Source organism: Rhinoderma darwinii, chromosome 9 (genome assembly GCF_050947455.1).
Source record: "Rhinoderma darwinii isolate aRhiDar2 chromosome 9, aRhiDar2.hap1, whole genome shotgun sequence".
Classification (NCBI taxonomy): domain Eukaryota; kingdom Metazoa; phylum Chordata; class Amphibia; order Anura; family Rhinodermatidae; genus Rhinoderma; species Rhinoderma darwinii.
In genome coordinates, this window is record NC_134695.1 from 10,662,035 (window position 1) to 10,950,392 (window position 288,358).

Below are 288,358 nucleotides of genomic sequence, written 5' to 3' on the forward strand. Positions count from 1 at the left end.
ACATTGCGATGGACTTCGTCACAGACCTTCCCCCTTCAGCAGGATGTAACACTGTCTGGGTGGTGGTGGACCGGTTCTCTAAGGTGGCTCATTTTATCCCTCTGACCGGCCTACCTTCTGCTCCTCGTCTGGCAAGTCTCTTCATCCAGCACATCTTCCGCTTGCATGGCTTGCCTCTTCACATTGTGTCCGACCGGGGGGTTCAGTTTACCTCTAAGTTCTGGAGAGCCCTCTGTAAACTCCTGGATGTGAGATTGGACTTTTCCTCTGCCTATCACCCCCAGTCCAATGGGCAAGTTGAGAGGATCAACCAGATCATGGAAAATTATCTCCGCCATTTCATCTCTTCACAGCACGATAACTGGGTACTGCTTCTACCATGGGCCGAATTTTCTTACAACAACCACACAAGTGAGTCCACCACTTCCTCTCCGTTTCACATAGTCTACAGTCAACATCCCAGAGTCCCTCTTCCTGTGTCGACTTCATCCCAGGTTCCCGCTGCTGACTCTGCATATGGGGACTTCCTGCAAATCTGGCAACAGACCCGGTCCTCTATTTTGCTGGCAGTAGATCGCATGAAGTGAAAGGCAGATACTAAGGGAAGAGAGCCACCTCAGTATCTTCCAGGGACTAAAGTCTGGCTGTCCTCTCGGAACATTCGCTTGAAGATGCCCTCATACAAGTTTGCTCTCAGGTTCCTTGGACCATTCGAGGTCCTGCAGCAGATCAACCCTGTCGCCTACAAGCTTCGGCTGTCTCCTACCCTCAGGATTCCCAACTCCTTCCACGTCTCCCTCCTGAAGCCTGTGATCCTAAACCGCTATTCCAAGACTCCCAGCCCTGCGGTTGCTCCCAGCAGCTCCTCGGACATCTTTGAGGCAAAGGAGATCTTGGACACCAAGTGAGTGAGAGGAAAGACCTTGTATTTGGTGGATTGGAGGGGATTTGGTCCCGAAGAGAGGTCCTGGGAGCCAGAGGAGAACCTCAATGCCCCTACTCTTCTAAAGAAGTTTCTCTCTCGCTCCGGTCCCAAGAAGAGGGGGCGTAAGAGGGGGGATACTGTAATGTCCGTGGCTGCGGGCTGTCTGCTCCAGCCTCCCGGTGACAGCCGCAGCCACGAGTCGGCAAGCGCTGGCCCCTGCCTCCTCAGGAGACGCCAGCGCTTGCATCCACTCACCTCCGCTGGAGCCCGCAGGGTGCGCGCGCACGCTCGTCCCCGCTCTTAAAGGGGCAGCGCGCGCACCGGACATCTTGAACGACCTTTGACCCGTGAGTACCCTGGGCTATGAGAGGTCCAGCCCCCTAGTTCGATGCCTGAGCGTTGTTAGTTTTTCCAGTCTGTCTTGCAAATGGTCCCTTAGTGTTTCCTGTTCCTGTTGTTACCCGTACCTTGTTCCCCGTTCCTGTTTACCGTGCTTTGCCCTAGTATCTAGTCGTGCCACGTCCTGTGTCATCTGCCACGTCCTGTGTCATCTGCCACGTCCGGAGGAATCCGCTACTTTCTGTGTCATCTGCCACGTCCGGAGGAATCCGCCACGTCCGGAGGAAGCCGCCACGTCCGGAGGAATCCACCATGTCCTGTGTTATCTGCCACATCCGGAGGAATCCACCACGTCTGGCGCAACTTGCGGCTCCTGTGTCATGCGCCACGTTTGGCGCCATCTGCTGCACCCATCTCATCTGTGCCAGAGCTGCGGCCACCATCTGGACTATTCAGGTACCCTTGTGCGGGACATTGTATTTCTGGGGTGTCCTGTTGTTTGGCCAGCTGCCTCCCCGCTGCGGCGGTACGGCCTAGTGGGTCCACTAACCCGCTTCGTGACACGCCGTAATGGATTAAAATCCTGCAGTGCCCGCAAGGTCCCCCTGCTCAAGAAGGCACATGTACAGGCCCGTCTGAAGTTTGCAAATGAACATCTGGATGATTCTGAGAGTGATTGGGAGAAGGTGCTGTGGTCAGATGAGACTAAAATTGAGCTCTTTGGCATTAATTCAACTCGCCGTGTTTGGAGGAAGAGAAATGCTGCCTATGACCCAAAGAACACCGTCCCCACTGTCAAGCATGGAGGTGGAAACATTATGTTTTGGGGGTGTTTCTCTGCTAAGGGCACAGGACTACTTCACCGCATCAATGGGAGGATGGATGGAGCCATGTACCGTCAAATCCTGAGTGACAACCTCCTTCCCTCCACCAGGACATTAAAAATGGCTCGTGGCTGGGTCTTCCAGCACGACAATGACCCGAAACATACAGCCAAGGCAACAAAGGAGTGGCTCAAAAAGAAGCACATTAAGGTCATGGAGTGGCCTAGCCAGTCTCCAGACCTTAATCCCATCGAAAACTTATGGAGGGAGCTGAAGATCCGAGTTGCCAAGCGACAGCCTCGAAATCTTAATGATTTACAGATTATCTGCAAAGAGGAGTGGGCCAAAATTCCATCTAACGTGTGCAAACCTCATCAACTACAAAAAACGTCTGACTGCTGTGCTTGCCAACAAGGGTTTTGCCACCAAGTATTAAGTCTTGTTTGCCAAAGGGATCAAATACTTATTTCTCTGTGCAGAATGCAAATAAATATATATAATTTTGACAATGTTATTTTCTTTTTTTTTTTTTATATATATAATCTATCTCTCATTGGTAAAATTAACCTAGCCTAAAAATTCTAGACTGTTCATGTCTTTGACAGTGGGCAAACTTACAAAATCAGCAAGGGATCAAATACTTATTTCCTTCACTGTATGTATTGCAGTGTCCATGCAAGTTTCTATATGTAGGAGAAACCGCACAGGAATGTCGCGCACGTATTAATAAGCATAAATCCACTATTAGGATGAAAAAACTTGATCTTCCAGTTCCAGCACATTTTGCCTCAGCGGGACATATCGTCAGTGATCTGAGATTTTGGGTCATTGACCATGTGCCCATACATAGGAGGGGCGGCGATAGAATCGCCAAATTAAAACGTAAAGAACTTGAGTGGATTCATAGGTTGGATTCCCTTCATCTGAGGGGGCTTAATGTTGACTTTAAAGTTGGGGTGGTTTTCAACTAATGGATATATGGATTGTGATTTTTCTCTTTGATGTGCCGTGTGTGGTCTGTGATTGTCGTCAACTGTTGTACATGAATCTGCAAACACACTTAATATGACGATATTTCATTGCAATATAAAATAATTTTTATTTTAACTAAATATTTATAGATTGTCTATTTTTTCATTTCCAGATTCTGTCAATGGGCTGGACAGTTTCCTTTGGTTTCCGGAGTCCGTATAGAACTGTTCTAATTATTCACGTGTATGGCTATTTTTATTCATATCTATTTTTTGGTCCAATATTGACACCCTGTGGTTATAGGGGGCAGTACAGCATGGGATATTTGTTAATTTTATTTAGAGATTAGCATTTACATTAGCTGATATACACCATTTTATATGGGGATCAATTGTAGTATCACATTAATAAGGACACTATTATAGGTCATATTTATAGATATTTTGAGGCACAATGCCTTGGATGTCTATATATCTAGGCAGGTATATTATACCTATCCATAGTGTAGGATGATTATTGCATACACACACACTTGACCCTTTACATAGTGTTCCTAGCTATTATATGTAGTCCCCTATGATAGACCCTTTTTTGGACTAATTGTCCCATTAGATCTCGTTCCTGTAAGATAGATTTTCGTCCAGGCAGTAAAATGGCCGTCACGTAGTGAAGTACACACTGCGCATGCGCAAAATTAACATAGTATTTTTTTGCCCAGATCCGCTGCGCTGTGCGCGATCTAGTGAGCAAGCGCGGGAATAGCTGCTTACGATCTCGCGTGATTTTTTGCGATGTATCACAAGCAGCGATTGCAGTTCTATCACACGTGTGTTATACATAATATACACACATGGACAGCAGAGACTAAGCCCTTATTCACACTACAGGGTTTCCCGGCCGGGTGACGGCCGTCAAAAAATGGGGCATGACCTACTTTCGGCCGTTCACCCGGCCGCCCGCCTCCCATAGAAGTCTATGGGGCCTGGCCCGGCAACACCTCCCATGGCCGATGGCACCGCTAGCAGCTGCTACTGCTGTGTGCTAGCCCCACTTTAGCTCCCTGAAGGAGCGGAATCCCCGTGTGTTCAGGGATTCCGCTCCTGGACAGAGCGCTTGATGTCTCTGTCCATATATGGACAGTGACATCAGGGGAAACTTCTGAAGCGGAATCCCCGAACACTCTGTGACCGGAGATTCCACACCAGGCGAAGCCAGTAACGTTCAGTGTCCATAAATGGACACAGACGACAGGGGCTTTTCCTGAAGTGGAATCACCGGCCACATGGGGATTCCCCTTCAGGAGTTGCCCCTGATGTCACTGTCCAGATATGTTCGGCCCGGAACGGATGCAAAACGGATGCAAACCGGCCTGGAAAAACGGCTGATTTTATCGGCCGACACTCGGGCTCGGTCGGGACCCTGTCGTGTGAATAAGGCGGGATTCACACGACCGGGTCGTTCCCGAGCCCGAGTGTCGGCCGGTAAAATCGGCCATTTTGCCCGGCCGGTTTGCATTCAGTTTTGCATCCGTGCCGGGCAGATCCGGACAGTGACATCAGCGGCAACTCCTGAAGGGGAATCCCCATGTGTTCGGGGATTCCGCTTCAGGAGTTTCCCCTGATGTCACTGCCCAGATATGGACAGAGACATCAAGCGCTCTGTCCAGGAGCGGAATCCCTGAAAACACGGGGATTCCGCTCCTTCAAGGAGCTAAAGTGCGACTAGCACATAGAGCGGGGAGATACCTCCCTGCTCTGCTATAGTGGCGTCGCTGCAGTAGTAGCAGCCGCAGCAGCTGCTAGCGGCGCCATCGAAGGTGTCGCCGGGCCAGGGTGCTTTTCAAGCAGGGGAAGGGAGCCAGCGCAGCGCTCCCTTCCACCTGTACACCCCGGCCCTGCCACACCGTGTACAGCGATACCATTCGTCAGAATGGCATCAACTCCTCCTCCTCACATGCACTCTGCGCTGTGAGGAGATAGAGCGCGAGCTCCGGAAAACCCGGCCATCACTCGGGACACATCCCGGTGATGGCTGTGTATTACCCGGCCCCATAGACTTCTATGGGAGCCGGGCGGCCGGGTACCCGGGCACCCGGGCTAAGATAGAGCATGTCCTATTTTTTGACGGCCGGTTTTTCCTGCCGTCAAAAAATCGGTCGTGTGAATAGCCCCCTTAGGGGTCTATTATTCCTAATGCAGCCGGGTGCCGGCCAATTTATGAACGGCCGGCAACCGGCCGGGAAACCCTGCCGTGTGAATGAGGCCTAAGAGGAATGAGCTCTTCCAGTTTCTGTAATTGACACTTTTGAACGTTTTTTATTATATACAACTGGGTGAGTCAAGTCTAGTCTTTTTTCTGTACCAGTCCCCTAATCACCATTATGTACAGTATGTTTACATTTTCACTGGCATTCATGTCTGTATTTTCACATTGCACTTTGTCTTTGTGCAGTTTGTTTTATATTGTAACTTGTCTTAATCACTGTTTTATCTCAATTGGGCTTTGTGAGCCTTTATATACTTATGACCTGATGTGTTTTTATGCTTGAAAAGTCGCACGGTTGAAAAAACTGCTGATGCTTTTTTGGGAGTGCTGCCTCTGTCTATTTTGCTTTATTCACGGTCTAAATAATTCAGTAACGTTAATATGATATGTCAGTATAAGACAGCACATAGTGAATAACGCAGTGTCACTATGCGCTGATTAAATGAATGGAGAGCAGTGCATGACGCTGGGCATTAAGAAACGAATTAGCATAAAGCTAAAATCGCTCCTAACGGGGTAAAAATAGATCGTTATTCTAAATAAAAAGCACTGCTGTCACCTACATTACAGCACCCATCTCCTTATGTAGGAGATAGGCCACTTATAATGTGGTGACAGTCTCTTTAAGTGTGCTTGAGGCCTAATTATTATTTTTTGTTGTTGTAGATTTCCGCTGGACCTATTGGACTACGTCGTAGATTCAGTGGACTGCTGCGATCTATGGTTTTTGTTTAAATAAAATGGTTAGCGAGGATTGTGTGGGGGGAGTTTTTATTTCAATAAAAATACTTTCTTATCGCCTGGATAATATCAGTTGTCTGTTTACGATGTCCATTACTAAGGCGGGGCTTAGTGTTAGCCAGTAAATCGTACCCACCGCCACCAGGGCTATAGGGAAGAGCCGGGTACGATCCAGTACCTGACCATCTGTAGTGATGGTTGGGTACTGGATCGTAATTATATATATTTTTTTTAAAGTGACGTGGGGTCTTTCATAACCAGCCAGATACAACGCAGCAGTAGCCTAGCATAACAAGGGTGGGAAGGGCCACTTTTTTTGGCCCTTCCCAGCCTAATAATACCAGCCTGCGGTCGCCCCAGTGCCCGGACATCAGAAAATATGGTGGGATAATGGATTGTACCCGGCTCTTCCCGATACTCCTGGTTGCGGTGCGTAATAATGGGGGTTAGTGGGAGTCTTTTTTTTTTTTTTTAATAGGCTAAGGGTATGTTTACACGCAGTGACCAAAAACATCTGAAAATACAAAGCTGGTTTCAGGTGAAAACAGCTCCTGATTTTCAGACGTTTTTTTAACAACTCGCGTTTTTCGCAGCGTTTTCTACGGCCGTTTTTTTAGCTGTTTTTCAGTGGAGTCAATGAAAAACGCTTCCAAAAACTCCCCAAGAAGTGTCCTGCACTTCTTTTGACGAGCCGTCATTTTACACACTGTATTTTGACAGCGCCGCGTAAAATAAAGGCTTGTGGGAACAGAACATGTTAATTCCCATTGATAGCAATGTGCAGATGTTTGTAGGCGTATTAGGGGCAGTTTTTCAGGCGTAATTTTGAGGCGTAAAAAATTACGTCTGAAAATAGGCCGTGTGAACATACCCTAGCACTAAGCCCCGTCTTAGTAATGGACGTAGTCAAACAGACAGCTGCCATCCAGGCGCTAATAAAGTATTTAAAAAAAAACAGACAAGAAAATATTTTTATTGAAATAAAAACTCCCCCACAAAACCCTCGTAAACCTTTTTATTTAAAAAAAATTTGAGGCGTTCATTCATCCATCCGGTTTTTTTGATCTCCTGCGCTCCTTATCATGTCCCAGGGTATGTGCTAGCGCTTTTAGCCTCTACATGATCGTATTATTGTGTCCAGTTATATCTTTCTGGCCATTTGAACCTATGTTTTCTTTGGACGCTTCTAGCTTCACTTTTTCATGTATTGCTATATACTTTGTAGGCAATGGTAGATTTTATTGTCTACTTCTGCATATTGTTATAATCAGCTGGTAGCACTATACTATGTGTGGGCCTTATTACCTTATACCCATGGGTTTATAATTCTGTCATATGGACCATCTGAGCGTGGTTTGGTCATCCTTGGATGGTTGACTCTGTTTGTCTATGGTCTATTCCATCTGACCCTGCTGTATATATCTCCATGTATGATGTATCCCATCTTTTTTTCCATTATATGTTATTGGTGATTATATATAATAAAGATTTTTTTGTACTTTTGTATATCATTTAGTATACTATTTCTTTAAGGGCTATGTCCCTTCATGGTTCGTTTTTAGTACAAAACCCTCGTAAACCTTTTTATTTAAAAAAAAAACGTTGATCGTAGCAGTAGTCCACCAAATTTATAACATAGTCCAATAGGTCCAGCGGAACCTGCAAAACAAAAAAATTAAGTACGGAATATGAAAAATATAAATACTTCTACTCAGCTACAGTGACTTTTGTCTTATCCCTGCACCACAATAAATACTAGAGGTCCCCACAAGCACCCTGCATGGTTGTGTGCAGGGTGCTGTTAGAGGGATTGTGTGATGGTTTGCACGCAGGTGTGTGGCGATGGTCTTTCATTGGCTTCGCTGCTACATCTGATTGACGCTTTTGGGGCCTTTTCGGGTTTATCGTTTAATTGGTCCTGTTAACAGTTATGTTTCCTCTGGAACTGGATGGGATTCTATGTGGGTTCTACTGGCAGGGGGCACATCTAGGTTTAGTCTGTCTTCTACAGGCCCCAAAGAGCATGGGGGGTATGATAGCACCCACTTTATCTATATTAGTTGGCTTCACAGCTGGTGCTTGCTCAGTGGTGGATTGATATAAGTAATAGGGCCACCGCGCTGGCAGGAGCACTCATGACTTCCTATGAGTGTTACCAACTTATTATATAGGTTTAAAGAGGCTCTGTCACCAGATTTTGCAACCCCTATCTGCTATTGCAGCAGATAGGCGCTGCAATGTAGATTACAGTAACGTTTTTATTTTTAAAAAACGAGCATTTTTGGCCACTTTTACTAGCTGGGCGTTCTGATGAGAAGTATCATCCACTTCTCTTCAGAACGCCCAGCTTCTGGCAGTGCAGACACACAGCGTGTTCTCGAGAGATCACGCTGTGTCGTCACTCACAGGTCCTGCATCGTGTCAGACGAGCGAGGACACATCGGCACCAGATGATTCTGCAGCAGCATCGGCGTTAGCAGGTAAGTCGATGTAGCTACTTACCTGCAAATGCTGATGCTGCTGCAGAATCAACTGTAGCCTCTGGTGCCGACACAATGCAGGACCTGTGAGTGACGTCACAGATCTGCACTGCCAGAAGCTGGGCGTTCTGAAGAGAAGTGGATGATACTTCTCATCAGAACGCCCAGCTAATAAAAGTAGTAAACACGCCCCGATGTAAGCACATAATACACGCCCAGTTGTACTTTCGCAAGCCTCATTTGCATAAATACAAAAATGGTCATAACTTGGCCAAAAATGCTCGTTTTTTAAAAATAAAAACGTTACTGTAATCTACATTGCAGCGCCTATCTGCTGCAATAGCAGATAGGGGTTGCAAAATCTGGTGACAGAGCCTCTTTAAACACTCGTGTCAGGCGCCACTACCGTTAAAAACTATAGCTAGTGCCTGGAGGAAGGCACACATTAATGAGCGATGTTGCGGATTCTTCTGTCTCCCCTAGGACTCTATTATGGAACAATCCATGGTTGCCTCACCTGGTGTCCCTGCCCTGGGCAATGATGTGGGTTGGGATAGGGGTTTGATTTTTAGACCAAATATACTCTGCATAGAGGTTGTGTCCCCTTTTCTGAGCTTGAGCAGCAGTTTGGGGTCTCGAGGAAGGCTTTTTATCATTATCTCCAATTAAGATATGCCTGCTCAGCTCAGTTTGGTTCTGTCATGCCAGCTTTGGGGTTTTCCCCAGAGTAGAGGACTTGCTTGGCACCACAGACCTTCCGAAAACGTACTCAAACCTATGCCTTGTCATCTGGTCTGTAAAACAACCCTTTGATAGGGCGTTCCTGGGGTGGAAGAGACATCCCTGATTTGGAGTGGAGGGAGGTGGAGCTATTATTCTTTGACTCAGTTAGTAGTGCACAAGATTTTTTTAATAGTCACAGTTCACACAGAATTTATTACACTATGGTTAGACTCCAGAGAATTGGGGCCTCCAGGTCAGATAGATGTTTTAGATGTCAGCACATACCTCTACTGTGTATGGTCCTGTCCTAGGATTTCGTCATTCTGGTCTAGGGTTGTGGAGTTTCTTCATTATAAATTTGAGTTTCCCCAATGGTTGCCCAGAAGCTGTTTGCAACAGCACAGGCTTCAGTAGAGCCTCACGCGATGCGAGACAAGTTCTGAAGTGCCGACGTGAACCCGCAGCACTTCAGAACTAACCCAAACACGTAAAAAACACTATGCGCCAGTTTTTAAAGGTAATGTCGCAAATTAAAAGAACACTTTGTTACTTTTTTTTTTTTATATTTTCAATTTTTTTGCAATTAATTTTTTCTTTTACATGGTGGGAAGTTTTCAAAATGAAATAATTTTTTTTAACATGTTTTCCTATGTTGGCCACCAGAGGGAGCACATCCCAGGATTACAGCAAGGTGAGTAAGGGAAAGCAACCTGACTCACAGCTGCTGTAAATGTGGGAAGGAATCTCAACCCACCTCCCTATTTTTTGCTACAAGCCAGGTCCATTTTGGGAGACGTTTTACAACGCAGCTGGTAGAAGCTATAGGAAACATCAAAAGGCTACGAATGATGAAAGTGAAGTGAATGTGAACCCGTCAGTTAAGAAGTCACTGTATTAGACGTGGTTTTTTGCCAAATTTTACATGCCAAAAACCACCTCACAAAACAGTTAACTACACTTAATTTACATAATTGGTAAAGTGTGATGTTAGTACATAACATGCATTTCACGTTTTGCAAGTAAAGAACACGTCCTATAATAATAATCTTTATTTATATAGCAACAACCATATTACACAGCACGTTACAATTAAGAGGGAACAAACAGACATTAAATAGTGACGAAGCTAATTTACAATTCAGACAGGATTTGGGACCGTGCTCTCAAGAGCTTACAATCTATGAGGAAATAAGGGAGACAAAGTGTAAAAGTGTTTGTTCAGTACAATGATCCGGCCATCTTTTATACACATCGGGTGGTACACAAAGCTGCATGAGCCAGGTGCGCACGCGTGTTAGGAGACACAAAGATTAAATAAAACATGGCAGCCCCCAGTAGTGTAAGAGTTAATAAATAAAAAAACAAAGTCAATAATATTTTATTACATAAAAACAGCTAAAAAAAAAAACAATGTTCACGACACCTTTCCATTAAGGATCTATATAGCAAACCTATTTTATTGTTTCTATGTATATTCCTGACCAGAATAGGGTGATAGGACAACTATGGGGGAAAAAAATTAATATTGTATTATATGTATACCTGCAATAATGTAATATTTATTCTTAAAACAAGATTTTTTACGCAGATGTTAAAGGGGTTGTCCAACTTCTGACCTATCCACCGGATAGGCCACAGTATGTCATCGGTGTAGGTCTGACACCCGCACCGATAAGCTGCTCTGATGGCTTGCGGGCACCGGATGTTATGGCACAATGCGATGTACGGAGCCTGGAATCAGTCAGCTCCGTACATAGCGGCCGTGCTGCAGAACCACAGGTCTGCTCCTATTCACTTGACTAGGAGCAGAGCTGCAGCTCTGCTGCGACTATTCGTGGCCGGAGCGAACGGCTTTCGGCTTGTACATCCGGTGCACGGAGGCACCAGACCAGCTGATCTGTGCAGGGCCCAGGTGTCAGACCCTCGCAGATCATGTACTGATGACCTATCCGGTGGATAGTCAGTCAGTTGTCAGAAGCTGGAAAACCCCTTTAACAGACTGCACACTTAATGACTGTATAGTATCTAAATCATGACCAGATAACGCACTCCGCAATACCAAGGGGTCTATTCACTACACTAAATCCAAGCATACAAACCAAGATTCCTCAGTCTTCATCCAGATTTGGTGCATTCACATCGGTATTTGTAGTTTGACACCTCCAACAGAAACACGTAGATCTCTCTCCTCAAAGAAGCTGAAAGATAGCATAAGTTAGGATACACAGCACAGGCAAAAGCAGACGACTGTCAATCACCACATCACGAGGTTCTACAGCTTAACCAAACAATATTAGCCTAATAGAGTACACTAAATTCTATGACCACCTGCAGAGATGATCCAGGGAAGTAAGGGTCTACATACAGACTAGAACTCTGACACATTACATAGTTTATGCACACCACATAATAAAAGGGCATTCAGGACAAATGCCAGATTTATGAAGCCCTTGCGCTACTTGTTCCAGGACACAAGCGTGCCTTAAAGAGGCTCTGTCACCAGATTCTCAAATCCCTATCTCCTATTGCATGTGATCGGCGCTGTAATGTAGATATGAGAAGTTTTTTTTTTTTTTTGAAAAACGTTCATTTTTGGCCAAGTTATGAGCTATTTTATATACATGCAAATGAGCTTTGAAATGGACAACTGGGTGTGTTTTTTTTCGTATGTCCAACTGGGCGTGTATTGTGTTTTTAACTGGGTGTGTTTACTTGTTTTACTAACTGGGCGTTGTGGAGAGAAGTGTATGATGCTGACGAATCAGTGACCAATCAGCATCATGCACTCCTCTCCATTCATTTACACAGCAGCATCACCTTAGTAGAACGATGTTCAACCACATACACAAGTGTCCTGATAATGAATACACATGACATTCAGCCTGGACGTCATGTGTATTCAGAATCCTGTCACTTCTGAATCCTCTGTGAGATTTCAGCAAGCCCTGCGTAATCTCGTGAGATTACGAGATTTCGTTTCCCTTGCTGGAAATCTCACAAAGGATTTCAGAAGTGTCAGAATTCTGAGTACACATGATGTCCAGGCTGAATGTCGTGTATTAAAGAGGCTCTGTCACCACATTATAAGTGCCCTGTCTCCTACATAAGGAGATGGGTGCTGTAATGTAGGTGACAGCCATGCTTTTTATTTAGAAAAACTATCTATTTTACCACGTTACTAGCAATTTTAGCTTTATGCTAATGAGTTTCTTAACCCGTTAGTGACTGCCAATATGCCTTTTAACGGCGGCCACTAACGGGCTTTATTCTGATGCATATGCCTTTTTACAGCACTGCATCAGGATAAAGTAAACAGAGCAGGGAGCTGTCAAATCTCCCTGCTCTCAGACTTAGCTCTGCCAGGCGAGATCGATCTCACCAGTTTAACCCCTCAGATGCGGTGCACAAAATAGTGCACCGCCTCTGAGTGGTTTTGGAGTGGGAGGGAGCTCCCTCTCTCTCCCACCGACACCCGGCGATTTATCGCCGAGTGTCTGTGTCTAATGGCAGCTGGGGGCCTAATAAAGGTCCCAAGGTCTGCCTGGAGCAAATACCTGCTAGATCATGCCAGAGGCATGACCTAGCAGATGCCTGTCCGTTTTAAACAGACAGGCAGTAATACACTGCAATACAAAAGTATTGCAGTGTATTATAATAGCGATCAGAGAATCGCATATTAAACTCCCCTAGAGGGACCAAGTAAAAAAAGTGAAAAAAAGTTAGTTAATTTTTAAAAAAAAAGTGAAAAAAAAATGAAACCACTTTTTCCCCCTTACTAATGCTTTACTATTAAAAAACCAAAAGTAAAAGAGTTACACGTATTTGGTATCGCCGCATCCGTAACGACCCCGACTATAAATCTATTACATTTAACCCGCACGGTGAACGCTGTAAAAAAAAAAAAAAAAATATGGAAAAATTGCTGTTTTCTGTGAATCCTGACTTAAAGGACCAGTGTCACGCAATTTTCTTTTTTAGGTCAATTTGACTTTAGTGTGTTATTAAACTTTTATTTATTTGTGTGTTTGTGTTTTACTTTCACTTTTTTTTCCCTATGGGGGCTGCCATTTTTTTTTCCATTTCTGTAAGCGTCGATTAACGACACATACAGACATGGAATACGGCACATACAGTCCCATAGTGAATGCGAACGGGGCCCGTTCCATCCACTATGCTGTACGCCGTCTGTGTGGGAACGGCGCATGCGCCGCTCACACAGTTCAAGTTGAACTGTGCAACGTCCGGCGCCATTTTCCTGTGGACCGGAAGTCGCGGCCGGACAGTAAGATTACTACTTCCGGTCGCGGCTTTCGGACTTGTGCACTTGGAGCGGCGGCGGCAGGAGCAGGTAAGTTATTTCTATGTATGTTCGCGTTTTACTGTGTGTTTACTACTGTACGTTAACCTACTACACTGTTAGCTCAAAAAAATGGCGACACAGTGTAGGAGGCTCGACCGTTCAATCCCCTCGTTTCTCCCGGCACTAGCCAGGATAAAGGAGGGTGGGTTCTGAGAGCTCACTAGTGCAAGCGAGTTTTCTCAAATTTTGCAGCATAAAGCAATGTGGTTGCTTTACCACATGCAATGCTGCAATTTTGTGAATTGCTCCATCTAGTGACCAGCGCTGGGAAATATTATAAATTAGAATCTAATTTATAATATTTCCTGACTAGTGAAAAAAATTAGAATAATGTTTAATCATTTTTACACTAACTGTTCAATTAAAAAATACAGCTATGACTACGCAAAAATAAGAAAAGTTATAGCTCTTGGAATGCGACGATGGAAAAACGTAAAAAATGGCTTGGTCATTAAGGTTTAAAATAGGCCGTCATCAAGGGGTTAATGCCCAACTGAGCATGTTTACTTTAGACCAAGTGGGCGTTGTACAGGGGAGCGTATGACGCTGACCAATCAGCATAATGCACGCCTCTCCATTCACTCAGCGTTGCTCACGATGTGGTCTTGCACATTAACGATACTGAAGTGTTTAGACAGTGACTAGACATTCCTTCCAGCCAGGACGGGATGTCTATTCACAATCCCAACACTTTGGTACCGTTTGTGTGGTACTTACAGCAGAGCAAGCGTAATCTCGTGAGATCACTGTAAATGACAGGTTACAGCGAGATTACGTTTACTCTGCTGTAAGTACCACAGAAACGTTTTGAAGTGCCAGGATTGTGAATTGACATCTCATCCTGGCTGGAAGGAATGTCCGCAAAAACGGAGCCATTCACCTTCATTGAACACTGACACCTTTCCGTAGCCCTACGGAAGGGTGTCAGTGCCGTGGAAATGTTCCAGGAATTATGGAACATGTCCGTTCTTTCGCATTTTGCGGGCCGTGCTCCCATACTTTGTATGGGAGCACGGCCCAAAAATGCGGCTGTCAGTCGGTCGTGCCCGCAATCGCGGGCACGGTCGTGTGCATGGGGCCTAAATGAATGGAGATTAGTGTACAACGCCCACTTGGTCTAAAGTAAAAACACCCACAGTTTATGAATCTGGACCAGTCCAGCTCCTTCATTACTATACAAATATTCATTCCAATGTACAGGTAGGGTGGGAAAAAAAACAAAAACGGGTATGGCCTATGTCACAAGTCACTACGGAAGCCACAGGAGGCCTAGCCCATACGTGGCGACAGATCAGCAGATTAAAAGGGAGTATACTAGAATATACCGCAGGTCTAGTCTACTGAAGTCATCCATAGAAGCTGTAGAACACAATGCAGCCACATCACCTGCATGCACGCTACCACCATCAGCCCTCAACGTTATACACAAAGAAGCGGCGACAGAGCAGACACAATGCGGAGTCCGCACATTGCTTGTCCCGATGATTGAGGATAGAACCAGCCCAGAAAAGAGCTGGCACCGAAGACATAGCACCGGAAGTCATCTACCTCCGTACATTACACACATGGGCACAGACAAACCCTGCATGCCAAGAAATGGAGGCACAGCACAGAACTTCCCAAATACCCATCACCTCCTCTCACGACCAGCTCACCTGCATTACCACGAAAAGAATGAACAGAGCGTGGTCAGCGCTTATATACCCTCCTTAATACGCCCGACCCGCCCAATTACTAATTTGTGATTGGTCAGAACTGTAGGCCATTAGAACTGAGACTCGGAACGCAAGAGAAACCGGAAGTTGTTTGTTAAGGAGCACGTGAAAGCAACATGGCTCCCGGAGGAAAGATCAACCGGCCGAAAACGGTATTTACCTATATGAGGGAACCCACAAATACAGATACTCCCAGACACGTTTCTTTAGACTCAGCATGGTATTTGGTACATGTGTACTGATACGTACTAATCTGAGTGACCGCTAAGTAGTAGAAGAAGCATGAAGCCAGTCTGGGAGAGTTATCAAAACTAGTGCGAGGGAAAATGCAGTAGTTGTCGACAGCAGCCAATCGGATTCTAGTTTATTTTGCAGTGGCCTTTTGGAAAATGAAAGCCACGATCTGGTTGGTTTACATTGGTAACATGTTAGCTGTGATTCCTCAACTTCTGACCGCGCTATATGGGGGACAATTGCACGAGCGAAACATCTACATTATCATTTTCCTGGGGCCACAATCACAAGTGCCACGCTCTGATGAGTGACGGCTCTAACTGTCTCCTGATTGGACGCTAGAGCCATCACTCAGGGGGTCTTAGGAGCGTGCAGAGAGCCCAGAACATTAGGGGGCCGCCTCCATGGCACTTGCGATTGCAGCGCTGTGGACTGTGTCGCAAATTATTATTATTTTTTTTAAAGTAAGTTTTATTTATTTTTATTATATATTTTGCGTGCCAAGAACCGCATCATTAATTTACATATTTGGTAAACCGCGCTGTTAGTACATACAACGTGCTTTTTTACACATGCGTTTTTAAAGAACGCGTTGTGTAAATAAAGAAGTGTCGAGTCCATTCATTTGCACGTAAAACGTGCCAAATGTTCCCATAGTTAATGGGAGTCCTAATTATGCGCCAAAAAGTGCACACAAAATGCGTCAAACACGTGAAAAAAGCGGCAAACGCTTGATTAAGCTTCCCACTTACATCAATGGGAAAGCAATCCTTTTTAAAAAATGTGTTGCGTAAAAAAGTTGCGTTGGACCAATTCTGTGGTGCATAAAATGTGCCCAGAGTCAGTGGGAGTCCTAACTACGTGCCCAAAAACTTGCAGAAAGCTCACACAAAAACTTTAAAAAAAAAAACACTGCAAAGAATAAGCAAGTGTGCATGGCCCCATAGAAATGAATGGGTCAGGGTGCTATATGTTAAAAAAACAGCTAGCTCACTGAAGCATTTCACTGAAGTGTGCTTAAAGGGAATGTGTTGCCAGAAAAACATGTTGTTTTTTTTTTAATTAAACATTTAGTGTGTAGGGGATTAAACATTGTTCAAATTTTTTTTATTTTTTTCACGAGTCAGGAAATATTATAAATTAATTCTAATTTATAGTATTTCCCATTGCTGGTCACTAGATGGAGCTATTCCCAAAATTGCAGCATTGCAAAATTGGGTAAAAAGCCCTCGCTCTAGTGAGCTCTCAGCATCCCCCCCCCTCCTTTATCCTGGCTAGTGCCGGGATAAACGAGTTGTTTGAACGGTCTAACCTCCTACACTGTGTGTCGCCATTTTTTGAGCTAACACACAGTGTAGTAGGTTTACATACAGTAGTAAACGTACACAAACACGAACATACATAGAAATCTCTTACCTGCTCCTGCCGCCGCGGCTCCCTCCGGCCCGTCCGCTCCGTCTGCTGCCGCTGGTCCAAGTGCACAAGTCTGGAAGCCGCGACCGGAAGTAGTAATCTTACTGTCCGGCCGCGACTTCCGGTCCACAGGAAAATGGCGCCGGACGGCGCGCATTTCAAATTGGTCTGTGTGGGAGCGGCGCATGCGCAGTTCCCACACAGAAGTGGATGGGACGGGACCCGTTCGCAGTCCCTATGGGACTGTGGCTGCCGTATTCCATGTCTGTATGTGTCGTTAATCGACACATACAGAAATGGAAAAAAAAGTGGCAGCCCCCATAGGGAAGAAAAAGTGTAAAAATAAGAAAAAGTAAAACACAAACACACAAATAAATATAAACGTTTTTAATAAAGCACTAACATCTTTAACATATTAAAAAAAAATTTGTGATGACACTGTTCCTTTAAAGAGGCTCTGTCACCAGATTTTGCAACGCCTATCTGCTATTGCAGCAGATCGGCGCTGCAATGTAGATAAGAGTAACGTTTTTATTTTTAAAAAAACAAGCATTTTTGGCCAAGTTATGACCATTTTTATATTTATGTAAATGAGGCTTGCTAAAGTCCAACTGGGCGTGTTTAAAGTAAAAGTCCAACTGGGCGTGTATTATGTGTGTACATCGGGGCGTGTTTACTACTTTTACTAGCTGGGCGTTCTGATGAGAAGTATCATCCACTTCTCTTCAGAACGCCCAGCTTCTGGCAGTGCAGACACACAGCGTGTTCTCGAGAGATCACGCTGTGACGTCACTCACTTCCTGCCCCAGGTCCTGCATCGTGTCGGACGAGCGAGGACACATCGGCACCAGAGGCTACATTTGATTCTGCAGCAGCATCGGCGTTTGCAGGTAAGTCGATGTAGCTACTTACCTGCAAACGCTGATGCTGCTGCAGAATCAACTAGCCTCTGGTGCCGACGTGTTCTCGCTCGTCCGACACGATGCAGGACCTGGGGCAGGAAGTGAGTGACGTCACAGCGTGATCTGGCAGAAGCTGGGCGTTCTGAAGAGAAGTGGATGATACTTCTCGTCAGAGCGCCCAGCTAGTAAAAGTATTAAAAACGCCCCGATGTACGCACATAATACACGCCCACTTGGACTTTTACTTTTAAACACACCCACTTGGACTTTTGCAAGCCTCATTTGCATAACTACAAAAATGGTCATAACTTGGCCAAAAATGCTCGTTTTTTAAAAATAAAAACGTTACTGTAATCTACATTGCAGCGCCTATCTGCTGCAATAGCATATAGGGGTTGCAAAATCTGGTGACAGAGCCTCTTTAATAACGGCAGTTGTCTGTTTGACGACGTCCATTACTAAGGCGGGGCTTAATGTTCGCCAGTAATAAAAAGGCTAATACCAACCCCCATTATTACCCCAGTACCCACCGTCACCAGGGGTATCGGGAGGAGCCGGGTACGATCCAGTACACGACCATCTGTAGTGATGCTTAGGTACTGGTGCGGCCGCAGGCTGTTATGAGGCTGGGAAGAACCAAAAACTGTGACTTTTCCCACCCTGGTAACGCTTGGCGGCTCCTGCTGTGTTGTATCTGGCTGGTTAAAAAAAATGGGGATCCCACGTCATTTTTTTAAATAAAAAATTGTTTTAAAATGAACGACGCCAGGTTCCCCTCCCTGTTTTCATAACCAGGCAGATACAACACAGCAGCAGCCTAGCATTACCAGGGTGGGAAGTCCCACGGTTTCTGGCCCTTTCTCAGCCTAAAAATACCAGCCTGCGGACGCCCCACTGCCCGACCATCACAATAGATGGTCGGGTACTGGATCGTATCCGGCTCTTCCCGATACCCCTGGTGGCAGTTAGTGCTAGCTTTTTACTGGCTAACATTAAAGAGGCTCTGTCACCAGATTTTGCAACCCCTATCTGCTATTGCAGCAGATAGGCGCTGCAATGTAGATTACAGTAACGTTTTTATTTTAAAAAAACGAGCATTTTTGGCCAAGTTATGACCATTTTTGTAGTTATGCAAATGAGGCTTGCAAAAGTCCAAGTGGGTGTGTTTAAAAGTACAAGTCCAAGTGGGTGTGTATTAGGTGCGTACATCGGGGCGTTTTTAATACTTTTACTAGCTGGGCGCTCTGATGAGAAGTAACATCCTCTTCTCTTCAGAACGCCCAGCTTGTGACAGTGCAGATCTGTGACGTCACTCACAGGTCCTGCATCGTGACGGCCACATCGGCACCAGAGGCTACAGCTGATTCTGCAGCAGCATCAGCGTTTGCAGGTAAGTCGATCTTACCTGCAAACGCTGATGCTGCTGCAGAATCAACTGTAGCCTCTGCTGCCGATGTGGCCGTCACGATGCAGGACCTGTGAGTGACGTCACAGATCTGCACTGTCACAAGCTGGGCGTTCTGAAGAGAAGAGGATGTTACTTCTCTTCACAGCGCCCAGCTAGTAAAAGTATTAAAAACGCCCCGATGTACGCACATAATACACGCCCACTTGGACTTGTACTTTTAAACACACCCACTTGGACTTTTGCAAGCCTCATTTGCATAATTACAAAAATGGTCATAACTTGGCCAAAAATGCTCGTTTTTTAAAAATAAAAACGTTACTGTAATCTACATTGCAGCGCCTATCTGCTGCAATAGCAGATAGGGGTTGCAAAATCTGGTGACAGAGCCTCTTTAAGCTCTGCCTTAGTAATGGACGTCATCAAACAGACAAAGGTGGTAATGAAGTATTAAAAAAACACTGAGACATAAGAAAATATTTTTATTGAAATAAAAACTCCCCCCACACAACCCTTGTTAACCATTTTATTAAAAACAAAAAAACGTAGATCATCGCAGTACAACGACTCTACGATGTAGTCCAATATGTCCAGCGGAACCTGCAAAACAAAAAATAAATAAAGTTATCAATATGAAAAATATAACTGCTTATACTCGCCTGCAGCGACTTCTGTCTTCTCCCCACAATAAATACTAGACGTCCCCACAGGCACCCTGGCCACACAAACCGTCACACAACCCCCCCCCCCCCACAAGCACCCTGCACACAACCCCCCACACACACCCTTTCGCCCGCCCGCACTGATTGGACAGTATCACAGCCATAGTAACACACACCCCTTGCCATTACACGCCCCATTGACAGTTCAGGGGGTTATTTAAATATCGGGGGGCCAAATATAACGGCACCGATATCTAAATAACGGAGGAGGGTAGAAAAAAAATGTAAAGTGCCCCAGGTTTTGTGCAGCCCTCCCCATTACATGCTGCACATGTATGGGCAGGTGAAAAGTTCTCTTTAAGGGTATGTGCACACACACTAATTACGTCCGTAATTTACGGACGTATTTCGGCCGCAAGTTCCGGACCGAACACACTGCAGGGAGCCGGGCTCCTAGTATCATAGTTATGTACGACGCTAGGAGTCTCTGCCTCGCTGCCGGACAACTGTCCCGTACTGTAATCATGTTTTCAGTACAGGACAGTAGTTCCACGGAGAGGCAGGGACTCCTAGCATTGTACATAAGTATGATGCTTGGAGCCCGGCTCCCTGCACTGTGTTCGGTCCACTACTTGCGGCCGAAATACGTCCGTAAATTACGGACGTAATTAGTGTGTGTGCACATACCCTAAAGGAGAGCTTATCCCCCCTTGTGGACTTGCTTAACTCATATTCATTTCACGCATAAAATATACTTGATCTAGGCTGGTGGGTAATTATTTGTGCCTTCTCTGCAAAGCATTACCAAAATATGAGGTGCAGAAGCGAATATAATGCAATACATAATAAAACAACCTGCAGGACACTCTGGAGCAACCCCATTATCCATCCCCCAATACCCTCAAACAATTTAGAGGGGTCCAGGCATGACAATCAATCTGGCCACTCCAGGTTCCAATCATCTTTAGAATTGGCTTTCCTGAGAGTTTCCTTTATTTTCTCAGATCTATCTATGTCTTACTTGTACTGCATAATGCCAAAAAAGTATATATAATGGCAACAGGCTGGGCCAACTTCTTGGCACAGGCACATGCCCCCTTGGGCAGCATTCAAACATTCAAAACATTAAACACATCTTCTGTAACATTGTCAAATCTGCCACTTTCTCTACATTATGAGCATTCTTTACTGTTAAACCTACTAATGTTGGCAATAATCCAACCTTCTCCTCCACGGTACTTGTATTGGTCATAATTGTGTTGTACTGTCATTTACTGTCCTAATGGGACCTTTACCCCTGCAGATATAACAGGTCATGGGCAGCATCTTTCACAAAACTAAAGACACCCGGGTAACATGACCTTCGGGCTCTCACTGCTGCCATGTGCTTCTTACTTCTGAGTGACAACAACCAGTGACCTTCACCTCATACCTCCATATAAAACTCCTCAGATTGTAATTTGCAGTACCGCGGCATATTTACACACATTATAATTATAAACCTCAGACAATATAAACAATAGGGCCTCAATTCATAATATAATGCTATCACCCTCAGGTTTGGGTCCCATCAGTTCATTGCAAGTCCTGTACATCATCGTCCTCTTCTTCTTCTGTCTCCTGTTCTTCACTGACTGTCGCGCTTAGGGGAAGTTCACACTGAGTTTTTTTACGTGGAAACAGTGCCGCAAAACGCGACAAAAAACGTCTGAAAATGCCTCCCATTGATTTCAATCCCATTGAATAGGACATCCCCTATCTTCGGGCGTTTACACCTCTGACCTCTCAATGACATCAATGGGAGGCAGAGAAAGCGTATTTCGCGGAATTTTATGCCTGCGGCGCTCTATGGCCGCGGGCAAAAAACGCAGCGACAATCGGCGTGCAGGCAGAGCAAAATCTGCTTCAAAATTCCAAACGGAATTTTGAGGCAGATTTTCCTCCTGCAAAAAACCCAGCCTTAGGGTATGTTCACACGAGGGCGTCCGTAACGGCTGAAATTACGGGGATGTTTCAGCCTGTAATTTCAGCCGTAACGGCATGTGCAGGCGCTTGAACGCCGCGTCCATTACGGACGTAATTGGCGCTGCTATTCATTGGAGTCAATGAATAACGGCTCCAATTACGGCCAAAGAAGTGACAGGTCACTTCTTTGACGCGGGCGTCTATTTACGCGCCGTCATTTGACAGCGGCGCGTAAATTACGCCTCGTGTGAACAGACAAACGTCTGCCCATTGCTTTCAGTGGGCAGATGTTTGTCAGCGCTATTGAGGCGCTATTTTCGGACGTAATTTGGGGCAAAAACGCCCGAATTACGTCCGTAATTAGTGCGTGTGAACATACCCTAAGGGTAACCCACACAATTGTGGAGTCAGACTTTACGGTGGTGTAAAGTGGGGAATTTATTATTACCCTCCTGGTCACTTACTTATTAACCCCTATCCGCACGAGTAAGTAACTGTACGTCGTCGTACAGTTACTGAGTTTTTCCCGGTGCACACTGTCTGCGACAATGTACCACAGAACTGAACTGGTCCCTGAAAAAATGGCCTATTGAAATGTTCTTGAAAATATGAGAAATTGCTGCTAAAGTTCTAAGCCTCGTAACGTCCTAGAAAAATAAAAGTACGTGAAAAAAATGATGCAAACATAAAGTAGATGATCTGTTTTACAAGCAAATACATTTAAATTTAGAAAAATGCTAATTGTTGCAAATGGTTGCTAAAATTTGAAGTTTTTCACAAATAAATATTGAATTTATCGACCAAATTTTTTCACTAACAAAGTACAATATGTCACGAGAAAACAGTCTCAGAATCACTTGGATAGGTAAAAGCATTCCAGAGTTATTACCACATAAAGTGACACATGTCAGATTTGAAAAAATTATCTGTGTCCACAAGGCCAAAACAGGCTGTGTCCTAAAGGGGTTAAAGACACTTGGATGCTGCTGACGGATTCACTCAGGTCTTTGCTTTACTTTGACCTTTGCTGATGTCATCAGGTTTGGTCCTTCTCATCTGTTCTCTTTCCCGGCAAGTTGCTTGTCTGCACAGCTGCTTAGAATTGTGACACTGCCGTCAGTTCATGACAAGTACATTGTATTGGCTCAGGCTGCGCCTGCCGCATCTCAGTGATGGAGTTCATCATGTTAACCTTTTCCCTCTTTTTTGACCTTCCTGACAGAGCCTCATTTTTCAAATCTGACATGTTTCACTTTATGTGGTAATAACGTCGGAATGCTTTTACCTATCCAAGCGATTCTGAGATTTTCTCTTGACACATTGGACTTTGTTACTGGCAAAATTTGCTCGATATGTTCAGTATTTAATTGTGAAAAACACCAAAATGTAGCGAAAAATTAGCATTTTTCTCAACTTAAATGTATCTGCTTGTAGGTCAGGCAGTTATAACACACACAATTGTTGCTAATTAATATCCCCCATATGTCTACATTAGATTGGCATTGTTTTTTGAACATCCTTTTATTTTTCTAGGACGTTACAAGGCTTTGAACTTTAGCAGCAATTTCTCACATTTTCATGAAAATTTCAAAAGGCTATTTTTACAGGGGTCAGTTCAGTTGTGAAGTGGCTTTGAGGGCCTTATATATTAGAAACCCCCAAAAAGTCACCCCATTTTAAAAACTTCACCCCTCAAAGTATTCAAAACAGCATTTAGAAAATTTCTTAACCCTTTAGACTTTTCACAGGAATTAAAGCAAAGTAGAGGTGAAATTTACAAATTTCATATTTTTTTGCAGAAATTAATTTTTAATCCAATTTTCTTTATAACACAAAGTTTTACCAGAGAACTGCAACTCAATATTTATTGCCCAGGTTCTGCAGTTTAAGGAAATATCCCACATGTGGCCCTAGCGTGCTACTGGACTGAAGCGCCAGCCTCAGAAGCAAAGGAGCACCTAGTGGATTTTGGGGCCTTCTTTTTATTACAATATATTTTAGGCACCATGTCAGGTTTGAAGGCCTTTTGCGGTGCCAAAACAGTGGAAATCCCACAAAAGTGACCCCATTTGGGAAACTACACACCTCAAGGAAATGATCTAGAGGTGTAGTGAGCATTTTGAGCGCACAGGTTTTTTTACAGACATTATTGGAATTAGGCCGTGAAAATTAATATCTAAATTTTTTCAAAGAAAATGTAGGTTTAGCGTTTTTCTCATTTCCACAAGGACTAAAGGAGAAAATGCACCACCAAATTTGTAAGTCAATTTCTCCCGAGTAAAACAATACCCCACGTGTGGTCATAGACGGCTGTTTGGACACACGGCAGGGCTTAGAAGGGATGGAGCACCATTTAGCTTTTGGAATTCACATTTATCAGGAATGGTTTGCGGAGGCCATGTCACATTTACAAAGCCCCTGAGGGGACAAAACAATGAAAACCCCACACAAGTGACCCCATTTTGGAAACTACACCCATTGAGGAAATTATCTAGGGGTATAGTGAGCGTTTTGACCCCACAGGTTTTTTGCTGAGATTATTGGAAGTAGGCTCTGAAAATAAAAATAAATTTTTTTCAAAGAAAATGTAGGTTTAGCTAATTTTTTTCTCATTTCCACAAGGACTGAAGGAGAATAAGCACTGCAAAATTTGTAAAGTAATTTCTCCAGAGTAAAACAATACCCCACATGTGGTCATAGGCTGTTTGGACACACGGCGGGGCTTAGAAGGAAAGAGCGCTATTTGGCTTTTGGAGATCACATTTAGCAGGAATGGTTTGCGGAGGCCAGGTCACATTTGCAAAGCCCCTGAGGGGACAAAACAATGAAAATGCCCAAAAAGTGATTCCATTTAGGAAACTACACCCCTTGAGGAATTAATCTAGGGGTGTAGTAAGCATTTAGACCCCATAGATGTTTCATAGAATTCATTAGAATTGGGCAGTGAAAATAAAAACAATCCTTTTTCTTCAATAAGGCGTAGCTTTAGCGCAAAATTTTTCATTTTCTCAACAAATAAAGGAAAAAAAAGAACCCAACATTTGTAAAGCAATTTCTCCCGAGTACGGCAATACCCCATATGTGGTCATAAACTGCTGTTTGGGCACACGGCAGGGCACAGAAGGGAAGGAGCGCCATTTGGAGTGCAGATTTTGCTGGATTGGTTTCTGGGCGCCTGTGGGACCAAAACAGTGGAAACCCCCTAGAAGTGACCCCATTTTGGAAACTACACCCCTCAATGCATTTACCTAGTGGTGTAGTGAGCATGTTAACCCCGCAGGTGTTTTGCAGAAATTAGTGTGCACTCGATGTTGCAGAGTGAAAATGGGATTTTTTCCCATAGATATGCCAATATGTGGTGCCCAGCTTGTGCCACCATAACAAGACAGCCCTCTAATTATTATGCAGTGTTTCCCGGTTTTAGAAACACCCTACATGTGACCCTAATCTTTTGCCTGGACATTCGACCAGGCTCAGGAGTGAAAGAGTACCATGCGAAATTGAAGCCTAATTTGGCGATTTACAAAGTATTGGTTCACAATTGCAGAGGCTCTGATGTGAAGTAATAAAATAAACCCCTGAGAAGTGACCCCATTTGGAAACTACACCCCTCAAGGCATTTATTAAGGGGTGTAGTGAGCATTTCACCCCACAGGTCTTTTCCATAAATGAATGCGCTGCGGATGGTGCAAATTAAAAATGTATATTATTCCCTAGATATGCCATTTCAGTGGAAAATATGTCATGCCCAGCTTATGACGCTGGAGACACACACCCCAAAAATTGTTAAAAGGGTTCTCCCGGGTATGACGATGCCATATATGTAATAGTGGAATAGCAAAAAACGGGATAAACGGCGCTGCTTATGTGAAGTACGATTTATTGGAAAGGATGCTACGCATTTCGGCGCCGGACCGGCGTCTTCATCAGGCATGTCATAGGGTTAAAAAACACATGTATATATACCCAATACCACAGAGCAAATGACAGACTGATTGGACCAGTTCAGACCAGCCTCCTGGTCCAAAACAGCAGGTCAAAGTTCAACAATTGAAAAATTAGAACCCATAATAAAACAAAACAATAAATCATATGACAGGGAATAACAATATATAACAATATAGTTTAAATAGGTACAACGACGATAAGGCCGATATTTGTAAGAACCTATCTCAAACTGCCGAATTACAAAAAAGATGATGGCAACTCAAATCAAATAAGGATGAACTGTACATGGAGATTCCCCCAAATAGTTTAAGATAATAAAGGCATTACCGAAATCCATACGTGAAGGAAGTAAAGAAAGACGTCGGCCGTTGTATGTTGCCAGGAAACACCTAAACAGTCAGGTCCTGAAGCGGTGCAGCGGTCTCAGTGGAACGCATGGTGGAGCGTTGTCAGGGAGACCACCACTATACCGGAAATGAAGCGCAATGATACGCATGATGGACCGCAAACGCGGGCGATATGCTGGGAAAATAAACAGGAATATCTGACTCATATTCATATTAAAATTTACAAACTGAGAGTTAGAAAGAAATGATAAAGGACCTAACCAGGGGACATTAAAACAATTAGGACGGCAATACTAGATACAATGGCCGGGAAGATTCAACGCCAATTGGGACATGAACAGGCTTTAAATAGTTAATAAATAGTAAGAGAGCATATTAAACAGTTTGAAAATAGTATGACATAACTCAGCTAATACCGGTAGTAATCATCATAAAATGTTAGGGTAAAAGCAGAATTACATAGCACATAAAAGAAGTTAAGATAATAATAATAATAATACTTACAACATAACTACATAAAAAAATTAGAAAGTTATTTTAAAATAGTACGCTTATGAGAAGCTAAATCTAAAAGAAAAGATAATAATAATAGTCAGGACTACTACATCATTAGTCCAATACAGAAATATGGTTAAAAGGCAAAGTCAACAGTTACACAAACGTAAAATCATTAGTCCAATGCGGACTCTGTAATATCGTTAAGACCATTGGGATATAGCGTTCCTAGTCTGTATATCCAGAAATTTTTGCCTTTGTTTCAGTCTGGTAAACCTATCGAGTATATCGATAGGTATTCTCTCAATAGGAGTAACAGTAATAGTGCTAAAGTTACAGTTGTGTACAGCGGCACAGTGGCGAGATACACTATGTTTATCGAAACCAGTCCTAACATTAAATCTGTGTTTGTTAATCCTATTTCTGAGGGTTTGAGTAGTACGACCCACGTATTGACGGTCACATGTGCATTGTAGCAAGTATATTACATAATCACTCCCACAGTTGAGGAAGTTTTTAATCGGGAAACTTTCATTAGTATTTACCGATATAAAGTTGGTTATTTTGTTCGCAATATTGGAGCAACAGAGGCATCTTGGTCTACCGCAACGATATGAGCCATTAGATGTTAACATTACTTTCTGAGGGTCATAATTAATTTTCCGTAACCTACTGGGTGCAATTAAATTTCTCAGTGTTTTGGCCCTTCTATAAGTTATCTTGGGCCTAATGGGACAATATTATCTTTTCAAACGGTATATCGATGACCTCTTTTTTATTATTAAAGGTGAGGCAACAGTTATTTCGGATTTTATTGAGCACCTTAATGACAACAATTATGGTATCTCTTTCACACACACATCTTCCCGTGAACATATTGACTTTCTAGATCTTACAATTATGAAAAATGGCCACCTCATTAGCACTAAAACACATTTTAAAGGAGTGCACGTGAACAGTTATCTGGATTTTAAAAGTGCACATTACCAACCTTGGCTAAAAAACGTACCCTTTGGCCAATTCAGGCGGATAAGAAAGAACTGTACCAGTGATAAAGATTTCTCGACTGAATGTAATTTATTAAAAAGAAGGTTTAAACAAAAAAACTTCCCAACTAGCCTGATTATGGGAGCAGAATCTAGAGCAAAGGCATTAACGCAATTAGAGTGTATTAATCCTAGTGCTCGTACAGGGAAATCCACAGATTTCAATTGCAATTTTATTACCACTTTTAACAAAGGAAGTAAATTAATTAGTTCCACACTCATTAAACACTGGCACATTCTTAAGAACGACCAATATATGAAAAGTATTCTTCCCATTAGGCCCAAGATAACTTATAGAAGGGCCAAAACACTGAGAAATTTAATTGCACCCAGTAGGTTACGGAAAATTAATTATGACCCTCAGAAAGTAATGTTAACATCTAATGGCTCATATCGTTGCGGTAGACCAAGATGCCTCTGTTGCTCCAATATTGCAAACAAAATAACCAACTTTATATCGGTAAATACTAATGAAAGTTTCCCGATTAAAAACTTCCTCAACTGTGGGAGTGATTATGTAATATACTTGCTACAATGCACATGTGACCGTCAATACGTGGGTCGTACTACTCAAACCCTCAGAAATAGGATTAACAAACACAGATTTAATGTTAGGACTGGTTTCGATAAACATAGTGTATCTCGCCACTGTGCCGCTGTACACAACTGTAACTTTAGCACTATTACTGTTACTCCTATTGAGAGAATACCTATCGATATACTCGATAGGTTTACCAGACTGAAACAAAGGCAAAAATTTCTGGATATACAGACTAGGAACGCTATATCCCAATGGTCTTAACGATATTACAGAGTCCGCATTGGACTAATGATTTTACGTTTGTGTAACTGTTGACTTTGCCTTTTAACCATATTTCTGTATTGGACTAATGATGTAGTAGTCCTGACTATTATTATTATCTTTTCTTTTAGATTTAGCTTCTCATAAGCGTACTATTTTACAATAACGTTCTAATTTTTTTATGTAGTTATGTTGTAAGTATTATTATTATCTTAACTTCTTTTATGTGCTATGTAATTCTGCTTTTACCCTAACATTTTATGATGATTACTATTAGCTGAGTTATGTCATACTATTTTCAAACTGTTTAATATGCTCTGTTACTATTTATTAACTATTTAAAGCCTGTTCATGTCCCAATTGGCGTTGAATCTTCCCGGCCATTGTATCTAGTATTGCCGTCCTAATTGTTTTAATGTCCCCTGGTTAGGTCCTTTATCATTTCTTTCCAACTCTCCGTTTGTAAATTTTAATATGAATATGAGTCTGATATTCCTGTTTATTTTCCCAGCATATCGCCCGCGTTTGCGGTCCATCATGCGTATCATTGCGCTTCACTTCCGGTATAGTGGTGTCAGTGGTCTCCCTGACAACGCTCCACCATGCGTTCCACTGAGACCGCTGCACCGCTTCCGGACCTGACTGTTTATGTGTTTCCTGGCAACATACAACGGCCGACGTCTTTCTTTACTTCCTTCACGTATGGATTTTGCTAATGCCTTTATTATCTTAAACTATTTGGGGGAATCTCCATGTACAGTTCATCCTTAATTGATTTGAGTTACCATCATCTTTTTTGTAATTCGGCAGTTTGAGATAGGTTCTTACAAATATCGGCCTTATCGTCGTTGTACCTATTTAAACTATATTGTTATATATTGTTATTCCCTGTCATATGATGTATTTTTTTGTTTTATTATGGGTTCTAATTTTTCAATTGTTGAACTTTGACCTGCTGTTTTGGCGGTTTTGGACCAGGAGGCTGGTCTGAACTGGTCCAATCAGTCTGTCATTTGCTCTGTGGTATTGGGTATATATACATGTGTTTTTTAACCCTATGACATGCCTGATGAAGACGCCGGTCCGGCGCCGAAACGCGTAGCATCCTTTCCAATAAATCGTACTTCACATAAGCAGCGCCGTTTATCCCATTTTTTGCTATTCCACTATTATTACCTTGGCATCTCCACGTGAGTTGCGTCTGTGATTGGCAGCAGCTTATCTATACAAATTACATGCCGGTAATTTGCCACTTCATAGGTGAGCATTTATGTACCTTTTTTGCTCCTTTAAACTGTTGATTCCGCTACTTGGCGCCGTGTCTTTTGCTCTTTTCTGATGCCATATATGTGGAAGGAAACTGCTGTTTGGGCACGCTGTTGGATTCAGATGGGAGGGAACGCCATTTGGGTTTTGGAGAGCGGATTTTGCTTGGTAGTAGATTTGTTCGATTATTGCTGGTGTTTCCGTTTATAATGTGGGGGGTACATGTAAACTGGGCAGAGTACATCAGGGGCATAGTCAGGTGGCATAATAATGGGGTAAAAAAAACAATAAAATGATCCATAGATGTGTGTTACGCTGTGAAGCAATCCTTTCTGCACGGGCCGGTGTCGCACTGATATATGGCGTCCTTTCGTATCCCCCTTTTGGTCCACACTCCGCACCTTTGCAGTTTGGGGAATTTTGCTGGAAAAGTGTTGTCCTGGTATAATACGGGCACCATCGCTTCCAGCGGATATGTTTGGGCCCTCCCTTTCCTGGTTCCCTAATTTTAGGTCCTTCATAAATCGCCTCTTCAAACAGAAGAAATGTTCCCCTCGGGCTGCACAACTGCATATTTTTTATTTCCTGACTTATTGGAGCCATAACTAATTTTATTTTTTCATAGACGTAGTGGTATGAGGGCTTTTTTTTGCGGGACAAGCTGTAGTTATTATTGGTACCATTTTGGGGTACATGCGACTTTCTGATCACCTTTTATCCTATTTTTTGGGAGGCCAGGTAAACAAAAAACCGCAATTTTGGCAGTTTTATTTAGTTTTTTTTATACAGCGTTCACCATTCGTTATAAATTACATGTTCATGTTATTCTGCGGGTCAGTACGATTCCGGCGATACCTATTTTATTACACTTTTTTTTATGTTTTAAAACTTTTTGCACAATAAAATTACTTTTGTAAAAATAATGTATTTTTTCTGTCGCCAAGTTGTGAGAACCATGACTTTTTAATTTTTTTGTCGACGCAGCTGTATGAGGCTTTGTTTTTTGCGAGACAAGCTATAGTTTTTATAGGTACCATTTTTGGAATACGTGCTACTTTGTGATCACTTTTTATTCCAATATTTGTAGGGCAAAGTGACCAAAAAACATAAACTCTGTTATAGTTTTTTACGGTTTTTTTTTTTTTACGCTGTTCACTGCGTGCAATAAATAATATAATATTTTGATACCTCAGGTCGTTACGGTCGCGGCGATACCAAATACGTATGGTTTCTTTTTTTTTTCATAATAAAGGACTTGATAAGAGTAAAAGGGGGATTGTGTTTTATTTTATTACTTGAAACTTTTATTGTTTTCAAACTTTTATTTTTTCCACTTTTTTTTTTACACTTTTTTTTATACTTTTTTACACTTTTTCTCAAGTCCCACTAGGTTACTTGAAGGTCCAGCTGTCAGTAGTAGTGCAATGTATTAGATCTGTCAGTTATTCACTGACAGCAAGCCGATTAGGCTACGACTCCCACGGGGCCTAATCGGCTTCCGTAATGGCAGAGCAGGAGGCCATTGTGTCTCCTGTTGCCATAGCAGCAGTCGCCAGTCCTGATTGCCTGTCAGGGCTGGCGATCTGCTAGTAACCGCTACGATGCAGCAATCGCTTTCGGAGATAGCTCCGGTTCCTGACGTTACAGGTGGATGTCAGCTGGAACAAACAGCTGACTTCCACCGCTGATGACGCCGGAACAGCTCCTAAGCCAGCGCCATCTTGCCGGCGGCTACGGAAGCCGATCAGGCTCCGCCGCCGGGCGGATCTTGACCGGTTTCCGTGCTAGGCAGACCGGGAGGCCAGTATTAGGCCTCCGGTTGCCATTGCAGCTACCGGAACCCCGGCAATTTCATTGCTGGGGTTCCGATGAGCTGCAAACACCTTAAGTGCAGCACTCGCGTTTGAGCGCAGCACTTAAGGGGTTAATAGCGGGGATCAAAGCGGATTTCGGTCCCCGCCATTACAGTCGGATGTCAGATACAGCTGAGATCCGGCGATGATGGCACCGGCTCAGCTTCTGAGCCGGTGCCAAACATTTGGAGTATGGGTATAGCAATTTGCGGGAAGTCATAGCTTTCCATGGCGTACCCATATGACAAATGTCGGGAAGGGGTTAAAGTCTTTTAGTTCATGTTTACTGGCACTTGCTGGGGTCCCAACCTTTGTCATTTGTTAAAATAAATGTTCATCTAGTGATAACATCATCCGCATACACTATAAAAATTGTTCTAAGTACATACAATAACAATGTCAAGCCCTTAACCCCTTCCCCCTGCTTGCATTCTGGGCCCTAATGACAAGCCATTTTTTACGTTTTTCCATCATCACATTCGAAGAGCTATAACTTTCTTTTTTATTTTTGCGTCTACATAGTTGTATAAGGTCTTGTTTTTTGTGGGACAAGTTGTATTTTTTAATAGCACCATTTTGGGGTATAAATAATTTATTGATTAACTTTTATTAACTTTTTTTGGGGGGGGGATAGAAGAAAGCCTGAAATTTCGCCACACTTTTTTGCGTTCTAAATCTACACTGTTTACCGTGTGGTATAAATAACACAAACTTTATTCAACAGGTTGTTACGATTGCAAAGATACCAAATTTGTATAGATTTTGTATGTTTTACTACTTACACAGTAAAAACACCTTGTTTTTTCAAAATTATTTGTTTTCGTGTCTCCATATTTGAAGAACCATAACTTTTTTTTATTGTTCCGCTGATGCAGTTGTATGGGGGCTTTTTTTTTTTAGGGAGAACTTGTCGTTTTTATTGTTACTATTTTAGAGTAGATGCGACTTTTTGATCACTTTTTATCACATTTTTTTAAAGTCAGGATTCACAGAAAACAGCAATTTTTCATTGTTTTTTATTTTATTTTTTACGGTGTTCAACGTGACGGTTAAATGTAACCGGGTCGATACCAAATATGTGTAACTTTTTTGCTTTATTGTGTTTTTTTTTTTAATAGTAAAGCATTTTGTAAGGGGAATAAGTGGGTTTTTCATATTTTTTCTTCTCATTTATTTTTATTCACTTTATTCCACTTTTTTTTTACTTTTATACTAGTCCCACTTTTATACCAGTCGCTTTTATAATACACTGCAATACTTTTGTATTGCAGTGTATTACTGTCTGTCTGTTTAAAACGGAGAGACATCTGCTAGGCCATGCCTCTGGCATGACCTAGCAGGCATTCACTACAGGCAGACCTTGGGGCGTTTATTAGGCCCCTGGCTGCCATCGGAGACACAGATGCTCGGTGATATTATCGCCGGGTGTCAGTGGGATGAGAGGGAGCTCCTTCCCTCTCTCCAAAACCACTTAGATGGTGTTAAACGGGTTAGATCGATACTAATATCGATCTCACACATTCGAGCAGGGATGCCCCCAGCCCTCTGCTACCACTGGTAGTTTATAGCAGGGAGATTTAATGGCTCCCTGCTCTATTTATTTATCCTGATGCAGCGCCGTGAAAAGGCTATTTCATCAGAATAAAGCCCACTAATGACCGCCGTGAAAAGGCTTATTGGCAGTCATTAAGGGCTTAAACGAAGTTAAACACACCTTTATGTAAGAAAAACTTCTCTGTCCCAATGGACAGGGCACATAGAAAATGTGTAGCTACTGGGTACATTTTATTTGCACTTGGTGTTAAACTTTTCAGCAGGATTTGTACCTTATTCTGAGCTGATTACCTGTAACAGCTTCTACTCACAGAAATATTCACAGATACTATACGTTTTATCTGACAAGTGTCTCAAACCAATTTTTTCCTACTCTGGTTTGTTTTACCTGGGAAGGTCTCGTCTCTTCTCTTCGTGGGAGGCGGGTATGATAAAGTTGGCACCGGTCTGCCAGAACTGTTCTGTAGGCAAATCAAACAGCTCTAACAGAATTTAGCAGCAACAGCTGTAAAAACCTGGGGCATACCAATAAGATCTTACCAAATTGATCCTTGCAGTCTTGGGGGCATATGTGAGGTCACAGCATCAATGCAAGTGCCTTGGGTGCTACCGGTTTACCTTCCTTATCTGTCCACATTCTGTTAGAATCTGGTTTTCACGCCTTCCGCTCCCAGTTGAACACTTCCTGTGGTGAACAATCTTTTCATCGCATAATCATTAATTGATCTTAATCAGATAATTCAGTTGAAGAAAAACATTAACAAATAACATCTTTACATTAAACATTCACATTGAGCAGTAACTAGATGTGATACGTGCAAACTGATTTTCCTTCTTTATATATAGACTGCACAGAATTTTCCTTTCACAACAAAAAAAATAAAATGTTGTCAAATGGGAATATTGCGCTGCTGTACCTTTTTTATCTGACGCATGCATCCAATAGTCCAATGCTAAGGCACGCTGATCTAGAACTTTACATAAAACTTAACCTCAGTATTTAATATTCCCACAACACTTCTTGGATACCGATATCAAACAAACTAGCTTTGGAGTAACATCTTGAGAACTGCTGACATCTTATCATTGTAGAAGCAACAGTTCAATACTTGGGATAAAAACTATTCCCCCGTCACTACACACGTCTGCAGTGGGGAAGGTACTGGCCGGGCTTCAGGCCACCCTGAGAACAGGTCTACACATACGAGCATCGCTTCATACACACCAACCTCGGGTAGTTGTATGTTCTGCAGTTGGTGGGACGGTTAATCTGGCCGGGGTGCACTTCTCATAGGTACCTTTGCTGTTTTACCTATGTCATGCCGTGCGCACATCATGCAGGCTGCTACAAACCTAGTGGTGGCATTATTGTATCCAGGGGCAAGCCAATTTACTGATACCTGGCTTCACATACATCTCTTGCTCTCTCAATTGGTTTACCTGATGATCCAACAAAGGTCCTACTACAAATGGGCCCATAATTGTGGGCGATGCCATAAGCGTACCTAGAGTCAGTATAAATGTCGGCCGTCTTACCTTTTGCCAGGTAACAGCCTCAGCGAGCACCTCCATCTCCGATTCTTGAGATGAACAAGAAGGTGAGAGTGCTTTCTGGATGATTTACCTTGTGCCTCGTATCCTGTCTTGTACATACTGTATATGATGAAGTATCTTTACATTACAAATTTACATTGGAAAGCCATATCGCATATAGATAAAGTATTTCAAAAGAGTGGAGTTTTATTTTCCATTTTGCATGACGCTGACCTTCTCATTGTTCCAGCACAGCTTTTCCTCTGCACAATCACACTGAAACAATGGGCTGGAACAATGAGAAGTGTATGACGCTGATTGGTCATCGTCATACACTTCTCTGTACAACACTCAATACCTATGAAAGATTGTAAGGACAAATACTATATCCAAAGAATAAACAACACATAGCACAAGTAATGTACCTATGACAGTATAAAACAAACTTTATTTATAATGCACATAACAGCAAATTGGCCATCACAAGATAAAAACAATATTACACACGTTAAAAAGGAAAGTGTGGAGAAACAACGTGAATAATCCATATAAGATGCTAGCACAATGTAAACATCATATGATGTGGTACAGAAATCTACATCAAAGAATGATATATCATAAGCCAAATTATAAAGCAAGAAGAGGAAGCCGTAAATGTATTATACACCTAGCCACAAGGCACAAAATTGTGCACACCTATACAGAATGCAGGGCTAGGGCTAAACAAATAAACCCAAAACTGGCCCTACTTCATGGGCTATGAGAACTGTACAAACCCGTGGATTGCATGGTGGATCATGCACGAAATAACTCCTCACTGACCGCCCCCGACGCGCGTTTCGCCGTCAGCTTTCTCAAGGGGTACTGACTGATAGAATAATGGTCAACTTAAATACGGGACACAAAGGGAGGGGATTGTAACCCTGTCCAATGAATGCAGAGTATACACAGCCTATAGGTATTATAATCAGGGTATGGGTATGCCTACCGTGATGTACATGTCCAGAGATGTCAACAAACACCGGGAGCTGCACTCGTGCTTGTGAGCGCCATATTGCCCCCGTCGCGCATGCGCACGGACGCACATCCGGGCATCAAAGGTCATGCCCATAACCGTAGGTTGCATACAAGTTCATACTGCGCATGCTCATAGAGGGAGGGGCTATCGTGGCCATGTTCAATTATCTAAAGGGAGGACGGTGGCCATCTTTAAGCCTGGCAAATATGTCAAAAAGCCCAGATATGAGAAATATATATATATATAAGGCGATGGCCATCTTGGAACCTGGCAAATATGCCAGAGACCCGAACATAGAGAGATAGGGAAATATATAGAGTGGTGATACAGTATGCAGCGCTCAGACTATCCACCCCAAAACCAGGAGTGGACAGTAAGTAACAGCAATATTGCCCAGCAGCCATAATTTCAGAATGATCCCACATAACAAAATATATACATTAATAATTCATATAAAGCACCCATAGTACTGATATAGACATACCATATAAATATACATACATATATACATCAATACAGACATTATCATACATATATACAACAAAAAAATAAAATATATACCATACACAGACCACTTCATTTGGATCGACAATAAAAAAAATATAAAGATAAAAAAAATATATAAATATTTGTATCTATATGGATATAAATAGGTGAATAATACAAAGAATTACATGACAAGCAGAAGGTGAATAAGGGTGAGTGAACAATCGTGCACGTGAAAGTGTAAAAAATAAAAAAAGGGAAAATTACAGGAGTAGAGTGAAAAACTTATATATAAGACTGCACCGGAAAAATATATAACCGTTGTTAGTCATGCAGAAAATAAAAAACATTATTGATATAAATAATGATATCATGTGCTATATGAAAAAAATGACGTGACCTATATACAAATGTTATAAATATATATATTAAATAATAAATATATAGTGACCCAAAATCCATGTGTAAATAATGTACTACATTAATGTGTATCCAATATTGAATATATAGTAACCCAAAATCCATATATATATATATATATATATATATATATATATATATATATATATATAAATAATAAAGTACATCATTCTATTTCCTATAATAAATATACAATGGAATAAAGTGAAATACATAAGTTTGTACATAATATACATATAATATAATATAGTGTATAAGTATAAACATGCGAATATATTGATTGTTACACCAATAAACACATGTAATGCTAAAAGTATAAATACAGTCATTGTATATAAAAAGGACTTTTTTGTGAAATATATGTATGTAATGAATATAATATAGTGCAAAAGTACATCTGTGCCTATAAATAAATTAATGTACCAATGGGCACAATGTGAGAACGGAAATGGATGCGGCACCCATAAGAGTACCAATACCTACCCCTTGAGAAAGCTGAAGAGCTATTAGAGTGCCAAATATATACATGATAAAAGACGACATATGTGCATAAAGAGGGAAACCTATATGTAGAATAACATGCCCATATATGAAGAAAGCCCACATGTGGCCATATCCCACACAGAAAGAGGGGAGAAAACAAGCCCTCAGTTCCAAAATTGAACATCATTGACACCCTCCATTATTCAACTTGACAAATGGACCGTAGGCAGCCATACCATCTGTAGAGAAATTAAGACATATTAAAAGATGGTATGCAATAATACTAATAAGCATGCCTAAATATACAAGTTACACCAACAAAGGGTTGCGTCCCCAACATGTCACCATAATCACAAGATTATGGTATCTACCATAAATTATCCCATCACTCAGTAATAAAAACAATAAAGAACAATGCTACAGGGCCCACATAAAAAATCACAAGAAAGAAGCGAAGGACATCTTTTCATTTAAACTATATGGTGAACTGGTATTTAGCTTCGTAATCCACTTACACTCGATGCGCTCAAGTTTTCGAAAGGTGTCCCCACCACGTGTTCCAATGATGATTTTGTCAATGCCATGCACTTTCAGGTCTTGCCACCTGTTGTCATGATGGTCCCAAAAATGTCTGGGGATAGATTTAGGCTGGGTTCACACGACCTATTTTCAGACGTAAACGAGGCGTATTATGCCTCGTTTTACGTCTGAAAATAGGGCTACAATACGTTGGCAAACATCTGCCCATTCATTTGAATGGGTTTGCCGAAGTACTGTGCCGACAACCTGTAATTTACGCGTCGTCGTTTGACAGCTGTCAAAAGACGACGCGTAAAATTACAGCCTCGTCAAAAGAAGTGCAGGACACTTCTTAGGACATTTTTGGAGCCGTTTTCTCATAGACTATTGAAAACCGCTCCAAAAACGGCCGAAAAAACGGCGTAAAAACGGCGAGCGAAAAACGTGAGTTGCTCAATAAACGCACGAGTGCAGCTCCCGGTGTTTGTTGACATCTCTGGACATGTACATCACGGTAGGCATACCCCTACCCTGATTATAATACCTATAGGCTGTGTATACTCTGCATTCATTGGACAGGGTTACAATCCCCTCCCTTTGCGTCCCTTATTTAAGTTGACCATTATTCTATCAGTCAGTACCCCTTGAGAAAGCTGACGGCGAAGCGCGCGTCGGGGGCGGTCAGTGAGGAGTTATTTCGTGCATGATCCACCATGTAATCCACGGGTTTGTACAGTTCTCTTAGCCCATGAAGTAGGGCCAGTTTTGGGTTTATTTGTTTAGCCCTAGCCCTGCATTCTGTATAGGTGTGCACAATTTTGTGCCTTGTGGCTAGGTGTATAATACATTTACGGCTTCCTCTTCTTGCTTTATAATTTGGCTTATGATATATCATTCTTTGATGTAGATTTCTGTACCACATCATATGATGTTTACATTGTGCTAGCATCTTATATGGATTATTCACGTTGTTTCTCCACACTTTCCTTTTTAACGTGTGTAATATTGTTTTTATCTTGTGATGGCCAATTTGCTGTTATGTGCATTATAAATAAAGTTTGTTTTATACTGTCATAGGTGTTTCACTGGATGAATACCAATTTGGTATTCATCCAGTGAAACACATATATTACTCAAGGGAAAAACCACGTATATTTACTATTGCACAGTGAATTATATACTGTCATAGGTACATTACTTGTGCTTTGTGTTGTTTATTCTTTGGATATACTATTTGTCCTTGCAATCTTTCATAGGTATTGAGTTTCGTTTTGTGATTTGTGTGGACGCATAATTTTTCGGCGAATGCCAAGGGTCTACATAGTGTAGACCCTTCTCTGTACAACGCCCAGTTGGTAAAAAGTAAAAACACGCCTAGTTGTCTATTAAGAAACGAATTAGCATAAATCTAAAATTGTTTATAACGTTGTCAAAAATTATTGTTTTTCAAAATAAAAACCACAGTTGTTATCTACATTACTGCGCTGATCACATTATGTAGGAGACAGGGCACTTATAATCTGGTGACAGAGCCTTTTTAATTCATTTGAATTAACTTCAAAACATGACAACATTAAATATTATCATATGAATATGCAGCGTAGCGCTACACCTTCCAGCAGTCCATATTTTGTCATTTTACTCTCTGCGTACGAAGTACAGAAGAGCATGTGTAGAGATAAGACACACTCTTTCACACTGTAACCAGCCAGCAGCCTGCCTCCTGTCTCACACACATATAGCCCCCCTTTTCTTCAGACCAATGCTTTTCTGGAATGACTCCAATTTCACAAGACACTAAAAATTTTACACAGTACTACTATTAAAAATGAGAGCATACAATATAGATCCAAAATCCGTGCAATATTGTGGTAACTTGTCTCATCAGGACAATCCATGCAATACCTGTTCAATGTATAATCTGGTATCAGTCTGTTTTTAGACTTCACACTGCACACATGTTATATTACCCCCGTTCACATTACACTCCTCCTCCCCCCCCCCCGTTCTGATCTACATTAGTCACTGCAATACACCTGACTGCTCTGTATTTTTCACTCTTCCTACCAAAATCTACACCTGCCTCACATCTCCCTCACATCAACTTACTTGTAACCACCTGTAATCACTTACTTTGTCATTTTAAATTAACTCCTGGCCATCCACCATCCCTTATTCAACTTTCCACAAACCATTCTATTTATCACATGCAAACAACCATCTTTTGGCTGCCAGCCTTTTCAACAATTTTTTTTTCACAGTCTCAGGCCCCATGCACACTAACTTAAAAACGCCCGTAATTACGGCAGGTTTTTATGGGCCCATGGACTTCTATTGGCCACGGGTACCTCCCCGTATGCTTACGGGAAGGTGCCCGTGCCGTTGAAAAATATAGAACATGTCCTATTTCAGGCCGTAATTCCGGCACGGGCAGGCCCATTGAAGTCTATGGGGCTCCCGTAATTACGGGTGACTACTTGTGTGCACCCTTAATTACGGTAGCGTTGCTAGGCGACGTCAGGGGATAGTCACTGTCCAGGGTGCTGAAAGAGTTAAACGATCGGCAGTAACTCTTTCAGCACCCTGGACAGAAAGTACCAATCACAATGTAGATCAACCTGTAAAAAAAAAAAAAGACGTTCATACTTACCCAGAACGCCCTGCTTCTTCCTCCAGTCCAGCCTCCTGGGTTGACGTTTCAGCCCATGTGACCGCTGCAGCCAATCACAGGCTGCAGCGGTCTCATGGACTGCCGCGTCATCCAGGGAGGTTGGGCTGGATGTCGAAAGAGGGACGTGTCACCAAGACAACGGCCGGGTAAGTATGAATTTCTTTTACTTTTACTGCGGAAAGGGCTATCCCTTCTCTCCTGCACTGATAGTGAGAAGGGCTGCCGATTTTAGTGCAGTGCAATTTTCCAGTGAAAACGTGCCCGTAAATACGGGTGGAATACTGGTGACACCGGACCCGTATTTACGGGCACGGGTCCGTAAATACTGGTGCAATGCAGGTCGAATATGTGTGACCAAGGACCCGTATTTACGCCAGTATGTACGGGAGGAAAAAAATACGTTCGTGTGCATGAGGCCTGACCATTTGGTATTCAAATCTGGGTCTAGGAATTTTAGTGATGATTTCTTTAGGGGCCTTGGGTGTGTGCCAATACCAATGTCCTTCACTGTAATTTGTGTAGGTTGTTATACTACTACGACACATGTGGGTCATTCTTTGCTTTGAACACAGATTGTTATGTTACAATGGTATTCATTTCCAGCGGTCTGATGTTATACTACTACAGACTCAAAGTCAAAAAGCCGTATTATCAAATGGGTTTTCGAAATCCGTCTGTACTGATTCCTACCTTATGCCAGTCTGACAATGCATACAACTGGTAGTTTTTAAAGGACACGTACACATATTACAAGCTGGCAGTGTGCCAGAAGCATATCAATACAACATTCAAAGTTTTCCCTATTGCACTGGGTTATGGTACATACACATTTATCACACTTCTCACATGCACTTTCATATATATTCATTTGACTAGTACAATCATGACAAAGAACCTGATTATTAGATGCCACTGTCAATAGCGACAGCGGCTTTTAAGGTGCTTCCGCTCCCTGTCACCCTATCGGCACACCCACGATGCGATCGTGTGGCGCCGATGGGTAGCGCTGGCGATTATGAACTAAATTCAAATCCCGATTAATTAAACATGTAACCTCAATTACGATTAATGAACGATTATTTAGGCCACACCCCTAATAAAGGCCCCCAGGACTGCCTTCAGTAACTGCCTATTAGGCCATGCCAAATGCATGGCCGAATAGATTGCAGGCAATAATGCTTTGGTATACTAAGTATACCAAAGCATTATTATGGCGATCAGAATATTGCATTGTGAAGTCCCCTAGTGAGACTAAAAAAAACCAAAAAAGAGTAAAACAATAAAATAAAAATACACATATATGGTATAGCCACGATCGGAACGATTCGCACAATGAAGTTAACATATTAATTTAACTGCCGGGTGAACGGCATACTAAAAACAAAGGAAAATACAACAGCAAAAATCTGTATTTTTCCATTCCTTCCCAAAAAATCAATTAGAAGTTAATCAATAAGTCCAATGTATCGCAAAATAATACCAATGAAAACTACACCTTGTCCCACAAAAAAAACAATCCCACATATGGCCACATCCATGGGAAAATAAAGTTACGGCTCTTGAAATAAGACTATGCAGTTTTTTGTGCAAATGTAGTAGATCGCCGCAATCGTACCGACGCATGGAATAAAGGTGACGTGTTATTTATGCCGTATATTAAACGGCGTAAATTTACCCTTTCACAACTGCCATACGCCCCTGTCGACACCTGCCCCTCCTTCTCCCTCCGCTTCTGCCCAAAAATAATGGAGCCAGTGTGCTTGTTATCTGGACAGATAAGGTACTGAGGTTTGTTTTTAACTCTTTAGTTTTCTTCTCTCTTCCAGGATTCCAGTGAGGGGAGAGTGAAGAAGGCTAAGGGTATATGCACACGCTTACTAAAAAACATCTAAAAATATGGAGCTATTTTCAAGGGTACAGAGCTCCTGATTTTCAGCATTTTTTTTTTAGCAACTCGCGTTTTTTACGGCCGCTTTTGGAGCGGTTTTTCTATAGAGTGAGAAACTGATCTAAAAACGGCTCAAGAAGTGATATGCACTTCTTTTTACGGGGCAACTTTTTACGCGCTTTTTTTTAAGATGAGGGGTAAAAAACGCCCAGTCGGAACAGAACGCCATATTTCCCATTGAAATCATTGGGCAGATGTTTGTACGCGTTCTGCTTCCGTTTTTTTCAGAGCGTTTTTTGAGGCGTCAACGCCCCGAAATATGCCTGAAATACTGCGTGTGCACATACACTAAGGTTATGTGCACACGGGCTATTTTCAGGCTGTAAACGTAAAAAAAAACCGGCTTAAAAATCGGAATATATATATATATATATATATATATATATATATAATGTGTGTGTGTGTATATACATCCACAGATAAATATATAAGAAAAATTACCAGTGTTTATTTTCCAATTTTTTGTGATTTGTCTGCTCATAATAAAAATGTAAAACATGGAATTAAACTAATCTAGAGAATTAACGAATTAACGCCTCATAAGTCTTGTAAAAAAAACAAAGTAAAAATAGTTAGGTTATTCAAAGCGGTTGCAAAGATGATATCGTTTACAGAAGTGCATATCAAAATTGGAAAATTTGACCTGGACACAGGGGTATCAATGATCCCTGGTCATGAAAGGGTTAAAAATGTGAAAACCAATCCAATGCTAGAGTAGCTGGTTTTTTTTTTCAATTCCCTTCCCAAAAAAAGTTGATTAAAACTTATCAATATACTATGTGCACCGAAAAATAGTGCTTTTAAAATATTATAACTCGTGCAGCAAAAAAACAAGCCCTCATACGGCTATGTCGACGGAAAAATAAAAAAGTTCTGACTCTTAGAAGTGTGACGGTGAAAAACAAAGAATAGTGCTTGGTCATTAACGTGCAAAAAGCCTGGTCATTAAGGGGTTTTCCCATAAACAATATTTATCGCATAAGTACAGGATAAATGTCTGATCGCTGAGGGTCCGACCACAGGGATCCTCATCGTTCACAAGAAGGTGGGTCCCGAGTTCCCCCGTGTGAATGGAGCAGTAGTTTGCATGCATGGCCACTGCTCCATTCGATCAAAAACTTCTGTGAGACACAAAGCTTGTTTGGGTTTTATGTTTTTGCTTTTATGTATTGCTATATTATTAGCATTGCCATCCGCTATAATGTTCACCATGTTTTTGTGCAACAGGACCTGCAAAAAAATATCCTGAAACGGCGTCGTGTCATTACTCGGGAGAAACGGAGGAAGCATAAAATAGTTGGAGCTGTTGTAGACAAAGAGTTAATAACTGTTCATCACTTAAGGAAGAGATCGTAAGTTGCAAAAATATTTAAAATGATCTACAGGAAATGCCATAAATGTCTGATTGATGCGGGTCCTGCCTCCAAAAAGAAAGGAAAAGTCACAAGAAACCTTGCGACCGTTACAGAAAATCCACAGGTCGCTTTTTTCTCGTTCGTCTCATTGGGGGACAGACCACGGGTATAGGCTATTGCCACTAGGGGGTGTGTCATTAAGAATAAAGTGTTTAATTCTCCTACAGTATATAACCCTTTTACAGGCTCTGAGCAAGTCCGTCGTAGCTCACAGTCCATAGGACGTAGACACCCTGCTGGTACAGCCCCTGCTTTTTTATTTTCGTTTATTTTTTTTCTTTCGATTTTTCTTCCTGCGGGGTAACAGGAGTGGCGCTGTTCCACAATTTTTCTTAATATCTGGCAGTGTTTTCATTGCAAGTTTGCCTCTCTGCCATGCTGAGGACAAAAAACACAAGAGTGCAAGCTCCTCTGTCGCCCACCGTTTTGAGGCTCGTCCCCGCTTCTCTGCTCCACCAGTGTCTCGCCTTATTGAGCTGGCAAACAGAGGGGACTTCACTGCTAGTTTTCACTTTCTGCAGATGCACTTCAGGATGTGTGAGTATTCCAACCCCCTCTCTCTTTCTCTATAGTGCCTGGCGCACCTCTTAACAGTTAGATGGGCCACCTGCAGCACCGCGTAAGGGGGGGCTGCAGGTGCTTTCCCAGAGGATATCGTTCTGGGGTCCTTTCTACTTACATCCCGCATCTCATCGCAATTTCCTGGTGGGGGCCTGCCATTGTCTAGGTGCTTCTTTGGGGGTGGGACTCGCATCCCTCTCTCTGCTCATCGATTGGTCAGTGGCGGTCACGTGACTGCCAGCAGCCAATCGCGCAGATGAGCGGGGACTCAGCCTCACAGGACCCCTCTGGCATTGCTGATGGCGCTGGGGCCGTGTGTTTCCTCAATTTTCCAAACATGTAGGACCATTCTTAGTGCCCTTTTTTTTATCATGAGAGGCACTGCTTAGCTAACTACAGTCCAAAAGAGCAGGGGAGCAGATACCTTGCACGCTCTAGGTAAGACCAGTTCCGCCTGAAGGTGCGCCCCCACTCGGGTGGGGGTCAGACTTCTACTTTTCAAGGACGTCTGGCTCTATCACATTTCGGACGCCTGGGTGCAGGAAGCATTCTCCCAGGGTACAAGATCGTGTTTCTAAGTCTACCGCGCGACAGGTTCTTTCAGTCCCCCTCTGTCTCTGATGCCAGGGCAGCCACCTTTGTTCAAGCAATAGAATCCCTCTTGAGTGAAGGTGTCATCATTCCTGTGCCACAAGACCAGGAATTTCTAGGTTTTCACATACACTTTGTTGTCGTCTCAGAAAGGGACGGTTCAGCTCGTCCCATTCTGGACCAAAAATGGCTAAATGCCTTTGTCAGAATCCGGCATCTCTGCATCAGAGTCCCTTCGGTTGGTAATCACCCTCCAGTATGTAATCAGGATTTCCTTTCCTCAGTGGATATCAGGGACTGTAACGTCCATGGCCACGGACCGTCTGGTTTACTCACCCCCCAGCGGCTGCAGCCATGGATCTGTGAGTGCTGGCTCGCATCTCCTTCCCAGGGGATGCCAGCGCTCACTTCCACTGTGTCCTGGTCTTAAAGGACCAGCGTGCACAAATCCTTCATCAGCATCAACTGCCCATGATTCCCTGGACTATAAAAAGGTCCCTGCCCTTCTGATCCTTGCCTGAGCGTTATTCGTATATCCCATGTCAGTCTTGCAAATGGTCCCTTAGTGTTTTCCCGTTCCTGTTGTTACCCGTGCCCTGCTACCTGTATCCTATTCGTATTGGAGTCGTGTCCTACTGCACCTGCTGTCTTCTGCCTCGTCCAGTGTCTTCTACCACGTCCAGTGTCTTCTGCCACATCTAGTGTTGTCTGGCGCAACCTGTTGCACCCATCTCCATTTGTGCTGATGCCTCGAACACTGTCTGGACTATCTCAGGCACCCTTGTGTTACGAACTGATAGAGACTCTTGTATAGACTGACTAGGCCAGCTGCCTCTCCGCTACGGCGGAGCGGCCTAGTGGGTCCACATGCCCTGTGATCGTGACAGGGACATGTACCTGCACGTCCCCATTTGCCTTTCCTAAAAGCATTTTCTGTGTCTCCCAGTCCTCCCTCACCAAGAATAGTTTGGGGCCCGCCTGTGGGGTCTGCCAACAGCCCCACAGGTTTTCACAAAGATTTTGTCTGTGATCATGGCAATTCTTCGTTCCAGAGGGATTTCAATCATCCTTTATCTGGACAACATAATTATCAAGTCACCGTCCTGGGAGGGCAACTTGACCAGTCGATAAAGGGTATCAAAAGTAATTTCTAGTTTCACATGAATTGTGAAATCCAGCCTGACTCCCTGTCAGAGATTCACTTTCCTGGGAATGGTACTTAAAACCAACTCTGCTCAGGTGCCTCTTATTCCGGAGAAGCTGTCCGTCCGGCAGCAGGGAGTCTGTGCTCTGCGGCGGGGCACTCTATTCCCTCTTCCCTTTTTTTTAAAGATTCTGGGCACCATAGTGGCTGCCATTGAGGCTATTCCCTTTACCCAAATTCACACAAGTCCACCCCAGACCTTTTTCCAGTTTAAACGGCTCCCCAGATTCCCTAGACTGTCAAGTTCTTCGTCCCTTGACCATCTGCCAGTCTCTTCTCTGGTGGCTCTTCTCCCTGGCGAGCCTTGGGTCCGCTCCTTTCTCTCGCTCGGCTGGCAACACCTCATCACAGACGCCAGTCTTCGGGGTTGGGGAGGGGCCCTCCGAAATCTCATTACTCAGGTCCTCTAGTCCCACCAGGAAGCTATTCTCCTTTTCAACATTCTGGAACTGAGGGCGATGTTCCTCTGTCTCAGTCACTGGATGACATTTCTGACAGGCAGTCATGGCAGTTGCCTACCTCAATCAGTTGGAGTTCAGCGGCGATGGCGGAAGCATCCAAGATTCTAGATTGGGCAGAGCTTCAAGTTCCTGCCCTTTCAGTAGTCCAAATTCCCGGGGTCAATAATTTGGTCGGGACAATCTCAGTCCTGAACGAGTCGACTGAGAGACTCCGGCCCTTTTATCACGAGATGTATGAACAAATTTGTTACAGGTGGGGCACTCTGAATGTGGACTTACTGTTGTCTTGCCTCGATTGCCAGGTTCCTCTCTTTGTCTCCAGGTCTCAAGATCCCAAGGCATATGCAGACAACCCTCTAGTGGCACCCTGGCACCCAGTGGAATGACATGTTTCCCCTGCAGCCTTTTCTTCCCAACTATTTTTAAGAGGACCAGGGTCGAGGGGATCCCGACCATCCTTGTTGCTCTAGACAGGTCGCGCTGTGTTGGTATGCCGACGTGGTGGCTTTGTGAACTGACTTTCCTTGCGCTTACCTCTTCGTTGCAAGCTGCTTTCCCAGGGGCCTCTCCTCCACCCGAGTTTACAGTCGCTACGTTTAATGGCGTGGTTGTAGAAGCTGCAGTGCTGAAAGTTCAAGGCTGGTCGCAGCGGGTAATTCAAACCATGTTTAAGTCCCGGAAGCCGCCTTTGGCCGGCATTTATCACTGTACTTAGAACACATATCTACAGTGGTGTTAGGATCAATATCTTGCTCCCTTCGTTTCCTCCGTGCCCAGGCTTCTTGGTTTCCTTCAGGAGAGGTTGAATTCTGTGATTGCCCTCGACGCTGTCTGTTTGTTTGTTTTTCCAACAGGCCTCTGACTTTCAAGTCTGGATTTCCTAGCAGGGGGCTATGCATTCAGTGCCCCCTTATCTGCCCCCCACCCCACTCCATCTTTGGATCTGACAGTTGTTCCCTATGCAATGCAGTCAGCTTCCTTTGATACTCTTTGTGAGATTTTGTTGCGACTTCTCACCTGGAAGGTGGTGGTATTCCTTGTGGCGGTGACCTCCATTCGGATGGTCACCAAACTGACAGCCCTCTTTTGTCGTCCTCCATAGTCGACTCTCCACCAGGATAAGGTGGCATTCTTCTGCCAGTCTGCCGTGCACCCTCTTCACAAATTTGATATTGTCAACACCTTGCAGTTAAACTTTCGGTCACTTCCTCCAATCGTCATTCTGACTCCTTGTTTGTTGCCCCGAAGGGCCCGAGGAAGGGTTTGGCGGCTTCTAAGGCTACAATCTCTTGATTCTCTGCATTTGACCATTTGTGAGGACTACCTCCTATTTCACTAGGCCGGTTGGTGCTTCCAGAACTGTGCGCCATCAGACTTCGGCCCTTCAGCTTTCGGCTATGCAAGGCAAGTGCTACCTTGCCACAAAAGTTTACAGGGTTGTGAAGGATGGTTTATTTGCTTATATTCTCTGTATGAAATTACATTGTGAATTATCAAGCAGGATGCCGAATTACTAAGATATGTATTATGTGAAAGTGATTATAATAATGTTTATATGATTTAGTTTCGTGCAGCAGCCATTTTGTCTGGAGTTCCCATCTTGGTTCTTTTGTAGTGAATAGGAAAGTCATTGTTCCTTTAAAGGACCAGAGTCACGAAAAAAATTTTTTTTTATATCAATTTGCTTTTAGTGTTTTATTTAAACATTTGTTATTTGTGTGTTTAACTTTTTTTTATTTTTTAACTTTTTCTTGTCTATGGGGGCTGCCATTTTTTTTCCATCTCTTTATGTGTCGATTAACGACACATACAGACATGGAATACGGCACATATAGCCCCATAGTGAATGCGAACGGGGCCCGTTCCATCCACTATGCTGTACGCCGTCTGTTTGGGAACGGCGCATGCGCCGCTCCCACACAGTCCAAATTGAAGGTCTTCGGCCGAGCGACGTCCGGCGCCATTTTCTTGTGGACCGGAAGCCGCGGCCAGACAGTAAGATTACTACTTCCGGTCGCGGCTTCCGGACTTGTGCACTTGGAGCAGACGGAGCGGAGGGAGCGGCGGCGGCAGGAGCAGGTAAGTTAGGTCTGTGTATGTACGTGTTTTACTGTGTGTTTACTACTGTATGTAAACCTAATACACTGTGTGTTAGCTCAAAAAATGGCGACACACAGTGTAGGAGGTTTGACCGTTAAATCCCCTCCTTTCTCCTGGCACTAGCCAGAATAAAGGAGGGGGGATTCTGTGAGCTCACTAGAGCGAGTAAGTTTTCTCAAATTTTGCAGCATAAAGCAATGTGGTTTCTTTACCACATGCCAATGCTGCAATTTTGGGAATTGCTCCATCTAGTGACCAGCACTGGGAAATGTTATTATAAATTAGATTCTAATTTATAATATTTCCTGACTCGTGAAAAAAATAGAACAATGTTTAATCACTTATACACATAGCGACACATTCCCTTTAATACAAGTAATGTTGATTTTGTATGTTTTATCTTTGACCTTGGTTCCCATACGAAGTTTGCAGAGAAGGAACGGGGAGCAATAAGTGAGGGTGGCAAGAATGCGTGTGGGAGAGCCATCTTACGGGAACATTCTGCCCAAGAGAGATAAGGCCACCTGCAAACATAATGTGTGAAGAATTATAAAGATGTATCTGGGATGTATCTTATTGTATGCTTTTTACTGAATAACAAATATTGTCACATTGTCTCTGATTGGTTAACCTAAAGCCTACACCCCTTCTGAATTTCAGTATTACAGTTTGAGCTTGGAAATAAACCTTTACAGGAGTATTTTGAGCATATCAGCAGCGTCTGTGTGTTTTCTTCTCCTCTCTCGATATATATCGGTGAAATATCCTAATTAGGATACTGAATAATGGGGCCTGGCCTGAGCGTCTTTTTGGACTCGTATAAATTTCAGTCTAATAGATTTTGATCCATTGATTTCCACGACAGGGTGCATTCCTTGGCGTCCACAGAAACATTTCGCTCAGTCGCAAGGTGTTGCGGGCATCTGTGGAGTAGATTCTTATTTTCTTTCTTTCGGTTCCCATCCCTGTGGACTGCTTTGGGACGTCTCATGGTCTATGTCCCCAATGAGACGAAAATAAGATTTTTGGAATTCTCATCGTAAAATCCTTTTTCTCGTCCAGTCCATTTGGGAACCTAGCTCCCACCCTTTTTTAGTTATGAAGTTCATAAGGTTGTCCGTCCCATTTTCTTCTATGGTGATTTTTTTTTTTTTCACGACCTGTGTACAAGTTCAAGGAGGGCCTGACACCTTTCTTGAAAAATATAATCGGACCGTTTTTTGGGTACTAAATTCTGGAGATAAGACATTGATCGAAGGATTTATCCTGATTTCTATATTTGGAATCTGGGTGTAACTTTTTTTTTCCCCCTAATCGGGCAATTGGCTTCTGTCTCATGGGGGTTTTTGCCTTCTTTTTGGATCAACCTGGTCAGATTATAGGTCGGACTTGATGGAGCTGTCTTTTTTTTTTTTTTTTCCAACCTTATCAGCTATGTAACTATATACAATGCATTCGGAAAGTCTTCAGACCCTTTACATTTTTTCACATTTTGCTATGTTGAGGCCTTGTGCTAAAATAAAATAAAAATTCACGGTTTCCCCATCATTCTCCACACAATACCCCATAATGACCAAGTGAAAACAGAATGTTAGTAATCTTTGCTAATTTATTAAAAAGGAAAAACGATAATATTGCATTGACATAAGTATTCAGACTCTTTACTCGGTACTTAGTTGAAGCACCTTTTGGCAGAGATAACAGCCTGCAGTCTTTCTGGGTATGATGCCACAAGGTTTGTACACTTGGATTTGGGGATTTTCGGACATTCTTCTCTGCATATCCTCTTGAGCTCTGTCAGGTTGGACAGAGGCCGTCGGTGGTCTCTCCAGAGATGATCCATTGGGTTCAAGTCAGGGCTCTGGCTGGGCCATTCAAGGACATTCACAGTGTTGTCCCTAAGCCACTCCTGTGTTGTCTTTGCTTTGTGCTTAAGGTCATTGTCTTGTTGGAAGGTGAACCTTCGTCCCAGTTTTAGGTCCAGAGCACTCTGGATCAGGTTTTCATTAAGAATATCTCTTTACTTTGCACCATTTCTTTCCCTCAACCCTGACCAATTTCCCTGTCCCAGCTGCTGAAAACCACCCCTACAACATTATGCTCCCACCACCATGCTTCACTGTAGGGAAGGTATTGGTCAGGTTATGAGCAGTGTCTGGTTTCCTCCAGACATGATTATTAGAATTGAGGCCAAAAAGTGCCATCTAGGTTTCATTAGACCACAGAATCTTATTTCTCGTAGTCTGAGTCCTTTAGTTTGCTTCTTTCTGGCCACTCTGCCATAAAGCCCAGATTGGTGGAGTGCTCCAGTGATGGTTGACCTTCTGGAAGTTTCTCCCATCTGCACACAGGATCTTTGTGGCTCAGCCATAGTGACCATTGGGCTCTTGGTCACCTCTCTTACCAAAGACATTCTCCCCCGATTACCTAGTTTTGGTGGGGCGACCAACTCTAGGAAGAGTCCTGGTTTTTCCAAACTTGTTTCATTTAAGAATTATGGAGGCCACTGTGCTCTTTGGAACTTTCAGTGCAGCAGAAATTTTTCTTGTACTCTTCTCCAGATCTCTGCCTCCACACAATCCTGTCTCTGAGCTCTACAGGCAGTAGTTTTCCTCCTCATGGCTTGGTTTTTGCTCTGATATCTATTATGAGCTGTAAGACCTTATTTAGACAGGGGTGTGGCTTTCCAAATCCTGTCCAATCAATGAATTTACCACATAGTGGACTCCAATCAAGGTGTAGAAACATTTCAAAGATCTAGAGAAATGGGAGGCCCCAGAGCTACATTTCAAGTGCCATAGCAATGGGTCTGAATACTTAACCCCAAATTTTGCATGGAGATTTCATTTTTAATAAACTTGCAAAAATGTCTAAAATTCCATTTTTACTTTGTCTGTACAGAATGATGGGGATTAACTTGATTTTTTATTTTTATTTTAGCACAAGGCCTCATCATAACAAAATGTGAAAAAAGTGAAAGGGTCTGAAGACTTTCTAAATGCACTGCATTTCCCATTACAGCAATAGCCTTACTATGAAAGTGCTCAAGTGATAGAGCAGCGAGGCAAGGACCCTGCACATCCATCAGCAGAATCCAGGTCCGCCCTAGTGTATTATTAGCAGCTAAAGGAAGAAGTTATTCTAATAATAACACCATGTTAGGACATTTCATCCATTTATTTCATATATTTTTATGAATTACAGTCCTTCCTGACTCCTTAATATGACTGCACGTGACCAGGATTGTGCCATTATTTGTAGCCAATAGTCACATTTCTGTTATGTGTAAAATGTTCTATTTTTGTCTTTCTAGTTCTAGCGCAAGAGCTAATATCACACTTTCTGGGAAGAAGAAGAGAAAAATGATTAAACAAATCCGTCATCTCCAGAAAGAGAGAGAGGCCATGGATGGTACTGTTGGGGATAATGAGGGCTATATAATAAATTGTAATAAATACATTTTGTTCTCGCTATCTAAATAACTGTAAAATGTTTGTTAGGATCTGTTCACACTACTGATTTTTTTTAACGTAATGGAAAACATAACTGATCCTAACAGATGTCATTTGACTGTAATGCCTGGAGTACACCCGAGACTAACAGTCCCTCCAAGCCCTCTTAACAATGGAGCAGGTGAAGAAGCGTGAGACAATACATTGTTCGGTAAAGTTTAAAAGTTCTATCACCTAACTACTTTACGTTGGTATGGAAAAGTCCGGCTGACGATAAATCCTCTCCTCCAGCACAAGAAAACACTTTAATGCCCCACCGGCATTAGTGTGTTATCACAGGAGAGGGGTACAAAGCGAGTACCACTCGAGAGTGGGAATAAAAGTCTTGCTTGGAAACACTGCAGCCTATGGTAATTAGAAGATCTGAGTGATGCTTTGAACCACTCCTCTGTGATAATACATTGGCTGGTGTGGCATTAAAGCTTTTTCTTGCATTGGAGGAGAGCAGTACTTCACTGTGAGCATTGATCATGATCTTTTCCAAACCAACATAGAGTGGTGAGGTGATTTAACTTTTAACAAAGACTTTTTGTAGTTCTTCTGATTTTAACGGTTACATCTGCAGTCCAAAGGAATATATTGAGTTGTATGCAATCTTGTGGACTGCAGCTGTCACTTTAAAATCAGTAGCTCTAGAAAAAAATCTCTGTGTAGCCCAGGCATAAAGGGAATCTAACATCCCCTTAATCAAGAGCTAAAGCGAGTTCCGTATGCGAATTCCAGCACTTCCCAACCAGCCTGGCATTAGACAACCCACTTTTGAAAGGTGCCCAGAACGTGAGTACCCACGGAGTCCTAGTATTATAATTCTCTCTATAAACTGATGACTGATCCGTTCTAATGGTAAAACAAACGCGTTTCCATTTTCTTTTATGGCGTAGTATAGTGTAATTCATTACACTATTCTGCCTGTCAAACAGATTGTATTTGCCATGAGAAAAATTTCAGAACAGTGTGAAAACCGCAATATTGCAGGATTGTTTTTAATCTAGTCACATAAAAAAGCGTCAAATTAAAAAATATGTTTATAATAAAAACCTTATTGAACAGTGCTTACTAATATTTATATATTTCTTGTTTCTAGCGGAACCTACGTCAAAACCTCAAAAACTTATCCATAGCATGGAAGTTGAGAGCATCACCGCAAATAGAAAATCCAAGAAGCCTCAGCGGGATGTGGAAATGGAGGAAGCTGCTCCAAAAATCAGTAATGCGGGTGGATCACTTGTGTAGGGATTACTTTGATAAATCTTAATTCTGGATATCTGCCCATTTATGGGGCAATCTGTAGTAATACAACAGGAAACGAGGGATCTCTTGTTTGGCACAAGTCACAACTCCTCCCCAGAAGTGGATTTTTTTTTTTTTTTTTTTTTTATACCAAGAACATACTATTGACCAGCAGCCCTTTCTTCATTATGATTAAGGCTTAGAAGTCTGATGGAATACAAATATATCGGACAGTTGGTCTTGATTAAAGGGAATGTGTCGCAAATTAAAAAGTTTTTTCTAGTAAGTTACTTATTTTTATTATTTAAGTTTTTTGCTGTATTTTTATTTTTGGAAAGTATTAAAAATGTAATAATAATTTGACATGTTTTCCTATGTTGGCCACCAGAGGGAGCACTTCCCAGATTTACAGTAAGGTGAATCAGGTAGAGCAGCCTGACCTACAGCAGTTGTAAATGTGGGATGGAATCTCACCCCCCCCCCTCCTTATTTTTGGCTACAAGCCAGGAAAAGGTATCTTCAAATTGCGAAGCATTTTGGGAGTGCTTTTACAATGGCAGCTGGTAGAAGCTATAGGACACACCAAATTGCTAAGAATTATGAAAGTCAAGAGAGAGACCCTGTGGTGAATGACTTTTCAGTTGATAAGTGCACACAGCGTGTATTTGCAGCTTTTTTTGCGTATTTTAAGTGCTGAAACCACATGAAAAAAATGCTTGATTACGGTTTTTATTTACATAAATGGTAAAGCGTTCTGTTAGTACATACAACACGCTTTTTTACACGCGCGTTTTTAAAAAACAAACAAAATGTCGAGTCAATCCCTTTGCTCGTAAAACACTCCAAATGTTCCCATAGTCCACCTAGAAACGTGCAAAAAGCACACACAAAATGCGTCAAACACGTGGGAAAATCCTCAAACGCTTGATTAAGCTTTTCATTTGCATCAATGGGAAAGCGAGCCGTTAGTTTTTTACACAAGAGGTTTAAAAAAAACGTGTGGCGTAAAAAACAAGTGTTGGATCAATTCTTTGCAAAAAGCGCACACAAAAAAACACTGCAAAAAAAATAAGGAATTGTGCATGGCCCCGTAGAAATGAATGGGTCAGTGTGCTATCCGTTAAGCATTTCACTGAAGTGTGCTTGAGGCTTAAGGGTATGTGCACACACACTAATTACGTCCGTAATTGACGGACGTATTTCGGCCGTAAGTACCGGACCGAACACACTGCAGGGAGCCGGGCTCCTAGCATCATACTTATGTACGACGCTAGAAGTCCCTGCCTCGCTGCCGGACAACTGTCCCGTACTGAAAACATGATTACAGTTCGGGACAGTTGTCCTGAAGCGAGGCAGGGACTCCTAGCATCGTACATAAGTATGATGCTAGGAGCCCGGCTCCCTGCACTGTGTTCGGTCCGGTACTTGCGGCCGAAATACGTCCGTCAATTACGGACGTAATTAGTGTGTGTGCACATACCCTAATTCTTTTTTTTTTTTTGTAGGTTCCGCTGGACCTATTGGACCACGTCGTAGATTTGGTTTACTACTATGATGATCTACGGTTTTTGTTTAAATAAAATGGTTAGCGAGGCTTGTGTGGGGGAGTTTTTCTATAAAAATATTTTTTTATGTCCCTGTGTTTTTTAATATTTTATTATCGTCTGGATAATATCCGTTGTCTGTTTACGATGTCCATTACTAAGGCGGGGCTTAGTGTTAGCCAGTAAATCGCACCCACCGCCACCAGGGATATAGGGAAGAGCCGGGTACCATCCAGTACCAGACCGTCTGTAGTGATGGTCGGGCACTGGGGCAGCTGCTGGCTGGTATTATTAGGCTGGGAAAGGCCAAAAACAGTTGCCCTTTCCACCCTGGTAATGCTAGGCTGCTGCTGTGTTGTATCTGGCTGGTTATGAAAAATGGGTGGGGACCACACATAATTTTCGAACTAATTTTTTGTTTTTTTAAAATGCCGTGTTTTTTTTTATAACCAGCCCGATACAACACTACAGCAGCAGCCTAGCATTACAAGAGTGGGAAGGACCACTGTTTTTGGACCGTCCCAGCCTAATACTAGCCTGCGGCCACCCCAGTGCCCGAGCATCAGAAAAGATAAAACAAATAAAAAAATGAAGTTAGGAATATGAAAAATATAAATACTTATACTCCCCTACAGCGACTTCTGTCTTATCCCTGCGCCACAATAAATACTAGAGGTCCCCACAAGCACCCTGCACCCACCCCCCCCACACACACACGCCCACGCAAACCATCACACAACCGCTTCCACAATTCCCCCCCCCACCACACACACATGCGCGCAAACCATCCATCACACAATCCCCCCCCCCCAACAGCACCCTACACACAACCACCTCCCAACAGGGCATTTGTGTGGGGGTTGCGCGCCGCTGATTCTTCAAAACAGCTGATAAGCGACTACGAAGGATCAGCAGCGCCCGTGCATACTCTGCTGCACAAAAATAGGACAAAGATCTTCTGCACACTACGCAGACAGCTCTGCTTCACGCTCACAGCACTGCTGCACGCGCCACACACTCAAACAACTCCCCCCTTTACCTGCAGTGCGGCCGGTCTTCAAAATGGCGCCGACTTTCCCCCTACAAACAAGCTTTAATTCTGGGTCACCCTGGACTGCACATGCGCAGTACAGAGCTAGACGGCAGAGGCACAGGATATTACGAATGGGACCCGTTCGTTATGTCCTATGCTCTGTAGCTGCCATATTCCATCTGTGTAAGGCTGGGTTCACACGACCTGGTTACGTCCGTAATGTACGGAACGTATTTCGGCCGGAAGACCCGGACCGAACACAGTGCAGGGAGCCGGGCTCCTAGCATCATAGTGATGTACGATGCTAGGAGTCCCTGCCTCGCTGCAGGACAACTGTCCCGTACTGTAATCATGTTTTCAGTACAGGACAGTAGTTCCACGCAGAGGCAGGGACTCCTAGCATCGTACATAACTATGATGCTAGGAGCCCGGCTCCCTGCACTGTGTTCGGTCCGGGTCTTCCGGCCGAAATACGTTACGTACATTACGGACGTAACATGGTCGTGTGAACCCAGCCTTAGTGTCGTGAATTGACACATACACAGATGAAAGAAAACATGGCAGCCCCCAGTAAAGTGCTAATAAAAAAAAAACATTGTGTGTGAAAAAATAAATGAAGTAAATATAATATGTTATTAAATAAAGGAAATGTAGCATTAATTATTTTTTTTTTTTAACTAGTTGAAGACGCAGGACGGGAATGTTTGTCCTGAGCGGCGGGTGGTTCCCACATTAGGATGAGCATTCTCGTCCTGCAGTTAAACTGTCACCACATGTAAACACCCGGTGACAGGAGAGTGATTTCAGCTGTCAGACAGCTGATCATCGCAGCCATCGGCAGGGGAAACAATCGAAGTGCTCCCCGCCCGGCGATCGCTGTGATTGGCCAGTCACTCCAGACTGACCAATCACAGTAGAAAACTGAAAGTGACGCCTTCCTCAGTGATGATCTTATTTCTGTCACAATTGTGACGAAATCTGAAGCGATCAGACCTGCAGCAATTGTTTCTCCACTTAACTCCTTCCTGACCGCCCACTGTCTTTTGACGTCAGGCGGTGCAGGTCCTCAGTCTACAGAGACGTCTTTTGGCGTCGCTGTAGGAGAGGCTGATGAGCGCTCGTCCTCTAAGCAGGAGCTGTAACTAACAGCTCCTGATCTTAGAGCAGCCTCCTGAACACAGCTGGGGTCGGAAAACATTCGGACCCCAGCTGTTTAACCCTTTGATTACCGCGGTCCGTGACCGCGGCATGATCAAAGGGAATTCCCCTCTTGGCATCACCGGGATTCCGGTGATGCGATCAAACACTGGGGAATCCCTCTGCAGTCAGCCCTGGGGACCTACAAAGGACCCCAGGGCTGTCTGTTCCGTTTGCCTGCTGTTCGGGCACAATATGTGCTGCCCGATCAGCAGCCTGTGTCATAGTGACACAGTGTAATGCATTAGCATACAGGTGTATGCTAATACATTAGAAGTTTAAAAAAAAAGTTACAAATAAAGTTATCCCTTGATGGGATTAAAAAAACAAAGGAAATAAAAAAAAGTTCCAAAAAGAGTCTTTATTTTGCATAAAATACATTTTATTGCCCCTACACTAAATAAAAAACCTACACATATTAGGTATCTACACGACCGTAATAACCTGAAGAATTAATCTAATGGGTTATTTAGCGTGAAATGTGAACGGGATAAAAAATAAACAAGAAAAACTATGCCGAGAATCGCTTTTTCCTATATATACGCCGTCAAAAAGTTATGGCTGCTGAAAGGCAGAGAGGCAAAAACAGAAAAATTGAGCTGGTCTTTTCAGGCCCGGTCATTAAGGGGTTAAAGAGACTGTCACCACATTATAAGTGCCCTATCTCCTATATAAGGAGATGGGCGCTGTAATGTAGGTGACCGTAATGCTTTTTATTTCGAAAAAGAAAAACGATCTATTTTAAACCACTTTATGAGCGATTTTTAGCTTTATGCTAATGAGTTTCTTAATACCCAAGTGGGCGTGTTTTTACGTTAGACCAAGTGGGCGTTGTACAGAGGAGTGTATGACGCTGACCAATCAGCGTCATACACTTCTCTCCATTCATTTACACTGCACTAGCGATATAGTTATATCGTTATGTGCAGCCACATACACAAACACTAACATTACTGTAGTGTCCTGATAATGAATATACATTACCTCCAACCAGGACGTGATGTGTATTCAGAATCCTGACACGTCTGAATCTTTTCTGTGAACTTCCAGCAAGGCAAGCATAATCTCGCGAGATTACAATGTAACCTGTCATTTCAAATGAGATTACGCTTGCCTTGCTGGAATCTCACAGAGACATGTCAGGATTCTGAGTAGTAAAACCTAAGGAAAAAAAAAAAGAGTACACAGCGCCACATGGTGCAAGATAAATCTGATGGATACGGTAGAACAAATATAAAGGAAGGTGATAGCGCTCACCTTTACAGGTTGTACAAGACTGATGTAAGCATGTAAGAATTTAAACAAACAGCTGCTACTCCCCAATCCAGATGCTGGTAACATGGAAACGTGGTACCGCAATATAATAGTAGAATTGGAAGAAAAATGTATGGATATTGTAATGACGGGGTAGAGAGACAGACAGTGAGCAACAAGAGTAGTGAACGAGCCGAGTCAAACCAGGAGTGCATGAGGTACAAATCGCAGAGCAGGAGCGTAGTCCATAAAGCCAGGGTCAAAAATGAAGCAAGGTCAATAATCATAGCAGGAGCAGCAGAGCCAGGAAACAGAAAAGAATCACAGGCAAAGGAGGAGCAGGAAATGCAGATATAAATAGACAGAGGGCGGGAGCTAGCTCCGTCTGGCCAGGCTGGGATAGGCTCTCCCACTCCTCAGCCTCCCAGCCTGACTGGTAGAAGATCGTGTCACTCTCTCAGACTTAGGAGCAGGTGCAGACTGATTACCCACGGGCGTCGACACAGAAGCTGTGTCTGGCAGATCCTTTACAGATATACAGGGGAGCGCTACTAGTAAGTAAACAGTTGGCAATAGTAAATTCCTTGATTTATTAAATATAGGCAACGCGTTTCAACACAGGACATGTGTCTTCGTCAGGCCTGACGACGACATGTCCTGTGTTGAAACGCGTTGCCTATATTTAATAAATCAAGGAATTTACCATTGCCAACTGTTTACTTACTAGTAGCGCTCCCCTGTATATCCATACATTTTTCTTCCAATTCTACTAGGATTCTGAATAAACATCACGTCCAGGCTGGTAGTGATGTATATTCATTATCAGGACACTACCGTAATGTTAGTGTTTGTGTATGTGGCTGCACATAGTGATATAACTATATCGCTAGTGCTGTGTAAATGAATGGAGAGAAGTGCATGACGCTGATTGCTCAACGTCATACACTCCTTTGTACAACGCCCGCTTGGTCTAAAGTAAAAACAAGCCAACTTGGGCATTAAGAAACTCATTAGCATAAAGCTAAAAATCAATCATAAAGTGGTTTAAAATAGATTGTTTTTCGAAATAAAAAGCATTACTGTCACCTACATTATAGCGCCAATCTCCTTATATAGGAGATAGGGCACTTATAATGTGGTGACAGAGCCTCTTTAAGAAAGGTGTGATCTATTCATACAATGCTCCCAGTCTGAAGAAGACAGACATTGCCAGCCTGCGGGAGTCAGAAGTTCTGGTAAGAACATGTTAGTTGTGAGGTGCTGGGCAGAAGGACTTTCACCCTGATAGCTAGGGAAGCTATATTTTTAGTTAGAGGCTGGACGGCCTAGGGTTTATTTTGAACTGTTTTGTAAAACCGCTTTTTATATATGAAGACAATAAAGCTGGTTGTGGCCAGTTTCAAACCGAATCCACTGTGTTGGAGTGAAAATTCTTAAGTGTGCCAACCATCAGTGGCATAACTACCTCTGTAGCAGCCATAGCGGCTGCTACGTGGCCCACGGAATGAGGGGGCTATGGCAGTAGCGACACCACTAGACACTTCGGCAGAGCGGGGAGGTATCGCCTCGCTCTGCCATTGAAGGGCTTGTCCCACAAAACACATGTATCCCCTATCCACAGCCCATCCTGCAAGAAACGTGTAGCAGGGAGAGATGGTAAGTACCTTTCTGTGTACATGTGTCTGTGTGTATATGTTCCAGTATGTGTGTGTCTATCTGTGTATATATGTCCCTGTGTATGTGTATATTTTTATATATGTGTGTGTGTATATATATATATATATATATATATATATATATATATATATATATATAAAATATGTGTGAGTGGTTATCACTGTGTGTTACATAGGACTAGAGGTAACACTAACATTATCTATACTCGCAGAGCTATCCCTGTATGTTATCTGTGGTGTTACATAGGACTGCAGGTAAAATCTACATTGTGTATGTGTATATATATATATATATAATGTGTATATATAGGAAATACAAAGAAGAACCGCACCACAAATCTGGAAATAATCACCTCTATCAGGGGTTTCGTGTGTGCAAGCCTCCAGACCACGACCAATAGTCCAAATTTAGGAATTCAAAAAATAGGCAGCACTCCAGAGGATAGTAGTCAAAAAAGTGAAAAACTTTTATTCACCCATATGTAAGATTGCTACGTTTCAGTCCCAATCTGGACCTTTCTCAAGCAGAACTGACAGTGTATAACGTGGTTTAAATACCATGCAGCATATAATTGTGTAATGACATTCATTAAGTGAAATAATGATATTAATATACATTTTTATAATACATTGGGACATTACTTTTATCCCTAGGTAAGTCAAAAAGTGCTAAGTGCATCGTGATAAAATGTAAACATACAATACAAGCACTGATCCATCAATTCCTTATTCCATACATAATTGGTTCATCATATTTCATACAAACACATGATACAATGTATATCCTTAATTGATTACTAACTGCCCGGAGGTCAGGAACGTTCAAAGTATGTTTAGTCTCAAGGCCAAATCTGACATTGAGATAAATGTCACCAATGTGACATTGAAATAAAATATTCTTATAAAAACCTTCGGTGCCTATATATGAACTCCTGTACAGTCTCCTTTAGGTCGATGCACGGGCTGGATATGGTGTGCTATTTGCACATCTCAAAACCAGGTTGCGGTCGACCACAGAGGAGGCTTGGAACTCTTGGGAAAGGGATCAGCCGACTCTGTCTATAAAGACGTAGGAGATACTCTACTTTATCATATGTGAACTAAAAGGTTCTAATAAAAAGTTAAAATAGAACTTATGAGATATATTATGCTGCTATATTGGCATTTAGTATACACACAGTATTTATCACTATAGAGTAAGGGGCATATGTGCCCTTCTCTGTGAGGCTGGGTTCACACAACCTATTTTCAGACGTAAACGAGGCGTATTATGCCTCGATTTACGCCTGAAAATACGGCTACAATATGTCTGCAAACATCTGCCCATTCATTTGAATGGGTTTGCCGGCGACCTGTCATTTACGCGTCGTCGTTTGACAGCTGCCAAACGACGACGCGTAAAATGACTGCCTCGTCAAAGAAGTGCAGGACACTTCTTTGAAACGTAATTTGAGCTGTTTTTCATTGAATTCAATGAAGAACAGCTCAAGATTACGGGCGTCAAAGACGTCTCGCAAAATGCGAGGAGGAGCATTTACGTCTGAAACGACGGAGCTGTTTTCTCCTGAAAACAGTGTAATTTCAGACGTAAAAGCCAGTTATCGTGTGCACATACCCTAATGGTCGCTACCACGATGGAGTGCCCTTCTGCGCATGCGTGAGTTAAATCTGCATGCACGGCCCAACAGGGTGACTTATCGGCTCTTTAGCATACTATGCCATGGAGTATGAACACTGGATGAGATCAGGTGTGTAGACATGTGCAGTTCAATTTAGTAAAACGCCCATATTTGGCCTTGAGACTAAACATACTTTGAATAGTGAGTAATCAATTAAGGATATACATTGTATCATGTGTTTGTATGAAATATGATGAACCAATTATGTATCGAATAAGGAATTGATGGATCAATGTTTGTATTGTATGTTTAAATTTTATCACGATGCACTTAGCACTTTTTGACTTACCTAGGGATAAAAGTAATATGTCCCAATGTATTATAAAAATGTATATTAATATCATTATTTCACTTAATGAATGTCATTACACAATTATATGCTGCATGGTATTAAAAACCACATGTTATACACTGTCAGTTCTGCTTGAGAAAGGTCCAGATTGGGACTGAAACGTAGCAATCTTACATATGGGTGAATAAACGTTTTTCACTTTTTTGACTACTGTGCTGTGGAGTGCTGCCTATTTTTTTAATTCCTAAATTTGGACTATTAGTCGTGGTCTGGAGGCTTACACACACGAAACCCCTGATAGAGGTGATTATTTCAAGATTAGTGGTGTGGTTCTTCTTTGTATTTCCTGGATTTGACCTATGAACCTGCACACCTCTCAGAATATGTCTCTTCCATCTACAAACTTTATTTTATCTACACCCAATATGTCAGCCTATGCGGAGGAGTATGTGAATCGGATCTTACAGGGTCTGGAGGGAGATGTTACTTTTCTCAGTATACCATCTGTTGCAGATTTAAAAAGAAGGTATGAATTGGAGTCCAAAAGAAGTATTAATTTACAGTGAAGGAAATAAGAATTTGATCCCTTGCTGATTTTGTAAGTTTGCCCACTGTCAAAGACATGAACAGTCTAGAATTTTTAGGCTAGGTTAATTTTACCTGTGAGAGATAGATTATATATAAAAAAAAAAAAGAAAATCACATTGTCAAAATTATATATATTTATTTGCATTGTGCACAGAGAAATAAGTATTTGATCCTTTTGGCAAACAAGACTTAATACTTGGTGGCAAAACCCTTGTTGGCAAGCACAGCAGTCAGACTATTTAGTAGTTGATGATGAGGTTTGCACACATGTTAGATGGAATTTTGGCCCACTCCTCTTTGCAGATCATCTGTAAATCATTACGATTTCGAGGCTGTCGCTTGGCAACTCGGATCTTCAGCTCCCTCCATAAGTTTTCGATGGGATTAAGGTCTGGAGACTGGCTAGGCCACTCCATGACCTTAATGTGCTTCTTTTTGAGCCACTCCTTTGTTGCCTTGGCTGTATGTTTCGGGTCATTGTCGTGCTGGAAGACCCAGCCATGAGCCATTTTTAATGTCCTGGTGGAGGGAAGGAGGTTGTCACTCAGGATTTGACGGTACATGGCTCCATCCATTCTCCCATTGATGCGGTGAAGTAGTCCTGTGCCCTTAGCAGAGAAACACCCCAAAAACAATGTTTCCACCTCCATGCTTGACAGTGGGGATGGTGTTTGGGCTATAGGCAGCATTTCTCTTCCTCCAAACACGGCGAGTTGAGTTAATGCCAAAGAGCTCAATTTTAGTCTCATCTGACCACAGCACCTTCTCCCAATCACTCTCAGAATCATCCAGATGTTCATTTGCAAACTTCAGACGGGCCTGTACATGTGCCTTCTTGAGCAGGGGGACCTTGCGGGCACTGCAGGATTTTAATCCATTACGGCGTAATGTGTTACCAATGGTTTTCTTGGTGACTGTGGTCCCAGCTGCCTTGAGATCATTAACAAGTTCCCCCCGTGTAGTTTTCGGCTGAGCTCTCACCTTCCTCAGGATCAAGGATACCCCACGAGGTGAGATTTTGCATGGAGCCCCAGATCGATGTCGATTGACAGTCATTTTGTATGTCTTCCATTTTCTTACTATTGCACCAACAGTTGTCTCCTTCTCACCCAGCGTCTTACTTATGGTTTTGTAGCCCATTCCAGCCTTGTGCAGGTCTATGATCTTGTCCCTGACATCCTTAGAAAGCTCTTTGGTCTTGCCCATGTTGTAGAGGTTAGAGTCAGACTGATTAATTGAGTCTGTGGACAGGAGTCTTTTATACAGGTGACCATGTAAGACAGCTGTCTTTAATGCAGGCACCAAGTTGATTTGGAGTGTGTAACTGGTCTGGAGGAGACTGAACTCTTAATGGTTGGTAGGGGATCAAATACTTATTTCTCTGTGCACAATGCAAATAAATATATATAATTTTGACAATGTGATTTTCTTTTTTTTTTTTATATATATAATCTATCTCTCACTGGTAAAATTAACCTAGCCTAAAAATTCTAGACTGTTCATGTCTTTGACAGTGGGCAAACTTACAAAATCAGCAAGGGATCAAATACTTATTTCCTTCACTGTATCACTGCATTTGGCTACATTGGGACATTACTACAAAGCTAAACGAGTCCCAAGGGGAATGAGGTCGAGTCTACAACCCAATTTGTTTGCACAGAACATATCATTTTGTTCTAAATTTGAACAGCTTTCTAATCGATATTCATTGGATGTGATGCTCCTCAATATTGAGTATTTCCAATTGGAATTATTGAGTGTTAAACAAAAAGTCAATGATATGGAAGAGATGTTGAGATCTACATTACCTGTAGAAACGTATGAGAAATTTAAAGAAAGTTGTGCAGTTTTTTTTTATACAAAAATTCAGGTCGGAGTTGGAGGATACAAACCGAAATAAATGGTTCAGAGAGATGGACGATTATCAACAGGATCGGGTATACAGCTGGCAAATGGAGAATCCAGGGAACCCCAGTGTAAACACACGTGAGATGAATAGAAGATCGAATAAACGTATGGGGGCACAGAACATACAGGATCATTGAGGTCAAAAGATGGAACAGGTTCCTTTTTTAGGAATTCTCACCGAGACAACGGATATCGAAACAAACCTACGAGACAGGGCGGAAGGAGACACAATAGATGGCGAAAAAAATAAAAGAATTATCGGACCAAGAACATCGCAAGGACGCAGAGTCTGAGAAACAAGGACAAAATATAGTGGTAAATATTTCCACCAAACCTCACTGATTCACAATTGTCTTTATTGAATAAGGGTCTTTCATTTTGTCCAACCATTAGACCGAATTGGTTTGATATAGAAGCAGATTTATATACGTTTTTTCGCTCTATAAAACTTAAGATGTGGTTTTCAGGTCAGAATATCCCTAGGAAACATATATGTACAGAGTTATCACTTAAAGAGGCTCGCTCTGTCACCAGATTTTGCAACCCCTATCTGCTATTGCAGCAGATCGGCGCTGCAATGTAGATTACAGTAACGTTTTTATTTTTAAAAAACGAGCATTTTTGGCCAAGTTATGACCATTTTTGTATTTATGCAAATGAGGCTTGCAAAAGTACAACTGGGCGTGTTGAAAAGTAAAAGTACAACTGGGCGTGTATTATGTGTGTACATCGGGGCGTGTTTACTACTTTTACTAGCTGGGCGTTCTGACGAGAAGTATCATCCACTTATCTTCAGAACGCCCAGCTTCTGGCAGTGTAGACACAGCCGTGTTCTCGAGAGATCACGCTGTGACGTCACTCACAGGTCCTGCAGCGTGTCGGACGAGCGAGGACACATCGGCACCAGAGGCTACAGTTGATTCTGCAGCAGCATCGGCGTTTGCAGGTAAGTCGATGTAGCTACTTACCTGCAAACGCTGATGCTGCTGCAGAATCAACTGTAGCCTCTGGTGCCGATGTGTCCTCGCTCGTCTGACACGATGCAGGACCTGGGGAAGTGACGTCACAGCGTGATCTGCCAGAAGCTGGGCGTTCTGAAGAGAAGTGGATGATACTTCTCGTCAGAACGCCCAGCTAGTAAAAGAAGTAAAAACGCCCCGATGTAACGCACATAATACACTCCCATTGTACTTTTACTTTTCAACACGCCCAGTTGTACTTTTGCAAGCCTCATTTGCATAAATACGAAATTGGTCATAACTTGGCCAAAAATGCTCGTTTTTTAAAAATAAAAACGTTACTCTTATCTACATTGCAGCGCCTATCTGCTGCAATAGCAGATAGGGGTTGCAAAATCTGGTGACAGAGCCTCTTTAAGCAATTTGGATTGTACAATCGGAGTAACTTCACACCCCAGGTTAATGTACCCGCGATTGAGATCTTTATGTCAACCGTAAAAAATGAAGTGGATGCGATGAAGGAGAGCTATGACTACAGCAGCCTCAGACATCCAAATATGAGACAGGACGAGATCCGGGCGCTTACGGATCTTGTCCATGACCACGATCTGGTAATTAAACCCGCCGATAAGGGGTGTCACGGACACAGGGTATGTGTCACGGACACAGGGTATGTGGGCCCACTAGGCCGCTCCGCCGTAGCGGGGAGGCAGCTGACCAGGTCACAGTCTATACGAAAGTCAATGGCAGATCGTAACGCTTGGGTACCTGAAATAGTCCGGACCATTTCTGTGGCTTCAGCACGGATGGAGACTGGTGCGGCAGGTCGTGCCAGACGTGGCGGGCAGTATCCGATGAAGCAGAAGACACTGGACGTGGCAGAGGACACTGGACGTGGCAGAGGACACTGGACGTGGCAGAGGACACTGGACGTGGCAGAGGACACTGGACGTGGCTGACGACACTGGACGTGGCTGACGACACTAGTCCAACACAGGTAGGCACAGGAACTAGAACAATATGGAATACAGGAACGGGTAACAGGGCACGGGTAACAGCTGGAACGGGAAACAGTAAGGGACCATTTGCGAGACAGACTGGGATAGACTAACAACGCTCAGGCAAGGATCAGAAGGCCTGGAGCCTTCTTATAGACCAGGAAATCAGGGCAGTTGATGATGATGACGAATAATTTGTGCGCGCGCTGGCCCTTTAAGGCCGTACGCGAGCGAGCGCACCCTACGGGACACAGCAGGACGGAGCGGAAGTGAGCGCTGGCGTCTCCTAGGAAGGAGACAGGGACCAACGCTCACGGATCCATGGGCGTCGGGGGGGTGAGTAAACCCGACGGCCCGCGGCCATGGACGTTATAGTATCCCCCTTCTTACGCCCCCTCCTCTTGGGACCAGAGCGGGAGAGGAACTTTTTAATGAGAGCAGGAGCACTGAGGTTCTCTTCTGGCTCCCAGGACCTCTCCTCAGGACCAAACCCTTTCCAGTCCACCAAATAGAAAGTCCTTCTTCCTCCTACCCTCTTGAGGTCCAGGATCTCCTTTACCTCGAATACATCAGAAGGGCCGCTGGGAGCAACTGTGGAACTAGACGTCTTGCTGTAGCGGTTCAGGACCACTGGTTTCAGGAGGGACACATGGAAGGAGTTAAGGATTCTGAGGGTAGGAGGCAGCCGCAGTTTATAGGAGACAGGGTTGATTTGTAGCAGAATCTTGAAAGGACCAAGGAACCTGGGAGCGAACTTGTATGAGGGTACCCTCAAGCGAATGTTCCGAGAGGACAGCCAGACTCTAGTCCCCGGAAGAAACTGAGGCGGCTCTCTTCTCTTAGTATCTGCCCTTCGCTTCATGCGATCTACTGCCAGCAAAATAGAGGACCGGGTCTGTTGCCAGATTTGCAGGAAGTCCCCATATGCAGAGTCAGCAGCGGGAACCTGAGATGAAGTCGACACAGGAAGAGGGACTCTGGGATGTTGACTGTACACGATGTGAAACGGGGTGGAAGTGGTGGACTCACTTGTATGGTTGTTATATGAAAACTCGGCCCATGGAAGAAGCTGTACCCAGTTATCGTGCTGTGAAGAGATGAAGTGGTGGAGATAATTCTCCATGATCTGGTTGATCCTCTCAACTTGCCCATTGGATTGGGGGTGATAGGCAGAGGAAAAGTCCAAACTCACATCCAGGAGTTTACAGAGGGCTCTCCAGAACTTAGAGGTAAACTGAACCCCCCGGTCGGAGACAATGTGAAGAGGCAAGCCATGCAAGCGAAAGATGTGCTGAATGAAGAGACTCGCCAGTCAGAGAGCAGAAGGTAGGCCGGTCAGTGGGATAAAATGTGCCATCTTAGAGAACCGGTCTACCACCACCCAGATGGTGTTGCATCCTGCTGAGAGAGGAAGGTCTGTGACTAAGTCCATTGCGATGTGCTGCCAGGGGACACTGGGTACAGGCAGAGGTTGAAGCAGGCCGGCAGGCTTGGAGCGAGTCACTTTATTAGAGGCACACACCGTGCAAGCAGAGACCAAGTCCAGAACATCTTTAGGTAGCGTGGGCCACCAAAAGTGACGAGCAATCAGGTCTTGGGTTTTACGGACACCAGCGTGCCCAGCTAGTTTAGAACTGTGTCCCCAGTGGAGAATTCTTTTTCTGTCTGCCAACCGAACAAAAGTTCTCCCCGGAGGGATATTTCTAAGCTGCAGAGGATTGGCGGTGACAATGCAGGATGGGTCTATGATCGTCTGAAGGGACTCCACCGTGTCTTCCGTCTCAAATGAGAAATTGAAAACGGGTGAAGAACAGCGACCACCTGTCTTGACGAAGATTAAGTCTTTGAGTGGACTGAAGGTAGGTGAGGTTCTTGTGGTCGGTGAAGATCAGGATTGGGTGAGCTGCGCCTTCTAGAAGATGTCTCCACTCCTCCAGGGCCAATTTGATAGCCAGTAGCTCCCGATCTCCAATGGAATTGCGCTCAGCAGAAGAAAAAACAGTCTTGAGTAGTAGCCACAGTCTTGCCTTTCCTTTGGAGCTCCTCTGGAACAGAAGTGCATCTGCACCAACAGAGGAAGCGTCCACTTCTAGTGAGAACTGCCGAGATACGTCAGGGTGACGGAGGATTGAAGCTGAAGCGAAGGCTTTCTTGAGGCTAATGAATGCGGACTCTGCCTCTGGAGTCCACACCTTGGCGTTCACACCCTTCTTGGTAAGGGTAGAGATGGGAGTCGTCAGAGAAGAAAAGTTCGGAATAAACTGCCGGTAGAAATTGGCGAATCCCAGTAACCGTTGTATGGCCCTTAGGCCTTGAGGACGTGGCCATTCCAGGACAGACTTTAGTTTCTCAGGGTCCATCTTAAGGCCTTGATCCGAGATGACCTAGCCCAGGAAGGGCAAAGACCTCTTTTCAAAGGTGCACTTTTCCAATTTGGCATACAAGCGATTCTCTCTTAGTCGCAGAAGAACTTGACGAACATGCCTCCGATGGGTCATCAGATCTGGGGAGAAAATTAAAATATCATCGAGATAAACTACAAAACACATATAGAGGAGATTTCGGAAGATATCATTAACGAACTCCTGAAATACTGCGGGAGCGTTACACAGTCCGAAGGGCATCACTAGGTATTCGTAGTGCCCATCGCGGGTGTTAAATGCCGTCTTCCATTCGTCACCCCGGCGAACCCGGATTCGATTATAGGCCCCCCGCAGATCTAGCTTAGAAAAAAGTTTGGCTCCTCGTATGCGATCGAAGAGCTCGGAAATAAGTGGCAATGGGTATTTGTTCTTGACCGTGATCTGATTGAGACCACGGTAGTCAATGCAGGTTCGAAGAGATCCATCTCCCTTTTTAACGAAGAAGAAACCTCCCCCGGCCGGGGAGGAAGATTTTCGAATAAAACCCCTTTCCAAGTTCTCCTTGATATAGACTGACATCGATAAAGTCTCTGGCAAGGAGAGAGGATATACTCGTCCACGGGGAAGAGAAGCATTGGGAACCAGTTCAATGGGACAGTCATAATTCCGATGTGGAGGCAACGTCTCAGCCTCTCATTTGCAAAAGACATCCGCAAAACTGGCATATTGAGATGGTAGGCCGGAAAGTGACTGAGGCAGAGGGGGCACAACAGGACGGACTTGTGACAGGCAATGGCTATGGCATCTGCAACCCCATTGAAGAACCTCTCCAGAATTCCAGTCGTGTAGACGGAGCCATGGCAGACCCAGCAGGATAGGATTGATTGCCTTGGGTAGTACCAGGAAGGTGATTTGTTCTGAGTGAAGAGCTCCGAGCCGTAGTGTCAACGGCTCTGTGATGAGCATGATCGGATCAGGCAATGGTAGACCATTCACAGAGGCAACTGCCAGGGCTCTCTCCAGACGGACTATGGGTAGTCTAAACCGATCCACTAGATCCTGCTAGATAAAATTAGCAGCCGCTCCAGAGTCAAGATAGGCGGAGGAAGGATGTGATGTCTCTCCGGTGACGATGGCCACAGGAATCGATAATCTGGAAGAGGTTTTAACGTTTGGAGACGTTCCACCTAGAGTTGCCTCTCCAATCAACCCTAGGTACTGGAGTTTCCCGGTTTCTGTCGGCAATGGCGCACAAATTGACCCTTGAGGCCACAATACATACAAAGTCCAGAGGAGCGTCTGCGATGCTTCTCCTGTTCAGATAACCGGACTGTTTACCTGCATGGGTTCTTCAGGTAGCGCACTAGGAGTGGACAATAGTGGTCTCTGGACAGAGGGTGCTGGTCCGTGGACCCGGCTCTCCTGACGAACCTCTTGAGAGCGCTCCCGGATTCTCATATCAACCCGGGTGGCTAACAGGATGAGGGCATCCAAGGTAGAAGGAAGGTCGCGGGCTGCCAGTTCGTCCTTGATGTGAGAGGACAGTCCCTGCCAGAAGGTCGCCACCAGTGCCTCATTGTTCCATGCCAGCTCGGCTGCTAGGGTACGGAAGGAGATAGCATACTCCCCTACTGTGGAGCCTTCTTGCTTGAGGGTCAACAGAGTGGCTGCAGCAGAGCATGTTCGACCCAGCTCCTCCAACACGGCACGAAAGGACTGCAGGAACAAGGCTAGATCCGCGGATACAGGTCCTTGTTGCTCCAAGATTGGGTTCGCCCATGCGAGGGCCTTGCCAGCGAGGAGGGAGATAATGAACGCCACTTTGGCCTCCTCGGAGGGGAAGAGATGAGGCCGTAGCCTAAAATGCACCGTGCATTGATTGAGAAATCCTCTACATGCTCTGGGGTCACTGTCGTAGCGAGGAGGAAGAGGCAGAGGAACTGTGGATCCGGAACAAACAGGAGGAGCAACAGGCAGTGGCACAGCAACAGCCTCAGGAGGAGGAACCGGAGGTGGAACAGCGAGTAGATCCAGGCGGACCAGGATAGAATTCACTGCCTCAAGGAGTTGATCCTGATGTCTGCGTAGGTCCTGCATCTCTGTCTGAATCTTCTGTACTGCGATCTTGGGCTGGCCAGCGGGTTCCATGGCCTGAGCGTACTGTCACGGACACAAGGTATGTGTCACAGACACAGGGTATGTGGGCCCACTAGGCCGCTCTGCCTTAGCGGGGAGGCAGCTGCCCAGGTCACAGTCTATACGAAAGTCAATGGCAGACCGTAACGCTTGGGTACCTGAAATAGTCCGGACGGTGGCTGTGGCTTCAGCACGAATGGACGCTGGTGCGGCATGTCGCGCCAGACGTGGCGGGTAGTATCCGATGAAGCAGAAGACACTGGACATGGCAGAAGACACTGGACGTGGCAGACGACACTGGACGTGGCAGACGACACTACTCCAACGCAGGTAAATTCATAAATCTCTTGTTAACCCCCCCCCCCCCCAGGGCGACCAATAGTCTCTGGGTGTGACTCAATTTTAAGTCATATATCTATTTTCCTTGACAAAGTATTGGGACATTTGTAACCCAGACTAAATCATATATACGTGACACAGGTGACTTTTTTACTAAATTGGGAAATATAAATTTGGGGAATAATAGTGAGTTCTATCTAGTCTCTTTTGACGTTGTGAGCCTATACACGTCAATAGATCACGAGAGGGGTCTATTGGCGGTGTCTAAAAAACTTCAGACATCTGATTACCTGTTGGGGAGCCAGGAGCTCATATTGAATTTATTGAAAATTGTACTTACATGTAATTATTTCCTATTTGAAGACGATTATTTTTTACAACTCAGGGGTACCGGGATGGATGCAAATGTTGCACCAACATACGGTAACATATTTATGAGTATGTTGGAGGAAGAGTGTGTTCTGGAGTGGTGGATATATATAGACGACATCTTCCTAATTTGGCAGGGGAGCCTTGAGGAATTGAATAACTTTCATGAATTTTTAAATACCATGGATCCTGATCTGACTTTTACTGTTGTAGCATCCCAAGAAAAAATACAGTTTCTTGATGTTGAAATTAAATTGACTGAAAACATACTTTCCACTAATTTGTTTATTAAGCCAACAGACACAAATAACCGATTAAGGTTTGAAAGCAACCACCCGCGCGCTATGGTTAAATCCTTACCATTTAGCCAATTTATTCGACTTAAACGAATAATCAGTGAGGAGGGATCAGTAGACGAAAAACTAAAATGTCCTTACACGTAAATTTAGGGATAGGGGATATCCCTCGACAATCATACATGAACATCGCCATAAAATTGAAAATATTGCACGTAGTGATCTCCGACCCCCTACAGAGACGAAAGATCCAAATATTGATGACAGTAAAAAGATTAATAGGATTCAGTTCATATCCACATACAGCTAGATTAGTCAGTCCCTCTCTCAAATAATACGTAAACATTGTAAAATATTGGGTAACTGCCTGGGCAATATACCCGAGTTTAAGGTACCTCCCCTTTTTTCTTATCGCCGATCTTATAATCTAGGTGACAAATTGGTGCGATCGGACCTGGGTACAATGAAAAAAGAATCAGAAAAATTTCTGCCACCCAGGAAAAAGGGATGTTATCTATGCCTGAATTGTATAAATTGCACATTAATGATTAAGGGAGATACATTTTCACACCCTGTTACTAACAAGATGTATAGGATTAATCATTTCTTGACGTGCCATAGTGACTTTGTGGTCTATTTGATACAATGTCCATGTAATTTGTTATATGTGGGTGAAACAACCCTGGACCTGAAGATTAGAATTAATCAACACAGGTATACAATTAGTTGCAAACGTTTGGACTTACCAGTCCCTAAACATTTTGTAAAGGCCCAACATTCAGAAGAACAATTGAGGTTCAGAGTAATTGATAGCGTGCCGCCCTTGCGACAGGACGGGGGGGGGGGGGTAAAAAAGGAGTTGGAGTGGATTTTTCGACTTAACACCCTGAGACCCCAAGGTTTAAATATCGATTATAAATTAGGGGTGGTGATCTGAACTAGTAACCCCGGTAACTGTTGGATTTGCTTCTATGACTCTATCCGCATAGGGAGATGTATATCAGCCAAATGATGAATACGATGTCTTTTAATTTTATGTGGTCCATTAAATTCTTCTTTTTTTATTCTGTCCACATAGATCGCTATTGTGAAGAAATGAACACTGACATATTGGACTTCAGGAACGCATCAAGGTCTATTGGTCTCAAATCTAGAGTTCAGTATGCCGATTTTACGGCTTTGTTCTCACTACACACAGAGATCCAGTAATTCTACCCATGGATAGTCTCAACCATCCTATTAGCATATACGGTGTTACTTCATGCCTTATTTTTTTTTTTTTAACTCTGAGTGATAACATTACACCAATGTGACATTGAAATAAAATATTCTTATAAAAACCTTCGGTGCCTATATGTGAACTCCTGTACGGTCTCCCTTATGTCGACGCACGGGCTGGATATGGTGTGCTATTTGCACATCTCAAAACTAGGTTGCGGTTGACCACAGAGGAGGCTTGGAACTCTTGGGAAAGGGATCAGCCAACTCTGTCTATAAAGACGTAGGAGATACTCTACTTTATCATACTTATGAGATATATTGTGCTGCTATATAGGCATTTAGTATACACACGGTATTCATCACTATAGAGTAAGGGGCATATTTGCCCTTCTCTGTGATGGTCGCTACCAAGATGGAGTGCCCTTCTGCGCATGCGTGAGTTAAATCTGCATGCACGGCCCAACAGGGTGACTCATCGGCTCTTTAGCATACTATGCCATGGAGTAAGAACACTGGATGAGATCAGGTGTGTAGACATGTGCAGTTCAATTTAGTAAAACGCCCAGATTTGGCCTTGAGACTAAACATACTTTGAATGTTCCTGACCTCCGGGCAGTGAGTAATCAATTAAGGATATACATTGTATCATGTGTTTGTATGAAATATGATGAACCAATTATGTATGGAATAAGGAATTGATGGATCAGTGTTTGTATTGTATGTTTAAATTTTATCACCATGCACTTAGCACTTTTTGACCTACCTAGGGATAAAAGTAATATGTCCCAATATATTATAAAAATGTATATTGTAGCAGTGCAGCTACTGGACAGTGCAGAAATTCAGGATTTAAGCAACCAGGGAGCATGTACAGCAGAGAGGGTTTTCTCTGCTGTTGCTTGGGTGTAAAGCCTAGAATAGGGCCTGGTTTGCGGGAGTGTGAAGTAGAAGGGCGAGCTTCCACTCCATACAGACAGTCCATGTCTTGGGCTGTCTGATGAGCTTAGTTAGGCTTCACCTGACACGGCTCTTTAATTCAGGTGTGTGCAGTTCACACAGGGCTCTCAGTCTGGGGAAGACAGGCATGCTAGCCTGTGAGAGTCACCACCATGTGAGGTAAAACTGTGAAGGTTTTGAGGTGCTGGGCACAAGGCTCAGTGTCTCGTAGTGAGGGACACTGAATGTGTTAGTTAGAGGCTTGACGGCCTAGGGTTTATTTTGTATGTTTAGGGTATGTTCACACGGCAGCCTCCGTTACGTCTGAAATTACGAAGCTGTTTTCAGGAGAAAACAGCTCCTGAATTTCAGATGTAATTGCAAGTGCAGGTGCTTTTCGCTGCGTCCATTACGGACGTAATTGGAGCTGTTTTTCCATGGAGTCAAGGGAAAACGGCTCCAATTATGTCTCAAGAAGTGACAGGCACTTCTTTGACGCGGGCGTCTTTTTTACGCGCCGTCATTTGACAGTGGCGCGTAAAAAAATGACCGTCGGCACAGAACATCGTAAAGCCCATTCAAATGAATGGGCAGATGTTTGCTGCTGCTTTGGAGCCGTATTTTCGGACATAATTCGGGGCTAAAACGCCCGAATTACGTCCGTAAATAGGGTGTGTGAACATACCCTTATTGTTGTAACACTGACTGCTGTGGTGAAGACAATAAAGCTAGCTGCGGCTGGTTTAAACCTTTTGTTCAAGGAGTTGGAGTGAACTTTCTTTGTGTGCCAACCATCTCACCTGGGAGATGGCGATCCTGTGAGCGAAGTGGTCCCCAGGTTGTCACATATGGCGGAGAATTGCTTTGGGCAATAAAATGGCACAAGAAGTGTGCAGTGAAATTTAAAGGGCCAGAAGTCCAATTAAAGAGACTGTTTTTCCATTGCAATGAGTCTTATGGAGGAACTCCTCAAACAAATGGCGCAGATGAATGCAGAGCTGCAGGAAACAAATGCCAAACAGAGGGAGGATAACCAAAGGTTCCTGGCACAGTTGGAAGCAGATCGAGAGGCTCTAAGGGCACAAGTGCTGTCCAAGGATACGCAGCATTCCAAGCCAAGTGGATGCTCTTCAACACCAGCTGCATTGATGCCGGGTACTCCTGACGTGTTGCAGACAGTTTGCAGAAAAGAGCATGCATACCCGTGATACAAGCTGTGAGGACCGTTGCTAAGGGCAACCACCTGGACTCATGGTGGGAATCTTTGCAAGCGGACTATTGTCTGGATGGAAAAGGTGTTCCCAAGCAATGTTGGGCAGCTGTTAAAAAGCCAAGTGTGCTGAATCGCCCAGATGTAGTTGCTAGGAGCAACCAACCCCGACAGCATGTTGCGGCTGTTCAGCAAAAGGAGCGCTGTTGGAGATGCCATCGAGCGGATGGATGTGCACCTGATTGTTCTCTGGTCAGGAGGCCAGAGAGAGCGCAAGAGAAGACACGTGAAGTGTTGGTTGGTGGGATTCCGCTACTGGTCAGTCTGGATCTTTGCCAAGAGTTCTCGTGGGTGCATCCGGACATTTTGATGTTCGTGAAGAAGGATCCTGAGATGGGTGAGACCGTTCTGATTGACTTTGAAACTGATTTTGGGACTGTGCAATACAGACTTATAAAATGTCAGGAACTTGATGAGGAGTTTGTGTTGGGAAGGGACTTCCCTCATTTTTGGCAGTTGTGGGAGAAAGGCAATATCTCCGATGAGCATTGTAGCTATTACAGGGAAAAGTCCTCTGCCAAAAAGGGAAAATGCCCCAGTTGTAATGATGTCAAGTGATAATGTGATTCAGGAAATGACTGCTAAAAATGGCGCACATCTATTTGATGCACAGCGTTTATGTGACGACACTAGTGAAATGTCAAAAATTGTGCCTAACGTGTCTTTAACCCGTGAGTATGTCACACAGCCTGAGCAGGTTAATGCATTGTGTGAACAGGCTGTTAAAGAAACAGCAGCCGAGACAGAAGAGGGGATTAGTTCAAGTGTGCCCCTTGAGGCTGTAGTTGAGAAAGTCGAGCGTGTCACATGTGATGTGCGTTCTGTTACTGATGGTAATCTAGAGGAGGTGTCCTTGGAAACAGATGTGTCAGGTGTATCTGAGATTTCCCTAGAGGTTGGGATTGTTGATGGTGGTAACCTGGAGTACAGCCCTGCCATACCTAGTGATGGTGATGAAAATGTGCCTGGTGCAATAGAGGTGACTGCAGCACCTTTAGAAATGTTGCCCCATACAGGTCATTCCTATGCTGTAGAAACTGAGACTGATGTAACACTCGCTCATTCCATGGGGATGGGGGAAGCACAGGAGGTAGACTTCAAGTCGTGTTCAGTGGTTGCTACTATAGTGTATGCTTCGGTCCCTGATATTACATGTGATGTAAAACAGGTTACTATGGCTCAAGTGTGCCCCTAGAGGTCATGGTTCACCATAACAAGACTGTTGAATGTGATGTGTGCACTGTTCCTAATGGCAACCAGTTGTATACTGCTGCGATGTGTGAGTGGAGTGGTGATAAACGCTACAGGTCTGAGAATGTGGTTGGGGTCACCTCCGAGTCAGCTGAATCCAGCAGCAGTGATCCACCTTTTTATTTGAGCGACCACACCAGTGTGAATGTAGCCCTAAGTGACGTACTTGAGTTCCTGGACAGTGGAGTCAGTGAGGTGTGTGCGCTGGTGGCTGTGGCCTCGGTCACTAATGAACCGCCCAGTAGTGAACCAGATGTACATGAAAACATTACCCTAGAGGTTGGGGTTGTCAATGGTACCAATGAGGACACTACTGCCATGTATAGTGTGAGAAGGGTTATTGCTTCACCCTTAGAAGTTCTGCCCCCTGCAGGTCTTTCACATGTAGACGTTGAGACCCATGTAGCTCCCACACTTTCCCAGGAGGTAAGGGGAGCAATAGAGGTGGTCTTCCAGGCTTGTTCAATGGATACTGTTACAGTGTGTACTTTAGCCATTGAAGTTGCATGTGACACAAGACAGGTTGCTAAGGGCAACAAGTGGTGCTATACCACTAAGCAGGATGCGGGCCCTAACGCTGCTGCAGAGATGACCACTACTGGGTCTGATAGAAGTAACCCAGAGGGGTCGGGTCAGTGCGGTGAAAAATTGTCTCTGGACGGACAGTCTGAGCATTTAAATGATGAGATGAAAAACTCCAAGATGGAGGGGAGTATAGCGTCTGAAGGTGGTTTGGTAGATGGTACGGTGTATACTAAAACTCACGAGATGAGTGTTACTGAACACTATGAGCCAGTGTCTAAACCAAGGGGTGACACACAAAGCCACTTCATGGATGCGGAAAGGTCCATGAATGTAGGGCACCACACATGTAAATACGGCTGTGATCAGCAAAAGCTAGTAGTGCCTACAAGGGATGAGGATGCTAGGCATGCCAACATAGAGTTGAAGTAGCACCTGTCTAATACACCCAGGGGTGATTATCAAATGTCTGTTACTGTAGGGGTGACCCTAAGTGTGATTATGTCCCAACGTAGGAGCTTTGACCCTGGTGGGAGGTTGAAATGTGATCAGTCCTACGGCCTTTATCAAAGGGGGGGGGGGGGTATGTAGAAGTGCAGCTACTGGACAGTGCAGAAACTCAGGTTTTAAGCAACCAGGGAGCATGTACAGCAGAGAGGGTTTTCTCTGCTGTTGCTTGGGTGTAAAGCCTGGAATAGGGCCTGGTTTGCGGGAGTGTGAAGGAGAAGGGCGGGCTTCCACCCCATACAGACAGTCCATGTCTTGGGCTGTCTGATGAGCTTAGTTAGGCTTCACCTGAGACGGCTCTTTAATTCAGGGGTGTGCAGTTCACACAGGGCTGGGGAAGACAGGCATGCTAGCATGTGAGAGTCACCACCGTGTGAGGTAAAACTGTGAAGGTTTTGAGGTGCTGGGCACAGGGCTCAGTGTCTCGTAGTGAGGGACACTGAATGTGTTAGTTAGAGGCTGGACGGCCTAGGGTTTATTTTGTATGTTTATTGTTGTAACACTGACTGCTGTGGTGAAGACCATAAACCTAGCTGCGGCTGGTTTAAACTTTTTATTCAAGGAGTTGGAGTGAACTTTCTATGTGTGCCAACCATCTCACCCGGGAGATGGCGATCCTGTGAGCTAAGTGATCCCCAGGTTGTCACAATATTAATATCATTATTTCACTTAATGAATGTCATTACAGAATTATATGCTGCATGGTATTTAAACCACATGTTATACACTGTCAGTTCTGCTTGAGAAAGGTCCAGATTGGGACTGAAACGTAGCAATCTTACATATGGGGGAATAAATGTTTTTCACTTTTGTGACTACTATGCTGTGGAGTGTTGCCTATTTTTTGAATTCCTATATATATATATATATATATATATATATATGCGGGTGGGTGTATGTATATGTATACATGCTTCCTATTTGTGTGTGTGTGTGTATATATATATATACATGCCTCCTGTGTATGTATGTATGTGTATATATATATATATATATATATATATATATATATATATATATATATATATATATATACATGCTTCGTGTGTATGTATATGTATACATGCCTCCTGTGCGTGTGCGTGTGTGTGTATATGTATGTGTGTATGTGTGTGTATATATATATATATATATATATATATATATACACACACACACACACACTACCGTTCAAAAGTTTAGGGTCACTTAGAAATGTCCTTATTTTTTAAAGAAAAGCACAGTTTTTTTCAATGAAGATAACATTAAATTAATCAGAAATACACTCTATACATTGTTAATGTGCTAAATGACTATTCTAGCTGCAAACGTCTGGTTTTTAATGCAATATCTACATAGGTATATAGAGGCCCATTTCCAGCAACCATCACTCCAGTGTTCTAATGGTACATTGTGTTTGCTAACTGTGTTAGAAGGCTAATGAATGATTAGAAAACACTTGAAAACCCTTCTGCAGTTATATTAGCACCGCTGTAAACAGTTTTGCTGTTTAGAGGAGCTATAAAACTGACCTTCCTTTGAGCTAGTTGAGAATCTGGAGCATTACATTTGTGGGTTCGATTAAACTCTCAAAATGGCTAGAAAAAGAGAGCTTTCATGTGAAACTCGACAGTCTATTCTTGTTCTTAGAAATTAAGGCTATTCCATGCGAGAAATTGCCAAGAAACTGAAGATTTCCTACAACGGTGTGTACTACACCCTTCAGAGGACAGCACACACAGGCTCTAACCAGAGTAGCAAGAGAAGTGGGAGGCCCCGCTGCACAACTGAGCAACAAGACAAGTACATTAGAGTCTCTAGTTTGAGAAATAGACGCCTCATAGGTCCTCAACTGGCAACTTCATTAAATAGTACCCGCAAAATGCCAGTGTCAACGTCTACAGTGAAGAGGCGACTACGGGATGCTGGCCTTCAGGGAAGAGTGGCAAAGAAAAAGCCATATCTGAGACTGGCTGTAGCGCCCATGTTACCGTTCCTGTATTCCGTATTGTTCCTGTGCCTACCCGCGTTCAAGTGTCATCTGCCACGTCAAGTGCTATCCGCCACGTCAAGTGTCTTCTGCCGTGCCATCGGCCACGTCAAGTGCCATCGGCCACGTCAAGTGCCATCTGCCACGTCAAGTGCCATCTGCCACGTCAAGTGTCTACCGCTTCATCGGATACTGCCCGCCACGTCTGGCGCCACTTGCCGCACCTGCCTCCATCCGTGCTGAAGCCACAGCCACCGCCCGGACTATTTCAGGTACCCAAGCATTACTGTCTGCCATTTACTTCCGCTTAGACTGTGACCTGGTCAGCTGCCTCCCCGCTACGGCGGAGCGGCCTAGTGGGTCCACAAACCCTGTGTCCGTGACAGTACGCTCAGGCTATGGAACCCGCTGGCCAGCCCAAGACCCCAGTACAGAAGATTCAGACAGAGATGCATGACCTACGCACACGTCAGGATCAACTCCTTGAGGCGGTGAATTCCATCCTGGTCCGCCTGGATCTGCTCGCTGTTCCACCCCCGGTTCTTCCTCCTGAAGCTGTTGCCGTGCCACTGCCTGTTGCTCCCCCTGTTTGTTCCGGATCCTCAGTTCCTCTGCCTCTTCCTCCTCACTACGACGGTGACCCCAGAGCATGTAGAGGATTTCTCAATCAATGCACGGTGCATTTTAGGCTACGGCCTCATCTCTTCCCCTCCGAGGAGGCCAAAGTGGCATTTATTATCTCCCTCCGCGCTGGCAAGGACCTCGCATGGGCGAACCCAATCTTGGAGCAACAAGGACCTGTATGCTCGGACCTAGCCTTGTTCCTGCAGTCCTTTTGTGCCGTGTTCGAGGAGCCGGGTCGAACATCCTCTGCCGCAGCCACTCTGTTGACCCTCAAGCAAGAAGGCTCCACAGTAGGGGAGTATGCTATCTCCTTCCGTACCCTAGCAGCCGAGCTGGCATGGAACAATGAGGCACTGGTGGCGACCTTCTGGCAGGGACTGTCCTCTCACATCAAGGACGAACTGGCAGCCCGCGACCTTCCTTCTACCTTGGATGCCCTCATCCTGTTAGCCACCCGGGGTGATATGAGAATCCGGGAGCGCTCTCTAGAGGTTCGTCAGGAGAGCCGGGCCCACAGACCAGCACCCTCTGCCCAGAGACCACTATTGTCCACTCCTAGTGTGCTACCTGAGGAACCCATGTAGGTAGACAGAGTCCGGTTATCTGAACAGGAGAAGCAGCGCAGACGCTCCTCTGGACTTTGTATGTATTGTGGCCTCAAGGGTCATTTTGTGCGCCAATGCCCACAGAAACCGGGAAACTCCAGTACCTAGGGTTGGTTGGAGAGGCAACTCTAGGTGGAACGTCTCCAAACGTTAAAACCTCTTCCAAATTATCGATACCTGTGGCCATCGTCACCGGACAGACATCACATCCTTCCTCCGCCTATCTTGACTCTGGAGCGGCTGCTAATTTTATCCACCAGGATCTAGTGGATCGGTTATCAACTACCTACAGTCCGTCTGGAGAGACCCCTGGCAGTTGCTTCTGTGAATGGTCTACCGTTGCCTGATCCGATCATGCTCATCACTGAGCCGTTGACATTACGGGTCGGAGCTCTTCACTCAGAACAGATCTCCTTCCTGGAACTACCCAAGGCTATCAATCCTATCCTGCTGGGTCTGCCATGGCTCCGTCTACACGCCCCGACACTTGACTGGAGTTCTGGAGAAGTTCTTCAATGGGGTTCCAGATGCCATAGCCATTGCCTGTCACAAGTCCGTCCTGTTGTGCCCCCTCTGCCTCAGTAACTCTCCGATCTACCTTCTTAGTATGCTAGTTTTGCGGATGTCTTTTGCAAACGAGGGGCTGAGACGTTGCCTCCACATCGGAATTATGACTGTCCCATTGAACTGGTTCCCAATGTTTCTCTTCCCCGTGGACGAGTATATCCTCTCTCCTTGCCAGAGACTTTATCGATGTCAGCCTATATCAAGGAGAACTTGGAGAGGCGTTTTATTCGAAAATCTTCGTCCCCGGCCGGGGCAGGATTCTTCTTCGTTAAAAAGATAGATGGATCTCTCCGACCCTGCATTGACTACCGTGGTCTCAATCAGATCACGGTCAAGAACAAATACCCGTTGCCACTCATTTCCGAGCTGTTTGATCGCATACGAGGAGCCAAACTTTTTTCCAAGCTAGATCTGCGGGGGGCCTATAATCTAATCCGGATTCGCCGGGGTGACGAATGGTAGACGGCATTTAACATCCGCGATGAGCACTACGAATACCTAGTGATGCCCTTCGGACTGTGTAACGCTCCCGCAGTATTTCAGGAGTTCGTTAATGACATCTTTCCGAGATCTCCTCTATATGTGTGTTGTAGTTTATCTCGATGATATTCTAATCTTCTCCCCAGATCTGATGGCCCATCGGAGGCATGTTCGTCAAGTTCTTCTGCGACTAAGGGAGAATCGCTTGTATGCCAAGTTAGAGAAATGCACCTTTGAAAAGAGGTCTTTGCCCTTCCTGGGCTATGTCATCTCGGATCAAGGCCTTAAGATGGACCCTGAGAAACTAAAGTCCGTCCTGGAATGGCCACGTCCTCAAGGCCTAAGGGCCATACAGCGGTTCCTGGGTTTTGCCAATTTCTACTGGCAGTTTATTCCGAACTTTTCTTCTCTGATGGCGCCCATCTCTACCCTTACCAAGAAGGGTGTGAACGCCAAGGTATGGACTCCAGAGGCAGAGTCCGCATTCATTAGCCTCAAGAAAGCCTTCACTTCAGCTTCGATCCTCCATCACCCTGACGTATCTCGGCAGTTCTCACTAGAAGTGGACGCTTCCTCTGTTGGTGCAGGCGCACTTCTGTTCCAGAGGAGCTCCAAAGGAAAGGCAGTAGTATGTGGCTACTACTCAAGACTGTTTACCTCTGCTGAGCGCAATTATTCCATTGGAGATCGGGAGCTACTGGCTATCAAATTGGCCCTGGAAGAGTGGAGACATCTTCTGGAGGGCGCTGCTCACCCCATCCTGATCTTCACCGACCACAAGAATCTTACTTACCTTCAGTCCGCTCAAAGACTGAATCCTCGTCAAGCCAGGTGGTCACTGTTCTTCACCCGTTTCCAATTTCTGCTCCACTACCGTCCCGCTGACAAGAATGTGAGGGCCGATGCCCTGTTTAGATCATTTGAGACGGAAGACACGGTGGAGTCCCTTCAGACGATCATAGACCCATCCTGCGTTGTCACCGCCAATCCTCTGCAGCTTAGAAATATCCCTCCGGGGAGAACTTTTGTTCGGTTGGCAGACAGAAAAATAATTCTCCGCTGGGGACACAGTTCTAAACTAGCTGGGCACGCCGATGTCTGTAAAACCCAAGACCTGATTGCTCGTCACTTCTGGTGGCTCACGCTACCTAAGGATGTTCTGGACTTTGTCTCTGCTTGCACGGTGTGTGCCTCTAACAAAGTGACTCACAGCAAGCCTGCCGGCCTGCTTCAACCCCTGCCTGTACCCAGTGCCCCCTGGCAGCACATCGCTATGGACTTCGTCACAGACCTTCCTCTCTCAGCAGGATGCAACACCATCTGGGTGGTGGTGGACCGGTTCTCTAAGATGGCACATTTTATCCCGCTGACTGGCCTACCCTCTGCTCCTCGACTGGCAAGTCTCTTCATTCAGCAGATCTTCCACTTGCATGGCTTGCCTCTTCACATCGTGTCCGACCGGGGGGTTGAGTTTACCTCTAAGTTCTGGAGAGCCCTCTGTAAACTCCTGGATGTGAGTTTGGACTTTTCCTCTGCCTATCACCCCCAGTCCAATGGGCAAGTTAAGAGGATCAACCAGATCATGGAAAATTATCTCCGCCACTTCATCTCTTCACAGCACGATAACTGGGTACAGCTTCTTCCATGGGCCGAGTTTTCATACAACAACCACACAAGTGAGTCCACCACTTCCACTCCGTTTCACATCATGTACAGTCAACATCCCAGAGTTCCTCTTCCTGTATCAACTTCATCTCAGGTTCCCGCTGCTGACTCTGCATATGGGGACTTCCTGCAAATCTGGCAACAGACCCAGTCCTCTATTTTGCTGGCGGTAGATCGCATGAAGCGTAAGGCAGATACCAAGAGAAGAGAGCCGCCTCAGTATCTTCCTGGGACTAAAGTCTAGCTGTCCTCTCGGAACATTCGCTTGAGGGTGCCTTCATACAAGTTTGCTCCCAGGTTCCTTGGTCCTTTCGAGATCCTGCAACAAATTAACCCTGTTTCCTATAAGCTGCGGCTGCCCCCTACCCTCAGAATCCCTAACTCCTACCATGTGTCCCTCCTGAAACCAGTGGTCCTAAACCGCTACAGCAAGACTTCTAGTTCCACAGTTGCTCCCAGCGGCCCTTCTGATGTATTCGAGGTAAAGGAGATCCTGGACTGCAAGAGGGTAGGAGGAAGGACTTTCTATTTGGTGGACTGGAGAGGGTTTGGTCCTGAGGAGAGGTCCTGGGAGCCAGAAGAGAACCTCAGCGCCCGTACTCTTATTAAGAAGTTCCTTTCTCACTCTGGCCCCAAGAAGAGGGGGCGTAAGAGGGGGGATACTGTAGCGCCCATGGCCGCGGGCCGTAGGGTTTACTCACCTCCCGACGCCCGCAGCCATGGATCTGTGAGCGCTGGCCTCCGTCTCCCTCCTAGGAGATGCCAGTGCTCACTTCCGCTCCGTTCGGCTGGGTCCCGTAGGGTGCGCGCACACGCTCGCGCCCGGCCTTAAAGGGCCAGCGCGCACAATTAGGAAATAGTCATCTCCATCAACTGCCACGATTTCCTGGTCTATAAGAAGGCCCCTGGCCTTCTAATCCTTGCCTGAGCGTTGTTAGTCTTTCCCAGTCTGTCTCGCAAATGGTCCCTTAGTGTCTCCCGTTCCAGCTGTTACCCGTGCCCTGTTACCATTCCTGTATTCCGTATTGTTCCTGTGCCTACCCACGTTCAAGTGCCATCTGCCACGTCAAGTGCCATCTGCCACGTCAAGTGTCATCTGCCACATCAAGTGCCATCTGCCACGTCAAGTGCCATCTGCCACGTCAAGTGCCATCTGCCACGTCAAGTGCCATCGGCCACGTCAAGTGTCTACCGCTTCATCGGATACTGCCCGCCACGTCTGGCGCCACTTGCCGCACCTGCCTCCATCCGTGCTGAAGCCACAGCCACCGCCCGGAATATTTCATGTACCCAAGCATTACTGTCTGCCATTTACTTCCGCTTAGACTGTGACCTGGTCAGCTGCCTCCCCGCTACGGCGGAGCGGCCTAGTGGGTCCAGAAACCCTGTGTCCGTGACACTGGCTAATAAAAGGAAAAGATTAATATGGGCAAAAGCACACAGACAGTGGCCAGCGCAGTCACCAGATCTCGACCCTATAGAGCTGTTGTGGGAGCAGCTTAACCGTATGGTACGCAAGAAGTGCCCATCAAGCCAATCCAACTTGTGGGAGGGGCTTCTGGAAGCATGGGGTGAAATTTCTCCCGATTTACCTCAGCAAATTAACAGCTAGAATGCCAAAGGTCTGCAATGCTGTAATTGCTGCAAATGGAGCATTCTTTGACGAAAGCAAAGTTTGAAGAAGAAAATTATTATTTCAAATAAAAATCATTATTTCACCTTGTCAATGTCTTGACTATATTTTCTAGTCATTTTGCAACTCATTTGATAAATATAAGTGTGAGTTTTCATGGAAAACACAAAATTGTCTGGGTGACCCCAAACTTTTGAACGGTAGTATACATGCCTCGTGTGTGTGTTTGCCTGTACGTCTAAATATATCTTTTTACCCAAACAGTAGAGGAGAAAAAACAACACAAAGCGCACATAGTGCATCAAATGATAAAATAAAAAAGCCACAGATAGGTGATCAGTTCTGCTAACCTGGTTGGTTGTGCTAGGAGCACAACATCCTTTAAAGCGTGTTTTAAAATATTGCTGTAGCCTGGGTTCCGATCCGGATCCAAAGGGTCCAGTGGTAAATGGTAATTTGAAAAGTTTGAGGATATTCCCTGGCGCTGCTAACTGGTAAAACCCTTCTTGAGTGAGGATTTAAAACAAGCAAATGTAATATCAGATATTGTTTTAATTATTTGCATTTGTATTTTACCTGAAACGGCCTTGAAACGCGTAGTAATTAAAACAATATCTGATATTACATTTGCTTGTTTTAAATCCTCATTACTCAAGAAGGGTTTTACCAGTTAGCAGCGCCAGGGAATATCCGTTTTTTCCTGAAACTTCTCAAATTACTAAATATATCTTTTTGTACAGTATATTTGTGGTTAATTCTTTATTTGTGGAGGTCAGTAATAGAGTCCCGCACAGGGCGCCATCCAACCTAAGGCCGGCCCTGGTGTGATCGCTGGGAGTCTGACCTCTGGGCCCCCAGCGATAAGGAGAACGGGGGACCGAAAGTCCCCTGAAGTGCTCCGTGAGAAACATTGGACTTCCGGGTTCTGTGTCTGGCATCTCCATAGAAATGAATGGAGGCCTGTCGTGCTTGAGCGCATGTGTGGCCGGTGCTCCTTTCATTTTTATTGAGCTGCCGGACACAGACCCCTAAAGTCCAACGTTTCTAACGGAGCACCTCGGGGGACTTTCAGTCCCCCCTTCTCCTTATCGGTCTCAGCGGTCGGACCCCCAGCAATAACACATCTATCACCCATCCTGTGTATAGGGGATACATGTGTTTTGTGGGACAACCCATAGGCTAAAGGCCGGCTTTTTTTTTTCCGGGGGGGGGTTTGGGGTTGTATGACACTATCTACAGGGGGGCTGTATGGCGTTATCTACAGGGGGGGGGGCTGTATGGTGCTATCTAAAGGGGGCTGTATGGCGCTATTGTGAAAGAATAATTTCAAAATTCCATGTTTTGTATTTTGTGTGTGCACAGTGCGATATTCATTTTTGTCTTTTAGTTTCCCTTGTAATAGTCTGCAGATGCTCTGCAGATTACTTAAGGTATTTCTTCTTGCCAGTAAAAGAGTTGATAGAAGTAACAGTTTGGGATGGAGCTCAAGGTCAGAGGGAGGAATTCTCCCTTTGCTGATTACAATATGAGTTATGCTCTTTGTTCTGTGTCTTATAAATATACGCTGTGTATGATAATAAATTGGAGTCTTTCTTTTTGAGAACATGGTGTCAGAGTGATTTGATTCACCGAGCTTGTATATATACCTACTTCTAATTTGGAACCTACAGAAATCAAGGCGTAGTGGTACTGTTGCGACCACAGAAATTGGCGCCCGAACAGGGACCGGCAGCTACACCTTGGTGCTCCCCTGACTCTCCGAACACCCTGCAGTGACTTGCCAGGAACGTGCAGAACATCGCTGCAGCATAAGGTAAGAAGCCTTTATTCTTACAACTTTGCTCTGCACCTTCTCTGTCCTACACTGTGAGTTCGGGGATGAGTGGGAGACATAAGGTAAGAGGGACTTAAATGCTGGCCGGTCCAGGAATCCTTGTTCCCTCAGGAAAAGTGCCTGATTTCTGTAACGGTTGTGTGAATGTGTTTTAGGTAAAGAATGAGTTTTTGATCATGCCTCACTCATGCTAGGATTGTTGTTTTTGTTTGCCATTTTTGGAGTTTTGTTACTACATTGGATTGGTCTGGGTGTGGGTGAGTGTCAGAGACCCCGGTCCACAGTTTAAAGCTCTGGCCAGAGTAGTTTGTGGGTGACTGTAGAAAATAGATTGTAAGTGAGAATCTATCAGCACCGTCCCGGTACACAAGGTGATGCTGGGACAAGTACGTGTTTGGGGGACTGTAGCTATCAGTCTAGCCCTATGCCAGTAGACAAGGTGATGCTGGGACATGTAGCGTGACCAAGATGGGGAATTTAGTGACACTGACACCCCAGAAGAACAAACCCGGAGTTTCTCTGGTGGATATAGTAAAACAAAGAGAAGGGAGATATGCAGTCAAAAAACCTGAGGAGACCCTGATGAATGGGGTGAGCAGTGGCGGATCCCCATATGGGCGTTTCGGGCGGTCGCCCGGGGCCCAAGGCTTGCAGGGGGCCCATAGCTTCCCACACCGCACACGAGTGAAACAAAACTCTCCAGGGCGCAGGGGGAGTCAATTGCGGCCAGGGAACCGGGCACAGCACATCAGCTGTAGAGAGCAGACTGTCAGAGAATGTGATGGGCAGGTGCTGGAGTCTCCCTGACAGTCTGCTCCTCTGTGCTGCTGTGCACTGTCCCTCCTGTCTAAACCTGCAGCAGCTGCCTGATAACGGCAAAACTGAAACTAGAGGGTGAAGGACCTGTGGTGACGTCACAGTCACATGATTAAGGTCCTGGAGGCTGCCAGAGACAAGCACCGCAGAGGAAGAGACTGGTAAGTGTGTGTGTGTGTGTGTGTGTGTGTGTGTGTGTGTGTGTGTGTGTGTGTGTGTGTGTGTTAATGTAAGTCTATATAGTGTGTGCTGTGTATATAGTGTCTATAATGTAAGTCTATGTAGTGTGTGTGTGTGTTTATGTGTGTGTGTCATAATGTAAGTCTATGTAGTGTGTGTGTGTGTGTCATAATGTAAGTCTATATAGTGTGTGCTGTGTATATAGTGTGTGCTGTGTATATAGTGTGTGCTGTGTATATAGTGTGTGCTGTGTTTATAGTGTCTATAATGTAAGTCTATATAGTGTGTGTGGTTTGAATATATAGTGTGCGGTGTTAGTGTGAATTGTATATAGGGTGTTTAATCTCACATTTTTTGTGTGCAAAATAATTTTCCACCCATAGAGCCCTCTGCAGTAAGTCAGATGCTCAGAACCCCCCCTGCAGTATAATCTCCCCCATGGAGCCCTCAGTAGTTATTATACTGCAGGGGGTGGGGGGCCAGAGCGTTTGATTGACTGTTCAGGGTTCTATAGGGGAATAACTCCTTCCCCCCCCAAGAGCCATAAGGGCAGATTTACACGAACGTGTAATACGTCCGTGCAACGCGCGTGCTTTTCACGCGCGTCGCACGGACCTATGCAAGTATATGGGGCAATGCATACTGTCAGTGATTTTTGCACAGCGTGAGTCCGCTGCGTAAAACTGACGACATGTCCTATATTTCTGCGTTTTTTGCGCATCACGCACCCATTGAAGTCAATGGATGCGTGAAAATCACGCATGCCACACGGAGGCACCTCCGTGGGACGTGCGTGATTTGCTCAACAGCAGTATAACTATGATTGCAAACAGAAAAGCACCAGGTGCTACAAACATGCAAACAGAGTGTCATAATGATGGCGGGTGCGCGAAAGGCACGCAGCCGCGCATCATATGGTGATGACACACGGAGCTGTTAAGTGCCTTTTGCGCGCGCAATACGCCGCATTTTTTGCGTGCGCAAAACGCACACGCTCGTGTAAATCCGCCCTAAGTGTCAGACACTTAGACCCTCCCATAGGGCACTCAGCAGTCAGTCAGATGCACTGGGGAGGGGTGTCTGACTGCTTAAAGGGTAACTAACGAAACTTTTTAAAAAAAATTACATGTCATATTGACATGTCAAATGTTCTAATCGGTGGGGGTCTGGGCACTGAGACCCCACCAATCGCTGAAACAAAGTGGCAGAAGCGCTCAGGTGAGTGCTTTGCCACTTTGTTTCTGATCGTCTTTCCTCTGATAGCCGGGCATGCGGTGTATGGGCACAACAGAAAGTCTATGAGTCCGTACACCGCGCCGAGAAAAGACAGTCAGAAATTAAGTGGAACAGCGCTCACCCAAGCACTCCCGCTGCTTTGTTTTAGTGATCGGTGGTGGTCTCAATGCTCGGACCCCCATCGATCAAAACTTCTGACATATCACTCTCACTATGACACGCCAAATGTTTTTTAAAAGTTTAGTTACCTCTTGGGGACTGAATTTATTGGTTTGAGTTAATGTATGGGCCTGGGTCTTAATTTGCTTAGGGGTCTGGGGTATAAGACAATTTATGGTGTTTATTTCTGAATTTTTATGTTGCTATAGACGCTGAAAATGGCTACAGAATCATGGGGAAAAGATTTCTCATCAGGAAACTCTGCAGTCATCAGGAGAAGTCGCCATAGCGGTCTGTGTCAGATGGAGAAGAAAAGAGAACGACCCATCAGTGAAGACATCTCCTGTGAGTCACTGCATTTATCTGTCACCTCTCCTGACATGTCTGTTATCGGAAATCCTTGTATTCCACATAAAGTCTTTGTGTACCCAGGACTAATAGACAAATGCGTATTACCATTCCCCTTGTCAGGAGGATGTGTCCCTACACAGTGTGATACTGTCTGCAATGGTTGGAGACTGTCAATATGTAGGGACACAGCCCTTTGACAAGGGGAATCGTAGCACTCATTTGTCAATGCTCACACAGAAAGGTGGTGTTTAATATAGACATGACGTGGCAGGGCGGTGGTGGACAAGGGGGCCCAAGCTTGTGGAACAGCCCAGGGCCCATGGTTTACTTAATCCGCCACTGGGGGTGAGGTATGTAGAACTCATAGAGGATGGTTAAAAGATAAGATAAAAAGTTCACGGAGCAAGAGAATGCCTGGGAAAAAGTGCCCAAGGAAGTACAGAGAGGAGGGGCGAGGGAGATCGAATGTGAGGAAAGTTTTATTATGAATGTTATGATGGTAAGAGATGGGGATGATGACGGGAACACAGAAAGGAATGAGGAAGTGAAAGAGAAAAAGGGATTTATCCTTTATGGAAAGGTTAAAGAGACCCATAAAAGAAGCTGTAGGAGTAGCCCGCCCTGAATGGAGGAGCCTAGACCCATGAGACCTCATGAAAGTGGCGCAGGGATTAGAACAAAGTTAGAAACAACAGAGAGAGAAAAATCCTATAGCGGGAGAGGCTCCCTACTATCCCCAGAATCAGAATCAAGGGGGACAGGGCAGGGGACCCCAAAAACAGATAATTAGTTTGTTACAATTATGCTAAGCCTGGACATATTTCCAGAGATTGCAACGCCCCAAGGTGACCTAGAGACCCCAATTGGCAGCCACGAGCTCAGTCACAGGAAGGAGCTCAAGAACAACCTCCTCTGTAGCACTCAGGCAGGCATCGCCCCAATGAGGAGGATTATGGGTATCAATCATGAGAAATTGGCAATCCAGGAGCTAGCACAATAGCTTCAATCCTGCCCATTAAATTAGGACCCGTCCTGTTAGTATCTCATTGATAGTAACATTGATACTCATTGATACTGGAGCAGCCACAACAGTAGTAAGTGAAACACAACCATGTGTGGGAGTAGAGGGGAAAGTAGTCCAGAACCCCCTCACAAAGCCAGTTGTCCTCTCGTTTGGTCCTCACAAATCTGTAGTCACTCACATCGTCACTAGTGAAACCCCCCTGTAAATTTACTAGAAGCAGATTTGTTACAGAGGCTCAGGACCGGTATAGAATATCTAGAAGATGGGACAGTGCAGCTGACAGGACATTGGGGAGAGGAAGAATTATGTTTTATTGCTTCATGTGATCTTAACCCTTGCGATGAACGGCCGTCGTCTCAAGTGTTATGTCTGTCCCCATCAGAAGTGGAGACACTCCTTAGCATGATACCAGTCAGCTTCTGGGCAGCTGGTCCTACGGATGTAGGAGTTCTTCCAGTCCCACCAGTGACTGTAAGTCTCAATCCTGGCCACACACTCCCACAGAAGAAACATTACCCTTTGAGCATGGCTCAGTCAGAAACCATTTCTGCTAGTGTTCAGGATTTTCTGCAGGCAGGAATCCTCACTGAAATAGTGTCCCCATGTAATACCCCATTGTACCGAGTCAAAAAATAGACGGATAAGGGGGAACCAGCCCAATATCGTATGGTACATGATCTTAGAGCTGTCAATACTGCTACTGTATTTAATACCCCGATTGTGCCAAATCCCCAGATCTTGTTGGCCCAAATTCCTCACAATGCCACACATTTTACTGTAGTTGATTTGGCAAATGCTTTCTTTACTGTGCCATTACATCCTAACTGTTGGTACTTATTTTCCTTCACTCATTTCAGCAAACGTAAAAGTACGCATGGAAGGTGCTCCCACAAGGCGCCCAGAATTTCCCCAGCATGTATACGGCTGCAATGGGCCTAGTTCTTGAAGATTGGAATCCTGACCCCGATATGGTCCTTCTTCAATATATAGATGATCTTTTATTATGTTGCCACAGCCAGGATCAGTGTATCCAAACATCAATGTTATTACTGAAGTTTTTGGCGACAAATAGATGCAAGGTTTCACGAGCGAAACGTCCGTTTTTTTGTACCACGGTGATATTTTTGGACCACTGTGTGTCACAAGGGATTAGACACCTAACACCTGAAAGGGTGCAAGTAGTTTCAACAATACACCCACCACAAACTTTTAGTGCCCTACGTACCTTTTTAGGGCTAGTATCATATTGTCGACCCTGGGTCCGCAATGCTTTGGCTCTTATGCAACCGCTATATGATTGTCTCAAAACTGAACCTTTTTATCTCACAGGAGAGGCACTGGTCAATTTTTATTCTTTTAAAACAGCCCCCGCTTTAGGAACTCCAGATTATGCCAAACCCTTTAGGCTTTATTGCACTGAATTACACGGACCTGCCAGCGCTGTCCTTACACAGTCACATGGTCAACAACACCGTCCTGTTGCCTACTACTCAGTCAGATTGGACCCGGTAGCCAGAGTGGCCCCATCTTGTGTCAGGGCAATAGTAGCAGTGCAGGCAGTCCTGCACAAGGCAGCAGATCTTGTACTCAACCCCCCTGTGACTGTTTATGCACCCCATGACATTTCAGCAGTACTCACAGAGGTCCAGCCGAAACACCCGTCTACTGCTCGAAATCTGAGATTACAATGTGCTTTGCTTCTTCCTGAGTAGGTGACCCTCCAGAGATGTACCACCATGAATCCAGCTACCTCACTGCCTCTGGAGAAAGGGGGAGAAGATACAGGTATTTGGTCTAAATTTCTTCCTTCTATGGAAGATCATGATTGTATGGCCCAGGAGACTGTGGGCTTTTCACATGTCAAGGATTCACCATTACATAACCCTGACTTTATTCTCTTTGTGGATGGTTCAAGGTACTTTGAGGATGGTAATTTCCATACAGGATATGCAGTAGTAGATACACAAGTAGTACACAAAGCAGAGGCACTACCATCACACATGTCAGCACAGGAAGCGGAGTTGAAAGCTCTCGCAGAAGCCTGTAGGTTAGAAAAAGATAAGACCGCTAACATATATACGGACTCAAGGTATGCTTTTGGGATTGCTCATGATTATGGTCGTATATGGAAAGCTAGAGCATTCCTTACGTCAGCAGGCACACCTATCAAAAACTCAGACCTGGTAAAAGTCTTAATGGAAGCCCTAATGGAACCTACTCAGGTAGCCATTATAAAAATAAAAGCACACACTAAGGTGAACAGCATGGAAACCAAGGGTAATGACTTAGCAGATAGAGCAGAAAAAACATCTGCCCCCCCGTGCTGCCACAATGACTGTACTACACCCGGAGATGTGCGTGACTTTGTTAACCATAAAATGTTACAAGTACTACAGAAACAATCCAGCCCAGAGGAACAGCGGATATGGCAGGAAAAAGGTGCCATCCAAAGAGGAGATGGGTTATGGACTTTAAAAGACAGGCTCTGCCTACCCAGAACGTTACATCCTATGATGGCCGAGGTAACTCACGGTAAGTCACATCAGTCAAAAACAGCCATAAGCGACTTGGTAAATAGACATTGGTTCGCCCCTGGTTTCAGCTTGATGGCCTCAAAATACACCCAGGGATGTATGATATGCGCTCACAATAATGTGGGAAGAACTGTAAAAGTACCTCAGAAACAGACCCTAAGACCTTTGTATCCTTTTCAGAGACTACAGATCAATTACATCCAATTACCAAAGGTGGGAGTTTATGAATACGTACTTGTGTGCATGGACTTGTTTTCAGGTTGGCCAGAAGCTTTCCCAGTGGCCAAAGCAAATGCAATATCCACTGCCAAGAAAATAATGGCTGAAGTGGTGTGCCGGTATGGAGTACCCGAGGTATTGAGTGTAACAGAGGTTCTCACTTTACAGGAGAGGTAATGACTCAGATCATGACAGCTTTAGGAATAGATCAAGCATTCCACAGACCAGATCATCCGCAAAGTAGTGGGAAGGTCCAGAGGTTAAATCGGACTCTAAAATTAAAAATCCAAAAGGCAATGGTGGAAACCGGGAAACCATGGACCGAGTGTTTACCATTAGCCCTCTTTTCGGTGAGATATACACCCAACAAAAGGACAGGGTTGAGTCCCTATGAAGTTTTATTTGGCACGGTTCCTAAGCTAGGATGTTATTTTCCACAGTTGCTCCAAATGCAGTATGGTAGGTTAACCGATTTATGTACAACCTTTACATGGGCACCTCACTAAAATACATTCTCCAGTTCTCTTCCATTCCAGATCCAGACAATTGTGAATGCTCTAAGGCGGGATTCACACGAACGGGTCGTTCGCGAGCCCGAGTGCCGGCCGGTAAAATCGGCCATTCTGCCCGGCCGGATTGCATAAAGTTTTGCATCCGTGCCGGGCCGGGCAGATCCGGACAGTGACATCAGCGGCAACTCCTGAAGGGGAATCCCCATGTGTTCGGGGATTCCGCTTCAGGAGTTTCCCCTGATGTCACTGCCCAGATATGGACAGAGACATCAAGCGCTCTGTCCAGGAGCGGAATCCCCGAACACACAGGGATTCCGCTGCTTCAGGGAGCTAAAGTGGGGCTAGCATATAGCAAAGCAGGGAGATACCTCCCTGCTCTGCTATAATGGCGTCGCTACAGTAGTAGCAGTCACAGCAGCAGCAGCTGCTGCTACTAGTGGCGCCATCGAAGGTGTCGCCGAGCCAGGGTGCTTTTAACAAGCAGGGGAAGGGAGCCAGCGCAGCGCTCCCTCCACCTGCTGTACACCCCGGCCCTGCAACACAGTGTGCAGCGATGCCATTAGTCAGAATGGCATCAACTCCTCCTCCTCACATGCACTCTGCGCTGTGAGGAGGAGGAGATAGAGCGCAAGCGCCGGGAAACCCGGCCATCAGTCGGAACACATTCCGGTGATGGCCGTGTAATACCCGGCCCCATAGACTTCTATGGGAGCCGGGCGGCCGGGTGCCCGGGCGAAGATAGAGCATGTCCTATTTTTTGACGGCCGGATGAATAGCCCCATTAGGGGTCTATCATTCCTAATGCAGCCGGGTGCCGGCCGATTTATGAACGGCTGGCACCCGGCCGGGAAACCCTGCCGTGTGAATGAGGCCTTATAAGCCTCAGCCTGGAGAGTGGGTTGTGATAAAGAGATCTTGAGCCCAGATGCGAAGGTCCTTTCCAGGTGTTGCTAACCACAAGTACTTCGGTGAAACTTGAAGGAAAACCCAACCGGATTCACGCCAGCCACTGTAAAAAGGTTCCACATCCCGAGGAGAAGGATACGGAAGAACTCTAAAATTATGAAATTGTTTATTTACTTACAAGTGCAATGTCTTCAATATAACGCGTTTAAGATGATTGCCCCTAGTAGATTGGGAGAAGAGACGGACAAGCAGTTGTCTTTGTCAAATAGGCCAAGGAGTAGTTAATTTAACTTCTACTATGCATGTTAATATGACTTGTGATTTCACCTATAGACAAACGATCACGCACTTGAAAGTCACTTCAGCATTGAAATTTGCTGAACTTACGCAGGTTTGTCTGAATCACTCCATACCAAGTCCCATGTTATTGAATGAGACCATACAAATATTTATGTTTGACACCAAAAACAAGACACATAATATTGTCAGCTAACAGAACATGGTATGTATGTAACTAACACCCTTCTGTAAAACCAGTGCCTTTTCAGGCTGTATGTATAATATTACACACAAACCGTGGAACAAGCAAACCATTGTGTTTCTTCCTAATCTAGAGGAAACTATTAGTACAGTATGGGTACCGGAACCTTTACCCTACCAAAATCTTATTTTGCCCTTGAATAAACTTAGGGAAATATTACAAGAGTCTGACCAGGTGAGGAAAATGATGACCTCACAAAATGTGACTTTACAAAAGGTGAAAATATTACTGGAGGCCATTTAACAGATTTGGCATGGCAACTTCAGGATGTCACTACACATCATTGGTATGACATCTTTACAGGGTTCTCACCCACGGCCCCCACAATATTAAGATACCTGTTTCAACCACTTATATGTTTAATGATTTTGTGATACGAACATGTTTTAATTGTTATGCTTTTTGTAAAATAAGGACGGCTTTTGATAAAAGGCCTCTATTATATAATGAAAGATTGTTGTGAGATATTAGGTCACTGATCTATGGTGAATCAGGTGAAGAAAACCACTTCCGTAAGCCCTGCCTTCGCTGAAGGAAGTAGCCAAAGTTCCATTTGTGGGTAATTCAGTAACCTAATTTATCACAAAAGATGGGATTTGTGAAGGAATAATTTCAAAATTCCATATTTTGTATTTTGTGTCAGTATACACTGCACAGTGTGATATTCATTTTTGTCTTTTAGTTTGCCTTGTAATAGTCTGCAGATTACTTAAGGTATTTCTTCTTGGCAGTAAAACAGTTGATAGAAGTAACAGTTTGGGATGGAGCTCAAGATCAGAGGGAGGAATTCTCCCTTTGCTGATTACAATATGACTTATGCTCTTTGTTCTGTGTCTTATAAATATACGCTGTGTATGATAATAAATTGGAGTCTTTCTTTTTGAGAACATGGTGTCAGAGTGATTTGACTGACCGAGCTCGTATATATACCTACTTCTAATTTGGAACCTACAGAAATCAAGGCGTAGTGGTACCGTTGCGACCACAGTATCTACAGTGGGGCTGTATGGCGCTATCTACAGGGGGGCTGTATGGCGCTATCTATAGGGGCTGTATGGCACTATCTACAGGGAGGGGGCTGTATGGCTCTATCTACAGGGAGGGGGCTGTATGACGCTATCTACAGGGAGGGGGCTGCATGGCGCGATCTACAGGGAGGGGGCTGCATGGCGCGATCTATAGGGAGGGGGCTGTATGGCGCTATCTACAGGGGGGCTGTATGGTGCTATACACAGCATAATAATTAGAGCGCTGTCTTGTTATGGTGGCACAAGCTGGGCACCACATATTGGGATATCTATGGAAACAAATCCAATTTTCACTCTGCAACATCGAGTGCACACTAATTTCTGCAAAACACCTGCAGGGTTAACTGCTCACTACACCCCTAGGTAAATACCTTGAGGGGTGTAGTTTCCAAAATGTGGTCACTTCTGGGGGTTTCCACTGTTTTGGTCCCACAGGGGCTTTGCAAATGCGACTTAGCGACCAGAAACCAATCCAGCAAAACCTGCACTCCAAAAGCCAAATGCCGCTCCTTTCCTTCTGAACCCTGCCGTGTGCCAATACAGCAGTTTATGAACACATATGGGGTATTGCCGTACTCTGGAGAAATTGCTTTACAAATGTTGGGGTTCTTTGGAAGAATGTAGATTTAAATTTTCACTTCCTAATTCCAATAATTTCTGCAAAAAACATATGGGGTCAAAATGCTCACTATACCCCTAGATAATTTCCTTGAGGGGTCTAGTTTCCCAAATTGGCTCACTTGTGGGGTGATTTCCACTGTTTTGGCACCACAAGAACCACCACCTTCAAACCTGACATGGTGCCTAAAATATATTCTAATAAAAAGGAGGCCTCAAAATCCTCTAGGTGCTCCATTGCTTCTGAGGCCTGTGCTTCAGTACATTACCACACTGGGGCCACATGTGGGATATTTCCTAAATCTGCAGAACCTGGGAAATAAATATTGAGTTGCATTTCTCTGGTAGAACTTTCTGTGTTACAAAAAAAAATAAAATTGCAAATTTCACCTCTTCGCTTAGTAAATGTATAAGGCCCTAAGGGCATGGGCAGACGTGGCGTATTTCTGCAGACACTGTCCGCATCAATGCCGCACATAATCTGCGTTGCAGATTCCGTTGCGCCTTTGCCTAAAATGTGCAGTAAATTGATGCGGATTAGCAGTTGCGTATTCAGGTGAAGAACATCCTGCTGTCTTTTAAAACATTTCATCTCAGTCTGGCTATAGACCTCAAAACACATAGATCCAGCCAGAATGAAGAAATATCCTGTTCGTAAAACAAATCCGCAACGCAACACACATAACATCTGCGGATTTCATTGCGGAATTTTGAATCTCCATTGAAGTCAATGGAGAAATTCCGCAAGAAATCCGAAACAACCAGTGTATGCTGCGGACACTAAATTCCGCACCGCAGCCTATGGTCCGCAAAGGAATTTTCCCCCACGTCCGCACGAACCTAACTAAAAAGGTGTGAAAGCCAATGGAGAAAATGTTCGCTGCGGATTTCCGCAGCGGACTGGCCGCAGCGGAATTCCAGAGCAATTCCGCCACGTCTGGCCATGCCCTAAGGCCTCATTTACACGAGCGTATTATACGCGCGTGCGACGCGCGTGCTTTTCACGCGTGTCGTACGCACCTATAATAGTCTATGGGGCTGTTTAGACGATGCGTGAATTTTGCGCAGCGTGAGTGCGTTGCGTAAAACTCACGACATGTTCTATATTCTTGCGTTTTTCACGCAACACGCACCCATTGACTTCAATGGGTGCGTGAAAACAACGCATGCCACACTGACGGTCCTGCGTTGCATGCGCGAAAATCACGCAAGAGCTGTCAAACTCCTGAATGTAAACAGAAAAGCACCACGTGCTTTTCTGGTTACAAACATCCAAACGGAGTGTCAAATTAGAGATGAGCGCACCGAACTTCACCGGGTTCGGCAAAACTCGTTTTGACCGAAACCGGTAAAAAATGTTCGGGTACGCGACGTCAGGAGACAGTCACTGTCCACGGTGCTGAAAGCGTTAAACTGGTTCAGCACCATGGACAGTGACTTCCGCTCCGAAAATCCATGAACCTGTAAAAAAAAAAAGACGTTCTGACTTACCGATAACTCCGGTCCGACCTCCCGGGATGACAGTTAAGTCCAAGTGACAGCTGCAGCCAATCACAGGCCAAGCACAGGCTGCAGCCAATCACAGGCTGCAGCGGTCTCATGGACTGCGGCGTCATCCTGGGAGGTGGGGCCGGATGACGAGAGAGGGACGCGTCACCAAGGCAACGGCCGGGAGACCGGACTGGAGGAAGCAGGCAGTTCATGGTAAGTTTGAACATCTTTTTTTATTCACAGGTTGGTGTATATTGTGATCGGCATTCACTGTCGAGGGTGCTGAAAGAGTTACTGCCGATCAGTTAGCTCTTTCAGCACCTTGGACAGTGACGGGCGTCGACTAGCCTCATCTCTATGATGGCGGCTGCGCGAAAATCACGCAGCCGCGCATCATACACGGATGACACACGGAGCTGCCAAGTGCCTTTTGCGCGCGCAAAACGCAGCGTTTTTTGCGCGCGCAAAACGCACACGCTCGTGTAAATGAGGCCTAAAAGTCACTTTACAACTGAACTGGCCCCTGTAAAAATAGCCTTTTGAAATTTTTTTTAAAATGGGAGAAATTGCTGCTAAAGTTCTAAGCCTTGTAACGTCCTAGAAAAATAAAAGGATGTTCAAAAAACGATGCCCATCTAAAGTAGACATATGGGAAATGTTAACTAGTGACAATTTTGTGTGGTATAACTGCCTGTCTTACTAGCAGGTACATTTAAATTTAGAAAAATGCTAATTTTCACTAACTTTTGGTGTTTTTCACAATTGAATACTGAATGTATTGAGCAAATTTTGCCAGTAACATAAAGTCCAATGTGTCACGAGAAAAAAAATCTCAGAATCGCTTGGATAGGTAAAAGCATTCCCAAGTTATTACCACATAAAGTGAAACATGTTAGATTTGAAAAATAAGGCTCTGTTAGGAAGGTCAAAAGTGGCCAAAGAGCGAAGGGGTTAAAACAAGAAAATATAACATTCTAGATCAGTTCAAAAAATGATAAAAAAAATATAATGTTGCAGCACCAGTTATAGCCACAAGATGGCGAATAATGTATTGCACAATAGACAAGCCTACCATATGAAGCTTGTATAGCAGATTATGTGTTGCTCTGCCATCTTGTGGCTATTATTAGTACTGCCACTTTACATCTGTTACATCTGTTCGATAACGAGGGAGGAACGAGCAAACCTCCTGTTAGAAGTTATTTTGGCACTATATTGTAATCCTAATGCTGCATGTAATACAATACATAGCAGCATTCACAGCGCCATCTGCTGGTTATGTGAATGGAAAGAGCTGTGAACCGCCCACTCAAGTAGAAATTATAGGGAACGAGGTGCGGGACCATGCAGTCCTGTAGTGTGATTATGGGGATAAATAAAAAGATTTAGGGAATAAAAAAAAATATGAGGGAAGATGGGAATAACTCTTTTAATCCGTTCCGTTTTTGGACTCAGGAGAGGGGGAGATAGGGAAAAGTTACTTAAAGGGAAGGATTAAAATTTAGTTTATTGTTAAATTGATAAAAAGTATGGCTCAACCAGCCATTATTCCAGAAACAGGCAAAAGCAGGTGAATCAGAGTGAACGAAGTTACTCAGACACTCCAGGACCACCCACCCTGCTTGTTATAGTATATCGCTACACCCTTGCCAATAGATAACAATCTATCCAAATCCAACGCGTTTCAGCAACACATCAAGAGTGATGCCTCATCAGGGATTACTAGATAGCGATTTCAATTAGAATTGTTAGATTTCAACAACTGGATAGCACTGTATATGTGCAGATTTTAGCCTCCAGACGCGTGAACGGCTCTGATACAATGACCGCACACGCGCCCGGGAAGCTGCAGGCTTATACGATCGAGAGCCCGCCCTCATTACAGTCGTCACCGGGGCCGCCGCCAATCCGCGTGCAACACGCACATAGTGACGTGCCGGAGGCGGCGCCTCACGATACCAACGACCAATGAGGGTATCTGGACAACAACGCGTCCATGGTTACTAGGGGACGCTAGACGCGGCTCCTGACCTGCTGTCAACACCAAATGAATAAATGAGGAACGAATGTCACTCCTGCCACCCAATACCATCGTCCCCAAAAGCGGGGGCAATGTGTGGTGGAGGAGAAGTCTCACGGGAGTCATCAAGAGAGACTGGCCCCCAGTGATTACATAGTTGCCTAGCAACTTATTGTAATCCTATTAGTCGGGGATATAACTCAGAAAGAAACTGAGTATAGCTCGATAGGCCCGCAATTGGCATGCATAGAATACTATACGGGCAACCTCCCAAACAGAAAGGAAGGGTGCCCAGCGGAACACACTCCCATCCATGGTCACTCCCCAACTCTCAATTGGGAGGTGCATAAAAAGTAAAAGTAAAAAGAGGAAAAGGTCAGCAAGTAGAGAACAGTGTAGCCACAAAACGCAATAGAAACGCATAGTGTGGACAGAGACTGAACAAATATTAATCAGTCAAAACTCATCTCGACAGAGATATGCCATAGTCAGTCAAATTACTATAAATGGTATATTCTCAGGGAAAAGTAAGAGTGAGCAAGCCGGCAATATAGATCAAGATACGATCACAACTATTCATAATAATTAATCATAATAAGGCACAAACAACTCAACAAACTGGATAGAGGACAAGGTGTAGCTAGAGGAAACAAGAAAAGGAGATTTGCTCATTCAGGCCATGGGGACTTATGGTCTGCATCCTGAATATCCATTCAGCCTCCTTTTGCAATATTTTCTTGTCCAAGTCCCTCCTCTCGCGAGGGGTCTGACATATTCAATCCCCTGGAAGCCAAGAGCCGTAGAGTCCCCATCATGACAGGACCATACGTGTCTTGATACCGGGGTGTCCACCTTCCTTCTGACATCCCCAATGTGGTCACGGATCCTTCTCCTAAACTCCCTTTTTGTTTTACCCACGTACTGTAGGCCACATCTACAAGTAATCATGTACACGATGCCTTTCGTTTTGCAATTGATGTATGACCTGTTGTCAAATGTCCTACCAGTTTTTGTGCTACTAAAACTCCTGCTACATATAATGGACACACATGCTTTGCAAGTTCCGCATCGATAGGTACCTTTTAGGCTGTTCTCCAACCAGGTACTGCACTGTGTCTGTGGTAGTAGGTGGCTATGAACCAATCGGTCCCTAAGATTCCGCCCCCTCCTATATGTAATCAGGGGGTGGTCTCCTACCAAGTCCCCCACATCGGGGTCTGCCTTGAGAATGCCCCAAAAACGCTTGAGAACTTCCCTCACCTCACTGCTGGCAGAGTCAAAGGTACCGATCACTCTGATCGACTCTTCCTCCACTCTCCTCGGTTTAGGGTTCAGGAGATCGTTCCTGTTGCAACCCAAGGCATTTTGGTATGCCCCTCTCAATACATCCCTGGGGTATCCCCTACGTCTGAATCTATTCTCAAGGTCACGTGCAGATACCCTAAAATCCGAGATGGTGGAGCAGTTTCTACGTGCCCTAAGGTACTGGCCCTTGGGTATTCCTCTTTTCAAGCTAGTTGGGTGCCAGCTATCCCAGCGCAGTAAACTATTGGTCGCCGTCTCTTTGCGGTACATGTTGGTCTGTAACGTCCCTGTGTCAGTTTTGGAGATCAGAATATCCAAAAATGTAATTTTGGTGTCTTGGATGTCAGATGTGAAAAATAGACCCAATTCATTGGCATTCAGTATCTCCACAAACTCCTGAAAATCCCGCTTAGTCCCTGTCCACAAAATCAGAATATCATCTATAAATCTAATCCAAAGTAAGATGGATGATGACCATTTGTCCATGATGTCACTGAACACAACCTCCCTTTCCCACCAACCCAGATAAAGGTTGGCAAAGGTAGGAGCACAGGGGCTACCCATAGCCACTCCCCTGAGCTGGTGGTAAATCTTCTGGTCAAATAAAAAGAAGTTGTGTTCTAAAACAAATCTCAACAGTTCGATGGTAAATTTATTATGGGGCTGATATTGTGTTCCTTTATCCATTAGGAAGTATTCAATGGCTCTACATCCCTGGTTATGTGGGAAGAAGCTATATAGGGACTCAACATCTAAAGATGCCAACAACACATCGCCATCACAGCGTATGCCCTCCAGTCTTCTCAGTACATCCATGGTGTCCCTCACGTAGGATGGTAGGGACACCACAAATGGCCTGAGGACTTGATCAAGGTACAAACTCGCATTCTGTGTGATGCTGTCAATCCCAGACACAATAGGGCGACCTTTTAGGGGATTCACCCCCTTGTGTATCTTGGGCAGGCTATAAAATGTTGCCATTTGTGGGTGCTCCTTAAGTATAAAATTCATCTCTCTGTCATTAATGAGATTGCCTGATTTCGCAGGACCAAGGATATTCAAGAGTTTACCTTTAAAGTTTGCAGTAGGGTTGCTAGTAAGTACCCCATAACAATTGCGATCGTCGAGGATGTCATGGCACATCTTACTATATTGTGGTCGATTCATCACCACAATATTCCCCCCTTTATCAGAGGGCTTTATAATGATATTGTCATCCCTTTCTAGAGATAGTAGGCCAGTCATCTCAATGCTAGAAATGTTGGAATGGTATTCTCTTTGGTTGATCAATTTTAACTGGTCCTCAACCACCTTCACAAAGACATCAATTGGTGTATTGTCACTTAGGGGTGCGTATTTGGTAGATGGAACCCGTAATTCAGTAAATGGGCCCTTACCCTCCTCCCTGTGACCCTCCTCCCACAAACCCTCCAATAGTCTGAAGTGTGGGAGATCTTCTTCCATGATGCCAAGATCTAGACATTGTCGTTTGTTGTGCATCTTAAAAAACTTTTTCCACTTCAATTTTCTAGCAAAGAGGTTTAAGTCCTTGACCCAAGAAAAGAGATTAAATTTGTTTGTTGGGACAAATGATAGACCCTTACTCAATACTTCCACTTCCTCCCTCGTGAGGTTACGTGTGGAGAGATTAACTACCTGGAGCCTATCACTTTCCCCTGATAAGGTGCCTAAAGTTCCCTTCTGTCCCGCAACAGGTACTCTGAAATCGGGTGGTTCTTGGCTAAAAAACCACCCCGCTGCTGACCCTTTCCTCTTCCTCTGCCTCTACTGTTAGGACGGGTCGGGTATCTCCCAGTCTCACTCCCTCCCCGACCTCTCCTAGGTGGGTTCCTACCGAATTCAGAGTCTGATTGTTCCTGCTCCGATGAAGATAAATCGGTGTCAGGCTCTTGAGATACACCAGACCTGGCACTGTAGTCAAAAATCCTACCTTCTTTGAAGTCCACCGTGTCACGTACGAATTGGAAATGTTTCCTTTCCTTGATATGACACGTGAACTTCTCAATTGCTTGCTGTAGAACAACTTATTTTCTATCGTATTCCGGATTGTTATTAAAATTTTTTACAGCAACTATACACTCCTTCAGTTCTTGAGTGCTGCGTGCCAAGTTAATATTCTCTTCCTCAAGAAGAATCCCCATAAACCTCAATGAAGACTCGATCGATTCCTTCTCCCACTTTTTTAAAAGTTCAGGTGAACGAACCCTAACTGCCGGAATAAGGGTGATTCTGAGGCACCTAGGAACAATTTTATTTTTGATGTAAGTCTCTAATGTTTGGATTTCCCACCAGGATCTAATATGGTCTTTGTAAACTTTAGTAAGTTGTCAAAAAGAGGCAGTAACACTTAAATTTTGAGATTGCGATATGAGCTCTTTGTCTGAGAAAACCTCCCTAGCATCCGTAAGCCATTTTTCAGTATTGATGTCACTAGTCAGGAATCCTGCCATCCCCACTCAAAAGAATTGAATAAATGATTCACTGTATATTAGATAACAAGTGTCGTTCAAAAATGTAAATGTGAATTCACCGCCTGATAGAACGATTAAAATTTAGTTTATTGTTAAATTGATAAAAAGTATGGCTCAACCAGCCATTATTCCAGAAACAGGCAAAAGCAGGTGATTGGCGACAGGGAAGGTGTATCAGAGTGAACGAAGTTACTCAGACACTCCAGGACCACCCACCCTGCTTGTTATAGTATATCGCTACACCCTTGCCAATAGATAACAATCTATCCAAATCCAACGCGTTTCAGCAACACATCAAGAGTGATGCCTCATCAGGGATTACTAGATAGCGATTTCAATTAGAATTGTTAGATTTCAACAACTGGATAGCACTGTATATGTGCAGATTTTAGCCTCCAGACGCGTGAACGGCTCTGATACAATGACCGCACACGCGCCCGGGAAGCTGCAGGCTTATACGATCGAGAGCCCGCCCTCATTACAGTCGTCACCGGGGCCGCCGCCAATCCGCGTGCAACACGCACATAGTGACGTGCCGGAGGCGGCGCCTCACGATACCAACGACCAATGAGGGTATCTGGACAACAACGCGTCCATGGTTACTAGGGGACGCTAGACGCGGCTCCTGACCTGCTGTCAACACCAAATGAATAAATGAGGAACGAATGTCACTCCTGCCACCCAATACCATCGTCCCCAAAAGCGGGGGCAATGTGTGGTGGAGGAGAAGTCTCACGGGAGTCATCAAGAGAGACTGGCCCCCAGTGATTACATAGTTGCCTAGCAACTTATTGTAATCCTATTAGTCGGGGATATAACTCAGAAAGAAACTGAGTATAGCTCGATAGGCCCGCAATTGGCATGCATAGAATACTATACGGGCAACCTCCCAAACAGAAAGGAAGGGTGCCCAGCGGAACACACTCCCATCCATGGTCACTCCCCAACTCTCAATTGGGAGGTGCATAAAAAGTAAAAGTAAAAAGAGGAAAAGGTCAGCAAGTAGAGAACAGTGTAGCCACAAAACGCAATAGAAACGCATAGTGTGGACAGAGACTGAACAAATATTAATCAGTCAAAACTCATCTCGACAGAGATATGCCATAGTCAGTCAAATTACTATAAATGGTATATTCTCAGGGAAAAGTAAGAGTGAGCAAGCCGGCAATATAGATCAAGATACGATCACAACTATTCATAATAATTAATCATAATAAGGCACAAACAACTCAACAAACTGGATAGAGGACAAGGTGTAGCTAGAGGAAACAAGAAAAGGAGATTTGCTCATTCAGGCCATGGGGACTTATGGTCTGCATCCTGAATATCCATTCAGCCTCCTTTTGCAATATTTTCTTGTCCAAGTCCCTCCTCTCGCGAGGGGTCTGACATATTCAATCCCCTGGAAGCCAAGAGCCGTAGAGTCCCCATCATGACAGGACCATACGTGTCTTGATACCGGGGTGTCCACCTTCCTTCTGACATCCCCAATGTGGTCACGGATCCTTCTCCTAAACTCCCTTTTTGTTTTACCCACGTACTGTAGGCCACATCTACAAGTAATCATGTACACGATGCCTTTCGTTTTGCAATTGATGTATGACCTGTTGTCAAATGTCCTACCAGTTTTTGTGCTACTAAAACTCCTGCTACATATAATGGACACACATGCTTTGCAAGTTCCGCATCGATAGGTACCTTTTAGGCTGTTCTCCAACCAGGTACTGCACTGTGTCTGTGGTAGTAGGTGGCTATGAACCAATCGGTCCCTAAGATTCCGCCCCCTCCTATATGTAATCAGGGGGTGGTCTCCTACCAAGTCCCCCACATCGGGGTCTGCCTTGAGAATGCCCCAAAAACGCTTGAGAACTTCCCTCACCTCACTGCTGGCAGAGTCAAAGGTACCGATCACTCTGATCGACTCTTCCTCCACTCTCCTCGGTTTAGGGTTCAGGAGATCGTTCCTGTTGCAACCCAAGGCATTTTGGTATGCCCCTCTCAATACATCCCTGGGGTATCCCCTACGTCTGAATCTATTCTCAAGGTCACGTGCAGATACCCTAAAATCCGAGATGGTGGAGCAGTTTCTACGTGCCCTAAGGTACTGGCCCTTGGGTATTCCTCTTTTCAAGCTAGTTGGGTGCCAGCTATCCCAGCGCAGTAAACTATTGGTCGCCGTCTCTTTGCGGTACATGTTGGTCTGTAACGTCCCTGTGTCAGTTTTGGAGATCAGAATATCCAAAAATGTAATTTTGGTGTCTTGGATGTCAGATGTGAAAAATAGACCCAATTCATTGGCATTCAGTATCTCCACAAACTCCTGAAAATCCCGCTTAGTCCCTGTCCACAAAATCAGAATATCATCTATAAATCTAATCCAAAGTAAGATGGATGATGACCATTTGTCCATGATGTCACTGAACACAACCTCCCTTTCCCACCAACCCAGATAAAGGTTGGCAAAGGTAGGAGCACAGGGGCTACCCATAGCCACTCCCCTGAGCTGGTGGTAAATCTTCTGGTCAAATAAAAAGAAGTTGTGTTCTAAAACAAATCTCAACAGTTCGATGGTAAATTTATTATGGGGCTGATATTGTGTTCCTTTATCCATTAGGAAGTATTCAATGGCTCTACATCCCTGGTTATGTGGGAAGAAGCTATATAGGGACTCAACATCTAAAGATGCCAACAACACATCGCCATCACAGCGTATGCCCTCCAGTCTTCTCAGTACATCCATGGTGTCCCTCACGTAGGATGGTAGGGACACCACAAATGGCCTGAGGACTTGATCAAGGTACAAACTCGCATTCTGTGTGATGCTGTCAATCCCAGACACAATAGGGCGACCTTTTAGGGGATTCACCCCCTTGTGTATCTTGGGCAGGCTATAAAATGTTGCCATTTGTGGGTGCTCCTTAAGTATAAAATTCATCTCTCTGTCATTAATGAGATTGCCTGATTTCGCAGGACCAAGGATATTCAAGAGTTTACCTTTAAAGTTTGCAGTAGGGTTGCTAGTAAGTACCCCATAACAATTGCGATCGTCGAGGATGTCATGGCACATCTTACTATATTGTGGTCGATTCATCACCACAATATTCCCCCCTTTATCAGAGGGCTTTATAATGATATTGTCATCCCTTTCTAGAGATAGTAGGCCAGTCATCTCAATGCTAGAAATGTTGGAATGGTATTCTCTTTGGTTGATCAATTTTAACTGGTCCTCAACCACCTTCACAAAGACATCAATTGGTGTATTGTCACTTAGGGGTGCGTATTTGGTAGATGGAACCCGTAATTCAGTAAATGGGCCCTTACCCTCCTCCCTGTGACCCTCCTCCCACAAACCCTCCAATAGTCTGAAGTGTGGGAGATCTTCTTCCATGATGCCAAGATCTAGACATTGTCGTTTGTTGTGCATCTTAAAAAACTTTTTCCACTTCAATTTTCTAGCAAAGAGGTTTAAGTCCTTGACCCAAGAAAAGAGATTAAATTTGTTTGTTGGGACAAATGATAGACCCTTACTCAATACTTCCACTTCCTCCCTCGTGAGGTTACGTGTGGAGAGATTAACTACCTGGAGCCTATCACTTTCCCCTGATAAGGTGCCTAAAGTTCCCTTCTGTCCCGCAACAGGTACTCTGAAATCGGGTGGTTCTTGGCTAAAAAACCACCCCGCTGCTGACCCTTTCCTCTTCCTCTGCCTCTACTGTTAGGACGGGTCGGGTATCTCCCAGTCTCACTCCCTCCCCGACCTCTCCTAGGTGGGTTCCTACCGAATTCAGAGTCTGATTGTTCCTGCTCCGATGAAGATAAATCGGTGTCAGGCTCTTGAGATACACCAGACCTGGCACTGTAGTCAAAAATCCTACCTTCTTTGAAGTCCACCGTGTCACGTACGAATTGGAAATGTTTCCTTTCCTTGATATGACACGTGAACTTCTCAATTGCTTGCTGTAGAACAACTTATTTTCTATCGTATTCCGGATTGTTATTAAAATTTTTTACAGCAACTATACACTCCTTCAGTTCTTGAGTGCTGCGTGCCAAGTTAATATTCTCTTCCTCAAGAAGAATCCCCATAAACCTCAATGAAGACTCGATCGATTCCTTCTCCCACTTTTTTAAAAGTTCAGGTGAACGAACCCTAACTGCCGGAATAAGGGTGATTCTGAGGCACCTAGGAACAATTTTATTTTTGATGTAAGTCTCTAATGTTTGGATTTCCCACCAGGATCTAATATGGTCTTTGTAAACTTTAGTAAGTTGTCAAAAAGAGGCAGTAACACTTAAATTTTGAGATTGCGATATGAGCTCTTTGTCTGAGAAAACCTCCCTAGCATCCGTAAGCCATTTTTCAGTATTGATGTCACTAGTCAGGAATCCTGCCATCCCCACTCAAAAGAATTGAATAAATGATTCACTGTATATTAGATAACAAGTGTCGTTCAAAAATGTAAATGTGAATTCACCGCCTGATAGAACGATTAAAATTTAGTTTATTGTTAAATTGATAAAAAGTATGGCTCAACCAGCCATTATTCCAGAAACAGGCAAAAGCAGGTGATTGGCGACAGGGAAGGTGTATCAGAGTGAACGAAGTTACTCAGACACTCCAGGACCACCCACCCTGCTTGTTATAGTATATCGCTACACCCTTGCCAATAGATAACAATCTATCCAAATCCAACGCGTTTCAGCAACACATCAAGAGTGATGCCTCATCAGGGATTACTAGATAGCGATTTCAATTAGAATTGTTAGATTTCAACAACTGGATAGCACTGTATATGTGCAGATTTTAGCCTCCAGACGCGTGAACGGCTCTGATACAATGACCGCACACGCGCCCGGGAAGCTGCAGGCTTATACGATCGAGAGCCCGCCCTCATTACAGTCATCACCGGGGCCGCCGCCAATCCGCGTGCAACACGCACATAGTGACGTGCCGGAGGCGGCGCCTCACGATACCAACGACCAATGAGGGTATCTGGACAACAACGCGTCCATGGTTACTAGGGGACGCTAGACGCGGCTCCTGACCTGCTGTCAACACCAAATGAATAAATGAGGAACGAATGTCACTCCTGCCACCCAATACCATCGTCCCCAAAAGCGGGGGCAATGTGTGGTGGAGGAGAAGTCTCACGGGAGTCATCAAGAGAGACTGGCCCCCAGTGATTACATAGTTGCCTAGCAACTTATCGTAATCCTATTAGTCGGGGATATAACTCAGAAAGAAACTGAGTATAGCTCGATAGGCCCGCAATTGGCATGCATAGAATACTATACGAGCAACCTCCCAAACAGAAAGGAAGGGTGCCCAGCGGAACACACTTAAAGGGAAGGTGTCACAATTTTTTTATATATATATATATATAAAATAAAATATTGCTTTTAGTATGTCATTAAAATAAATTTTATTTATTTGTGTTTTTGTGTTGTACTTTTTACTTTTTTCTTTCTTTTACTTCTCTATGGGGGCTGCTATTTTTTTTTCATCTCTGTATGTGTCGAATAACGACACATACAGAGATGGAATACGGCACATACATCCCCATAGAGCATGTGAACGGGAGCCATTGCATTCACTATAGCGTACGCCGTCTGTGTGGGAACAGCGCATGCGCCGCTCCCACACAGACCAAAAGGAAGGTCTTTGGTAGAGCGACATCCGGCACCATTTTCATGTGGACCGGAAGTCGCGACCGGACAGTAAGATGACGACTTCCGGTCGCGGCTTCCGGCCATATGTTCAAGGCAGTGCAGACGCAAGGACTAGGAGCTGAGGCGGCAGCGGCGGCAGGAGCAGGTAAGTTATGTTTGTGTATATGATGTGTGTGTATGTTAGTGTTTTACTGTCCGATTACCACTGTATCTAATCCTCCTACACTGTGCATTCGCTCAGAAAATGGCGGCACACAGTGTAGGAGGTTTAAACATTCAACCCACTCCTTTCTCCTGGCACTAGCCAGGATAAAGGAGGGGGGATTGTGTGAGTACACTAGAGCGAGTGTGTCTACTCCAAATTTGCAGCATAAAGCAATGAGGTTGCTTTACCACATGCCAATTCTGCAATTTTGGGAATTGCTCCCTCTAGTGACCAGCACATGGCAATGTTATAAATTAGAATCTAATTTATAATATTTCCTGACTTGTGCAAAAATTAAAACAATGTGTAATCATTTATATACTAACGGTTTAACTGAAAAACAAATAAAAATAATTTCTAGCGACAAATTCCCTTTAAGAGAAGGGAGGTTGAATGGATTAACAAACGCAAAACATTACAACCGAATGGCCTCAACTTTGAGTACAATCTTGGAGTTTTTTCAAGAGTTCCTGGGGCGATATGGAATTTGGGTGCCCCTTTGGGTACTATCTAAAGATACTATTGTATTGTTCTCTTATGTAGTAAAGTTTCTTACATTTTATTGGGTGTTATACACTTGAATTTATCAAATTTTTATATTATGACAGATTGTTAATGGTTATTGTTTTTATATTGAGAATTCATTCTCTTCTTTTTGTATTCTTTAGGTACCTTCATTGAACTGAATTTGAACTACTACATTGGAAACTCACCCAAACTGAGGGACTTATCAGATTAAACATAAGTCTTTAATGTTGTTATCTATCCTTCTCTTTCAATGTTGGGTCAGTGGAACCTTATAGGGTACTAGCGGTTGGATTGCGATGCTTCATTGCCACCCACTGCTGTAACAAACCGTCTTGCATGCCTTTACTGGCTGCTTGGGTTAGGTCAAATGAACCCTAGGATAGAGGGATTTACACTGTAATTACATAATAATGTACTTTGCTGCAATATACGATCACTTCATGCGCAGACCTCATCTGGTTGCTAGCTGTCTCATGTGGAATATCCTTATGGTCCACATATTTAGAGCAGTAGGGGGCAACTTGCCTTGGTCAATGGGGGGTGCTGTTGTTAGACTTCCTTGATGGTATAGTCAGTACATGTATATATGTGACTTTGGGTCTGATTTGGACCTTGGTCTTTATACACTTTTTCTTATCTATTACTTCATTTTTACGGTATTTTTTGCTTATGAATACTGTATATTAACCTTGTCTTTTTTGTATTCTTTTAGATACACATTTTTTCTGTGAAACAATTTTGATGGCTGTTGGAGGGTAGCAGAGGCCCATCTTTTCTAGGTCATAAAGATTTATTGTAATAATGGATATTTATTGATTCTTTAACTTTGTTCTATAATATTGAAATATGATATAAAATGGTTATGAATTGCACAACAAAATTTTCATTTTCATCTAAATCATTCCCCACATACATGCTGAATGTAAATTCTTACTTTTTTCTTATCAAAATGTATTATGCCTAATGATAGTACTCGCAGTACGTCTGCTCCTTGAGGGTATGAGTATGGGTGTATCATGGTATCACAAGTGGTGATGAGAGTACACCCAGCTAATGTGTAAGTCCCTTTGCATTTAAATTTAGATTTGCTAGTGAATTTATCTATATCATTGATTGAATCAATGAGATTATTAGGCATTCATGTGGTTTAATTTATGGCTATGGTCATCTATGTGCTAGCTCTTATATTCCATGTCCTCCTATAGCATCTATTTGATGCATTAGTGAATGTGGTCTATCGGAGTTCCATTCCCATTTTTTTCTAAAAAATCTCTTTGCCTATTTAAAATATTATACTTACATCAGTTCCGTAGTCCACGCATGCACACAACTGCTGGAACGCAATTTCTTTGACATCTGCGTTCCATTTGACCGAACTTCCGGTTTGGGCGCCATTTTTGAACATGCGCAGTAGAGACGCGTGGACGCTGAACCCAGGATGCATGTGGGACTGGTATTGTACAAATTTCTCTTTTTATAGGAATTATATTTATGTATTGAATTTGATTGGCCTCTGCCCTGCTCCGATTTAGCCCTGATTGCTTATTAATTCACTATGTACCACTTTTAAGAGATACGTTCACTTTTATTATGAGATGGGTATATGTATCTATTATACAAACAGTGCACTTTAAATATTGGTCCTTTGATATGTGATGGAATTTGTGTTTATACAACAGTTTTTTACATATTGTATATTAATTAGGCTTTGAACAATTATTGTATGTACTGCCTATTTATACTTGACACTGTGTGTAGCATTTAGTAGCTTGAGAAAGGTTCTGTGACGAACCGAAACGTCGCTCACTTGAGGTGAATAAATCCACCCTGTTTCATGTACTCTGAAGTCCTGGAGCCGTTTCGCTGTTCTATGGTTTTTCTACATTCAAGTTGGGGAACGGATTCATCCTCTAGTAATGAGCACATGGCCTAATATATAGGTATGCTGGAGTGCTGTGTTCATTTGCCTTTGGACTGTATGTATGTATGTATATATGTATATATATATATATATAAATTTGCAATGTTCACAAAAATAAAAATGTGATGATATAGAATATTCAAATTTTAAAAAGAATATAAGTTTTGCATTTGCCAGCTAACATAACAAGTTTCAGGAGTGAGGACAATAAAAAAAATCACTAAATTCTTGGATTGATAAGGTATTGGTATTCTGCGAGATCGCTTGGGACCACTGATTAGAGGAGAGTCGCTGACTGATGACTGACAAGGCTCTGCTCCTCCTCAAGTGCTTGTTCATTTTAGCAGTACAGCTGGAGTGACAAATAGCCCCCTAAAGTCTGTGCTCACTGTATGAACTCTTTATAGATACCTCTATGTAAAGTGCCAGAGTCTCACTAAAGTGGCACTTTAATAAGTCTAATAAAACCCATATCTGAGACTATATATTATTTATTCAAACCATGCAGAAAGTACACCAAATGTATGCCATACAAACAGTTCTAAATAATTTATTTGGGTAGAAGGTTTTTCAGTCATTCAAGTTCAAGTAGTTTTCCTGCAAGAAGATATGAAAGGATAGGTTAAGACAAATATAAAAAAAAATATCTATATTTCCCTCTTGTTTCTGCAGGATATGCCAACAATTTATATAATGTCACCAGACCTTGCTACTGTTTTATCAGAGAAAAAGATGATTTTCTGTGTTGGATTATTAATTTTATCTATCCTTTTTGTGGGTTTCACAAAAACATAGGCTTCCAGTAGCAGCTGACTATTAGCTTAATAATGGGTCATGGACTTTGCAGAGCGCTGTGTATGGACCTGTTTGGCTCCTTAGTACAGAGACATACATCGTCCTTGAACTACCGTGCAGGTTCCATTGTGTACAGAGATATTCTCCCCTAGATGCAATACTTCCAGGTGAGTATACCTCTGTACATATGGTCTGATGTAGAATGCCACAATTTTTTTTTCTGTTGAATTGATACGGAATTTGAAGGAAAAAAAACTCCCTCTGCCTCTGAATGTAATAGAAGGCATACGGAGGTACAGTAGAAGCCTCATGGTCTCCTATCGCAGCTCTACTACAGGTCTGTACAAAACAGCGCCGTAATCATAATGCATCGGGTGAATGAGCCGTAGGTGTGATAACTACTAAATATAAAACTTTCATCTGGTAGTTATCGAATGTCTATGGCTGGCTTAAGGGATCTGTAATGCCTGTGGGCTACATCACAAGAATACGTATGGATATAAAAAAATATTAAAAAAAAAATCCCCAAAATGTATACCGCAACGTCCCCATAGGTTTCTATGGGCCAAGCAGGTTATTATTTGGATACCACTTTTGTAGTCTGCTATACTGTTCAATATAGAAAAGCAATGTACACACTACAGTATAATTATAGTTCAGCTATATGGCCAGCGTGGGGTTAATCACAGATCTGTTCATTGTAGAACTGCACTGCATTTTCAGTGTGACTTCTTTGTGACCACGTGTCACCAGCAAGTCACAATGTGCAGGCAGGCACACTATGCTGTATTATACTTGCATTCATTATATAAACTCTTACATATTGTATTTGTCATAACTTATTGATGATTTCTGCCCTTTCTAGCAAATTAATTCTAAAAGATTATGGAAACAAATGCACAGCTGCAATGCACAAGAAGGTCACAATGTGTCTCTGTTGCTGCAGGAATAAGGGCAGATCTTCCAGATACCCTATTTCATTGCGGCCTAAATTTCTGGTTACTTCTCTGAAATTAAAATGTGTTCCCGAAGACTTACTGCGAGGTCTGAGCTGTAGAACCTTTAGAAAATATTTGGGGAGGAGGACACCGTCAGCATTCCCAGGTGTGAGGAGGACACGGTTAGCAGACCAGAAGAATGGGATTTGATCTAGAAAAACAACACGGTATGAAATAAGTATCTGCACCAGTTGAAAGGTAAAACGTGAGCCTTCATACCATAGCATCACATGCTCTACCCCCACAACCACTAATATAAATTTATTTAGCAATGTGGCAATGATTAAAAGTCTTAACATGATGTTCATTTCTAAAAATTTCGTTTTAACCTTTGAATTTCCAGATCACTAATTCGAGGAGTAATATTGTGTGAGAAACGCTTATGTTTGATTGTGAGTGAAATATTGCATTGAGTGTAGAAGAGATGGAGAGATAGAACAGACTTACCCGCTATAGCTTTTGGAAGGTCTATAAATATCGCTACTTCACAGTCCCTACGCATGCCTAGAGAGAGACATATCGACCGTTAACTCCATTCACAACACTGACATGCATACTCCGTTAATGAGCCAGTGACCACTTAACAGTGAGATTTGCCAGACACCACTTATATTATGACACGATTTAAATAAATGTATCTCAAAAGTCAGGACTGCTTATAAGGTTCCTTCGCCAGTGACTAAGTACACATTGACTGCCCCATGAGACCAGTCTCAGCTGTATCTGCATTGACTACTGAAAAGCAAAACAAGTGTTACCAGGAAGCAACAATAGCCTCAGCAGACCAATAGCTGGAGTCATTTAGTACAGTGGTGAGTCCACTCCCTATCCTCTGGTTAGGAGGAAACCTAAGGACAGTTCCACATCTGTTAAAGGATAACTAGTTCTACATAAAAGTTCTAATTCCTTTCTTTCTGCAAAGAGCTTCTCAGTCCCTGTGACAACACTTCCTGCCTTGTGCCGGAGTTTGGTCTTAAAGAGGATCTGTCACTAGTTTATTAATTCCCTATCTCCTAACTAATCTAATAGGCGCTATAATGATGATAACTACATCATGATTTTTTTTCAAAAACTTTTATTATTTGCAAAGTTATGAGCATTTTTTTAAATATGCTAATTTGGCTATACTTGTAATGTTTTCTGTATGACGCTGCCCAATCGTCATACAGCTTCTCCCCCTTCCATGCCCAGCAACACAGTGTGATCATTTAGTATACAGCTTCCATTCCCAACTGTGTCTTCAACTGGTGATATCTCTGGTTGTTTCACAGCTGCGATCCTGGTGCCATATGAAAGATTGGCATTCTATTTCCCCTGAGGAAGCGGCATTGTAAAGCAGTGATACGCATGGGGTAGTTCACTTACTACAGCACTTCTGGGTTGTGTGTACCTGATATTCGTGTGCTTCAAATTTCTGGCGTCTACTCTTTCTGTTTTCTATGTTTTCCGGTGCCTGCTTGTAATTTATTCTCCAGCTTTATCCCTTGTGTAGGTACAATTCTTGGCATGCTGAGCACCAGGTAATCCCAGGTTTCTGGTTCTTGTGATTATTATATGTTTTTGAGTAAAGGCTTTATATTTACCCAGTACTATCCATCTATTGGTATATTATTGTCCTATTGAGACAAGTATAGTGACTGTAGTTTTTGCCCTGTTTATCTACACATGGGCTTATGTTCATACATGTTTTTATTTGTGTGTCATATATATATGTTTTGGATCAGGAAAAGTTTTTTCATTTTTCATACTATTTGTATTGGGTGAGTGCTATTTTGATCGTGCTATCTTTTCTTGCTTAATATGAAAGATTAGAATCTCATCTTTCATATGACACCAGAACCACTGTTCTAGGTGGTCCAAAGCCCGCGATATGGCTTTTTTAAATAGGCTCTGTCACCAGTTTATCAATTCCCTATCTCCTAACTAATCTAATAGGCGCTATGATGCTGATAGTGTGTTTTTTTTTTTTCAAAAACGTATATTATTTGCAAAGTTATGATAATTTTTCTAAATATGTTTATGAGCCTTTATTAGACAAGTGGGAGGTAATAGCAGTGATTCTCCTCAGGTGGAGCTACCTCACAGCCTCTGACGCTGTCCAATCAGCATGAAGCTGCTTCACACAGTGCGAGACACATTCTAGAGGGAAGGGGGATCACTTCAAACAGCCATATGTTGGGCTGCGGACCACCTAGAACAACGGTGGCATATGAAAGAGGAGATTCTAATCTTTCATATAACACCAGGATCGCAGTTCTAGCTGTGTCACGACCGGAGATATCACCAGTTGAATACACAGTCGGGAATGGAAGCTGTATACTATATGATCACACTGTGTGGCTGGGCAGGGAAGGGGGGGGGGGAAAGCTGTATGCTGATTGGACAGCGTCATACAGAAAACATTACCCCGCCCAGAGTGAAAAAAAAGAGTCACCTCCTATTTGGCTATTAGAGCCACATTAGCATCTTTAGAAAAATGCTCATAACTTTGCAAATATTAAACGTTTTTTTAAAACAAATCACACTGTAGTTATCAGCATCACAGTGCCTATTAGATTAGTTAGGAGATAGGGAATTGATAAACTGGTGACAGAGTCTCTTTAAGTGATCCCCCTTCCCTCCAGTCTCAATCTCTCACACTGTGTGAAGCAGCTTCATTCTGATAGGACAGCGTCAGAGGCTGTGAGGTAGCTTCACCTCAGGAGAATTGCTGCGGTTGATGCCCATTTGTCAAGTATAGGCTCCGTTACATATTTTGAAAAAAGATCATAACTTTTAAAATGCTAAACGTTTTGTGACACAATTTTCACTAGCATTATCAGTATGACAGCGCCTATTCGATTAGCTAGGAGAAAGGGCAGTAGCGTAGCGTAGCTAGTGGGGGTGGGCAGGGGTGGCAGTGAGATGGTGGGGCCTAACAAGACCGCCCGTCGCTCCCACTGCCCCCGTTGCGGCCACGCCACATGACGCTAGCGCTTCCGGGGCAAGTCATTGTGCCCTGCCAATCAGCGCCCTTCAACGACGCAAGCGTTGCACAGCGCCTGCTGACCTGCTCAAAAGAGGGCAGGCCTGTATTGACACAGGACGGCGCGGGGACGGGATCAAGGTGAGTATGGAAAATGTTTGTTTTTTTCACTTAAATGTGTGAGTGGCATTATCTACGGGGGGAGCTATATGTAGAGCGCTATCTACAGGGGGCTATATGTGGGGCACTAGCTACAGGGGGGCTATATGTGGGTCACTATCTACAGGGGGCTGCATGTGTGTACGATCTACAGGGGAATCTATGGGGGCACTATCTACAGGGAGCACTGTGTGTGTGTGTGTGTGTGTGTGTGACACAGTGTATGGTGCTATTATAATCAGGGACACAGTGTATGGCGCTATTGTATTTAGGAGCGTAGTGTGTGACACCATGAGAATCTTATCTCCGTTTACAGGTGCAGAAATGTTTGAAAAGTGAGAAGCTGAAGGCATCTTATCGGCAAACTGCAGAAATGGGCTGTGGCCGGGAGAAGTCATAAAAGAGGTCTGGACCAGATGGAGAAGAAAAGAGAAAACAAACAACTAGAATCTGAAAAGACATCACCGGTGAATCACTTAATGTAAATGTTTATTCTGCCTCTAATCAGTACTGTAGTCACTGCATGATCTGCAGCGAGATGATGGGTGGTATGATTTTTTTTTTAAACAGCAACTCCCAGGATATCCTTACCATTGTTCAGGTCATGCTGGGAGCAGTAGTTTTACACCGTACAAACCTATACGGCAGGGGTAGCCTGGCTGGTATATGCAGGGATGATGGGGCTTATATACTGGAATGATGGTTGTTTTATACAGGAATTATGGTTGTTATATACAGGGATGATGGTTGTTATATACAGGGATGATGGGTAGTCAAGTCATCATCCCTGCATTAAACCCATCATCCCTGTGTATACCAGCCATCATCCCCTTATATAACACCCATCATCCCTGAATATAACCCCATCTTACCTGTGTATACTAGCCGGGCTAGTATACTGAGATAATAGGGGTTATATACAGGGATGATGGCTGGTATATACAGGGATGATGGGGCTTATATACAGGGATGATGGCTAATATATTCAGGGATGATGTGGATTATATACAGAGATGATGGGGGTTATATACAGGGATGATGGCTGGTATATACATGGATGATGGCTGGTATATTCAGGGATGATGGGGGTTATATACAGTGATGATGGGGGTTATATACAGGGACGATGGCTGGTATATAACTAGAACGTGCCTCTTCAGTTGCAAACATGCGTTAGGGGGGCCCACTTAGATATGTTTTGCCCCCCCTGTGCTTAACCAGCCTGAGAAAGGGCTTTACTAAACTAGTGACAGATCCTATTTAAGGACATTGTGTGAATCCAAATATCCATCCTCATTAAACTTTTGTCATTTAAGTCAACTAGGAAGGATAGGGATTAAGCTGATATGTGTGGATGAAAAAAACACAGATCACATATGCAACGTTTTGTCAAGTGGAAGGAGTTCTAAAAGCTATTTCTAAATTCAGCCATGTATAAGATTTTTAAACACGCAAAGGACTCATTTACATGGCCATATTATGGATCCGTGTTGTACAGATCTGTAGTAGGCTAACATAGAAATATATGGGGCCCTCCGGCACCTCCATGTGCCTTCTAATTTAAAAAGAGATATACAGAGGTTTCCCTTATGGATTTATGCAGGATTTTCTATTTAGACACAACGCCTAATCTGCACCAAAATTCTGTATAAAGTAGAGTACAATTTAAGCGAATGAGGTTTTTACAAGCCTCATCAACAAACAGCTTAAAAAATCTAGGGTGGATTCTAGGCATGTGAATTTTCAAATCTGCCGCATGCCTTATATTTTGTGAATGTTTGCTGCGAATTTGCCGCAGAGTGTGAACTTAGGGACTTGAGAGTCAAGCTCCCTGGAAAATACATATCTTGAAGAATGTTATTGACACACAATAAATCATGCCTTGTTTATGTCTGGAACCAATATAAAGGGGCATAAATATACACCACACAGTTCTATGGGGCGAATATGAGTTTTGTTGTCTAAGCTGTATGCTGTAAAATCACATGAGGTAATAATGAAAACACTGAATCACTGACCACTGATTACACCTTCTCCTTCTCCTGGAAGCTCAGTGGAAAGGTGGATATGTGTTCTGTTCATACGAGAAATGCCGGAGCTTAGAATTGAAGGCCAATTATGAAGATATGTCCCATGTACTGATTGTGGGGGAAGATCTGCCCCTAATGGTGTAAGTTGAACCTCCACCTGCAAAAAGAAGTTTGAATATTAACACATTTTAATGCTTGGCCATTCACATCTGAAAGTGTAACTGTCATTTCAATTTGTTCCCCATTAATCAATAGTACAAACGAATATAAGAAACTTTGTAATATATCTTATAAAAGAAAAATGTCTCTTTCTCCACTTATCAGATTCCTCTCCCCTTTCCCATCAGCCTGCTGCACTGATCACTCACTCTGAATTTACTGCTATGATCTGTATTCAGTGAGGCAAAAATTAAGGCAGTTTACTGAAGGCTCAAGTTACATGCTGCCCATAGATGTCTATAGAGAGTGGAGGGGAAAGCAAGAGGAGAAAGAGACACAGGCAGAGGCAGCTGTATTTTACTAGAATTTAGCACAAAACACTTATTAGAAGCAGCATGGAGGAATTACACAACAGTAATGAGTAGTGTAACTGTGAGTCAAGCAATGGGGTGAGATAAAACACTTACTAGAAGCAGCGTCTCTGTGCGTCTCTCTCCTCCATCTTCCTCCAGCATCTCCCACCTACTCCTGCGAGTCCCTCTCTTTCTTTGACTGATTTATCCTGCCTTAATCTCCTTGAGGGCCGAAAGTTTTTTTAAATTTGGTAGAAGAGTCTCAGGGGGTAAGAGTACCTGGCAGGATGTTCAGGCAGAAGCTAGGAGTAGCAGACACGTGGCACAGGTGATGAATGGCATGGCAGATGACACCAGACGTGGCAGGTGATACCAGACGTGGCAGGTAACACGGAACGTAGCAGATGACAAACCAACTCCAACAATAGATGCAGCTCAGGAACGAGCACAGTTACAGGATACAGGTAGTAGGATACGGGAACACTGGGAGCAGGATAACAACTAAGGGACTATTTGCAAGACTAACATGGAAATACAACAACAACGCTCAGGCAAGGAGTGGAAGGGCAGACCCCTTTATATAGTCAAGGAAGTAAGGAGATAGGTTAGGGAAAATTTAGTTGGTGCGCTGGCCCTTTAAGGCCGGGGATGAGCGCGCGCACCCTAGAAGCAGGAGGATGCAGTCGCGTGAGTTGGAGGAGGAACTTCTTGAGAAGAGTTGGGGTATTGATGTTCTCTTCTGTCTCCTAGGATCTCTCCTCAAACCCTTTTCAGTCCACCAGTTAGAAAGACTTTCCTCCTACTCTCCTGTAGTCCAGGATCTCCTTCACCTCAAAGACATCAGAAGAACCGCTTGGAGTAACTGCAGAACTAGGAGATGTATTGTAGCGGTTCCGGGCCACAGGCTTTAGGAGGGAAACGTGGAACGAATTGGGGATTTTGAGAGTAGGAGGCAGGCGAAGTTTATAGGACACTGGGTTGATCGGTTGTAACACCTCGAAGGGACTGCGGAACCTGGAAGCGAACTTTTGGGAAGGGACATTCAGATGAATGTTCTTAGAGGAAAGCCAGACCTTGACTCCAGGGAGAAACTGAGGAGGAACCCTTCTTTTCTTATGTTTTCATGCAATTCACTGCCTGGAGAATTGCGGACTTGGTCTGCTGCCTAGATGTGAAGAAACGACCCGAATGAGGAATTAGCTGTAGGCACTTGAGACATAGTTGGTACAGGAAGAGGAACTCGTGGGTACTGACTGTACACAATATAGAACGGAGAGGAAGAAGTAGACTCGCGAGTATGGTTATTGTATGAGAATTCCACCCAAAGCAGGAGCTGCACCCAATTGTCATGTTGGACAGAGGCATAATGACAGAGATAATTCTCTAGTACCTGGATGATACTCTCCACTTGACGTTAGACTGTGGGTGATAGGCAGAAGAGAAATCCAGCTTCACATCTAAAAGTTTACACAGAGCTCTCTAGAATTTAGACATGAACTGTACACCCCGGTCAGAAACAATATGAAGAGGTAGTCCATGTAGACGGAAAATGTGTTGGACGAACAGATCTGCCAGACGAGGAGCTAAGGGGAGGCCCGTTAATGGAATAAAATGTGCCATTTTGGAGAAACGATCCACCATCACCCAGATCGTGGTACATCCAGCAGAAATGGTAAGGCTAGTAAAGTCCATAGCAATGTGTTTCGAGGGAGCATCAGGCACCGGCAGAGCCTGGAGCAGACCAGAAGGTTTAGAAGGAGGGGACTTGTTTAGAGCACAGTTAGCACAGGAAGAAACAAAGTCCAAGACATCCCTAGGTAGTGAGGGCCACCAGTAATGACGAGCAATAAAGTCCAGAGTCTTTCGAACACCAGAATGCCCAGCCAGTTTGGAATTATGCCCCCAGTGAAGAATTATTTTCCTGTCAGCAGTACGGACAAAGATCTTTCCAGGAGGAATGTCCTTGATCTGCAGAGGGTTTACGACAATAATCCTAGAAGGATCAATAATATGTCGCCAGTCTCAAATGATCGATACAAGGCACCAGCCTTAATGATTTTTGTCCGCAGGGCGAAAATGAAGAAGAAAATGAAACCTGGCAACGAACAGCGACCACCTAACTTGACGAGGTTTTAGTCGCTTTGCAGACTGCAGATATGTATGATTTTTGTGGTCAGTGTAGATGATGATGGGGTGGACAGAACCTTCAAGCAGGTGTCTCCATTCTAAGGCCAGCTTGACAGCAAACAACTCTCGATCCCCAGCAGGAGAGAAGACTTTGGAGAAGAATCCGCAGGATACTGCCTTACCCTAAGAATTCTTTTGAAACAGGAGCGCTCCAGCACCAATGGAAGAGGCATGAACCTCCAAGGAAAACTGTTGAGTAACATCAGGACGATGAAGAACAGAAGCAGACATGAAGGCGATCTTGAGGTTGGAGAATGCTGACTTTTGCTCAGGACTCCAGTCCTTAGCGTTCACTCACTTTCTGGTGAGAGCTGAGATGAGAGCAGTAAGGGACAAGAAGTTTGGAATAAACCGGCAATAGAAATTAGCGAATCCAAGAAATCTTTGTATAGCTCGGAGACCCTGAGGATATGGCCACTCCAAGACGGCCTTCACCTTCTCCGGGTCGATTTGAAGACCACGATCAGAGACAATATATTCCGTAAAGGGCAAGGACCTCTTTTCAAATACGCACTTCTAAAGTTTTGCGTATTATTTATTCCCCCTTAGCCGCAACGAAACTTGGTGTACATGCTTCTGATGCGTTGTCAGATCAGGTGGGTAGATCAAGATGTTGTCCAGACATACCACTACACAGACATACAGGAGATCACGGAAGATGTCGTTTACGAACTGTTGGAACACCGCAGGAGCGTTACACAGACCAAAGGGCATGACAAGATACTCGTAGTGACTGTCCCGGGTGTTAAATGCGGTTTTCCATTCGTCCCCCTTGGGTATACATATCAATTTATAGGCCCCACGTAGATCCAGCTTTGTGAACACCTTAGCTCTATGAATCCCGTAGAAGAGCTCAGAGATAAGCGGCAAGGGGTACTTATTTTTTTCCCACTCCCGTCTCCAAGATTTTTGTCGTGCTGCACCAGTCCTCTGGAATGTGCTACCCCAGACAATCAGATTAATTCCCAATATCCACAGTTTTAAACATGCCCTGAAAACACATCTATTTAGACAGGCCTATAACATTCCCTGATCTGACTCCTTTCCATGGCCCCCTTCTAGATTAGTCATCAGAATAAGATTCCCTGACACTCCTTCTCTTCATGTCCGTCATACACGGATACTGGCTGGTGACCGGCTCATGCAGCTTTATGTGTACCACTCCATGTGTATAAAAAATGGCTGGACTATTGTACAGAACAAACACTGTTACACTTTGTGTCTCCCTTATTTCCTCATAGATTGTAAGCTCTTGCGAGCAGGGTCCTCACTCCTCTGGTTTGAATTGTAAATTAACTTTGTCACTATGTAATGTCTGATATTGTTTGTTTCATGTTCCCTCTAAATTGTGAAGTGCTGCATAATAGGTTGGCGCTATATAAAGATTATTATTATTACCGTCACTTGATTCAATCCACGGTAGTTGATGCACGGTCGGAGTGACCCATCCTTTTTCTCCACGAAGAAAAATCCAGCTCCGGCTGGTGAAGACTTTCTGATGAACCCCCTAACCAGGTTCTCCTTGACATACTGTGACATGGCCTGGGTTTCAGGCAAGGAAAGTGGGTAGATTCGTCCACGAGGAAGAGAATCTTCAGGAAGCAACTCTATAGGACAGTCATATGAACGATGAGGAGGAAGGACATCTGCAACCACGTAGCTGGCATATTGTGGGGGTAATCCAGAAAGAGACTGAGGCAGTGGAGACAGAACAGGGCGAACCTGAGGCAGGCAATGGTGCAGACAACAGGGACCCCACTGGAGAACCTCTTCGGAATTCCAATCAAGGACTGGAGTATGTTGGCAAATGCATGGTAATCCCAATAGGATGGGGTTGATACCTTTGGACAAGACGTAGAAAGCAATTAGCTCAGAATGAAGGACTCCTACCTGCAGCCTTAGTGGTTTGGTGATAGACAGAATCGTGTCAGGCAGAGGTTGTCCATCTACAGAGGCGAACACCAATTCTTCAAAGGAACTGTGGTCTAATGGAGACAATCAACTGTGTCCTGTTGGATACAATTTGAAGTCGCTCCGGAATCCAAGTATGCAGGCACACAGTGCGATCCTTCACTGGTGACAATAGAGATGGGAATAGACAATTTGGGATAGAATTTAGTGGTAGAGAGTGATTAACCTAGGTTAGTCTCTCCAATCAAACCTAGGTGCTGGAGATTCCCAGCTTTTGAGGGGATTGTGCATTGTGGACACAGTACAAACATAATCTAGTGGAGCGTTTGCGTTGCCTTTCCTGGTCAGATAATCGGAGTCTATCTACCTGAATGGGCTCCTCCGAAGGTGTAGTAGGATAGGGTAGTAACGGCCTTTGGAATTTCGGTGCCAGTCAACAAGGTCTCCTTTCCCAACAGACTTCCAGAGTGCGCTCTTAGGGTATGTTCACACGGCCAAATTTCAGACGTATACGAGGCGTATTATGCCTCGTTTTACGTCTGAAAATACGGCTCCAATACGTCGGCAAACATCTGCCCATTCATTTGAATGGGTTTGCCGACGTACTGTGCAGACGACCTGTTATTTACGCGTCGTCGTTTGACAGCTGTCAAAAGACGACGCGTAAAAATACAGCCTCGTCAAAAGAAGTGCAGGACACTTCTTTGGACGTTTTTGGGGCTGTTTTCTCATAGACTCCAATGAAAACAGCTCCAAAAACGGACGTAAAAAACGCCGCGAAGACGGCGTGAAAACGGCGCGAAAAATGCGAGTTGGTAAAAAAACGTCTGAAAAGCAGGGTCTGTTTTCCCTTGAAAACAGCTCTGGATTTTCAGACGTTTTTGTTGACTACGTGTGAACATACCCTTAGATCCGCATATCAACCCGGGTAGCCAGAAGTATTAAGGCATCCAAGGTAACAGGAGTTCTGAAGCCACCAGTTCATCCTTAATACGAGGAGCAAGACCCTGCTAAAAGGTTTCCCCAGGGCCTCATTATTCCAAGCCAGCTCTGCTGCCAGTGCACAGAAGGAGATAGCATACTTCCCTATGGTTCACTCCCCCTGTTTGAGGGTTAGCAGTGAGGCAGCTGCAGAGGATGTTTGACTCAGTTCCTTGAACACTGTACGGAAAGTCTCTAGGAATAGGGATAAATCAGGGACTTCTGGGTCCTGGCATTCCAAGAGGGGGTTCGCACATGCCAGGGCTTTGCCAGTGAGGAGAAAAATAATAAATGCTACCTTGGCCTCATCTGAGGGGAAGAGATGACGCCACAGCCTACCTAAAGTGGATCATACATTGATTGATGAAGCCCCTATAGGCTCTAGGGTCCCCGTCATAGCAAGGCAGTAGAGGAAGCGAAATTGTACATCATGGGTAGGCAGCAGGGGTAACAGGTAATTGAACAGCAGCAGCATCCTGGGGATCCTGGCATTCCCGCAGATCATGCATGTCTGTTTACATCACCTGAATCGCTGTCTTAGGTTGACCAGCAGGATCCATGGCCTGAGCAAACTGTCACGCCGGTGGGGTATGTGGCCCGACTAGGCCGCTCCGCTGTAGCGGAGTAGCAGATGGCCAAACTACAGTCAATAACAGTCTCAGGGGGTAAGAGTACCTGGGAGGATGTTCAGACAGATGCTCGGAGTAGCAGACACGTGGCACAGGTGATGCTTGGTGTGGCAGATGACAACATGAATCCAAGACTAGATGCAGCTCAGGAACAAGCACCTTTACGGGATACAGGTAGTAGAATATGCGAACACTGGGAGCAGGATAACTAAGAGACCATTTGCAAGACTAACATGGGAATACAACAACAACAACGCTTAGGCAAGGAGTGGAAGGGCAGAGTCCTTTATATAGTCCAGTGTGAAAGTGATTATAATATGTTTAAAAGATGACATTTTGCATGGACTCCATCCTGTATATTAGGCGTCCATTTTAGATCCTTGGAATCCATCTTTTGGCATGAAGGAGCCATCTTGTGATTAAGAAGTAAAAAGTAATATGTTAATCTAAGTCAACAGGTGTCTTGAAGCAATTCTATGTTATATGTTCTTGAATTTAATGTTTTATTATTCTTGTAAGGAGCAGATCAATTATCTTTGGTCGAATGGACAATGACATTGTTTACCATAAGGGAGGGGGTGAGCCTTGGAGAAGGGCTCAGTTTAAATGATTTAATGTTGGGCCATCTTATCTGCAGTCTCCATTCTCTAGTGAGTTTAGAAGTAGACACACATTAACTTGTGTATCTGAAATGTGTGTCTTCCCCATGTAACAAGGGTCAGGCCACCTGGGGCCTGGAGGGTGAAGAATTATTATAATGCATTGAAATATTCTCATTGGCTGAATAAGTCATTATCATATTGTAGCTGTTTGGCTGAAATCAAAGCCTACACCTTTTCTGTCATCATACTTATATACTTGTTTGGATCAATAAAGATCAGAGAAGGATTTTGAGTAGACAAGCATGGTCTCTTTGTAACATCCGTGGTTGCTGACCATGAACTCCTTGCATCCAGTCGACTCCCTTCTCTCCAGAGATGTCTGCACATACGGCCGTCCTGTTCCACAGTGACCACCAGGGTGGGCTCGCGAGCTCAGTCCAGACAAGAAGCCAGAGCGCACACATGTGGGAGATTGAGCTGATTGCTCCCAGAGCACCCTGGGCTATAAGAAGGTCTCAGCCCCTTCCTTCCACGCCTGAGCGTTGTTGTCATATCCTAAGTTTGTCTTGCAAATGGTCCCCTAGTGTTTCCTGCTCCCAGTGTTCCCTGTTCCTGTATGCTGATCTAGTGCCGTGCTGAGCTGTTGCCATGCTGTATACCATGCCTGTCCTGCTACTCCACGCCTGACGTCTACCTGCTGCCTAGTCCCAGCCAAGCCTGCCTTGCTACTGTCCGAGCTGCCACAGGTACCCTATATGAACTATAGACTCTGACCTGGCAAGGCGGTACGGCCCAGTGGGTCCACGAAACCTACGTGACACTCTTGTGTCATCTTTTCTTTCAGAGATATATATATCTATCACCTATGATTTTGAAACTGGATAAATCACTGGAGGGCGGGTATCGGTTGACATACCCATTACAAATTTCAGTCTAATATATTTTGGCCCATGATTGCGTTAACAGTTTTTGGTGCCGTAAACACGGGAGATTGCTCGTCTGATAAGCTGTCGCTGGAGGCCTGGCGGTATTGCATCAGTGAATATTGAAAACCGGCCGGTACGTAAGAAGCTTATTCTTACAAACATTGTTCACTCATTCATTGCCAAAGCCGGAATTAGCTGTCATGACGTCACATCTCCTGAAATGCAGTCTTTATCCAGAAGGTATGTTGAAAGCTTTTCGTGTGATGAATGATTGCAGATATGTACGTTATCTTGAATTGTTGTACAGATGTGTGAATCTTGAGGTTCATGGTATGAGAGAATTTTTGCTGGCATTGAACATTGAAATTGTTAAGATTGTGAGAACAGAAGATGTAAGGAGTGAGTGTGTGACCCCCTCCAGTGGAATGTGATGACATGAAAAAGAAAAAAAAAAGAGAGAAACTTGTGTAGAAGTAGTGTGAATCCATGGCGTACATCTGTCTGTGTAAGATGAGGAAGCTGAATGCTGTGTAGTGAACCAGCAATGAACTGTGTATTGTTATAAGTGTGTTGAAAATTGTATTTATTATTTGGCTGTTGTGTAGAAACTGTTAAGGCTCAAAGGGGAATGTTATCCTGTTGTCTGCTTGCTCTACGATAGACGAGTGCTGAGAACGCCTAGCTCGGCATGGTACTATCTGTCTGTAGGTGACACAATCTGTCCGAAGGTGACAGTCTGTCCGTAGGTGACAGAAAGGTACTACAAACTGCCCGTAGGTGGCAGAATCTGTCCGTAGGTGACAAAGGTTGGTTGGATATTTGTAGGTAATATCCTGTAGTAATATTAGTACCACAAGTACTTCTGCGGTTAAGTCCTGATAATGGAGAACTTGGAGAGCAGAGCAACAGGGGAAGTTCCTTAGTGTGATGTACAGCCAAAGATTATTGTGACAATCAGGGGAAGGAAAACGCTATAACAACTAAAAGGGGTTCTGTAATAATCAGGTTCTTTGTCAGGATTGTAGTAGTCAAATGAATATATATATGAAAGTGCATGTGAGACGTGTGATAAGAGTGTATGTACCATTACCCAGTGCAATAGGAAAAACTTTGAATGTTCTTTTGAATAATCATTGATACACTTTTAGCAGGAAAGAGGAAAAAAGTGATCCAGCGCTGTGTTGGCTTTAAAAGGGAAAGAATGTTCCCACTTTTATTGATGAAAAAAATGGTTAAAATTGGAACAGAGACGCAGTCTCAAGTTCGAAAATGATGCGGGTTAATGCCCGAGCTTACGCGCTTCGAACACGTGCAGTGTTCTTAGTCATGGCAGAGAATGTACAGGCTCCATGTGTCTATCTCATATATACGCTGTGTCGGTAATTAAGGCGGGTCGGTGTTTGACGATCCACGATTGGTAAGATTCATTAATAAGGGAGTGACCCTTAGCGATTTTAAACAAACGAAAAAGATATAATAATATTGTATAAATCGTGTAAATGTGTTTTGATATTGATTAGACCTTGTTTAAGAACACTATACATGAAGAAAAAGGGATAATAAGAATCTTATTAGTAAGTTTGTATACGAACGAATGTATCATCCATTTGTATGGTCTTATATTAGCGAAGCACAGACGGAGTAGAGACACATGTAGCTTTGTAGAAACTCTTCAATATATAGTAAACAATTTAAACATAGAAAAATAAAAATAAATCACAGGATATAATGCAATATTTTGTAGAATAGTTGATCCAAATATATATATTTAATATATATATCAAATGAGATGGACTAAAGAGGATTGTATGTATAATGAAAAAGCGCACTGTACTATCTGTGAAATTTAAAAAAAAAACAGGAAAGAACCCTGTTTAGTATAAAAACACGAGATCAGAAATCTATATATCATCTGAATGACACATATAAAAGACTGTCATTAGTTGTTATGCATTGAATTGCGTGGTGTTTATTTGTAATATGTACATGATGTTGATCATAGCTGCCTAATTATGCAGGAAGTTCAATTTTATTAACCCCTTCAGGACTGAGCCTGTTTTGGCCTTCAGGACGAAGCCAATTTTTCAAATCCGACATGTGTCACTTTATGTGGTAATAACTCTGGAATGCTTTTACCTATCCAAGCGATTCTGAGAATGTTTTCTCGTGACATATTGTACTTTATGTAAGTGAAAAAATTTGGTTGATAAATTCAATATTTATTTGTAAAAAACACCAAGATTTGGAGAAAATTTGCAAAACTTTTCATTTTTCTAAATTTAAATGGATCTGCTTGTAAAACAGATCGTAATACCACACAAAATAGTTACTAGTTAACATTTCCCATATGTCTACTTTAGTTTGGCATCGTCTTTTTAAAATTATTTTATTTTTCTAGGACGTTACAAGGCTTAGAACTTTAGCTGCAATTTCTCATATTTTCAAGAAAATTTCAAAAGGCGATTTTTACAAGGACCAGTTCAGTTCTGAAGTGGCTTTGAGGGCCTTATATATTAGAAAGTCCCAATAAATCACCCCATTTTGAAAACTGCACCCCTCAAAGTATTCAAAACAGCATTCAGAAAGTGTTTTAACCCTTTAGGCGTTTCACAGGAATTAAAGTAATTTAGAGGTGAAAGTTACAAATGTCATTTTTTTTTTACAAAATTCATTTGTAATAAAAAAAAATTCTATACCACAGAAGGTTTTACCCGAGAAATGTAATTTATTATTTATTGCCCAGATTCTGCAGTTTGTAGAAATATCCCACATGTGGCCCTAGTGCGCTAATTTACTGAAACACCGGCCTCAGGAGCAAAGGAGCACCTAGTGGATTTTGGGGCCTCCTTTTTTTAGCATATATTTTAGGTACCATGTCAGGTTTGAAGAGGTCTTGTGGGGCCAAAACAATAAAGACCCCCAAAAGTGACCTCATTTTGGAAACTACACCCCTCAGGGAATTTATCTTGGGGTATAGTTAGCATTTTCAACCTACAATTTTTTTGCTAAATTTATTTTAATTAGTATGTGAAGATGAAAATCTACTTTTCTGAAAAAACGTAGAAATGTTTAATTTTTTCAAGGAATAAAAGAGAAAAAACACACCAACATATGTAAAGCAATTTCTCCCGATTATAGCAATACCCCATATGTGGTAATAAACTGCTGTTTGGACCCACAGCAGGACTCAGAAGGGAAGGAGCACCATTTGGATTTTGAAATTCAGATTTTGCTGGAATAGTTTTCAGTGCCGTGTCGCGTTTGAAATGCACTGGAGGGAACAAAATAGTGGAAACCCGCAGAAAGTGACCCCATTTTGGAAACTACACTCATCAAGGAATTTTTCTAGGGGTAAAGTTAGCATTTTGACCCCACAGTTGTTTTGCTGAATTCATTGGAATTATTCTGTAAAGGTAAAAATCTACTTTTTTTCTGAAAAAAGGTAGCCATTTTTAATTTTTACAAGGAATAAAGGAGAAAAAGCACCCCAACATTTGTAAAACAATTTCTCCCGATTACAGAAATATGCCATATGTGGTAATAAACTGCTGTTTGGACCCACGGCAGAGTTCAGAAGGGAAGGAGCGCTATTTGGCTTTTGGAGCTCAAATTTAGCTGAAACGGTTTTTGGGTGCCATGTCGCATTTGCAAAGCCCCTGAGAGGCTAAAACAGTGGAAACCCCCCAAAAGTGACTCCCATTTTGGAAATTACACCACTTAAAGAATCTATCTAGGGGCTAGGGGTATAGTGAGCATTTAGACCCCACAAGTCTTTTGCAGGATTTATTAGAATTAGGCCGGGAAAATGAATATCAACATTTCTTCCACTAAAATGTTGCATTTTTTCAATTTCACAAAGGATAAAGGAGAAAAAAGCCGCCCAATATTTGTAAAGCAATTTCTCCCAACTATGGCTATACCCCACATGTGGTCATAAATGTTTTTTCATTAGAAAGTAATTAACCCTTTCCGGACTGAACCATTTTTTTCTTTTCCTTTTTAGTTTTTCCCTCCCCGCTTTCCAAGAGCCATAACTTTTTTATTTTTCCGTCAATAGAGAGGTATGAGGGCTTATTTATTGAGGGACGAGCGGTCGTTTTTATTGGTACCATTTTTTGGTACATACAACTTTTTGAGCACTTTTTATTACAATTTTTGGTAGAGCCAAGGTGACCAAAAAACAGCGATTTTGCAGTTTTAAATTCTTTATTTTTCACATGAGCCCGCTCCATACATCACCCCCCCCCCACACACTACGACATGCTATGTCGTGGTGTGCGAAGGGGTTAATGTGCAGCAGATGGTGCAGAGTGAAAATTAAAATTTTCCACTGATATGCCATTTCAGTGCACTCCATGTTATGCCCAGTTTTTGCCACTGAAGACAAATACCTCATAAAATATTAACCGGGTGCTCCCGGGTATGGTGATGCCATTTCAGTGGACATAAACTGCTGTTTGGGCACGCTGTAGGGCTCAGAAGGGAGGGAGCGACATTTGGCGTGGAGATTTAGCTTGTTAGTTCTGTTTGGCGTTTTACTGGTATTTCAGTTTATAATGTAGGGGCATATGTAATCTGCGCCGAGAACATCAGGGTATATGTGAGCTGTGCGGAGTACATCAGGGCATATGTAATCTGCGCGGAGAACATCAGGGCATAATAAGAGGGTATAATAATGGGGTAAACAAATAATAATCCGCAGATATGTGGCCGGTGTCGCACTGATAAATGGCACCCAATCTTATCCGCTTTTGGAACACTAAACATTTTGCATCGCCAACATTTGTAAAACAATTTCTCCCGATTACAGAAATATGCCATATGTGGTAATAAACTGCTGTTTGGACCCACGGCAGAGTTCAGAAGGGAAGGAGCGCTATTTGGCTTTTGGAGCTCAAATTTAGCTGAAACGGTTTTTGGGTGCCATGTCGCATTTGCAAAGCCCCTGAGAGGCCAAAACAGTGGAAACCCCCAAAAGTTGAAATTACACCACTTAAAGAATCTATCTAGGGATATAGTGGGCATTTAGACCCCACAAGTCTTTTGCAGGATTTATTAGAATTAGGCCGTGAAAATGAATATCAACATTTCTTCCACTAAAATGTTGCATTTTTTCAATTTCACAAAGGATAAAGGGGGAAAAAGCTGCCCAACATTTGTAAAGCATTTTCTCCCGAGTACGGCTATACCCCACGTGTGGTCATAAAAGTTTTTTCATTCGAAAGTAATTAACCCTTTACGAACTGATTCATGTTTTTGCTTTTTAGTTTTTCCTCCCCGCTTTCCGAGAGCCACTACTTTTTTATTTTTCTGTCAATGGAGTCGTGTGAGGGCATATTTTTTGCGGGACGAGCTGTAGTTTTTATTGGTACCATTTTGGGGTACTTGCGATTTTGTGGTCATAAATGGTTTTTCATTAGAAAGTAATTAACCCTTTCTGGACTAATCCATTTTTTTCTTTTCCTTTTTAGTTTTTTCCTCCCCGCGTTCCAAGAGCCATAACTTTTTTTATTTTTCAGTCAATAGAGCGGTATGAGGGCTTATTTATTGAGGGACGAGCGGTCGTTTATATATTGGTAATTGGTACCATTTTTTGGTACATACAACTTTTTGAGCACTTTTTATTACATTTTTAGGTAGAGCGAAGGTGACCAAAAAACGATTTTGCCGTTTTAAATTCTTTATTTTTCACGTGAGACGCTCCATACATCACCCCCCACACGAAGACATGCTATGTCGTGGTGCGCGAAGGGGTTAATGTGCAGCGGATCGTGCAGAGTGAAAATTAACATTTTCCACTGATATGCCATTTTAGTGCACTACATGTTATGCCCAGTTTGTGCCACTGAAGACATATACCTCATAAAATATTAACAGGGTTCTCCCGTGTATGGCGATGCCATATCTGTGGACGTAAACTGGTGTTTAAGCATGCTGCAGGGCTCAGAAGGGAGGGAGCGCCATTTGGCTTTTGGGGCGCAGATGTAGCTTGGTAGTTATTCTGTTTGGGGTTTTACTGGTGTTTCAGTTTATAATGTGGGGGCATATGTTATCTGTGCGGGGTACATCAGGGTATAATAAGAGGTTATAATAATGCAGTAAATAAATAATCCGCAGATATGTGGTCGGTGTCGCACTGATAAATGGCGCCCGATCTTATCTGCTTTTGGAAACTCTGCACATTTTGCATCGCCATATTCTGAGAGCCAGAACTTTTTTTATTTTTTTTTCCACCGGAGCGGTGTGAGGGTTTATTCGTTGCGGGACAATCTGTAGTTTTCATTGGTACCATTTTGGGGTACCAGAAATTAGTTTAATCACGTTTTATTCCATTTTTTGGCAAGCAAGGTGACCAAAAACCATCAATTCTGACAATGTTTTTTATTCTTTTTTTATGGCCTTCACCCTAGGCTATAAATGACCATTTTACTTTATTCTGCGGGTCGGTACGATTACGGCGATACCATATGTATATAATTTTTTTATGTTTTGCAGCGTTTGTGCAATAAAATCACTTATTTATAAAATAAATTATTTTTTGTGTCACCATATTCTGAGAGCGATAACTTTTTTATTTTTCAGTAAAAAAAGCGGCGTAAGGGCTTGTTTTTTGCGGGACGGGTTGTAGTTTGTATTGGTACCATTTTGGCATACGTGCGACTTTTTGATCACTTTTTATTCTATATTTTGGGAGGGTTGGTAACCAAAAAATTGTGATTCGGGCACTGTTTTTCGTTTATTTTTTTCGCGGTGTTCACCGTGCGGGAAAAATAATACTACAGTTTTATAGATGGGGTCATTACGAACGCGGTGATACCAAATATGTGTACTTTTTTTAACGTGTTAATTTTTTTCCTATAATAAAAGACTTATTATAGGAAAAAAAGCATTCTTTGTTTATGTCACTTCTAACTTTTATTTTGACACTTTTTAAAAACATTTTTATTATCTTTTTTTTACTTTTTTTACTTGTCCCACTAGGGGACACTTAGACTTGCAGCTCTGATCGCTGCTGGAACACATTACACTACACACGTAGTGTAATGCATTCCAACTGGCATTGTGACGTAACTGTCACTCTGACAGGAAATATCGGAGGACCGGCTGGAGGATGCTCCTCCGAGGCTTCCGTACATGGCAACCCGGAGGTCATGGTCTGGCCTCTGGTTGGCATGATAAGGATCGCCAGCCCCCGCAAATGCATGTGGGGAGAGCAGGGCTGACACCCTGCACAGTTAACCGCCGCTGCGGTGTAGCGCCGCGCGGCGGTTAACTGTTAAAGCGCGGACGTAACTGCACGCCCAGGTGCGCGAAGTTACTGCTCACCTGGACGTGCATTTACGCCAAGGTGCGGGAAGGGATTAATGGAAGTTGAGAATGGTGCAGCAATGAAGGTCTGTATCTTAGATTTAGTCATCCGTATAGAACATTTTTTATTTATTTATTTTATTGGAACAGGGTATGCACATTGGGGCGGATTTCCACGAAGCAAGTCCCTAAAGCAAGTGCCAAAACAGAAATCGCTGCGTCTGAATGGTAAATTAAATAATATTTGTATATTTTTAGACAATAGCGTTTTTATTTGAATACAATGCAATGATTTACAGAGTGCCTATTTGTATATTTGGTGCAGTAACTCATGACCATAGTACAGTTAGTCCAATCGAAGGATGTAAATTTCGTATATAGTAACCACTTCGTACTGTCGGTATACTTTTTGGTAATGGCTAGTGACTAAGACTTGATTAGACTAAAAAAGTCATAGTAGAAAGTGTGGAATTGATATAATATAAGCCTTCTGAAGTTATACATATAATTTATTAAATTCCTAATTTATTTTTCAACAGATTATTTTTTCAATTTTCATCAAAATGTTATAGGAAAAACATATTGGAATATAAAAAGGGCCATATAAGGCGTTTTAATAATGAAACATCAACTCTTTTTTAAGATTGAAACCACTTTTAGCACACACTGCCAGCTTGTAATATTGTGTGTAAGGGTCATTAATAACAGCAAGTTGTAGGCATTGTCAGACTGGCATATGGTGGGAATCAGTACAAACTGAATTCTAGCACGCATTTTATAATCCGGCATGGACTTTTGATGTAGTATAACATCCAAGTCAGTAAGTCTGTATTAATATAACATCAGACCGCTAGAAATGAATACCGTTGTAACATAATCTGTGTTCAAAGCAAAGAATGACCCACATGTGTCGTAGTAGTATAACTACCAATACAAATTACAGTGAAGGACATTGGTATTGGAACACACCCAAGGCCCTTAAAGAAATAATCACAACATACGTAGCAAATCCCCAGACTACAGCCCACAGAGTGAATGGCTGAGTGCGGAGGATGAGATATGTGATCAAATGAGTTGATTGTTCAAAAATTTAGGTTGTGTGGATATTAATAAATGGCTGTTTGTGAATAGACAGAGACAGAAAACGAATCCGGAGTGCTGCATATAAGGAATTGATGATGATAACGATTAATATAGATTGTGACGTGGTGGGGGGCTGTGTAATGTAACATGTGTGTGATATAACGTGTGCAGTGTAAAGTCTGAAAAGCAGACTGGTATAAGCTTATATATAGAGCATGGACTGATGCGACAAGTGATTACAATATTGCTCTGATTTTAGATCTATATTGTGTAAAACTTTTAGTGTTTTGTGTATAGGGTTAAATTGGAGTCATTTTAGAAAAGCATTGGTCTGAAGGAAAGGGGGGTTATATGTGTAAGACAGGAGAAGGGCGCTCGCTGGTTGCAGTGGTTAGGAATGTTTATTATCTTTGCGCAAGCGCTGTTGTCCGTAAGTACCGAGTGTGTAAAATATTATGTCAGAATTTGTCTACATAAAAGATAAAAGTTACGCTGCATATTTATGTGTTACGATGTGATAAGATTTAATGTCATAATGTTTTGAACTTAATTCAAATTAATTAAAATACAGATATTGTGAGATACGGGGTCTTGAAGATGTATGTACCCCTACTGTTCCCTACTCCCACATATAGTTTATTGGTTTGCAGTAACTAATATTAGCAGATATATTATTTTCTGTTTTATTGGATAAAGAATTATAGTTGTTATTTTTGTTTTTACATATGCCTAGGAAGTGCTATAGTACTGACAATGTAATTTTTGAAAATGTGTGAGGTTATAAAAGTAAATGGTTGTAAGGTATCTAAAAGATAACATGCTGTTTTGTCCAGGAGAAAGTCGTTTTTTGTTTCAGGCTATTGTGTATTGTGTAGAATTTTTTTTTCCCTTCCCTTTTCCCATCCCTTGGTTGAACTTGATGGACATGTATCTTTTTTCAACCGTACAAACTATGTAACTATGTATTATAGGGGGCCAAACTAGTGCCTCCCAGACAGAGTGCCCAACCTTATTATATTGAGATATGCAGTTTTGATCCCTGCTACATTACTTTCACAGAGTCCAAAAAGGGGGGGAGTAGTGATGAGACTTAACTAATGCATTTGGTTCTAGGAGGTCTACAAAATGTGTATGAGAACCCAATGAGTAATCCAGATTAAATGTGTATGACAGTAACCTAAATTTTGAGGTTTTTCTGTGTAGATGGTTCCAGATTTTTCCAGAACGGTAAATATGGCACTGGGTATGCTGTGCTGTAGTCTCCACCCAATATGAGGTATTGTGTAAGAGACCATCCCCCCCCCCTGAAAATGTACACAGGAGGCGAAAATTACATGTACATTATTAATTTTATGCAAGATTTTAATAAAATTATTATTTTTTTTTTTGTATTAATCAAGTATTTACAGAACCTGATAAAAGTGAGATTTACAAATATTCTGGATTATCAGATAAATGTGGAAAAATAATTTTGGTGATCCCGAAAACTCCACCCTTTTGAAATGGTCTATCTATATGTGACGTGAGTTTTTAATGTAAATTTGTAGTGTAAAGATACTTCATCATATATAGTATGTACAAGACAGGATACGAGGCACAAGGTAAATTATCCAGAAACCACTCTCACCTTCTTGTTCATCTCAAGAAGAGGAGCTAGAGGTGCTCGCTGAGGCAACCTGGCAAAAGGTAAGACGGCCGACATTTACACTGACTCTAGGTACGCTTTTGGCATCGCCCACAATTATGGGCCCATTGGTAGTAGGACCTTTGGATCATCGGGTAAACCAATTGAGAAAGCAAGAGATGACAGACCTGACAACAAGAGTATGTGCAGCCAGGTAACAGAAAATTTGCTTGCCCCTGGATTCAATAATGCCACCACTAGGTTTGTAGCAGCCTGCATGATGTGTGCACGGCATGACATAGGTAAAACAGCAAAGGTACCTATGAAAAGTGCACCCCGGCCAGATTACCCGCCCCAGCGACTGCAGAACATACAACTACCCGAGGTAGGTGTGTATGAAAATGCGCCCGTATGTGTAGACCTGGAATAACATCTCCAGATGTTATTCCAAAGTTAGTTTGTTTAATAACGGTATTCAAGAAGTGTTGTGGGAATATTAAATACTGAGGTTAAGTTTTATGTAAAGTTCTGGATCAGCGTGCTTTAGCATTGGACTATTGGAGGCATGCGTCAGTATTATGTTTGTGCAAATGATAAATTCTTAGTGCAAGTAGATTTCCACTTGAAAATATTTTTGTTGTGAAAGGAACATTTTAGATCAGAGAATTCTGTGCAGTATTTATACATACATACATACATATACTATATATATATATATATATATATATATATATATATATATATAAAAAGAAGAAGAATCAGTTTGTATGTATCAGTTCTACTTACTGCCCAGTGTGATTGTTTAACATAAATATGTCATTGTTAATGTTTTTCTTCAATCTAATTATCTGATTAAGATTAATTAATGATTATGCGATGAAAAGATTGTTCTCCACAGGAAGTGTCCAACTAGGAGCGGAATGCGTGAAAACCAGATTCTAACAGAATGTGGACGGATAAAGGAAGATAAACCGGTAGCTTCCAAGGCACTCTTGATGGCACTTGCATTGATGGTGTGTGACCTCACATATGCCCCAAGACTGCAAGGATCGATTTGGTAAGATGGTCCTGGCAGACCGGTGCCAACCTTATCATACCCGCCTCCCAAGAAGAGAAGAGACCTTGAGAGGCCTTCCCAGGTAAAACAAACCAGAGTAGGGGGGAAAAATTGGTTTTCAGTACGGGACAGTTTTCCCGCAGTGAGGCAGCGACTCCTAGCGTCATAGATAACGATGATGCTAGGAGCCCAGCTCCCTGCAGTGTGCTCAGTCCGGGAGATGCGGCCGACCTGCGGACCGTATATCACGGACTGAACACGCTCGTGTGAATCCGGCCTAAGGGCGACAGTCAGTGGAGAGCTGAAGACAAAAGAAGAAGAGGACGATGATGTACAGGACTTGCAATGAACTGATGGGACCCAAAACCTGAATGGTGATACCATGAGATTGGTGATAGTATTATTTTATTAGTTGAGGCCCTATTGTCTGAGGTTTATAATTATGATGTGTGTAAATATGCCACGGTACTGCAAATTACAATCTGAGGAGTTTTATAATGAGGTATCAGGTGAAGGTCGCTGGTTGTTGTCATTCATAAGTAAGAAGTACATGGCAGCAATGAGAGCCCTGAGGTTATGTTACCTGGGTGTCTTTGGGTTTGAGCAAGATGCTGCCCATGACCTGTTATATCTGCAGGGGTAAAGGTCCCATTAAAGTAAGTGAAAGTGCAACACAATTATGACCAATACGAGTACCGTGGAGGAGAAGTTTGGATTATTGCCAATATTAGTAGGTTTAACAGTAAAGAATGCTCATAATATAGAGTAAGAGGCTGACAGATTGGAGACTGTTACAGATTATGTGTTTGATGTTTTGATTGTTGCCCAAGGGGGGATGAGCATGGGTCAAGTAGTTGATACAGCCTGTTGCCATTATATAGACCTTTTTTGGCATTATGCAGGACAAGTAAGACATAGATAAAGCAGGGAAAATAAAGGAAGCATTAAGGAAAGCCAATTCTAAAGATGATTGGAACCTGGAGTGGCCAGATTGATTGTCATGACTCAATCCCTCTAACTGGTTTAAAAGGAACCTGTCACCAGCATTTCACCTATTAAACCAGCAATATCAGGTGGTAGTGGGTGAAAAATCATTTCTATATAACCTATAATAGTCTTCTTAGTTAGCACTGTAGCTTTAGTATTCAGTTTTTAGCGTTCCCACACCATATGCTAATGAGCATAAAAGAGTCAAATCTTTGTTTGAAAAGAGTCAAATCTTCATTCTTCAAGTCTTTCCGAGTTTACCCCGCTTCCTTACTTTTGATTGACAGCTCCTCGCCTTCCCCCAGCACACAAAATCCTGCGCTTGTGCATTTATGTCCCATTCTGGTGTGTGCGCACAAAGGGACACCGGATTATTACGATAAAAGGCGCAAAATGTTTGCAGACCGTTATTAAAAGTCGGAGGAGGAGTTTAGGAGAGGGGATAATGGCAATGAACTTTTGATAGCAGTGGCCAGTGAGGGATAAATAAAGTTCAATAGTGGGTCCAAACAGCAGTTTATTACCACATATGGGGTTTTGCTATAATCGGGAGAAATTGCTTTACATATGTTGGGGTGTTTTTTTCCTTTATTCTTTGTAAAAATTAAAAATGTCTACATTTTTTCAGAAAAAAAGTAGATTTTCATCTTCACATACTAATTCAAATAAATTTACCAAAATTGTAGGTTCAAAATGCTAACTATACCCCTAGATAAATTCCTTGAGGTGTGTAGTTTTCAAAATGGGGTCACTTTTAGGGGGCCTTTACTGTTTTGGCACCACAAGACCTCTTCAAACCTGACATGGTGCCTAAAATATATTCTAAAAAAAAAGGAGGCTCCAAAATCCACTAGGGGCTCCTTTGCTTCTGAGGCCTGTGCTTCAGTCCATTAACACACTTGGGCCACATGTGGGATATTTCTAAAAACTGCAGAATCTGGGCAATAAATATTGATTTGCATTTCTTGGGTATAACCTTCTTTTCACCTCTACATTGCTTTAATTCCTGTGAAACACCGAAAGGGTTAAAACACTTTCTGAATGCCGTTTTGAATACTTTGAGCGGTGCAGTTTTCAAAATGGGGTGATTCATGGGGACTTTCTAATATATAAGGCCCTCAAAGCCACTTGAGAGCTGAACTGGTCCCTGAAAAAATAGCCTTTTGAAATTTTCTTGAAAATATGGGAAATTGCTGCTAAAGTTCTAAGCCTTGTAATGTCCTAGAAAAATAAAAGAATGTTCAAAAAACGATGCAAACATAAAGTAGACATATCGGAAATGTAAACTAGTAACTATTTTGTGTGGTATTATGATCTGTTTTACAAGCAGATAAATTTAAATTTATAAAAATGCAAATTTTTGCAAATTTTCTCTAAATCTTGGTGTTTTTTACCAATAAATATTGAATTTAAATCGACCAATTTTTTTCACTAATATAAAGTACAATATGTCATGAGAAAACAATCTCAGAATCACTTGGATAGGTAAAAGTATTCAAAAGTTATTACCACATAGAGTAACACATGTCAGATTTTAATAAATCGGCTTCTTCCAGAAGGCCAAAACAGGCTCAGCCCTGAAGGGGTTAATAGACAACTGGGCGTTTTTTACCTTTTTACCAACTGGACATTGTAAAGAGAAGTGTAGGACGCTGACCAATCAGCGTCATACACTTCTCTTCATTTATTTTTAGCTGTACTCGCAGCACAGCATGATCTCACGAGATCACGCTGTGCTGTCACATACCCCCACATTTAACTTTACTGAAGTGTCTTGAGAGTGAATAGCTATCGCCTCCAGTTTTGTTAAAGTTTCTGTGGGACTTACTCACACAGCACAGCGTGATCTTGCGAGATCACGCTGTGCTGTCATTCACAGCGTGATCTTGCAAGATCACGCTGTGCTGTGATTAAGTTCCACAAAAACTTTACCGAAGTGTCGGGAGTATGAATAGACATCGCATCCTGCCTGGAGGCGATGTCTATTCACTCTCAAGACACTTCGGTAAAGATAATGTGTAAGATCACGCAGTGCTGCAAGTACTGCTAAAAATGAATGAAGAGAATTGTATGACGCTGATTGGTCAGCATCATACACTTCTCTTTACAACACCCAGTTGGTAAAAAGGTAAAAAACACCCAGTTTTCTATTAAGAAATGAATTAGCATAAATCTAAAATTGTTCATAACGTGCTCAAAAATTATCGTTTTTCAAAATAAAAACCACTGTTATCTACATTACAGCGCCGATCAGATTATGTAGGAGATAGCGCACTTATAATCTGGTGACAGAGTCTCTTAAAAAAAAAAAAGAAGGCCAATACTGACCCCTGTGGAACCTCACTGGTAACTGTGACCCACTCTTTGGATGCACCATTAATAACCACCCTCTGATTTCTATCACTAAGCCAGTTGTTAACCCAATTACACATATTTTCCCCCAGTCCCAGAACTTTCATTTTATATACACCAATCTTTTATGCGGCACAGTATCAAACGCCTTTGAAAAGTCTAGATCCACCACATCCAGAGCCTTACCCAGGTCCATTCTAGAACTTACCTCCTCATATAAATGAATCAGATTGTTTTGACAGGACCGATCCCTGATAAACCTATGCTGATGCTGAGTTAACAGTTTATTTGCATTGAGATGCTCTTAGAAAAAAGCCAAATATTTTACCCACAATGAAGAGCTAAACTATACAGGTCTATAGTTTTCCGGGCTCACTTTTTGCCCCCTTTTTGAATATTGGCATCCCATTTGCTAAGCTCCAGTCCTGTGGAACAGACCCAGTAATGATAGAATCCTTAAATATCAGAAATAAGGGTCTGTCTATCACGGTACTTAATTCCTGCTGAACGCGGGGGTGTAGACCATCCGGACCCAGTGATTTGTCTATTTTAGTGTTTTTAAGGCGGCGCTGCACTTCTCGCTGAGTTAAGCAGGTGAAATTTAATGGAGAATTTACTTTATCCCTAATCATGTCATCTTACAGTGGATTTTCATGTGTAAATACAGTAGAAAAAAAAGGCGTTAAATAGATTGGACTTTTCCCCATCCTCCTCCACCATTATACCCAGATTATTTTTGAGAGGGTCAACACTTTCAGTTTCTTATTATTTATGTATTTGAAAATATTTTTGTGTTATTTCTACTTTCTTTGGCAATGAGTCTTTCTGTTTCAATCTTTGTTGCCTTTGTCTTTTACATAACTTATTTTTTTCTTTATAATTATTTAACGCCTCGTCACTACTGTCTTGCTTTAGTAGTTTGAATGCTTTTTTTTAATCATTTATTGCCCCCCTTACTGTTTTATTTAACCACATCGGTTTCACCCTGGTTCTAGATTGTTTGTTCCCATAAGATATATATTTTTCACAGGACCTATTTAAGAGGCTTTTAAAAATGTCCCATTTAGTTTGTGTATTTTTATTTTTGAGCACATTGTCCCAGTTATCCTTAAGCTCATCCCTTAGAAGTTTAGTGTTTTTGTAGGTACTCTATCAAACATCTTATTAACCCCTTCCCGACATTTGACGTATCCATACGCCAAAGTCGAGTAGGAGAAGTATGGAGCGGCCTTACTGAGTGAACCCGCTCCATACGATGCGGGTGTCGGCTGTTTGTTACAGCCGACACTTCAGAGTAACTCGTCAAATGCTGCGGTCAATAACGACCGCAGCATTTAAATCGTTAGAAAGAGGGGGTGACCCCCTCTAACAGCTCATCGCGCCCCCCGCAACGGAATCGCGGGGGGGGGGGCGATGGTTGCTATGGCTGCCTGGGGGCCTAATGAAGTCCCCCAGGTCCACCATCTTTGTGCACATATTAAGCTCTGCCTCTGGTACTAATAAAAAAAAATGAGTTAAAGTTATTTTTGTGTAAAAAAAATAAAAAAAATATTAAAAGTTCAAAAACCCCATTTTCCCCCTAGAGCATAGTAAAAAAATAAATAAATAAACAGAATTGGGATCGATGCGTCCGTAAAGGTCTGAACTATTACAATATATCTTATTTAACACGCACGGTGAAAGCTGTAAAAAAAAATTCTAACTGCCAGAATCTCTATTTTTTGGTCACCTAATCTCCCACAAAAAATGAAATAAAAAGTGATCAAACCGTCGCATGTACACGAAAATAGTATTATTAAAAACTACAGCTTATCCCGCAAAAAATAAGCCCTCATACCACTTAATCGACGGAAAAATAAAAAAGTTATGGCTCTCGGAATTTGGCGACACAAAATAAAATTTCTTTTTTACACTTAGGTTTGTACTTGTAAAAGTAGTAAAATATAAAAAAACTATATATATTTGGTATCGCCATAATGGTATTGACCCACAGAATAAAGTTAACATGTTTTAATTCCACAGTGAATTCCGTAAAAACGGCTGGCAAAAAAACCATGGAGGAATCGCTGTTTTTTTTTTCTTTTTTTACCCCACAAATATTTTTTTCCCCGTTTTCTAGTACATTATATGGCAAAATAAATGGTGCTACGAAAAACGACAACACGTCCCGCAAAAATCAAGCCCTCATAGTACTATATCGACGGAAAAATAAAGACTTTATGGCTTTTGGAAGGTGGGGAGGAAAAAACGAAAATCTGAAAAAGGGCTGCGGCGGGAAGGGGTTAAAGGATACATGAAAACTTATTATGTTTGGTCACTATTACCTAGGTGACACCCAACCTGTACTTTTAATCTACAATTAATGATTTGAATATGAACCCTGTGGTAAATATAACTGAAACTCTGCTCCCTCCCGATTGTATTAGCTTGCTGTATAGGGGTTTCAATTATTGTGTCACTTTTGACCCTGTTAGGTTTAAAGCGGATCTCTACTCTATGCGGAAGTTACAACTGCATATATTTTACCTAAAAATTACCAGTGTGAGGCCACATACACACGACCGTATTTTCATCTGTAATTACGGACCCATTCATTTCTATGGGCTACGGACACCTTTTCGTATTTATAAGGATGTGTGTCTGTGCCGTAGAAATGATAGAACATGTCCTTTATTTGTCCATAATTACGTCACAGACTCCCCATAGAAGTCTATGGGTGCTTCCGTAATTACAGACGGCTACGGATGTGCACCCATAGCTGTCAGTAATTACGGAAGCGTTGCTAGGCGACGCCAGGTTTTCAGATGTTGCATATCATATGTGGTTTTCGCCTTCATTTGCGGATACGGATGCATTACGCATTCACTACGGACCGTATTTACGGACACCATTCCATATATGCGGATGATTTACGGATGACTATAAATGACTACGGATCCGTATTTACGGATGGATAAAAAATACGGTCGTGTGCATGGGGCCTCAGGGAAATACAGTGGATGGTGAAAACTGACATCAAAGCCTTGATTTATAAAAAAAAGAGTTGGCAAACTTGAGTGACAGGAATATACATAACGTGGGATAAAAGGTCGGCAGGACTTAGGCCCCATGCACACGACTGTGAAACTGCGGACCGTAATACGGTCCGCCGTTTAACGGACCCATTCAGTTCTATTGGCCGCGGACACCTTTCCGTATCGCTACAGATGGGTGTCTGTGCCGTAGAACTGTGCCGGGAATTATGGAGAATGTAAGTTTTTTCGTGGTTTACAGGCCGTGCTCCCATACCTTGTATAGGAGCACGACCCGAAAATGCGGGCGACCGTCGGCAGACGGCCATGCCCGCAATCGCGGTTCGTGATTACCGGCATGGTCGTGTGCATGGGGCCTTAGTTATTAAGTCTGCCGACAAAGGTGGAAATGTATTTGTAATGTCAAAAGAGTACTATATTCTAGGAGCCACTAAACAATTGCAAGATGGTGAAAAAAAATTGGAAGGAGTGTTTGTTTCTCACTAAGCCAACTATCCCAAAAAGGTATTTTTTATCTAAGATCAATAAGACCATAATTCACCCCTTAGGACTATTTAAGGCATCTCTACAATCCACAAGGTGACTGAGAAACATTGGAACAACCTTGTTTGTATCCTGTGAAGGTTCCTGCATGCATCTGATTCCAGTCCGCTATCGCTATCTGTTGTCAGCCTGTATCCAGTCCGCTACCAGCCTTTATCCGGTCCGCTATTCAGAAAATTCAACCCATCAAGGTACCATCTGCCAGTGCATGTTTCTAGTCTGCTGGGCCAGCAGCTACTCTGCCGGGACCACCTCAGGAGGTAGCAACCTGGCATCCTGCCCGCAGCGAAGACCAGATCCCTGTATAGGGGTTACAGGATGAAGACTGGGGAGGCTACTTAGATAACGCCCTACGAGGTGGCGCTAAGCCAAACCAGTGGAGTAGCCCAGTGGGTTCACAACCTATCTATGAGGGTGGGAGGCAGTTCACATCAAAACAGAAGCTCTGGGAGGGTATTCTGACATCCTGCAAAGATATTCAAGCAGAAACTGTCCAAATACTCACAAATTCAATGGATGCAAGAATTGTGAAGTTGATATCTAAGAAGGGGTCCTATGTTAACATGTAACTTGGCCTGCTAAGTTTTTTTTGATTGAAAGAGCTTTTGATTTCTGTAAATATGACCTCCTGATGCTGCAAATTCAACAAATTACCATTTTAGTTCTCTTTACAACCTTTAAAATGTTTTGATCTCTGTTGTGTATAATAATTTGAAACAGTGCATTTTGAGTTTTTTACTTCTAAAAATAAATCTGTTATCAGGAGATTTGTTCAATAAAATTCGCATTATACTCCAACGGCTGATGGCTTGAAGATTATACTGACTGTCATTTGCATCGACTATTTAGGAAAATCAGCGAAAAATAACATTAGCATAATAATTTGGAATGCGGTGTACATCACATACATTCATGGTGTAGATACATAGACGACGTTCTACTTATATGGTCGGATACTTTATTGGAATTTTTTGAGTTCATTGAGTAAATTAATACTAATAATGTAAAGATGACATTAGGGCTCAGTTTGGGGATCAATCAATACATTTTTTGGATGTAAATCTAATAATATGTTATAAATTAGAGGGTACCAGAAACCGACCGCTACCAATTCCCTGCTACATTTTCAAAGCCATCACCCCTCCCATGTAAAAAAAATAAATGTCTGTGATTGCGAAGGATTAATGCTACTAGTGAGGCTTTTGGTACCCAAGATGATTAGTTGAAGTTCCGCTTCAGATCTAGGGGTTATACAAATTAAGTTATTAAAGGGTAACTAAACGTTCAACAAACTTCTGAAATGTCAAAGTGACATGTCAGAAGTTTTGATTGGTGGGATTCCCAGTACTGAAACCCCCACCAATAGCTAAAACGAAGTGGCAGAAGCGCTCGTGTGAGTGTTCTGGAAAATGGCAAACAGTAAACTAGGTGGCTCAGCGCTCACACAAGCGCTTCTGCCACTTCGTTTAGCGATTGGTGGGGGTCTCAGTGCTTGGACCCCCACCAATCAAAACTTCTGACATGTCACTATGACATGTCAGAAGTTTGTTGAACGTTTAGTTACCCTTTGAGGAAGCTTACTGTAGGGCTCAGTCCATAAATAAAGAATCATTGATTTTCTCTAATAAAAGAAAAAAAAAAGATAGGAGATCTTGTCTGTGCAACGTAGGAGCAAATTAAATGTTGATAAATACCCTGACCCCGATGGCATACATCCATGAGTATTAAGCTCAGTATTAGACAGACCATTGTATCTCATCTTCTTAGACTCTCTTGTAACAGGATCAGTGCCACAGGATTGGAGGACGGCTGATGTTGTACCAATATTTAAGAAGGGTAAAAAGGTGGAACCGAGTAACTACCGTCCAGTAAGTTTGACATCTGTGGTATGTAAAGTATTTGAGGGTATTCTAAGAGATGAACTACAAAAGTATATAGCAGAGAAAAGTCTTATTACTGATAACCAGCATAGATTCATGAAAAACAGGTCGTGCCTAACCAACATGCTCGGTTTCTATGAGGAGGTAAGTGCAAATCTGGATGTTGGTCATGAGGCAAATGTGATTTATTTGGATTTTGCAAAAGCATTTGATACGGTTCCACACAACAGTCTTGTTCTGAAGCTACAGACACAAGGACTGGGGGAATGTGTATGCAAGTGGATAAAGAATTGGTTAAGGGACAGAAAACAAAGATTCGTTATAAATGGAACTTACTCAAAATGGGTTGAAGTCAGCAGCGGGGTACCACAAGGATCGGTGTTACGCCCAATTCTTTTTAATCTCTTTATTAATGACCTTGTGGATGGGATTGATAGCAAGGTGTCAGTTTTTGCTGACGATACAAAACTTTGTAGGATACTTGAAACTCAGCTTGACTTTAAAATATTACAGAAAGACCTAGATAAGCTGGCAGCATGGGCAAAAACATGGCAGATGAAATTTAATGTTGATAAATGTAAAGTAATGCACTTACGACGCAATAATAGTATTAATTCATATACATTAAATGGAATAAAACTGGGGATAACTGAACAAGAGAAGGACCTGGGTATTCTGGTAAAAAATAAGCAAAAGCAAATAGGATTTTAGGGTGTATAAAAAGAGAGATAAAAACCCGGGATTCAAATGTAATATTACTACTCTATTAATCCCTTGTAAGGCCACATCTAGAATATGGAATTCAGTTTTGGGCTCCACATTGTAAAAAGGACATAGGAGAATTGGAGAGGGTTTAAAGGCGGGCAACGAGATTATTGATTAAGTGGGATGGGAGGTGTTGCTTACAATGAAAGGCAAGAAAATTTGGGCTTGTTCAGCTTGGAAAAAAGACGTCTTAGAGGGGATCTTATTGATATGTATAAATATATGTGTGGTCAATACAGAGAACGAGAACATGACCTGTTCCGTCCAAGGACTCTAGGACCAGGGGACACCCATTGCGTTTGGAAGAAAGACGTTTCAGACATCAACATAGAAAAGGGTTCTTTACAGTTAGAGTGGTCAAGCTATGAAATGCCCTTCCCCAAGAGGTAGTGATGGCAGATACTATGTCAGCATTTAAAAAAAAGGCTAGATGCTTATTTATTTATGAATGGCATTGAGGGTTATAGTAAATCAAGCAAAGAATGACGGGTAACTTATTGAGAAAGGTTGAACCTGATGGACCTATGTATTTTTTCAAGCTATGTAACTATGAGTTTTGTGTTATCGTTCCAATAAAGTCCAATGTCCAATTTTTTGAAAAAAATGATAGTTCGCCATAGGCATATAATTGAGAGTGATCCCGAGTTACAAAAGGTGGCTGTGAGGAAACCTATTTTTTCATTTAAATGTGCAAGGAATCTGAGAAATTAATTTGTGAAAAGTGAATTCCTGTCTGAACGTGGCAGGTGTCTAGAGAAATCACTGCCAATCGGCAACCATCGTTGTGGTTCGTGTTCCTTTTGTCAATACCTTATTAGGGATAGCTGTATCGATCTTGGTTCTGTAACTTTTGAGATATGTGATGTTAACCACAGGTCTATATAGACCTGTGGTATATTGCATCAAATGTCCATGCAATTTCTTTTATATAAGAAAAAACATAAGACCTATGTTTATTAGATTCAGAAAACATAGAAACTCAATAATGATGGGACGTGGTGTGCAGAAATTTATACAACATGTAAGAGAATTCCATAAAGCAGATGCGACATGATTGAAATTTGCAGGCTTGCTGAGAATAAAGACAGGTGTTAGGAAACATGAAACACTGTTACAAAAAGAGACCTCTTTGATTCCACACACGGAGGCATTGGGACCTCTAGGTATGAACTATCAAAATAACTATGTGACTTTATATAGAGATAAGCACGTAACAATTGTGTTTTTTCTTTTCCAAAATATATTTCCTTTTATCAAAAAGTCAGTGTCATGTTGATCAGATACAGAGAATAAATATAAATATCACCCAGTGTGTTAGTCTATAATGTATTTGGATAAATACTTCCAGGTCATTTTATTGTTGCAACATTTTATGGTGCAACATTTCGGGGGTCCGTCCCCTTTCTCAAGCATGTCTTTCCTTCACGTGACGTTTCTACAAACTAACCATAAAATCACTGGGAAGAATCCATCCGGATACATTATGGACTAACACACTGGGTGATATTTATATTTATTCTCTGTCTGAGATCAACATCACACTGACTTTTTGATAAAAGGAAATATATTTTGCAAAGAGAAAAAACACAATGGTTACGTGCTTATTTCTATATAAAGTCATATTCTTATTATGAGACATAGGAAGCGTCTCATCTAGCACGCATTTTACCCTTGTGTTACTTTAATTTACATTGCTTCCGATCAAAATAACTTACATATTTTTTCACTTTAGTATACACTAAGTTACAATGTTGCTAGGATTGGAACTGTTGCTTTTGAATATCCATATATGATATGGGTTTAAGAGCGTGGTTCCTTGAGTCATGTGAGGCACCTCGATGAAGCGTCACGAGTGTTTGTTTGCTATGTGAAACCAAAAAATAAATGCATCAAGAACACTACGTGAGTCCCGTACTACTTCTTGCTTACCGATTATAACTTTAGTTACATTGTGGCTCTGTCTATGATATGTCCCGAGCACCACTGAAACGCTGCGAAGCCGAACTTATGGTATGAACACTGACCTATTAAGATTGTGGATTGCAACGTGTAATGCCGAATCACATTTTATCTACATGAATGAGACAAAGGACAAAGTTACTTATATTCGCAGGCAATGGTACAGGATAGGTTCCAGCGCAAGAAATATCGTAGCGGATGAATGGTTTAAAATGGAAGATATTCCAATTTTATTAGAACAATGATAAAACAGGGAGGCAATATCCCACAAAGAAAGGTGGATGTAAGGTAATGCAAGCTGCCAACGCGTTTCAGACGACTTCCGCGTCCTTAGTTATGGCTGAAGTGAAAGTGTAGTAGCACAGTGAAAGTTTATATCCGGTCAATGACAGGTGAAATTTTGATTGCGTTTCAAGGCAATCAACCTGGAGCGCAAAAAGAGGAAGGATCAACTTCGCTCATGACGGATGTTTGTATACACCCGAATGTCAGCCGAACGCTAGGATCGTGCTCGATAAGTTTGATTTATCAAATTTATATACCTTTCTTTCAGAGTTTCACTGTGTAACAGTGTGTGATACGTTTAAATATTGTTTTATTATGAAAAAAGAAAAAATTGCTTTGTGACCGGGGATAAACCTCTTCTAGATGCTAGAGAATAAACATAGAAAATAGATGCATAAATAGTAAAGCTTGAAGAGATATGGTGTATGTCTTAAAAGTCTATGACGTTAAAAAGGACTATAAACCCATATTAACATATTTTTAAACACAGTTTTTTGGTACTAGTGTTACATGATGTGTAAATAGATTGTAATGTCCGTGGCTGTGGGCTGTCAGCTCCAGCCTCCCGCTGACAGCCGCAGCCACGAGTCGGCAAGCGCTGGCCCCAGCCTCCTCCTCAGGAGAAGCCAGCGCTTGCATCTACTCACCTCCGCCGGAGCCCGCAGGGTGCGTGGGCACGCTCGTCCCCGCTCTTAAAGGGGCAGCGCGCACACCGGACATCTTGAACGACGTTTGACCCGTGAGTACCCTGGGCTATAAGAGGGGTCCAGCCCCCTAGTCCGATGCCTGAGCGTTGTTAGTTTTCCCAGTCTGTCTTGCAAATGGTCCCTTAGTGTTTCCCGTTCCTGTTGTTACCCGTACCTTGTTCCCCGTTCCTGTTTCCCGTGCTTTGCCCTAGTATCAAGTCGAGCCATGTCCTGTGTCATCTGCCACGTCCAGAGGAATCTGCCACGTCCTGTGTCATCTGCCACGTCCGGAGGAATCCGCCACGTCCTGTGTTATCTGCCACGTCCGGAGGAATCCGCCACGTCTGGCGCAACTTGCGGCTCCTGTGTCATCCGCCATGTTTGGCGCCATCTGCTGCACCCATCTCATCTGTGCCAGAGCTGTGGCCACCATTTGGACTATTCAGGTACCCTTGTGCGGGACATTGTATTTCTGGGGTGTCCTGTTGTTTGGCCAGCTGCCTCCCCGCTGCGGCGGTACGGCCTAGTGGGTCCACTAACCCGCTCCGTGACAGTACGCTTAGGCCATGGACCCCACTGGTCAACCTGAGACGTTGACTACACAAGCCATGCTGGCTGAGATGGAGGATCTCCAGTCACGACAAGACCAGCTCCTCCTGTCGGTGAACGCCATAGCTCATCGGCTGCTTGCTCCAACCACAGTCATCACCGCACCCGTTCCTGCGGTTCCGCCTGCTACACTTCCTGTCTGTACCGGAACCAACCCCCTGTGCCCACAGTTCCCCTGGAGACATCTTTGGCTGTTGCCTCAGTTAATGTACTGCCTCTGCCTTATCCCATTATCTCTAAAACCAAGCCGTTGAAGCTCCAGGTTGGAGTACTTAATTCTGAATTTATTTTGTTCCTTGTTTTGCCCAAGGCCATCAATCCTGTTCTGCTGGGCCTGCCTTGGCTTCGACTTCATGCCCCAGTCCTGGACTGGAATTCTGGAGAGGTTCTCCAATGGGGCTCCAAGTGCCATGGTCGTGGTCTGTTGCAGATCCATCCTGTCAAGCCTTCTCTGCCTCAGTCGCTGTCGGGACTGCCTCCCCATTTTGCGCAGTATGCAGATGTTTTCAGCAAAAAGGAGGGTGAGGCGCTGCCTCCACATCGCACCTATGACTGCCCCATTGAACTGGTTCCTAATGCCTCTCTTCCCCGTGGACGGGTATATCCTCTCTCCTTGCCTGAGTCTCTATCCATGTCGGCCTATATCAAGGAGAATCTGGAGAGGGGTTTTATACGAAAATCTTCCTCCCCGGCCGGGGCTGGATTCTTCTTTGTTAAAAAGAAGGATGGATCCCTTCGTCCCTGCATTGACTACAGGGGCCTCAACCTGATCACAGTCAAGAACAAATACCCGTTGCCACTCATCTCTGAGCTATTTGATTGCATACGAGGGGCCAAAATTTTTTCTAAGCTAGACCTGCGTGGGGCTTACAATCTAGCCCGGATTCGCCGGGGTGACGAATGGAAGACGGCATTTAACACCCGGGATGGGCACTACGAATACCTGGTGATGCCCTTCGGACTGTGTAACGCTCCCGCAGTGTTTCAGGAGTTTGTTAACAACATCTTCCGAGATCTACTCTATGTCTGTGTTGTTGTTTATCTCGATGATATTTTGATTTTCTCCCCAGATCAGACGACTCATCGGAGGCATGCCCGTCAGGTTCTACTACGATTGAGGGAAAATCATTTATACGCCAAGCTGGAGAAGTGCGTCTTTGAGAAGAGTTCTCTGCCCTTCCTGGGCTACATCATCTCGGATCAAGGCCTCAAGATGGATCCTGAGAAAGTGAAGGCTGTCCTGGAGTGGCCACGTACCCAAGGCTTAAGGGCCATACAGCGGTTCCTGGGATTCGCCAATTTCTACCGGCAGTTTATTCCTAACTTCTCTTCTCTGACGTCTCCCATCTCGACCCTTACCAAGAAGGGTGTGAATGCCAAAGTGTGGACTCCAGAGGCAGAGTCCGCATTTATTAGCCTCAAGAGAGCCTTCACTTCAGCCTCGATCCTCCATCATCCTGACGTATCTTGGCAGTTCTCACTGGAAGTGGACGCTTCCTCTGTCGGTGCAGGTGCACTTCTGTTCCAGAGGAGCTCCAAAGGAAAGGCAGTAGTATGTGGCTACTACTCTAGACTGTTTTCTTCTGCTGAGCGCAATTACTCCATTGGAGATCGGGAGCTGGTGGCCATTAAATTGGCTCTGGAGGAGTGGAGACATCTTCTGGAGGGCGCTGCTCACCCCATCCTGATCTTCACCGACCACAAGAACCTCACTTACCTTCAGTCTGCTCAAAGACTTAATCCTCGTCAAGCCAGGTGGTCGCTGTTCTTCACCCGTTTTCTGTTTGTGCTCCACTACCGTCCCGCGGACAAGAATGTGAGGGCCGATGCCCTGTCCAGATCGTTTGAGACGGAAGACACCACGGTGGAGTCCCTTCAGACCATCATAGACCCGTCCTGCATTGTCACTGCTAATCCTCTGCAGGTTAGAGACATCCCTCCTGGGAGGACTTTTGTTCGGTTGGCAGACAGGAGAAGAATTCTCCGCTGGGGACATAGTTCTAAACTTGCTGGGCACGCCGGTGTCCGTAAAACCCGAGACCTGATTGCTCGTCACTTTTGGTGGTCCACGCTACCTAAGGATGTTCTGGACTTCGTCTCTTCTTGCACGGTGTGTGCCTCTAACAGAGTGACTCACTCCAAGCCTGCCGGTCTGCTTCAACCTCTGCCTGTACCCAATGCCCCCTGGCTGCACATTGCGATGGACTTCGTCACAGACCTCCCCCCCTCAGCAGGATGTAACACTGTCTGGGTGGTGGTGGACCGGTTCTCTAAGATGGCTCATTTTATCCCGCTGACCAGCCTACCTTCTGCTCCTCGTCTGGCAAGTCTCTTCATTCAGCACATCTTCCGCTTGCATGGCTTGCCTCTTCACATTGTGTCCGACCGGGGGGTTCAGTTTACCTCAAGGTTCTGGAGAGCCCTCTGTAAACTCCTGGATGTGAGATTGGACTTTTCCTCTGCCTATCACCCCCAGTCCAATGGGCAAGTTGAGAGGATCAACCAGATCATGGAGAATTATCTCCGCCACTTCTTCTCTTCACAGCACGATAACTGGGTACAGCTTCTACCATGGGCCGAATTTTTTTACAACAACCACACAAGTGAGTCCACCACTTCCACTCCGTTTCACATCGTGTACAGTCAACATCCCAGAGTCCCTCTTCCTGTGTCGACTTCATCTCTGGTTCCCGCTGCTGACTCTGCATATGGGGACTTCCTGCAAATCTGGCAACAGACCCGGTCCTCTATTTTGCTAGCAGTAGATCGCATGAAGCGAAAGGCAGATACTAAGAGAAGAGAGCCGCCTTAGTATCTTCCGGGGACTAAAGTCTGGCTGTCCTCTCGGAACATTCGATTGAAGGTGCCCTCATACAAGTTCGCTCCCAGGTTCCTTGGACCATTCGAGGTCCTGCAGCAGATCAACCCTGTCGCCTACAAGCTTCTGCTGCCTCCTACCCTCAGGATTCCCAACTCCTTCCACGTCTCCCTCCTGAAGCCTGTGATCCTAAACCGCTATTCCAAGACTCCCAGCCCTGCGGTTGCTCCCAGCGGCTCCTCGGACATCTTTGAGGTCAAGGAGATCTTGGACACCAAGAGAGTGAGAGGAAAGACCTTTTATTTCGTGGATTGGAGGGGGTTTGGTCCCGAAGAGAGGTCCTGGGAGCCAGAGGAGAACCTCAATGCCCCTACTCTTCTAAAGAAGTTTCTCTCTCGCTCCGGTCCCAAGAAGAGGGGGCGGGATACTGTAATGTCCGTGGCTGCGGGCTGTCAGCTCCAGCCTCCCGCTGACAGCTGCAGCCACGAGTCGGCAAGCGCTGGCCCCAGCCTCCTCCTCAGGAGACGCCAGCGCTTGCATCCACTCATCTCCGCCGGAGCCCGCAGGGTGCGCGCGCACGCTCGTCCCCGCTCTTAATGGGGCAGCGCGCGCACCGGACATCTTGAACGACCTTTGACCCGTGAGTACCCTGGGCTATAAGAGGGGTCCAGCCCCCTAGTTCGATGCCTGAGCGTTGTTAGTTTTCCCAGTCTGTCTTGCAAATGGTCCCTTAGTGTTTCCCGTTCCTGTTATTACCCGTACCTTGTTCCCCGTTCCTGTTTCCCGTGCTTTGCCCTAGTATCAAGTCGTACCACGTCATGTGTCATCTGCCACGTCCAGAGGAATCTGCCACGTCCTGTGTCATCTGCCACGTCTAGAGGAATCCGCCATGTCCTGTGTCATCTGCCACGTCTGGAGGAATCCGCCATGTCCTGTGTCATCTGCCACGTCCGGAGGAATCCGCCACGTCTGGCGCAACTTGCGGCTCCTGTGTCATCCGCCACGTTTGGAGCCATCTGCTGCACCCATCTCATCTGTGCCAGAGCTGTGGCCACCATCTGGACTATTCAGGTACCCTTGTGCGGGACATTGTATTTCTGGGGTGTCCTGTTTGGCCAGCTGCCTCCCCGCTGCGGCGGTACGGCCTAGTGGGTCCACTGACCCGCTCTGTGACATAGATGATGCATATTCAGAGGCATGTAATTGTTGTTCAGACAGACGGAGAACTTTAAAATTTGTATTTGTAATAATGTCCTAGGAAGGGACACGATATTCATTTTGTTTATTGGGAACTAACCTTTTTGACCTCTGATAGTCCTGGGATATTATATGTTTGTGTATTTTTTATTTAATAGAAAAGCTACAGAGGTTGGAGTATCGTTGTCTCGTTACTATAGTTGAATAGTGGTTTATATAAAAACGGAGACAAAAAGGGTAGCACTCGGAGAATATATAAATTGAATATTTGGATTACAAAATATGTTATATTTTAATAATGGAACATTAGCTCCTTTTTAAGATTTAATCCATGTGGGTATCGGGTTTTCAGGCGGTAGATCCAATACGCTTCCCTTCCTAAAATCTTGTGCTTTAAATTTCCACCACGTTTTAGGTATGTGTACCTTTTCAATAGCATAGCACTTAAAGGTATTTGTGGATCTATTATGATGGTTAATGAAATGTTTAGCTGCGCTGGATATGTTGGTAATATTAGGGTTTCTAATGTAACTGAGGTGTTCTAGTACCTGAGTTTTAAATTTGCGGCTTATGCAGCCTGTGTATTTTAAATTGTAAGCTGTACATTCCAAAATATAGACTACATCTTCGCTATTGCAATTAATGTAATTTTTAACCCCTTCCCGCGATTGGGCATGACTGTACGTCCAAATTCTGAGTGAGTTCCCGCATTTGGGCGTACAGTTACGCCCTGCAGATAAAGCGAGCACAGGAGCTGTGCGCGCTTTATCTTCAGCGGCTGTCAGCTATTATACACAGCTGACATGCCGCTGCAATGGCTGAGATGGCTGTTACCGCCGATCGCAACCATTTAACGCCTTCAATGCGGCTGTCAGTGACGTCCGCCGCATTGAAGTGGTTGACAGGAGGGAGGGAGCTCCCTCTGTACCCCCCGGGCCTCCCCGCGATGGATCACGGGTGGCGATTGTTGCTATGGCAACCAGGAAGCCGTTACTAGGCTTCCTGGTTGCCAAGGTACGGTAGCCTATTAGGTCCTGCCCGAGGCAGGACCTAATATGCTAACTGTCAAATGAAAAATGACAGTTACGATGCACTGCACTACATAAGTAGTGCAGTGCATCGTACCGGGGATCAGAAGATCAGATCTTCAAGTCCCCAGGTCAGTGTAAAAGAAAAAGTGAAAAAAGTAAAAAAAAAATGTGAAAGAAAAATAAATAAATAAAAGTTAATAAATAATAAATAAATAATAAAAACAACACTTGCCCTGTTTCCCTGATCAACTCCTTTATTATTAGAAAAAAAATGAAAATATGAAAAAAAACTATACATAATAGTTATCGCCGTGTTCGGAACGGCCTGATCTATAAAAATATCACAATATTTTTACCGCACGGTGAACACCGTAAACATTTTTAATAAAAAACAATGACCACATTTTATTTTTTGGTCATCTTGTCTCAAAAAAAATTTAATAAACAGTGATCAAAAAGTTGCAAGTAACGCGATATCAATATAAAAAATAAAAAAATTATGGCTGTCAGAACATGGCGCCACTAAAACGTGATTTTTTTTAGAAAAGAGTATTTTTATTGTGTGAACGTAGTGAAACGTAAAAAAACAATATAAATTTGGTGTCACTGTAATCGTATCGCCCCGCAGAATAAAGTTAACATGTTGTTTATACTGCACGGTGAACTCTGTAAAAAAAAACAAAAAAGAAACGTGCTGGAATGGCTGTTTTTTTGTTTCCTCATCCCCCAAAAAATGGAAAAAATAGTGATAAAAAAAAAATCGCATGTACTCCAAAATGGAACCAATAAAAATTACAGCTCGTTCCACAAAAAACGCGCCCTCACACAGCTCCGTCACCGGAAAAATAACACGTTATGACTCTCAAAATGCAATGATGCAAAATGACGGCCCAGACTAATTTTTAGGTCCAGTAGAATTTCACTAAATACCCCACATCGTCATTTGCTGGACCCCACAGGTGGACCCTGTAGACGCAGCAGAGATGAGGAAACTTTAGGGCCTTGTGCGGCTTATAGGGCTAGTGAAGAAGACAAATATAAGGCCACACTGCAGCACAGATATTTTGTATAATACCCAATAAACCCGGACTGTGTATAAAGGATTGGTTCAAAGCGTACCACACCAATCCATGGATTATTAATTCTCCCCATTATTACATCATCCTATTATGACCTGATGCACTCCGCCCAGCTTACATATGCCCGGATGTACTCCGCCCAGCTTACATATACCCTGATGTACTCCGCACAGCTTACATATACCCTGATGTACCCGCACATATTACATATACCCTGATGTACTCCTCACAGTTTACATATATCATGATGTACTCCTCACAGCTTACATATATCCTGATGTACTACCCACAGCTTACATATATCCTGATGTACTCTGCGCATATTACATATACCCTGATGTACTCCTCACAGCTTACATATGCCCTGATGTACTCCGCCCAGTTTACATATACCCTGATGTACTCCGCCCATGTTACATATACCCTGATGTACTCCGCCCAGATTACATATTCCCTGATGTACTCCGCCCAGATTACATATACCCTGATGTACTCCGCCCAGATCACATATGCCCCCACATTATAAGTTGAAATACCACTAATACACCAAGCAAAATCTGCGCTTCAAAAGCCAAATGGTGGTCCAACTGAGCCTGGCAGTGTACCCAAACGGCAATTTATGACCACATATGGGGTATTACTGTATTCTGGAGAACCCGCTTAACAATTTATGGGATGTGTGTCTACGGTGGTACAAGCTGGGCACAACACATTGGGCACTCAAATGGCATATCTGTGGAAAACAGCAATTTTCAATCTGCAACATCTATTGTTTACTCATTTTTGCAAAACACTTGTGCGGTAGAAATGCTCACTACACCCCTAGATCAATTCTTTGAGGGATCTAGTTTCCAAAATGGGGTAATTTTTCGGGGGGTACCACTGTACTGGTACTATAGCTCAATGCAACATGGTGTCAAAAAACGAATCTTGTAAAATCTCCACTCCAAATACTAAATGGCGCTCCTTCCCTTTAGAGCCTTGCTGTGTGTCCAAATAGCAGTTTATGACCACATGTGGGGTATTTCCGTACTCCGGAGAAGTTGCTTTACAAATGTTGGGGTGCTTTTTCTTTTATTTGTTGAGAAAATGAAAAATTTTGAACTAATGCTTCGTGTTATTGGAAAATAATGTCATTTTTCATTTTCACTGCCCATTTGTAATAAAATCTATAAGACACCTGTGGGGTCAAAATGCTCACTACACCCCTAGATGAATTCCTCAATGGCTGTAGTTTGCCAAATGGAGTCACTTTTGGGTAGTTCCACTGTACTTATACCCAAGGGGCTTTGCAAAAGCGACATGGCGCAGAAAAACCAATCCAGCAAAATCTGCTCTCCAAAAGCCAAATGGCGCTCCTTCCCTTCTGAGCCCTGATGTGTATTCATACAGTACTTTAATACCACATATGGGGTATTTCCGTACTCTGGAGAAGTTGCTTTACAAATGTTACGGTGATTTTTCTCCTTTATTTGATGAGAAAATGAAACAATTTTACCTAAAGCTACGTCTTAGTGGAAAAAAATGAAATTTTTCATGTTTACTGCCCAATTCTAATGAAATCTATGAAACACCTGGGGGGCTCAAAATGCTCACTACACCCCTAGTTGAATTCCTCTAGGGGTGTAGTTTCCCAAATGGAATCACTTTTGGGGGGTTTCCACTGTACTGGTACCTTAGGAGCTTTACAAATGCGACATGGTTCAGAGAAATGAATCCAGCAAAATCAGCGCTCCAAAAGCTAAATGGCGTGCCTTCCATTCTGAGTGCTGCTGCTTGCCCAAACAGCCGTTTATGACCACATGTTTGGTATTTCCGTACTCTGGAGAAGTTGCTTTACAAATGTTGGGGTGCTTTTCCTCATTTATTTGTTGGAAAAATGAAAAATTTTGAGGTAAATCTACATCTTATTGGAAAATAATGTAATTTTTCATTTTCACTGCCCAATTCCAATGAAATCTATGAAACACCTGTGGGTTAAAAATGCTCACTACACCCCTAGATGAATTCCTCAAGCGGTGTAGTTTCCAAAATTGGGTCTTTTTTGGGGTGTTTCCTTTATTTTTGCACCACAAGACCTCTTCTAACCTGACATGGTGCCTGAAATATAATTTAAGAAAAGGAAGGCCCAAAAATCCGCTAGGTGCTCCTTTGCTTCTGGGGCTTTTGTTTCAGTCCAGTAGCACGCTAGGGCCACATGTGGGATATTTATAAAAACTGCAGAATCAGGGCAATAAATATTCAGTTGTGTTTCTCTGGTAAAAACCTTCAGTATTACAGGAAAAATTGATTAAAATGGAATTTCTGCAAAAAAAAATGAAATTTGCAAATTTCCCTTCCACTTTGCTTTTATTCCTGTGAAACGCATAAAGGGTTAAGAAACTTTCTAAATGCTGTTTTGAATACTTTAAGGGGTGCAGTTTTTAAAATGGGGTGATTTGTGGGGGCTCCTAATATATAAGGCCCTCAAAGCCACTTCCGAACTGAACTGGTCCCTAAAAAAATTGTCTTTTGACATTTTCTTGAAAATTTGAGAAATTGCTGCTAAACTTATAAGCCTTGTAACGTCCTAGAAAAATAAAAGGATGTTCAAAAAATGATGCCGATCTAAAGTAGACATATGGGAAATGTTAGCTAGTAACTATTGTGGTATAACTATCTGTCTTACAAGCAGATACATTTGAATTTAGAAAATGCTAATTTTTTGCAAATGTTCTCTAAATTTTGGTGTTTTTCACACAAAAATATTGAATATATCGACCAAATTTTTTCACTAACTTAAAGTACAATATGTCACGAGAAAACAATCTCAGAATCGCTTGGCTAGGTAAAAACATTCCCAAGTTATTACCACATATAGTAACGCACGTCAGATTTAAAAAATGAGGCTGTGTCATAAGGTCTAAAAGTGGCTGCGTCCTGAAGGGGTTAATAGAGAAATTATTTGTGTCCATGGCATCTGTAAATATTTTTGTTGGGCAAACATAGGAGCATATTTTGCACGGATGTGTGCCGCATTTAAAGAAACCCTTTTCTTCAAGCCAGGTGCTTTTATGTTTATCTGGCTGTAGCATTGAAGGGGACAAAGAATTGCCTATTGTGGGAGCTTTGCGAGCTACAACCCTGCACCCATCTTTTAGAATGTTTTCCAAAATTTGGTCTTCCATAAGGATTGGTAGATGTTTGGAAATTATGTTTTTAATTTCCGAAAATTGGTTACTATGTTGTAAGATTACAGTTGGTTTGTTTATATTGGACAAAGTAGGGTGTTTCATGTCCGAAAGCAGATTGACTCTGCTCTTTTTTGAGGTAATTGAAATAGCTTGTTTAAGTGTCCAATCTGGATATCCCCGTTTTTGTAATCTTTTTGAGATTACTTCTTGTTCTGTTTCGTAGCTAATTTGGGTATTGCAATTTCGTTTTGCCCTGTGCATTTCGCATACCAGAATAGAGTTAATTGTTGGTTTTGGGTGATTGCTTTTTGCATGGAGTACAGTATTTCCTGAAATAGGTTTTCAATGTGTTTGAGTGTATATTGTTTCTCCATCAATTCCCCTTAATTCTAGGTCTAAGAAGATTGTATTGTTTGTATGATAAGTATAGGTAAAACGAAGATTGTCAGGGTTGGAATTTAGGTGATTAATAAATATGGCCTTTCCATATGAACAAAAGGTCGTCGATATAACGACCGTACCAGTATATGTTCATATTTGATAAGTTTTTATCTGAGAAGATATATGTTTCTTCCCACAATGCCATTACCAGATTGGCCAGGGAAGGTGAGAACTTAGCTCCCATTGAGACACCTTTAAGTTGTAAATAAAATTTGTTATTGAATTTAAAATAGTTGTGTCTCATCAGGAACATGAGAACATCTAAGATGTATGATTGGAGTTCCTGGCTGTACAGGCTGTGTTTTGATAAATGGTATTCGAGTGCTTTGTGAGCTACATCATGTGGTATACTAGTGTATAATGAGATAACATCACAATTTAACCAGGTGTAATCTTTCGACCACTTTTCATTCTGGAAGGATCTTAGTACATCTCGAGTGTCTCTGAGAAAGCCAGGGGTATTCGCTGCCAGGGGCTGGAGGAGAGAGTCCAACCATTCCGAGAGCTTCTCCAGGAGAGACCCTATGCCCGACACGATTAGTCTCATTGGTGGGGGATTAATGCCCTTGTGTGTTTTCGGAAGGGCATGCAAAATAGGCGTTATCGGATATTCCACATCGATGTAAATGGACTGCTTTTTGGTGAGCAAGCCATTGGTTAGACCTTCCTTTATTAATTTTTTAATCTGAATTTGGAAGTCCTTGGTTGGATTATTGCATAGAATTTTGTAAGTTGTTCCGTCTGAAAGTAGTTTATTGATTTCAGTTATATACATTAGTTTGTCCATGACTGTAATGCTTCCTCCCTTGTTGGACGTTTTTATAATCAAATCATCATTCTCCTTTAGTGATTGCATTGCTAGGGCTAGCTTTTTGGAAAGATTCCTAGGATATTTGCGTAGTTTAGCACTGTCTGAGAGATGTTGTAGGTATTTTTCGATTGCAGTCTGGAAGCGGTCCATGGATTCAGTTCTTGACCCCACCGGATAGAATTTAGGGTTAGTGGTTTTAAGGTCAACGGAGATGTTTATTCGTTTTTCCTGGATCTCAGAATTAAGACTTTCTAGGTCCAATATTGTTTTTTGCTCATCGAAGTGGAAAGCTCCAAGGTTTTGAACATCTAGAGATACCGTTTCTTGTGCTTGCTTTTGTATATTGTGCTCCATATCTGGACAATTCACAAAGTGTCTTCTGACTGTAAGATTTCTTATAAATTTATTAACGTCAAGGAGGGTGTTAAAAGGGTCAAAATTGCATGTTGGAGCAAAATTGAGCCCAAGTGAAAGAACTTTTTCTTGATCTGTGGTGAGAGTGGCAGAGGAAATATTGATGATATTAAATTGGGGTATTAATTCTTCCGTTGTCTTAGGCGACGGCCCAGATCTTGATCTATATGACTTGTGTTTTTGGCCGGCTCTTCGACCCCGTTTTTTGGCAAATTAGATTTGCTTTTATCAGAGCTGTATTTGTACATACAGTGAAGGAAATAAGTATTTGATCGCTTGCTGATTTTGTAAGTTTGCCCACTGTCAAAAACATGAACAGTCTAGAATTTTTAGGCTAGGTTAATTTTACCAGTGAGAGATAGATTATATATAAAAAAAAAAAATCACATTGTCAAAATTATATATATTTATTTGCATTGTGCACAGAGAAATAAGTATTTGATCCCTTTGGCAAACAAGACTTAATACTTGGTGGCAACACCCTTGTTGGCAAGCACAGCAGTCAGACTTTTTTGTAGTTGATGATGAGGTTTGCACACATGTTAGATGGAATTTTGGCCCACTCCTCTTTGCAGATCATCTGTAAATCATTAAGATTTCGAGGCTGTTGCTTGGCAACTTGGATCTTCAGCTCCCGCCATAAGTTTTCGATGGGATTAAGGTCTGGAGACTGGCTAGGCCACTCCATGACCTTAATGTGCTTCTTTTTGAGCCACTCCTTTGTTGCCTTGGCTATATGTTTCGGGTCATTGTCATGCTGGAAGACCCAGCCACGAGCCATTTTTAATGTCCTGGTGGAGGGAAGGAGGTTGTCACTCAGGATTTGACGGTACATGGCTCCATCCATTCTCCCATTGATGCGGTGAAGTAGTCCTGTGCCCTTAGCAGAGAAACACCCCCAAAACATAATGTTTCCACCTCCATGCTTGACAGTGGGGACGGTGTTCTTTGGGTCATAGGCAGCATTTCTCTTCCTCCAAACACGGCGAGTTGAGTTAATGCCAAAGAGCTCAATTTTAGTCTCATCTGACCACAGCACCTTCTCCCAATCACTCTCAGAATCTTCCAGATGTTCATTTGCAAACTTCAGATGGGCCTGTACATGTGCCTTCTTGAGCAGGGGGACCTTGCGGGCACTGCAGGATTTTAATCCATTACGGCGTAATGTGTTACCAATGGTTTTCTTGGTGACTGTGGTCCCAGCTGCCTTGAGATCATTAACAAGTTCCCCCCGTGTAGTTATCGGCTGAGCTCTCACCTTCCTCAGGATCAAGGATACCCCACGAGGTGAGAATTTGCATGGAGCCCCAGATCGATGTCGATTGACAGTCATTTTGTATGTCTTCCATTTTCTTACCATTGCACCAACAGTTGTCTCCTTCTCCCCCAGCGTCTTACTTATGGTTTTGTAGCCCATTCCAGCCTTGTGCAGGTCTATGATCTTGTCCCTGACATCCTTAGAAAGCTCTTTGGTCTTGCCCATGTTATAGAAGTTAGTCAGACTGATTAATTGAGTCTGTGGACAGGAGTCTTTTATACAGGTGACCATTTAAAACAGCTGTCGTTAATGCAGGCACCAAGTTGATTTGGAGAGTGTAAACTGGTCTGGAGGAGGCTGAACTCTAAATGGTTGGTAGGGGATCAAATACTTATTTCTCTGTGCACAATGCAAATAAATATATATAATTTTGACTATGTGATTTTCTTTTTTTTTTTATATAATCTGTCTCTCACTGGTAAAATTAACCTAGCCTAAAAATTCTAGACTGTTCATGACTTTGACAGTGGGCAAACGTACAAAATCAGCAAGGGATCAAATACTTATTTCCTTCACTGTATATCTTGGCCTTGAATCATCACTATCAGAAACCTCCACAGAGTCTAGTTCTGTGGAACTGAAGCGGACTCTGGAAATGCTGTTGCCCTGTTTTCTTGTGTGATTACGCTTCTTTAAAATGGATTTAAATCTGTTAGGTGTTCTGTCTTCTTTAATCCATGTGTAGACCTCGTTGTTTGCATAATCCCTTGAGTCACGTAGAAATTTGTTCTTTTTAACTTCCGCTATGGATTTATTTAATCTGTCAATGTACTGTGTAGTACGGGATTCCAACAGTGTAAAGTTGGGTGAGCTGGAGGCCGCCTGGATTTGCGTTTCAATTTTTTGAATGTCTATTTCAAGACTCAACAGCTTCTGTTCCTCCTGTTTAGTAATAAGCTCCATTAGTTTTAAGGAGCAATTTGTTAGGGTTAAGTTCTCTATGAAAACTGGAACTTAACCCTAACAAATTGCTCCTTAAAACTAATGGAGTGTACAAAAAGTATAAAAAAAAGTGTCCAAAAAAGTGAAAACAATAAAAGTTTGAAAACAATAAAAGATTCAAGTAATAAAATAAAACACAATCCCCCTTTTACTCTTATCAAGTCCTTTATTATTGAAAAAAATAAATAAACCATACGTATTTGGCATCGCCGCGACCGTAACGACCTGCGGTGAACAGCGTAAAAAAAAACGTAAAAAACTATACCAGAGTCTCTGTTTTTTGGTCACTTTGCCCTATGAATATAAGAATAAAAAGTGATGAAAAAGTCGCACGTATTCCAAAAATGGTACCTATAAAAACAATAGCTCGTCTCGCAAAAAACAAGCCCTCATATAGCTCCGTCGACAAAAAAATGAAAAAGTTATGGTTCTCACAACTTGGCGACAGAAAAAATACATTATTTTTACGAAAGTAGTTTTATTGTGCAAAAAGTTGTAAAACATAAAAAAGTCCTATAAAATAGGTATCGCCGGAATCGTACTGACCCGCAGAATAAAGGTAACATGTAATTTATAACGCGTGGTGAACGCTGTATAAAAAAACCTAAATAAAACTATGCCAGAATTGCGGACTTTTGTTTACCTGGCCTCCCAAAAAATAGGATAAAAGGTGATAATAAAGTCGCATGTACCCCAAAACGGTACCAATAATAACTACAGCTTGTCCCGAAAAAAAACAGCCCTCATACCACTACGTCTATGAAAAAATAAAATTAGTTATGGCTCCAATAAGTCAGAAAATAAAAAATATGCAGTTGTGCTGCCTGAGGGGAACATTTCTTCTGTTTGAAGAGGCGATATATCAAGGACCTAAAATTAGGAAAGGGAGGGCCCAAACATATCCGCTGGAAGTGACGGTGCCCGTATTATACCAGGACAACACTTTCCCAGCAAAATTCCCCAAACTGCAAAGGTGCGGAGTGTGGACCAAAAGGGGGATAAGAAAGGACGCCATATATCAGTGCAACACCTGCCTGTGCAGAAAGGACTGCCTCACAGCGTAACACACATCTATGGATCATTTTATTGTTTTTTTTTACCCCATTATCATCCCACCTGACTATGCCCCTTATATACTCTGCCCAGCTTACATGTACCCCCACATTATAAACGGAAACACCAGCTATACTCAAACAAAACTACTACCAAGCAAAATCCGCTTTCCAAAAGCCAAATGGCGTTCCCTCCCATCTGAACCCTACAGCGTGCCCAAACAGCAGTTTCCTTCCACATATATGGCACCGCCAAACCCGGGAGAACCCTTTTACCAATTTTTGGGGTGTGTGTCTCCAGTGGCACAAGCTCGGCATGACATATTTGCCACTGAAATGGCATATCTAGGGAAAAATATAAATTTTTAATTTGCACCATCCGCAGTGCATTCATTTATGGAAAAGAACTGTGGGGTGAAATACTCACTACACCCCTTAACAAATAGCTTGAGGGGTGTTGCTTCGAAATGGGGTCACTTATCAGGGGTTTCTTTTTATTATTTCACATCTGAGCCTCTGCAGTTGTGAACCAATACTTTGTAAATCGCCAAATTAGGCCTCAATTTTACATGGTACTCTTTCACTCCTGAGCCTTGTCAAATGTCCAGGCAAAAGATTAGTGCCCCATGTAGGGTGTTTCTAAAACCAGGAAACCCAGCATAATAATTGGAGAGCTGTCTTGTTATGGTGGCACAAGCCGGGCACCACATTTTGGCATATCTATGGAAAAAATCTGATTTTCACTCTGCAACATCGAGTTCACACTAATTTCTACAAAACACCTGCAGGGTTAAAATGCTTACTACACCCCTAGGTAAATGCATTGAGGGGTGTAGTTTCCAAAATTGGGTCACTTCTGGGGGGTTTCCACTGTTTTGGGCCCACAGGCACCCAGAAACCAATCCAGCAACATCTGCACTCCAAATGGCGGTCCTTCCCTTCTGAGCCCTGCCGTTTGCCCAAACAGCAGTTTATGACCACATATGAGGTATTGCCGTACTTAGGAGAAATTGCTTTACAAATGTTGGGTTCTTTTTTTCCTTTATTTGTTGAGAAAATGAAAACATTTGCGCTAAAACTACGTCTTATTGAAGATAAAGGACTGTTTTTATTTTCACTGCCCAATTCTAATAAATTCTATGAAACATCTGTGGGGTCAAAACTTACTTACACCCCTAGATGAATTCCTCAAGAGGTGTAGTTTCCTAAATGGAGTCCCTTTTTGGGTGTTTTCATTGTTTTGTCCCCTCGGGGGCTTTGCAAATGTGACCTGGCCTCCGCAAACCATTCCTGCTAAATGTGATCTCAAAAAGCCAAATAGTGCTCTTTCACTTCTAAGCCCTGCCGTGTGTCAAAACATCCGTTTATTACCACATGTGGGGTATTGTTTTACTCGAGAGTAGTTGCTTTACAAATTTTGTGGTTCTTTTTTCTCCTTCAGTCCTTGTGGAAATGAGAAAAAAATAGCTAAACCTACATTTTCTTTGAAAAAATTTAGATTTTTATTTTCAGGGCCTATTCCAATAATTTCTGCAAAAAAAATGTGGGGTCAAATCGCTCACTATACCCCTAGATAATTTCCTCAATGGGTGTAGTCTCCAAAATGGGGTCACTTGTGGGGGGACTTCCACTGTTTTGCCCCCTCAGGGGCTTCGTAAATGTGACATGGCCTCTGCAAACCATTCCTGCTAAATGTGAACTCCAAAAGCCAAATGGCACTCCATCCCTTCTAAGCCCTGCCGTGTGTCCAAACATCCGTTTATTACCACATGTGGGGTATTGTTTTACTCGGGAGAAATTGCTTTACAAATTTTACGGTGCTTTTTCTCCTTCAGTCCTTGTGGAAATGAGAAAAAATTAGCTAAACCTACATTTTCTTTGAAAAAATTTAGATTTTAATTTTCACGGCCTACTTCCAATAATTTCTGTAAAAAACCTATGCGGTCAAAATGCTCACTACACCCCTAGATAATTTCCTTGAGGTGTGTAGTTTCCCAGATGGGGTCACTTTTGGGGGATTTTTACTGTTTTGGCACTGCAAGAGCCCTTCAAACCTGACATGGTGCCTAAAATATATTCTAACAAAAATAAGGCCCCAAAATCCCCTAGGTGTTCCTTTGCTTCTGAGGCCGGTGCTTCATTCCAGTAGCACGCTACGGCCACATGTGGGATATTTCCTAAAACTGCAGAAACTGGGCAACAAATATTGAGTTGCATTTCTCTGGTAAAACCTTCTGTGCTATAAAAATAATATGACATTTGTAAATTTCACCTCTACTTTGCTTTAATTCCTGTGAAATGTGTAAAGGGTTAAGACATTTTCTAAATGCTGTTTTGAATACTTTGAGGGGTGAAGTTTTTAAAATGGGGTGACTTTTTGGGGGTTTCTAATATATAAGGCTCTCAAAGCCACTTCACAACTGAACTGGCCCCTGTAAAAATAGCCTTTTGAAATTTTCTTGAAAATGTGAGAAATTGCTGCTAAAGTTCTAAGCCTTGTGAGGTCATAGAAAAATAAAAGGATTTTCAAAAAACGATGCCAATCTAAAGTAGACATATGGGGGATGTTAATTAGCAACAATTTTGTGTGGTATAACTGCCTGTGTTACAAGCAGATACATTTAAATTGAGAAAAATGCAAATTTTTGCAATTTTTCGCTAATTTTTGGTGTTTTTCACAATTAAATACTGAACGTATCGAGCAAATTTTGCCAGTAACTTAAAGTGCAATGTGTCATGAGAAAACAGTCTCAGAATCGCTTGGATAGGTGAAAGCATTCCGGAGTTATTACCACATAAAGTGACACATGTCAGATTTGAAAAATGAGGCCCTGTCAGGAAGGTCAAAAGTGGCTAAAGAGGGAAGGGGTTAAAAATATGTTAATATGGGTTTATAGTAATTTTTAACGTCATAGACTTTTAAGACATACACCATATCTCTTCAAGCTTTACTATTTATGCATCTATTTTCTATGTTTATTCTCTAGCATCTAGAAGAGGTTTATCCCCGGTCACAAAGCAATTTTTTCTTTTTTCATAATAAAACAATATTTAAACGTATCACACACTGTTACACAGTGAAACTCTGAAAGAAAGGTATATAAATTTGATAAATCAAACTTATCGAGCACGATCTTAGCGTTCGGCTGACATTCGGGTGTATACAAACATCCGTCATGAGCGAAGTTGATCCTTCCTCTTTTTGCGCTCCAGGTTGATTGCCTTGAAACGCAATCAAAATTTCACCTGTCATTGACCGGATATAAACTTTCACTGTGCTACTACACTTTCACTTCAGCCATAACTAAGGACGCGGAAGTCGTCTGAAACGCGTTGGCAGCGTGCATTACCTTAAATCCACCTTTCTTTGTGGGATATTGCCTCCCTGTTTTATCATTGTTCTAATAAAATTGGAATATCTTCCATTTTAAACCATTCATCCGCTACGATATTTCTTGCGCTGGAACCTATCCTGTACCGTTGCCTGCTACATACACCGTGTGCCGACACGAGGATCCGGGCGCAGCTGGCAGCAGGATTCTGCCGAAGGTGAGCTGGAGGTTTTTCTCCACTATATATTCTTTACTTATATTCGCTTGTACTATTGATTTAAAGAGACTCTGTCACCAGTTTATTAATTCCCTATCTCCTAACTAATCTAATAGGAGTCATACAGTTCTCCTCTTCACAGTGCGGCTGTGGATGAGAGTCTTCCGTCACGGCTGAAGGCGATGTAGGGATCGTCTTCTTGGAGTATCTCTGAGTCGCTGTGGTGAAGGACCTGCGACCAAAAGTGACAACACAGCGTGATCTCGCGACCGAAGCTTAGATCACGCTGGGCTGTAAAGAGGAGAACTGTATGACCTGATTGGACAGCGTCATACAGTTGTCTTTACACCGCCCAGAGTGAAAATAAAATGTAACCTCCTATTTGGCTATTAGAGCCAAATTAGCATATGTATAAAAATTATCACAACTTTTAAAATAATCAACGTTTTTTAAAAAACAAATCACATTGTAGTTATCAGCATCAAATCGCCTATTAGATTAGTTCGGAGATGGGGAATTAATAAACTGGTGACAGATCCTCTTTAAGGGAAAAAAAAAAATTAAAATGGTTATACTTGAACAAAGAGTATAAATAGAATTTCATATAGATGAACATTATTGAATAAAAAAAAAAGATTTAATGTACTGGCCTGTAGTAGATGGAGTGTAAGGGAATAACAATTAGTAGATCTCTGTGTGGTACCTGTATTGAATGTCCCTGGTTCGCTCGAATTTCCAGTGTCCCCCCAGGTTCAGTGGTCCTTATAGTAAATCGCTGCTTATCGTTACATCTGACTACACGTTCAATATCATTCTGAGAAATGGAGGAAAACTGACGCAGGTGGAGGAGGAAGGAAACTGGGACAAAGCCATCTAAAGAAGGTCAAGCAGAATGACAAGACAAATGGTTAAACCCTCCACTCTTATTAAAAGGGTCTATTAACACCGTGCAGTCAAAGCTATGGCGCTTTGTAACAGTTTTGTACGTGAATAGACCCTAAGCATTAGCTATCAATGTAAGGTCCCAAAAAACTACTTTAAGATCCGGGCCAGAGACATATCCCTAGAAATGTTCTATTCTGAATTAGTGATCAACTAAGCAATACACTTATTTACACTCTCTGTTGGATTTTTTTTGTTTTAGCTATAGAAGATATTTTTTCTATGAAAACAATAATAAATGCAGAAGCCTGAAATCATAACTGCAATATGTTTAGAGAATATATTGTTGCACTGAATTGGGCTAGACTGAGCACTGCATAGACTCCTAGCTACAAATATAGTTCTGACATTTTGATAACAAAATAAAATCATGACTGTGGTACTTTGCAAAACAAATTAAAAATATTTAAAAAGAATCAGAAAAGTCTGTGGACTCTGTGGCCACATCACGCAGACTTCTATGGTAAGATTTTTGCATTTTTCTGCCTTGAATGGACCAGAGTTTGTCATTTTTATTTTAATTGTCTGCGTCAGATAACCCCTTATTATGGCATATTTAGTTCCTCCATGGGACTCTCCTCTATTAGCTAAAGCCAAGGATTATTTCCAATGTGGATCTGGGTTCTGGAGGACAGCAGGCATGTATTGAATGTCTAATGCTTATAAAAGGGGCTCCCAGCAGAAACCCACAATCTAAGAGGGTTTTCCAATCTAGAAAACCACTTTGAAAAGGCATCACATTCAAGACACCGGTGAATAATTGGATGTTACTAAATGGTCCCTTTAATAGCCCCATTAGCCATGTAATGATCCCATATGCTATACTTCCCGTTATATTACGTCAGCTTTCTTGGGCTGCATCAGAGAAGGGCTCTGTATATGTGCTCATTAGCAAATGCCCAGTCTGAAGTTTGAATTCCTTTAACATTCTATATATATATAAAATGTAAACATTAAAAAAAAAATCCACAATACTCTGTCCTAGTAATGATGTAAATGTCATATTACACTAACAAAAAACACCAGATGATGTTATCAAAATACAGAAATTTAGAAAAAATAAAATGATCTATTACATCCAAGCATCCCTTCCTCAAAATACAGCCATTTCTTTGTGCATAGAGGATATAATACAATAAATCGGCTTTCCTGAGAAACACAACCTACCTGACCCCATGGGCAAACCCAGTTCACTGGCTCCATGGCGCAGAGCGTAAGATAAAAGCTTTGATAACCGCACATCCGGGTCCTGATGAAAATAACTAAATGTTAACAATACACATTAAAATGAAACAAAGAAATGACCAGCTCTACAGTGTATGGCCACCCTACCACAATGGCTGCTGGAGAGGAGCGAACTGCTCTGCAACTTGGGCCTCCTGGTACATAAAACACCTTTTGTAGTATATTGCTACAAGTTCTATCAAAAGTGGATTCCATTTTTGGGTAATGCTTTAAACGTATCTTGTAAAGCGATGAATCCATGAATCTCCATGCGTCTAATCTACTTCAAAACTTCATAGCAGCAGAATTATCCACAAGTATAGACTTACCATAAATTTAAGAGGTCTCTGGATAAATCTGGTTATACACGTAAGACAGCTATGCCATAAACATGCATGGATGCTGGTCATTTTAGTAGGGTGCGATGGATAAGCCATGGTCAGTCACTTCTAGCAGCAATTTATCTCTCGGAGGAACAAACCATCTGGAATCTTCAAATTCAATATGCCTGACCCTCCTTCCTCCATATAGGCACAGTTGAGCTGCCCCCACAGACACATACGACTATCAAAAGGAACTCCAACATTTATCTATTGTGTATGGCGAGCCCTAAGATACTTTTTGACGGGCAGAAATGTGCCTGTGTTTAACACAACACCTATTAACAAGTGCCAATCTGCGCTCGTTTGCTCCATTCATACGGAGCAATGATTCATAGTATGGGGATAAACGATTGTTACTACGATCATTAGCCCCCATACATTGGCATCTTGTTTGCAGCACATCCTCGGTTTACACAGGGAGATATACTGCCGACAAGCGACATTTTTATGGCGGAATAAAAGCGCTTGCTCGTTCGACGGCTAATCTTTGCCCAGAATATAGGCCCTTATAAACAGGGCATAGATCCGGAACCAAACGCTTAAATCTTGTTCGCCCGAGGGCCTATATTCTGTTTTTTCTTCTTATAGGGTTCCCCTGCAAGGAACTCCCCTCTATGAGCCAGAATGGAGAGCAGCTCAGTATGTAATGAACGGCTAGACATGTCTCCCTTTAAATATACGAGCTGATTGCTCTGAGGGTTAAAGAAGTCGGACCTGCAGCAATCATCTGATCACTTAGTCGACTTCTATTTAGAAAGTGGTTATTTTTATGAAACAACCCATTTAAAGAGGCTCTGTCACCAGATTTTCAAACCCCTATCTCGTATTGCAGCAGATCGGCGCTGCAATGTAGATAACAGTAACGTTTTTTTTTTTAAAAACGAGCATTTTTGGCCAAGTTATGACCATTTTTATATTTATGCAAATGAGCCTTTCTTAAGTACAAGTGGGCGTGTTTAAAGTTAAGTACAAGTGGGCGTGTATTGTGTGTGTACATCTGGGCGTTTTTACTTGTTTTACTAGCTGGGCGTTGTGAATGGAAGTGTATGATGCTGACGAATCAGCATCATCCACTTCTCTTCGTTAACACCCAGCTTCTGGCAGTGCACAGACACACAGCGTGTTCTCGAGAGATCACGCTGTGACGTCACTTCCTGCCCCAGGTCCTGCATCGTGTCGGACGAGCGAGGACACATCGGCACCAGGCGACAGAGGCTACAGTTGATTCTGCAGCAGCATCGGCGTTTGCAGGTAAGTCGATGTAGCCTCTGTCGCCTGGTGCCGATGTGTCCTCGCTCGTCCGACACGATGCAGCCGTATGAAGGCTTGTTTTTTGCGAGATTACTTGTAGTTTTTCAAGGCACCATTTAATGTACTATAATGTGCTGGAAAACTGAAAACAAAATTATTTGTGGGGTAATATGGACAAAAAAACAGGAATTCCACCATTGTTTTCGGGTTTGGTTTTTATGGCGTTCATCATGTGGTAGAAACGTTAACTTTATTCTACGGCCTGATTTGATTACAGCTAAACCAAATGTATATAGTTTTTTGGGGGTTTCACCACTTTTAAAAAAAAAACAAAAAAAAAAAACTTGCTTTGTGTCGCCATATTCTGAGGGCCATAAATTTTTGAGAGCAGTATGAGGACTTTTTTGCGAGGCGAGCTGTAGTTTGTATTGGTACCATTTTGGGGCACAATTGACTTTTTATTAAATTTTTTGGGGAAGTTAAGGTGACCAAAAAACAGCAATTCTGGCGGTTTTAATTTTTGTTTTTACAGCGTTCACTCTGTGGGTTAAATAATGTTATAATGTAATAGTTTGGACTTTTATGGACGCGGCGATACCAGTTATGTTAATTTTTTTTAACATTACTTTAGGGGGGGAAAAAAAATGGGAAAAGGTTTTTTTTTCTAACCTTTAGTATTTTTTATATATTTTTTGGACATTAAAAAAAACTTTATTTAACGGTTTCTTTTTTTTTTCTAAGTCCCCCTAGGGAACTTGAGCTAGCGATTGTTTGCACTTTGGCAGGACTTAATAGGAGCACAAGGACGGCAGACCTGGGGGCCTTCATTACGCAGCGATTGCGTCATGGGGGCGAAACAGACTGCCGGAGGGGGCCGACCCGCTCTAACACCATAGATGCCTTGGTCGCTATTGATTGCGGCATCTAAGGGCTTAAACGGGTGGAATCAAAGTGATCTTTGATTCGGCCCGTTGTCGTGACATCTGCTGAGTATGGAGCGCGCTCAGCCCGTAAATGCGCTACATACTTCCCTTTAACGCTTGTCACATTCATGTACGTGACAATACTTGGTCTATATGTATGCAATAATCAGCCCTGTTGGGTTGTGTGCCATCTTGTGAGTCATCCACGTCAAATACAATGGGGAACATGCATAAAACTAGTGCAGACTAAGAGTGGAGCAGAAGTCAATGAGATTCTCGCTTTCATTATTCTAGAAGTTAGGTAAAGAAGCCCGATTGGTTTCTATGGGCTCTTTGTCTGCACTGGTTCCTATATATGTGGCCCAACGGACAAAATTATATCTTCCATGCTAGTGATGAGGAGATATATTTTACAGTTTCTTTCTTTACCTGGTTTCTCCCTCCTCTCCTCTTGTGACTGGAGTGTGATCTTTCCATAGCTTTCTACTTCTGTAACACAGAACAAAAACATCTCAACTGTCATAAACTATATATATATATATATATATATATATATATATATATAGCAAACAAGAAGGCAGCAGCACTCACACAGGAATGATCGATCAGGTGCCCAGCAAAACGTCCCGATCCTCGGACGTATTATAATATATAGAAGAAGAAACTTTGCAGCACTCCAACATGAAAAAAGTGGTGGTTTATTCAATCCAAAACAACAGCAACGTTTCAATCCTACAATAGGATCTGGCTTGATAAAGATCCTATTGTAGGATTGAAACGTTGCTGTTGTTTTGGATTGAATAAACCACCACTTTTTTCATGTTGGAGTGCTGCAAAGTTTCTTCTTATATATATATATATATATATATATATATATATATATATATATATATATATACACATATACAAAAAAGAGAACGTGAAATAAAGTGAATTTATTCATCCAACATGGAACCACAACGTTTCACCTCCTCTGTGAAGGCATTTTCAAGTAGTGTGTTAGGAATACATACGTATAAATAAGGGGTGCATCCCAAAACAATCAGTGCAATCAATCAGTATACAATAATACAATAAAAGGATTTTTTGTCATCGTACAATGATATAAAGTGACTAGTGACATAATGGTGCAAAAGATAAAACATGATATAACATATTACTTTTCATAGAGTGTAACATCCTCGTGTTACAAAAAGTGTTAAAAAGTTAAGTATAAGCAATGTAATTATTAAAAACATCAACAGCTGGCAAGCACCAATCTAGAAAGAGAGGAATCATTGTAGCAGGACTCATATGTATTATACATCCTCCATTAACAGCCTGTAGAGTCTTAGGGTATGTTCACACGCTGAGCCAAAAACGTCTGAAAATACGGAGCTGTTTTCAAGGGAAAACAGCACCTGATTTTCAGACGTTTTTTGAGCAACTCACGTTTTTCACGGCGTTTTCGCAGTGTTTTCGGAGCTGTTTTCAATAGAGTCTATGAGAAAACGGCTCCAAAAACATCCCAAGAAGTGTCCTGCACTTCTTTTGACGAGGCTGTAATTTTACGCGTCGTCTTTTGACAGCTGTCAAACGACGACGCGTAAATTACAGGTCGTCGGCACAGTACGTCGGCGTCCGACGTATTGGAGCCGTATTTTCAGGTGTAAATCGAGGCATAATACGCCTCGTTTACGCCTGAAAATAGGTCGTGTGAACCCAGCCTTAGACTGAGCATGCCTCTAACTAACCCACCAACTGGGTCAAAATGCACATGTGATCAATAGTCGTCAAGGGAACAAGGAAACAACATCAGACGACACAGCAGTAGTCATCCATCGTAATGGACGTGACTACGTATATACGTCACTGCCCAGTGGGGTATGAATACGCGATCCTCAAGAAGGGAAGGCAGTAAGGTAATAAGGTAAACGGGATTCGAGATTGCAATAAAATATAAAAGCGAAAAAACGCTCAATTTTTATTGCTTAGTCCCTCATCACAACTAGGGATATTAACAGTCAATTCGCAAATATAGCGAAAAACGTTTATGTAGGTAGCTTGTGTAGGTACAGATCAAAAGAACATTCTGTCCCTAGACACGGACTGTAAATCTCATATACATAAGGGAACAATAAACAGATTATGATGGACACCATGACTGGACCCACACGATCTGGAATTGGAGAGTTTGGACTCATATGTTATAACCCTCCCTCAACAATCATGCCTCCACTACATATATGAAGATCTTTGTCTTTATTTAATAATAAAAAATGTTAAAAAAAAAAAAGAAGTTGTTGGTGATGGACTTGACGTATAATACAACAATTCAAATATGAATGGTATTTGATTTTGAAAAAACATTATCTAGAATTCTACTTTAGATTGGTCCATGTTGACATTATATGCTTTGTTCACACTAGGGATCGGTGGCGTTTATGACCATTTTGATGAAGGCACAATTTTTTTTGTTTGTTTTTTACAAATAATACATATGCAACTAATGGATCCCTGAATTAATTGTGTCCATCATAATCTGTCCGGGGTGGGGAACCATCACCTGACGATATGGTAGACTTTTTGGCATTTATTGATCCCTTATGGATATGAGGGTTACAGTCCGTGTCTAGGAATGTTCTTTTGATCTGTACCTACACAAGCTATCTACATAAACGTTTTTCGCTATATTTGCGAATTGACCGTTCATATCCCTAGTTGTGATGAGGGACTAATCAGGCACATTCTACAAGGGGCACTATTTATAAGGGGGGCTGCTTGTGGCACCTGGGGGGGGGGAGCCCCGGTCAAGAGTTTGCTAGCAGCGGTGCCACTGAGAGAAGAAGCTCCCGGGGCGGAAAGGCGGCTGCCGAGTCGCCGGGCGCTTCTGAAACAAGCAGGGGAAGGGAGCCATAGCAGCGTCCCCTTCCGCCTGCTGGAGTGATGCGCCCTGTGCAATGGCACAGGTCGCACACCCCTAAGGTCGGTCCTGGTCTCATGTAAGCACAATTTACAACGCAGTTTTAGGCAAGGCTAGATTAAATACTTTGGTAATTTGGAAAAGTTTTGCAACCTTATATCAAACTCAACTCAAGAGAGCAAGTCAACAAAATGGTAGATGGGATTTCTGCAGTGACCCACAGGGGAAAGTCGATTTATTAATGCTATAATCTGAAGGCTATAATGAAAGTCATGATGCTGTACTGGATCTGTTGTACCACAGATCCAAATGCCGTCTGAAGGCACCGTTAATCTGATGGCAAGAATGGTGCTACATGTTGTGCTATACTTGTCGTCAAAAGTGATGGACCTGCTGACAGAAACCCAGACGGAGGTGGCAAATTGTAGTGTTAACACAGCCTAACAAACAAGCAAGAACCGTCTGTTTCACTTTCAGAGAACAGATTTCACCACAGACGTTCAGATTACTGATATGATCGTTGCTGGCAGAATTATCTTTTGGCCACTTTTAGAAATAGAAAGCTGTGCAGCTCGGGATATAGTGGTCAGGTCAGACATGGTTAGCAGGGTTGTCTCTGAATTATTGATGTTACTAAAGTAACAGTGTGTAGGATTTTTCTGCACCACATTAGAATATCTGACCATTTTTTTTCTAAATTTTAGGCTTTTGTTTCTTAAAAAGTTCGGGTTTATGTTTATTGCAGACGAGCAGACCAGTCAGCTCATAAAATTTAGAATTCAGAATTCACCCACTTTGTCACACCCCCTATACAATTTTCAGAAAAAGCGTGGTGAACAGCAGCACACGTCTCCCAAGTTTCAATCAATATGTTCTTTTATTGGTCAAACATCCAGTAAATAAATGGCAACGTTTCGACCCGTGACAAGTGGAGGGTCTTTCTCAAACAGGCTTGACCAATAAAAGAACATATTGATTGAAACTTGGGAGACGTGTGCTGCTGTTCACCACGCTTCTTCTGAAGATTACATTACGGCAGATTGGGTTTGTCTGATTTTACAGCGTGACACCGCTCCTGATATCGGGATTTGTGCTGCTTCAAATATTGTATTTTTTTGATTATTTCTACCCCCTATACAATTGTCATGTCACCTAGGTACTTCAACAGACTCACAAGTAATTGCATATTTGCTTTGATATGTGTTATGTGTAAAAGTACAGTATATATCACGTTTATATATGATTTGGCTATATATATATACACACAAGGGCTCACGCAGGGCAGGTTTCCAGTTGCCTGAAAACCGCATGTGACCAAGCCATGAGGCCCTCACATACAATTAGACACAAACACAATTGACTGCGCTGGCAAGGCATCAGGTCCTTTCCCCGCTTTACTTAGGATGCAGGCGGTGCAATAATCTAATCGCGCCGCATGCAGTGTTCCACTGGTCAGAAAGAGAACTGGCCAGCATCACTGGAGGACAGCGCAGGAACGGGGACAGGTGAGTCTGCTTGTTGTGGCGTGGGGCACTATCTACAAGGGCACTGTAGCACTATCTACATCTGTGGCATTATCTACAGGGGGCAGCAGGGCCGGACTGGGACTTAAAATCAGCCCTGGCATTTTTAAGCACACAGGCCCACCGCAGGCCATACACATCCGACAGTTGGGCTGGAGTACATGGGAGCAGCTTTCAGCTATACAAGACATGGTGAGATTTATTAAAACACGTGTAATTGAAAGAGGAATAGTCCTGATAGCTCCAACTCCAACGAACCCACTGCACTTCCACGATTATAATGAACATGCTCATTATTCTAGATAATTTTTTTTGCAGAGCGGAAAAAATTCAAACAGACTTCTTTCCGCTGCATGTGAATGGGGTATAAAATAGTCCATTCACTTGTAATGGATGCAGAATGTTAGTGGATTTGAAACGGATTTAGGTGTGGAATCAGGGACTTAGTCCTAATCAAATCTTGATTTTGTGATCATGGCCTAATACTGACGTATAAAGATTGCAAATTATACTCAAACCTAGGACAGATACGTGCAGATGTGTCCTTAGGTGTGCGTGCGCACAACTCTTACATACCTAGGATATATGCCGCACATGCACCACTCACACCTAGGATATATCCTCCACTCTCACCACTAACACTTAAGACATATGCTGCACGTTGTCAAACCACACCAGGGACACATGATAAACATGCACTACTCGCACTCGGCACAGATGCTGCACACACCACTCACATACTAAACACATACCACTCACACACTAGACACGTACCAGACACTAGATACATACCCCACTCACTACTTACACTGGACACATACCGAACACACTACACAAATGCTAAACAAATACCTCAGATAACACTTACACACTAGACCTAAACCACATATACCACTCACACTGAAAACAACACGCACACAAATGCAACTAATACATTAGAAGAAGACACAAAACTCACACAAATGCATATTTGTGCTCAGGGAGCAGTAGAGAGAGCAAACCCATCAGTGATTGGCTGACGCTCAGCCAACCAGCGTTAGGTTTGATTTGTACATGCAGACTGGGCAGGTACTGATTCTCCTTTTCCTCTGCAGCGCCAGAGACGTGCGCTAATGAGCGAGGCATCAGTGAAGAAAACAAGTCTAGAGCTGATTAGCTGTGGCTCGGCCAACAAGCACTATACTTCATTTCTGCAGTGCTCCTTCCCATCATTGCAGAGTACCCAGAAATACATCTCGGAAAGATGTGGTTTCCAACACCAGGAGGCAGCAGTTATTGTAATGTTGGTGCTTGTGTTCACCACTGTCCGCAGGGCTGATTCTAGCTTTTCTGCTGCCTGAGGCGAAAATTGAAATGATGCCCCCCAGATTTTGATTGACATCCCCCTGGCTGTTCTACATCACTAGCAGCCTCCTCAACTCTTGCGGAAGCGCCGTTGCCTTGAACTGAAATGCGTGGTGCAGCCGGGCAGAGTACACCTCGCTGCATGGTGTGTGCCCAAGTAGCACAAGGCAATGGCGCATCTGAGAAAGTTGGAGGAGTAATTAGCATATAGCATGCACCGGTTTAAAAGTTGATTTTATAGATTTTTCTGCATCTGAAAACATACAGGGGAATGTTTGGAAATATGGTCAGGTCATGTATTACCGCATGGTGGCGGTTTAAGGGGTTTAAACTACCAGACAGCTTCCCATTAAATATACAAAGAATTGAAAAAAATTCCCTCTGCCCTGCAATTTTGTTATTATAAATAATTTCTATATAATTACAACCAGGGCTGGCCTTAGGATAGATGGCGCCCCGTGCGAAATGATCTTTCAGCGCCCCACCCAATCATTAAAAAAAACATGCCAAAAATTATAATGCCCCTTTAGTGCCCCCATACAGTATAATAATAATATTTAATAATATAATATATTACAACGCATTCAAGGACACAGTATTTTGTCCTCTAATTGTGCCCACAGTATTAAGCCCCCTGTAGTACCCCTACACAGTATAATGTCCGCTTAGTGGCCCCCACACAGTATAGTGCCCCCCTGTAGATTTTGCCATACAGCCTCCCTGTAGACATTGCCATAATCCCCCACCTCCTTCTTGTAGATCGTGCCATACAGCCCCCCTACCTACCCCTTGTAGATAGTGCCATACAGTCCCCCATCTCCCCCTTTTAGACAGTGCCCCCAAACAAAAACAAAAATTGTACTCACCTAGGCCCCGTTCCCACGACGAACTGAGCTGCTCCACGACGGGATCCTGTAGCCTAGTACAGAGTTTCCCAACCGTTTTGGACTCGAGGCAGCACTGGAAAAATAAAATTTCCTCAGGGCACCCTTACCAAAACTTGTTTCAAGAAAGCCAGAAAACGGCTAAAAAAAAAAAACCACTACACTCGTAGGGTATGCTTAGACAGGTTTTTTGTAAGGCAAAAAAAATCTGCCTCAAAATTCCATCAGGAATTGACAGCGATGTTTGACCTTTTTTTGGTGTTTTTTCTTAAGTCGTTGAAGCTAATGCAAAAGACGCAGGCGAAAAAGCTCCAAAACGGGCGCCGCAGGTATTTTCTGCCTCCTATTAATTTCAATTGGAGGTCAGAGGCGGAAACCACTTGAAGACCATCAGCCCCCCACTCACAGTAAAATGACCATCAGCCCCCCACTCACAGTAAAATGACCATCAGCCCCCCACTCACAGTAAAATGACCATCAGCCCCCCACTCACAGTAAAATGACCATCAGCCCCCCACTCACAGTAAAATCACCATCAGCCCCCCACACACAGTAAAATCACCATCAGCCCCCCACTCACAGTAAAATGACCATCAGCCCACCACTCACAGATTGCCCCTGTAGGTAGTGCCACACAGCCACTTGTATATAACGCAACACACAGGGGCGTAACTAGGAAAGACTGGGCCCCATAGCAAACTTTTGACTGGGGCCCTCCCCTCTGCTGGGTATCACATAACCCCCCCCCCCTTGTAGATAGTACCTCCCTATAGATTCCACCACACAGCGCCCCCCTATAGATAGCACCATACACAGCCCCCTGTAGATAGCGCCATACACAGCCCCCCAAAAAAACAAAACGGCCTAGTTTGTCCAACAAAAGACATGCATCCCGTATCCACAGGATACAGAGTCCCCTCTGTAGATAATGCCATACAGACCCCCCTGTAGGGAACGCCATACAGAACCCCCTGTAGATAACGCCATACAGACGTCCCCTGTAGGGAACGCCATACAGAACCCCCTGTAGATAACGCCATACAGAACCCCCTGTAGATAACGCCATACAGAACCCCCCGTAGATAACGCCATATAGCCCCCCTAACAAAAAAAAAACGACCTATAGTTTGTCCTACAAAAGACATGCATCCCCTATCCACAGGATAGGGGATATATGTGTGCTCGCTGGCAGCGATAAGGAGAACGAGGGACCGAAAGTCCTCCAAAGTTCTCCATGACAAACCTCTGAATTTCCGGCGTCTGCGCAGTTCAATAAAAATCAAAGGAGCGCTGGTCACGCATGCGCACAAGCGCGACCGCTGCGCATGCCATTTCTATGGAGCTGCAGACAGACCACGGAAGTCCGAGGTTTGTCATGGAGAACTTCGGGGGACTTTCGGTCCCCCGTTCTCCTTATCCTGTGGATAGGGGATGCATGTCTTTTGTAAGAACAACCCCTTCAGTGGCGTCACGCTGTAGCAGCCATAGCGGCTGCTAGCGGAGACTCAGGCCATGGGAGGCGGGCCCCGTAGCAGCCGCTACAGCTGCTATAGCGGTAGTTACGCCACTGGCCACACAGCCCCTTGTAGGTAGCGCTACAGCCCCTTGTAGGTAGCGCCACACAGCCCCCTTGTAAGTAGCGCCAAACAGCCCCCTTGTAGGTTGCGCCACACAGCCCCCTTGTAGGTTACGCCACACAGCCCCCTGTAGAGAGCGCCACACAGCCCCCTGTAGAGAGCGCCACACAGCCCCCTGTAGAGAGTGCCACACAGCCCACTGTAGAGAGTGCCACACAGCCTCCTGGTTGGGAGTGCTACACAGCCCATTGGTAGGGAGTGCCACACAGCCCCCTGGTAGGGAGTGCCACACAGCCCCCTGGTAGGGAGTGCCACACAGCCCCCTGGTAGGGAGTGCCACACAGCCCACAGCCCCTTGTAGATAGCAACCCCCCCTGCCTGTAGATAGCGCCACTGTAGCTTCCTGAAGGCGTGTGGCCGGGGATTCCGCTCCTTGATGTCTCTGTCCATATATGGACAGTGACATCACGGGAAACTCCTGAAGCGGAATCCCCGTCCACAGTGTTGCCGACGCTGTGACTAGGGATTCCACTCCTGGAGAAGCTCCTGTCGTCTGTGTCCATTTATCGACAGTGACGTCATTGGCTTCTCGTGGAGTAGAATCCCCGGTCACAGCATCTGCAACGCTGTGGAAGGGAATTCCGCTTCAGGAGTTTCCCCTTATGTCACTGTCCATATATGGACAGAGACATCAAGGAGCGCTCCAGGAGCGGAATCCCCGACCACATGGGGATTCCGCTCCTTCATTCAGCTACAGTGGAGCTGGTAGATAGCAGAGCAGGGAGATACCTCCCTGCTCTGCTATAGTGCCGTCGCTACCGCTGTAGCAGCCGCAGCGGATGCTAGCGGCGCCACAGCCCTCACGCCCTCGTCGCTATGGCTGCTACAGCGGTAGCAACGGCCACTGAGTGAAGAAGCGCCCGGGCAGAAAGGCGACTGCTGAGTCGCCAGGCCAGGGCGCTTCTAAAACAAGCATGGGAAGGGAGCCAGCGCAGCGCCCCCTTCCACCTGCTGGAGTGAAGCGCCCTGTGCGAAGGCACATAAATACAACACCAGAACCAAGCTCAATACATATAAACAGCACCAGAACAAAGCTCATACAAATATACAGCTCCAGAACCAAGCTCAGTACATAAATACAACCCCAGAACCAAGATCAATACATATATACAGCACCAGAACCAAGCTCATACATATATACAGATCCAAAACCAAGCTCAGTACATAAATACAGCATCAGAACTGAACTTAGTACATATATACAGCACCAGAACCAAGCTCAGTACATATATACACAACACCAGAACCAAACTCAGTACATATATACAGTTCCAGAATCAAAACTAAGCACATATATACAACACCAGGACCAAGCTCAGTACATATATACAGCTCCAGAACCAAGCTCAGTACACATATACAGCACCAGAACAAAGCTCAGTACATATATACAGCACAAATACAGCTCAATTTAGTGCAACCCCTGCTGTATAGGTTTGTACGACTTAAAACTACAGCTCCCAGCATGGCCCGAACAATGGTAAGATATGCTGGGAGATGCTGTTTCACAAAAAAAAAAATCGTATCATAATCAAACCACCCACCATCTCGCTGCAGATCATACAGTGACTACAGTGCTGATTAGAGACAGAATAAACATTTACATTAAGTGACTCACCGGGGACTATCTCAGGTTCTAGTTCATTTTCTCTTTTCTTCTCCATCCGGTCCAAACCTCTATGATGACTTCTCCCGGCCATGGCCCATTTCTGCAGTTTGCCGCTTAGATGTCTTCAGCTTCTCACTATTCAAAAATTTCTGCACCTATAAACGAAGATAAAATTCTCATGGTGACACACACTGTAAATGTGACACACACCCCTAAATAGTTCCATACACTGCACCTCTAATTATAATAGCACCATACACTGTGTCCCCAATTATAGCAGCACCATACACTGTGTCTCCGATTATAATAGCACCATACACGGTGACACACACACACACACACACACACACACACACACACACACACACACAGTGCTCCCCGTAGATAGTGCCCCCCATAGAGCCCCCTGTAGATAGTGCCCCACATATAGCCCCCTGTAGATAGTGCCCCACATATAGCCCCCCCCTGTAGATGGTGCCCCACATATAGCACTCCCTGTATATAGTGCCTCACATACAGCCCCCCTGTAAATAGTGTCCCACATATAGCCTCCCCTGTATATAGTGCCCTACATATAGCCCCCCTGTAGATAGTGCCCCACATATAGCCCCCCGGCATATGGTGTCCCACATATAGCCCCCCGGTATATGGTGTCCCACATATAGCCCCCCCAGTATATGGTGTCCCACATATAGCCCCCCGTGTAGATAGTGACCCACATACAGCCTCCCCTATATGCAGACCCCCTCTGTAGATAACACCATACAGAGTCCCCTCTGTAGATAATGCCATACAGACCCCCCTGTAGGGAACGCCATACAGAACCCCCTGTAGATAATGCCATACAGACGCCCCCTGTAGGGAACGCCATACAGAACCCCCTGTAGATAACACCATACAGACGCCCCCTGTAGGGAATGCCATACAGAACCCCCTGTAGATAACGCCATACAGAACCCCCCCGTAGATAACGCCATATAGCCCCGCTAACAAAACAAAAAAAACAACCTATAGTTTGTCCTACAAAAGACATGCATCCCCTATCCACAGGATAGGGGATATATGTGTGCTCGCTGGCAGCGATAAGGAGAACAGGGGACCGAAAGTCCTCCGAAGTTCTCCATGACAAACCTCTGAATTTCCGGCGTCTGCGCAGTTCAATAAAAATGAAAGGAGCGCAGGTCACGCATGCGCACAAGCGCGACCGGTGCGCATGTAATTTCTATGGAGCTGCAGACAGACCCCGGAACTCCGAGGTTTGTCATGGAGAACTTCGAGGGACTTTCGGTCCCCCGTTCTCCTTATCGCTGCCAGCGATCACACATGTATTCCCTATCCTGTGGATAGGGGATGAATGTCTTTTGTAAGAACAACCCCTTCAGTGGCGTCACGCTGTAGCAGCCATAGCATCTGCTAGCGGAGCCTCCGGCCATGGGAGGGGGGGGCCGTGCCGGCGGGTGGCACGGGCCCCCTTATGCTGCGGGCCCCGTAGCAGCCACTACTGCTGCTATGGCGGTAGTTACGCCACTGGCCACACAGCCCCTTGTAGGTAGCGCCACAGCCCCTTGTAGGTAGCGCCACACAGCCCCCTTGAAGGTAGCGCCACACAGCCCCCTTGTAGGAAGCGCCACACAGCCCCCTTGTAGATAGCACCACACAGCCCCCAGTAGAGTGCCACACAGCCCCCAGTAGAGTGCCACTAAGCCCCCAGTAGAGTGCCACACAGCCCCCTGTAGAGAATGCCACACAGCCCCCTGTAGAGAATGCCACACAGCCCCCTGGTTGGGAGTGCCACACAGCCCACTGGTAGGGAGTGCCACACAGCCCACTGGTAGGGAGTGCCACACAGCCCACTGGTAGGGAGTGCCACACAGCCCCCTTGTAGGGAGTGCCACACAGCCCCCTTGTAGGGAGTGCCACACAGCCCCCTGGTAGGGAGTGCCACACAGCCCCCTGGTAGGGAGTGCCACACAGCCGCCTGGTAGGGAGTGTCACACAGCCCCTGGAAGGGAATGCCACACAGCCCCTGGAAGGGAATGCCACACAGCCCCTGGTAGGGAGTGCCACACAGCCCCTGGTAGGGAGTGCCACACAGCCCCCTGATAGGGAGTGCCACACAGCCCCCTGGTAGGGAGTGCCACACAGCCCCCTGGTAGGGAGTGCCATACAGCCCATAGCCACTTGTAGATAGCAACCCCCCCTGCCTCTGTAGCGCCACTGTAGCTCCCTGAAGGCGTGTGGCCGGGGATTCCGCTCCTTGAAGTCTCTGTCCATATATGGACAGTGACATCAGGGGACACTCCTGAAGCGGAATCCCCGTCCACAACGTTGCCGACGCTGTGACTAGGGATTCCACTCCAGGAGAAGCTCCTGTCGTCTGTGTCCATTTATGGACAGTGACGTCATTTGCTTCTCGTGGAGTGGAATCCCCGGTCACAGCATCTGCAACGCTGTGGAAGGGGACAACACCAGAACCAAACTCAGTACATATATACAGTTCCAGAATCAAACTAAGCACATATATACAACACCAGGACCAAGCTCAGTACATATATACAGCTCCAGAACCAAGCTCAGTACATATATACAGCACAAGCACAAATACAGCTCAATTTAGTGCAACCCCTGCTGTATAGGTTTGTACGACTTAAAACTACAGCTCCCAGCATGGCCCGAACAATGGTAAGGATATGATGGGAGATGCTGTTTCACAAAAAAAATAATCGTATCATAATCAAACCACCCACCATCTCACTGCAGATAATACAGTGACTACAGTGCTAATTAGAGACACAATAAACATTTACATTAAGTGACTCACCGGGGACTATCTCAGGTTCTAGTTCATTTTCTCTTTTCTTCTCCATCCGGTCCAAACCTCTATGATGACTTCTCCCGGCCATGGCCCATTTCTGCAGTTTGCCGCTCAGATGTCTTCAGCTTCTCACTATTCAAAAATTTCTGCACCTATAAACGAAGATAAAATTCTCATGGTGACACACACTGTAAATGTGACACACACCCCTAAATATAATAGTTCCATACACTGCACCTCTAATTATAATAGCACCATACACTGTGTCCCCAATTATAGCAGCACCATACACTGTCTCCGATTATAATAGCACCATACACGGTGACACACACACACACACACACACACACACACACACAGTGCTCCCCTGTAAATAGTGTCCCACATATAGCCTTCCCTGTATATAGTGCTCTACATATAGCCCCCCTGTATATAGTGCCCCACATATAGCCCCCCGGCATATGGTGTCCCACATATAGCCCCCCGGTATATGGTGTCCCACATATAGCCCCCCGGTATATGGTGTCCCACATATAGCCCCCCGGTATATGGTGTCCCACATATAGCCCCCCGGTATATGGTGTCCCACATATAGCCCCCCATGTAGATAGTGACCCACATATAGCCTCCCCTATAGAATACGTCCCACATATAGCTCCAACCTGTATATAGTGCCCCACATATAGTGCCCCCTAGTGTCCCACATATAGCTTCCACTGTAGACTCTGCCCCACACATAGCCTCTCCTGTAGTGTCCCACATATAGCTTCCCCCACTGTAGATAATGCCACTGACACTTTTAACTGGAAAAAACCGAAACGTTACATATTCACCTTGATTCTGTTCCCACGCTGTCCTGTGTCAATGCAGTCCTGCTCTCTTCTGAGCAAGTCTGCTGCGGCTGAACGACGGTGCTGATTAGCAGGGCAGAATGACTTGCCCCGCCAATCAGTGCCTTTCAACAACGGAAGCGGTGCGATGATGTCATCGCGACACTACCAGCGTTGAAAGGTGATGATTGGCGGGGCAAGTCACGGTAAGGCAGGTACAATTAGTGTATGAGGGGGTGGTGGCAGCAGCTGGTTTCAGTGGCGCAGCCGCCCCCTCAGGAGGCGCAGCGAGCCGCCGGCACTAAATGTTTGGTTGGCCAGCAGACGGCCCACTGTTCACCGGCCCATGTGACATTTGCCAGAACTGCCAGATGGCCAGTTCGGCGCTGGGGGGCAAATGTGTGGAACTATCTACAGGGGGCACTGACTGCGACACGATCTACGCTGGTTTTTACACTACAAGTAGTGGTCATCACATATCCACTAGCCTAGCCCTTTATATTAGAGCTTGTATTATCAGGGGTTAGGCTGGTGGATACGTGCAGACCAATACTCGTAACGTAAATACCATAAGGAAGCGCAAGCATGGCAAAAATACATTGGTTTTAAAAGTATGCATTTGGAAAACCCCTTTAAAAATCCATTGTTTTCCCCTTATATAATATGATGGTATGTTTTTTTTCTTAACCCCTTAAGGACGCAGCCTAGTTTTGGCCTTAAGGCTCAGAGCCCATTTTTCAAATCTGACATATTTCACTTTATGTGGTAATAACATCGGAATGCGATTCTGATACTGTTTTCTCGTGACACATTGGGCTTCATGTTCGTGGTAAAATTTGGTCGATATATTCAGTGTTTATTGGTGAAAAATTGCAAAATTTAGAGAAAATTTTGAAAAAATAGAATTTTTCAGAATTTAAATGCATCTGCTTGTAAAACAGACGGTTATACCACCCAAAATAGTTACTAGTTCACATTTCCCATATGTCTACTTTAGATTGGCATCGTTTTTTTAACATTCTTTTATTTTTCTTGGACGTTACAAGGCTTAGAACATAAACAGCAATTTCTCATATTTTTAAGAAAATTTCAAAAGCCTTTTTTTTAAGGTACCTCTTCCGTTCTGAAGTGGCTTTGAGGGGCCTATGTATTATAAACCCTGATAAAACACCCCATTTTAAAAACTAGACCCCTCAAAGTATTCAAAACAGCATTTAGAAAGTTTATATAACCCTTCAGGCATTTCACAGGAAATAAAGCAAAGTGGAGGTGAAATTTGCAAATGTAATTTTTCTTGCTGAATTTAAATTTGATTCAATTTTTTTTCTGTAACACAGAAGGTTTTACCAGAGAAACACTACTAAATATGTATTGTCCAGATTCTGCAGTTTTTTAGAAATGTCCCACATGTGGCTCTACTGCGCTCGTGGAATAAAACACAAGCCCTAGAAGCAAAGAAGCACCTAGTGCATTTTGAGGCCTCTTTTTTATTAGAATATATTTTAGGCAGCATGCCAGGTTTGAAAAGGTGTTGAGGTACCAAAACAGTAGGAATCCCCCAATAGTGACCCCATTTTGGAAACTACAACCCTCAATGAATTCATTTATGGTTGTTGTTACCATTTTGACAGCACAGATTTTTCACAGCACCTATTTGAATTGGGCTGTGAAATTAAAAAAATTGCTTTTTTTCCAATAAGATGTCATTTTTTATCAAAATTTCTTATTTTCACAGGGAACAAAATACCCCATTTTGTTGCCCAATTTCTCCTGAGTGCAGCAATTCCCCATTTGTGGCGATAAACTACCGTTTGGGCCCATGGGAGGCCTCAGAAGGGAAGAAGCGCTGTGTGTTCTTTGGAGTGAAGATTTTGCTGGTTTGGTTTTCGGGTGCCATGTCGCATTTGCAGAGCCCCCGAGGTATCAAAGCAATGGAAACCCACCATAAGTGACCCCATTTTGGAAACTACACCCCTCAAGGAATTCATTTATGGGTAATGTCACCATTTAGACCCCATAGTTTCTTCACAGAACTTATTTGAATTGGGCTGGGAATTTAAAAAAAATATATTTTTTCCAAAAAATATATGTTGTTTTAGCTCAAAAATTCTTATTTTCACAAGAAATAAAATACTCCATTTTGTTGCCCAATTTCCCCTGAGTGTGGCAATACACCATGTGTGGTGATAAACTGCGGTTTGGGCCCATGGGAGGGCTCAGAAGGAAAGGACCACCATTTGGCCTACTGGGGATTTTCTGGTGCAAAGTCATGTATGCAGAAGCCCCTGAGGTACCAGTACAGTTGAAACCCGCAAGAAGTGACCCCGTTTTAAAAACTACACCCTTAAGGCATTCATCAAGAGGTGTAGTGAGCATTTTGACCGGAGACCTACACCCCATAAACTGTAATGTGGGTTCTCCCGGGTATGGCAATACCCTACATGTGGCTGTTATCAGCTGCCTGGGCACACAGCAGGGCCCAGAGGAGACAGACAAGGGGGGATAAGCTGTGCGGAGTACATCAGGGTAAGTAAAATTGGGGTAAATTATAAACCAAGGGATGCATGATAAATTTTAAAACACTCTTTCATACAGAGCTCTGGTTTTTCGGGACACGTGTCACATTGATATATTGTGTCCTTCCTTATCCCCCTCTTATAGCAGACTTTGCACCTCTTTTGACTTTTTCCCTTCTTGCCAGTTTGGGGAACTTCTCCTAGAAAGTGTTGCCCTGGTACGATGCGTGTGGCCTCGCTTCCAGAAGTACTGGGTGCCCGCCCCCCCTTCTTGGTCCCTAAAGATTAGGTTCTTGATAATCACCTCTTGAAATTCCAGGAAAGTTCCCCTCTGGCCTGCACATCACCGTAGCACTTACACATTGTACAAAGCCATCGGTATGATGTGCACGGCCAGCTTCTTATACCACACCGCATGGTGCTGTAGGGCTTCAGGACTTGGTCTGACAAGTCCACCCCTCCCATGTACCTATTGTAGTCCAGGATGCAGTCTGGTTTGGGGGTGGCCTTTCCTTCATATATCCTAAACCTGTAGGTATACCCTGATGCACTCTCGCACAGCTAATACATCTTCACGCCATACCTTGCCCTCTTACCCGGCAGGTAGTCGCGGAATTGAACCCTCCCTTTAAAATGTACCAGGCACTCATCAATAGAAATACACTTCTCGGGGGTGTATGCTTGGGAAAACCGGGCACTGAAACGGTCTAATAGGGGTCTCCGTTTATACAAACGGTCAAAACTGGGGTCATCTCGGGGTGGGCACGGCTCATTATCAGTATAATGTAAGAAGCGAAGTATTGCCTAATTTATTTATTTTTTTAGGTTACAGTTCAGTTCTGAAGTTGCTTTGAGGGGCCCATATATTAGAAATCCCTATAAAAAACAACCCATTTTAGAAAATAGACCCCTTAAAATATTAACAACAGCATTTAGAAAGTTTATGAACCCTTTAGGTGTTTCACAGAAATTTAGAGCAAAGTAGAGGTGAAATTTACATATTTTTTTTGTCAGGAAATCCTCTTTATACCATTTTTTTTGTAACACAAAAGGTTTTATCAGAGAAACGCAACTCAATACTTATTGCCCAGATTCTGCAGTTTTGAGAAATATCCCACATGTGGCCCTAGTGCAGTAATGGACTGAAGCAACGGCCTCCGAAGGAAGCAAAAGAGCACCTAGTGGATTTTGAGGCCTCTTTTTTATTAGGCACCATGTCCGGTTTGAAGAGGTCTTGTGGTGCCAAGACAGTGGAAACCCCCCAAAAGTGACCCCAATTTGGAAACTAGACCCCTTGAGGAATCCATTGTAGTTTTCTTGGGGTGTATGCGGCTTTTTGATCAGTTTTTATTCTATTTTTAGGTGGCGTGGTGACTAAAAAACTGCAATTCTACTATTGTTTTTTTATTCTATTTTTTTTACAGCGTTCACCGTGCGCTATAAATGACATATTCACTTTATTCTGCGGGGCGATACGATTATGGCGATACCATATGTTTATAGTTTTTTTTTAATGTCTTATGGCGTTTGTACAATAAAATACGTTTTGTAAAAAATTATTAACTTTTTGTGTTACCTTATTCTAAGCGCCAGAGCTTTTTTATTTTTCAATGCAACCCTCTTCTCCCACTCTTCACACACTGATAGCAACACCGCAGAAGAAATGCCTCCCGATCTGACCCCCTTAGACTTTTATCTTTGGGGTCATCTGAAGGCAATTGTCTATGCTGTGAAGATACGAGATGTGCAGCAACTGAAACTACGGATACTGGAAGCCTGTGCTAGCATTTCTTCTGCGGTGTTGCTATTAGTGTGTGAAGAGTGGGAGAAGAGGGTTGCATTGACAATCCAACACAATGGGCAGCACTTTGAACTCATTTTATAAGTGGTCAGAAACTTGTAAATAACTCATGAAAGAATAAAGTAACGGTAAAACCAAGCACACCATTGTTTTTCTTGTGAAATTCTCGATAAGTTTGATGTGTCACATGACCCTCTTTCCATTGAAAAAACTAAAGTTGGATACAAAATGGCAAACTTCAAAATGGTCAACACCCAGCTTGAAAAGTTTCCCCCCTCCCATATACTAATGTGCCACAAACAGGAAGTTAATATCACCAACCATTCCCACTTTATTTAGGTGTATCCATATAAATGGCCCACCCTGTATATGTGTGTATATATATATATATATATATATATATATATATATATACACACACACACACTACCGTTCAAAAGTTTAGGGTCACTTAGGAATTGATGCTGGAAGAGTGCCTGACGCCATCTGTCAAGCATGATGGAGGTAATGTGATGGTCTGGGGTTGCTTTGGTGCTGGTAAAGTGGGAGATTTGTACAAGGTAAAAGGGATTTTGAATAAGGAAGGCTATCACTCCATTTTGCAACGCCATGCCATACCCTGTGGACAGCGCTTGATTGGAGCCAATTTCATCCTACAACAGGACAATGACCCAAAGCACACCTCCAAATTATGCAAGAACTATTTAGGGAAGAAGCAGGCATCTGGTATTCTATCTGTAATGGAGTGGCCAGTACAGTCAGCAGATCTCAACCCCATAGAGCTGTTGTGGGAGCATGTTGACCGTATGGTACGCAAGAAGTGCCCATCAAGCCAATCCAACTTGTGGGAGGGCCTTCTGGAAGCATGGGGTGAAATTTCTCCCGATTACCTCAGCAAATTAACAGCTAGAATGCCAAAGGTCTGCAATGCTGTAATTGCTGCAAATGGAGCATTCTTTGACGAAAGCAAAGTTTGAAGGAAAAAATTATTATTTCAAATATAAATCATTATTTCTAACCTTGTCAATGTCTTGACTATATTTTCTAGTCATTTTGCAACTCATTTGATAAATATAAGTGTGAGTTTTCATGGAAAACACAAAATTGTCTGGGTGACCCCAAACTTTTGAACGGTAGTGTATGCCAGAGCACAATCTGCCTTACAACATGCGGACCTTTTATTCCCTGCAGCATAGTTGCCAACATTTGAAATATTTTTCCAGGGACACCTAGGGTGTGGCGTCTTTGGTGGGTGTGTCTTACGGCGTGGCTTATCTAATGGGGGCGGGGCTTTCCAGAATTTCTGCATACAGATAAACGAACAAAAATTTCTGCACTCGTTTGGCTGACAACTATTTTGGTAGCCAGTATCTCTCTCTGGTTTTCCGGTTGTATACAGGCAGGTGATGTCTCACTTTATCACTAGGGCTAGGCCAGGGGGACACAGAGCCGCTAGTACAGACTCTGCTCTGGGACTCTGTGGAATTCCCTGACATCGCTGTCCATATATGGATAGTGTGTCAGGGTCTTCCCCAGAGCGGAGTCCTGGGCAGAGCGCAGGTATTGGCTCTGCTACGGGACTCCGCTCTGGGGAAGACCCTGACATCGGTGTCCATGTATGGACACATGAAGTCTGGGGCTTCACCAGAGCCGGAGTCCCGGGCAGAGCGCTAGTATAGGCTCTGCTCCGGGACTCTGTGGAATCTTCTGACATCGCTGTCCACATATGGACAGCGATGTCTGGGGCTTCCCAAGAGCTGGAGTCCCGGGCAAAGCGCTAGTATAGGACTCTGTGGCAGCATCTGCAGAGGACTCTGTGGCAGCATCTGCAGAGGACTCTGTGGCAGCATCTGCAGAGGACTCTGTGGCAGCATCTGCAGAGGACTCTGTGGCAGCATCTGCAGAGGACTCTGTGGCAGCATCTGCAGAGGACTCTGTGGCAGCATCTGCAGAGGACTCTGTGGCAGCATCTGCAGAGGACTCTGAGGCAGCATCTGCAGAGGACTCTGTGGCAGCATCTGCAGAGGACTCTGTGGCAGCATCTGCAGAGGACTCTGTGGCAGCATCTGCAGAGGACTTTGTGGCAGCATCTGCAGAGGACTCTGTGGCAGCATCTGCAGAAGACTCTGTGGCAGCATCTGCAGAGGACTCTGTGGCAGCATCTCCAGAGGACTCTGTGGCAGCATCTCCAGAGGACTCTGTGGCAGCATCTCCAGAGGACTCTGTGGCAGCATCTCCAGAGGACTCTGTGGCAGCATCTCCAGAGGACTCTGTGGCAGCATCTCCAGAGGACTCTGTGGCAGCATCTCCAGAGGACTCTGTGGCAGCATCTCCAGAGGACTCTGTGGCAGCATCTCCAGAGGACTCTGTGGCAGCATCTCCAGAGGACTCTGTGGCAGCATCTACAGAGGACTCTGTGGCCGCATCCACAAAGTGGACTGTGGCAGCATCCACAGAGGGCACTGTGGCAGCATCCACAGAAATGAAAAGGGGCTGCCCAATCTTGAAATGTGTGTCTGCCAAACACTGCTAACTGAGCCGCCGGACTGCATTAAGCGACACTTAAACTGGAAAACTGGATTGTTGAAATAAGCATGTGGGGAAATATCTAAAATTTTAAACCTAGCGGTATTGTTATAGTAATGTAGTATTATTATAGTAATATAGTGTTAACCCCTTCAGGACTGAGCATGTTTTGGCCTTCAGGACGAAGACGATTTTTCAAATCTGACATGTGTCACTTTATGTGGTTATACCTCCGGAATGCTTTTACCTATCCAAGTGATTCTGAGATTGTTTTCTCGTGACATATTGTACTTTATGTTAGTGAAAAAATTTGAAACATCAAGATTTGGAGAAAATTTGCAAAAATTAGAATTTTTCTAAATTTAAATGTGTCTGCTTGTAAAACAGATAGTAATACCACACAAAATAGTTACTAGTTTACATTTCCCATATGTCTACTTTATGTTTGCATAATTTTTTTGAACATGCCTTTATTTTTCTAGGACGTTTCAAGGCTTAGAACTTTAGCAGCGTTTTCTCATATTTTCAAGAAAATTTCAAAAGGCGATTTTTACAAGGACAAGTTCAGTTCTGAAGTGGCTTTAAGAGCCTTATATATTAGAAAGTCCCCATAAATCACCCCATTTTGAAAACTGCATTCCTCAAAGTATTCAAAACAGCATTCAGAAAGTATTTTAACCCTTTAGGTGTTTCACAGGAATTAAAGCAAAGTAGAGGTGAAATTTACAAATTTAATTTTTTACAAAAAATTCATTTCATTTTTTTTACAAAATTCATTTGTAATACATTTTTTTTTCTATACCACAGAAAGTTTTACCCGAGAAATGTAACTTATCATTTATTGCCCAGATTCTGCAGTTTTTAGAAATATCCCACGTGACCCTAGTGTGATAGTGGACTGAAACACCGGCCTCAGAAGCAAAGGATTTTGGGGCTTCCTTTTTTTAGAATATATTTTAGGTACCATGTCAGGTTTGAAGAGGTCTTGTGGGCCAAAACAATAAAGACCCCCAAAAGAGAGCTAATTTTGGAAACTACACTCCTCAGTGAATTTATCTGGGGGTATAGTTAGCATTTTGAACCCACAGTTTTTTTGCAAAATTTATTTGAATTAGTATGTGAAGATGAAAATCTACTTTTTTCTGAAAAAACTTAAAAGAGAAAAAAACACCCCAACATATGTAAAGCAATTTCTTCTGATTATAGCAATATCCCATTTGTGGTAAATAAACTGCTGTTTGGACCCACAGCAGGACTCAGAAGGGAAGGAGCACCATTTGGATTTTGAAATTCAGATTTTGCTGGAATAGTTTTCAGTGCCGTGTCGCGTTTGCAATGCACTGGAGGGAACAAAATAGTGGAAACCCCCGAAAAGTGACCCCATTTTGGAAACTAAAATCAAGGAATTTTTCTAGGGGTGAAGTTAGCATTTTGACCCCACAGTTGTTTTGCTGAATTCATTGAAATTATTCTGTAAAGGTAAAAATCTACTTTTTTTTTCTTGAAAAAAGGTAGCCATTTTTAATTTTTACAAGGAATAAAGGAGAAAAAGCACCACAACATTTGTAAAACAATTTCTCCAGATTACGGAAATATGCCATATGTGGTAATAAACTGCTGTTTGGACCCACAGCAGGGCTTAGAAGGGAAGGAGCGCTATTTGGCTTTTGGAGCTCAAATTTAGCTGAAATGGTTTTCGGGTGCCATGTCGCATTTGCAAAGCCCCTGAGAGGCTAAAACAGTGGAAACCCCCCAAAAGTGACTCCCATTTTGGAAATTACACCACTTAAAGAATCTATCTAGTGGCATAGTGAGCATTTAGACCCCACAAGTCTTTTGCAGGATTTATTAGAATTAGGCCGTGAAAATGAATATCAACATTTCTTCCACTAAAATGTTGCATTTTTTCAATTTCACAAAGGATAAAGGAGAAAAAAGCCGCCCAATATTTGTAAAGCAATTTCTCCCAACTATGGCTATACCCCACATGTGGTCATAAATGTTTTTTCATTAGAAAGTAATTAACCCTTTCCGGACTGAACCATTTTTTTCTTTTCCTTTTTAGTTTTTCCCTCCCCGCTTTCCAAGAGCCATAACTTTTTTATTTTTCCGTCAATAGAGAGGTATGAGGGCTTATTTATTGAGGGACGAGCGGTCGTTTTTATTGGTACCATTTTTTGGTACATACAACTTTTTGAGCACTTTTTATTACATTTTTTGGTAGAGCCAAGGTGACCAAAAAACAGCGATTTTGCAGTTTTAAATTCTTTATTTTTCACATGAGCCCGCTCCATACATCACCCCCCCCACACACTACGACATGCTATGTCGTGGTGTGCGAAGGGGTTAATGTGCAGCAGATGGTGCAGAGTGAAAATTAAAATTTTCCACTGATATGCCATTTCAGTGCACTCCATGTTTTTGCCACTGAAGACAAATACCTCATAAAATATTAACCGGGTGCTCCCGGGTATGGTGATGCCATTTCAGTGGACATAAACTGCTGTTTGGGCACGCTGTAGGGCTCAGAAGGGAGGGAGCGACATTTGGCGTGGAGATTTAGCTTGTTAGTTCTGTTTGGCGTTTTACTGGTATTTCAGTTTATAATGTAGGGGCATATGTAATCTGCGCCGAGAACATCAGGGTATATGTGAGCTGTGCGGAGTACATCAGGGCATATGTAATCTGCGCGGAGAACATCAGGGCATAATAAGAGGGTATAATAATGGGGTAAACAAATAATAATCCGCAGATATGTGGCCGGTGTCGCACTGATAAATGGCACCCAATCTTATCCGCTTTTGGAACACTAAACATTTTGCATCGCCATATTCTGAGAGCCAGAACTTTTTTATTTTTTCTCCACCGGAGCTGTGTGAGGGTTTATTCTTTGCGGGATAATCTGCAGTTTTCATTGGTACTATTTTGGGGTACCAGAAATTTTTTTGATCACTTTTTATTCCATTTTTTGGCAAGGAAGGTGACCAAAAACCATAAATTCTGACAAAGTTTTTTATTCTTTTTTTTTATGGCCGTCACCCTAGGCTATAAATGACCATTTTACTTTATTCTGCGGGTCGATACGATTACGGCGATACCAGATGTATATAATTTTTTTATGTTTTGCAGCGTTTGTGCAATAAAATCACTTATTTATAAAATAAATTATTTTTTGTGTTACCATATTCTGAGAGCGATAATTTTTTTATTTTTCAGTCAAAAAAGCTGTGTAAGGGCTTGTTTTTTGCGGGACGGGTTGTAGTTTGTATTGGTACCATTTTGGCGTACAATGCGACTTTTTGATCACTTTTTATTGTATATTTTGGGAGGGGTGGTGACCAAAAACATTGTGATTCTGGCATTGTTTTTAGTTTATTTTTTTTGCGGTGTTCATCGTGCGGGAAAAATAATATTACAGTTTTATAGCTGGGGTCGTTACGAACGCGGTGATATCAAATATGTGTACTTTTTTTAACGTGTTCATTTTTTTCCTATAATAAAAGACTTATTATAGGAAAAAAAGCAGTTCTTGTTTGTCACTTATAACTTTTATTTTTACACATTTAAAAACATTTTGATTATCTTTTTTTTTACTTTTCTTACTTGTCCCACTAGGGGACACTTAGATTTGCAGCTCTGATCGCTGCTGGAATACATTACACTACCTACGTAGTGTAATGTGTTCCAACTGTCATTGTGACATGACAGTCACACTGACAGGAAGCCTCGGAGGACTGGCCGGAGGCTGCTCCTCCGAGGCTTCCGTACATGGCAGCCCGGAGGCCATTGTCTGGCCTCTGGTTGCAGTGATAAGGATCGCCAGCCCCCGCAAATGCATGTGGGGGGCTGCCGATCTGCTCTAAACCTCTTCAATGTGGCGATTGCAATCGACTACCGCATCGAAGGGGTTAATTGCCAATTTCAGCGGCGACATGCCGCTGAACGGCAAGGGGGAGAGCAGGGCAGACACCCTGCACAGTTAACCGCCGCTGCTGTGAACCGCCGCGCGGCGCTAAACTGTTAAAGCGTGGACGTAACTTCACACCCAGGTGCGCGAAGTTACTGCTCACCTGGGCGTTCATGTATGCCAAGGTGCGGGAAGGGGTTAAAGGATATCAAATAACTAATTGATTAACAATAATTTTGTATTGTATCAAATTTGAAAGTAATGCGGCCCGTCAACTTCCCATTTTTTCTATATGTGGCCCACTTACCAAGCCGAGTTTGAGACTCCTGGGCTAGGCGATATGTGCTGACCACTACTGGTAGAGTTAAAACCAGCGTAGATAGTGCCACACTCAGTGCCCCTTATAGATGGTGCTCCACACTGTCCCAGTAGATAGTGCCACACACTGCTACCTGTAGATAATGCCACATGGCCCCCTGTAGATAATACCACACACTGCTCCCTGTAGATAATGCCACATGGCCCCCCTGTAGATAATGCCACATGGCCCCCCTGTAGATATTGCCAGACAGCACTCCCTGAAGATATTGCCACACACTTCTCCTTGTAGTTATTGTCACACACTGCTCCCTGTAGATAATTCCACAGTGCCCCCTATAGATCGTGCCACAGTGCCCTCAGTAGATGGTCAATAGTTAATCTATATATTCATTCTCCCCGGGCACAGAGGATTTCACTCGAGGGATAGCAGCAGGTGGCAGCCGACACCTAGAGAAAGACCATCACTGATATCAATGCAGAGCAGAAGCTTTGTGCCTATACTTGCACAACAAAACTAGGTGAGTAAACCAGCTCACTATGCACTGTCTATCTATATACCTTCAAAACAGTAGAGGAGCAACGTTTTCCTCTTCTCTTCCATTTTTTTTTCCTTTCACATCTTACTCTGTAGATAGTGCCACACAGCGCCCTGTAGATAGTGCCACACAGCCCCCTTGCAGATAGTGCCACACAGCCTCCTTGTAGATAGTGCCACACAGCCCCCTTGTAGATAGTGCCACACAGCCCCCTTGTAGATAGTGCCACACAGCCCCTTTGTAGATAGTGCCACACAGCCCTCTTGTAGATGATGCCACACAGCCCCGTTGTAGATAGTGCCACACAGCCCCCCTATAGATAGTGCCACACAGCCCCCTGTAGATAGAGCCACACAGACCCCCCTGTAGATAGATCCACACAACCCTCCCTGTAGATGATGCCACACAGCTCTCCTGTAGATTATGCCACACAGCCCCCCCTGTAGATGCCACACTTTGGCCGGGGATTCCTCTGCTGGAAGAGCCCCTGACGTCACCGGATCCTCCTGGATCGGAATGTGATGTCAGGGGCAACCCCAGAGCAGCAGTCCCGGACAGAGCGCTACTAGCATTCTGCCTGGGACACTGCTCTGCTCCTGACATCACTGCCCATATATGGACAGTGATGTCAGGGGCTTCCCAGAGCAGGAGTCGGAGCACTCTGCTCTGGGTCTCTTTCTCTGGGGAAGCCCCTGACATCACTGTCCATACATGGACAGTGAAGTCAGGGGCTCCGTTTATGAGCTGAATCCGAGGCAGAGCATAGTCAATGCTCTGGCCAGTGATTCCGCTGCAGGAGGTGCCCTGCCCGGACGTCACTGCCCTTATATGGACAGTGAAGCAGGGGCTCCGTCTATGAGTGGAATCCCCGGCCAGGGTATGGGCAACTCTTTGGCTGAGGATTTCGGCGCTCCAGGTGGAGTGAATGGCAGAGCAAGAAGCGGATAGTTTCCTGCTCTGACATAGTATTCAATAGTATCTGTGTCCTGAGTACGCAGATACAATGGAATGTAGCAGTTGCCGATACTTGTCCCGGGACAGTAATTTGCCGGGACTGTCTCTGTTAATTCGCGATAGTCCCGGCAAATTCGGGACTGTTGGCAAGTATGCCTGCAGGTTTGCTGGTCTTCCTCACTACTTACATCACATCCACATATTTTATAGTGATCTCCAAAAATCAGTACAAGTTGGTTTAGCCCCCTCAATACGGGCCGGATGCCAATCCCGGTCAGCTGCACTGCATATGGCGCCTACAACTACCAGCATGCATTGCGGAATAACCTACAACTAGAATACAGTAGAGATGACGGAGCCAGGACGCCCCGAGAATCGCCGGTGATTGTAGCGCAGTGTAACGATCTGACCTGTGAAGGCCTGAGATCCACGGGAACTCCAAGCACTCAGCGTTTACCCGGCCTCCTGTCTATTTCCTGACCGAAAGATCTGACAGGATGCATGCTGGGAAACGTAGTTTCAAATGACAGGGAGTATTTATTGGGTGACATCTACAGCTTAATAGCTACATGTACGCATGATGGAATAGGAAAGCAGAGGATTTATCCATAATGAGTAATGTGGTTGCAACTTGCTGCTTTTATTTTCATATAGGCATCAGAAAAAATAGCAGGAAGGGGTTGGGGGCCCGAATTCAACTTCTGGAGCCCAGACCTCACCTGACCCTCTAGGAGAGGTGGCTGCGCATGCTCTAAGGGCATATTCACACATTCCGTATCCGGATTCCGTGCTTAAAACCTGACACAATCTGCTAACATTATGCATGTCAAAGGGATATTTTATACCTTTTCACATGCCTAGGCAAAAATCTGCATTCAATAGTGAACAGGCTGCGTATTTTAAAATTTGCAGCACGTTTAGGCTATGTTCACACGGAGTATTTTGGGGGAGGAATATCTGCCTCAAAATTCCGTTTGGAACTTTGAGGCAGATATTCCTCTCCCTGCACGCCGATTTTCGCGGCAATTATCGCGCCGTTTTTCGCCCGCGGCCATTGAGCGCCGCGGGCATAAAACAGCGAGAAATACGCTTTCTCCTGCCTCCCATTGAAGTCAATGGGAGGTCGGAGGCGGAAGTGCCCGAAGATAGCATGTCACTTCTTTTTCCCGCGAGGCAGTTTTACTGCTCGCGGGAAAAAGACGCCGACGCCTCCCATTGAAATCAATGGGAGGCGTTCTCGGGCCGTTTCTGCCGAGTTTTGCGACGCGGTTTCCGCGTCAAAAAACTCTGCAAAATACCCCGTGTGAACATAGCCTTATTATTTCCGCGGATTCCACACTGAAAGGCCACAGATTATCTCCATTGAATTACAATGCAGGGCTGATTGGTTGTCCAATACGCGACAGAAATACAAGTGTCAGCTGCGGATTTCTGCAAAGGATCTTTTTTTAAAAATACACGTTGGATTTGCCAAAGGCAAATCCATGATGTGTGAACATGGCCTAGGGGAGTTATGAAGACAGCCTAGTCAGTGACCCCCTAAGGGTATGTGCACACGATGAGAGGCTTTTACATCTGAAAAGACAGACTTTTTTCAGGAGAAAACAGCTGCCTCGTTTCAGACGTAAATGCTGCTCCTCGTATTATGTGAGGCGTCTTTGACGCCCGTAATCTTGAGCTGCTCTTCATTGACTTCAATGAAGAATGGCTCAAATTACGTTGCAAAGAAGTGTCCTGCACTTCTTTGCCAAGGCAGTCAATTTACGCGTCGTGTGTAAATGACAGGTCGTCTGCACAGTACGTCGGCAAACCCATTCAAATGAATGGGCAGATGTTTGCCGACGTATTGTAGCCCTATTTTCAGGCGTAAAACGAGGCATAATACGCCTCGTTTACGTCTGAAAATAGGTTGTGTGAACCCAGCCTTAAGCTCTATTCACACTGCTCCCATCACATATGCCCCACTTATCCATAGTGCCCATTTGACCAGACAAATTTCAGTGTCCTTTTGGCATACATCCGGAAGGTAGTCGACTACATAATATAGAGGCATCCAGTAACAAAGTGGGAAGTATCTCTTTTAGGGTCTTAAGCTTCTTATTATGCCCTGATGTACACCACCAATAGTAAATATAACAAAAGGGGGATATTAAAGGAAAAAGAAGGGCATATTCGTAGGCAGCGATCGACCAGCGAGAGAACAGCCTTTCAGTGGCGGTGCTAGACGCTGCTTTCACTGAACCATTGATGTGCACATCAGCTGTGCGAACTCACAGCTGAATAATAGCACATCCGTTCACAGCGTTTGAATAGCGCTTGAGCGGCAAGTCAGAACTTGGCTCTCAGATATAACGGCAGACTTGCCGTTTCAGTTTTCTGGTCTACATCCAGACACTGAACAGTGTACCGTCGTAAGAGATCTATTGATCCTAACCCTTCTTGCCCGTCTTTTTCATTTCATATCCCCTTTTCCCTCCTTTTGTTATAAAGTTCAAAAAAAGTATATTGCGGGGAATGCATTTTTTCCAAGGAACTCGACGGGCGACGTATGCCACTGTATGGCTGTACAGTGGCATCCGTTGGGGAGATACAAGGCCCAGTTCACACAGAGGTTTTTGGCGCTGATTTTGACGAGGAAGCCGTGTCGGAATCAGCGCCAAAAATGGTCAAATCCGCTTCTAGCCGCATGCGGGGGAAAAAAGCAGCATATCCTTTCTTGCTGAGGTTCCGCCTCTGACCTCCCATTAAAATCAATGGCCGCGGGCGAAAAACTGCGGCAAAAAAGGATATTTCTGCCTGCATAAAACGTCGGAAAAAAACTCCTGACTTATACCTCACGCATGTTTCTCCACCTCTTCTCAGTTGAAGAGGTTTGTTGAACAGCCATCAATAGAACCCCATTTTCCAAAGAGGTGGGGGGGGGGTCCCAGAGTTTAATAGCGTATACACTACAAATATAAATACTGACTGCCAGGGGTGTAACTAGGAAAGGCTTAGACCAATAGCAAAAAGTCTGGTACATGCATTTCCTCTTCAGTCTGGTACATGCATTTCCTCTTCAGTCTGGTACATGCATTTCCTCTTCAGTGTAAGTTCATAGGTCATAAATACCTTCTTATAGGGTCATTCATTTTTGAAATGAGAAAGCGAAAGCTATATGTATAAGCAGAGAAAGTGGGTGGTCGAGAAGTTTTCTATTTAGTGTCATTTTACACAGGCGGTTTTCCCGGTGTTTTTTTAAAGGGAACCTGTCACATCCCTTTTTGCACCAAAATTGCCCATAAGTCATATAAAGTAAATAAAACATTGTGTTTGCACATTAACAGTATTGTCCAGGCATGCCCAATACCTTTAATAAGTGATATCAAACTTTTCCCGGGCTGTGTGTTAATCAACACATGGGATACCGCTGGGTATTCCAGTCATAGAAGGAGCCCGGCGTATTCATGAGTTCACGCAGCAACTCCTCCTACAACCTGAGGATTAACACACTCCCAAACTAGATGCGCTGAACGAAATCCCATACATGCGCCGTATGCACACTTATTTCCCTGCATTGGGTCACTGTTTGCTGTCGTGTACTAGCGACGTCCGTCACTGCGTATATGCAGCAGTGTTTTGAAGTCATGCTGCTGGGCGCGCAGAATCATTTCTGGGTCAGGATTTGAGACGGGAAGGAGGAAGAAACCGGACTATTAATCAAGAGGAGGGAGGCGGACAAAAAGGGGACTGATAAAACGGAAAGGGTAATTTACATACGGTGCGTGTACTCTTAGTCTATGTTCACACGCTAAAGTTAAACCGTCTGTAATATACGGAGCTGTTTTCAAGAGAAAACCACCTCTGATTTTAAGCTGTTTTTAAAGCATCAAAGTTTTTTTTATGCGTTTTTTGGAGCTGTTTTTCTATAGACTCAATTTAAAAATGCCCCGTCTGAACGAAACACCGTTTTTCCTATTGAAATCAATGGGCAGATGTTTGGAGGCGTTCAACTTCTATTTTTTTCGAGTCGTATACTCCCTGAAAAACAGCTGAAAACACTGCGTGTGAACATACCCTCAAGGGATTACAGAGGTATGGGGTAAAAAAAAACACCCAATAGAGAATGATTGAGGGTACTGGAGGCAAAATGATCGTAGACTGGGTGAGGAAATCTATGTGACAGGACCCCTTTGAGGGTATGTTCAAACTCAGTGTTTTCAGGCGTTTTTTGGGGCGTAAACGCCTCGAAAAACACAAATAAAAAACGGAAGCTGAACACCTCCAAACATCTGCCCATTAATTTCAATGGGAAAAACTGCATTTTGTTCAGACGGGGCGTTTTTTTTACGCGGCCCTTTGGAAAAACAGAGCGTAAAAAAAAGACCCGTAAAAAGAAGTGCATGTCACTTCTTGAGCCGTTTTTCATTGTGTAAATAGAAGAACAGCTAAAAAAAAAAGCCTCAAAAAACGTTTCATTCTTTAAAAACGGCTGAAAATCAGAGGCTGTTTTCCTTTGAAAACAGCTCTGTATTTTACAGCCGTTTTTACTTTAGCGTGTGAACATACCCTAAGGCTATATTCACACGACAGGGTCCAAGTGTCAGACGTTTTTATCCGTTCTGTTTCTGTTCCAGGTCGTGTCTCCGTTTTTTAACAGACAAATTTGACCCGTTTTGCATCCGTTTTTTCCCCTGTTCGTTTTAAAAACAAATGAATTTAATTTGTAAATTTTTTGCCACACCATTCCCTCTGTAGATAATGCCACACACTGCCCTCTGTAGATACTACCACAGCTCCCCTGTAGGTAGTTCCACACAGTTCCCCTGTAGGTAGTGCCACACAGCCCCCCTGTAGGTAGTGGCACACAGCCCCCCTGTAGGTAATGCCACACAGCCCCCCTGTAGGTAGTTCCACACAGCCATCATGTAGGTAGTTCAGCACAGCCCCCTTTTACTTAGCACCCCCCCTTTAGATGGCACCACCCTGCCTTCCTGTAGATAGCGCCACTGTAGGGGACCACTCCAGGAGAAGTCTGACTTTACTGCCCATATATTGACAGTGAAGTCAGGTACTTCTCCTGGAGCAGAAACACCGGCCACAGTGCCGGGGATTCCGTTTCAGGAGTAGGGGACTGCGCCAGGAGAAGTCCCTGACGTGACTGTCCATATATAGACAGTGAAGTTAGGGGCTTCTCCTGGATCGCACTGTGAGAAGGGCGCTAGAAAGCATGGCAGTCACTCGGCTCGCATCCAAGTGACAGCCGTGCTTTACATTGCCCCATAAACTTCTACGGGAGCCGTGCGCCTGGGAAAACGGCCGAAAATAGGGCTTGCCCCATTTTTTGACGGGCTGGTTTACCGGGCAGTCAAAAAATCAGCTGTGGGAATCCCTGTCGTGTATATAGGGCCTAAGGGCGGAAGGAAAAACGGAAGGAGGTGTTAAGTTGACGCCAGCCTACAAAAAGGCCAACAATGCCACACCCCTGCTTGCTGTGCGCACCTGTGATGCACCTGTAAAAAGGAAAGTGAGGCAGCACTACCAAATTTATGAAAATAATGATCCGTTTATTCCACTCGTGTGCGACGTTTCAGCTCAGTGTGGGCCTTTCTCAAGCATGACAGTGAAGTACAAAATGCACATATATATGCAAGTCACAATCAAAAATCCAATTACATACATTTAGTGAAAAAAATAAAAGAACAATCCAGCCAATGTACATAAATATATCGAGTAATGTATATAAATAGTGTAAACATCATATAACGTTAATAAGACCAATCAGTGAGATTGGAAAATATCTGTGACAACATGTGAATAATATCACCACAGGTGTTTGAAACAACTTTAAAAACATTCTGAAAATCATTCGCTGGATCGCCTGCTAGCGTCCCACACTGTCCACTGCGCATGCCCGAGAGTTACATCACATCCGGTATGGCATTGATATGCATCATGACGTTGGACTTCGGCTCGCGCATGCGCTGTTCCCACTATTGACGTAAATCGCCATTTTAGAGGAGGGCACTGTTGTACCGTGTCTCGTAAGTATCGTACAATGTTTTCATTTCAAACATGACTAAATATAATTGATTCACACCCTAAAGCTTATACATACTATCCAATATCTGTAGATAAGGAGTTTTACCATATGACAATGAACTCAAATGGCCCAATGTCAATGTAGTGGTCTATGATGTTTCCGTTCACATTAGAACTGACAAACATAGGGACACATCATATTATGGAAATCTCGCAATTATATACACGACATTTAGCAGTATAGTATGTGATATCATTAGCAATGGAGACAATATTTAAAACATTTACAGTGCACAGCGGGAAAAGGATTCTATTGGAGCAGTGTATGGGCATATTCAGCCGATCCAAGAGGTAACACTTGAGAACTGTATTCTCTAAAGAAAAAGAGAGAAGAAGATATTATTAGAAGTAATATAAGAATAACATGTCAGATAATTATACTCTCAGTATTCATAGTATGAGCAAATAAATATGTTTCTTACTTCAAACTATCATTGTTTACCAACAAAGGGGAAGACATAGAAACCATTATAGGACACCGAGCAGATATCGCATCAAAGCCAGGTCATGGGTTATCTGGAAAAACTGGGAAAGATCTTAAAATCCACATTGAGACCTTTTGGGGATAGGGTATCTAGTTTGAAGATCCATTCTAGCTCTAAACGTTTTAGTTTCGAGATCCTATCGCCACCACGTCTATGACGGGGTACATGGTCAACTATAAATAACTTAAAATTATTTTCACTGTGGCTTTTCTCCACAAAGTGCTTGGGCAGAGGTAAATCGTTTTTTTTAGTGCGAATCGTTGATTTGTGATTATTGATGCGTTTTTTGCATTCCAGGGTAGTTTCGCCCACATATAGTAATTTGCAGGGGCATTGTATAATATATATCACATAATCAGATTTGCATTTTAAATGATATTTGATTTTATGTACAGTACCTCTTGTCGGATGAACAAATATCTCACTTTTTATAAGGTTTTTACAATTGTAGCACCCCAGACATGGGAAACACCCTGTTTTTGGAGGTGCTAAAAATGTTTGATAATTTTTAACCGATGATCCTACATCCGCATGGACCAGCCGGTCTTTAAGGTTTTTCGTCCTCCGATAGGCCATACGAGGTGGAGCTAGAAATTCTGGGATCTTATCATAGGTACTCCTCAAAATCCTCCATTCTTTTTTAATGATTTTGGCAATTTTGTTACTTTTGTGGGAAAATGTAGACACTAATGTTAATCTCTGTGATTTAGTCTATGGTTTTTTCCTTAGAAGATCTTGTCTAGGGATCTCATCGACTTTCAATCTTTTATTATCCAATAATCTTTTGGGGTATCCACGATTTTTAAATTTCAGAGACATATCTCTCAACCTGTCATCCAACACAGAGGGGTCCTGGACAATCCTTTTAACCCTTAACATTTGACTGTAAGGGAGGGAGGCGATCATGGGATGAGGATGACAACTTTCAAATCTTAACAGATTATTACGATCTGTAGGTTTACTGTACAGATCGGTACATAATTTGTTCTCTTTCCTAAAAACCCTTGTATCCAGAAACTGCAATGATGTCACTGACCATACCATCGTAAATTTAATGTCACTATCCATCTCATTCAAAAATGAAAATAAACATTCAAGCTCCTCTTGGGAGCCAGTCCAAATAACGAAGACGTCGTCTATATATCTCCACCACCTCAAAACTTTAGTGAAGTGGGGAGACACATAGACAGCGTCTTCCTCTAAAGCTGCCATAAACATGTTGGCGTATGTGGGCGCCACGTTTGAACCCATGGCGGTTCCCCTCCTCTGGGCATAAAAGGTATCTCCATGTAGAAAATAATTTTCAGTCAGAATAATTTTCAACAAACACATCAAGAGACTGATACACTCCTGGGTGTAATCTGAACCTTGTAGTGCATTAAAGACGGTACGCAGACCTCTGGTATGATTGATTGAAGTGTACAGGCTGCACACATCGAAAGATACGAGTATGCAGTCGCCGTCCAGCTCAACCTCATCCAATTTAGTGAGGAAATCTGTTGTATCCTGAATATAGGATTTAGCTGATGTTGCAAAGACTCTCAACATTTTGTCCAGAAATATTGCAATAGGGGAAAAAATTGAGGCACAGCCCGATATTATCGGACTACCCGGAGGGTCAATCATTGACTTGTGGATCTTTGGTAGACAATATAACACCGGGACCACTGGGTGCTGCACTGTCATAAAGTCCAATAGATCCTTGTCAATAATACCTGCATGGTGGGCGTCATTCAGCAGCCCATCTATTGCTCTCTTAATCCTAAACTTCGGATCAGAAGGTAAGGATTCATATACATTTAGGTCATCCAGTTGTCTAGCCAACTCAGCCAGATATCTCGATGTGTCCATGACCACCAAGGCCCCACCTTTGTCGGCAGGCTTAATGGTCAGGGACACATCGTGAGAAAGACTATCAACAGCCAACATCTCCTCTCTAGTTAAATTGGGGGAGCCTGAAAAGCGACCATTATCCATCTCCCTTAAGGAACATATTCGCTGTTTAACTACATTTATAAATGCATCAATAGCAGGTTCATTAACATATGGCTGGTGCATACTTTTTTTTATATAGACCTACTCACTCAGAGTTAACTCAGTACATTTCGCGGTTTTAACTTCAACTTTTTTTTATCAGCGAACAGTACCTTAAACTTAATTTTACGGAAAAAATCAAATAAATCCAATTCTAATTGGAACCAGTCCATATTAGTGGTTTGGCTGAATGATAGGCCCTGTGATGTGGGTGAAACTACCCTGGAATGCAAAAAATGCATCAATAATCACAAATCAACGATTCGCACTAAAAAAATAGATTTACCTCTGCCCAAGCACTTTGTGGAGAAAAACCACAGTGAAAATGATTTTAAGTTATTTATAGTTGACCATGTACCCCGTCATAGACGTGGTGGCGATAGGATCTCGAAACTAAAATGTTTAGAGCTAGAATGGATCTTCAAACTAGATACCCTATCCCCAAAAGGTCTCAATGTGGATTTTAAGATCTTTCCCAGTTTTTCCAGATAACCCATGATCTGGCTTTGATGCAATATCTGCTCGGTGTCCTATAATGGTTTCTATGTCTTCCTCTTTGTTGGTAAACAATGATAGTTTGAAGTAAGAAACATATTTATTTGCTCATACTATGAATACTGAGAGTATAATTATCTGACATGTTATTCTTATATTACTTCTAATAATATCTTCTTCTCTGTTTTTCTTTAGAGAATACAGTTCTCAAGTGTTACCTCTTGGATCGGCTGAATATGCCCATACACTGCTCCAATAGAATCCTTTTCCCGCTGTGCACTGTAAATGTTTTAAATATTGTCTCCATTGCTAATGATATCACATACTATACTGCTAAATGTTGTATATAATTGCGAGATTTCCATAATATTATGTGTCCCTATGTTTGTCAGTTCTAATGTGAACGGAAACATCATAGACCACTACATTGACATTGGGCCATTTGAGTTCATTGTCATATGGTAAAACTCCTTATCTACAGATATTGGATAGTATGTGTCACGAAGCGGGTTAGTGGACCCACTAGGCCGTACCGCCGCAGCGGGGAGGCAGCTGGCCAAACAACAGGACACCCCAGAAATACAATGTCCCGCACAAGGGTACCTGAATAGTCCAGATGGTGGCCGCAGCTCTGGCACAGATGAGATGGGTGCAGCAGATGCCGCCAAACGTGGCGGATGACACAGGAGCCGCAAGTTGCGCCAGACGTGGCGGATTCCTCCGGACGTGGCAGATGACACAGGACGTAGCGGATTCCTCCAGACGTGGCGGATTCCTCCAGACATGGCGGATTCCTCCAGACGTGGCGGATTCCTCCAGACGTGGCAGATGACACAGGACGTGGCGGATTCCTCCAGACGTGGCAGATTCATCCGGACGTGGCAGATGACACAGGACGTGGCGGATTCCTCCGGACGTGGCACGACTAGATACTAGGGAAAAGCACGGGAAACAGGAACGGGGAACAAGGTACGGGTAACAACAGGAACGGGAAACACTAATGGACCATTTGCAAGACAGACTGGGAAAACTAATAACGCTCAGGCATCGAACTAGGGGGCTGGACCCCTCATAGCCCAGGGTACTCACGGGTCAAAGGTCGTTCAAGATGTCCGGTGCGCGCGCTGCCCCTTTAAGAGCGGGGACGAGCGTGCGCGCGCACCCTGCGGGCTCTGGCGAAGGTGAGTGGATGCAAGCGCTGGCGTCTCCTGAGGAGGAGGCTGGGGCTAGCGCTTGCCGACTCGTGGCTGCGGCTGTCAGCGGGAGGCTGGAGCTGACAGCCCGCAGCCACGGACGTTACAGTATCCCTCCTCTTACGCCCCCTCTTCTTGGGACCGGAGCGAGAGAGAAACTTCTTTAGAAGAGATGGGGCATTGAGGTTCTCCTCTGGCTCCCAGGACCTCTCTTCGGGACCAAACCCCCTCCAATCCACCAAATACAAGGTCTTTCCTCTCACTCTCTTGGTGTCCAAGATCTCCTTTACCTCAAAGATGTCCGAGGAGCCGCTGGGAGCAACCGCAGGGCTGGGAGTCTTGGAATAGCGGTTTAGGATCACAGGCTTCAGGAGGGAGACGTGGAAGGAGTTGGGAATCCTGAGGGTAGGAGGCAGCCGAAGCTTGTAGGCGACAGCGTTGATCTGCTGCAGGACCTCGAATGGTCCAAGGAACCTAGGAGCGAACTTGTATGAAGGCACCTTCAAGCGAATGTTCCCAGAGGATAGCCAGACTTTAGTCCCCGGAAGATACTGAGACGGCTCTTTTCTCTTAATATCTGCCTTTCGCTTCATGCGATCTACTGCCAGCAAAATAGAGGACCGGGTCTGTTGCCAGATTTGCAGGAAGTCCCCATATGCAGAGTCAGCAGTGGGAACCTGAGATGAAGTCGACACAGGGAGAGGAACTCTGGGATGTTGACTGTACACGATGTGAAACGGAGTGGAAGTGGTGGACTCACTTGTGTGGTTGTTGTAAGAAAATTCGGCCCATGGTAGAAGCTGTACCCAGTTATCGTGCTGTGAAGAGATGAAATGGCGGAGATAATTTTCCATGATTTGGTTGATCCTCTGAACTTGCCCATTGGATTGGGGGTGATAGGCAGAGGAAAAGTCCAATCTCACATCCAGGAGTTTACAGAGGGCTCTCCAGAACCTTGAGGTAAACTGAACCCCCCGGTCGGACACAATGTGAAGAGGCAAGCCATGCAAGCGGAAGATGTGCTGAATGAAGAGACTTGCCAGACGAGGAGCAGAAGGTAGGCCGGTCAGCGGGATAAAATGAGCCATCTTAGAGAACCGGTCCACCACCACCCAGACAGTGTTACATCCTGCTGAGGGGGGAAGGTCTGTGATGAAGTCCATCGCAATGTGATGCCAGGGGGCATTGAGTACAGGCAGAGGTTGAAGCAGGCCGGCAGGCTTGGAGTGAGTCACTTTGTTAGAGGCACACACAGTGCAAGCAGAGACAAAGTCCAGAACATCCTTAGGTAGCGTGGACCACCAAAAGTGACGAGCAATTAGGTCTCGGGTTTTACGGACACCGGCGTGCCCAGCAAGTTTAGAACTATGTCCCCAGCGGAGAATTCTACTCCTGTCCGCCATCCGAACACAAGTCCTCCCAGGAGGGATGTCTCTAACCTGCAGAGGATTAGTAGTGACGATGCAGGACGGGTCTATGATGGTCTGGAGGGACTCCACCGTGTCTTCCGTCTCAAACGATCTGGACAGGGCATCGGCCCTCACATTCTTGTCCGCGGGACGGTAGTGGAGCGCAAACAGAAAACGGGTGAAGAACAGTGACCACCTGGCTTAACGAGGATTAAGTCTTTGAGCGGACTGAAGGTAAGTGAGGTTCTTGTGGTCGATGAAGATCAGGATGGGGTGAGCAGCGCCCTCCAGAAGAGGTCTCCACTCCTCCAGAGCCAATTTGATGGCCAGCAGCTCCCGATCTCCAATGGAGTAATTGAGCTCAGCAGAAGAAAACAGTCTAGAGTAGTAGCCACATACTACTGCCTTTCCTTTGGAGCTCCTCTGGAACAGGAGTGCACCTGCACCGACAGAGGAAGCGTCCACTTCCAGTGAGAACTGCCGAGATTAGTCAGGATGATGGAGGATCGAGGCTGAAGTGAAGGCACTCTTCAGGCTATTAAATGTAGACTCTGCCTCTGCAGTCCACACTTTGGAGTTCACACCCTTCTTGGTAAGGGTCAAGATGGGAGACGTCAGAGAAGAGAAGTTAGGAATAAACTGCCGGTAGAAATTGGCGAATCCCAGGAACCGCTGTATGGCCCTTAAGCCTTGGGGACGTGGCCACTCCAGGACAGCCTTCACTTTCTCAGGATCCATCTTGAGGCCTTGATCCGAGATGATGTAGCCCAGGAAGGGCAGAGAACTCTTCTCAAAGACGCACTTCTCCAGCTTGGCGTATAAATGATTCTCCCTCAATCGTAGTAGAACCTGACGAACATGCCTCCGATGAGTCGTCTGATCTGGGGAGAAAATTAAAATATCATCGAGATAAACAACAACACAGACATAGAGTATATATCGGAAGATGTCGTTAACGAACTCCTGAAACACTGCGGGAGCGTTACACAGTCCGAAGGGCATCACCAGGTATTCGTAGTGCCCGTCCCGGGTGTTAAATGCCGTCTTCCATTTGTCACCCCGGCGAATCCGGACTAGATTGTAAGCCCCACGCAGGTCTAGCTTAGAAATTTTTTTGGCCCCTCGTATGTGATCAAATAGCTCAGAGATGAGTGGCAACGGGTATTTGTTCTTGACTGTGATCAGGTTGAGGCCCCTGTAGTCAATGCAGGGACGAAGGGATCCATCCTTCTTTTTAACGAAGAAGAATCCAGCCCCGGCCGGGGAGGAAGATTTTCGTATAAAACCCCTCTCCAGATTCTCCTTTATATAGGCCGACATGGATAGAGACTCAGGCAGGGAGAGAGGATATACCCGTCCACGGGGAAGAGAGGCATTAGGAACCAGTTCAATGGGGCAGTCATAGGTGCGATGTGGAGGCAGCGTCTCAGCCTCCTTTTTGCTGAAAACATCTGCATACTGAGCAAAATGGGGAGGCAGTCCCGACTGAGGCAGAGAAGGCTTGACAGGATGGATCTGCAGCAGACAACGACCATGGCACTTGGAGCCCCATTGGAGAACCTCTCCAGAATTCCAGTCCAGGACTGGGGCATGTAGTCGTAGCCAAGGCAGGCCCAGCAGAACAGGATTGATGGCTTTGGGCAAAACAAGGAACGAAATAAATTCAGAATGAAGTACCCCAACCTGGAGCTTCAACGGCTTGGTTCTAGAGGTAATGGGATCAGGCAGAGGCAGTCCATTAACTGAGGCAACAGCCAAAGATGTCTCCAGGGGAACTGTGGGCAGCTGAAGATGATCCACAAGCTCTTTCTGGATGAAATTTGCAGCAGAGCCAGAGTCAAGATAGGCAGAGACTTGATGCGTCCTGTCGCCGGATACCAGGGTCACAGGAATAGTCAGTTTGGAAGCGAATCCTCTGTTAGATTCTGGTCCACCTAGTGCTGTCTCTCCAACCAATCCCAGGCAATGGGGTCTCTCCTGCCTCTGGGGGCACAGACGCACAACATGGCCTCCATGGCCGCAATACAAACAAAGTCCAGAAGTGCGTCTACGTTGTCTCTCCTGGGTAGACAATTTAACATAATTACTCTGCATTGGGTACTCTGGTGGGATGACTGAGGAGGATTGCGGGACAGCAGAATCCAGCCTGGGAAGTTATCTTCCCCAGAGAACCTCTTGGGAACGTTCCCGGATCCTCATGTCGACACGGGAGGCGAGTAGGATAAGATCGTCCAGGGTAGATGGCAGATCGCGAGCAGCCAGCTCGTCCTTGATCCCTGAAGACAGTCCCTGCCAGAATGTAGCCACCAAAGCCTCGTTGTTACAGGTCAATTCAGCAGCCAGGATACGGAACTGAATGGCATACTCGCCCACGGAGAGGTCTCCCTGGTGTAGGGTCAGCAAGGATGCAGCAGCCGAAGAAACTCTCCCAGGTTCCTCAAAGATCGAGCGGAAGGTCTGTAAGAAGCACTGCAAGTCCCGGGTCTCTGGTCCCTGATGTTCCCACAGAGGATTGGCCCATGCCAGGGCTTTGCCGGTAAGGAGAGAGATGCTAAAGGCGATCCTGACGTCATCCGAACAGAAGGACCTGGCATGTAGTCTGAAATGGATCAGGCACTGATTCAAAAATCCCCTGCAGGACCTCGGATCTCCGTCATAGCGTGGAGGTAGCGGCAAGAAACACAGGGGGTTGGTACTGGTACAGACAGGAAGTGCAGCAGGCAGAACCGCAGGAACGGGTGCGGTGATGACTGTGGACGGAGCAAGCAGCCGATGGGATATGGCGTTCACCGACAGGAGGAGCTGGTCTTGTCGTGACTGGAGATCCTCCATCTCAGCCAGCATGGCTTGTGTAGAGAACGTCGCAGGTTGACCAGCGGGGTCCATGGCCTGAGCGTACTGTCACGAAGCAGGTTAGTGGACCCACTAGGCCGTACCGCCGCAGCGGGGAGGCAGCTGGCCAAACAACAGGACACCCCAGAAATACAATGTCCCGCACAAGGGTACCTGAATAGTCCAGATGGTGGCCGCAGCTCTGGCACAGATGAGATGGGTGCAGCAGATGGCGCCAAACGTGGCGGATGACACAGGAGCCGCAAGTTGCGCCAGACGTGGCGGATTCCTCCAGACGTGGCAGATAACACAGGACGTGGCGGATTCCTCCGGACGTGGCAGATGACACAGGACGTGGCGGATTCCTCCAGACGTGGCGCATTCATCCAGACGTGGCGGATTCCTCCAGACGTGGCAGATGACACAGGACGTGGCGGATTCCTCCAGACGTGGCAGATTCCTCCGGACGTGGCAGATGACACAGAACATGGCTGATTCCTTCGGACGTGGCACGACTAGATACTAGGGCAAAGCACGGGAAACAGGAACGGGTAACAAGGTACGGGTAACAACAGGAACGGGAAACACTAAAGGACCATTTGCAAGACAGACTGGGAAAACTAATAACGCTCAGGCATCGAACTAGGGGGCTGGACCCCTCATAGCCCAGGGTACTCACGGGTCAAAGGTCGTTCAAGATGTCCGGTGCGCGCGCTGCCCCTTTAAGAGCGGGGACGAGCGTGCGCGCGCACCCTGCGGGCTCTGGCGAAGGTGAGTGGATGCAAGCGCTGGCGTCTCCTGAGGAGGAGGCTGGGGCCAGCGCTTGCCGACTTGTGGCTGTGGCTGTCAGCGGGAGGCTGGAGCTGACAGCCCGCAGCCACGGACGTTACAGTATGTATACGCTTTAGGGTGCGAATCAATTATATTTAGTCATGTTTGAAATGAAAACAATGTACGATACTTACGAGACACGGTACAACAGTGCACTCTTCTAAAATGGCGATATACGTCAATAGTGGGAACAGCGCATGCGCGAGCCGAAGTCCGACGTCATGATGCATATCAATGCCATACCGGATGTGATGTAACTCTCGGGCATGCGCAGTGGACAGTGTGGGATGCTAGCAGCCGATCCAGCGAGGTCAGAATGTTTTTAAAGTTGTTTAAAACACCTGTGGTGATATTATTCACATGTTGTCAGATATTTTCCAATCTCACTGATTGGTCTTATTAACGTTATATGATGTTTACACTATTTATATACATTACTCGATATATTTATATTCATATGTATGTCAGGATATCCACAATTGATTGTATTGACACGATTTTATGTACATTGGCTGGATTGTTCTTTTATTTTTTTCACGAAATGTATGTAATTAGATTTTTGATTGTGACTTGCATATATATGTGCTTTTTGTACTTCACTGTCATGCTTGAGAAAGGCTCACACTGAGCTGAAACGTCTCACACGAGTGGAATAAACGGATCATTATTTTCATAAATTTGGTAGTTCTGCCTCACTTTCCTTTTTACGTTTATTGAAGGGTCATTGGACTGTGACCTAAGAGGCTTGCACTCAACCTATATCCTTTTGTCCAGTGCTGCTGATATTTGCTTGTTTCTTGTGATTCACCTGTGATGCCGCATTTTGGACCTTTAAGCAAAAGAGTGTTTGTAAAACCCCTATTTTTGGACATTTTGCAGTCTCCACTGCATTGATGCCGTCTAGCTCGCTGGCCCGTGTTCTGCTAGCGTGGATGGTTTACCGTAGATTTGGGGAACGCCGTCCCATGCTACAGGCACACCGGCGTAGAAGTAGGATTTGGGTTCATCCAATTGTGGCCCAACGCACCTCAAAAGGCCACTTTCATACCCTGTATTATGACCTCCGTCGTCACCCTGATAAATTTCGCTCCTTTTGCCGCCTGTCTGTCGGCGCCTTTGATATGCTGCTTGAGCTGGTTCGGCCAGGAATCACCTACCAGGACACAAACATGCGGCGCTGCATTTCCCCAGAGGAGAGGCTCCTTCTGACCTTGCAGTATGTGATGTTTGAAAATACAGCTTACACGATGGTTTATGTGCTTCATGTCCTACGTAACATGTCTGCTTTGTTGTTTGTGTTTCTCACTTCATGTAGATTTCTGGCCACAGGCAATAGTTACCATTCGCTACATTTCGAATTCCTTCTTGGGGTGTCCACAATTTCCGGCATTGTCACATCAACCTGTGTCATCCTGTGGCTGAGATTAAAGAGCACGGTGATGCCTCAGCTAACCACACAACACTGGCTTAGACTATCTGAACAGTTTCTTACCGACACCCAATTTCCACAATGTATTGGTGCACTAGATGGGAAGCACATTCGTGTGAAGAAACCCCCCCACTCTGGCTCCAAATACTACAACTACAAGCAGTATTTTTCGATAGTCTTGTTGGACATGGCGGACAGTAATTTATGCTTTACCATAGTAGACATTGGGTCGTATGGAAGCTCTGCTGATGCCCGCATATTTCGCTCATCCAGAATGGCCCAGCGTCTTATGGCTAACCAACTTGCTGTTCCCAAACCTACCATCCTCCTTGGCTCCAGCGGCCCACCAATCCCATATTTCATCGTTGCAGATGAGGGTTTTGCCCTGACAAGACAAGTAATGCGTCCATTTGCGAGGAGGGGCTTGGATGAGCGTAGGCGCATCTTCAATTACCGCCTAAGCAGAGCATGAAGATGTGTCGAATGCGCCTTTGGCATCATGTCAAACAAGTGGAGGGTCTTTATGACAACAATGGAAATGTCCCCGCCCAATGTGACACGTGTTATCCAAGCGTGTGTTGTTCTGCATAACTTTACCCGCATACATGATGCCAGTTATGAATTACAAATATATGGTAACAAATGCACGCACCACCAACATTGTGCAGCCTGTTCTAGTAGGGCGCCCACAAACATCTGGTGTCCGAGTGCGTCAACAACTTGCAGAGTATTTTGACAGCCCTGCAGGAGCTGTACCCTGGCAGCACGATGGCATTTAAAGTGTGGTGTAGTTCTTAGTATTGTAGAGAAAGGTAGTTTCTCACCCTTGTACTTTATGTTTTTTTGGGGGGTAGTTGTGTTAGGGACTCGCAATACTTGAGGACCCTTGACGTGGGTTGCGAGCTTAAATCTTTAGGGGTTTGGAGTTCGCATTTTTAGGCCCAACAAGTCATTGGCACAAAATAACCTTGGCTAGACCAATGAATTAGTATCCTATGGCAGCTGCCCTTTGTGCGATAATTATGATAGTTGCTGGTGACCATATAGTAACACCTTGCTACGACTAATTCCAAACCCCTACAGAGAAACTAATACCTCAATTATGGGGTTAGATATATGTTGTACCCTGTAAAACCGTAAAGAAATGTGACATCATACCATGAGAAACTAAAACATTTTGACAAATATGCAAAATAAGGATTGTCCACACTCAATCAAAAATATAACTTCAGAGTTTATGTTGTGGTCACACATACCCAAACAATTAGAACAACATACAGTGAAGGAAATAAGTATTTGATCCCTTGCTGATTTTGTAAGTTTGCCCACTGTCAAAGTCATGAACAGTCTAGAATTTTTAGGCTAGGTTAATTTTACCAGTGAGATATAGATTATATAAAATAAAAAAAAACAGAAAATCACATAGTCAAAATTATATATATTTATTTGCATTGTGCACAGAGAAATAAGTATTTGATCCCCTACCAACCATTAAGAGTTCAGCCTCCTCCAGACCAGTTACACGCTCCAAATCAACTTGGTGCCTGCATTAAAGACAGCTGTCTTAAATGGTCACCTGTATAAAAGACTCCTGTCCACAGACTCAATTAATCAGTCTGACTCTAACCTCTACAACATGGGCAAGACCAAAAAGCTTTCTAAGGATGTCAGGGACAAGATCATAGACCTGCACAGGGCTGGAATGGGCTACAAAACCATAAGTAAGACACTGGGTGAGAAGGAGACAACTGTTGGTGCAATAGTAAGAAAATGGAAGACATACAAAATGACTGTTAATCAACATCAATCTGGGGCTCCATGCAAAATCTCACCTCGTGGGGTATCCTTGATCCTGAGGAAGGTGAGAGCTCAGCCGAAAACTACACGGGGGGAACTTGTTAATGATCTCAAGGCAGCTGGGACCACAGTCACCAAGAAAACCATTGGTAACACATTACGCCGTAATGGATTCAAATCCTGCAGTGCCCGCAAGGTCCCGCTGCTCAAGAAGGCACATGTACAGGCCCGTCTGATGTTTGCAAATGAACATCTGGATGATTCTGAGAGTGATTGGGAGAAGGTGCTGTGGTCAGTGGAGACTAAAATTGAGCTCTTTGGCATTAACTCAACTCGCCGTGTTTGGAGGAAGAGAAATGCTGCCTATGACCCAAAGAACACCGTCCCCACTGTCAAGCATGGAGGTGGAAACATTATGTTTTGGGGGTGTTTCTCTGCTAAGGGCACAGGACTACTTCACCGCATCAATGGGAGAATGGATGGAGCCATGTACCGTCAAATCCTGAGTGACAACCTCCTTCCCTCCACCAGGACATTAAAAATGGCTCATGGCTGGGTCTTCCAGCACGACAATGACCCGAAACATACAGCCAAGGCAACAAAGGAGTGGCTCAAAAAGAAGCACATTAAGGTCATGGAGTGGCCTAGCCAGTCTCCAGACCTTAAGCCCATCGAAAACTTATGGAGGGAGCTGAAGATCCGAGTTGCAAAGCGACAGCCTCGAAATCTTAATGATTTACAGATGATCTGCAAAGAGGAGTGGGCCAAAATTCCATCTAACATGTGTGTAAACCTCATCATCAACTACAAAAAACGTCTGACTGCTGTGCTTGCCAACAAGGGTTTTGCCACCAAGTATTAAGTCTTGTTTGCCAAAGGGATCAAATACTTATTTCTCTGTGCACAATGCAAATAAATATATATAATTTTGACAATGTGATTTTCAGTTTTTTTTTTTTTATATAATCTATCTCTCACTGGTAAAATTAACCTAGCCTAAAAATTCTAGACTGTTCATGTCTTTGACAGTGGGCAAACGTACAAAATCAGCAAGGGATCAAATACTTATTTCCTTCACTGTAGTTGTATAAAAAACACACTTTTGTGCACCATGATTCCAAACGGAAAACAAAACACAACCCAGATGGGTTTACCCAAATTACAAACAACGGCCTTCACCACGCACGACTACAAATCATGGTACGAATGTGGTGGAGAGGTGTAGGCGGACATGTAACGTCCCTGCTGAGGATGTTCCTGAACAGCATAGTGGTGCTGAAGCTGTGGCTGGTAGCCGTGAGGCAGTATGGGAGCCTGATAAGTTTGGGCGGGTCGGGAGTATGGTGCAAAATGTCTCTCCCGGCCAGCCATCGGATCAGGGGAGAAGTGGCTAGGCCCTGGCCGATATTGCGGCAGACGAGCGATGGGGGTGGCCTTTTGGGAGGGCCCAGGGATATTGTACCCCACCGAGGGCAGTGGGACTGTACGCCACTGCTCAATTCCATCAAAGCACCGCCGTGGACTATGTGGTGCGGTAGCACTGTCTATCAAGGACAGCATGGCCGAATGGAGGCGCGCCAGCCTATGCTCCGGTACCCTGCGCATTAATGGGGCCATGCTGCGGCAGAAAAAAAAATCGCAATTGTCCTCATCAGCCGCGCGGCGCAGGTAGTCCAGGACCCGAGCGTCCACCTGTGCACCTGCGCCCGGGTTGATTGGCCGCCTGCGTCGGGGTGCTGCAGGCTGTGGTGCCACTTCCTCGTGTGGGACTGGTTCTAAAGCTGAGGCTACTGGCGCTGGTTCCTCTGCTGTAGGATTCGGGGTTAGGGTCACCAGGGGAGCGGCGTATTCGGACGCCTGATAGGACTCGTGGCGTGCCTCCTCTTGCGAGTCGTCAAGATTGTCGCTAGTTCTATAATAATACAATCGTTTGATGAGTAACACATTTTACAGAAGGAAAACACAGCCTCTTTGGCCTAGATGACATTTCAGCGCGGTAACTTTTTCAAATAGGTGAAAGGTCCATTACTTACTGTCGCATGTCCATTATGTCTCGCAAGAACATCAGCTGGTTGTAGTACATGTACCGACGTTTCTTGCTGGCACCATCACCTCTGCGACCCCTGGAGCCATATTCCCTGTGGAACTGGTCGCGTGTGCTACGCCACCGTGTCTTTACATCAACTGTAGAATGAACCCAAAACAGAATGGTTACACATTATGTTACTCCACACACAGGCACTGTTTAAACGAGAGGAATACACCTACACAGAAGAATAGACATTACTGAAGTTGATAAAGCTGCGACAGAACTGAAACGTTGGGCATGTGAGGAAATGTTACCACAGGGACACACTAAGTTTGCTCAAACTCATTAACGTAGAGTCAACCAGTCTAGCGTGAAAAACGCGCGTTCCACGGAGGCACACGTTTCACGCACCCATTGACTTCAATGGGTGCGTGATGTGCGAAAAACGCTCAAGTATAGAACATGTCGTGAGTTTTACGCAGCGGACTCACGCTGCGCAAAACTCACGGACAGTCTGCACTGCCCTATAGACCTGCATAGGTCCGTGCGACCCGCGTGAAAACCACGGGGGCTGCACGAACGTAAATCACGTTCGTGTGAATCCGCCCTAAGGGTACGTTCACACGCAGAGTTTTCGGGTGTATTTCGGGGTGTAAACGCCTCGAAATACGCCTTGAAAAACGCTAGCTAAACACTTACGAACATCTGCCCATTGAATTCAATGGAAAAACTGGCATATAGTTCAGACAGGGGGAGGGGTGTTTCTTTATGCCGCTGTTTTAAGAAACAGCGCGTAAAAAGAAGGAGCATGTCACTCCTTCAGCCGTTTTTGGAGCTGTTTTTCATTGTGCCAATGGAAAAACATCTCCAAAAACGACTCCAGATAAAACACCTCAAAAAACTTTTTCAGCTTAAAAAACGGCTGAAAATCAGAGGCTGTTTTCTCTGAAGACCACTCCATAATTTTCAGCCGTTTTTACTTGAGCGTGTGAACATACCCTAAGTCCTATATAGATGCCTATAGAAAAAACACCATACCTGGAGCAGTCTAAGTTTTGGCGCACGATGCCCTGGAAAAAGACTGACATAATAAATCTCCCCCTGTATGTTGGTATTATTTGGGCATATTACTGTACTGTTATTTCAGCACTGTGTTGTGATGCAGCACATGCAGTGTATGGCGCCGCAGTACATGCAGTCCCTATAAGTTGAACCTGTTGGCACCTTGTGTGCAGACCTATAGTGCCACAATGAGGCAATGTATTCTCCCCTAGAAGTATTAGGGTATGCTCACACGCCCTATTTATGGACGTAATTCAGGCGTTTTACGCCTCAAATTACGGCCGAAAAAACGGCTCCAAACTGTCTGCAAACATCTGCCCATTGAATTAAATGGGTCTTACGGTGTTCTGTGCAGACAGGCTTTTTTTTTACGCACCGCAGTCAAAAGACGGCATGTAAAAAGACGCCCGCCTCAAAGAAGTGCATGTCACTTCTTGGGACGTAATTGGAGCCGTTTTTCATTGACTTCAATGAAAACCATCTCCAATTACGTCCGTAAAAGACGCCTCAAAAAACGCGAGTACTTGCAAAAACGTATGAAATTCAGGAGCTATTTTCGCCTGAAAACAGCTCCGTAATTTCAGACATATTTGCTGTTATCGTGTGCACATACCCTTAGTCATTGTGCGCCGTATGCATAAATCAGTTTAACATTTTTAAATTTGGGCCTGTTCACATCACCGTTCGCTTTCCGTTCCGGGGTTCCGTCGGAGGTTTCCTTTGGGTGAACCCCGCAACGGAAAGTGAAAGTGAAACCACACCTTCCGTTTCAGTCACCATTGATATCAATGGTGACGGAAACATCGCTAATGGTTTCCGTTCATCACCATTTCGGCAGATTTCTGTTTTTCCGACGGAATCAATAGCGCAGTCGACTCCGCAATTGATTCCGTCATTAAAACGGAAACCTGCCGGAATTGTGACGAACGGAAACCATTAGCGATGTTTCCGTCATCATTGATATCAATGGTGACTGAAACGGAAGCTGTGCTTTCAGTTTCACTTTCTGTTGTGGGGTTCACCCGACAGAAACCTCCGACGGAACCCTGAAACGGAAAGCGAACGGTGATGTGAACAGGCCCTTAGGCAAAAGTGTCATAAATTTATAAGGCCAGGATCACACACACAGTTTTGATACAGTTTTTGTGTCAGTTTTTGGCTGAGATTTTGTTAGCCAAACACAGATGTGGACACAAAGGAATGGAAATGCATCAGTCTTTTCTTTATACAGTCTACACATCCCTGTTAAAATACAAGGTTTTTGTCATGTTACAAAGTCAGTACGAGATGAATCATTTCAGAACTTTTTCCACATTTAATGTGACCCATAATCTGTACAATTCCATTGAAAAACAAACTGAAATCATTTAGAGGGGAAAAAACAAAAATAATGTGGTTACATAAGTGTGAATTATAATTGGGGATGTGGTTGTGTTCAGAATTAGCCAATCACAGTTAAATTCATGTTAAGTAGTAGGCAGTACACAGCTGCCATTATTTAAAGTGATTCTGAGTAACCCCATATAAAATGAACTTATATATAGCTGTTCTATTAGGATTTTCCTGACATTTTCTTTATTGCATGTGACCACAAAAGCCATGGTCCGTAAAGAGCTTACAACACATCAAAGTGATCTGATAGTTGAAAGGCATCAGTCAGGAGAAGGGTACCAAAAGATTTCCAAAGCATTAGATATACCATGGAACACAGTGAAGACGATCATGAAGAAGCAGATTACATTTGGCACAAGAGTGACATTACCAAGAACTGGACGTCCCTCAAAACTTGATGAAAAGGTAAGACGAAAATTGGTCCGGGAAGCTACCAAGGGGCCTGCAGCAACATTAAGGGAGCTGCAGGACTTTCTGGTAAGTACTGATTGTGTAGTTCATGTGACAACAATCTCCCGTTTTTTTTCATGTAGGGTGGCAAGACGGAAGCCTTTTCTAACAATGAAAAACATCCAAGCCCGGCTCTGTTTTACAAAGACCTACATCAAGTCTGCCAAAAGCATGTGGGAAAACGTGTTATGGTCTGATGAGACCAAGATTGAACTTTTTGGCCATAATTCCAAAAGGTATGTGCAGCGCAAAGCCAACACTGCACATCACCTAAAGATCACCATACCCACATTGAAGCATGGTGGAGGCAGCATTATGCTTTGGGGCTGTTTTTCTGCAGCTGGAACTGGGGCTGTAGTCACGGTGCAGGCCTCTGTTAAAAAGATGAAGATGAAGAGGAATTTCACCTTTCAGCACGACAACGACCCAAAGCATACCTCCAAATCAACTAAAGAATGGCTTCACCAGAAGAAGATAAATGTTTTGGAATGGCTCAGCCAGAGGCCAGACCTGAATCCCATTGAAAATCTGTGGGGTGACCTGTAGATGGTTGTATACAGGTGATGCCCTCGCAATCTGACAGATTTGGAGCGCTTTTACAAGGAAGAGTGGGCAACAATTGCCAAGTCAAGATGTGCCATGCTGATAGACTTCTACCCAAAAAGACTGAATGCTGTCATAAAGTCAAGGGGTAATTCAACAAAGTATTAGTTTAAGGGTGTGCATATTTATGCAACCACATTATTTTTGTGTTTTATTTTTCCACCCTAAAAGATTTCGGTTTGTTTTTCAATGGAATCATACAGATTATGGGCCACATTAAAGGTGACATGACAAAAACCTGGCATTTTAACAGGGGTGTGTAGACTTTTTATATCCACTCTACCTTTACTTCCTTTTGGATCCACTTCTGGATTTGGCTAAAAAAAACTAAGCCAAAAACTGCATCAAAACAGTGTACGTGATCCTGGCCTTAAAGGGGTTTGCCAGCCATTATAAGTTGATGGCCTATTTACAAGATAGGCCATCAATAGCTGATGGGTCGGGGTCCGACTCCCGGGACCTCCACTGATCAGCTGTTTTGAAGAGGATGTAGTGCTCGTACTTGCATTGCTTCCCTTTCATTTCTTCTTGCTCACTGGTATTAACAGGTATTGCATCCTTCTTCTCCCATTCACTTTAATTAGAGAAAATGCTGCACTACCTGTTAATCGCTGCTAAATGCGTGTCGAAGATTCACAGTGAGCAAGTAGAAATGAAGGGGAAGCAGCGCTCGTACGAGCACGACACCCCCTTAAAAACAGCTGATCAGCAGGGGTCCTGGGAGTCGGACGATGACCCATCAGCTATTGATGGCCTATCCTGAGGATAGGCCATCAATTTTTACTGGCTGGCAAAACCCTTTAAAGCAAATAGCTGTCATAAGTGTTTCAGATGTGACATAGTCCCCCTACATTGTGAAACATTTTGATGTAATTTGACATGGTCAGGAGAAAATATGCTTAATTTTTCTGTTTCCTTATTTGACATCGAACTAACACTTTCCTTACATGACCCTCATATATATCCTGCATATCGGTTTTATGTCTGTCACTATGTAGCTCTCAGCATCACCATCGCTTTATTTCACTTTTGGTCTGTTCCTGTATAAACACCATAAATGGGGCATCACTCAAACCTCACGCTCTCCAAACCAGTGCGCTAAACTACTGGTCATTGCTCCCTTCTTGTTGACCTCTACCTTCTACTAGTTCTACATTCAGATTGAAGTTCCCACACGATGCCTCCTCCGCCAGCCTGCTGGACGCTGTTCTCCAATACTCGCCCTGCATATTTCATCAGCATACACTCCAGGAGAGGTCAATGACACACAGTATCACCCACGACACAAAAGCAAACCTAATACTGTAGAAGTTGAGGCTGTTTCAAGGAACTAGATCGCCAGAGAAATACACTTCTTTTCCTCCAAGTGTTTATTACATACATTAAAAAAATAGTCATTATTTTTTCATGTCTTTTCACGCTGATCAATGGAGCATGCCCACACTGACACTTCTTGTTTTGTCCAGCCAACTTTCAGCTTGTGCTGTGAAGACTGGAAGCAGTCAGCAGTCATCTTATTAACAATTGAGGGCCAGGGTTATACTGACAGGATGACCCCTGCGATGTACTGCCGATTTTGCACCAATTTTAAATTGTAGAATGCAAAATGGTATAGTAAATGCACCTCACCCTCTATAAACAAACCATGACAGTCAGAGTTTCCCCATAACTTAACAGAAATGATGGCCCTCAAATACAGCCAAGGCCCCTCTAAACATCAACAGACCCTGATCGCCCATTAACGCATTATCATGTAACTGTACATGATAAGCGTTAAAGGGAACTATGGAGTGGGCTCACCGGCTGAACTCGCTCAATACTTGGCGGGTGACGGCTGTGTAATACAGGTGTCACCTCACATCAATAGGTGGAATTAAAGATCACTTTGATTCGGACCATTTAACCCCTTAACCCCTTAAGGACGCAGCCTAGTTTTGGCCTTAAGGCTCAGAGCCCATTTTTCAAATCTGACATATTTCACTTTATGTGGTAATAACGTCGGAATGCTTAAACCTATCCAAGCGATTCTGACATTGTTTTCTCATGACACATTGGGCTTCATGTTCGTGGTAAAATTTGGTCGATATATTCAGTGTTTATTGGTGAAAAATTGCAAAATGTAGAGAAAATGTTGAAAAAATTGAATTTTTCTGAATTTTAATGCATCTGCTTGTAAAACAGACGGTTATACCACCCAAAATAGTTACTAGTTCACATTTACCATATGTCTACTTTAGATTGGCATTGTTTTTTGAATATTACTTTATTTTTCTTGGACGTTACAAGGCTTAGAACATAAACAGCAATTTCTCATGTTTTTAAGAAAATTTCAAAAGCTTTTTTTTTAAGGTACCTGTTCAGTTCTGAAGTGGCTTTGAGGGGCCTATGTATTAGAAACCCCCATAAAACACCCCATTTTAAAAACTAGACCCCTCAAAGTATTTAAAACAGCATTTAGAAAGTTTTTTAACCCTTCAGGCGTTTCACAGGAATTAAAGCAAAGTGGAGGTGAAATTTGCAAATTTCATTTTTCTTGCTGAATTTCAATATTATTCCATTTTTTTCTGTAACACAGAAGGTTTTACCAGAGAAATACTACTAAATATGTATTGTCCAGATTCTGCAGTTTTTAGAAATGTCCCACATGTGGCTCTAGTGCGCTCGTGGACTAAAACACAAGCCCTAGAAGCAAAGAAGCACCTAGTGCATTTTGAGGCCTCTTTTTTATTAGAATATATTTTAGGCAGCATGCCAGGTTTGAAGAGGTGTTGAGGTATCAAAGCAATGGAAACCCACCAGAAGTGACCCCATTTTGGAAACTAGACCCCTCAAGGAATTAATTTATGGTTGTTGTTATCATTTTGACCACACCGTTTTTTCACAGCACCTATTTGAATTGGGCTGTGAAATTAAAAAAATTATATTTTTTCCAATAAGATATAATTTTTTATCAAAATTTCTTATTTTCACAAGGAATAAAACACCCCTTTTTGTTGCCCAATTTGTCCTTAGTGCGGAAATACCCCATTTGTGATGACAAACTGCCGTTTGGGCCCATGGGAGGACTCAGAAGGAAAGGAGCGCTATGTGTTTGTTGGAGTACAGATTTTGCTGGATTGGTTTTCGGGTTCCATGTCGCATTTGCAGGGCCCCAGAGGTATCAAAGCAATGGAAACCCACCAGAAGTGACCCCATTTTGGAAACTAGACCCCTCAAGGAATTCATTTATGGTTGTTGTTATCATTTTGACCATACCGTTTTTTCACAGCACCTATTTGAATTGGGCTGTGAAATTAAAAAAATGATATTTTTTCCAATAAGATGTCATTTTTTATCAAAATTTCTTATTTTCACAGGGAACAAAATACCCCATTTTGTTGCCCAATTTGTCCTTAGTGCGGCAATACCCCATTTGTGGTGATAAACTGATGTTTGGGCCCATGGCAGGACTCAGAAGGAAAGGACCACCATTTGGCCTACTGGAGCTTTTCTGGTGCTAAGTCATGTATGCAGAAGCCCCTGAGGTACCAGTACAGTTGAAACCCCCGAGAAGTGACCCCATTTTAAAAACTACACCCCTTAAGACATTCATCTAGAGGTGTAGTGAGCATTTTGTCCTCACAGTTACTGTGTAAAAGATAATGCGCAGCAGATGGTGCAAAGTGAGATTTGCAATTTCCTATACATATATGCCATTTCAGTGTCCGATATATTGTGCCCAGCATGTGCCACCGGAGACATACACCCCATAAATTGTAATGTGGGTTCTCCCGGGTATGCCAATATGCTACATGTGGCTGTTATTAGCTGCCTGGGCACACGGCAGGGCTTAGAAGGGAAGGACCACCATTTGGCCTACTGGGGATTTTCTGGTGCAAAGTCATGTATGCAGAAGCCCCTGAGGTACCAGTACAGTTGAAACCCCCGAGAAGTGACCCCATTTTAAAAACTACACCCCTTAAGACATTCATCTAGAGGTGTAGTGAGCATTTTGTCCCCACAGTTACTGTGTAAAAGATAATGCGCAGCAGATGGTGCAGAGTGAAATTTGCAATTTCCTATACATATATGCCATTTCAGTGTCCGATATATTGTGCCCAGCATGTGCCACCTGGAGACATACACCCCATAATTTGTAATGTGTGTTCTCCCGGGTACGGCAATACCCTACATGTGGCTGTTATTAGCTGCCTGGGCACACAGCAGGGCTCAGAAGGGAAGGACCACCATTTAGCCTACTGGAGCTTTTCTGGTGCTAAGTCATGTAGGCAGAACCCCTGAGGTACCAGTACAGTTGAAACCCCCGAGAAGTGAACCCATTTTAAAAACTACACCCCTTAAGACATTCATCTAGAGGTGTAGTGAGCATTTTGACCCCACAGTTATTGTGTAAAAGGTAATGTGCAGCAGATGGTGCAAAGTGAGATTTGCAATTTCCTATACATATATGCCATTTCAGTGTCCGATATATTGTGCCCAGCATGTGCCACCGGAGACATACACCCCATAAATTGTAATGTGGGTTTTCCCGGGTACGGCAATACCCTACATGTGGCTGTTATTTGCTGCTTGGGCACATGGCAGGGCTCAAAAGGGAAAGATGAGGGGGATAAGCTGTGCGGAGTGCATCAGGGTAAATTACAAATCAAGGGATGTATGGTAAATTTTAAAACAATCTTTTATACAGAGCCCTGGTTTTTCGGGACACGTGTCGCATTGGTATATTGTGTCCTTCCTTATCCCCCTCTTATAGCAGACTCTGCACCTCTTTTGACTCTTTCCCTTTCCACCGGTTTGGGGAACTTCTCCTGGAAAGTGTTGCCCTGGTACGATGCATGTGGCCTCGCTTCCAGAAGTACTGGGTGCCCCTCCTTCCTGGTCGCAAAAAATTAGGCTCTTTATAACCACCTCTTGAAATTCCAGGAAAGTTCCCCTCTGGCCTGCACATCGACGTAGCACGTACGCATTGTACAATGCCATCTGTATGATGTGCACGGCCAGCTTCTTATACCACACCCTCGATTTCCGCATAGCGCTGTAGGGCTTCAGGACTTGATCTGACAAGTCCACCCCTCCCATGTACCTATTGTAGTCCAGGATGCAATCTGGTTTGGGGGTCTCTGTACTGGTACCTCGTACAGGTACATGGGTACTGGTGTGGCCATGTATTGTTGTCAATACAAGGACATCTCTCTTGTCCTTGTACTTGACACACAATATGTTGCTGCTAGAATGTGCCCTGCTCTCACCCCTTCTGAGTGTTTGCCCAAGCAGTGTTTTAGGGAGGCCTCTAAGATTTTTTCTAGCAGTGCCGCATGCCGCAGTCCTTCTGGAAGCGGGGCACTTGAAGAGTGGGACGCTGGTATAAAAATTATCCAGGTAGATGTGGTAACCCTGGTCCAGCAGTGGGTGCACCAAATCCCACACAATTTTTGCGTTAATTCCCAGTAAAGGGGGGCATTCTGGGGGCTGAATACTGCTGTCCTTCCCTTCATATATCCTGAATTTATATGTATACCCTGGTGCACTCTTGCACAGCTTATACAACTTCATGCCATACCTTGCCCTCTTACTTGGCAGGTGCTGTCGGAATTGAAGCCTCCCTTTAAAATGTACAAAAGGACTCATCAATGGAAATACACTTCTCGGGGGTGTATGCTTGGGCAAACCGGGCACTGATATGGTCTAATAAGGGTCTCAGTTTATATAAACGGTCAAAACTGGGGTCATCTCGGGGTGGGCACTGCTCATTATCGGCATAATGTAGGAAGCGAAGTATTGCCTCATAACGCATTCTGGACATGGCCATACGGTACATCGGGGTGTGGTATAAGATGTCCGTGCTCCAATAGGTCCTAATGGATGGCTTTTTCAGAAGCCCCATGTTCAAGAGCAGTCCCCAGAACTTGCCCAACTCTGCTGCGTCTACAGGAGTCCACCTCTGGGATTGGGCATAAAATGAGTTGGGGTTCTTGGTGATATACTGTTGGGCATATAAATTAGTCTGGGAGACCATTAGCTCTATAAAGTCATCAGTGAAGAAGAACTTGAAAAAGTCAATCTCACTGAACCCTGCCGTATTAAATTTGATCCCTGGGCTGCCCGTGTACTCAGGGATTTGGGGTTCATAATGGTCTGGTGTGGGCGTCCAAATGGGGTCACTTCCCTCAGGGGTATCACTTGTTGTGTGTGGGGTCACTTCTCTCAGGGATTTCTACTATGGTGGTGGTCCTGGGGCGTCTCCTAGGGGGTCCCTCCTCTTCATCGCTGGATGACAAATAAAATAGTGTATCACCATCCGACGAGTCTGTGTCGGAGGCCAGAAATGCATACGCCTCTTCAGCAGTAAATGTCCGTTGGGACATGCTTGTTGTGCTAAGACAAAATTTATATACAGCAAAAAAATAAATCCCTAACTGGGAGCAATAGGATAGCACAACTAGCAGAAATGCGTGTTTTGTTTTTAGAGAGCAAGTGGACTTCCCTGACACTAAAGCTAACTAGGGCGAGGGTTCCTAACACTAAACCTAACTAAATTTTATGTGGACTTCCCTAACGCTAAACCTAACTACGGCAACAATTCCCTGACACTAAACCTATCTAGATTATTCCAAGCTTCCTTGACACTAAACCTAACTACGGTGACGGGTCCCTGACGCTAAACCAATCTAGATTATTCCGAGCTTCCCTGACGCTAAACCTAACTACAGTGATGGATCCCTAACGCTAAGCCTATCTACGGTGACCGATTCATGACGCTAAATTCCCTGACACTATACCTAACTACGCTTTTTGACGGTTCCCTAACACTAACTAACCCTAATACTAAACTAACGAGTTAAATTGTCAAAATTGGCTAAACTATTTTTTTTTGTTTCTTTTTTTCTTTTTATATATATATATTTTTTTATATGTTTTATATAGAAAAAAATAAAAAAAAAATCCCCAGGGACCAAGAAATGTGGTTCTGAAGACTGAAAAGTGGTCAGTGATAGGAGATCACTGACCAAAAAACGTGGTTAGAACTCAAAGAGGAAGGGAACAGGAGTGGGTAGTGGATGGGCTGGTGGGGAGCAAAAAAAACGTTGTTTTAGAAACTTTTTTTCACTTTTTTTACTTCTTTTCTCTTCTGACTCTCTGCTCACAACCACTCTCAACGCCTCGCTAACTCCAACAGGGCGGTTGCAGCAGGATGTGAGGTCAGAGAGAGGAAGTGAAGAGAATGATCGCTGCTATTGGCTAGTTACTCACTGACTAGCCAATAACGGCGATCGGCGAGGCGGGACCATAGTAAATGGTCCCGGCCCATTATGCTGTGATAGCCTGCTGTTAGAAACAGCAGCTATTACAGCTCATGAACGCGCCGAGCGCGCGCACCGCTGTGCTCAATGAGACCGATCGCTGATATTGGCTAGTTACTCACTGACTAGCCAATAGCGGCGATCAGCGAGGCGGGACCATAGTAAATGGTCCCGGCACATTATGCTGTGATAGCGTGCTGTCAGAAACAGCAGCTATCACAGCTCAGGAACGCCGGGCTCGAGCACTGCTGTGCTGAATGAGACCGATCGCTGCTATTGGCTAGTTACTCACTGACTAGCCAATAGCGGCGATCGGAGAGGCGGGACCATAGTAAATGGTCCCGGCCCATTATGCCTTGATAGCCTGCTGTCAGAAACAGCAGCTATCACAGTGCATGAACGCGCCGGGCGCGCGCACCGCTGTTCTAACTGCAGGACGTACTATTAGGTCATGGAGAGCGAACTATACAGCTGCCATGACCTAATAGAACGTCCAGGAGCGGGAAGGGGTTAAATGCCGCTGTCAATCGCGATCGCAGCATCTAAGAAGCGATCACTGGGTGCCGATAGTTGTCACGGTAGCTCGGGGGCCTAATGAAGGCCCCCAGGTTTGCCCTCTTTGTACTCCTATTAAGCCCTGCCTCCGGGCCTTGAAAGGAGCCTATCAAAATAACGATATACTGCAATACATTAGTATTGCAGTATAGATCCAATAGCTCTCTGCTCATAGATCCAATAGCTCTCTGTGGGCTTGAAAAACAAGTGGTTTGTATATCAAGTGGAGTTCCAAAAACCGGATTGACTTACTGTGTTGTGTGTGATAAAGTGGGGGGCCATTGTATGTGATATATGTATTGATTGCTTGCTTGCTAAAAAGTTTGCAAAAGTGACATAATTTAAAACCATTCTTTCTTTACAGCTTACTTCCTGCTGAGCAGCTGACTAGGGGGGGGGGGGGTTAGCTGGTCCCAGGTGGTATAAATTAGGCCTCAGTACTCTGTGGAGCCTGCTCTGTGGGCTTGTAAAACAAATGGTTTGTATATCAAGTGGAGTTCCAAAAGCCGGAGTTAAAAAAAGGAGTTAAACCCCCAGTAAGTACTCTTCTATTCTTTTTGCATTAACAACTGTTCACTGTTCTTTGTAACTGGGATAATGGATAGCAAGGTTTTCTTCAGGGCACAGTTTGCCATATGTATGCACGACTGGAGTCGGAGTTCCAGGGTGAATACCTCTGTGGCAGATGTGAGCATGTTCACCTGGAAGCTCGCATTAGAGATCTGGAGGAGCAAAATGCAACACTGAGGGCGATAGACAATCTTGAGCGAAGCATGCTGCTCACCGAGCATGCAGTTAGTGGGTTAGAACTGGAGGGTGAAGACATGGGTGAGCAGGATCAGGTAAGTAGCTGGGTTAATGTAATTAGGGGCAGTAGAAAGGGGTCAAAGAAAAGGAAGGCCGATCCGGTTTCTGACATTCCAAGCAAAATTGCCAAGTTGGGTGATGATGCGAGGGTGTCAGTCTCAGAAATGGCAGCCCTAGTGGATACTGATCTCCCTAACAGCCGGGAGAACAGCCCAGCTAGTAGTCGGCGGGATGGTAATGCAGGTAAGCCAAGGCAATTGATAGTCGTAGGGGATTCTATAATCAGGAAGACGGATAGAATAATTTGTCGCCAAGACCACCTCAACCAAATGGTTTGCTGTCTCCCTGGTGCCAGGGTTTGGCATGTGGTGGAACGGGTGGACAAATTGCTGGGAGGGGCTGGTGATGATCCAGCTGTCGTGGTCCATGTCCGTACCAACGACAGAATAAATGGTAGGTGGAGGAGCCTTAAAAATAATTTTAAAGAACTAGGCTACAAGCTGAAGGGAAGGACCTCCAAGGTTGTATTCTCAGGAATACTGCCTGTGCCATGCGCATCACAAGAAAGACAGCGGGAGCTCAGGGAGTTAAATGCATGGCTTAAGTCTTGGTGTAGAGGAGAAGGATTTGGGTTCCTAGAGCACTGGGCTGACTTTTCATTGGGGTACAAACTGTATTCTGCAGATGATTTGCACCTAAACGGAAGGGGGTCCGCTGTGCTGGGGGAGAGAATTCTAGCTGGGGTGGTGGAGTATTTAAACTAGGGCTGAGGAGGGAGGTCAATGTAGAAAAAAAAGGGGTAGCCAGGTTAGAGAGGGGTCAGACTATATTGGTGGGGGGAGAAACAGAACGTGGGGAGAGGACTAGACAACAGGATAAGGAGATCCTTTTGTTACAGAACAGCAGTGTAAATAAAAATGGCCAAATAATGTCAAATCACATTTCTGATAATAAAAGTGAAAAACTGAAAGGCAAGTTAAAGTGTATGTTCACAAATGCCAAAAGTCTAGCAAGCAAAATGGGGAGCTGGAGGCCTTGGTACTGGAAGAAAATATAGATAAAGTTGGTGTTGCTGAAACATGGTTAGACTCTTCACATGACTGGGTTGTAAATCTACAGGGTTTTACACTGTTTCGGAAAGACAGGACAAATAGGAAAGGTTGGGGTGTATGTCTGTATGTGAGAAATGATAAGAAGGCAAGTGTGAAAGAGACAATAGTCTGTGAAGATTGTGAGGAGGTTGAAACCTTGTGGCTGGAATTACAAAGGGAGGTAAACACTGAAAAAATTACTTTTGGTGTAATCTATAGACCCCCCAATATAACTGAGGAGATGGAGGGTCAGCTATATAAACAGATGGAGCGGGCTGCACAGGCGGGTACTGTAGTGATAATGGGAGATTTTAATTTCCGGGATATTAATTGGTGTCATGGTTCGGCTTCAACTGCAAAGGGGAGACAACCTGTTGCAGGAAAATTTTATGGGCCAGTTTGTGGAGGTGAAGCTCTGTTGGAGCTGGTCATTTCTAATAGTGCAGAGCTTGTTGGGAACGTCAATGTTCGTGAAAACCTCGGTAACAGTGATCACAATATAGTTACATTTTACCTATACTGTAAAAAACAAACGCAGGCTGGGAGGGCAAAAACATTTAATTTTAAGAAAGCCAATTTCCCCAGGATGAGGACTGCAATTCAGGATATAGACTGGGAAGAACTAATGTCAAATAATGGGACAAATGATAAATGGGAGATTTTCAAATCTACTTTGGGTTATTATAGTGCAAAATTTATTCCTATAGGTAACAAGTATAAACGTCTAAAATTAAATCCCACATGGCTTACACCTTCTGTGAAAGGAGCAATACATGACAAAAAAGGGCATTTAAAAAATACAAATCTGAGGGTACATCTGCAGCCTTTGTAAAATATAAAGAGCTTAATAAAATCTGTAAAAATGTAATAAAATTAGCAAAAATACAAAATGAAAGGCAGGTGGCCAAGGATAGTAAAACAAATCCCAAAAAATTCTTCAAGTATATAAATGCTAAAAAGCCAAGGTCTGAACATGTAGGACCCCTAGATAGTGGTAATGGGGAGTTGGTCACAGGGGATCAAGAGAAGGCAGAGTTACTAAATGGGTTCTTTAGCTCTGTATATACAACAGAAGAAAGAGCAGCCGATGTAGCCGGTGCCAGTGCTGTTAATACATCAGTTGATATAATGAATTGGATGACTGTAGATATGGTCCAAGCTAAATTAAATAAAATAAATGTGCACAAGGCCCCGGGACCAGATGGGATACACCCTAGAGTTCTTAAGGAGCTTAGTTCAGTTATTTCTGTCCCCCTTTTCATAATATTCAGAGAATCTCTAGTGACTGGTATAGTGCCAAGGGACTGGCGCAGGGCAAATGTGGTGCCTATTTTCAAAAAGGGCTCTAGGTCTTCCCCGGGTAATTATAGACCAGTAAGCTTAACATCCATCGTGGGGAAAATGTTTGAGGGGCTATTGAGGGACTATATACAGGATTATGTGACAATAAATAGCATTATAAGTGACAGCCAGCACGGTTTTACTAAGGACAGAAGTTGTCAAACTAACCTAATCTGTTTTTATGAAGAGGTGAGCAGAAGCCTAGACAGAGGGGCCGCTGTGGATTTAGTGTTTTTGGACTTTGCAAAGGCATTTGACACTGTCCCTCATAGATGTCTAATGGGTAAATTAAGGACTATAGGTTTAGAAAATATAGTTTGTAATTGGATTGAGAATTGGCTCAAGGACCGTATCCAGAGAGTTGTGGTCAATGATTCCTACTCTGAATGGTCCCCGGTTATAAGTGGTGTACCCCAGGGTTCAGTGCTGGGACCACTATTATTCAACTTATTTATTGATGATATAGAGGTTGGGATTAATAGCACTATTTCTATTTTTGCAGATGACACCAAGCTATGTAATATAGTTCAGTCTATGGAAGATGTTCATGAATTGCAAGCGGATTTAAACAAACTAAGTGTTTGGGCATCCACTTGGCAAATGAAGTTTAATGTAGATAAATGTAAAGTTATGCATCTGGGTACCAACAACCTGCATGCATCATATGTCCTAGGGGGAGCTACACTGGGGGAGTCACTTGTTGAGAAGAATCTGGGTGTACTTGTAAATCATAAACGAAATAACAGCATGCAATGTCAATCAGCTGCTTCAAAGGCCAGCAGGATATTGTCATGTATTAAAAGAGGCATGGACTCGCGGGACAGGGATGTAATATTGCCACTTTACAAAGCATTAGTGAGGCCTCATCTAGAATATGCAGTTCAGTTCTGGGCTCCAGTTCATAGAAAGAATGCCCTGGAGTTGGAAAAAATACAAAGAAGAGCAACGAAGCTAATTAGGGGCATGGAGAATTTAAGTTATGAGGAAAGATTAAAAGAATTAAACCTATTTAGCCTTGAAAAAAGACGACTAAGGGGGGACATGATTAATTTATATAAATATATTAATGGCACATACAAAAAATATGGTGAAATCCTGTTCCATGTAAAACCCCCTCAAAAAACAAGGGGGCACTCCCTCCGTCTGGAGAAAAAAAGGTTCAACCTGCAGAGGCGACAAGCCTTCTTTACTGTGAGAACTGTGAATCTATGGAATAGCCTACCGCTGGAGCTGGTCACAGCAGGGACAGTAGATGGCTTTAAAAAAGGGTTAGATAATTTCCTAGAACAAAAAAATATTAGCTCCTATGTGTAGAGGTTTTTTGCTTCCCTTTTCCCGTCCCTTGGTTGAACTTGATGGACATGTGTCTTTTATCAGCCGTACTAACTATGTAACTATGTAACTATGTAACTATGTATAGCTGGTTCAAGTCCTTTAGGGGGGCTAATAAATACAGTGAACACATTTTCCCCCAAACACCATATAAAAAAAATTAACATATCTTCTATCATCACGTCCGTAGAAGTCCGAACTATAACAACTAACATTATTTAAGCCGAACGGTGAACGCTAGAATCGCAGTTTTTTTGGTCACATCATCTCAAAACAAAGACATTAAATAAAAAGTATCAAAAGGTCTCCTGTACCCCAAAATGGTACCAGTAGAAACTAGAGCTTGCCCCTCAAAAAATAAGCCCCAATACCGCTCAGTCTACAGAAAAATACAAAAGTTATGGCTCTCTGAATATGGCGACTCAAAACTAATTTTATTTTTAACAATCCGTTTTTTCCTTGTAAAATTAGTAAAACATAAAAAAAACTATATAAATTTGGTATAGCTGTAATCGTATTGACCCGCAGAATAAAGTTAACATGTCATTTTTACTGCACGATAAATACCGTAAAAAACAAAACCTCCCCAAAAAATGGAGGAATCACCTATTTCACCCCACAAAGAAATTTTTTAGAGTTTTCAAGTACAGTGTATGGTACAATAAATGCTATGAAAATCTACAACTCGTCCTGCAAAAAACTGCTATAACGGCAACTCGGCCTTTATATGGCTATAGCGATGAAAAAATAAAAAGGTTAGGACTTTTGGAAGGTGGGCAGGAACAAACAAAAGTTAAATTTCTAAAAATAGCTGCTGATGGAAGGGGATTATTGGCGACAGCTAGAGTGGTGAAAAAAACACACAGCAATAAACAATGCACCCAAAAACAGTTACAGTAAGTGTGCCTCCATAAACCGTTACAGCCACAGTGCCCCCATTTGTGTTGTCACCGTGGACTGCTGCTGTTACTGTATTCTTATTAATCGCCTGTCAGAGCATTGACCACAGAGACAGCAGCAATCCCCACTCGATTATGTGTAAAACGAGTTCAGGATGTCACATGGGTGAATGAATTGAGGCAGATTTATATATTCCATATCCGCATTGTAAATTAATTCTATGAATCGGCCAATGGGGATCAATTAGTTCACGGTCCCAGAGGTGAGACCTATCAGGCATTTATGGCATATCCTGTGGAAATGCTATACATTTTTAAGATTAGAATACCCCTTTAATGTGGCTTGTTTTTTCCTAAATATAGCTGTGAATACTCCTTCACGGTGACAACAGGAGTTTTGATCAGTCAGGAGAGCGGTGTACCATTTCAGCTTTGATCAGCTTTACTCGGCTGTCAACAGGGGCGTAACTAGGAATGACTGGCCCCATAGCAAACTTTTGACTGGGGCCCCCCCTCCCCTGGGTGTCACACAACTCCCCCTTGTAGATAGTGCCTTTTTTACAGCCCCCCCCGGTAGATAACGCCATACAGCGCCCCCCCTGTAGATAACGCCATACAGCCCCCCTGTAGATAACGCCATACAGCCCCCCCCCTGTAGACTGTATGGCGTTATCTACAGGGAGGACTGTATGGCGTTATCTACAGAGGGGGACTGTATGGCGTTATCTACAGGGGAGACTGTGTGGCGTTATCTACAGGGGGGACTGTGTGGCGTTATCTACAGGGGGCTGTGTGGCGTTATCTACAGTGGGGCTGTGTGGCGTTATCTACAGGGGGGCTGTATGGCGTTATCTACAGGGGGACTGTATGGCGTTATCTACAGGGGGGCTGTATGGCATTATCTACAGGGGGACTGTATGGCGTTATCTACAGAGGGGGCTGTATGGCGCTAACGCCATACAGCCCCCACTGTAGAGAACGCCATACAGCCCCCCCTGTAGGGAACGCCATACAGCCCCCCCTGTAGGGAACGCCATACAGCCCCCCTGTAGGGAACGCCATACAGCCCCCCCTGTAGGGTACGCCATACAGTGCCCCCCCTGCAGGGAAAGCCATACAGCGCCCCCCTCGCAGGGAACACCATACAGCGCCCCCCCTGCAGGGAACGCCATACAGCGCCCCCCTGCAGGGAAAGCCATACAGCACCCCCCCTGCAGGGAAAGCCATACAGCGCCCCCCCCTGCAGGGAACACCATACAGCGCCCCCCCTGCAGGGAACGCCATACAGTCCGTCCCCCCCCAAAAAAATGCGACCTACAGTGTTGTTGTGTCCTACAAATAACATGCATCCCCTATCCACAGGACAGGGGATACATGTGTGATCGCTGGCAGCGATAAGGAGAACAGGGGACTGAAAGTCCCCTGAAGTTCTCCATGACTAACCTCGGACTTCCAGCGTCTGTGTCGGCAGCTCAATAAAAATGAAAGGAGCGCTGGTCACACATGCGCACAAGCGCGACCGGCGCTCCATTCATTTTTACGGAGCTGCCGACACATAATGTGATGGAGAACTTCAGGGGACTTTCAGTCCCCCGTTCTCCCTATCGCTGCCAGCGATCACACATGTATCCCCTGTCCTGTGGATAGGGGATACATGTCTTTTGTTTAATGGCAGAGCGGGGAGATACCTCCCTGCTCTGCCGTAGTGTTCAGTGGCGTCCCGCTGTAGCAGCCATAGCGGCTGCTAGCGGAGCCTGCGGCCATGGTGGGGGCCCGTGCCGGCAGGTGACACGGGCCCCCTCATGCCGCGGGCCCCGTAGCAGTCGCTACGGCTGCTACGGCGGTAGTTACGCCACTGGCTGTAAGGGCAGGGTTCAACGCTTAGCTAGGCTCTCTGGGGAAAAAAAGGCGGTCAGAGGAAAAAGGAGCACAACTCTCTGCTATTTCCCTCCTAATTCTATTAATCAGTGGGAGATTTAGCACCTGGAACCGCACGGATATTAACTTCTGACACCGATCATTAGGGCTGAACAATTATGACCTAAATCAAAATTACGATTAATTGAACATGTAACCTCGATTACGATTATTGAACGATTATTTATTCCACACCCCTTTTTGCATGGCACACCCCCTATTTGCATGCTAAACCATTGAATTAATATTTATCCCCTGATCCTGCAGTATACTGTATATGATATATCCCCTGACACTGTCCCTACATCGTATATTGCCCTCATAGTGTCCCTTATACCGTATATTGCCCCATAGTGCTGCCCATACAGTATAATGCCCCATAGCTGCCCCCACATTATAATGCCCCTATAGTTGCCCTCCACACAGTATAATACCCCATAGCTGCCCACACACAGTATAATGACCCATAGCTGCCCCACACAGAGTATACTGCCCCATAGCTGCCCACAGTATAAAGCCCCTTATAACTGTCCTCCACTCAGTATAATGTGCCCCCATAACTCCCCTCCACATTATAATGCCCCCCCATAACTGCCCACTGCACAGTATAATGCCCCCAATAACTGCCCACCACACAGTATAATGCCCTGCATAACTGCCCTCCCTACAGTATAATGCCCCCAATAGCTGCCTCTACACATTTTTGTTAGTCTACACAGTATAATGCCCCCATAACTAACTTCCACACAGTATAATGCCCCTATACCTTCCCTCACACAGTATAATGTCCCCATAACTGTACTCCACACAGTATAAAGTCCCCTATAACTGCCCCCTCACTGTATAATGCCTCGTTCCTTAGGGTCCCCTGCTCTACCATTCGATTCAGCTGCATATGCGTGCGTCCTGAAGATGCAGATACAGTTTAAACCGGGAGAAACTAATTGATAAAACCGAAATTCACAAGATGACGTTGATTAATTGTGCTGAATATCGAATTAGATTATTTTTCGATTAATTGCCCAGCCCTACCGATCATAACTTCTGACATAGAATCAGGGAAAAAACAATCTGCAGCGAGTAAATGTACTAAATAGTGATAGACCAGAGCAGTAGTGACCTGCTCTACTGTCAGATTTAAATGGGATTTACTTTTGTTGGTCCTACAGTCACATAGTCATGTAAGAGCCCGTACCCACTGGAAAATCAAATGTTTCTTGAGTATTGTTTTATCTGTTTATTGATTGCTAAACCTGCTATGTATCATGTAATGTAATATTGTTATAGTAAGGGCCAGATCAAGGTTTTTGGCTGTATGGGGCACCCTCTCCCCTTTTCTTATAGTGAGGGAAATGCAGACTAGCTAAGAAAAATCATACTACAATACATTAAAAGATTACAAGTAATAAAAACACCATTACAACAATATATGCTGTGGGGATCCCTGAGCAATTGTTCCTCATGCTTTATCACAGCTCTTCTTATGATCTTATGATACTAATTATTATATATACATTATAAGGCTGGGTTCACACAGAGTTTTTTTGACGCGGAAACCTCGCCGCAAAACTCGCCAAAAACCGACTGAAAATGCCTCCCATTGATTTCAATGGGAGGCGGAGGCGGTTTTCTCCCGCGAGCGGTAAAACCGGCTTGTGGGAGAAAGAAAGGACATGCCCTATGTTCGGGCGTTTACGCCTCTGACCTCCCATTGACATCAATGGGAGGCAGAGAAAGCGTATTTCGCTGCGTTTTATGCCCGCGGCGCTCAATGGCCAATATGTTTTTAAGATTTATTGTAATAAAGGATTTATATATTTCTGCAAGAAACTATTTGTACTTGGTGTTATTCTTCCCTTTTGTGGAGGTGTGATATGTCCTCACATACAGTTATGGGTATTTAATAATTATTATTAAGTATGGAACAAGCTTAGCTCGTGAGCCCGCTCCATAACCTCCTTCTCTGTCATGACGTACAGTTAAGTCTAATGTCGGGAATGGGTTAAAGAAGTGGTTGCTGGTATAATACACTGCAAAACTCATGTATTGCAGTGTATTGTAATATTTATTGACTCCTATTAAGTCCTACCTCTGCCAGGGCTTAAAAGAAACACAAAGATGGCATACCTGAGGGTATACCTTCATTAGGCCCTGAGGCTGCCATGACAACCATTGGCACCACACCATCATGTCGCAGGGGGTGATGGGATTACAGAGGGTCCCTCCCTCCTATATTTACAGGCTTAGATGCCATGGTGACCGTCACCCGCGGACTGAACCCCGCACCATACTCCCTCTTCCCGGCTATGAAAAAATAACCTTGTGAATAAGAACAGCCTAGCAAACAATAAGAAGCTGAAAGGAAATGAAACTAAAGAAATAAAGTAGTACAACAAGTAACATGGAAGACAGACAAACAAAACACCAGACCCAATAGGAAAGGTGGGGAATAATAAGGGACAAAAGTAATCCCTCGAATCGGGACATGGCATGAAGGTTAATTCATGGCAAATTCGTCTAACTTGTCAAAAATTACCGCAGTAAGATGTTCTAGACATCTGATATCTTTAATTCTGGAATATAAATCGGCAAGGGTTGGGGAATTAGATTGTTTCCACGCATCGTATATAAGGCATCAAGCAGCCGTCAGGATGTGTAGAAGGAGTGCCAATGTGGGTTTCCCTTGCGGGGAAGGGAAGACATTCAATAGGTATGAAAGAGGATCAAGGGGTATGTCTAAATGGAGGGTATTGGATATCAGCTGTCTAACATCGTCCCAGAAGGGGCGTATTCTGGGGCAGATCCAGAAGACATGGAATAGAGACCCACTTTCAATCTAACATCTCCAGCATGTAGATGGTATCGATGGATTCAAAATGTGAAGGGATTCAGGAGTATGGTACCAGTGCATCATTACTTTATATTGGTTCTCCTTGTAAATAGTGCAAACTGAAGTCTTGGCAGCCCTTCTCCAAATAGTCTTAAAGGTAGGAGCTGAAATCGAACTTCCCAGGTATCCCTTCCATCGCTGCATGTACGAGTGCCCGGGCGGTTGATCTGTGTCACGATCACAGGGTATGTGGACCCACTAGGCCGCTCCGCCATAGCGGAGAGGCAGCTGACCAGGTCACAGTCTATACAAAGTCCATAACAGTTCGTAACACTCGGGTACCTGAACTAGCCCAGACAGTAGCTGTGGCTTCAGCACGGATGGAGATCGGTGTAGCAGGTTGCGCCAGACGTGACAGACAGAACTAGACGTGGCAGATGACACTGGACGTGACAGAACACACTGGATGTGGCAAACGACACTGGATATGGCAAACGACAGTAGGTGCAGTAGGACATGACTCCAACACTAAGAGGCTTCAGAAACGAGAACTCAGCACGGGATACAGGATACGGGTAACAAGGCACGGGTAACAACTGGAACGGGAAAACCCTAAGGGACTATTTGCAAGACAGACTTTCGATACACTAACAAGGATCAGAAGGGCAGGAACCTTCTTATAGTCCAGGAAATCATGTGAGTTGATGATGATGATTGTTTTCATGTGTGCGCTGGCCCTTTAAAACCGGGCACGAGCGTGCGCGCGCACCCTACGGGACACAGCGGACCGGAGCGGAAGTGAGCGCTGGCGTCTACTAGGAAGGTGCTCACTGATCCATGGCTGCGGGCGTCGGGAGGTGAGTAAACCCGATGGCCCGCGGCCATGGACGCTAAAATCTGGAGTAGGGTTTAGCAATATGTGGTAGATATTAGAGATAAGACTTCTGGTAGAGGTACCCAGCTTACATAGTCTCTCGAACGAAGTAGGTGGGAGACTGATTGACTCCGAAAGAGGGAATTGGCGTAGTGCATTATCAGTATGTAGTGAAATTTACTCCGTATGGGCAAGGAGAACTTGTCTTGAAGCCAATCAAAAGGGTGTATCTTTCTAGAGAGGCAGTCTACTATATCAGCAAAATTGAATAATCCTTTCTCGAACCAGGGTCTAGACAATTGAGCCGTTTGGACATCAGGGAAGTGTGGATGATACAGAAACGAAGTCAGGGGAGAGTTCATGGAACTAAGCGAGAAACGTCTGGAGCAGGCCTTCCATATATCGCCAGTGTGGCACATGGGGCCTAATAGAAGCGAGCTAGGGGGGAGTATGGGTTGTTACATAGCAAGAAATTCAGATGCGTCGGGGCCAACCATAACTTCTCAATTTCCATCCATTTAGTATAGGCTAGGAGGGTGGACCAAGCTGGGATACATCGTAGGTGAGAAGCCCAATAATAACATAGGATGTTCGGTACTGCAAGGCCCCAGACTACCTGTCGGCCAGCATGACCAATTTCGCTATACGATGCCTCTTTCATGCCCATATGAAACGCAGTAGGGCTTATTGCATCGACTTCAGATCCCCAATGGGCAAAAGGAATAGGAAGCGTTTCAAACAGATAATGGAGCTTCGGTAAGATAGACATATTGACCGCTGAAATACGTTCAAAGAAAGAGATAGGCAGTTTCAGCCATTCGTCTAATAAGGCACGTACAGTGAAGGAAATAAGTATTTGATCCCTTGCTGATTTTGTAAGTTTGCCCACTATCAAAGACATGAACAGTCTAGAATTTTTAGGCTAGGTTAATTTTACCAGTGAGAGATAGATTATATATATATATAAAAAAAAAAAAAAAGAAAATCACATTGTCAAAATTATATATATTTATTTGCATTGTGCACAGAGAAATAAGTATTTGATCCCTTTGGCAAACAAGACTTAATACTTGGTGGCAAAACCCTTGTTGGCAAGCACAGCAGTCAGACGTTTTTTGTAGTTGATGATGAGGTTTGCACACATGTTAGATGGAATTTTGGCCAACTCCTCTTTGCAGATCATCTATAAATCATTAAGATTTCGAGGCTGTTGCTTTGAAACTCGGATCTTCAGCTCCCTCCATAAGTTTTCGATGGGATTAAGGTCTGGAGACTGGCTAGGCCACTCCATGACCTTAATGTGCTTCTTTTTGAGCAACTCCTTTGTTGCCTTGGCTGTATGTTTCGGGTAATTGTCGTGCTGGAACACCCAGCAACGAGCCATTTTTAAAGAGGCTCTGTCACCAGATTATAAATGTCCTATCTCCTACATAATCTGATCGGCGCTGGAATGTAGATAACAGCAGTGGTTTTTATTTTGAAAAACGATCATTTTTGAGCAAGTTATGAGCAATTTTAGATTTAGTTTCTTAATGCCCAACTGGGCGTGTTTTTACTTTTGACCAAGTGGGTGTTGTAAAGAAGTGTATGAGGCTGACCAATCAGTGACCAATCAGTGTCCTACACTTCTCATTGTTCCAGCCCAGCATGATCCACAGCATAGTGAGATTGTGCAGTGAAAGAAGCTGGGCTGGAACAATGAGAAGTGTATGTCACTGATTGGTCACTGATTGGTCAGCCTCATACACTTCTTTACATCACCCACTTGGTCAAAAGTAAAAACACACCCAGTTGGGCATTAAGAAACTAAATCTAAAATTGCTCATAACTTGCTAAAAAATGATCGTTTTTCAAAATAAAAACCACTGCTGTTCTCTACATTCCAGCGCTGATCAGATTATGTAGGAGATAGGGCATTTATAATCTGGTGACAGAGCCTCTTTAATGTCCTGGTGGAGGGAAGGAGGTTGTCACTCAGGATTTGATGGTACATGGCTCCATCCATTCTCCCATTGATGCGGTGAAGTAGTCCTGTGCCCTTAGCAGAGAAACACTCCCAAAACATAATGTTTCCACCTCCATGCTTGACAGTGGGGACGGTGTTCTTTGGGTCATAGGCAGCATTTCTCTTCCTCCAAACACGGCGAGTTGAGTTAATGCCAAAGAGCTCAATTTTGGTCTCATCTGACCACAGCACCTTCTCCCAATCACTCTCAGAATCATCCAGATGTTCATTTGCAAACTTCAGACGGGCCTGTACATGTGCCTTCTTGAGCAGGGGGACCTTGCGGGCACTGCAGGATTTTAATCCATTACGGCGTAATGTGTTACCAATGGTTTTCTTGGTGACTGTGGTCCCAGCTGCCTTGAGATCATTAACAAGTTCCCCCCGTGTAGTTTTCGGCTGAGCTCTCACCTTCCTCAGGATCAAGGATACCCCACGAGGTGAGATTTTGCAGGGAGCCCAAGATCGATGTCGATTGACAGTCATTTTGTATGTCTTCCATTTTCTTACTATTGCACCAACAGTCAGGGGCGTAGCTAGAGCCTCATGGGCCCCGATGCAAAAATTCTTACTGGGCCCCCCCCCGCTAACTTCTCATGGCCGACGGTCCGCTTTCAGCTGCATCGCTGGGTCTCCTAAGTGACCCAACAATGCAACACTAGCAGCCGGGGGCGTCACTAAGGCTGGGTTCACACACACTATTTACGGACGTAATTCGGGCGTTTTAGCATTGAATTACGTCCGAAAATGCGGCTCAAAAGCGTCGGCAAACATCTGCCCATTCATTTGAATGGGTCTTACGATGTTCTGTGCCGACGGTCATTTTTTTTTACGCGCCGCTGTTGAAAGGCGGCGCGTAAAAAAGACGCCCGCGTCAAAAAAGTGCCTGTCACTTCTTCAGACGTAAATGGAGCCGTTTTCCATGGACTCCATGGAAAACCAGCTTCAATTACTTCCGTAATGGACGCAGCAAAAGACGCCTGCACATGCCATTACGGCTGAAATGACGGTGCTGTTTTCTCCTGAAAACAGCACCGTATTTTCAGCCGTAAGGCTGGGTTCACACGACCTATTTTCAGACGTAAACGAGGCGTATTATGCCTCGTTTTACGTCTGAAAATAGGGCTACAATACGTCGGCAAACATCTGCCCATTCATTTGAATGGGTTTGCCGAGGTATTGTGCAGACGACCTGTCATTTACGCGTCGTCGTTTGACAGCTGTCAAACGACGACGCGTAAATGGACTGCCTCGGCAGAGAAGTGCAGGACACTTCTTTGCCACGTAATTTGAGCTGTTCTTCATTTAACTCAATGAAGCACAGCTCAAGATTTACGAGCGTCTCAGACGCCTCGCAAAATACGATGAGGAGCATTTACGTGTGAAACGAGGCAGCTGTAAACAGTCTGTCTTTTCACACGTAAATGCCTCTCATCGTGTGAACATACCCTAAGAGACGCTGCCGTGTGAACATACCCTCAGGGCTTAAAATGTCAGGGGAAATAGCCCCAATACATATGTGTCCGCCCAAAAAAAAGTGTGTATATGAGACAGCATAGCATATCTATAGCACTACGACCCTATAAACTATGGATAGGATTAGATACAGTGGCTGAGCAGACAGTATCACACATGATAGGATTAGATACAGTGGCTCAGAAGGCAGTATCACACATGATAGGATTAGATACAGTGGCCCAGCACAGTATCACACATGATAGGATTAGATACAGTGGCTCAGCAGACAGTACCACACATGATAGGATTAGATACAGTGGCTCAGCAGACAGTACCACACATGATAGGATTAGATACAGTGGCTCAGAAGGCAGTATCACACATGATAGGATTAGATACAGTGGCTCAGCAGACCGTATCACACATTATCGTATTAGATATAGGGCCCAGCAGACAGTATCACACAAGATACGATTAGATACAGGGCCCATCAGACAGTATCACACGATTGGATTAGATACACAGCTCAGCAGACTGTATCACACATGATAGGATTAGATACAGGGCTCAGCTCGCTGACATTGCGGCTCCAGCGCTGGACCCAGGATAGGTAAGAATAATAATTTTCCTTCTTTATGTGTTACTGATTATTTTTGTGTGTTTGTGTTTTTTTACAGGTTCGGTTGTTGGACTTCGGATACGAGGACTTCAATGATGGCGTTTTTTTTATTCTTAATAAAATGGTTAATGAGGGTTGTGTTTTTTTATTTCAATAAAATATTTTTTCTATGTGCTTGTATCTTTTTAAACTTTATTATCACCGCCTTAGTAATGGCCGCTGGCTGATTGACAACCTCCATTACTAAGGCGGGGCTTAATGTTAGCAGGTGCAGAGGCTACACTAACCCCCATTATTACCCCGGTACCCACCGCCACCAGGGGTGCTGGGAAGAGCCGGGTACGAACCAGTACCCGACCATCTGTAGTGACGGGCAGGCACCGGGGTGGCCGCAGGCTGGTAGTATTAGGCTGGGGAAGGCCAAAAACAGTGGCCCTTCCCACCCTTGTAATGCTGCCTGCTGCTGCTGTGTTGTATCTGGCTGGTTATGAAAATTGGGGGGGACCCGACATCGTTCTTTCCAATAATTATTTATTTATTTTTTTTAAATGACGTGGGGTCCCCCCCATTTTTCATAACCAGCCAGATACAATAAAGCAGCAGCAGCCTAGCATCACCAGGGTGGGAAGGGCCACTGTTTTTGGCCTTTCCCCTCCTGATAATACCAGCCTGCGGCCACCCCAGTGGCCGACCATCACTACGGATGGTCAAGTACTGGATCGTACCCGGCTCTTCCCAGCACCCCTGGTGGCGGTGGGTACCGGGGTAATAATGGGGGTTAGTGTTAGCCTCTGCATCGGCTAACACTAAGCCCCGCCTTAGCAATGGATGCTGTCAATCAGCCGGCGGCCATTACTAAGGCGGTAGTAATATAGTTTAAAAAAAAACACAAAGACGTAGAAAAAATATTTTATTGAAATAAAAAAAAAAACCACACAACCCTCATTAACCATTTTATTAATAAAAAAAAAGCTGTCATCAAAGTAGTCCTGGAATCCGCCGTAGACCAACGACCGAACCTGTAAGAAAACACACAAAAAATGATTAGTAACACATGTGTTAGGGTATGTGCACACACACTAATTACGTCCGTAATTGACGGACGTATTTCGGCCGCAAGTACCGGACCGAACACAGTGCAGGGAGCCGGGCTCCTAGCGTCGTACTTATGTACGACGCTAGGAGTCCCTGCCTCACTGCCGGACAACTTTCCCGTACTGAAAACAGGTTTACAGTATGGGACAGTTGTCCTGCAGCGAGGCAGGGACTCCTAGCATCGTACATAACTATGATGCTAGGAGCCCGGCTCCCTGCACTGTGTTCGGTCCGGTACTTGCGGCTGAAATACGTCCGTCAATTACGGACGTAATTAGTGTCTGTGCACATACCCTAAGGCTTAGATACAGGGCCCATGTGTGATACTGTCTGTGGGAGTAGAAAATGTATGGGAGGAAACCTCCAGCTCACCTTAGGGCAAATGGATTTCCAATGCCTGCTGCGCACGGATCCTCGTGTCGGCACACGTTGGTAGGAGTGTAGAAAAAGGAGTGGATGAGATCCAGCGCAAAAATAAGGTAAATTCCAATGATGAGTTAAAATGGAATCTGGTTCCAATTTTATTGAAAACGTAAAACCGGGAGTCAGGCTTCCCACAGCGGGTAAGGTGGATGTGAAAGAAGAGATAGGTGTGTAGCCTACGCGTTTCAGACGAAGTCCTCGTCCTTAGTCATGGCTGAGAATGATAAGTTTGACGTCTGTCTGTGGGACCCTGTATCTAACCTACCACAAGGTAGGCTTAGATACAGGGTCCAGCAGACAGTAATCTTATACAGTATAAGATTACTGTGTGCTGGGGCCCTGTATCTAAACCTACAGTGTGGTAGGCTTATATACAGGGCCCAGCAGACAGGATCACGCATGGGCCATGTATCTAAGCCTACCATGTGATTGGCTTAGATACAGGGCCCAGCAGACAGGATCACACAATCTGTGATCCTGTCTCATGGGCCCCCTAAGCCTGCTACATCGTAGGCTTAGGGGTTGTGCAGTCCCTAAACATTGATGGCCTATCCACAGGATAGGCCATCAATAGCTGATGTGTCGCCCGGGACCAGCAAATCATCTGTTTTGAAGGGGCCGCAGCACTCGTACGAGAGCTGCTTCCCCTTCATTTCACTACTTGCTCACACTGTGAATCGCCGACACCATTTCACAGTGTGACCGGAATGAAGTGACCGGAATGAAGGGGAGCAGCTCTCGTACGAGTGCTGCGGCCCCTTCAAAACAGCTGATTGGCGGGTCCCGGGAGTCGGACCCCGCCAGTCAGGGCTAACCTTACCTTCCTTTTTGGCCGCGGCGGGAGTTCTGTCGTCTCAATGCTGTGCGCGGCGCATAGCGCTGTGACGTCATGCGCTGCGCACAGCGCTTGACGTCAGGACCTCAGCTGCGATCCGGAACCAGGAAGGTAAGTAAAGTATGTTACTATAGTAACAGGGGCCCGCGGGCCGAGTTACTATAGTAACTTTTTATTGATGTGGCGCGGGGGGCCGTGGGCCCCCTGGCTTCGGGGCCCGGTCGCAATTGCGACCGCTGCGACCCCTATAGCTACACCAGTGCCAACAGTTGTCTCCTTCTCACCCAGCGTCTTACTTATGGTTTTGTAGCCCATTCCAGTCTTATGCAGGTCTATGATCTTGTCCCTGACATCCTTAGAAAGCTCTTTGGTCTTGCCCATGTTGTAGAGGTTAGAGTCAGACTGATTAATTGAGTTTGTGGACAGGAGTCTTTTATACAGGTGACCATTTAAGACAGCTGTCTTTAATGCAGGCACCAAGTTGATTTGGAGCGTGTAACTGGTCTGGAGGAGGCTGAACTCTTAATGGTTGGTAGGGGATCAAATACTTATTTCTCTGTGCACAATGCAAATAAATATATATCATTTTGACTATGTGATTTTCTGTTTTTGTTTTTTATATAATCTATCTCTCACTGGTAAAATTAACCTAGCCTAAAAATTATAGACTGTTCATGTCTTTGACAGTGGGCAAACTTACAAAATCAGCAAGGGATCAAATACTTATTTCCTTCACTGTATATTCCTGTACTTTGGGGGAAGTTACAAGCATAAAGTGAATGATAGGTGGGCGTCAGCCGAATTCCCAGATAGTGCAAGGAGTCGTTCTGCCAACGGTAAGAGAAATTGGTCTTCAAGTTCAAGAAGGAGTCAGGAGGGATGTGCAGCGAAAGGGCCTCAGTTTTACTGGTATTTGTTTTATACCCACGAAAGGCGACCAAAATAATAGTGCATAAAGGTTAGGAAGGGTGGTATGTAAGTGTGTAAGGGTAAGCAAAATGTCGTCTGTGAAGAGGGAGAGTTTAAACTCCTTATCTCGGACCATTATGCCTCTGTCAGGATAAGACCGTATAGCAGCAGCTAAGGGTTCAATAGAAAGGGCAAAGAGAAGTGGGGAGAGGGGGCATCCCTGCCGCGTGCAGTTCCTAATTTGAAAAGGGCGAGTAGAAGTGTGTGGAAGTTTAGTCGTAGCCGTCGGGGTGAAGTAAAGTTGAGTTACAGCAGAGAGAAAGGGACCAGAGAGACCGAAGGCCTTCAGGCAAGAAAACATGAAAGGCCATCCTATACGATCAAACACCTATTCGGCATCCAAGCTCAACAGTAAAGTGGGTTCTAAGGTTTTATTTGTGACTTCAATAAGGTCAATTTTCCTACGGGTATTATTTCCACCCTGACGAAATGGAACAAAGCCCACTTGGATAAGGGACAGTAGCCAAACGTTGAGGCGGGCAGCCAGAATTTTAGTATATAGTTTGAGATCGGCGTTCAGTAAAGCAATGGGGCTATAATTTTGACAGCCGGTCTGCTCCCTTCCTGATTTAGGGATTAAAGTGATGTAGGAATGTAGCATTGTAGAGGGGATAACGTCCCCGGACATAAAAGGGTTAAAAAGTGGTAGAATGCGAGGTAAGAATTTGGGGCTAAATACTTTGGTCAGTCCATCAGGGCCTGGAGATTTACCGCCAGGTAGGTCTTTGATAGCAGTGGCGATATCCTCAACGGTGATGGGCTCATTATGGGAAGCGAGTTCCATGAGAGGGAAAGAGAGGGAAAATTGTATGACCCAAGAAAGGAATTCAAGCACTTCTCTCTCTCCTCTGCACAGCGGGGTAAAGAGTCTGGGAGGGAATACAGTTTGGTATAGAAATCCTGAAAGATGCTAGCGATAGCATCCAGATCATATCTAATCTGGCTATCAGTTCCCTTAAAGAGGCTCTGTCACCAGATTATAAATGCCACCAACTGGGCGTTGTAAAAAAAAGTGTATGACGCTGACCAATCAGTGACCAATCAGCGTCATACACTTCTCATTGTTCTAGCCCAGCATGATTGTGCAGTGAAAGAAGCTGGGCTGGAACAATGAGAAGTGTATGATGCTGATTGGTCACTGATTGGTCATCGTCATACACTCCTCTTTACAATGCCAAGTTGGTAAAAAGTAAAAACACGCCCAGTTGGTCATTAAGAAACTGATTAGCATAAATCTAAAATTGCTCATAACTTGCTCAAAAATGATCATTTTTCAAAATAAAAACCACTGTTGTTATCTACATTACAGCGCCGATCAGATTATGTAGGCGATGGGGCATTTATAATCTCATGACAGAGCCTCTTTAAGAGCACATGGCGTCGAGTGATCAGTCTGATTAAGCACTTGTTTAGCTAGGAGGGTATGGGGTTTGTTGCCTCTTTCATAATATTTCTGTCTAGTGTAGAGGTGCATTCTATCGAATTTACGGAGCATTTAATTTGTGCGCGGGTATCTATTAAGTATTTAAGGTTACGTTTGGTGGGGTTAAGTGCCATATTAGATTCTAGAGACCTCAGCTTAGTTGGGAGCTCGGACATCTTAAGATTTGAATCCTATTTGAGGCGGGAGGACAAAGTAATACAGTGTCCCGTCATGACAGCTTTGTGCGTCTCCCAAAGGGTGGATTCCGCCGAGACCGTCCCGACGTTCAAATTGAAAAATTGTTGTAGATGAGAGCGGAGTTCCTCCCTCTGCTGTGGTCTCTTGAGGAGGGTTTATTTAAGTCGCCAATGGAATGCTCTAGTATGTACTTGTGAGGTTTTAAGAGATACCGTGAGTGGAGCGTGGTCTGACCATGTCATAGAACCCATACGAGCATCCAACATCATGCGCAAAAGTGGGGTATTCCCAGATAAGTCATCTATGCGCGTATGGGTTCCATATACCGGGGAGAAGAAGGAGTATGACTTTTCAGTGTTGTTATTAATTCGAGGTCATATAAGAAGTATTTACGTATACGTTTTCCAAAGGCTGCAGAAAGTCGAGATTGATTGGGATGTAATGGTCTACCTGACAGGGAGAGTCGATCCATGAGGTCAGAGAAGATGACATTAAAGTCACCTCCAAGTGGAAGGGCTGCAGGAGGTAGGGTAGTCAGTTTAGTAAGTATCCTAGAAAGGAAGCGGATCTGGGAGCTGTTAGGTGTATACACATTACAGAGGATAATTGGAGAACCCCGCAATGTCCCTTGGAGAATGACATATCTGCCCTCAGGATCTGTGAGGAAGTAATTTGTAGAGGACATGTAGCAGATAATAAAATGGCAGTGCCAGCCTTTTTACGGCCGTTAGTAACAGAGTATACAGTCGGATAATATCCCTTAGCGAAGTTAAATGTTCCTGTGGAGTCAAAGTGGGTTTCCTGAAAGAAAGCCACATCAGCCTTTAGTGTTTTAAGTTCATTAAGTGCTAGACGCCTCTTCACTTTGGAATTAAGGACTCTGACATTCAATTTGACTGTCACAATCTGTGGGTATGTGGACCCACTGGGCTGTACCGCCGTAGCGGGATAGCAGCTGGCCAACAGAGTACCTGTAGTGGTTCAGACAGTAGCAAGGGCTAGGCACAGATGGGACCTTGACAGCAGACACCAGACGTGGTGTAACACAGCAGGTGGATCTGGTGGCACTGCACGACTCCAACAGGTACAAGGCACAGAAACAAATAGCACGGGATACAGAGTACAGGTAGTAGGGCACAGGAACAATGGGAACAGGATAACACTAAGGGATCATTTGCAAAACTAACATAGGAAAACACAACAACGCTCAGGCAATGAGCAAAGGGGCAGGTAACTTCTTATAGTCCAGGGGGGCACGAAGGCAGAAGTCATCTCTGTCTAAGTGTCATACTGTCAAAGTGTCCTGGCAGTTATACATGGCAGTTGCACAGGGTCAGTGACAGGTAAGCTGCATTAGCAAAACAAACAAACTATCACACGCTGTAATTATTAGATTCCAAACTCTATCTGTTTACAAACAAACATGTTTGCTACCGCGCTCATCATTATAGCAGCTCTTGCTTTACAATCCTATCGCCCATTTAGGCCTTGGCAAAAAACAGTCCACATTAGTCCCTCTCTCCTTGCCTCCCCCATGTACAGCTCCCAAGCACTATTCACTTTCCTCAGTCAACTTAACCCATCCCATCCCACTGCCCAACATAAAAAACGCTCTCATAAATCACAGAACCATTTGCCGTCTCTCTCCATTCTCCTGCTACTAGCTGCAGGGGACATATCTCCCAACCCTGGTCCTCCCTTTTCTTCTGCCAAGCTCAACCACTTACCTGCCACACATAGAAACCCTGCAAATCTTCTTACCATTCCTTGTACGTCTTCTCCTGTCTCTTTTAACTGTGCTCTCTGGAATTCTCGGTCCGCGTGCAACAAACTTACCTTTATTCATGACCTATTCCTTTCTAACTCTCTCAACCTCCTGGCTATTACAGAAACATGGCTACACCTGTCTGACACTGCTTCCCCTGCTGCTCTATCTTATGGTGGTCTCCAGTTTTCTCATGCCCCCAGACCTGAGAACAGGCAGGGTGGAGGTATACTTCTTTCCCCTCACTGCACTTTCCAGGTCATTCCCCCGGTCCCCTCACTCACATTTCCCTCTTTTCCCCTCCGAGCGGCAGTTGTCCACCGCCCCCCGGGCTCACCCCGCCAATTCCTGGATCATTTTGCTGCCTGGCTTCCACAATTTCTATCCTCTGAAACACCCACTCTCATCATTGGTGACTTCAACATCTCCATTGATAACCCAATCTCCCCATCTGCCTCCCAGTTTCTATCTTTAACCTCGTCCCTAGGTCTGTCACAACTTACTAACTCTCCTACACATGAAGACGGGCATTCGCTTGACCTGGTCTTCTTCCATCTCTGCTCAGTTTCTGACTTTACTAACTCTCCTCTCCCACTCTCTGACCACAATCTTCTCTCCTTTACTATCAAATATTCTCTGCATTCTCAGGTCATCCCTACGTATCAGACATACAGAAATCTACATGCCATTAACACTGTGAAACTCCTAGACAGTCTACAGTCCTCATTGTCCCCTATCTCTTCCCTCTCTTGTCCCAATCTGGCTGCCAAACTTTACGATAACACTCTCAAAAATGCATTGGATGAAGCAGTCCCCCCTACACTCCGAACCACCCGACAAAGACGACGACAACCCTGGCACACGCCTCAATCCCGCTTTCTTCAGCGGTGCTTGAGATGTGCCGAACGACTGCGGAGAAAATCGCATTTGGATGCAGACTTCCTCCATTACAAATTTACCCTTCACCGAGCCAAACAAGTCTATTTCACTTCTCTCATCTCCACACTATCTAATAATCCAAAACGCCTCTTTGATACTTTTCACTCCCTCCTTAGTCCTAAAGTGCAGACGCCGATCGCAGATCTCTGTGCTGAAGACCTGGCCAATTATTTTAAAGTTAAAATTGACAACATCCGCCATGATATTATCTCCCAGTCCCCTAGTAACATCGATCCCCTTCCCTCCCGCACTCCCTCTTCTTCACTCTCAGCATTTGACCCATGCTGATGATGCAGAAAAAAAGAGTCTCCAGGGTCGCTGCTGCAATAGAATACAGGCTACTCCAGCCTTAGTAGTTTCCAGTCTGAGTCAGGGGTGAGACGGTCTCACCCCTGACTCAGACTGGAAACTACTAAGGCTGGAGTAGCCTGTATTCTATTGCAGCAGCGACCCTGGAGACTCTTTTTTTCTGCATCATCAGCATACCTTCTGTGGTTTTCCTTGGAACACCAGCGCAGAGTCCTGGCAGCAGCAGCAACTGTTCTCTCAATTGTTTGTCGTCCTTATACCCTAGGTGAGCACCAATTTGGATATCTGGTATTTGTACCTCATTTGCCCGGGTAATCTACACTATGTGGCGCTGTGTTTTCTATTTCCTATCAGCATTTGACCCAATAACTGAAGAAGTCTCTAGGCTCCTCTCTTCTTCTCGTCCTACTACCTGCCCTAGTGATCCTGTCCCCTCACACCTCCTCCAGTCCCTCTCCCCAGCTGTCACTAGTCACCTGACTAAAATATTTTCCTCTGGTATCTTTCCCTCCGCTTTTAAACATGCCATTATAAACCCATTACTGAAAAAAACAACTCTTGACCCATCCAGCGCTGCTAACTACCGACCAGTCTCTAATCTGCCCTTCATCTCCAAACTCCTGGAACGCTTGGTCTACTCTCGCCTTATCCGCTATCTCTCTGCTAATTTCATTCTTGACCCCTTACAATCTGGTTTCCGCACTCTACACAGAAACTGCCCTTACTAAAGTCTCAAATGATCTCTTGGCGGCTAAATCGGATGGTAAATCCTCTCTCCTGATTCTTCTGGATCTCTCTGCAGCCTTTGACACTGTAGACCACAAACTCCTACTTAACATGCTCCACTCTATTGGCCTCAAGGACACGGCTCTCTCTTGGTTTTCTTCCTATCTCTCTGACCGCTCATTCAGTGTGTAATTTTCTGGTTCCACTTCTTCTCCTCTTCCCCTTGCTATCGGGGTTCCTCAGGGATCAGTCCTAGGTCCGCTTCTCTTTTCTCTCTACACAGCTCCTATTGGACAAACCATCAGCAGATTTGGCTTCCAGTACCATCTCTACGCTGATGACACCCAATTATATACCTCTTCCCGTGACATCACCCCTGCTCTAATACAGAACACCAGTGATTGTCTGTCCGCTGTCTCTAACATCATGTCCTCTCTCTATCTGAAATTGAATTTTTCTAAAACTGAGCTCCTTGTGTTCCCACCATCTACTAACCTCCCTAAACCTGATGTCTCCATCTCTGTGTGTGGCACTATCATAACTCCTAAGCAGCACGCCCGCTGTCTCTGGGTTATTTTTGACTCAGATCTTTCCTTTACTCCTCACATACAATCACTTTCACGCTCCTGTCATTTTCACCTCAAAAACATCTCCAGAATCCGCTCTTTTCTTACGGAGGAAACCGCCAAAACTCTCATTGTTGCTCTGATTCACTCTCGTCTTGACTACTGTAACTCCTTACTAGTCGGTCTTCCCCTCACCAAACTCTCCCCTCTCCAATATATCCTCAATGCAGCAGCCAGGCTCATCTTTATGACCAACCGCTACACCAACGCCTCTAATCTGTGCCAGTCACTGCACTGGTTGCCCATCCCCTTCAGAATAAAATTCAAACTTATTACTCTCACCCACAAAGCTCTCCACAGTGCTGCACCTCCTTACATCTCCTCCCTCATCTCTGTCTACCACCCTACTCGGGCTCTACGTTCTGCCAACGACCTTAGATTAAAATCCTCCATAATCCGAACCTCCCACTCCCGTCTCCAAGATTTCTCTCGTGCTGCACCCGTTCTCTGGAATGTGCTACCCCAGACAATCCGATTAATTCCCAATATCCACAGTTTTAAACGTGCCCTGAAAACACATCTATTTAGACAGGCCTATAACATTCCCTAATCTGACTCCTTTCCATGGCCCTCCTTTTAGATTAGTCATCAGAATAAGATTCCCTCACACTCCTCTTCATGTCCCTCATACACAGATACTGGCTGGTGACCGGCTCATGCAGCTTTATGTTACCACCGCATGTGTATAAAAATGGCCGGACCATTGTACAGAACAAACACTGTTACACTTTGTGTCTCCTTTATTTCCTCATAGATTGTAAGCTCTTGCGAGCAGGGTCCCCATCCCCAGATTTGAATTGTAAATGAACTTTGTCACTATGTAATGTCTGATATTGTTTGTTTCATGTTCCCTCTAAATTGTAAAGTGCTGCGTAATATGTTGGCGCTATATAAATAAAGATTATTATTATTAGGGTGATCATGGGCTAGTTAATGATAATTCCCATGCGCGCACACCCTACAGGACACAGCGGACCGGAGCGGAAGTGAGTGCTGACGTCTCCTGGGGAGGAGATGCGGGCCAGCGCTCACATATCCCTGGCTGCAGCTGTCGGGGGGTGAGTAATCCCAACGGTCCGCGGCCGTGGACGCTACAGTGACACAATTCAACATAGTGTAAATGTGTGCAGTAGCGAACAAGGAGGAATGTACTCACCTGCAACACCCCACAAGCAGCGACAGGAACACCCAAGGGAGGAAGAAGGTGAAGGCCCAATAATTAGTTCTACAAGGCTGGTGAAGAGACCAATATTTAAATTATGATGGAGTAGACCGAGGAAAATGGGGTAGGGGCAGGACAAACACCAGACAGGACAAGACAATTGGACAAACAAAGATAGGACCGCAGTAGCACTTGTCACGTGAACCAGGCAACACAGCACCTGGATGAGAAGAGGGAAAGAAGGCAATGTAGTAAAATGCAAAAACTCATTAGATATAGGCACAAAAGCAACAAAGAGCAAGCAATACAATACTCCTCCAGTTATGGAGGAAAAAAAAAGACAAATTCCTCTATTGTGGAGGGGTGCCAAAATATTGGAGCACCAATTTAAAAAAAAGATTAAGCAACAGTAAAAGAAAAGTCCTCAACCTGTAAGAGAAAACAAATTAGTCAGGTAGGGCATAAAACAGTGCAATGTAAAGGCAATGGGTACTCGAGAAGGCAAATAAAGTTAGTAGCCATCATGTGGGTACCGAGGGTGGTAGGAAGCTGTAGAAGGGTCACGCATTTCTTCAGAACTGGAAGGTCAGCATTTCGGAGATACCCTTGGCGATGTTCAAGGTAATTCCGCAGAGGGAGGTCGTCGTCGCTTCTGTTCTGGCCTGTGCTCCATCCAGGCGGGAGAGGAAGCAATGGAGGAGCTATCTCCCAGGCCAGGACATCTGGGATCGGAATGTCAAGGTCAGCACAAAAGAGGGATAGATTCTAGTATGATTTCAAGCTTGCCGAGCGACCATTTTTTCCGTCAAAGCAAATGGAAAGCCCCAACGATATAGAATTTGTGAGTCCCGTAACAAAGTAAGAAGTGGACGCAGGCATCAGCGTTTATTCAAAGTAATCCAAGATAAATCAGGATAAAGCTGTAATGGGGCACCATCAAACTCGAAGTCACGGAGGCTGCGGACTTTAGACATTATACGTTCTTTGGTCTCAAAATCATGGACACAGCAGATAACATCTCCAGGGTGAGAAGCTGTCCCTTTAGGTTTGAGCGTACAATGAGCCCTATCCAGCTTGATGCGGTGGGAGGCAGGCTCTCCCAAAACAAGATTGAAGATACCTTCCTGGGTGACTCGTAGATCCTCATCTCCCGTCGCCTCGGGGAGACCCCGTATCCTAATGTTGTTCCTACGGCCCCTATTATCCAAATCCTTCAGATGGTGATTAGTGTCTTTAAGTGCCACCCCATGTACGTGAATAATCTCCTGCAGTCGAGAAATGTATTGACGCGTATCATCATGGGATTTTTCCAAGGTGTCCACTTGGGTGGTGAGATGTTTGAGATCTTTGCGAACAACCGCTATCTCGGTCTTGCATGTGTGTGTGACCTTGGTCACTAAGTTATCAAAGACTAATTTGGTTGGCAAATCATGAAGGAAAGCCAGCCAGATGGGCGGGGAGGAGGGTAGGTTGCAAAGCAATGGATGATCAAAAACTTGGTTTAGTGGGGGGGGGGGGGTGTGGAGTCCAAACGTCCTCTTTGGAGCCATACATGCTCAAGAATGGAGTAGTCCCCAAGTCAGCCTGTGTATCAGACCAATGTTGAGGGGCCAGCAATGGAGGTGGCGGTTCAAGGAGGGGAGGTTCAGAATGGGATGCCAGGGTTTCAACAAGACTGTGTGAGGGTTGCTGCAGTGGTGGCTGTAATTGTGGCTGTGAGCAAGGGAGAGCGGGGTGCGGCAGAGGAGTGTACCTGGTCTCTGATGTCCACCTCCGCGGGACGGAATGCTGCAGCCCCTGCAGAAAGAGCAGATACTCTGGCACTTTTCCTCACAGAGGGGAGGCGCTGAGAGGATTCGTCCCCTGAGAGGGAGGATGTGGAGATAGCTGAGGATAAGCAGGGCTCAGGCTGAGTCACAGGGGCTGTGGAGAGGGAGTCATGCGGCAAGAAGCTATGGCGGGCAGCCGGAGTATCGCGGGAAAATGCCAGTCCGGGAGTACGAGCAGTTTGCTGCGGTACCAAGTACGGCTCCATGGAGGGAATGCAACCTAGAGGTGCAGCGGACTGTGGGACAGATTATAGTAAAGAAAGGAGGAGACCTCCAGCTCACCAGTAGTTGCGTCTCCAGACACCTCGCACGGATCCCCGCTACGGCCAGCGGTAGGTATATCAGGAAAAAGAAAGAGAAAATCCAGCGCTGTATTTGATTAAAAAGGAAAATTGTTCCCAATTTTATTGAAAAAATGGTTAAAAGTTACACGGAGACGCAGTCTCAGGGTGTATATATAGCGGGCTGGATGACCTTGGCCTACGCGTTTCGAGCAAGCGTGTTGCTCTTAATCATGGCAAAAAGGATATTGTAAAGGATCTGCCAGGCACAGCGGGGTTAACTCCCAGAACTAATCAGTCAGCACCTGAGAATACATCCCTGAGACTGACTCCTGCTTCCACCATTCAGGCTGGCAGGCTTAGGAGTGGGAGAGCCTATCGTAACCTGGCCAGACTCAGCTAGCTCCCGCCCTCGGTCTATTTAAGCCTGCACTTCCTGTCCCTCGGTGCTTGTTATTGCTTTTGTTTCTTTCCTTGTGGTTCCTGGCCCAGCTACAGCTCCTGCTATTTTTGATCCTGCTCCATACCGACCCTGGCTTACCGACTACTCTTCTGCTTTTCGTTTTGTACCTCGCACACTCCTGGCTTGACTCGGCTCGTTCACCACTCTGGTTGCTCACGGTGTTGCCGTGGGCAACGGCCCCTTTTCCTTGCTTGTGTTCCTTGTATGTTTGTCGTGTTTGTCGTGCACTTACTGAGCGCAGGGACCGCCGCCCAGTTGTACCCCGTCGCCTAGGGCGGGTCGTTGCAAGTAGGCAGGGACAGAGTGGCGGGTAGATTAGGGCTCACTTGTCCGTCTCCCTACCCCCTGCCATTACATAATAACAAGCCCATACCTAGTCTACCCCTGGTCCCTGACACCACTATGGATCCCCGTGAGACCCTGGCTCAGCAAATGCAGGGTCTCTCCCTACAGGTCCAGGCCCTGGCTCAGAGGGTCAACCAGCCTGATGCTACCCTGGTAGTTCCCCGCACCGCACCTCTTGAACCCCACCTCAAGCTGCCCGACCGGTTCTCAGGGGACCGGAGGACTTTTCTCTCCTTTCGGGAGAGTTGTAGGCTTTACTTTCGTTTAAAGCCTCATTCCTCAGGTTCTGAGAGCCAGCGGGTGGGTATAATTATGTCCCGGCTCCAGGAAGGGCCCCAAGAGTGGGCCTTCTCCTTGGCTCCTGACGCCCCTGAACTTTCCTCCGTTGATTGTTTCTTTTCTGCTCTCGGACTTATTTATGACGAGACTGACAGGACTGCCTTTGCCGAGAGTCAGCTGGTGACCTTAAGTCAGGGTAAGAGACCTGTTGAGGAGTATTGCTCTGACTTTCGGAAGTGGTGCGTAGCTTCTCGGTGGAATGACCCTGCCTTAAGGTGCCAGTTTATGTTGGGTCTGTCGAATGCCCTGAAAGACCTGCTAGTTAGCTATCCCTCTTCTGACTCCCTAGACCAGGTTATGGCTTTAGCGATACGACTTGACCGACGTCTCAGGGAACGACAACGTGAACGTTTATGTGTTTTCTCCTCCGACTCCCCCATGATGCCTCCCGAAGCTCCGTTGCTTCGTTCCTCCCCGAAAGATTCAGAGATACCTATGCAACTCGGGGCCTCCGTGTCCCCCCAACAACGTAGAGAATTCCGCAGGAAGAATGGTCTCTGCTTCTACTGTGGGGACGACAAGCATCAAGTGAACAACTGTCCTAAGCGTAAGGTTGCAGCCAGAGAACTTCCGCGTCTAAGTGATCATCGGGGAGGTCACTTGGGCGCACAGGTATTTCCCGTAAATATGAAACGTACTAAGATCTTGCTTCCCTTTCAGGTCTCTTTTGGTGGTAGGTCTGCTACTGGCAGTGCTTTCGTGGATTCAGGGTCCTCTACTAATATCATGTCTGTGGAATTTGCTATGTCCCTTGCTATGCCTCTTATTGATTTGCCTAAACCTGTCCCGGTAGTGGGTATCGACGCCACTCCTCTTGCTAATGGTTATTTTACACAGCATACCCCTGTTTTTGAACTCCTTGTTGGCTCCATGCATTTGGAGCAATGCTCTGTACTGTTGATGCAGGGATTATCGTACGATTTTGTTCTAGGTCTTCCCTGGTTGCAGTTGCATAATCCTACGTTTGACTGGAATACTGGGGAGCTAACCAAATGGGGTAATGAATGTTGTACGTCATGTTTTTCTGTTAATTCTATTTCTCCCCCTAAGGAGGCGAATACGCTACCCGAGTTTGTTCAGGACTTCGCTGATGTTTTCTCTAGGGAGGCCTCCGAAGTGTTACCTCCTCATAGAGAATACGATTGCGCTATCGAATTGGTACCAGGAGCTAAGCTTCCTAAGGGTAGGATATTTAATCTTTCTTGTCCCGAACGTGAAGCTATGAGAGTGTATATCCAGGAATCCCTGGCCAAGGGTTACATTCGTCCCTCTTCTTCTCCGGTAGGTGCTGGCTTCTTCTTCGTGGGGAAGAAGGATGGTGGTCTTAGGCCATGCATTGACTACCGTAGCCTGAATAAGGTCACGGTAAGGAACCAGTATCCCCTTCCTTTGATTCCTGATCTCTTTAATCAGGTTCAGGGGGCCCAATGGTTCTCTAAATTGGATCTACGGGGGGCGTATAACCTTATTCGCATCAAAGAGGGGGATGAGTGGAAGACTGCGTTTAACACGCCCGAAGGCCATTTCGAATACCTCGTCATGCCCTTTGGGTTGTGTAATGCCCCTGCGGTCTTCCAGAATTTCATAAATGAGATTTTGAGAAATTACCTGGGGATTTTTCTGGTAGTGTACCTTGATGACATACTGGTGTTTTCCAAGGACTGGTCCTCCCACGTGTAGCATGTCAGGAAGGTGCTCCAGGTCCTTCGGGAAAATAAACTGTTTGCCAAAACCGAAAAATGTGTGTTTGGGGTACAGGAGATTCCATTTTTGGGTCAAATCCTCACTCCTCATGAATTCCGCATGGACCCCGCCAAGGTTCAGGCTGTGGCGGAATGGGTCCAACCTGCCTCCCTGAAGGCGTTACAGTGTTTTTTGGGGTTTGCAAATTATTACAGGAGATTTATTGCTAACTTCTCGGTCATCGCTAAGCCCCTTACGGACCTCACTCGCAAAGGTGCTGATCTCCTCCACTGGCCTCCTGAGGCTGTCCAGGCTTTTGAGGTCCTTAAGAAGTGCTTTGTCTCGGCCCCGGTGCTGGTTCAGCCCAACCAAATGGAGCCATTTATCGTGGAAGTTGACGCATCTGAGGTGGGAGTGGGGGCTGTCTTGTCCCAGGGTACCAGGTCCCTCACCCATCTACGCCCCTGTGCCTACTTCTCCAGGAAGTTTTCGCCAACTGAAAGTAACTATGATATTGGCAACCGCGAACTCTTAGCCATTAAATGGGCATTTGAAGAGTGGCGCCACTTCCTGGAGGGGGCTAGGCACCAGGTAACGGTCCTTACCGACCACAAGAATCTGGTTTTCCTAGAATCTGCCCGGAGGCTAAACCCGAGACAAGCTCGATGGGCGTTATTTTTTACCAGATTCAATTTTTTGGTTACCTATAGGGCTGGGTCTAAAAATATTAAGGCTGATGCACTGTCGCGTAGCTTCATGGCCAGCCCTCCTTCGGAGGAAGATCCTGCTTGTATTTTGCCTCCAGGTATAATCATTTCCTCGATCGATTCTGATTTAGTCTCTGAAATTGCTGCTGATCAAGGTGCAGCTCCCGGGAACCTTCCTGAGAACAAGCTGTTTGTTCCCCTGCAATTCCGGCTAAGGGTACTTAGGGAAAATCATGACTCCGAACTATCTGGCCATCCAGGCATCCTGGGTACCAAACACCTCATTACCAGAAATTATTGGTGGCCTGGGTTGCCTAAAGACGTTAAGGCCTACGTCGCCGCTTGTGAGGTTTGTGCTAGGTCCAAGACTCCCAGGTCCCGACCAGCGGGCTTACTGCGTTCGTTGCCCATTCCCCAGAGACCTTGGACACATATCTCCATGGATTTTATCACCGATTTGCCTCCATCCCAAGGCAAGTCGGTGGTGTGGGTGGTGGTGGACCGCTTCAGTAAGATGTGCCACTTTGTGCCCCTCAAGAAACTACCCAACGCCAAAACGTTGGCTACCTTGTTTGTCAAACACATCCTGCGTCTCCATGGGGTCCCTGTCAATATTGTTTCGGACAGAGGGGTACAATTTGTTTCATTGTTTTGGAGAGCCTTCTGTATGAAGTTGGGGATTGATCTGCCCTTCGCCTCTGCCTTCCATCCTGAAACCAATGGCCAAACGGAGAGGACTAATCAGTCTCTAGAACAATACTTAAGGTGTTTTGTCTCTGACTGTCAATTTGATTGGGTCTCTTTCATTCCCCTCGCCGAATTTTCCATTAATAACCGGGTCAGTAACTCGTCAGGGGTCTCTCCTTTTTTTTGTAATTTTGGGTTTAATCCACGGTTCTCCTCCGTTTCACCTGGTAGTTCCAACAATCCTGAGGTAGAGGTCGTTCATCGGGAACTGTGCACAGTCTGGGCCCAGGTTCAGAAAAACCTAGAGGTGTCCCAGAGCGTACAAAAAACTCAGGCTGATAAGAAACGTTCTGCTAACCCCCTGTTTATGGTCGGGGATCTGGTGTGGTTGTCGTCTAGGAACTTGCGTCTCAAGGTTCCCTCCAAGAAGTTTGCTCCCCGGTTTATTGGGCCGTATAAGGTCATTGAGGTCCTCAATCCTGTCTCCTTCCGGCTGGAGTTACCCCCGTCTTTTCGGATACACGACGTGTTTCATGCCTCCCTCCTCAAACGCTGCTCCCCGTCCTTGGCTCCCTCGAGGAGACCTCCTGTTCCCATCCTCACCCCGGAGGGGGTGGAATTCGAGGTGGCCAGGATTGTGGACAGCAAGATGGTCCAAGGCTCCCTCCAGTACCTGGTCCATTGGAGAGAATACGGGCCCGAGGAGAGGACTTGGGTACCCGCCCGGGATGTTCACGCTGGGGTATTGGTCAGGAGGTTCCACCTGCGTTTCCCCAGTAAGCCAGGTCCACTTAGAAAGGGTCCGGTGGCCCCTCATAAAAGGGGGGGTACTGTAAAGGATCTGCCAGGCACAGCGGGGTTAACTCCCAGAACTAATCAGTCAGCACCTGAGAATACATCCCTGAGACTGACTCCTGCTTCCACCATTCAGGCTGGCAGGCTTAGGAGTGGGAGAGCCTATCGTAACCTGGCCAGACTCAGCTAGCTCCCGCCCTCGGTCTATTTAAGCCTGCACTTCCTGTCCCTCGGTGCTTGTTATTGCTTTTGTTTCTTTCCTTGTGGTTCCTGGCCCAGCTACAGCTCCTGCTATTTTTGATCCTGCTCCATACCGACCCTGGCTTACCGACTACTCTTCTGCTTTTCGTTTTGTACCTCGCACACTCCTGGCTTGACTCGGCTCGTTCACCACTCTGGTTGCTCACGGTGTTGCCGTGGGCAACGGCCCCTTTTCCTTGCTTGTGTTCCTTGTATGTTTGTCGTGTTTGTCGTGCACTTACTGAGCGCAGGGACCGCCGCCCAGTTGTACCCCGTCGCCTAGGGCGGGTCGTTGCAAGTAGGCAGGGACAGAGTGGCGGGTAGATTAGGGCTCACTTGTCCGTCTCCCTACCCCCTGCCATTACAGATATGCATATCCATATCCTTTTTGCCATGATTAAGAGCAACACGCTTGCTCGAAACGCGTAGGCCAAGGTTTTTAACCATTTTTTCAATAAAATTGGGAACAATTTTCCTTTTTAATCAAACACAGCGCTGGATTTTCTCTTTCTTTTTACTGTGGGACAGACTTCTGGTCATTTTTCTTCCTCATAGGGTGTGTAGGAGGACGGCTATGCCCGACTATATGGAGGTTGAGGTGAGGAGCTGAGGTCTTAGGCATCAATGATCTTAGGCTTCCGGTCACGCCACATCTTAATTTAATATGCTTGAGAAAGGCTCATACCGAGCTGAAACGTTGCACACACGTGGAATAAAAGGATCTCTATCTAAATATTTGGTAGTGCTGCCTCATTTTCTTTTTGTCCTGATTGAGGGGTCACTCTTGGACTGTGACCTAGGAGGCGTGCACCCGCTTTAGAAAAATCATCTTGTGCTGCTGATTTGCATCCATCTTAATTTAATATTTGATGCACCTTTTATTGAGATTCCAAGTATACAAAGGAGTGAGCGAATTAGAATTTCGATTTTTAAGATTTTATTTATTATTTCTAGAGTTTTAAAGTGTCTCACTACTTTTGCACAAGCATTATCTTATCAAGGTTTATCAAGACCATCTTGGAATTGCATTTTGAGTGCTGCTGCTTTTCTATTTGTATGTATATACATATATATATATAAAAATTGTGTTGCCACAGTCTGATAGTCATTACTTTTTTCTTGACCATCGACAAACCTGTATGAGGACTTGTTTTTTGCGGGATTAGTTGTACTTTTTAATAGCACCATTTTTGGGTACATATAATTTTTTTATTAACTTTTATTAACTTTTTTTGGGGGGATTATAAAAAAAAACCTGAAATTCTGCCATTGTTCTATGCGTTTTTAAATTGACGCCGTTCACTGTGCGACGTAAATAACACATTACCTTTATTCTATGGGTCGGTACGATTACGGCGATACCACATATGTAGAGTTTTTTTTATGTTTTACGACTTTTGCACAATAAAAACACTTTTGAACTAAAATTATTTGTTTTTGCATCGTTGCATTCCAAGAGCCGTAACTTTTTATTTTTCCATCAATGTAGTGATTTTTTGGGCTTGTTTTCTGCGGGACGAGACGTAGTTTTGATTGGTACTGTTTTGGGGTGCATGGGACTTATTGATTCATTTTTATTATGACTTTTTTTGGGGGGCAATGGTAAAAAAATTGCAATTTCGCCATTGTTTTTTTCGTTTTTTTTTTACGGTGTTCACCTTGCGTTTTAAATTACATATTATCTTTATTAATGGAGTCATTACGGTCGCGGCGATACCATATATGTGTACTTTTATGTATTTTTTACACTTTTACTAAATAAAACCACTTTTTAGGGAAAAAAATGGTTTGATTTATTTTTTTACTGTCATTTTTATTATTCATCTTTATTTCACATTTATTATATATTTCACTAGTCCCACTTCGTATACCAGAACATTATTGCCTGTCAGTGTAAATCTGACAGGCAATCTGTTAGGACGTGCCTCCGGCGCGTCCTAACAGGCATATGTCCAGGGCAGACCTGGGGCTTTTATCAAGCCCCCGGCTGCCATGACAACCCATCGGAGACCCGCGATTGCATTTGCGGGCCACCGATGGATGACAGAGGGAGCTCACTCCCTCTGTAAACAAAGTTAAATGCCGCGGTCGCTATTGACGGCGGCATTTAACGGGTTAAACGACCGCGATCTAAGTAAACTTCGATCGTGGGCGTTGGAGCAGGAGCCCAGCTGTCATCAGACAGCTGAGCCCCGGCCCCAGCCTGCACGGGAGACCCGTGCAGGACTTAGACTAGGCTCACGTGAAAAGGCGTCAGCCTAACCTAAGGCCCCTTAGTGACTCACGTGAAAAGGCGTATTGGTGGTCACTAAGGGGTTAAGTGGAAAAACATGCAACAGCAAATATTGAATGCATGTAAAAAAAAAAAAAGACACAGGCAATTCACATAAAGTGCAAAAGAAGACATTTTGCTCCCGGGGGGAGGGAGAGGAGAGAGACAAAATAAAAAGGTAAAAGATATTTAGTGTAAGACCTGAATTTCAGCGAGCTCTGGAAGTTCATGCAGGGTTCCCAACTTTTTCTGGATACCTCGAATTGAAGCTGCAAGATCCTCCATCCTTATGATCTCTTGAATCTTAAGGCCCTTTTACATGGGGCGATGATCACCCGAATGATCATTTGTATGTTCCCTTTGTTCGTGATCATTGCCCAGTATAAACATGCCTGACCGATCAAACAACAAACGATAAAGCAATCGTTTGTCATTGATTGCATCTTTTATGTGGGTATAGTAATTATTGTTTTTCGGCAGCACATTCTTGCATGTAAACGGGGTATGTGCTGCTGACAATAATGAAATGTGTATGAGAGAGGGTCAGTATAAATTATTGTTCGTACAAACCCCCTCTTGATAATTTCTATGTGAAAATGAAAGTAAATAAGTCCTGATTGACGTTCTATTACGTTGATCGGCAGCTTGCGTATAAGAACCTTTATTGAACCACATTGTCATTGAGGGTGGTTGGTTTGCCTCCAAAGGGCCAGAATACATGCCCTGGCTGCGTTGACCATACGCCATACCATGGAATATCTCTAAGTCGAAAGAGGAATGTCACAGAGGTGTAACAAGAATAGAGCTGGAGACCTCGGAAATGCATAATCCGTGAATTTGGAGGTTACACGTCAAACCTCGGTCCAGAAGCCAGCCAAGACAGGACACTCCTAAAAGATTTGAAGGAGCGTTCCTGTTTTTGTGCCGCATCTCCAACAGAGAGCGGAGACAGAAGGCATCAGTGGATGTAACTTGGGGGAATCGAGAGAACATGTTATATCCTTTTTTTCTGTATTCTGCTAGGGATAGAGGATTTATGTGTTAGAGCATACAGATGGACCAACTTTGTTCTGAGGTAAAAGTCATGTTTAGATTTTTTTTTTCCCAGTTAAAGAGGCTCCGTCACTAGTTTTAGGCCTCATTTACACGAGCGTGTGCGTTTTGCGCGCGCAAAAAACGCAACGTTTTGCGTGCGCAAAAGGCACTTGACAGCTCCGTGTGTCATCCGTGTATGATGCGCGGCTGCGTGATTTTCGCGCAGCCGCCATCATAGAGATAAGGCTAGTCGACGTCAGTCACTGTCCATGGTGCTGAAAGAGTTAAGTGATCGGCAGTAACTCTTTCAGCACCCTCGACAGTGCATTTCGATCACCATATCGCGTAACCTGTTTAAAAAAAAAGAGGTTCGTACTTACCGAGAACTTCCCGGCCGTTGCCTTGGTGACGCGCCTCTCTTGACATCTGGCCCCACCTCCCTGGATGACGCGGCAGTCCATGTGACCGCTGCAGCCTGTGCTTGGCTTGTGATTGGCTGCAGCTGTCACTTGGACTAAATTGTCATCCCGGGAGGTCAGACTGGAGGAAGAAGCCGGGAGTTATCGGTAAGTCAGAACTTTTTTTTTTTTTTTGACACGTTCACGTATATTGGAATCGGAAGTCACTGTCCAGGGTGCTGAACCAGTTTAACTCTTTCAGCACCCTGCACAGTGACTGTCTCCTGCCGGGTTCGGTCAAAACGAGTTCGGCCGAACGCGGTACAGTTCGGTTCGCTCATGTCTAAGACACTCCGTTCGGATGTTTGTAAACAGAAAAGCACGTGGTGCTTTTCTGTTTACATTCAGTTTGACAGCTCTTGCGCGAATCACGCAGTTCGCACGGAAGTGCTTCCGTGCGGCATGCGTGGTTTTCACGCACCAACGGGTGCGTGATGCGCGAAAAACGCACGATTATAGAACATGTCGTGAGTTTTACGCCACGCACTCGCGCAGCGCAAAATTCACGCATCGTCTGCACTGCCCCATAGAGTAATATAGGTGCGTACGACACGCGTGAAAAGCACGCGCGTCGCACGCGCGTATATTACGCTCGTGTAAATGAGGCCTAATACTTCTCTATCTATAAACGCTTTGTTGCAGATAACTACTGTTTTTTGTTTTTTTTGGAAAACGTTTATTAGTTACAAAGTTCTGATAATTTTTACATTTATGCAATTTTTTTGTAAAAGCCCAACTGGGCGTTTATTTTAGTTTCACCAAGTGGGCGTTGTAAAGAAAAGTGTAGAACTCTGACTAATCAGCATCATACACTTCTCTTCATTCATGCCCAGCTTTATTCACAGCACAGCGTAATCTCGCGAGGTCACGCTGTGACGTCACTTACTCCCGCAGTTCCTTCACCGGAGTGACGGGAGAATAACCAGACATCGTTTCCAGCCGTGCCAGGACGATTATCCTCAGCAGCAGTCCTAGCACGGCTGGAGGCGATGTCTGGTCATCCTTCCGTCTCTACGGTGAAGGAACTGCGGGAGTAAGTGACGTCACAGCGTGATCTCGCGAGATAATTCTTCGCTGTGTATAAAGCTGGGCATGAATGAAGAGAAGTGTATGACGCTGATTGGTCAGCGTCATACACTTTTCTTTACAATGCCCACTTGGTGAAATAAAAAAAAAGCCCAGTTGGGCTTTTACAAAAAATTTGCATAAATTTAAAAATGATCAGAACTTTGTCACTAATAAATGTTTTTAAAACACAAAAACAAACAGTAGTTATCTACATCAAAGCGTTTATTTGATTAGGTAGGAGATAGGGAAGTATGAAACTGGTGACAGAGTTTGACCAAGTAGGCGTATCCTAGTTTGGGCCATTAATGCTCAGAGCCCATTTTTCAAATCTGACATATTTCACTTTATGTGGTTATAACTTCAGAATGCTTAAACCTATCCAAGAAATTCTGAGATTGTTTTCTCATGAGACATTTGGCTTTATGATAGTTGTAAAATTTTTGAGATATTTTCAGTGTTTATTTGTGAAAAATAGCAAAATTTAGAGAAAATTTTGAAAAAAATAGCATTTTATTTTAATTTAAATGCATCTGCTTTTAAGACAGAGGGTTATACCACCAATTCACATTTCCCATATGTCTACTATATGTTGGCATCATTTTTTGAACATTCTTTTATTTTTCTAGGATGTTACAAGCCTTAGAACATAAGCAGCAATTTCTCATATTTTGAATACAATTTTTTTTAGTTCTGAAGTGGCTTTGGGGGGCCTATATATTAGAAACCCCCATAAGACACCCCATTTTAGAAACTATACCACATAAAGTATGCAAAACAGCATTTAGAAAGTTTATTAACCCTTTAGGTGTTTCACAGGAATTGAAAGCACACTAGAGGTGAAATTTACACATTAAATTTTTTGGTCAGAAAATCCTTTTTATTCAATTTTTTTTCGGTAAAACAGAAGGGTTTATCGGAGAAACGCAACTCAATACGTATTGCCCAAATTCTTCCGTTTTTATAAATATCCCACATGTGGCTCTAGTGTGGTAATTGACGCAAAGGAGCACCTAGTAGGATTTTGAGGCCTCCTTTTTGTTAGATTATATTTTGGGCACCATGTCAGGTTTGAAGAGGTCTTGTGGTGCCAAAACAGTGGAAACCCCCAAAAGTGACCCCATTTGGCAAACTACACCCCTCAAGGAATTTATTGAGGGGTATAGTGAGCATTTAGACCATACGTTTTGTTTTTTTGCTGCATTTTGTGGAATTAGGCTGTGAAATTGAAAATCACATATTTTTCAGATAAAAGTTAAAAAAATAAATTTTTACAAGGAACACAGGAAAATAAACACCCTAACATTTGAAAAGCAATTTCTCCCAATTATGGCAATACCCCACATGTGGTCATAAACTGCTGGTTAGACAAACGGCAGGGCTCAGAAAGGCAAGAGCGCTATTTGGCATGTAGATTTTGCTGGATTGGTTTCTGGGCGCCATGTCGCATTTGCAGAGCTTCTGAGGTACCAGTACAGAGGAAACCCCTCAAAAGGGACCCCATTTTGGAAACTAGACCCCTTGAGGAATTCATTGTAGTTTTCATGAGGTGCATGCGACTTTTTGATGAGCATTTATTAAATTTTTTACGAGGCGTGGTGACTAAAATACAGCAATTCTACTATGGTTTTTTTATTCCTTTTTTTTTTTTACAGCGCTCACTGTGCGCTATAAATTACATTCACTTTATTCTGCGGGGCGATACGATTATGGCGATACCATACGTTTATAGTTTTTTTCTGTCTTACTGCGTTTGCACGATAAAATACTTTTTATAAAAAATCATTTACTTTTGGTGTTGCCATATTCTAAGAGCCATAACGTTTTCATTTTCAATCAAGAAAGCCGTGTGAGGGCTTGTTTTGCGTAACGAACTGTAGTTTCGATTAGTATCATTTTAGGTACATGCGACTTTTTGATCTCTTTTTATTCCATTTTATGGATGGTGAAGTAACCAAAAATTGTGATTCTGGTATGGTTTATTATTATTTGTTTTTTACAGCGTTCACCATGCGGGATAAATAACTAAATAATATTGTAGTTCAGGTTGTTACGGACGCAGTGATACCAATTATATATAGTTTATTTATTTATTTTATTAAAATTTTTAATAAAAAATTAACTGCTAAGGGAAAAGGGGGATTTTTACTTTTATCATTTTAAAACTTTAATTTTTTTATTTTTACACAACTTATTTTTACTTTTTTACTTTGTCCCACTAGGGGACTTGAGGGCAGGAGGCCCTGATCGCAATTATAATACACTGCACTATATGTGTAGTGCAGTGTATTAGAACTGTCAGCTACTCGCTGACAGCAAGCTTAGTGGGTCCTGACTGGTCTTCCAGATGCCCAGGGGTGAACCTAGCCTGTCTGCCGCCTGAGGCGAACTATAAAAAAGGCGCCCCCCCCAAATCTATCGGAGTTTTCTCATTCCTAGCTTTACACATCGAACACGCAATATATACATTTTTTAAATAGGAAAGCATTTGATGTTTATTTGTTAGGCACTGTTCACATGGAGTATTTTGACGAGTTTTTGGGCGCGGAAACCGCTCCGCAAAACTCGTCAAATACCGGCCGAAAATGCCTCCCGAGAAAGAAGGGACATGCCCTATCTTCGCGCGTTTACGCCTCTGACCTCCCATTGACATCAATGGGAGAAAGAGAAAGGGTATTTCGCGGAGTTTTGTGCCCATAGCACTCAATGGCCGCGAGCGAAAAACGCGGTGAAAATCGCGGCAAACGACGTGCAGGAAGGACAAAATTTGCCTCGAAATCCCAAACAGAATTTTGAGGCAGAATTTTCCTCCTGCAAAAAACTCAGTGTGAACACAGCCTTAAAGTGCTGTTTGAAGTATGGAAAATATTTAAAGAATTATTCTTACTGCCAATCAGTGCAGTGCAAATAGTACAGTCTGCCCTGCACTGCCCCATATCTCTCCGCGGCAGCCAGTCTCATTTGTGGCGTCACTCTCTGCAATTACATTTAGGCCAGTCCAGGACGGATCGCACTTAGCGCTGTTTTGAAGCGGCACGTCCTGGGCTGGTTTCTTTGCTCTACCTGCTGTATTGTAGTGGTCTGCTTGTGCTGGCTCGATGACAGTGGTGGATTAATATGATCTTAGGCCCTGGGCTGTACATAAGTTATGGGCCCACATCCCACACGTAAGTCTCACCTACATGTCAAAGTACATCACATGCCACTCTGCAGACTGTCTCTTAGCCTGATCATCTGCTGCCACTCACACTTCCCCACAGCCCTCACCACAGTAATTTACATAGATTGTAACACCAACATTACCAATAATACCCCCATACTGTTACTGAATAATACCCCCATACTGTTACTGAATAATACCCCCATACTGTTACTGAATAATACCCCCATACTGTTACTGAATAATACATTTATACTGTTACTGAATAATACCCCCATACTGTTACTGAATAATACCCCATACTGTTACTGAATAATACCGCCACACCATAACCACATAGTGACTGAATAATACCCCCATACTGTTACTGAATAATACCCCCATACTGTTACTGAATAATACCCCCATACTGTTACTGAATAATACCCCCATACTGTTACTGAATAATACCCCCATACAGTTACTGAATAATACCCCCATACTGTTACTGAATAATACCCCCATACTGTTACTGAATAATACCCCCATACTGTTACTGAATAATACCCCCATACTGTTACTGAATAATACCCCCATACTGTTACTGAATAATACCCCCATACTGCTACTGAATAATACCCCCATACTGCTACTGAATAATACCCCATACTGTTACTGAATAATACCCCCATACTGCTACTGAATAATACCCCCATACTGTTACTGAATAATATCCCCATACTGTTACTGAATAATACTCCCATACTGTTACTGAATAATACCCCCATACTGTTACTGAATAATACCCCCATACTGTTACTGAATAATACCTCCATACTGTTACTGAATAATACCCCCATACTGTTACTGAATAATACCCCCATACTGTTACTGAATAATACCCCCATACTGCTACTGAATAATACCCCATACAGTTACTGAATAATACCTCCATACTGTTACTGAATAATACCCCCATACTGTTACTGAATAATACCTCCATACTGTTACTGAATAATACCCCCATACTGTTACTGAATAATACCCCCATACTGTTACTGAATAATACCCCCATACTGTTACTGAATAATACCTCCATACGGTTACTGAATAATACCCCCATACTGTTACTGAATAATACCCCCATACTGTTACTGAATAATACCTTTATACTATTACTGAATAATACTTCCATACGGTTACTGAATAAAACTACCAAACTGTTAGGGATCTGCCAGGTACTACGTCTAGGTATACTCCTGGGATTAATCAATCCACACCTGAGGCCAGACCTGTTAGACTGACACCGTCTCCCACCAACCAGGGTGGCAGGCTCAGGAGTGGGAGAGCCTATCGCGGCCTGGTCAGTCGGAGTTAGCTCCGCCCCCTGTCCTTTATTACCTGCCGTGTTCTCTTCCTCAGTGCTTGTAATTCTTCTGGATTCCTGGCCCCACTGCTGCTTGCTCCAGCCTGCTTCTGCCGTGCTTCTGCCTTGCTGCAGTTCCGCTTAACCTGCTTCGCTTTGCCCCTGGCTTGCTTCCTTCTCCGTGCTCACGTTGGTATACTCCACTTCATCCTGGTCCTGACTATTCTTTCACCGCTCCGTTTCCTCGCGGCGTTCCGTGGGCTACTGCCCCTTCCCTTGCGTGTTCCCTGTTTGTTCTCCCGTGCACTTAGACAGCGTAGGGACCGCCGCCCAGTTGTACCCCGTCGCCTAGGGCGGGTCGTTGCAAGTAGGCAGGGACAGGGCGGTGGGTAGATTAGGGCTCACTTTCCCTTCACCTCCTTCCTGACATTACACAAACCATGATCACATATTACTACAACATAGTGTCAGAAAAAACCCACCATACTGTTCGTGAATAAATCACACTATATATAGACCAATATTACCACCATATAGTGACCTTATAGAGGTAGATGCCAGTTATACACAAGATATCTGCAGACCATATAAGTGATTACAGTATAGTTATATCGAGTGACTATTGTGGCAAATTTAAGTTTTTAAAATTTTTATACTGCTTTTTTTTTGGTAGGTTCCGCTGGAGCGTTTGGACTACGTCGTAGATTCATTGGACTACTCCGATGATCTACTTTTTAAAAAAAAAAAAAAATTGTGAAAGAGGGTTGCAAGGGGGAGTTTAGATTTCAATAAAAGTTTTTCTTATGTCTGTTTTTTTTAATACTTTATTATGGCCTTGGTAATGGCTGCTGTCTGATTGAGAGCGTCCATTACTAAGAAGGGGCTTAGTGTTAGCCAGTAAAAAGGCTATCACTAACCCCTATTATTACCCCGGTTCTCACTGCCGCGAGGGGAGTACGATCCAGTACCCGACCATCTGAAGCGACGGTAAGGAAGCAGGGTGGCCACAGGCTGGTTTTACCAGGCTGGGAAGGGATAAAAAACATGGCCCTTCCCACCCTGGTGATGCTAGGCTGCAGCTGCTGTATTGTATCTGGCTGGTTGTGAAAAATAGCGGGAACCCCACATCTTTTTAAAAAAATAAATAGAAAAAAAATTACGTGAGATCCCCTCCATTTTTCATAACCAGCCAGATACAATAAAGCAGCAGCAGCCTAGCATTACCAGGGTGGGAAGGGCCATGGTTTTTGGCCATTCCGAGCCTGATAGTACCAGCCTGCGGCCACTCCAGTACCCGTCCTTCTCTTCAGACGGTCGGGTGCTGGATCGTACCCAGCTCTTCCCAGTACTCCTGGTGGCGGTAGGTAACGGGGTAATAATAGGGGTTAGTGCTAGCCTTATTACTGGCTAACACTAAGCCCCTTCTTAGTAATGGGCGCTCTCAATCAGACAGCAGCCATTACTAAGGCGGTAATGAAGTATTAAAAAACAGAGACATAAAGAAATTTATTTTATTGAAATGACAACTCTTCCACAGAATCCACTTTAACCATTTTATTAAAAAAATAAAAATAAAGCTTAAATCAGCGAAGTAGTCCAACGAATCTACGACGTAGTCCAAATGGTCCAGCGGAACCTGCAAAACAAAAATGAGCAGTATGAAAAATAAAAATAGTTGGCTGCCCCCACAGACGTACAAACATATGAATAAATAGCTACCTTTCGGAAACATATTAAAATAATTAGAAAAATTAGGCCCATAAAATAAAACATATCAAATAAAAAAAAATAATTATAACACCTTTCTTTTAAAGAGAACCTTTCACCTCCCCATACATGTACAGCTGAGTGCAGCATGTAATGGGGAGGGCTGCACAAACTCTGGGGCACTTTACATTTTTGTCTTAGACTCCTTCGTTATTTAGATATCGGTGCTGTAATATTTGGCGCCCGATATTTAAATAACCCCATAAACTGTCAATGGGGAGGTAATTGGCAAGGGGGCGTGTAACATCGCCATTACGCTGTCCAATCAGCTACGGTCAGCGTTACAGCAAGAGCTGGAGAGTGCGCGTGCGCGCAGCTCCGCCACCACTAAGGAACACAAGAGGAGAAGAAGAGTGTGAATTCTTCTTCTTCTGTTCCATGGCATCAGAGCTGTGCGCGCACGCACGCTCTCACTCTTTAGCTCTCGGCAGACAAGGACGATAAGACTGATCTCTCACCTGAGATCACAGTCTTGTACTTGCCTGCCGAGAGCTGAAGAGTGAGAGCGTGCGCGCGCACATGATCTCCTCTCTCCAGCTCTTGCTGTTGACATTGTCCGTAGCGGATTGGGCAGTGTCACAGCGATGTTACATGCCCCCTTGCCAATTACCGCCCCATTGGCAGTTCATGGGGTTATTTAAATATCGGGCGCCAAATATTACAGCACAGATATCTAAGTAAGGAAAGAGGGTAGGAAAAAATATATAAAGTGCCCCAGAGTTTGTGCAGCCTTGACCATTACATGCTGCACTCAAATGCAAATCTGTGGGCAGGTGAAAGATTCTCTTTAAAGTGTAACAACTTTTTAAAAAACTTTTGACATGTCAGATCATGTTTTGATCAGTGGGGTCCGAACACTGAGACCCCCCACTAGTTGCTAAAACTAAGCAGCAGAAGTGCTCGGGTGAGCGGTGTGCCGCTTCAATTCTGTTTGGCTTTCCTTGGAGCAGTGTACGGGCTCAATAGAAAGTCTATGATTCCGTACACCGCTCACTCGGCTGAAAGTCGATCATAAATGAAGCGGCACATCGCTCACCCGAGCACTTCTGTTGCTTCGTTTTAGCGATCGGTGGGGGCCTCAGTGCTCGGTCCCCCACCGATGAAAACTTCGGACATGTCACTATGATATATAAAGATATCTATTAATGCGATTGGTGCAAATTTTAATTACTTTTTATTGAAAATGATTTGTACTTTTTAAGATACAGCTGCTTTGTATCCTGTATACAGAGCAGCTGTATATAGCGCTGAGACCTGAATCCATTAGGTCGCCTATTACTGATCACATCTAAGTTATGAACTTAGATGTGATCGGTAACAGCTCGATCCTGCAGAACTCGCTGACACTGAATCAGTCAGTCCCGCTGACCTGACGGATACAGGATACAGCGCTATATACATTATATAATATATTTATTTTAATTAGCGGGGGCAGGATTATGGGGAAGGATTAGGGCCTGTTCACATCAGCGTTGGCTTTCCTTTCCCGGGTTCCGTGGGAGGTTTCCGTCGGGTGAACCCCGCAACGGAAAGTCAAACTGAAACCACAGCTTCCGTTTCAGTCACCATTGAAATCAATGGTGACGGAAACATTGCTAATGGTTTCCGTTCGTCACCATTCCGGCAGGTTTCCGTTTTTGTGACGGAATCAATAGCGCAGTCGACTGCGCTAATGGTGACAGAAACGGAACTGTGGTTTCAGTTTGACTTTCCGTTGCGGGGTTACCTCCGACGGAACCCCAGAACGGAAAGCCAACGCTGATGTGAACAGGCCCTAAGGCTTCTTTCACACTAGCATTAATATACGTTTACCTCTCTTCCGTCAGAGGAAGAGAGGATCAATACGTTAAACGGAAAGCAACGGTTCCATTAGAATTACCATTGCTTTCAATGGTAATTATTTTGTATCAGTTGCTTTCTGTTTGTCTCCGTTCGCTAAGTTTCAGTTTTTTTTTAAAGGAAACAAAAGTGCAGTCTGCAGAACTTTTATTTCCGTTCAAAAGAACGGAAACCTAGCGAACGGAGACAAACGGAAAGCAACTGATACAAAAGAATTACCATTGAAAGCAATGGTAATTCTAATGGAGCCGTTGCTTTCCGTTTAACGTATCGATCCTCTCTTCCTCTGACGGAAGAGAGGTAAACGTATATTAATGCTAGTGTGAACAAAGCCCAAAACAAGATATTAATATTAAAAAAAAAAACCCAGCTGGGATTTGAACCAGCATCCTTCCATGTGTAAGGCAGACAAGCTGACCACTACACTATAGAAAGCTTCACAGTCAATGCCTGTGAAACTGTAGTAGTTGAGGGTTTATTCACTCTCTCCTGTCTGCTGCGTGTGGGTGGTGACTGGTCAGAGACTCACAGTCAGACTGAATGCCGCAGCTGCTGCATGCAGTATGTACTGGGAGTGACTGTGAGACTCACCAGTCACAGCCCTGATTGTAGCTTTCCCACGCTAATTAAAGAGGCTCTGTCACCGGATTTTGCAACCCCTATCTGCTAGTGTAGCAGATAGGCGCTGCAATGTAGATTACAGTAACGTTTTTATTTTTAAAAAACGAGCATTTTTGGCCAAGTTATGACCATTTTTGTATTTATGTAAATGAGGCTTGCAAAAGTCCAAGTGGGCGTGTTTAAAGTAAAAGTCCAAGTGGGCGTGTATTATGTGCGTACATTGGGGCGTTTTTACTACTTTTACTAGCTGGGCGTTCTGACGAGAAGTATCATCCACTTCTCTTCAGAACGCCCAGCTTCTGGCAGTGCACAGACACACAGCGTGTTCTCGAGAGATCACGCTGTGACGTCACTCACTTCCTGCCCCAGGTCCTGCATCGTGTCGGCCACATTGGCACCAGAGGCTACAGTTGATTCTGCAGCAGCATCAGCGTTTGCAGGTAAGTCGATGTAGCTACTTACCTGCAAACGCTGATGCTGCTGCAGAATCAACTGTAGCCTCTGGTGCCGATGTGTCCTCGCTCGTCCGACACGATGCAGGACCTGTGAGTGACGTCACAGCGTGATCTCTCGAGAACACGCTGTGTCTGCACTGCCAGAAGCTGGGCGTTCTGAAGAGAAGTGGATGATACTTCTCGTCAGAACGCCCAGCTAGTAAAAGTAGTAAAAACGCCCCGATGTACGCACATAATACACGCCCACTTGGACTTTTACTTTAAACACGCCCACTTGGACTTTTGCAAGCCTCATTTGCATAAATACAAAAATGGTCATAACTTGGCCAAAAATGCTTGTTTTTTAAAAATAAAAACGTTACTGTAATCTACATTGCAGCGCCTATCTGCTGCAATAGCAGATAGGGGTTGCAAAATCTGGTGACAGAGCCTCTTTAAGCACAGGAAAGCTACAAAGCCAGGAGTATACTACAAGGGGGGGGGGGGTTCTGGGCGTTTTACTGACAGCAGAGGGCTCTATAGGGGGGAATTATCCCCCCACCATAGAGCCCTGACTAGTTACTATACTGAAAGGTTACGGGGGTCTGAGCATCTGACTGACTGCTCTAAAGGGGGGGCAGGATCCCCCCCCTATAGAGCTCTCTGCAGTAAGTCAGACAGACGCTCAGACCCTCCCCCACCCACACTATTCCTTCCATTATAGTGATGTGAGGGCTCTATGGGGTGGATTATTCCAGCCCCATAGAGCACTCTGCTGTCGGTAAAATGCCCAGACCCCCCCCCCCCTTGCAGTATACTCACGTCACGGTCCCGGTCTCAGCAAGGCAGGACTTACCTCGTGCTGCTCGTCGCTCCTCCTGCAGACTTGCTCCTCTCTGGCTGCATGTGCTGTGTACAGCGTCAGAGAGGAGGAGGAGTGTTACAGACGTTCGGCACGTCTGCTATGTGCGTCTGCATGGCCCCTCCCCCCGGTCCAGTCCGTCCCGGGCTGAATATGCCGCCCCCCCCGTTTGGGTAGGTGGTGCCGCCTGAGGCCGTCGGCTCACCTGGCCTCATGGCAGATGCGGCACTGCAGATGCCGTAGCAACTATCGCCGCCCGCGATAATGTCGCGGAACGTCAATGGTGCTTTAACATCTAAGGAGCCGTGATCGCTATTGAACGTGGCTTCTAAGGGGTTAATCGGTGGGGACCAGTCCCCGTTGAAGGAGCTGGGGCAACTGCTGTACGAGACAGCAGTTGTCACTTCTCATTAAAGTGCCGGGAGGGGGGACAGAAAGGCAGTTATTCCCATAACCTACTATTAGGTCACGGAGCGCGAACGCTCTAGTTAGCGTGACCTAATAGTAGGTCATGGAGCGTTAAGGGGTTAAGTAACATATAACTTTTTGATTGTTTTTTATTGTTTTTTGGAAGGCGAGATAACAAAAAAAAAAACAGCAATTCTGCCATTGCTTGTTAGTTAGATTTTTTTTCTTACAGTTTTCACCATGCAGGAGAAGTACGATTTTCCTTTTTAAAGTACGGGTCATTACAGATGTGGCGATATCAATTATGTGTAGTTTTTTTAAATTTAGTTCTGTTTCAATAGTTGTTTTATTGAATTTTCAAATGTAATGTAACGTGTACAAAGGTACAGAATAGCAGTACAGTCTAGCGGATTACGATCAATCCAACCTAACATTCTTTGTTCCTTTCTTTTTTTTAATTCTTTGAGGTGTTTTAAAAGTTTTTCGTTTTTTTTTAAATGTTTTCTATTATACAGCATTATACAAAATGTATTTTTCTACTTTTTTTCTTAATATTTATTTTATTTATCTATAAACTTTATTTAAATTTTTGTAGTTCCGCTGTGCAACTTCAACATCTGATCTCCTGATTATTTCTCTAATACAGTGCAATACTTCTGTATTGCAATGCATTAAGCCTGTCTGACAGGTAGCCCTAATAGGCTCTTATGTAGATTAGAAAAGAGACACGGCGCCGCAAATGAGAATCTGATAATTATCAGAAGAATGGTGAGTGCGGTGATTCCGCTTACCTCGGGTGGTGGACACCTTAAGGTGTCAATAAGGCTTGGAAAGCTGCAGCCAGGTCCACGTCACAGTCAAAGCTTGTTTGCTGTCAATGTTATGGTGCGATTAGGTTGAGAAAAACGGGACCAACGGCGCTGCTTGGTTAAAGATAATCCACAACTATTCCAGTGGGTAAAGTAATAAAAGGATTTATTGATGACAGGCTACGCGTTTCGACGCCGTACCGGCGTCTTCCTCAGGCCAATGCAGACTGTGCGGTTCCAGCCTTATTTATACACAGTTAATACGACCATCTTAAAAGCATTCAACCGTGCCGTTACAAAAGGAGAAGCCCATAATTTGAGCAGAATCGTGTGACCCAGAGTATGGAAGTGCGCCCCGACGCGCGTTTCGCTTGTAGCTTTCCCTTGAGAAAGCTACAAGCGAAACGCGCGTCTGGGCGCACTTCTATACTCTGGGTCACACGATTCTCCTCAAATTATGGGCTTCTCCTTTTGTAACGGCACGGTTGAATGCTTTTAAGATGGTCGTACTAATAGGCTCTTGTACAGGGCAGACCTGAAGGCCATTCTTTGGTCCCGGCTGCCATGGCAAATCTTTGGCACCCTGCGATCGCATCATGAGGGTGCTGTTGGGCTTACAGAGGGAGCCCTCTCCATAAAGTTCACTGGTCTATGGCCAATGGTATTCATCCAGTAAAGCGATTAATGATGCTATATTAAATGTTTGTCTGAGTGAGTGTACACATGGAATCAAAGATCAAGCTGCGAAAATACACTTTTTGCTTTTCTTTTGTGCTGGGTATCAATATACTTGGAATAAATAAAACACGTTGACCTTGATTGAAGTTAATCAACTCTGGAGTAATGACAAGAGAAGTCATGTTGGATAGTCATTCTCCTCATTTCCCACCATCATAATCATATCTCATCCACATCTCATGCTGGCATTGCAGTTTCCCAGGATACATCTGTTATTATCTGGATTCATTACTGAAATTACTAAACTACTTATTAACCCATGTGAACTTATGCAGCCGTATCTTAACATCTGTATTGACGAGAGCACTTGTTTTGCACATTTACTGATATTCGCTCACAGCATATAAATCATACGACTTTAGATAACTGCTGGACAAAACATATACCTATGGAGATATGAGGGATGAGCAGCTGCCAGGGAAGACAGTACAGGATCAGATGAAATAAGCTAACATGTGATCCTCTTTCCCCTTATAAAAGAATGCAGGGTCTGCAGGCGCCCATACACATACCCGTAGAGCCCAATCAATTCAAATAGACATGGCCCCAAAAGACTTAGGGTATGTTCACACGGATTATTTTCAGCTGTTTTTCGAGGAGTAAACGCCCCAAAAAACGGCTGAAAATACAGAGGCTGAACTCCTCCAAACATCTGCCCATTGATTCCAATGGGAAAAACAGTGTTTTGTTCCCTTGGGGTGTTTTTTACGTGACCGTTTTTAAAAACGCCCCGTAAAGAAACGCCCCGTAAAAAAAGAAGTGCATGTCACTTCTTGAGCCGTTTTTGGAGCCGTTTTTCATTGGGTCAATAGAAAAACCGCTCCAAAAACGGGCGTAGAAAACGCATCAAAAAAATAATATGCATAAAAAAGGGCTGAAAATCAGAGGCTGTTTTCACTTGAAAACAGCTCCGTATTTTACAGTCGTTTTTAGTCTAGCGTGTGAACATACCCTTACTGTATGTGTATGGGCAGCTTTAAACGCCTCAGTGCTATTTTCACACTATAATTTAGACACTGTCTCCTTTCACTTAAAAAGAGAAGACGTGGATTCAGTACTCTGTTGTTAGTAAGAACTGGGTGTACCATGATGCGGTTGGCAAGGATAACAATACTTTGACCAAAATAAGCAGCAAAGCCCTCAACTTTCATTAAACAAATAGAGAAGTCCTCTAAGCCTTTGAGAGGGCTGTGCATTTCACAATACAATGTTTGTTCATGTCTGTTTGTATTTGGTGTGTCAGTTCTGTGTAATACTCGGCCTAATGCCGTGTATTGAATGTCTTTGTTTTTTGTGTCCTGAATGTTGAGAGACACTTTTTTGTAATGTAGACAATTCAAATCGTTTAAAAAAAATGGTGCACAGGAAAAGATGCAGTGGAGGAACTCACTAAACAGTTGTTATCTCATTCGTTGTTGAGGGATTTTTTTGTCCGAAGATTCAATGAAAATGGAAAATAACGGTACACTCGAAATGGTACAAACAAGCATATACAAATGCTTTACTGAAGTGTCTTGAGAGTGAATAGACATCTCTTCCAGCCAGGTTGCGATGTCTATTCACAATCCCGACACTTCGGTAACGTTTGTGTGTGACTTACTCACACAGCACAGCATGATCTCGCGAGATCACGCTGTAAATGTCATCACAGCATGATCTCGATGTGCTGTATTGTAAGTCCCACACAAACATTACTGAAGTGTCGGGATTGTGAATAGACATCGCAACCTGGCTGGAAGCGATGTCTATTCACTCTCAAGACACTTCAGTAAAGTTAATGTGTGAGTAAGTGACAGCACATCGTGATCTCGCAAGATCACGATGTCTGAGTACATGAATGGAGAGAAGTGTATCACGCTGATTGGTCAGCGTGATACACTTCTTTACAACGCCTACTTGGTCAAAAAGTAAAAACACGCCCAGCTGTCTATTAAGAAAGTCATTAGCATAAATCTAAAATAGGTCATAACTTTGTCAAAATTGATTGTTTTTCTAAATAAAAAATACTGCTGTTATCTACATTACAGCGCCGATCACATTATGTAGGAGATAGGGCACTTATAATGTGGTGACAGAGCCTCTTTAAATAACATGTTGGTTAGGCCTCACACACATGACCGAAGTGAAAGACCGCATTGGAAATAAAGTACTGACGATTTGTCTGCATTTTATCTTACATAGTTACATAGTTAGTACGGTTGAAAAGAGACACATGTCCATCAAGTTGAACCAAGGGATGGGAAAAGGGAAGGAAAAAAATTAAACCTAATGTCATTGTTTAATTTTTATCCTTCGTGGTGTTCTTGTTTTTCGTTGCCATTTTTATGTCAATTTTCATCTATATTTTCCCTTATATTGCATACAAATTAAGATCCTTAATCCCTTACCGTCGCAGCCAGTTTTGGCCTTTCTGACAGAGCCCAGTTTTAAAATTTGACGTGTCACTTTATGTGCTAAAAACGTTATAATGCTTTTACTTATCCAAGCAAATCTGAAATAGTTTTTTCATGATGCATTTTAATTTATGTTAGTGGTAAATTTTGGTTGATACATTTTGTGTTTATTTATGAAAACCACTTATAACCACAGTTAAGTCATACCACACAAAATACTTAATTCACATTTACCATATGTCTACTTTATGCTGGCATCATTTTAAGTTTTTTTTATTTTATTTTATTTTAGACTATTAAACTATATGAATGGGTCAGTGTGCTATCCGTTAAAAAAAATGGATAGCACACTGAAGAAAATCACTGATGTGTGCATGAGCCCCAACTAATTTCTAGCCCAGGGGCCAGCAACCTTCGGCACTCCAGCTGTTGTGAAACTACAATTCTCAGCATGCCCTAGCAGCTTTTGACTGGAATACTAAAGCCTTTGGCTGTCCAGGCATGCTGGGAGTTGTAGTTTCACACTAGCTGGAGTGCCGGAGGTTGCTGACCCCTGTAATCTAGCCAGTCAGACTAACATCAACCTAGTCTGGTGGGTGTACATTGTCGGTAGATCTAATAGAAATCTGTCTCATCTCCAGAAAATGTATCTGACATGAAAATGTTTGATTTGACATTCACCATTATCACTACTATTATAGCATGTGAACAGCATCTGAAAAGATCCAAGGAATAACTTCATTTTAAGGAATAGGAAGGTTTTATTCTGTTGAGAAAAGAACATTTGAGAATATTTTTAAATGTATTAATTGGTTCTATCCTAATAGAATGTCTGTGTGTAAACTGACAATTCAGACTGACCACTCAGATATCGATATTGGTCTGGTTCATCTGAAATATGTGCGAAATCCAGCTGTAAACTGGCCATAATCATCAGATATTTATTTTTTCTTAAAAGACTCCAGTTGATTTCAAAATATCCTGTGAAACTTATGTCTCAGGCTGGGTTAACCTGCAGAGATTTTGGCCACCAATATCAATATCTAGACACCGAGGAGTGATTTAAAACTCTTGGGCCCCAATGCAAAATCTCTAATAGGGCCCCCAATTATGATACATAATTTATAGTACTGGTCCCATCATATGCGGCAGAGGGATCTTTGGATTCCTGCTGGCTCCAGGGCCCGGGTGTGACTGCAACCTCTGCACCCCATATAGAAAATGTACATTTGAGAGAAATAAAACAGTTTCCCCATATGGCCAAGTTGCAGAATATTTGTTGCAGAATTTCGGTTGCGGAATCCGCACCAACATGCCTCAAAGTACAGTGCAATGTGAGGGGAATTGGTTATTAACAAATCCCATTCACTTACAGCGTAAAAACTCTTTGGCGGATTTTATACATTCTGTGGATTTTCACATTTGGAAAAATGCTGCAGATTTTCCCTGCAATGCAAGACGTTAAAGGGGTTTTCCCACAAGAGACATTTATGACATATCCACAGGATATTAAGCCAAAACGAGAGAAAATAAAGTAGCACAAGTCTCGAGTTATGTCGCGGTGCACGTTGTCAGGCCAGGCTAACTCACTCTGGCATAATGCGAATTAAAAAAAAAGTAGTGGGCAAACAGAACACGTCTCCAAATCTTCAAAAAGCTTTTATTGTCAAAACATCTTACGGCAAACAGGCAGCGTTTCGACCCACAGTGAGAGAAGGGTCTTGAAAAAGACCCTTCACTCACTATGGGTCGAAACGTTTCCTGTTTGCCGTGAGATGTTTTGGCAATAAAATATTTTTGAAGATTTGGAGACGTGTGCTGTTCTCCCACTACTTTTTTTGAATATCCACAGAATATGTCATAAGTGTCAGATAGATGCGTGTCCCACCTTTGGGACCCGCAACTATCTCTAGAACGGGGCCCCTAAACCCCATTCTACCTCTTCGTGTGTCGGCTGATCTCCAACCATGAAGGTGAAAACAGAGTAGCTCGCTGACCTACGCTGTTTTCGTAAGCACCATAGAACTGAATGCTAGCTACGGAAACAGCGTAGCTCGCATGCTACGCTGCTTCCATAACTGCTATTCACTACTATGGGAGTTACGGAATCAGCGTAGCTCAACGAGCTATGCTGTTTTTGTAACTCCTGACCATAAAGTCAGGAAGTGGCCGGGAGTCAGTGATAGCGGACAAAGCTAGAACGGGGTTTAGGGGGCCCCGTTCTAGAGATACGTGCGGGTCTTAGAGGTGGGACCCGCATCTATCTGACATTTATGACATACCCTGTGGATATGTCATAAATGTCCCTCGTGGGAAAACACCTTTAAGTCCATGGCTTTATCTGTACCAAAATCTACAACAAAATACACATACGGATTTTGGTGTGAATTTGTAGGCCAGTTCAACAGAGTAATATTTACGCAATGTGCGCAGATCAGATAATTTGACCATTTACACTCACCAAATTGGATTCATATTGGTCCATTTGGAAGACCAAATCTGGGTGTGTAAATCCAGCAAAAGGGGCTCGCTAGATTCTTGCCCACAGTATGATACTATGAGTTAACATACATGACATGGGATGGAGAGGAAAGTGGAATTCCTCCACCCAGGGGATGCAGATGGATCCAAGGTTGGTGCCAGCTGTGCGGCAATGGCCAACTCCCTCTAGTTGAAAGGAAGTTGTCACGTTCGGTTCGTGGACCCACTGGGCCGTACCACCTTGACGTACCACCTGGCCAACAGGGCGCAGGTCACAGTCTATAGTTCGTATAGTGTACCTGTGGCAGCTCGGATAGTAGAACAACCTAAAAGAACAAAAAGCGCAGGGAACATAACACCCAGAATAAATAAAAATAATGTGTATCTACCACGTATCAAAAAATAGAAATCTTTATTGATAATAAATAACAATACATGGTATCACATAAATATATAAATAGACAAAATATAATAGGTCATATACGAAGAGCAGCATCAGTGGTATAGATGTAATAATACCCAGAGGTAAACAGAACAACCTATCTCAACCAGAAAACATCACAGAAGTCCCTCAGCATGAAATACAGAGCATGACTAACTAAGCAACAATGGCCAGAAAGTCAAATATAGACCTTATAGGTACATAAGAATAGGTGATGAATGCACATGAAGTAAGACCCAGATATATCAATGAACATGGTAAGCTGAAATTAAGCTGAAAGAGTCATCAAAGATTATAATTATAAATAAACCGTACCTAAGGACATGGTAGTAGGAGGGCACGTAGAGAGATGTGGTAAAAAAACGCCTCGATGCGTGTTTCGCCCAAGACCGGCTTCGTCAGGAAGCTGGCTACATTCCAATTCCAATGCTGGAAATACAAAAATACTTGCACCTGTGATTAACCTGAAAATCGGCGCTCAGCTCACATGATCAGGGCCTCGCATTACCGGAAGCGCTATGTGTCTGCGTGGTGACGGAGCGCACTGAGATGACGTCAGACGCTGATCACCATGGAAACAGACACAAACCAAGCACTCCAGAATGTGGTAACCTAAGCGCATGCGCAAATAAGCGTCTGTGCATGTAGCACACAGGCGAAAGTAAGAATGGTGGGAATTATGATGTCTACTGCAAAACCAGATGTCAAAAATAGAAATCTTTAATGAATATAACATATACACAATGACTATAATGTATATCATGTAATTCATCCTACGATCTACAGATGCCCACAAAAAAGGCAGCTCGGATAGTAGCAAGGCAGGCTCAGCTGGGACTAGGCAGCAGGTAGACGTCAGGCG

General features: G+C 43.9%; 3 protein-coding genes and 1 non-coding gene across 11 annotated transcripts; 2 read left to right on the forward strand and 2 right to left on the reverse strand.

The window, feature by feature from the left end:
* Positions 1–10,337: 10,337 nt before the first annotated feature.
* On the reverse strand, positions 10,338–201,118 carry TRPT1 (tRNA phosphotransferase 1). 7 transcript variants are annotated; one of them, XM_075837251.1, is made up of 8 exons: positions 201,097–201,118; positions 174,702–174,761; positions 171,659–171,740; positions 170,253–170,422; positions 119,795–119,963; positions 115,100–115,156; positions 114,693–114,803; positions 10,338–11,467 (listed from the first exon to the last, which is right to left on the reverse strand). In XM_075837251.1, the coding sequence occupies exons 2-8, from the start codon at positions 174,747–174,749 to the stop codon at positions 11,385–11,387; spliced, it is 720 nt and encodes a 239-aa protein (XP_075693366.1). In that variant the 5' UTR covers positions 174,750–174,761; positions 201,097–201,118; the 3' UTR covers positions 10,338–11,384. The 7 variants fall into 7 exon arrangements, with proteins under 7 accessions (XP_075693366.1, XP_075693363.1, XP_075693367.1 ...); XM_075837248.1 differs by lacking the exon at positions 201,097–201,118 and adding an exon at positions 200,788–200,945; XM_075837252.1 differs by lacking the exon at positions 201,097–201,118 and adding an exon at positions 200,709–200,759.
* LOC142661339 (small nucleolar RNA SNORA57) lies at positions 15,101–15,232 on the reverse strand. The gene has a single exon (XR_012850705.1). It is a non-coding gene; the product is annotated as a small nucleolar RNA SNORA57 (small nucleolar RNA).
* Positions 15,391–55,020, forward strand: LOC142660594 (uncharacterized protein C11orf98-like). 2 transcript variants are annotated; one of them, XR_012850535.1, is made up of 5 exons: positions 15,391–15,496; positions 43,542–43,666; positions 51,960–52,057; positions 53,243–53,670; positions 54,894–55,020. XR_012850535.1 is itself a non-coding variant. In XM_075837256.1 (4 exons), the coding sequence occupies exons 1-4, from the start codon at positions 15,461–15,463 to the stop codon at positions 53,389–53,391; spliced, it is 408 nt and encodes a 135-aa protein (XP_075693371.1). In that variant the 5' UTR covers positions 15,391–15,460; the 3' UTR covers positions 53,392–53,751. The 2 variants fall into 2 exon arrangements, 1 of the variants encoding a protein (XP_075693371.1); XM_075837256.1 differs by lacking the exon at positions 54,894–55,020 and having other exon boundaries at positions 53,243–53,751.
* On the forward strand, positions 89,709–94,376 carry LOC142660592 (uncharacterized). Its single transcript, XM_075837246.1, has 2 exons — positions 89,709–89,839; positions 91,727–94,376. The coding sequence occupies exon 2, from the start codon at positions 92,606–92,608 to the stop codon at positions 93,797–93,799; it is 1,194 nt and encodes a 397-aa protein (XP_075693361.1). The 5' UTR covers positions 89,709–89,839; positions 91,727–92,605; the 3' UTR covers positions 93,800–94,376.
* Positions 201,119–288,358: the final 87,240 nt, after the last annotated feature.

Excerpts from the sequence above, each read along its gene's own strand:
- LOC142660592 (XM_075837246.1), top strand. The coding sequence starts at position 92,606 with ATGAATCCAGCTACCTCACTGCCTCTGGAGAAAGGGGGAGAAGATACA.
- LOC142660594 (XM_075837256.1), top strand. The coding sequence starts at position 15,461 with ATGGCTCCCGGAGGAAAGATCAACCGGCCGAAAACG. Across the intron at positions 15,497-43,541 it reads AGATCAACCGGCCGAAAACG|GACCTGCAAAAAAATATCCT; the intron begins GTATTTACCTAT and ends TTTGTGCAACAG. Across the intron at positions 52,058-53,242 it reads AGAGAGAGAGGCCATGGATG|CGGAACCTACGTCAAAACCT; the intron begins GTACTGTTGGGG and ends TCTTGTTTCTAG.
- TRPT1 (XM_075837251.1), bottom strand. The coding sequence starts at position 174,749 with ATGGAAAGATCACACTCCAGTCACAAGAGGAGAGGAGGGAGAAACCAG. Across the intron at positions 171,741-174,701 it reads GGAGAGGAGGGAGAAACCAG|GACCCGGATGTGCGGTTATC; the intron begins GTAAAGAAAGAA and ends TATTTTCATCAG. Across the intron at positions 115,157-119,794 it reads AGGAGAAGGTGTAATCAGTG|GCATGCGTAGGGACTGTGAA; the intron begins GTCAGTGATTCA and ends GTCTCTCTCTAG.